At 35.1% G+C, this 288,358-nt stretch overlaps 2 long non-coding RNA genes and 1 pseudogene across 4 annotated transcripts; all 3 read right to left on the bottom strand.

The window, feature by feature from the left end:
- Nucleotides 1-24,287: 24,287 nt before the first annotated feature.
- On the bottom strand, nucleotides 24,288-143,152 carry LOC144291989 (uncharacterized). 3 transcript variants are annotated; one of them, XR_013359530.1, is made up of 5 exons: nucleotides 142,806-143,152; nucleotides 141,660-141,750; nucleotides 31,120-31,211; nucleotides 30,406-30,549; nucleotides 24,288-24,511 (listed from the first exon to the last, which is right to left on the bottom strand). It is a non-coding gene; the product is annotated as an uncharacterized LOC144291989 (long non-coding RNA). The 3 variants fall into 3 exon arrangements; XR_013359529.1 differs by lacking the exons at nucleotides 141,660-141,750; nucleotides 142,806-143,152 and adding an exon at nucleotides 135,962-136,084; XR_013359531.1 differs by lacking the exons at nucleotides 141,660-141,750; nucleotides 142,806-143,152 and adding an exon at nucleotides 99,165-99,222.
- On the bottom strand, nucleotides 54,680-54,778 carry LOC144292051 (U6 spliceosomal RNA; annotated as a pseudogene).
- A 24,518-nt stretch (nucleotides 143,153-167,670) lies between the features above and the next one.
- LOC144291826 (uncharacterized) lies at nucleotides 167,671-277,372 on the bottom strand. The gene is made up of 3 exons (XR_013359392.1): nucleotides 277,312-277,372; nucleotides 181,222-182,620; nucleotides 167,671-169,023 (listed from the first exon to the last, which is right to left on the bottom strand). It is a non-coding gene; the product is annotated as an uncharacterized LOC144291826 (long non-coding RNA).
- Nucleotides 277,373-288,358: the final 10,986 nt, after the last annotated feature.

Raw genomic sequence — 288,358 nt, forward strand, 5'->3', positions numbered from 1 at the left:
TCTGCTGATTAAAAACTCCCTAAATGTCACCTATCATTCTTGACACACTATGTTACGTGATATAGATGCTGTGTCACCCTGTTAGAGTGTCACCAATCTCTCACTAAGGATACAATTTAGTTCAGCTGCATAAAGGACAGTGAATGAAATGACAAAATGGGCACTGGGACATCGTTGCCGTTTTAAGGTAGGTGACTCCTCTTTCGAATTTTTTTTTCATCCCAAAGGAAAATTAAGTCAGGATATGGTCCAGGAGCCTCTAGATAAATTTGACCACATTTCATCATAAACACTCAATATTAGATTTATTTTGGAAAAATTTACATCATGTATGCTACCCATAGTTTAAATCTATAGACACATATCATTTGGCACCAAAAGCTTTAAAAAGTTGCTTTGGTCAATTATATCTGATTTGTTTATTTTTCTTAAGTTACAGAAATATATTAACTTTCAAATATCTAAACTGAGGGACACTATAGATCTTTGTTGGTAGTGTTAGCAGCAAATAATCATCATTAATATCTTTCTCACAGACACACATATTCATAGAATTATTTTCTTTATTGAAGTCTACTTTTCCCCTTACCCTATAAGAAAAATTATCCCAAACCTTGAAAATAAACAATGCACATACACACACCCAATAAACCCTATGATGTCCTGTTTTGATGCAATGCTGAGCTTGATTTTCTATTGATTGCCTATTTTATAATTCTTCAGGGGCAGAAGTAATTTGTAGATTGTTATTCAGAAGAGCTGTAAATAACTGCTATCTATGGAACAGAAAACCCCAAAGTATAATTCCCTTAAAGATATTAGTCACTTTTACATATAATTTGCAAGTTTATCATAACATTACTTTATCTCAAATGGTTTTTGAACTGGTTTCAGCCTTTTGCTGGTTACTTCCTGAATTAATAGCTTGAATAAAGTATTTCTGCATGCTATTTCTATATTTGCACAACTCATGCTTTTTAACCTCTTGAAGATCATTCTTTAACACCTGTACATTCTTATTACAATGCTACCAAATTCAAGATCTAAGCTTCTCTGCTCCTTTTCAACATAACCTAAATACTATGTCATGGCAACTCCTCATGAAGCTCACAGAATTAAAATTTTGAGAAACTCAAGTAGTCAAATAGATAGATAGATAGATAGATAGATAGATAGATAGATAAAATTAAATATACTGTAAGACTGAAAAGATACTCTGGGTGGAAAAGCACATCAACTTGTTTTACTCAGATAATCTAAAATACAATAAAAGCAGATGCTTCTATAAAGGCAAAGATTCTGTTATCCAGATTGCTACTTCCATACCCATTTTCTCTCTCCTGTGCTACAGACTCAAATTTTTAAAAGGAGTCATCTTTAATTCTCCTCTGGTATCTCAATGTACAACTATCCATGTTAATTATTTGCCACTAAGGGGAAAAAAACACCTTTTCTCAAATTTCTGAATTAACTAAGAACATTCTCCAAGTTACCCAATCCGGAAACAAGGACCTCACCTATGTTTTCTCAAGGAGCATATATTTAGAGTATAAACATATCCAGTGCCTTAGGTATGTTGGTACAAAAAAATAGAACATAGATATTGAAGGACTGCATATATCTAGATCCATATATGCTATTTCTATTTAAAAATTATTGAAATTAGTATTTGAGGAGAATATTCAAGATGCTAAAATAAAATAAGTAACTCATGGTGGGGAAAATATCTCAGATAAGATAATCAGAAAAGATATCTCTGGGGCACCTGTGTGGCTCAGTCTGTTAAGCATCTGCCTTTGACTCAGGTCATGATCCCAGGATCCTGGGATGTAGCCTCGCATCTAGTCAGGCTCCCTGGTCAGCGATGAGCCTGCTTCTCCCTCTCCCCCTTGCTGGAGCTCACTCTCGCTATCTCTGTTTCTCTCTATTTATTTATTTATTTATTTGTTTATTTATTTATTTATTTATTTATTTATTTATTTATTTATTTATTTTTTATTGGTGTTCGATTTGCCAACATATAGAGTAACACCCAGTGCTCATCCCATCCAGTGTCCCCGTCAGTGCCCGTCACCCAGTCACTCCCACCCCCCACCCACCTCCCTTTCTACCACTCCTTGTTAGTTTCTCAAATAAATAAATAAAATCTTAAAAAAAAAAAAAGAAAGAAAGAAAAGGCCTCTCTGAGGAGGTGACACATGAACAGAAAACTAAAGGAGAAACATACCCATTTGCTCAGTTCTGAAGAAACATGAGCTTGAGTAAAGGAGCATATAAAGCTTGGTGTGGCTAGTGTTGAGTGGGTTACAGAAATGATACTAGGAGAGTAAAGAAATTTATTAGGTAATATATATGAATGTCATATGAGTTTCAAAAGCATTTCATTATAAAAACGTCTTCCTGAAAATCACCAGTGTGTCACACACTGTTCAGGCTGATAGGGATAAAATAATGAATTAAAAATATATAGAAGATGATGAAGTCCCAGATCTCATGATGTTTATAGTATACTCTCTAGAGAGTAGACAGTAAATATTTATTTGTAAATAATCAGACAATTTTTACTGTGTAAGTGTAACTTTCCTCTTTCAAAAGCAGACACATACAATCCTCTCCTCCACCCCAGGACTTCCTAACAGAGAAATCCACTGTTTTGCAAATAGTCCTATACTGCAGGAAAGGCCACCTCTATTCCCCACACCAGGAAGAGTCCTCATAGTCTCAGTTATTCTTAGTGCTCTCTTTTCCCTTGCCAGATTGGTTTATGACCATGCTTGGGATGCAACTTGAAGCAGGACCTAGGAAAATTGGGGAACTTCTAGGAAAAGTTCTTTTACTTTAGAAAAGCGATACATGGAAGAGATAGTCCTTATTCTGTCTCTAGAGATTGTCTGGATGTGCAGCAATCTTTAAACCAATCCAAAAGAGTCACAGTAAAGCTAACATCATTTTATGTTGCACTTCTTATTTTGTGAAATAGATTTCCTGAAGTCTGTTGAGTTAGGGTTTTTGATGAGTTAAACAACCTAACTCAAGGCTAGTATTCCTTACTCATCTGACTTCCAAATAATTACTAAATAAATATATCTCTTTCTATTTCCACTATTTTGGCTCACATTCCTATAATCTCTTAACCTGGATTACAGAAGAAATGCCTTTTCTTGATCCCCATCTAAACCATTCTCTAATTTAAAAAAGAAAAAAAAATACTATTTTGTTCCCACTACTCCTTAGCTCACAATCCTCTATTGGTTTGTTATTCCTTAAAGAATAAATTCCAAATCCCCAGCACAGTTCTAAGGTTCTAAGGTGTTGCATTATCTGACCCAATCTTCCTTTCTAACTTCCTCTCTCATCTTTCCATCTCCCAAACTCTTCATTCCATCTATATTCCACTACTGGTGGCCCAATATCTGATGTTGCTGATAATAGTTGCACTAATGACGGTCCTTACTCAGCAAAGTATTACCTGATGATAAAATCCTGATGCTAAATAAAATATATCAATACTCTAAATGCTTAGTGATTAAAGCCAAGAAATCAGAAATTATAAAATCAAACCTAGGAATTAGGTCTGATAGCTCATTTTACCAATAAGAAATAATGTTAAATAAAATTCTTAAAACCACATAACTGAAGAGTGGCAGAGCTAGAATATGAATCCAGATGACTCTGTTTCCAAGTAAACATGCTGTTTCCCTAGATCTCACACACCTCCTATGAAATGGATTTATCTATTCATAAGAAAGATTTTAAAGCAATTGAAATTCTTAGAAAAAGATAACATTATGAGATCTGTTACATATTGTAGAATCAAAGGAGGCTTGTAGCTATACAATGTAAGTGGTTGCAGATGGCCCTGTTCTTGTACATGGTCAATGTTGGGCATCTACCATGGCTCATGAGAGACAGGAACAACTATAATTGACACTCAGTTTTACTGTACCAAGGCCATCACTTTGTTCTAGACTCCAACTTCTCTTTTGCTGTAAATTCTTATCCAAGCCAGAGCAACATGTATCAGGATTAAAGAAAGTGAAGACTATTGCTATTCAAGGTGTGCCCCACATATAAGTAACACAGAACTTGTTAAAAATTAAGAATCTAGATCTTTTGAAATGGAACCTTCATTTTAAGAAATCCTCAGGTGATCAGTATGTACATTAAAGCTCTCAAACGCTAATTTAGAGATCTGAAAGATGGCCTAGATACTCAGTATACAGGCTTCTTTCTCTCCCTAAATCCTGTCTTTAAAATACCACTTCTTAGGGGCACAGAGGTGGCTCAGTTGGTTAAACTCCCTACTCTTGATTTTGGCTTTGAGATTCTTTCCCTCTGTCCCTCCCCCTCTGCTTGTGTGTAAGTGTGTGTGCTCTCTCTCTTCTCTCAAGTAAATAAATAAATCTTTAAAAAAAAAAACAAGATAAAGTACCACTTGCTAACCTCTTTTGTAAAAGCTAACCTCGATTATGAGTTCTTTGAGATAGATAATATGCTAATTATTCAAATCATAAAAATATGCTAACTATTCAAATTATAAAAATAAAAAATAAAATTTAAGCAAAGTTTCATTTCATAAAAGAAATAAATGAAGCAAAAAAAAAAGAAATAAATGAAGCAAACAGAAAGAAATCAAGTCTGCGGTTTATCATATAATGTAGTTCCTGGATATAATTTTTTTCTATTTTGTACATTAATTTTCTCTGAAATTCACTTTTATATTAAAACTAAACCTATGCAGAGATAATTAAAGGCAGAGACTGTCCTCATATGGCCCACTAGAGAAAAAGCAAGAAACGTCCCTTTGGACACTGCCATATCAATTCAAATCTATAATGAAAGATTAGCGAAAAGGACTTCACCATAAAAAATCATGAGTTTTACATCAATATTTTCAACATCATTGTATGTTCAAAGTAGGATGGCATGTAAATGAAACCTTATTTTATTTTAATATCCAAACCATATTTTTCCTTCATGAGACATGTGAAAAAAAAGAACAAATTCCCATGTGCATTGTCTATAAGAGGATAAGCTCACATAAGGACATGTAAAATGTGTGCCTTTTTGGCCATGTCTACCTAAGTACTATGATGGGGAGGATAAAATGTCCCATTTTCCCCCCACAATATTGACTAAATACAAGCTGTTTTCAAATGTGTTTCCAGGGCTTCAACATGCAAAATATATGGAATTAAATATTTTTTAGCTCTTTAGTTCATGTAAATAAAAACATCCTGCAGCTTTTAGCTTTTAAAAGTCTGCCTAAGCAGATTTTTGTTCACTTTGGAGATAAGCATATAAGTAGGAGATAGTGCAATTTAAAAAATTCATGGTAGGTGCTATTTGTTGGGGGAGGATACTATTGTTAATCTGAATCAGCCCTTCAAAGTAATCAAGCCAACTAAATTCCTAGAATATACTATAAGAGTAAAATTGTTTTCTACTCTACACTGAGATCCTATTCAATAAAGCCATTTTCTTATCAAACTATAAATTTGGAAACAAAATATTGTATCTAAACATGGTACTGTGAGCATTTTAATTCTGTTAGGGCCAAAATAATGATAAACATGGATAATAGTAATAATCCCTTTCCCCAAAGAGTCCTAGAAATCCTAATTTACTGACTGGTAGCTACTTTCACTAAGTAGAAATACAGTAATTTAATAATCTTACCATAGCAGTTTTCACTAAAGAAAATTAACTAATTCATTATTGCTTATAATTTGCTGAGGCATAGCTGCCATATTTGTAAAATCAGCAGGTTCTGAAAAAAAAAACACAAGTTTTTAAATGAATGTTCAATTTCCCCCTAAACACATAAATGATACAATTACTTAGCTCCCTCTAGTGCCAATTTCTAAAATAAACTTAATCGTAATAACTATATTCTCCATGCAATTTTGGAGCAAATGAAAATTATACTTGGCGGTAATTAACAAGCAAACTTTCAAGGGTTTAGCAGATTGAGTTTGGATTGGAACTGGACAGGATTCAACTGATGACACTGCCCTAGGTAGGCTCATGGCTCCAGTTAAAATAATGGTATTTCTTCACAAGAGTCATTTGATATGGTCCAATTAAAAACAAATTCACCAAGTTTATAGCAAAAGAATACTGATAAGAGAAATTAAGGTTTACCACTGAATATCTTTGTACACCTAATTTAGCTATAATCTCATTTAATTTGTGGTTTGTATTCATCAGAATTCAAACAAACAAATTTAAAGATCCAAGAAGAATGACACTTTAATGTATCTATCAAAGTACACTGGAATAAAAATTAATTTGCAAGTGTACATAAAAAGAGAGCGAAGTATATGGATTTTTAAAAATCCCAATAACCAAAATATCTAACTTAATGACCATATATTTCCTTAGAATTTCTCTTAGACTGAAGCATACATATGAATTTTATTTTTAACTAAGAGTAATATAAATATGACTTTAATAGGTAGATATGAATGTATTGAATGCATTTAAAGGCAAGGTGACACAATTTGTAGAAAAAGAGGAAACAGTCTCAAATAGAATCTATTGAGTAAAAAGCTGCAATAAAGCTAATGAGTATTCTAGGAAACCAAAATTTTCACAGTACTTTGTGTATTTATTGGCTTGTTTGTTTGTTTTTTAAAGATTTAATTATTTATTCATGAGAGACACACAGAGAAAAGCAGAAACAATAGGCAGAGGGAGAAACAGGCTCCTTGTAGGGAGCTGGATGCTGGATTTGATCCTGGAACCCTGGGATCAGGCCCTGAACAGAAGGCAGATGCTCAACTGCCGAGCCACCCAGGCATCCCTCATTTGCTTATTTTATTTTGTAATATAGCACAAGGGCTGAGTGAGAAGAGAACAAGGATTTTGGAATCAGATGATATGTACGTGGTTAATAAAACTAACTGCTAACTGTAAGTCTCTGTAAAACACAGGTATTGCTTCCTATCAATAGTGTTGTTATGAAAATTAAGATACTTTATGTGTGAAACATAACTGAATGATAACTAATAACTTTTTTCTAATATGCTGGTAATAAAAAAAATGTTCACAGAATAAAAATAATTTATAATTGAATTATACTTGTGGTCATTGAGAACATAAATTTTATTACTGCTTAGAAATTTCTAAGAATTAGCATTTAAAAAATATCTTTTTTTTTGTTTCAATAAACATTTTTGTGTTCTGTGCAATTAACATAAGTGGTCTTTTCTCCAAGCTGAGGGTAAGAGATGGCACAGAGATCTTAAAAAGAATGTTTATAAGTATCTGAAATTTGTGGCTAATTAACAAACTCAATGAAGAACATTTTAGAAATATTTTTAAATGTTCCAGAATTTAGAATAAATAGGTAAATCTGTGCTATTGTTTTTAAATCTTAATAAAGACTAATAACTAAATATTATAATCTAATTACATAAATAATATTTTACAATTATGTCTTTCCTCTTCATCCTTGATTCAATGAAACAAACACAAATCACTAGAAAGATGAGGTTTTTCTCCTTAATTATTGAAAAATATAGAGGTAGCCTATAGTTACTTAGTTGCTTTCTTGTCTTATTTACCTGTAGCCATAACTCTCTTAATCACTTACTGTTGTTCACTGTTCTAAGTGTTCCCTTTCTCTTTAACTGGATAGATTTGGGGAATCATCAACAATAAAAATAAATTTTAAAAACTTTTTTTTTAAGATTTTCTTTTTTTTTTTTTTTAAGAGAGAATAGGGGGAGGGGCAGAGGGAGAGGAAGAGAGAGAATCTTAAGCAGACTCCTCACTGGGAGTGGAACCTGACACAGGTCTCAATCCTACAACCCTGAGATCATGTACTAAGCCAAAATCAAGAGTTGGATGCTTAACCAACTGAGCCACCCAGGCACCCCAAAGATTTTATTTTTCAGAATCTCTATAGTCAATGTGGGGCTCCAACTCACAACTACAAGATCAGGAGTCACATGCTCTACCAACTGAGCCTGCCAGGTGCTTCATAAAACTAAATAAAATTTAAAGAAAAGATATTCCCTTATTTAGAACTGGAAATACAAGTTAGGCTTATTTCCCAGGAGAAAGTTGAAATCTGATTAAAAAAAAAAATCCTACAGTGAATCAAAGGAAAATTATTTATTTAATTAAATTTTTATTTTTTTCAAGTAAGCTCTACACCCAACATGGGTATAAGAAGTAAGGCAACAGGACTCCAGAAACCCTCTCTGAGATCAAGAGTCATATGCTCTACTGACAGGAACCCCTGAATGTGATTCATCATACTCCTAGGAAATTTAAATAACTCTTGAAGGAGAATTGTCAACCCTCTTCAGGCCCAAGTACTTGCAATGTACAAATTCTTAGGAAAAGAAAATCGGTTTGGAGAAAATACACCCTTAACATAAACTATTGTTCCATTATTTCCAATTTTCAACTTTAAGAAAGTTCAGATCACTAGGATATTCATATGAAGAGATAACAAAGAACCACAGTGAAAAGAAAAGGCATGTATTTTGGGGCACCTGGATGGCTCAGTTGATTAAGTGTCTAACTCGATTTCATCTCAGGTCTTGATCTCAAGGTTATAAATTCAAGCCCCACATTGGGCTCCAGACTGGGTGTGGAGCCTGTTAAAAATAAATAAATAAATTAATTAATTAATTAATTAATTAAAAGAAAAACATGTATCTGGTAAGAAAATGTTAGCAGGTTAACAGATTTAAGTAGTGGAACAATAAATTCCATGGGTATTATAGTAAACTAGGTTTCTATCTCAGCAGAAGATCATGTAAGCCTGGTCTATCTATGGATGGACTAAAGATCAACAGCTAATGAGGAGACTACATTTAATCAGAATTACCCCTTAACCAAATTACAGTTTTTTCGTCCCACCACCTCGTCCATATCAGTTCAGTTTTAACTCTAATGAGCACAAAACTTTCATAGAACAAGTTCATGTCACTTTCATTTATAGATATGAACCACATGTTTAGAATTGTCCTAATTATTCAGTAAGTTATTGCCCAGGAAACGAATCTACTGGCTGAATGTGTAGAGGGAAAACTATAATCTCTCGGTCAGGATAAATTTCACTTCACACTTCCATTTGTCTTTTGAGGCCTCTATTACTGGAAAAAAAAAGTTAATTACTTTGGAGAAAAATAAGAACTATGTTTTTTAAAAACAACAACAACAACAACATTTGGGAAGCTCATTTCCACATTTTCCTCCTGTCATGGCTCAAGCTTACATCACAAGAAACTTGAATAGAAAGTGAATGTATCACTCCACTTGGCTAGACCACAAGATACTGGTAGCAGCAACAACAAAAGCAGTGAAAGAGCTTTTTTGTCTCATGCTCTCAGAGCTTTCTTTGTATTAACTCATTTAGTCCTTCCAAAAACCCTGTAATCTAGGTATTACTTTCTGTTTTACAAATGAGTAAAATGAGATGTATCAAATCCACACAATTTAGTAAGTCAAAGATAAAAGTTGTGACAAAGTAAGGCAACAGGACTCCAGAAACAGACTTCAGCTGAGTGAATAGCATCCTAAACAGGACCTAAGGGCCCTAATCAAGACCATAATAACACAATAAACAGTAATCTCTAAGATAATATAAATTTACTTTTCTTTGATAACTGACAGTTTTTCAAAGTGATATTAATTCCTTTATCTCAAGTGAACCTCACAAAATGATGAGCCAGATACATCTGTCCCATCATTTCTCTTAAAAATGAGGTCACAGAAGCGATTCTATGATTTTCCAAGATCCTCCTCCTAAAGGTCTGAGGAGTAGGATAAGGAACAAAAGTTTTCACTCATAATCACCAGTAGTTTATGCCTGCAACCACAGAATTACGCAATTCTGAATTCTATTAAGGGGTTGTCGCTTTGAAAACTATAGAAATCTACTTTTAATTGGACATTCATGTAAGAACATTTAACATTTAAATTTTAGTCAAAACTTATAAAGGAAAATGGTTCCAACATATAATGCTTTCGCGTGCTCATAATAGTGCCCTCCCTAAAAAGCTGTCCCAAAGCAACACATGGGAGATAACATTCCTTCAGAATATATGATACCAGGTAGAGCTATCACACCATAAGAGCAACACCAAAAAATAAGTATCTCTCTAAAACATCTTAGAATAGTACAAAAGTTAACCCAGGTAATGAGGCAATGACCTTATTAGCAACTAATTCTATTTCTCATTTCCGAACTTATGAGTTGATGGATACTGAAGCTTAGGTGTTTTATGGCTAAATTATACTCATAATTCCTACAGTGTGTACTATTTTTTCAATATAGTAGTAACACCTGCTGCTAAGTACAAAAATGATTAGCCACAAACCAACCTACTATAGAATATCAAAATGCATTTACCCAATGAAGAACTAATGGGAATTATGCAGATTATATTTCCTTTCCCGCTGAAGGCAACCAAGCTTCACATCAATAGCAAAATGAAAATATAACTCAAATATGAAACAATATATACACAGAGACATAACCAAATCTATTTCTGATTATTTTAGACATGTTTCTTTTTCATGTAATTATTTGGTAACAAAGAACTGAAATAAAGGTTTAGAGCATTTGGTGTGTACCTGAATAGCTCTAAGTATTAATCAACTAAGAATATTATTCAGATACTTCATACCAAAATGCACATGCAGAATTAGAATGTAGATTGTGCATGCTAACAGAAACCAATTTTATATAATGCCTTATCATAATTAGATTTATTCTGTAACTTTCTTTTAAGCACTATTCTGCTGATAACAAAGAACTGAGAAGAGTAAGAAAGTAATGCACTTGGTCGATCAACTTTGGGAAGTCAGATGGATTTCTAAATTCTCTTTCTGTACTACTAAGTGCTAACTCAAAATGTAAAGTTATTTCCTAAGAATTTGTGTGATTGCCTAATTCATCATAAAGGTAACTGTTCTTTTAGTAGATGCCTTTCTTCGGTGGAAAACTTTCCCCAAAAGAGGAATGCAGAGATGAAGCATTCCTTTATCTCTTAATCATCATCCTTTTGCAGATGAGCATCACTGCAGCATATATAATAAACTGGCTGTTTTCACTCTGAGCAACTGGCAGAGAAGAAAAGAAGCATCTTTTGAAACTGAAGATATTCAGCATATATTAAATTTAGTTATCTAGATATGTGTTTCTATTGCTGAAGCTCCAGGACATATTTGCGAATTTTAAAACTACCACCTAATCATTTTGTTGAAAAACAGCAATAGCTAGAGATTGCCCAAATCATAAAGTCCTTTGCAGAAACTCTGGGAACTGTCTTGTCTACAGAATCTTTCCTCAAGCAACAGCAGGGATGAACAGATGGGCCATACCATGCTTTTAAATGTCTATAGGTTTGGATTCTGTTTGAAAAGCTGGCAAAATTATCCCCCCAAAATTGACAAGATTTAATTTCATTGAATGTCGTTAATGATCATTTCTTCAATAGTAGCAAGAAAATCTCCAACAAGTAAACAAAAAGGACTGTAGGACCAAAAGAGTTTGCAGAGCCTACCATTTTGTGTATTGTAAAATGATCAAAATAAACAGATATATTGAAAACTGTTGCTTTTTAAAAATTGGAAAGCTATGAGCCGCAAAAGATAATAGAGCAGTACCCTCTGAGATTATGGCAAATCATTTCATTTACTGCCTGATAGTTGATTATTATAATTGTCCTTAACTATATTAATTTTGTTTGTTTTTGATACTGACATTCTCCATATTTATTGCACAAATTTGCCTGACTAATCTTACATGTCAAAGAGTTTGGAAATCTAAGAACTAACCAATTATAAATCACCAATGTTGAAATTTACAGCTGATTAGTAAGCTGGAGAGTGTACTATGAAGTTCAATTGAATCTCACTAAACACTGAAATAATTCATTTGATTGTGAACCATCCACTCCAGTAATAGGAAGTTTTACACTCATTGTACAGGGCAACCTAGATCATTTAAATACATTCTTAATAATAAAGGCTGACTTTTAACTGGTTTCTACAAACCAACATATTGAATAGCAGTTGCTGCATCAGTCTTTTGCCATTCTAACTCTTTCGCCATTTAAACTCTTATGTAAAAAGTGTTCTTTGGTTTAAGTGAACCCAGGGAGGACAAATCACCCAGATGGCCACGGTGCCAATTCGGCAAATACGAAACTGCTTACTGGAATGAGTCAAATGCACGACTGATTAATTGATTTAGTCACATATTCAAAACTTTTGCTTCTTATCCCATTAAAAGTAGCACTAATGAGCGGTGTCTGTGACCTTCCAGTGAGAAGCCGCAAGTTCCACAACCCCTCAGTATTTACCACCCAAATTTAATCTTTTTAATGGACACCTTAAAAGGGATCTGATAGAAAATACTAAGAGCTGCTCAGATACTAAAACACTTAGGGAGGCTTTTGATTAATGTTGCATGATTAATCAATTGATTAATATAGTTTTCAATACAGATGTTAGGACACTGTCTACTTTAATCAACCATTCTGAAAATAGTGAAGATAAATGCCGTACTTTTGTGTCTGCTTAAAAAAAAAAAAAAAAAAAAACCTTTCTTCAAAGGTTGTTAATTATGACATAAGCCTTATTTACCACACTCAAATTTTATCTAATGTCGACATTTTTATACATAGGAACCATTAATGAGATAAGTGGGATCCTTTTGGCAAAGCCATATTTTAATCACTTTAAAAATAATTTATTTATCCAATTTATGGACATTTTCCTTAATGAGAAATTATTTTGGAATAATGCTGCAGAATGCATTAAAATCTTAAAGTTTTTATTATTATTTTCCAAGACTGTAATTTGTGATGATGCTTTCCACCATACTAAAACTGAAATCTTTATTCCAGTCAAAAATAATCACCCTGTAATTACCGTGACAAACTGCCCAAGCTGTATCATCGTGGCCATTTCAACTAATGATATTGTATTAGAATGCCTAGCAATAGACTTCAAATGGAAAATATAATTATGTGCATTAGTTTGTCTAAGCATTTATAAGATCACATATCCATCAGTTTTCAGGTCTCATAAAGAAAACCATACATCACTGTCACTGTGAGTTTTGTTATTGAAAGCACAGGCCTTTACAAACTGAGCTTAAGATGTGTATCTTAAATTTCACTTGTTTTGTGGATCACTAAAATCCCTGTAAGTTAAACCAGCATAAATGAGAAGAGCTTTTCCTCTGGTGATGGAGGAACTGTGCAACGTAGACCACTTCACACTCTGACCAAATGGAAGATTAGCCAGCCTCAGACAGCTGAATCTAGCTTTTCCATACCTCTTAAATCTAGGGGGGTCTGATTTGGTATAAAAGTCCATGGAAAGGCTTTTGGGCAAGGTATCAAATTAAAGGTCTCCTACTATTGGCTTCACTGACCTGAAAGAAATCAGAGGAAGAAAAAAAAAAATCATACAAAAGGAAATGTAAGTGGGAGTTGTGGTGGGAAGGGTGATGGGGGGAGGGACAAGAAAGTTCTTTGAAAAATGGGCAGTGAAGTTGAATGTATTTAAAATGAATGACAGCATTAAAAGGAAAATATTGATAATAATAATTGACTGGACTAGAAATATGGCCCTGACACTACACACAACAAACTATAACCTTGGGAAAGCTACTCAGTCTCTTTGTCTCCCAACTTTCTCAGTTGTAAAATGAAGAAGTACATAGATTTTTTAATTCTTTCTAGTTTTAACTTATAATAATGTTGAGAGTCAAGGCTCAATTTAGAAAACATTTTCTCTGTTAGTTCAAATAAAAATATGTATTAAAAAGTGAAACGAAAAAAAAAAAGTGAAACGTATTTATGGGTAACCCAAGGGAACTGTTTGTTTTTTTCTAAGATTTTATTTATTTATTCATGAGAGACACACAGAGAGAGAGAGAGAGAGAGAGGCAGAGGCATAGGCAGAGGGAGAAGCAGGCTGCTTGTGAGCTTCTTCACAAGGAGCCTGACGTGAGACTCAATCCCAGGACTCCAGGATCATGCCCTGAGCCACCCAGGCGTCCCAAGAGAACTGTTTTGATTGCAGAAAATAATCTATCAACAGGTATATGAAGTTCCTCCCATACCAGGAACAATAAAGTTACAAAATATTATACTCTGTGTACTCAAATCGGAATGCTTGAACCTCTTATGCTGCTTATTCATTGTCTCTAGAAAGTGATAATTTGTGTGTGATTTCCTCCGGAAATGTGTTACCTGTGCATGATGCTGAAAATATGTTCAAATACATTCTAGCATCTCTAAATCAGTCTTCTACTAGTTCTGAAATGCAAAAATTCACCTCTGTATGATACAAACGTGATAGAAACCGTTTCTCCAGAGCAGCACCATTGACAGGACCAGATAATTCTTTATTATGGGGATTATCTTACATATGGTAGGATGTTTAGTGGAATTGTTGGTCTGTACCCACCACATGCTGGTGATTCCCCTCTACCCACCATAGTCATAAAAGTTAAAAATGTCTCTAGACATTACCAGTGTCCCCCACAGAGCAAACTCTTTCATTGAGAATCACTGTCTTGGTTGATGAGCAACTAGTGCAAAATGTCCTCAGATCATAACTATGTGGATTTTAAAATAATTTCATGGCCACTTATTTATTTTGTATAACCGCTTTATACAAAAACATGTTTAAAAAAAACTAAAAAGCACCAATATTTTCTGGCATAAATGTGTTTTTCTCTATTGCTGGATCTGGGGACACTCTTTAGGTCCTGACTCTGAGAAACAATTTAACTAGAAATGTGATTACTTACCCAATTTAAATCTAACAGAGAGGAAAAGGCCAAAGTCAAAGAAGCCAGGAAAACATTGGGTAAGAGTTGTTCTATCCAAGAAAAGGAAGGTTTTTGTTTTTGGTTTTTTTCTGTTTTGTTTTGTTTTAACATTAGATTATCTCGATTATTCAGCTCATTTAAAGTCCTTATGACTTGATGTATGTTTTAACAATTGCCAGTTGTCATAAGTATGCATATAAACATACTTCACATTTTAAATCAATACTTTACTTTTATAATTTAGGAATTAGCCTTTTTATTTTCTTTCTTCTTCTTCTTTTTTAAAGATTTTGTTTATTTATTCATGAGAGCCAGAGAGAGAGAGAGAGGCAGAGACACAGGCAGAGGGAGAAGCAGGCTCCATGCAGGGAGCCCGACGTGGGACTCGATCCTGGAACCTGGGATCACGCCCTGGGCTGAAGGCAGATGCTCAACCACTGAGCCACCCAGGCGTGCCCTGTTTCTTTAGTGAGAGACAAAAAGGCTGAGGCAATAAAAAGCAGTAGTTTGAAGGGAAAGGGAAATCCGGGTATTCTGAGAGGTTGAAAGAGGAAACCGTTAATTCAGTAGACTTTCAGGACTAGAACATAGATATTCAGTTTTCTTATCTATAAAACTCTTGTTTTGAGTTTTATAGATAAGAAAACTGAGGCTAAGCAAAGTCAATACTGGGGCACCTGGATGGCTCAGATCATGATCTAAGGGTCCTGGTATGGAGTCCCACATCGGGCTTCCCACAAGGAACCTGCTTCTCCCTCTGCCTGTGTCTCTGCCTCTCCCTCTGTGTCTCTCATGAATAAATAAAATCTTAAAAAAAAAAAAAGTCAATACTGCAATGAAATAGTGGAACTAGTATTTAAATCTGGGTTTTCTAACTCAGTGATCTGTGTGTGAACTTAACCACTGTCCTCAACTAGTATATTTTATTAAATTCTCTCATTATTTCATATACACAGAAATTGTGCCTATTCAGTAAGTCAAAATATTGGTCAACTTATGTACTCAGCTATCTTCATGACAAAAGTCAAAAAATTAATGATTTAACAATCTAAATTTTTGTACCATGACCTGCCTTGATTCAGAAGTAGGAAAGAATAAAGAAAAATTGGTCAAATCTCTTTTACTCTTGAGGTCATTAATCCACCAGTTCATGGTCTATAGACAGATGCTAAACTCTATGAAATATTGCAGCACTGAAGTCATTATTATTATTACATCCCCAAATTCCAGAATTTAATTTGGCATTTCCCTGAGGTATTTACCAGGGGCTTCATTTTTCACTTTATGAGATCTGGCAGGATGGTGGGCCATATAGAACATGACAGTCTTCTGAAAACTCCATGTCAAACATTTCTGTCTACCATTGTAGAGGAACATTTCCTTTTCTCAGTAGGAAATGTCACTATTCCTTTGACAATCTCATGCTATGCTAACATTAAGTAACACTTAGCAAAATTCAGCCTACATTGTATTATTTCCATGTTTTGGCGCTGTATACATTTGTCTATGCTTTCAACTCAAAAGTTGAGCAATATTGCTTGCTGTATTTTGGTGCCAGCATAGATTTAAGCCATCCAAACAAGACTGTGTATTTGAACTGACAGAGAGTAAATGATTTGCATCTGGCATAACTGATGGTGGTGTCAAAACCTTGGAAGATAATTCATTGGTAAACATATTCCTCTGGATGCCTAGCCACACATGCCCAATTTCCTATCCAGGGATGGAGCCAAATCATTGCCAGAACAATGCAAAATATTTTATACAGATAATTCAAGAGATTATTTTGCTCTGACAGAGAACGGGCGGAGGGGGGGAATGTGGTAGAGTTTTCCTTTATTGATGAGACAAGATAATTTTTCAACCTTCATTGCAGAAATTAAATTTCATGCAAAAATGCCTTTCTGACAACTATAGAGTTGATGAACTAGTAAGAATAATCACAAACAGCAAGCTAAAAAAAAAAAAAATCTAATCTATAATTCCAAGATGTAATTGGTTAAAACACACACACACGCACACACACACACACACACACACACACAAAACCAAAACAATACAAAAAATTGAATCAGGTCAGGATTAAAAAGATGGCAAAAAAGGAATAGAGTTTTAAGGCCTTAACGCATATGCTTGAACTCTTGAAAGAAATAGCTATAACTCTAGATACTGTTCCCAATTCACAATAAGCTTCTAATTCTCATAGCAGTTTTATGCTAGCATCCTTTTGAGATATACAAGCTCAATGGAACGAACACACTCAAATTTTTCCATTCCAGTGCTTGAGGAATTTATACATGTACACAAGCTGGTACTTGTAAATGGTATTTCCTCCAAATGATCATAGAACTGAGCTGAATTAAACGTTCCATTGAAGAATTAATGCATGCCATATATAGGGAATCAATTTCAAAATATCTGAAATTAAATGCACCATTCTTTCCATTAAGCTATATATAATCTGTCTTTGATCATTTCAAGATCTTGTGGATCAATCGATCAATCAAAAATAGTTAGAGAAAGCATAGTCTGCCATAGACCCAGGGTTAGCTATTGAACTAGGAGACTAAGACATGAGTTCCAGCTCTATCTAGCATATGGTCCATAGAGGATAGATAAGAAATACACTTTAAAAGTATGATGACAGTGCAACACACTATTCACATTGATTCAGGCACAGACTCTTCCTGTGTCATTTCAAAAGATGTATCACTGGGAGGTGATTGTTATGAATGAATGTGTCCCTCTAAAACTCATATAATGAAGTTGAAAATAGGGAGATAGTCTAAAATACGACACAGATGGTTTTCAAGGGGTTATCATGCTAAAATTGTAAGCTATGGTAAGGGAGTCCCCTAATATGGCTGTATTTAGAGATGGAATTTCTCAGGAAGTAATTAAGGTTAAATGAGATGACAAAAGTGGGGTTCTGATCCTTTGAAGAAGAGACACCAGAGAGCTTGTTTCTCTCCCCTCTCCCCTCTCTTCTTCTCTCTCTCTCTCTCTCTCTCCCCCAACAGGCTCACACAAGAAGAAATCATGTGAGCACACAGTCAATGGTAGCTGCCTACAATTCAATAGAAGACGCCTCAGAATAAAACCTACCTTGATGGCACCTTGATCTCGGACTTCTCAGCCTCCAGATTGTGAGAAGGTGAATTTCTGTTGCTTAAGCCACCTAGTCTGTGGTCGTTTGTTATAGGAGCCAGAACAGACTAAAACACTGATACTACAGGTGCATTTTGAAGGATGAATTAGTTTTTATTCCACAGTAGGAACAAGATACAGATGGGGAGGAGAAACAGATGGAGAACGGAGAAGAGATGAAGAAAGAGTAAGGAAGTAAGGGCCAGGAGCAGTCTGTGCAGAAGTGTCCTGGAAAACAAACAGGCCATAACATACAAACATACTTGGTTAGAAGTAGAATGTGGGGAACTTGCGTGTAATTTTTTTTCTAAGTTTTTAAGTTTCTGATGTTACAGCAGATAGTAATAAACAGATGAAGTATATTATAAAAGTTTGAAATATTTGCTATGGAAAATGGAAAAGAAGGGGCACTTGGCTAGTTCAATAGGTAGAGCATGTATGTGACTCTTGATCTCAGGGTCATGAGTTCAAACCTCACTTGAGCTTAAAAAAAAAAAGTTGTAAAGAAAATGAAAAAATATATATAAAAAAAGAAAAACAAAAAGAAAAGAAAAAAAAGTACATTGATCACAAATCACTAACAGCCAAACAGCATTATTACTAGCATTTGGCAGAAGTTAGAAACAGGTTTATAAGTGATGGGGGAGCAGGGCTAGCTGAGGACAAAGCACAGCCGATATCCCACAAAGAACCCCCTACCCCAGGGCGGGATGTGTGTGATATTCTTCAGGAAGTTTCCAATTATCTTAATGTTAATACCTTGCTAGAGGGAAAAGCAATCTTTAACTTGACAAGGGCAAGGCCTCCAAGATCTTGCAGGTCCTCCTTAGCATATGAAAATCCTTTTGAAATCTCCCTTTTCCTTACCTCCCCCTCTCCCAGGTTTATAATCAGCCACTTTTCACAAGCCCCGGGCAGCTTCTCTTCCTGCCCATGGGTCCTGTCCCCCCCCCCCCCCCCAGCTTTAATAAAACCACCATTTTGCACCAAAGACAGCTCAAAAATTCTTTCTTGGTCGCCAACGCCGGACCTCACCTATATTCCAAAACGGTGGAATATAAGGACCAAGGACTTCATAAGGACCAAGAACTACCGAGTTTCTGTTGCTCCTGGTAGCGGTGGTGGTATTTTCCATGTGGAATAAAAGTGGAGAAAGATTAGATCGCTTCAGTGTCACCAGCTAAACCCCAAGACTTGATCTTTACCGTTCACCTCCTCGTACCCACTGATATTTGTTACACATTTTTTTTCTTAAGCTTTTCTTTCCAGCTTTTCTCTTAACATAGATGAAAGACCCTATGGACGTAAAACCCTATGAAGGAAACTAAAACCACCCTTTAGGCAAGAATCACTGCCTGAAGGCCCTGACCACCCAAATCAGTATGAGCTAACCCCCCAAACTCACCTGTACGGGTGGACCTCAAAGTTTTACCTCATTATAATACTATAATACTCATTTACATAACATACAACGTCTGTATATGGATGTTTCCTGGAGGCACATGTGGAATCTATCCCTGCCCACATAGGATGACAAGCTTCCCTATCTAAATATCCTCACCCTAAATAAAAGGAGCCCATTCACCCTTGCTCAGGGAGTCACAGCTTTCAAAGCTATTCCCTGTGATCTCCTTATTTGCTGCAAATAAGATTTGCTTTGTGAGGCAGCTCTACCGGGTGTAGTTTCTATCTTGGGGTTACCAAGAAACAAACTTCTGTTAGTTTGGTTACACAGTCATGGAGGACTGAGGGGACAGCTGCGGAGAACCAGGTAGCAAGGTTACCGTGGGTAATGGAAAACGCGCTGCCAGGCTAACTCAACGACCTGGGGCTTATACAGAAGAAAACTGAAGCCAAGGAAGAGAAAGGCAGGAGAGAAATTGCAGGGGGAGGGAGGAGAAAGGGAGAAATTGGGATGAAAGGTAAAGGAAAACATAAGAGATTTTCTTTAACAGAATTAAAAGTCAAGGAAAATTTTTGAATAAAAGAGAGTTTATCTTAACCTGGGAAGCATGGCAGAGACTGGTGAGCTCTTCACTACACCAGTTTCTTTTCCTTCACGGATACCCATATAAAAGCACACTTCCCATGTTGCCAACACAGCATAGGAAGAATTGATACAGGCCACAGCCAAGAATGGCCTATAAAGACCTCCCTAATGGGATTCCCACATCTTTGCTCTTGTGTGGTGAACCCGGAGACCATGTCTTGAAGACACAGAGCCACAAGACGGAAGGAGCCTCAGAGCCACAGGAGGAGCTGTTTTCATCAGTGTTGCTTTAATTCTTGATACAGGAAGAAATGCAGGTATATTTGATTTTTCAGGTGGATTACGTTCTGTAAATATTAGGAGCATACTTTTCAATTTCTATAAAATAAATAGTAAATAAGCTGATTTCATAAGGACTCTAGTGATATCATGATTATACCCAGCCCACCTGGGAACTGCTGTGTGACATTTTCATATAAGATCTCTTGGGGGTTCAAAAGAGGGTTATTTCATGATGACTACGAAAGGTTCAGCCAAGTGTAATGACATACTTATTGAAAAGTTTTTAACTCTAAGTGTTCAAGAGTATCTTCCTAACGCAGCAGTCCTTGTTGCCCTCCAGGCATCCCTCTAAACTAGTGTGGGTGCCTAGTTGTGACTGTATAAGATTCAAAGAGGGAGAAGCTCTGAGGAGAGGCTTCTTTACCTCCATTCTATTCGAGCAGCTTCCGGGTAGTTTCTCCTTTTCTGTTTTCACCACGCCTTTGAGTGACATAAACAAAGCTACTGTGTTTAAAAAAAAAAAAAAAAAAAACAAACTGAGGGTCTCATAACCATTCTTCCCCTTAGCCTCTTAAGTGGTTTTCTAAGGGTATTTTACAGCTTGTTCCTCCAGATAAAAGGAGGCAACATAAAAAAAAAAAAAAAAAAAAAAAAAGAAGCAGCCTCTAAAGCTCCATCCTTTCTCTTTTTCTCTTAGAAGACAAAGAACACATGCCAATGCTAATGGAGTGCCTTTGCATAAACAAAGGAAGAAGCCATGAAAGGCCTTATTCCTGAACCTCAAAAGTGGCAAAAATAAGTTTTTCCCTCTGCTAAACTCCATGGGCTGGCCTCCCAATCTCCCACAGGCTCCGGGGGAGCATCCCTGAGCGAGGTAAGAGAGGCTGTAGCTTCAGCCAGGAGACCAAATAGGAGCTTGAAGAAGGAAGACAAATTCTGCTGACCAGGGGCCCTCATCAAGGCAGGGGCTGATGATAGTGGTGGGCTTTGAAGATATTTTGTGCTTTGGAGCCCCTGAGGTCCTGAGTTAGACACTTAGTTCTGTTATTGAAGAACTGCTGCCCTACGTTGGCCAGTGCCTCTCCTTGACCTTCATTTTCCCCTTCTAAGCTGTGCAAAAGTAATCTTCACTTAACTTACTTGTTGTAAGAATGAAGGATCATAAATAGAAGCCATGTGCAGAGCCCAATAAGGGCACCTTAAAAAAAGGGGGGAGGCAATTTGATTAGCCAATCAGCAGACATCTGAGCACTGAACTTTGGTAATATCAGCTTCTTTAAAATAGCAGGAAAGAGATAGGGACATGGTGATGGTACACGGGAGTCCTCTGTACTATCTTTGCAACTTTTCTGTAAATCAAAATATATTCCCAAATCAGAAGAGTGTTAAAAATCAAAAGCAGGAATGCAGCAGCTGCCATGTATCTAATAAGCATAATAATATTTATTTTCCATAGTGTTTGCCAAAATAATGTTAATACTAGATGCGAAACCTGAAGGTGGATTTTAGCTAAGACATGAGCACAGGTGCTTCAAATAATGCCTCACGGCAGAAGATTTTTACGTCAGGCCCACACAGGGCCCAGGGCGTGATCCAGGAACCAGGATGAGTCCCACATCGGGCTCCTGCACGGAGCCTGCTCCTCCCTCTGCCTGTGTCTCTGCCCCTCTCTCTCTCTCTCTGTGCCTCTCATGAATAAATACATAAAATCTGTTAAAAAAAAAAAAAAAAGTCAAGCCCACACAAGTTGGAAACAATCTGCTTTGATGCGGGGAGAGTCAGGGAGGTGGACTCTAGAATTTACTACAGATCCATAACCCACTTATCTGAAACTTTTCCAACAAGATGAGTTTTGTGACTTAGAGTTTTTCAAGTTCTAGGAAAGAATTATTCTACATGAGGTATGGGGCAGCACCGTATAATTGCAATAGTATTAGTAATTCTTCGGTGAAATTATGAATAGTCAGGTAAATGAAATGCAGAATATAACTTCACATTAGGTCAGCTTCAATTTTTGCCACTCAGTGGGCATTTATTTCAGTTTTCAGAGCTTCAGGATTTAGATACCTCAGATAACAAATTACAGATATGCATACTGAGAAAATCCCTAAATTATTATCAACCAACTTTTGCTTCTTTCCTCCCTCGCCACCTTGTATACAAGTCCTTAGCAAGGGAAGGGCTTTCATCTCAGCGGTAGCAAAGAAATGTACTCTATGTTCAGATTTTATAAAGGAGAAAGTAAAGCGTAAAAGCAAAATTTATATTTCTTTGTGCCATTCTGACAATTCTTTTGTCTTCATGGAATTCATTACCCATCTCTCTCCTTTACTTCTACTTTCTAGATGTGTCACAGACTTAGTCAAGCTTTTCTTGCCATAATGAAGAGGAAAAACAAACAAAAAAATCAAGTTACTATATTTTCCTGAAATTACACTTTCACTGAGGACCATTTTATTTTTCCCAACCATTGAAAAACAATAGTTCCTTACCCACAAATTTTATCTTTTTTTTTTTTTTTTAGTTTTTAGTTTTTAACCTCCTCAGTTAAAACTGGTGAGCCAAATGAATATTTCAAATTGAATAATTTAAAAATGCGTGATTCCTGCCTTCTTCATAGATAAAGTTAATTTAGAAATAGCATTATTGAAACCAGGCATTCTTTCTAAACCAAGAATTCCAGATGTTTTTAGTTGCTGCCTATGACATTTCCACAATCAGAATAAATTGTGTTTCCACAGTAATGTAATAGATAGAAGTGCTGAATAAATCTCGTGCAGTTGAGATGACAAAATTAACATGCTGATGACATTTTAATGTTTCAATATAATCAAGGGGGCATGGATCATGCCTCCACCAGTTCTAATATAATTCTATTCTTTAATCTTTTTCCAAGACAAAATAAAATATAGATAGATTTCAGAAAGTATATAAGCAGAGTATGCTTCAGTCTTCAGGCAAGCTGTTTAGGATGCATGTGAAATGCTGTTTAGGTTCAGCTTTGCCAGTAGATATTTTACCAAAGCAATTGAATTATACATAAAACATAAAAAAATCCTGCATTAGGACATTTTGTTTTCTCTTTCTGAAGGTGGCTGTTGATGCTTCTGCTATGACTACTGTTTCCTATTTATGCAGAAAGTTTGCTGACTTAAACAGGGAAATCGGTACATTCTGATTGGATCCAGTGAACACCTGCCATTCACCTACTCTCACAAAATATGTAAACAACAAATACACTTATCAGACTCAAGATGGGAGGAAAAAAAGACAAATATCCGGTAATCATAAAAATGCAAAATGCATTTTTTTTTCCTAACGGTATGATGCAAACCAAGATCTTAGGCCAAATTCATCCCTGGAAGAAAAAAATTAGCCTGACTACGCATGTGAGTTGAGGATCTGTACTGAATGTCGACAAAATTGTATACTCCCTGTTAAGCGGTATTGGAGAGGAGAATGAAAGACAGGAAGATGGAACGGCTGTACCTCTACCTCATCCTCCATGGAAAGGGGAGTGATGACAGGCTAAATGAAAACACTGAATAACGATGGCCTTGCCAGAAGTCAAGTATAGACGGAAGAAGTCAGGTAAAGATGCAAATGGATGACATATGACACACAATTTCTGGGGCACTCATCATGCTTATCACAGATCAATGACAGAATGGGTATATATTACTAAGGAGTAGTTTTCAGTCTTTGATTATAAACCTTTTTTTCAAGCAAAATCTCATGCAGAAACATATTAAGCTAAAAGAAGAACTCCCTGAGTAAGCGGGGGCCTAATGGATGGCCCTGACGTGACCTCCTAGAAGACAATACTTAGTTTGCCATTGAAGGTTTGCCAAACCATGGAACAGGCACACTTTTCCCCCAGTATTACTCTGTTTGGTCACTACCAACAAACTGATCTTTTTAAAACACATAGTAACATAAAATATTTTAATACTTCCCACCTTTCCAAACTCTACCCCAATTCTGGAGGATAACCAACAAGCAGAGCCACTCATGCCAGGCCTCTGCTTGCCTCTCTTTTTTCCATATGTTCCATGTGTCAAAGTGGATGATTTCAGATGCAACTAAAAGAAACCCCATTTCAAATGGCCTAAGGATATTGTCATGGGGCTTACTTTTCTCATCTCAGGTCCATTATCCTGTGGCTGTTTCTTCTCGTGTGTTAAGGTGGCTTCCAGAAGTAACTGAAGCTTCTATTGTTCATCTCTAGCAAGAATGGTGTGGGAAGGAGGGTAAGAAGAAGAAGGAGAGAAAGAGGGCTGAAAGGGGAGAAGGAGGGAGAAGAGTGAAGAAGGAGAGAGTCATAACTGTGGAAAATAAGTTTATTAGTCTCAATGGCTCAATCTCAGAACAGTTAACAACTGGCGAAGGGAGACTTAGCCTCGGTTGGCTGAAGGGCAAGAGGGGCACTTGGTGAGAGCACCTGTGATTCTACTGTTTATTGAAGTCTGTCCTACAATCCCACATCTGGAGATCTAATAGAATAATCCACACTCAGTTGCAAAGTCAGTATCAAAGAGGTTGAACACTGAACCTGAACAGCAGCTCTGGCAGCAGGCACTAGATTAACAGAGCTATTTTGTCTCTGTCTCAGCTAGGGGGCTTTATGGGAGTATGCTGAGCATCATTCAAAAGTGGGTTTCAGTGTCACACCCGGGGGATTCAAGCATGCAGTGTACAGTTGTGTTCATTTCTCTCTCTCCTTAGATGCCTCGAACGAGTGTACTCATGCTCTGACCCTCACAGTAAAGAGCTGAGGTATCTTCAGAACGTAGAGTTGTTTTACACTAAAAACACAGCGCCCATCCCAGGCATCTATAAAAGCACTCCGAGCTGTCAGAGGCTTTACCAGATTAATAGCTCCGAAGACCTCCCATACACTAAAGACCTGAGGTCTTTTGGTGGAGGTTTGGTTGAGGGATGTCTCGCTTCTAATCTTGCTTATTGGATTTGAAAAACTCCATAGCTTTTTCTGTCAAGGAAGCTGCAGAAAAGAGAACTGTTAAAGGAATGAATTAAAAGGAAAGAATGAAAAAAGTTTAAATGTAAACTAATATTTCAGCTCAAAACACAGACAAAAACTAAATTATACTTTCACTGAAAACTGGGGGCGGGGGGGTGCCCTTTCTGTAAGATTTCTAACCTCAGAATACGCCTAAGTACATCATCACTATTGCAGTCACCTAATACTTTATTTTCTGTAAAAGAAGTAATTCACAGCTCTTCAAACTTGTTTACACAACTGTTCATCTTTCTTTCATTAAAAACTGAATTACTAGTGTATTTCTGCTATTAGGGTCAACTGAAGTTGAATTTGTGAGGAGTACAGAATTTCTAACAAACGCTATCATTCCTTCAGGCACCTTCAAATATAGTACCAGATTGTCTAAAACCTCACTGCACAAAACCACATGGGTCTCTGGACTTTTTCAAGCCTTTATGTCCAATAAAATCAACCCTTAATGTGTGTGCTTTCTGTTAGGTGACGATATGTACTTAGGGATTGAACCTAATTATAAATAAATAAATAAATAAATAAATAAATAAATAAATAAAATTTAAAACTATTGACAAAAGACCAAGTGATGCATTGCCCCTCTAAATAAAATGCAATGCCTTAAGACAAAATACAGACTTTTTTGGATGACTCTCCAATACTAACTTTGATAATAGATAGAGATATTCTGTTAAGAGACTGGGAAAAATATTTTGATAGACACATTCTTTCAATTATCCCACTTAAGTAAGTATTTGCCTACAACTTAATCCAATTTACATAAGAAGATTTCAAAATTATTGCTCTCAATTCATTTTTCTATTTCTTATTCAAAAACAACTGTTTTGAATATTGGAAGGAGTATTAAATTTGGGGTATCTTTAGTCTCATACTGATTGCAATTTTTGGCCAAATTACTCAAAGATTGTAACTTGATATATCCTTGTAAATGAAATTCATGATCCTAGGAGTGTTTGCACTAAAAGAGTAAAGAGAGGGGCTCCTGGGTGGCCAAGTTGGTTAAGCATCTGCCTTTGGCTCAGGTCATGATCCTTGGGTCCTGGGATTGAGCCCCGTATCAGGCTCCCTGCTCAGCGAGGAGTCTGCTTCTCCTTCTCCTCCCCACTCATGCTCTCTCTCGCTATCTCTCTTTCTCCCTCAAATACATACATAAAATATTTAAAAAAATAAAACAGAGAGAGAGAGAGAATAAAGAGAACACATTTAAATACAAACATGCCCACAGGAGCTAAGAGCACATGTAAATAAGTTTCAGTCAGGAAAGAGACATTAGACACAAACTGGGATATCCTGAGAACAACTTATACGGTAGCCTCCAAAATGACCTACAATGATCTTTGCCTCACAGTACTCATGTCCTTGTATAGTCACTTCTCACACTGAGTAGATGTGTTATCCAGTGAGGCCAATAGGATATTATGGAAATAGCAATGTGATTTCTGAGGTCAGGTCATACGACATTAGGCCTTCTACCTTGGATCGATGACTGGAGAAATCAGCTACTGTGTTGGGAAAATAGACTGGCCTATGGAATATTTCACATGGCAAGGAACCAAGGCCTCTTGACAAAAGCCAGAATCAACTTGCCAGTCATGTGAGTCAGCCGTTTTGGAAGTCAATCATCCATCTCCAGTTAGACCTTCCCATGACTACAGTCCATGCCAACACCATGACTGCAGCCCCATGAGAAACCCTAACCCAAAACTACCTGTCAAGAATTGTCAAAGGTTTAAGATATTGCCCTACTTGCCGACTAATATATTACCTGGCCTTGTTTTCATGGATACTTGCAGCAGACACAAGATTCCTGGGTCAGGTGACACCTGTATACACGGTGAGCTGTATTACATGAGAGAAATCCTGAGTTTAAGAAACCCAAATCTTTTATCACTAAGGACGCTATACTTTGTTCAAGTAAGAGAAAGAATTATCTATCTTCCAAGGCAAGTCGATCTGCAAATGTACTTGAAAAAGTAGCACAGAATTAAGGCAACCAATGTCTTTTCTCTCAATAAATGCAGATATGTGAGGATCCACAGAAAATTGTTTCTCAAGCCTATCCAGTCAACCACTCCTAAATTCCTGACCCACAGAAACAGTGACATAATAATCATTTATTACCGTTTTAAGCTCAGAAGTTTAGAGGTAATTTGTTATGCAGTATTAGATAATAAATATAATTTATTACAAAAAAAAGCTAATTAGAAAGTAGTAAATATGAAGTAATAACTAATTGCTAAGGAGTATTCAGGGACTCTAGGACTAGCAGCAATGGCGTTGTTACTACACTGAAATGGAAGAGATGATTGGGGGCCGGAACTTCCTGAAACCAGTGGGGAGCAAGAATCACATACAACAGGCCATTACTCAAGGAGGTGCAACCTTTAGTTAAAACAGGTAATGTAACATGGATTTTAGCCAGGAGAATAAATACCCTAACCTCTCCCTCTTCTTTCTTTCCCATTTTTCCCCACTGGCCAAAAATAAGTGGAAACTGGGGAAGGGAAACCCTGCTGATGGTATCCATACAGATAACTCCCCTAGGCAGAAAAGGATAGAAAGTGATTGGAAGGATGAGGGCAAATATAAAATATCTGGCACAATCTGGCAAATAAATCAGCTCAGGGGTGCCTCTTCTAAAAAAGGAAAGTTCCTACTCAGCAATAAATGATTGTTATGTGGTTATTTAGTTGGAAATGCAAGATTTGACAGGCATGGGTCAGGACTGGATTCACTGGAGGGAGGGACTTGAACAAAAGGTAAAATTAAATTACCAACTGCATGGAGGATCTTTGCCCAGGGGTCAGCAGCAGAAAGCCTTACTGCTTAAACTCACTGAGGTCAAGATCAACATCACTTCTCATGACCATACTGATTGCCAAAGCCAAATGTGAAGACATTGGATTCTCTGAACTCAAAATTGCAACGTCTCCACAGCCATGACTTGTAGATAATTAAAACTCTTCTGCATGTTTTTTTTTAATTTTATTTATTTATTCATGAGAGACACACAGAGAGAGAGAGAGAGAGAGAGAGAGAGAGGCAGGGACACAGACAGAGGGAGAAGCAGGCTCCATGTAGGGAGCCTGACGTGGGACTTGATCCCGGGACTCCAGGATCACACTCTGGGCCAAAGGCAGGCACTAAACCACTGAGCCACCCAGACATCCCTACACTGCATTTTTAAATAGTGTTTGAATTTAATCTAGAGTTACTTGTCTCTACATCTTATACTCAGGATGAGAGATTTTGATAGATAAACCTATCAAAATTGACTGAATTTTTAAAAGGTTTACTATAGAAATCACAAAATTCTCTATGACACAATTGGTTTTATCATTCTAACCAAGAATTTCGAAAAAATATATTTTAATATATTTTCTTAAGATTTTATTTATTTATTTGAGAGAAAGAGAGAGAGCACATGGGCACACAAGTTGGGGTTTGGCAGAGAGACAAATCGACTCCCCAGTGCGTGGGGAGCCCGACCCAGGGCTCCATCTTAGGACCCTAATATCATGACCTAAGTCAAAGTCAGATGCTTGACTGACTTAGACACCCAGGCACTCCTTTAAATTCTTTAAGTTAAAACATTTACTAAGCTCATGTATAAAAAGGAAATAATAATTTTAATATAAAATGGGCTTTAATAGGTCAATAAAAACACTAGTATACCAAGAGAATGATAGAGGAGAAGGCATCAACTAACAATTCATAAAATAAACTGAACCAGACAATAAGCACAAAAACAATATTCAACACACTTAAGAGTTAAATAAATATAAATGGAAAATACAAACATTTCAATTAAGTAAGCTTCTGGTTTTGGACTACATGTTAGTATAGGCCTTTTAGAATACTCTTGGGCAATATGTAGTCAGATTTTTTTATGTTTATTTAATTTAATATGAGAATTCAATTTACAGAAATTTATTTTAGGGGTGCTTTGGTGGCTCAGTCAGTTAAATGTCTGCTTTCAGCTTAGGTCACAATCTCAGGGGCCTGGAATTGAGCCCTACATCAGGCCCCCTGCTCAGTGGGGAGCGTGCCTCGCCCCCTGTCTCTTCCCACCTGCCCTCAGCTCCTGCTCTCTCTCTGTCTCTCACAAATAAATAAATAAAATATTTTTTTAAAAAGAAATTTATTTTAAAGAAATAGAGAATTGAGAAAATATTTATACATAAAAATGCATATCAAAGATTATTCTATATTACCAAAAGTATCTAGAAATATTTCAGTGACCAGCTACAAAAATGATAAATTAAATTCTCATGTAAAAACAATTCTGTAGGGCAGCCCGGGTGGCTCAGCAGTTTAGCACTGCCTTCGGTCCAGGGCGTGATCCTGGAGACTCGGGATCGAGTCCCAAGTCAGGCTCCCTGCATGGAGCCTGCTTCTCCCTCTGCCTGTGTCTCTGCCTCTCTCAATCTGTATGTCTCTCATGAATAAATAAATAACGTATTAAAAAAAATTCTGCATATTATTTGACAATTAAGATGAGATATTCAAATGGATTCTTGTGTTTTGGGAAACTTCTCACAAAGTGATAATGGAAACAAAATTGACCACGCTGTATGATTGTATGATGTACCTCAGTATTATTGCAAGTATATTAAACATTAATGTATATATGACTGAAAAAATATAGACATCAATAGAGGAGGATACCTCTGTGTGGAAGAAGTATAAGTGATACTATTTTATTCTTTATACTTTCTATACCACCCAGTCTCTTGAGTAATTATAAAACTCATTAACTTTTAAAATGTTATTGTCTTCACTTAAAAAGCCCAAATGAGCAAATTTTGGCCAAGTGAATAACACAAATGCACAATAAGATACCTTCTGTGGACTGTCAAAACAACATTCCCCTAACCTACCATTAATAAAGAGGTTTTATAATATAAATGACTGTGTATTTTTTATATGACTCTATTACTAAAAGTAATCAATCATATCTGTGGCTTTTCACCACACACAACAGAATACATATATTGAATTCAGGCCTAACGGCTACTAACCGGAGTTTTAGAGTAAGAATTCATGCCAAGTGATTGGTAACTGATATTTTAGAATAAAAATTCAGGGAATTCAAAGCAGTAACTTTTACTATAACTGTAACTTTGCCTTTTTCACCTCATGAGTAGATCGGTCCTTAAAGTCTCAATTAAATACTAGTTGAATGATGTGTAATCATCATAGGGAAGGCTCTGTGCAAAACACAAACCGGCTCCTTGGTAGTTTCTCGGATACGTAATCTTGGGCACAACATATACTAACCTGGGAGAGAAAAGAAAAATAAAGAAATAGGTTTGTGCTAAGACAGTTCCTCTGCAAATTTGTTTCTTTGACGAAATGAATGATGGAGCAGCGTTCTTATTTTATTTTAGAAATATAATAAAACTTCAAGGCTACCAATTATTTTACTTTCTGTTTAATAATTTTAATTTTTAAAAATCTCTTAAATATTATTCACGATAAATGGCTCATATTACTCAACAAACATGAAAAATGAAAATGTTCATTTCATATTTAAGAGTAAAGGGTCATTATGTAAGGTAACTTATTCTCAAAACAACTGAAAAAAATGGGATGTTTGTATGTATATGGAGAGAGAATAAATGGCAAAGCAAATGGGATAAAAATGTTAGCTGTTAGCAGGTGAATCCAGGTAAAAGGTATACAAGTGTGCTACTTTTATTCTTGCTACTTTTCCATAGGTTTGATATGATTTACAATAAAAAGTTAAAAAAAAACTAAAAAAAAAAAGAAAGTGTTCATTTCATTTATCCAAATTTTTTGTATGTCTGATCCATTAATAACACAAGGCATAATTTGATCATCTCTTACTTGAATTGTTTCAAAAGGCTCTTAGCTGTTACCACTGTCTGTCTCATTTCCTCACTTGTTTCATTTATTCCCCACCTTGACTTCAAAGCTACCTGTGGAAAAAGAAGCAAAAATAAAAATTAAGCAAGCATGAATTATGTATTTCTTGCCCTCAAAATTTCTTACCATGGATGGCACCCAACATTGCTCAGAATAGTCCTCAGTTGGCCTCTTTGCCATTTTCTATTATGTGCCATGCATTTTCCTACCTCCTGCATCTGCTCTCTGCTCCTGATATGCCTGGAATCTCATAAAACTCTGCCTATACTTCTAATACTGCATTTAGTTCATGTTGCCAGTTTTGCCCTCCTTATTCTGCTTTGCCCTTTATACTGAAGGCTGTTAAGATACTTTTTCTTCAGTTTTCTATCTCACAAGGATTTTCTAGAGCATTTTGCATAGAGTGTGCTCTCATTGTTGAATGAAAAAAAGACCAGTTGTTGATCAAACTCAAAATACTATTTCCAATATTGTGTGTTTCTAACCGCTTCTGTGATACTCCATGTGTCTAAATCCTTGAATCCAGGGGTTACTTTCTTCTGCATTGCTCAACACCAGTGTGGTGTCTGTGATGCTACACCATAACTTTATGGCCCTGTCACTTCCTTCAAATATTCCAATTATGACTTTGAAAAGTTATTAGCTCATGGACATTTTCAAAATATTTCCTACACACTCATTTTGTAAAAGGTTAGACCAAAGGAACTGGAAAATAATCAATGTCTTCATAAATCTACCTTTTTTCCTTCTTTTCTCAACCAATAATTATTGTGTAACTTCTATATTCCAGGAATTCTTCTAAGCACCAGGGAGTGCTATCAGCAAGGCAAAGACACTCCTTACCATGATGGACTGCTTAGACCAGCAGCAAAAGCAGATGTGAGAGAAAGATTTACAGAAAGAATTAACATTTACATTCATTGCAATTGTGGTAAGTGGTAGGAAGAAATACATTCTGTTATGGGAAGGTTTACTTGGAAAACTTATCAAATCTGGGTAGTCAGAAGAGTCCTTCAAAAGATGCTCTCTCACATTTAAACTAAGATTTATAGAATTGAAGGCATTTAATGTAATTAATATATATCACAGGAATATATATTATATATATTTATATTATATATCAATTCTTTATATATATATATATATATACATATATATATATATATATATCAGGAATTATTGAATTATTCCAGCTAGAAAGAACAGCATGTACAAAGGCCCTGAGGTTAGAAAGGACATGAAGAAACTGAGGAAGGCAATATGGTTTGAGTACAAAGAGGGAAGAAGATTTATCCAAGAGAAATGAAGCTGTACTACCTCCCAGAGAGTCTCTATTACTGCTATTAATGATGAGGGATGGATGCAGCAAGACAACAATGATCGTGGCATCCTAGCTGCCTTCTACTTTTGCAGCGTGACAAATAAGAACCAAGAATTCAGATATATCAGGACATCTCTGCATTTCCACATCCTTGACTTATCCTGTGCAAGGTTGATGGGACATAAGTGGGTGAGAATAGTTTTCCAATATGCATCTCTATCTTGACTGAGAAAATTCTGTTAATAGATTCTTTATAGAGAACTCATAACAATGAACTTAAAATCCTTCACTTGAACTTTTAAAATGATTTCATTAAAAATGAAAGCAGTACTGCTTAAGACTGTCTCATTCTCTCTCTCCCTCTGCCCCTTCTCCTGCGCTTTCACTCTCTCAAATAAATAAATCTTTTTTTTTTTTAATGGAGGCAGTAGAAGAAATAGGAAAGTCAGAGAATTATAAGATAGAGATCTTTAAAAAAAAAAAAATAAAAAAAATAAAAATACAAAATAAAAAAAAAAAAGATAGAGATCTTTAAACAAGAAGAGTCACTGTAAAATTAAAACTCCAAGCAACTATTGGCCACTACATAAATAAGACTGAAACTCAGGCAACTAAATTTGATTAAAAGAAATCGTTTTTCTTAAGTACACTTCCCATAAGCATTTAATTCTCTCAATTTCTTTACGAATTTCAGAGTAGTTGATAGTTTCTTTAAAAGTTCATAAATACAATAATATTAAGTTTGCAAAAATTGCTTGAAAGGGAAGGCTTTCAAAAATATAACAGAAAAGTAGCAATCATCAAAGGGTCTCACCAATACAGAATGCCTCATTAACGTGAGAGACCCTAAAACTCATAAAAGATACTCCATTTAAAAATGGAAAGGATGCTTTTCTGAAAGACATGGTTGCTTTTCCATTGAAATATCATTTGATTAATAATTTTCCATGTATATATCTTTGAAACAGCAAACAAAAATTTTATAGCCATAAATTTTACTGTATCTATCACATTTAATATGCTTGACGAGTCATTTTTTGATTCAGTATTTTGATCTTTTCTAGATAGAATATACTTTTTTAAGAAAATGGAAAAAATATATAAGACTAGTGATCCTAAAAGCATTTGCTAATCTTGCAAGTAAAGTTATTCTAGCAATATTGTCTTTAAAACATTTATAATGGGGACACCTAGGTGTCTCAGCAGTTAAGCATCTGCCTTGGGCTCAGGGCGTGATCCTAGAGTCTCAGGATCCAGTCCCACATCAGGCTCCCGGCAGGGAGCCTGCTTCTCCCTCTACCTATGTCTCTGCCTCTGTGTGTGTGTGTGTGTGTGTGTGTGTGTGTGTATCATCAATAAATAAATAAAATAAAACCACTTATAATGGCATTAAATATATATATATATATTTTTGGGGGGGTCACAAATAATTCAAAATTTATAAAATTCAAAAAATTCAAATTGATAACCAGCATCTTTCTCCTTTGTGGAAACGCCTGAGAAAGGATGGAGATGTTCGGCCCTGGAAACAGCCCACCCCTGATCTCCTTAGCCTGCATGTCAACTCCAAGCAAATTTGGATAAATCAGGCTCCAGTCATCCAGATGAACACCAGGTTACAGCTAATTTGAACACCTAATTAATAGACTATGCACAGAGCAACCAATAATAGAACTATGTGATTTTTGTTCACCTCTCTTTTTCTAAGACCCTATTTGCATTCTTGTGCATAGGAAACACCTGAGATGCAGAAGATCAGGTCATGAAGATTCAGGCTTGTTGAAGAGAGAGGAGAGAGGAAGAAGGGGAAAGCCAGAGTAAAAAAGGAAGGGGTAGAAAGGAATAATGGAATGAATAAATTATGGCTAGAAAGACAATGATAAAATATAGCCATGAGGAAGATAAGAAAATGAAGAGAGGGAAGTGTGGGGAAATGAAATATAGCTGTTGAATCAGAAGTTCAATTAAGTGCGTTTCAATGAATAGTCTTCCATTGTCTTTTAGCTCCAAATTTGTCAAATTCACAGTAATTTAACTAAGAGAATGAGGTAAAAAGAGGTTTAATAAAGTTTGACACACATTTTAGACATAATATTACTTCCAAAGGCAGCATCTACGCAAGCAACATTACGCTTACAGTATTCAAAAACAATATAGTTCTAATTCACATATATCATTTAAAATTCACTATATTTCTTTTCTGAAAAACTGATGAATGCAATAGAAACATGAAAGATCACGTCGTGTTTCCATACCTTAGCCTCCTCAGATTCTTTTTTCCAAGGCTTAGTTTCTCCTGAACCTATCATTAGATAACATTTATGTCTAGAGATCTAGCTGTCTCCCCCAGTTACATATTTTTTAAAAAAACTTTTTATTTAAGGAAAGATTTTATCCTAAGTTTTAACTATGAATTTCAGCTTTTCACTAAAGTAGTTGTCCTTGAGTTCTGGGATAGAAATGTGATTCTTTTCTCTTAAGATGAAATGGATCAGTGGTTAGAGAAAAACAACCCAAGTTGAACCTACAGATGTGGACTTCAATTTTCCACAGTTTTTTTTTTTTTAATTCTACTCTGTAGAATGTTTCATATTATGTAAATTTAAAAGTCAATGTGGGATATATTTTATTTTCTAAGAATTCCTAAGGAAGTCGGAAACAAGTTACAACTTGCCACATTATGATAAGTACATGAGTCAAGTTCAGTATCCTCTTAGCTTCCACCCACCCTCATCAACTTCCAGATGCACATTCTACTGCCAAAGCCGCTCCACAGCCTCTATTATGTGTTCCCTATAATTTAATATCTTTTGTACACTGGTTAGACACTGCTTGACACAAACATCTATACATAGTCTAGGGAAGAGACCACAGAATTCAGGGTCAAGCTGCTAATACTACTAAGTACTGCTAATTACTTTGAATATAAAGGTCTTCATTCTGGATTCTAATCCACTGCCAGAATAAATTTATTTTGAGAACAAATCTTGGAGATATTCGAATAGCACTGCATTTATGTGAACAATCCTGAAGTCCATAGCAGCCACATACTTCTGATTTACTTTTCAAGAATACAGTGTAAAATTCATATATGGTTCATATACATGTGTGCAAATATACACATGTAAATATATAATTTAATATACATTTAAAATGACTTCTGAAAGAGAGATGACCTTGATCGTTACAGGATACACTTTTCCTGCAACCTGATTACAAATGACTTTTACTCTAGGACAGAGTACACTTTGTTTTCTGATATTTACTGCTAATTTCATTCTCCACATCCCACTCATTAAATATCACTTGAAATATAAAACACTAGGTGTTTTAGAGAATATAAAGTAATTTGCTTTTATTTTTGAATTTTACATAAAGTAATTGGGTAAACAAGATGCCTCTGAGCTATTTTTCTATAATATGTATTCATTCATCCAATAACATGTATTTGGTTATGACCATCCCAGACACTAAGGAAAAAATAGAGATAGATAACATCTACTAACTGTTAGTATAAATGTGTGTTACATAAATTTTCTCACCAAGTTCTTTACCCTATGAGACAGGTAGAGTCTTATATTCCATTTTTTGCAGATTAGGAAGGCACAAAATGGTGAAATGCCTAGGCTATGCCACCTGGGCAGTATGTGATAGAGCTGGGATCTAAACTCCAAAGTCTATACTGTTAGCAGCTACATATTGCTGACCCTTAAATGCAAATAAAAGTGGCTTCCTACCTTCCAAAAATTTTTTTTTAAAGATTTTATTCATGCATTCATGAGAGACACAGAGAAAAAGAGGCAGAGACACAGGCAGAGGGAGAAGCAGGCTCCATGCAGGGAGCCCGACGTGGGACTCCATCCCAGGACCCCGGTCATACCCTGGGCCAAAGGCAGGCGCTCAATCACTGTGCTACCCAGGCACCTCCCTACCTTCAAATTTAAAACCAAGTTTCAGGGCTCTATCTGGGGATATAAATGGATTTATACCTATTGGAGATAGGAAGTGAACAATTTCAGAGCAGCATAAACAAAACTGAATTAGAGAATGATGGATATAGTATACAGATGGCCCACGGATTCCTTGAGAACTTGAAAACTATTTCCAGCAGTAAAAAATTTGAATATGGAAAAAAGCATCTAAATTTCTAACTCAGGAGGACAAAACTGTTCTCAAAAATTAAACAGAGGAAGACTACAGCTTGGAAGCTATCCTGCCCAACCAACAGAGCCAACTGGGACTGCACCTGGTACAGCAAAATTCCTGAGCTTAAAATGAATACTTAAGTCCACCAAATAAACTAAATCTATCATTCCTTGCCTTTTTAGACCTCAGCTGTTGTTTTTTAATGTCAAGGTTTGTCACACTCCAAGGACATATACACTTATCACTAGGGAGACACAAACGTATAAATCACGAAGGAGAGTAACACGCTAAACTTAGTGTCCTCAATAAGCATTTAACTTTGATTTACTAATATAGTCATCACATGTTCATTGAAGAGAACTGTTAGGTATATACAAGATATGAGTTAATTATATGTCACTTAAAATAATTATATCGAGGACACACATTAATGGATTCACTATTGGCTTGTAGCAGGTATTATTAATGCATCCTGAGGCCAAGGCCATTTGCAGTGACAACTGTTTATGGAAGTTTCCAATGCAGAGAAGGAGTTATGATCTGAGATCACTTAATCTTCCTGTTCCCTCAGTAAGTCAAGGGCTCCACTTTATGTTTGTGAACCTCCTCTCTTTCCCCAGCCTCTATTATCTTTGTAATATGTCGAATAATTTGTATTTATTTTATATCCAAGTATTTCATGTACTTTCAAAGACTTCCATCTACTACCTTTAAAAGAGAAAAGCAAATCCTAGTGCTTAAGAATTAACTCATTTATGATTTGGAAAAGGAAGCTGTAAACTTCTGGTATAACCAAGGAGCAGCCCGCCTCTGGTAGGGCAGCTAAACAATCAAACTTACTATGTCATTGACACTTTTATTCCAGGATTAAAATTGAAATTTTACCCAATAGTGATTTGTAGCTATTAAAAATCATAAAGTAAAATAACATTTAAGAAAAAAGTAGACTATAAAATAGCATATTTTTTAAATAGCATATTTTTATTAAGAAGCTGTGCACACACACGAAGAGTTATCAAAAACTCATATGCAAAACATTAATAACTATTATCTTTTTAAAAAAGATTTTATTTATTTATTCATGAGAGACACACACAGAGAGAGAGAGAGAGAGAGGCAGAGACACAGGCAGAGGGAGAAGCAGGCTCCATGCAGGGAGCCCGACATGGGACTCAGTCCTGGGACTCCAGGATCATGCACTGGGCCGAAGGCAGATGCTCAACCGCTGAGACACCCAGGCGTCCCAATAACTATTATATTTTTGTGTCAGAATTATCTACTGTTTTTTCCCCCCACCTTGGTCCTTTACTATTTTAAAATATTTTTTAATTGAGTATGAAATATATTTGTGTCCCTAAAATACTATTCTCAAAACCTAGTAACTAGTTCTCATTTACTTACATCATTTGCTATGCACTATATGTGGAGTTCTGTAGTTGCATTCCTGGCTTAACTCTTCCTTCAGATCTGCCCTTCACCATGCTGGCCTAATACCAAGGTCTTGCAACTAGGATTTTCTAACTGCAGGCTGTGATTCATCAGCTTAGTGGTCATAAGCAGTATTTTTTTTTTTAATATAAAATACATAAGGGACAAAAAGGAAAATATCAGTGTGCACTGTGTGGTAAGAAAATACTTTTAGTGGGGGTTCCTGGGAGGCTCAGATTAAGCATCCAACTCTTGTTTTTGGCTCAGGTCATGATCTCAGGATCAAGCCCCACATCAGTCTCTGCACTCAGCACGGAGTCTGCTTGTCCTTCTCTCTCTGCTCTCTTTCTCTGTCTGTCCGTCAAATAAAGAAGTAAGTAAGTAAGTAAATAAATAAATAAATAAATAAATAAATAAATAAATATAATCTCTAAAAAAAGAAAATGCTTTTAGTGAAACTTTTTTCTATGTTACATATATGAAAACACATTAATGGAACACTTGGGTGGCTCAGAGGTTGAGTGTCTGCCTTCAGCCCAGGGTGTGACCCCAGGGTCTTGGGATCGAGTCCCACCTCGGGCTCCCTGCATGGAGCCTGCTTCTCCCTCTGCCTGTGTCTCTGCCTCTCTCTCTCTCTCTCTCTCTCTCTGTGGCTCTCATGAATAAATAAACAAAATCTTAAAAAAAAAAAGAAAACACATTGGTATTTATGGTAAAATACATTTCTTGCTATGAGACTAGCTAAGAATCTATCTAAAAATAGATGAAGAAATGAAAGCACACTTAAGTGGTCATCTTAACTGTGTTGCCATAGGTTACATCAAAGAGGGCAGTGAGCTACAATAAAGGTGCCCAGCACTTCAAAACTTTTTATCCTTTTAACTCAGCAGCCTTCCTTAATATGGCAAATATGAAGCACTCTAGAACAAAGAAAATATAATCATTTATGTAATTAATTTGATTATTTTAATAAACATTGTTTCTAGTCCCCATAAAAATGATGATACCAAAAAATCCATACTTTGCCTCCATTAGTATCAATTAGTAACATAGTCATTTCTCAATTATATCATTGCCTACCATGCATGTATCCAATAATCTAAAATTAAAATCCAGTATGCTATGCCATTCTCATTAAATGGCTTACATCTAATCTGTTGCACTTGAGCTAGTGAAGGATATTGTTTTGGAAAGGTAATTAGCAATATTATTTCTTACAACATTCTATCTGCTACAGTAGGGAGTTTTAGAAGAAACCAGCAAATATTCTAATTGAACTCTGCATTTGACACAAGCATTCACACTGATTCTGCTAATTATTCTCTGTTTTAACTGGTCAATTAAAACTGTAAAAAGGATGGCCAGTGTGAAAGTAGTGTTTTTAAAATGTTGTCTCCCCATCATTTAACTCCAACAACTTAATAGTATTACTTTCACCAAGTGAATCAAATGCTTCCAAATGCACATATCTTTCTTAAAATACAAAAAAAACAAAACAAAACAAGTAATAGTCTGTGTCATATGGTGACAAGTACAGTTCAAAGTGCCATTATCACTGTTCTCATGGTGATAATTAATCCTTTAGTCATTATCATAATGAGAAACCATGTTCAGAAAATGCTGATTGAAAAATTCAGATATCAAACACAAGTCACTCGTTGCCTATCAGCCAAATTGATTCTTACCCTTATGGCAGATTAACACAGAGTCTTCCAAATAATTTATCTTGCCTACTCCAAACTTTTCTAGCTTTCTTATGTTTCGCTTCATGATTTTTTAAATGGCCTGCTCTAACATGAAGTACCAGCATTACACTTTTATTTCTTAATTTGTGATGGATCTTTCATCTTAATCAGAATCGTTTCCTGATTTTGTTTTTAATATGGTCTATACTTCATTCCTTAACTGAAATAATTGGAATAAGTTTGCAACTATCTGTGGCCAATTAAGTCTGAAAACTTTCAAATTTCCAAGTATAACTTTATCAACTTCAAAAGAACTAATAGTCATTTTCACATTGCCCAATGAAACCCATAAGCAAAATTAATATTTCAAGGAGGCCTAACTCTAAATTCATCTAGAAGCATACAGGTACCAAATAAGATGCTGCATTTTTTCCCCAACATGCAAAAACTCCATGTGTTATGCATTATTAAGTGTGAAATGGGTTAAAATGAGTGCTTTCTCATTTTTATCTCAGTCCAACATCAGCATGCTGGGCATTTACACAAACATGTCCCGTAATCATCTGAAAATAAACACAACTCCTCCAGTTCTATCTGAACTTTGCTAGCCTTCCTATACACCCCGCCCCCAACTGCATTTCTCAATTTGAAAACTTGAGTGTTATCCTGAAATTCATTTTTTTCTTTGGCTATCACACTCAAACGGCATGCACAAGAGCACACACACATCTGGTAATCAAGTTACAAGGCAGCATCTTTTGACACTTTTTCCTAAGGTTCTGCTGAGTCATGTGCAGCCTCACATAATAAGAAAAGAGGAAAGAGTGAGGATTCCGAGGGCAGCACTAACAGGAATCAAGTATGGGTAACTTGGGGAAACGGAACAATGTTTGCAAAACAAATAATCAAACCTCCTCAAAGGAAATCATACAGAAACATACCCACCAAGTACTTTTATACCAATGCATCTATTCCAGAAGGAAAAAAAAAATGAAATCAAATGGTTGGCTCAGTTATTTCAGTTATACTTCAAGAGCTTATAAGAAATGAAAATTCAGGGCCCTGGGTGGCTCAGTCAGTTAAGTGGTGATTTCAGCTCAAGTCAGGATCTGAGGGCCCTGGGATCAATTATATAATTGATTGTAATTGTATTATACGAGAATGCCAGCAATATCACCAATTCAGGCAAAGTATAACTCAGAGGAAATTTGGACTGAGATCATTGCTCCTCCATGAGCCATTTCTCTAGAGATACCTTTCCAAATCAAACACTCATTCAATATGCCTGTTTATTATCGCAATCTAATAATGTTCTGTGCTAGCTTGTGGATTAAGACTGTTATAATCTGCATTGACATCTTTAATCAAGTTGCCTATGTTATTGATTGTTTAATGATAAAACTATTTCCTTACTTACATGAGAAATTTAAAATCATGGTTGAAGATGGCTATTTCTCTCTCAACTGTGCTTACCTAAGAATGCCAACTTCAATCTGATCATGGAATGGAATGTAACTGGAATTTTGAGTTTGTGGAAGCAAGAACTGGAGAAGGATTCTCTCCACGTCAATATTAACTTTTTATATTCTAAGGATTTCTTAGTTCTCTGCTCTAGCTATACAGTCACAGAGGACAATGTTGACAGTTCACTGGCTAGGCAACTGGGGCGGGGGGGTGGTGGTGTCAATAAATTCTGTCCACTAATATAATATTATATGTTAACTATCTAGAATTAAAATACAAACTTTAAATTAAATAAAAAAATAAAAATAATAAATTGTAAACATCCTAAACATTTAGGATTTAAATACCCTAAATCAGCTAATGGATACTTAAGATATCTAGAGTTGAAGAGACTCTCTAATTGGGCAGGTGGGGGAACATTATGAACTACTGTCATAGGCAATTGAAGGTCTCCAACTGAGACTCAAATTATTGGCTGCTATTATTTAGATGACTACCTTCCTCAGTTACTATTAAACAAAATACAGACCACCATTTCTGTTCATCTAAAACAATGTTCTTTCTCAACTGTAGACATTTTCACTTGCTATTCCCCAGGGTGACAATATCTGATGTACTTGTGACTTTACCTGCTCTCTTGCCTTCCCGTGACTTCCCCTAATCTATTGGATTTTATTTCCTTTAAAAACATTACACCCCCCCCCCCAAAAAAAAAAAAACATTACACCCCATATTTCTGTAGGGCATGGACAGACTTAGCACTCTCTCACAGTCAGCCAAATTCTTCTAACAGCTCTTAGTGTGAACAAACAATAATGAATAGTGTGCTAAAATGATACCAATCAGCACAATAACTAGATGAGTTGATGAACATATAGAGCTTTTCCTCTTCCTTTCTATTCTTAAATAGAATCCTTTCCCTTCTTAAATTAATCCGAAAGCCTTTACCTGCAGCACAAATATTTATGGGTTAGTAAATGGAGATGGGGTGTATGGAATGGAGTGGCAGTGGTCCAGAGCAAGTCGTTGGTGCCTAAGCATAACTCAGAAGGCATCTGAGTGGAAGGCCAGCCCCAGGGAAGATGTCAGATACCGAGTGGGAAAAGGGGGATATGCTTACCTAAGAAAAAGCCGTCACTCAATACTGAAGCCCAAGCTGTGTCAACAGGGAGTCTATGCCAGGGAAAAAGTGCAATGGAGATACTAGTTTGTATACATATAGAGATTAAATCAAATTAATATATTGAGGATGATGGGAGGCAGGCTCTAATTGTAGAAAAGGCCATTTTTACAAATATGGAAAACAAATAAAACCTATAATGAACCCTATGGTAATGAGTTTGGGTTGGAATTACTGGTGGAAATACACATGTGCATATACACAGTCATACATGCATACATGTATGTAGTTATATGTAGAAAAATATAAAATATAAATCTAATAAACATGTTTTATACATTTCGATAAGAGATATCAACAGACCATATGTGTACTATCTGCATGCATATGTGTACACGCACACACACATTCTCTACTTTCCCCCACTAATAGGGCTGGAGAACAATGATACAATAAGGAATTATAAAGAAATTGGATCTTCTAATCATCACACACTACTAAAAAGAAACACACTACTAAAAAGAAACAGGGATCCTTGGAGAAATCATAGTTTTCAAGCAAAATACAAGATAAGCCAAGAAATCTTCATCTGCCCCCCCTCCCCCCAAAAAATACTCAAAGAATGACAGGATACAATAATCTGCTTCTTAATGGGTTCCCAACCGGTCAAGTCTAAATAAGTGATAGTGATGAATTAGAAGCCACTGAATAAAATAGGGAATCAGGAACCTAAACAGATAAAAATAAATAAATAAATGAATAAAAAAAATAAATGGATAAATAAATAAAGCAGCTCATGCTTGGCTCTATGAGCTTATTACATGGTCTGAAGGTACTTCCCACAAAACACTTAATAATTCCTATGGAAAAAAAAAAGATCTATAAAGGATCCTCTGAATAACTGTGTAAAATCGCTGGTGAAACATATATAATATGCCTATTTCAGGAATCTTGGTAAACACACTTTGATCAAGCAGTAAAATGAAACCATAAGTAGTGGGGCAAACAGAAACTCCTAAGCCATTCAATAGAATGTAATGAGAAAAACAAAGCATTAAGACTTTGATTTTACTTCCAATGATATATCATCGAGACCTAATTATGAGAGCCAATCCAAATTGAAGGACATTCTGCAAAATAACTAGCTTGTAATCCTCAAAAGGTTGTGAAGGTCAAAGATTGGGGAACTGTTTTAGGTTGAAGGAGGCTAAGGAAATATAATAACTAAAAACACTACTTGACTCTGACCTGGATCCTCTGAGAATTAAATGAAAGCGATAGATCTGTGTTAAATTCTTGATTTTGGATAGTTGCATCATTGTCATGTAGGAAGCAAACCCTAAAACATTTAGGGATGAAGGGATACGAGGGCAGCAACATACACACTCAATTGGCACAGGAAATGAAAATGAAGTTATTTGTACCATACTTGTAATTTTTTTAAAGATTTTAGCTATTTATTCACGAGAGACACATAGAGAGAGAGAAGCAGAGACACAGACAGAGGGAGAAGCAAGCTCCATACAGGGAGACCATCATGGGATTCGATCCCAGGACTCCAGGATCACACCCTGAGCCAAAGGCAGACGTTTAACTGCTGAGCTACCCAGGCGTCCCCATACTTGTAACTTTTCTGTAAATTTGTGATTGTTTCTACACCAAAGAAACTAAATAATTCAAAGGTGAGGAGAGAAATGAAAACAAGATAATCAAGAAATAATTATATGGTATGCCAGTTTGATAGCACCACTCAATCTTGTTTGTGCCTCTACAGATCCACTTACCACATCACAAGGAACATATTTGTGTAAGGACTACTCTCCTGCAATCTACTCTAGGATATATATTTATAGCCTCACTGCTTAAAATGGTCCATACCCATGCTTGAATAGATAATTGGATTTTAAATAACCTACCTTGGTTTGCCTTCATTTTTTTCCACAAAAGAGGAAAGTTCATATATCTATTAAAGAAGTTGCAAAAACTTGAAACAACTTTCAGTGCAGAGCACAACACATATGCAAGCCACCAATGCAAAGAGTAACACATTGCTTTCTTAGAATTATTCAGAAAATTCTTTCCAAATCTCACAAGTCTTCAAGAAAATAGCTGCGTGTATCCCTGAAAACGGTTTCTTGAAAAGGAGTCAAACATAATAAAAGAATCCCTCAGCTTGTAAACCATACTGAGAATTCTCTAAAGGGAAGCTTGTTTCAGTTGGGTCATACCCGTCAGATCATGTCCCCACTCTGTTCGTCCTTTGGCTAAGGGGTAAAATAAACGTTATTGAAACAGGTGACTGCTAAGATTCCTACTTTACTGTTTACGATCCTATTCCTTGTTTATCCTGTTCAAAACTGAGGCAGCCAGGGCTCACACTGACTAGAATTCATGTACACAGGGAAAATGCCCACTTGCCTCTTGAACATCAAATAATCCCATGGCATGACTTTAACTTAAACAATTTAATAAGAGCCAAATGTACGTTGGGTTATTTGGATAAAACTATCTCTGTAACATGTTTTTTCTTAACACTATATGCGAAATGTCAAAGCATCCAGAGGCCAGGGTAACCCCACCTTTGCTTCCTATCGCATGTTTCTCCTTGCAACTAAACACAGTTTGATATTTTCAAGATTGAACCAAGTTTCCTGTCTTTATTTTGTGCCTGTTGCTAATTTTTAACTTAAACGTTGTAATATCCTGCTTTACACTCTGCAGCTTCAGTGGGTTGAGGCAAGATTCGCTGGCTTTAAACTCTTTTCACAACTAATTTTGAGTTCTATTTCAGTTTTCCCCACCCCCACCCCCACCTCCTGCATTATCTCTTCTCATTTCCATGGACTATTTTATTCCAAGATTCTGTGTAATATTAAATTACAATAATAGCAATCAAAGTCATGGGGAGCTAAAGGATTTTCGATTGCAGCCCATGCTTGGCTCTCAATAGCAGGGCAGAAGGAGAGCCTGAAAAGCACAACAATTCAGAGAACTTGCCAGCAGACCCCATTGTCCTTTCAGTTTCTAATGACACTGAAGTACTTCCATGATTAAAATTTAAAGGCTTCCCAGTAACCAAGTAATTTGCCCAAAACTCCTTATCTAGCACTCACCAAGAAGACTCTGATTTTAATATACTATTAATCAAGCTCCAGCCAAGTTTACCACTGATACTTTCAATTACAGAGAGACTAGCTTCATCTCTCTCAGTGTGTATATATGAGGGGAATTTTTTTTTCTGATTAGTCAGTTACCCAGCAATGAAAGAAACCACAAACCTGGTTTAGACACATATTACTAAGGCATTAGTTATAGTTTTGATAACAACAAACCAAAATATTCTAAACTATTTTAAACTATTGATTGTTTTTGAGAATGATTACAAGTCTGAATTCCTTGGTGTTCACTCATAACAGAGAGCTATTACTATTATAAAACACTCATGTGTTCATTAAGACCCATGCAGACACATACTTTAAAAATATAAAAATCAACTAAGAAATTTATTTCAAAAAAAAAATGAAGATATGCAAAGATTTATCTATGTTTGTTTCAGGGTTGCTCATAATGCCGAATATTTAGAGCAATGTAAATATTCAAAATAGAAAATTGATTATACAAATTATGGATCATTCTTCCAAATAACTGAATAATATAACAGTAGCTTTATACAACTTTTTTTTTTTTAATATGGGAAATATGTGTCCTATATTAAGTAGGAGAAAAAGCCAGTTTGTTAAAATTCATGCAAATGCACAAAAACCCTGTCCATATACTCATCTACAGATGACCAGTACTTACGTTTTGGTGATTATGAGTCCAATTTATTTTCTTAATTCTGCATTTTCAATTATACATTCAAATACACATTCTTTTGTGACTATTTAAATGACATTAATTCATCTCATTCCATACATAAGAATTCATCTATATAGCCAAGGAATAATGGAAAATATTTGTCCTCTTTTTTTCTTCAGTATTTATATAGTACCATAAACAATTATTACACCAAATCTTATAATTCTGTAGAAAAAAATATGGATAGCATTTGTATTACATTGTACATTTGTGACAAAAATGTAGACAGTGTACATGCAGCTTGGGGAATGATTAAGATGATTACTAAATTACCTTGGTCAATTAGTCAAAATAATAAGATTATTATTATTTTACTTTCCTGTATAATTTTTTATTTTCTTTCTGGGAAAGTTATTTTTCATTTACCTAAAGCCAAGGAATTGTATTATATTTAATACAAACTATAGGATGACTTCAAACAATAAGTAACTATATGGCAGTATTTGCTGGTGAAAATAAGAAAAGATGAAATTAAAAATTGAATTTTCATAGCTTGAGCTAGAAAAAATATAGTTACATACTATCTTATTTATGGTTTAATGTAAATTAAGTTTTAATTACTTATATCTACTAATGATCCACACAGTAATACAGAAGAAAAATACATTTTCTGTAAAGAATTTCTTTCAAAGAAATGAGCAACTCCTAATTCTGGAGGCACAGGGTCTTACTACTGTTTGTATGCTAAGTTGAAATAACAGTATTATTGTTATTCAGTTACAAAATCAGGTTTTTATAGGAAAAAGTTATTCACCAATATGTTACCGATAATAGCTTATATTTGTATGGGATTTTATAAAGCTCTTTTAAACAATTAAATGCAACTAAATCTCAAAAAATAATAATTGAACTTCATATTAATAAATATTTTACAAATGAGAAAATTGTGCATCAAATGCTAAATGAGAAAATGTTCAACTTTACTAATAATGAGAAATAAGCAAATAAGCAGATTATCTTTTTAAATCTATAATATTAAACAATTATTTTGTTATTATTTTGATGATAACATAGGACACTGTTGGAGATGTGGTAATCTAAGATTTCTCAAATTTCTAGGGAAAAGTACAACTATTCTGGAAAGAAATTAAGAAATGTGTACCAAATGTCAAAGTATTCACATCACTTGAACAGTCTCACTTCTGAGATTGAAGCCTAAAGAATTTGACTGAAATAAAGGAAAAGTTTATGAGTAAAGATGTCCATTGCTTTATTATTTATAACTAAAAGATACAATTTAATGTGCAGCAATAGCAAAAATAGGCAATGAAATTTCAACACTAAATCTATTAAAATTATATTAACAATTATTTTTAATTGCAAGAAAGATTTTCACATTATATTACTACTTATAATATGGTGACATTTAAAAAATATAGAAGATAGGAATAAAATAAATCAAAATGTTAACTATAGTTATTTTGTAAAAGGGGTATTAACAGTGATTTTTAAATATTCTTTATTATAGTTTTTAGATTCTTATCAGTGAGTAAATATTGCTTCTTTAAACAGGAGAAAATATAACTAATTGCGCTTTAAAACTTTGAATGTCGCCTAAATATCCACTGGATTTTTCTTACCTTGAGCTTGACTTATCACTATTTATTCAATTGAAATCCTCCAAAGCATTTTACTTTAAAGATGACTGAGACCAACATAGAGATAAGTAACATTTTTTACAAATGACAATTTAAAATATTTTAAATACTTTGTTTTTGCCATTAATGTTAGATTTGTGGAAATTATATTTGGGGAAATTTTAATTCCATTATGGAGTAAAAAAAGTCATTGAGAAATAATCCTATTGCAGTTTTAGACATCTGTGATTTTAATCTTTATGATTACAATGATTACCCATGGTGATCAGTAACTTTGAATTTTAAAAATATTCTGCAGGAGAAATTCATCAGCCCTATCTCGCATAGACTCACTTTTAATATCTATGCTGAGACAGGTTATCTAAATGAATTTTATTTTTTTAAATTCTCTTTTCTAAAAGCTATGGTCTGAGAGTAACAATTTCCTTTTATACTTAAATAATGATAATAAGATGGAGTGACATATTTTAACCAAATATAAATATGCTGTTCATGTGAACATATTTAAAACCTATACATGCATAACTTTCAATATATGTGAATGCATGTCATGAAATACTTCCTGGGCCTTTTCTAAACTAATGCTATACAAAGTGAAGAAATACTTATTTTTTGGTGAGCTTTTATTTGACATTATAACAGCATCCAACCACCTGCATACATTAGATAAAAAATCCTCAGTGATTAAAATGCCAGTGATTAAAAATCCCAAGAAAACAAATGGATTCAAATTAAACTAAAAACATAAAATCACAGGTAGTTTGGACCACTTCTAAGGAAAAGAATCACAAATTTTATAATTGCTATTTCCCAGTTTTGTTTGTTTTTTTCTTTAAGATACTGGTAACTTCATATTAAGACCACAAAATAGATCTCTACTCATTCAGAGGTGATTGAATTATGTATCTTTCACTTAAGTCTTTTTTAACCTGACCTTTAAATTTTAATGACTACATATTTAACATTTTAAAATAGTCTCCATCTCTAACTTCTAAGAGGGGTAGAGGATTATTAGAAGGTACCAAATGAAGCCACAAATGTGTTTTATATCTGTATTGTATGTCAACTAATTACACAAAGATATACACAAGTATTGAGTAAATAAAAGTGAGTATGTGACCTGAGAAGTAGTAAAAATTGGCTAACCGATTTCTGTTTCCTAATGAAAATTCATTTCTTATTTTGCATATGTACTCGATTAAGACATATTCAAGTTGGATATTTCTTGAAAAATTTGAACCCTATCAAATAAACCTTCACTAGTATGCAGGTTTACTCTTCACTAAGGGGATTCTCAAGTTTCAGAGTGCTAAGTAAATCTTACAATAGAATATTTAAGCAATTGTCTATAGTTTAAAATAGTGTTGAGCTTCACTCTGCATTACCTTCCCACAAAATGCACAGCATTAACCAATTCTTTTCTGTCAACTAGCAATTTTTGGCAGATCCCTTTTGCATGATTCATGAAGGACCAGTAAAAGGCTAATTGTTCAAATTAATTTGCGTAAATGACTAAGCAAGAGATAACAAAATTACATCTGCACTTGTTTGGCAAAGATTCAATAGCAGCGGCCCTGTACTGCCAGCTGCTTCCAGACAACACTCTTGCAGAAATTAAAAGCTACAAATATTAATTAATACACTTTTTTGGTACGTTAATTTGCACTGAAAGGTTCCGGAGTGCAAAACTGCTGAGAAGATGAACCATGATAATTAGAATTAATGGGATGGATGCATGTTTTTTGCAGCTGAAGTTTTAAAAACCCATGAATGGAACTGGGAACTTGAAACTGACATTCCCATAAATCTCTATGATAATGCAGCTATTAGTATTAGAAGGATTAAGTACTATGGCTCCAGAGTTATCCATCACATGACACATTATATCCCATCTGTCATTGCAGTAGCTAAGACATGATAGCCGTCCTTGAGGAAGCTGTGTGAAAAGCTTTGGGAATTCAAGGAATTGTAGTGATGACTGTCAGACTACAAAATGAATAGCTCAAATCTCTGACTTCTAAACAGAAATAATAGCCAGCACTCTGTATTTGTCAGCTTAGTACTTTACAAATACTCTAACTCTCATAATTGTATTTAAGTTTAGTTAGGCAATCTGAATCATATAGATAGATGAGAATGGAAAAAAAAGAATAGTACAATATCACAGATTTTATCTTTAATTCGTGTATAACCTTAGGACTATGAGTTCCCTATAGGATAGTTTTTACATAATAGTATTATTAATTATACATAGAAACATCTTAGGAAAATCTTACTGTTGACATATTAGTAAAAATACTGAAGTCATTCCTGATGCAATGTGACTAAGAAGTGAAAATTCAATGCTAGCAAACTCTGGACCTTCAGTTTTATCCATACATAGAAACATCTTAGGAAAAACTTAAAACTTTTATGTAGCTCATTCTTAGCAATAAAGAGAACATGCCCTTTTCAACACAGAATTCACAAATATTGGTAATGTATGCTATACAACTACATATATATATGTGTGTATATATATGTGTATGTGTATACATATGTGTATGTGTATGCTATACAATAACACATATATATGTGTGTGTGTATATATATATATACACACACGCACGCGCGTATATGGAGAAATTTTATTTTTTCTGCTTAAAAAAAATTTAAAAATGAAATTTACTTAGCTTCCAGAATAAATGCAAACACTTATTTCATTTAATTATTTTGTACTTAAAAAGGACACAGTATCTTAAAGCTGAAAGGTAATTGTTTTATAGCATTCTCATTTGGATCACTTAGCAGCTTCTAGGAATGTAGCAGCCATCCTGGAGTACTGCATGAGAGATTATGGGTAAGTCAAAGGAGTTTTAAGATTTAAATAAATAGGAAAATTCTAGGGCAGCCCGGGTGGCTCAGTGGTTGAGCATCTGCCTTTGGCCCAGGGAGTGATCCCAGACTCCCAGGATCGAGTCCCATGTTGGGCTCCCTGCATGGGGCCTGCTTCTCCCTCTGCCTGTGTCTCTGCCTCTCTATCTCTCTCTCATGAATAAATAAATAAAACTTTAAAAAAAAAAAAAGAATGTCAAAGAACATTAAATAATTTATCCGGCGGGGGGGAGTCACACAATAATAGTTTAAGTAGCTGAGGACTTATTGCACTAAAGAGACTATAGATTTGATTTTACAGAGAATGTCTCAGTGACAACACTGATGAAACCTGGTGAATACCTTTAAATATGGCGTTAGAAGACATTTTTCAGGGGGTGAAGTAGAACTTAGTCATTTGCTTGCTCTATCACAATAAAAAATTTTGAAATACTTTTCCCTAAGAGGATAGTTTCTATCTACAAAAATAACAATTTCAGTTATGTTAGATAATATATTTTTAGATTTAAATGGCCAAATGATAGAATGAAAGTTTTTTGTGTTAGAATGGAGAGGGCAACATGTCAAGGCATTCTCTACTTGACTGAAAAAATCCATGCAACACCCCTAGAATACTACTGTAGGATGCTCATTCGTACTGCCCAACATGACTTCCCTCGACTATTTACTCAGTTTACTACTTTAGGCTTAGAAATATGCCCAGTCCACAATCTTTGTTGCTTATCAGGATTCATGTCTCATATCAAAATTCTTGAAAAATGTAAACGTTATAAAATACTTCTTTGGAGATTCAATAGGCTTTTTTTTTCCCCTACAAAGTAGTTTTTATAAGCCCTTTAGTTGTATACTTCTTAAACTGTCAAAATGTATGCTATTTTCTAATTTCTAGACTCAAATGTATATTTTTAAAATACTTCACTGATTTCAGTTTTGTTTGATGATAAGATGTATCTAAATCTAACATTCATAGTTGATTTCAGGTACTTTTTAGAGTAGTTAAAACTGTTTTTGTCAGAAGGCACAAAATATTTTTCAGTTGGTAATATGTTTCTACACATATACATAATTTCAGAACTATGTAGGCTCTATTGGTTTCTGCTTTGTAGGTGCCAGGTTAGCACAGTGCCTGATTTAAATTTGTCATTTTATCAGGACAGAATTATTGGTCCTTTTCTAAACTAATGATATTGCCTGAAAAAAAAAAAGTTAGCTATCTCTATTATCACCTTATTTGTAAATAAATATTTCAAGAAATAGCACATATCACAAGCAACAACAACCCAATATGAAGAGACCCCTATTTCCAGAAAAATACACATATTTATACAAAGAAACCAAGTACCACGTTGACATTTTATTTCTTTTGGGTAAAGTGACAAAAATTGAGAGAAAATATCTCTTTAACAAAATAAATGTAATTAAAATACACAAAACAGGTACTTTTTTAAATGGTAAATTCCTATCATTAGTATCCAATACCCATTTTATTTTTAATGCCCAATGAAGAAATAGTTCATATATAAAACTAAGAAGATTTTTGTCACAAAAATCTTAAGGCAGTAGGACAATTTTCCTGAACATATTTTTTATATCATAGTTTTATAAATCAAATACACATACACAGCTTTACTCAACTTGGAAGATCATATACAATAAAATCTCTAAGGTGAGGAGTAGCAAGAGGGGTCAATATATGACCCCAAAATATGCCACTCTGGCATGTGGATTATTTGAGTTGAAGGCAATCAGGACTCAGTTGATGCAAGGAGACCTTTTACCATTCCCTTAACTATTTAAAGGGATTTAGATAGGAGGCCTTGCTCAGAGAGCTCTGAATGCCCTATTTGTATGGCAGGGCAAACATCTAACTACCAACATTCATTCTTTCTATTGTCCTTTCAATTTCCTTCCTCCTCTTTAAAGCTCTAGGCTCTGATTCTATTTATTAGTTCGGGATGGCATATAAACCTCAACTGCCCAATATGCCTTTGTGTCTTATTATGTCTGTGAGGCCCAATTAAAATGTAATTAAATTTGTTTTTATTCTATTAATCTGCCCTATGTTAATTTGATTATTAGATTAGCCAAAGAATGAAGATAGGTAGATTAAAAATATTCCTCCCTAATAGACGCTATTCACAAACAGGCATAGTATACAGTCTCCTGGCCTAATGACTTCCACACAAAACTTCATTGTTCCTATCAAAGAAAAGGAATGATACCTAGTGCATTTCTTCCACCTAAAATGCAAATCAAAGCTATAATGAAATACCATCTTGCAGTAATTAGAATGACTAGTATCAAAACAAACAAACAAACAAACAAACAAGAAATAACATGTGTTTCCAAAGATGTGGAGAAAGGAGAACCTTTGTGCACCGTTGGTGGAAATGTAAATTGGAAAACACTAGCTAGGTTCTTTAAAAAACTCAAAGTAGAAGTAGCATCTATCCAGTAATTCTACTTCTGGGTATTTACCTAAAGAAAACAAAAATACTAATTTGAAAAGATCTATGTATCCCAATGTTTATCACAATGTTATTTTTAATAGCCATGATGTAGAAGCAACCATCGACAGAATAATAAACAAAATATAGTATATATACACAATGGATGATTACTCAGCCATAAAAAAGAAAGAAATCTTGCCACGCATGCCATGGATGAGCCTAAAGGGTATTATGCTAAATGAAATAAGTCAGACAGAGAAAGACAAATACCATATGACTTCACTTATATGTGGTCTCTAAAAAACAAAATAAATGACAATAAAAAAGAGAAATAGACTAATAAATATAGAGAACAAACTAGGGATTGCCAGAAGGGAGGGAGGTGATGAGATTGGTGAAAAAGGTGAAGGGGTTTAAGAGGTATCAAATTTTAGTAACAAAATAAATAAGTCAGAGGGATAAAAAGAACAGTGTGGGGGGGATATAGTCAATAATATTGAAATAGCTTTGTATGGTGACAGATGGTAACTACACTTACGATGACATTTAGCAATGTATATAATTGCGGAATCACTATGTTGTACATCTAAAACTAATATTATCAACTCTACTTCAATCAAAAACAAAATAAATAAATAAAATGCTTTCTGAACAGATTTTTGCCTTTTGAAGGACTCAGCTTTAAAAGAACAATGTATATCTTATATCAATGGCACAACTTCTATTAGCTATCCTACAGAAAGTAATCTTTCTGACTTGTTCCCTCTTACCCTCTGTACAATATATACCCAATAAACTATATGCTTCACTTTGGGGTATTTTATTTATTTTATTTTATTTTATTTTATTTTATTATTTTATTTTATTTTATTCTATTTTAAGTGATTATTTAAATAATTTGTTCTATTTTCCATCAGTCCTACTATTAGGCTGCCATAATAAATTAGGTTATAATTTCTTCAGAGACAGGGTCTCATACTCATATGATCTCATACTTCTGAATATCCATCATAATCCTTACTGTCACTTGTTTGGATTTGACTTATTCAGCATTTGGAAGGGCTTCAAAGCTCACAATGACCAACCTCCTTTTCTGGAAATTTCTCTCACTAAAAGCTGCCCTACTCTCACTAGCACATAAGCACAACTGTAATACAGAAATTTGTTTCTCGTGCTTAAGTAGGCACCATAGTCAACAAGAAAATCAGACTTTTTCCCCCCTCAGAAATTTAAAATGTGTGTGTTTTGTTTGGTTATTACAAAGCTACTATTAATACTTTGGGGTGAGTCCCACAGGACTACAAAACACTCCCAGGAGGGACCCAGAGGAGAGAGGCTTTCTGAGGGGAAGGAAGCACTGAGACTCAGGAAAAAGGGAGGCCATTGGTAGTAGAACCTGTGACTGCTAAAGGAGGACATGCCAGTACGGTGTGACACAGGCTGAGGACAAAAAGATTAGATGGAAAGCCACAAAGCTACTTGGCTTCCTCCTTCTTCTCATTTGTATTTTTCTGCTCCTTGTCATGACCTCAGAGCCCCTCTCCTCGCCAGAGGCAGTAGAAAGCCAATCACGTCAGAAAAATATGGAACATTTCATGAATTGGCAGGTCATCTTTGTGCAGGAGCCAGGCTAATCTCTGTGTCATTAGAAATTGGACATTTGTAACTGAGGGGACAAATTTCTAGAAAATCTTTAAAACTGTGTCAGTTTTACTACAGTGTTTTAAACAGAATGTCTGTGAAAGCTTCTAGCTGAGGTTCCTTATCTGGATTCTTGGTTTTTCACATACTTACTGCATTCTACAAGTTGGTTACCATTGTGCAGGATTTTTGTTTGTTTTTAGTTACATATCCAGTTACTTATAATTCTAAGAAACCTAACATATATATAGCACTGTATTCCCTGGAGTCAGCATCATAAAAGAAAACCCTGAAGTTAGAACTGAGGCTTCAAAATAAGGAATATGGTCTTTATAACAAATTTTAACAGAAAACAAATAGTAATTTCTTATAAAATTCCTTTCTATAAATGAATAAACGTACCCACTTTGCTATATATAGATATCCTAGGACCAAAATCATGTCAATAAAAGATGGGAAATGTCTTTTAGTATGAGGTGCATGAAGTTTGATTACATAAACTTAATCAAAATATTCACTCTCTTAAAAATTTGAAGAATCCCATATATGCTTGCTTCATTCTTCTGCTCATCTTAAATTTAGGGTATGAAAGTTTTCTTTTTCTTGTTAGACTTCTCACACCAACACCAAAATAGAGCTGTCCTTAGGAAGTGAATTCATCATCCCTAAATTCTTCATTTCATTTTCAATGATACATTATGAAACATATTTTGATTGTGAAAAGTCAATGTCCCATATCTTAAGAAGTAAAGATTACATTATCCCATTAATGAACAGGAAAAAATAGTGCATTCATAAGGAAGTCAAATGATACCTTTGGGATTTGGTCCACACAGATACTTTAAGGGAGAACATCTGTCATGAGAGAGACAATTTCTTTCTGTAAGAAGCACACAGAATCTATACAGTAGGAAAGTCCTTTATTCACAAGGAGGCAAGAGAGAGTAGAAAGCATTTACTTGTCTTTTTTTTTTTTTTTCCAAAGATTTATTTGAAAGAAAAAGAGAGAGGAGGGGCACAGAGAGAAGAAGAGAGTCCTAACACAGACTCCCAGCTGAGTGTGGAGCCCTACACAGAGCTTGTTCCCAGGACCCTGAGGTCATGACCCGAGTGGAAATCAAGAGAGTCAGATGCTTAACCAACTGAGCCACCCCGGCACTCCTGTGGGTCTACTTCTTGAACATTTTTTATTGTGGTTTCTTAAACCAAATTACTAAAATTGGTATCTAGAAATAATAATAATAATTAATAATAATAATAAGGTATCTAGAATAATAATAATAATAAGGTTTCACACACAGTCAATAAGGTTATCACTCCAGGGAAGAAAATGTTTGACATGGCTATGTATAAATTGCAGAATATATTAAGAATTTTGACATTATGTAAGAAGAGGCATTTTAATGCCTATAGTTTCTTGGATAAAAAACAGCCTAGCACATCGATGAAAAACAACAAGTTTTAAATTTTTCCACCAACACGTGGCTACTTGTAGAATTTTAACAATCAAAACATCTATTTGAAGAATTTTATCAAAAAAATCTAAGGTTTTAAGGTTTAGTCTGAGTAGAGGGACTAGATAGAAAGGCTAGGAAGGTACCATATTTCTTTAATCCAATGCATTGTGACTGAATGATATGCTACAAAGCCTTTGGCAACTGCTCCTCTGAAGTTCAACTTACCAAAGGAAAATGAATGAACCCTGTTTACCCCTTACTGGTAATAACTCACCCTAATCTTACCAAGGAAAGATCTACTACCAGGTTTCTAATAATCTTAGGTTTTTGTCTTCCTAACTCCTTTGAAAGAAAAGCTTTCATTCTTTGAAAAAACATTAGAATAAAATTCCTTGTGAGATTACTTTACATTTTCTATTCATAAGCCCCAAATAATAGCACACCAGAGTAACAGCAGCAGCCAAATATATTTACCATGTGTCTGACTGTTGATTACCCTTTATTTAGAAAAATATACTTGAGATCAGGTATGGGTTTTCTACAGCCATGTAGCAAAATGGAAAAATCACTGTTCTGGGAGCTAGACTCCTCCAAAGGCACTTGGGTTATCTTGAAGAAGTCATTTGAATTCCCCTAGGCTCACTCTATGCATCCAGCGTATGGAGCCATGAAAACTACATTCTCACCAGCTCAATAAGATCAGTGCAATTAAGATTGAGAGTTGATTTTAACTATTCAAAGCAAAGATAAACATATGAAAAAATTGCTATTCCCATCAATTTACATGTGGCTTAATCTTGATAACTTAGAAGTAGCGGGGAGGCTCTAAGAAATGAGCTAAGCAAACAAGCATATGCCCATGTTTTATTTCATGTAACGAGCATTAGCGATGGTGGTGGCTGAGTCTCCTTTCCTGGGCCATAGAAAACAGTTGATACTGCTTCCAGAAGACACTTCCACAACCAGGCATTACGTTTTTATCATATGGAAAAGTTGCCCGAAGAGCTTTGAAATCATAAACTGTAAATGAGTGGGATGAACCTAAATGGTATTATTAAAAAAAAAAAAAAAAAAGTGTGAGGCAAATTAGAAAGGGAAATAAGAAAGAATAGAGAGAAGGAAAGCAGAGACAAGGAAAACTAACAGGTAATAATACACAGTAATACACAGCTTGTTAGAAATATTAGGAATCCAGTCAGAATTTTTTAATCGATTTTCTTGAGAGTATCAACAGGATAAAATGAATGCCTTTTTTGGTCATATTTACTTATGTTCTTTTCCTCAATATTAGTCCCCCATCCCCAAAGGAAAAACAAACAAAATATCGCTGACCAAAAGCCAGGGTCTGGCTTCCTCAACGTATTCAAGCCTAGAGAGTGGTTGCATGCTTGTCATATTTAGTCTATTTCTAAGCTTGATGCAGAAATACAAACAAACATTGCTGCACAAAACCTTAGTAAGATAAGACTGTGATTCAAATCATCCTTTTAATTCAACACCTTCTGGTGAGTAGATCTAGCCAGAAGCAATGCAAACTGGGATTAAGAAACAAGACCAGCTGTCCGATGGAGTCAGTCTCTTGAAAACTAGCAGTATTTTCTCTGAGAAGTAATTGAAATAAACAAGAAATTTATCCTTGCTTCAGTTCAGGGAATGGAGAAAATTCATATTGAGAAGTGAGAAAGGAGGGTGAATTGTTTTTAAAAAATAGAAGAGACACTCTGGTAAGGACAAAGGAATGAGCTAAGAATTTACAACAGTTTACAGTAAATATTTTGGTGCTATTTTATACATAGTTTTATTTGGCTATTTTTTCCAGTTTCTCCTAACCTATCTGCATTGTTTTTTTTTTTTTTTATTATTTATTTATTTATTCATGAGAGACACACACACAGAGAGAGAGAGAGAGAGAGAGAGGCAGAGACACAGGCAGAGGCAGAAGCAGACTCCATGCAGGGAGCCCGACGTGGGACTCGATCCCAGGTCTCCAGGATCATGCCCTGAGCTGAAGGCAGACCCTCAACCACTGAGACATCCAGGGATGCCTCCTATCTGCATATTGAAGGAATTATGACTGACTGGATTTGAATTTATCTAAATTATAAGACACTACCTTTAGTTCTTACAGAAAATAGGTTTGCTTAATGCCACACATATTCTAGTGAATAAAAGCATCATCTTAGTCTACTGGGCTTGCCATAACAAAATACTACAGACCGGATGGATTAAAAATATATTTTCTGATAATTCTGGAGGCTGGAACTTCAAGATCAAGGCACTGGCAGGGTTGGCTTCTCTAGAAGCCTCTCTCCTTGGTGTGTACTGTGTGCCTTGTTGCTGTGTCTACACATGATCATTCTTCTATGCATATACATCCCTGATATTTTTTGCCTTTTCTTAAAAGGACACCAGTCCTTTCAGATTAGGGCTCCACACTTAGGACTTTATTTGTCTAATTATCTATTTAAAGATCCTATCTCAAAATATACTTATATTGGGGGTTAGGCTTCACCATATGAATGCTGTGGGGCCACAATTCAATACATAACAACACACATGTGGTAACTGTAAGGAAACTTTTTTATTAAAGATTTTATTTATTTCTTTTAGGGAGAAAGAAAGGGAGGGAGTAGGGGGAGGAGCAGAGGGATAGGGTGAGGGAAAAGCAGTGTGGAGGGGACCAGGGGCTCCATCCCAGGGCCCTGAGATCATGCATGACCTGGGCCAATATCAAGAGACTGATGTTTAATCAAGTCACCCAAACACCCCATAAGGAACTTTTTATGTATACCCTGCTGTGAGGGAATTCCTTGTTCCTAAATTCACCTATTGTTTTAAGATAAGCATCACTAAGATTTAAGTTTTAACTTTCTTTTTAATGGGATTAATGTAACTACATTTATCAGGCCATTTTCAGAAAGTGTATTAGAAAAATATTCAAATGTCAAATAAGATGCTGACCCAACCAATAATTTTAAGTAGCTGACCAAATATGAAAGCCAAGAACAGTATCTATTTTGGTCCACTATGGAAATGCTTCACCAGGCTAACCATGGCACACTGATAAGCTACGGTGGCAACTTTAGAGTAATATTTTTGAAGAAAAGGATCACAGTGACTACATACAACTATCAGAAAAATTACCTGAAGTTTGGAAGTTTGGAAACAACAAATAGATAACTGGGTATTCTTCTATTGTTTGATTTCGTATTTACTTAACTATTTTATGATCTGTAAGAAAAGCAGTTCATTTATAAATTTTTGTCAGGTACAGATGAAAATAACTCCTGTCCAAAGGAAGAGATAACCCCCAAAGTTATAATTTATTGCCTTATAAGACATTAACCAGCTTTACATGTAACCCAAGAAACTTATCATCATATTTCTTTTTAAAATTGCCTTGGGGCACCTGGGTGGCTCAGTTGGTTAAGTGTCTGCCTTTGGCTCAGGTCATGATACCAGGGTCCTGGGATCAAGCCCCTCATTGGGCTCCCTGCTCAGTGGGGAGTCTGCTTCTCCCGCTCCCTCTGCCCCTCTTCCCTGCTCATGCTCTCTCTCTCAAATAAAATCTTAAAAAAAAAAAAAAATTACCTCTACACCCACATCATCAAATGATCTTTGAACTGATTTAAACTTACTGTCTCAGTCATCAATTAATGGGTTAAACAGAATCTTTGACAAATATTCATTTAATATTTGTCTGAGAAGCATAAATTTACCTTCTTGAGAATGATACTTAACATAGCCAATAAGCATTTATTAATTGATTAATATCTTATAATGATATATTAGAAAAAGGAAACTAATCTGAAAATGGAATCCTTAATAAGAACTATAATACCAAATGACTTGTACTTTAATTCACAAATTACTTCTCATGCTTTTATAGAAAAGTGGAAAATTGGAAATTTCAGAAAAGCAACTGGAACATTAAAAAAAGATATTCTTTCATTTTTAAGTTTGTTGACTATAAATTTATGTAGGAAAAGATTATGCATATCCCCAAATTTCTTTATTGTTTTCCATTGTTAATATTTAATAAACACATGTTGATTAAACCTCTATGTGGAATTATAAATACATATTTATAAAAATAAAGTAAGAAAATGAGTACGATTTTAATGACACATTGATTCTAGGTATTTTTTCAGGGAAGAAAAAGCCCAGTGCTTTTTTAAACAAAGAAATATGGCCTAGTGTCATGGGAGGAAAGAAATCAGCCAGGTAGACTGCTGGTCATATAACGATGAACATAAGATACTTTTTACCTATTCCTCATGGGTTGATTTTCCTGTCTCCTCAATATTCAAGGTCAGGAATCTTCCCCACTATGAGTCCTTGCTTACCTATGATGCTAGGCTGAAATAGATGTCTCTAAATCCATTTAACTGTCCTTAATTATACATATGCCTCCTTCTTTCTCTCTGTTTTTTTTTTTATTTTTTTTTTAAGATTTTATATATTTATTTGACAGAAAGAGAGAGAGAGAGAGCATAAGCAGAGGGAGCAGCAGGCAGAGGAAGAGGGAGAAGCAGGCTTCCTGCTGAGCAAGGATCCAGATGTGGGGCTCATCCTAGGATTTGGGATCATGACCTGAGCCAAGGCCAGTGCTTAACCAACTGGGCCACCCAGGCATCCCTCTGCATCCTTCTCAATTCCATGATCTCAAGAAAAATAAAAACTGTTAATTTTATAATCCAACTAATTTAGTGCTTGACATTTTAGTCAACTAATTTAGTGCTTGACAACTTAGTGCTGTTTATTAAATAATTAAAATGGATTAAAATATATTTGACTGACCACCCAAAGTAAATCAATTAATCTGAAATAAAAACTTGAATATGTTCAAAAACATAAGGACCTTGTATACCTCCATATTAGTCTATCTACACACAAAAGGTAGGTCTATATGCAAAAACATTAAAACATGAATCATCAAAAAAAAAAAAATTCTCCCCAAATAACTGCTTAACCAAAGAATTCAACCATTTTGTTTGTTTACAAGTCTTCTCGGGCATTTAAACACGGTCTGAATCTGAATCAGTCTGAATCTAATCTAAACTCTACACCTTTAACTGGCAATTGCTATGATGTAGCCTTCTCCATCGTCTCATCACAGCTATGAGTTTGTATAACATTTATTTTTAAATCATTGGGATTTATAGTTATTAGCATATAAAAGTTACAGAAATATTTGAAATATCCCAAATATAACACTGGATTCCATTTCAAAGGAAGGTTTTGTTGCACATTTAAATGCCTGAAAATAAGGCATATAATAAAGAGCCTGGTAGATCTTTTCTCTGACAATATCACAGAAAATGGCTATAAAATCTGACGGAAACACTGACAGATTACCTCCGAGACGGATTACCTCTGAGAGGGATGTAGAACCCATTTTGTCTTTAAACTGACCCTGAAGATGTGTCACACGTTTGTAATATTCACAATAAAGAGTTCAAAGGCAAGACTGGGAGATTTCTTAGGCTTGGAATAAAACATTCAGTTTAGTGAGTCTAGTTTCATGCAGGGGGATGGAAACTGATGCAGAAAAAGTCTTTCAATTGTCCTTTACCTATATCTATTAATTGCCACTCATCAAAAAGCACAGCTAAACTATACAAAAAGTATTTTTAATTGCCAGAGTAGTACAATGAACACCAAAAGCCTCCTTCTAGGTCATGGGGTAGAAAACACAAAAGAGTTTATTTTTGTGTGTGCTTAAAAAAAAAAAAAAAAAATTCCACCTCAACCATATCAACAGTCCATCCGATTTGATCTCCTTCTGAGATAAAATGTAAGCTATTCTCACACCTTGGCGAGGATGTCAAGTATTTTAAGAACAGCCGTGTGAGATAAAAATGTCAGTAATTATATTCATTCCTTATACTGAGGTGCAGCCTTTGCAGTCCAATAGTTCAATGAGGAAAACAGATTATGCGAGTCAGATTTTCTGAGCTTCTTACCTTGTAAACTTTGTAAGAGGTTGTTGTTATAGCTCAACACTTCCTGTTATTAAAAAAAAAGGAAATCTAGACCTTTCCGTTTCTTTGATATATCTGTTCCATTAATCCTCATTACCTTTTTATAAGTAGATATTATTTAAAAACATACATCCTTTTGCTTTTCTTGGAAATCAATCTTAGGAAAGACAGTTTGATAGAAGTGTTACACAAAAAAGTAGGTAGTTTCTTTTTTTTTGGAATAAAATATATCCCAACAATTAGCACGTGCTATATCCCATTGCCAACCTTATTCTATTGTGTCCTCAAAAAGTTTGTTACTTAGGCAAGCAAACACTTTATTTATTGCCATTTATATATCCTGGTATGTTTCAAAGACTTCGGTAGTTGTCTCTTTGTAATATTTCAGCTTTTAAGCTGCTTCCCTGCCTCACTGAGCTCACATAAGATACATCTGAAAGCTTTAGTACAAATTTACTTCGAATAAAGTCTTCAATTCATTTTCATGGCACCAAAAAGACAGCTTTAATAACTGCAATGACAAATAAACTGGAAATCATTCCAGGCCTTTTCACTTAACTGACAAGTAGAACACTCTCATAATGAGCCGCAGGTTTTACGTTTTCTCTTTGACCATAATAGCTTCATTTAAGAGCGTCAGACCCTGACACTTCATCATTTATCTACATTATTTCTCATCTTCTTTCAAATAAATTATGGAATACTAGACTGAGCACATAAAAACAAAGTGACTTGTTATCAGTAAACAGCAAGATAAATTGTCCAGAAGTTCCTCATTTAGTTCCCTTTAAATTTAGGGGCAAGTTATTGGGTGCACCTTTTTTAACTTCCAATGTTTGCATTTTTACAGCCATCTTATTTCTCTTGCCACTGGCCTCTGTGCACTCATCCAGAGCCTGATGTGGAAAGCATAAAGTAATCCCATTATCCCAAGGTTGGCCGCTAAAGTACAAAGAAGCATAAGGGGAGAAAGTCAAATAAAAAACTTGGAAAGTGATTTCTCCACATCTGTAAAACCCCCCATCCATAATACATCTTGTCATACTAGGAAATGTGACACTTCCAAAGTAATGAACAGTGCAACTGTAACTCTTTTAGCCTGTGGAAATAAAGCACTGATTTTAAATGGATGGGTGAATGCGATCTCTTCTCACTGAAGTCCCCCCTCCTTTTTTAACCATCTAGAACTGGAGAAAATCCAATAGAATTATTATCAGATTGCATTTCTTTTTAAAAGTGTTGACCAAGTTCATAGAAATCCTCACATCTCGTACTTCTTACTTATTTGTTGGGTATTAACTTACAGAGATCTGCAGAATCATATCAGATTAATAAGTACAAAAATTGCTGTTTAAGAAACCATTAAAACATCAGTTTTTATTTGTGTCGTGCCACGTGCTGAAGTCTTGGCTGCATGCTATAATTAAGAACGAAGGATCATAGTCACCAGGTGGTTGTTTATTAACGAATTTTCAATTACTTGTTATTATGGAACCCTCAAATAGTGTATTATATTCTCTTTTGGTTTCCTAGGTATTCCAATCTATTTGATCCCAGACCTCTCACATTTAATAACATGATTATATGAAGATATATTAACAATATTTACGGATCTCCTACTTGGAACAAAATCCTGATATGGGGAAATACAAAGAAAAAAATATATTGTACTATCTGTCCTCAAAGAACTCTAGGAAAAAGGTTGATCATTTAATTTTAGCATATTATTTTTCTGAGAAGCTATAGTGGTAAAAATAATTTAAGCTCTTAATTTCTCTGCCTCCATCACTCCACATAGTCCCTTTGAGGGACTGTTCCAAGTTGTAGTTTCTGAGAAGATGGTGAAATAATATGGTCTGGCTCCTTCTCAATAAAGAATTTCCAGAAAGAAAGATTAATAGATCTGCCATCCAGCAAAAGTCACAGAAGGGTTTGTGGGTCTGTGGAGGCAAAAGATGATGGGTAAGGCTGTGTACAGGTGGGGAAGTGGTGGAGAAGTGGAGAGAGAGGTGGAAAGAATAAAAAGCAGAAAAACCTAGAAGAGAAGTAGATTAGCTAGCACTGATTTAATTAAAATAGCCATAAGTTTTGGTAGAGGCATTTCCTTTTCCCTCACTTTGCCCTTTGCAGGAATAGTGCTGGCTAGGTAAGGAAGAAGGAGGAAATATCTCTTTAAAAAGATCAGTGTCTGGGTAAATGTACTAATTATACCACAATGGTTCTTTGTTCTCTGGCATGTCCCCTACCTCCAAAAGTCACCAAGAGGGACAAAGACCAGAACGTGGATATTTTTTTGCCCATCCCCAAGTATACAACCTAGTAAGGATGCCTAATTCCCAAAGGTAACAGAGACTCACAAGGAAAAGTAAAAAGACACCTTGCGAGCTCAACAAATAAAAGAGAAAGACAACAAACTGCAAACGTATACGTCAACACTGATCTAACATTTAAGTGAACATGCTAAATGTTCTCAGATACTCAAAGGAGGATATTGTAAACTTGAAAAGGGAACCAAAAATAATAAAATATAACAACTGGGAATTCTGCGTGTGAAAATATCACAGTTAAAATAGAAAACTTGAAAAAAAAAATAGAAAACTTGATATATGGTTCAAATAGATAAAACTGAAGAACTAGTCAGCGAAACGGAAAATAAGATGCTCATTCAGAGGGATTCAAAAGGGAGAGTGATAATAAAAGAATGGGGATAGAAGTGAAAGGGTTAAGTTGAATATTCTAAAAACACAAAAAGAGTAAAAAAGAGATACAATAGAAAGTATTTAACAGATTAATGATATATATTCAGATAGATATCCCCATAAAAAGTTATAAGTTATTTATAAGGTTCAAGGAAACCAATGAAAACTAGAAGCAAATATACAGAGTAATATATTCTTGCATTTCAATATGTTTAGAGATGTGAAAGGACATTGCTTAAACAATTAATAATCATACTACTGACATGTTTATAAGGTTATGGATTATGTTGCACTTTATATTTTCAGCCCAAAAAGTAATACCTAGCTCTTAACATTTAAATGCATAATTATATAAACTTCCTCCTAAAACAGTATAATAAATAAACTGTTATCATTATTAAAGAATAAACTCCATTTTTGTTTATGCTAAGTTTGTAGAAACTAAGGTCGCCTAGTTGCATACTTTAAAAATTCACTCTAACTGGTTCCTGGGTGGCTCCATTGGTTAAATGTCTGATGCTTGATTTTGGTTCATGTCATGATCTGGGGGTTATGAGATCAAGCTTCATGCTGAGTATGGAGCCTGCTTAATATTCTCTCTCTCTCTCTCTCTTCCTCTGCACCCTCTACCCTGTTCACATGCTCTAAATAAATAAATAAAATCAAAACATCACCTTAACAAAAAAGCTTAAGTCCATTAACTACATAAATAATGCTTTATTTGGATCAGCTTCTTTCAGCTGAGACGAAAAATATCAAATAAATAAGACATGGTTTATGATTATTGATAATGTGCATAAACCAGTAAGTTGAATAAATACAGGATTTCCACATATGATGGCACAAATGAAGATCACCTTAGCTAGCAGGAAACCATATACAAGAGTCTAAGAATTTTTCTAGATAAGGTAACACCAGTCAAATCTTAAAAGTAGATATACATTTACGAATCAGAAGATTCATTTTGTTAAGATGTTGGTTTTCCCTTAGTGATTTGGAATAGAATCAGGAATACCACTGATTTTCATAAAAGGGCCAAGGAAATAGATAAAAAAAAAAGTCCCAGAAAATCTAAATACATGTATCAGAAAACAAAAACAAAACAGAAAAACTTTCACTGACACCTCATACCATACCAAAAAAACCTTCATTTTAAATAAATTATTGACACAAGTCTAAAAGCAAAACCATAAACTTTTGGGAGAAAACAGTAATATAGATTCCATAAGAGTAAAAGTATGGATAAACTTGACTTTATCAAAGTTAAAAACTTCTACCCATGAATAGACATCATTAAAAAATTAAAGGCAAGTCACACATTGTAAGAAAATATTTTTGATATGTATGTATCAAAAAGAACTTGTATTTAGGCTATGATAAGTAACAAAAAAATAACCCAACCAAAATGGGCAAAATCCTTTAGAAACTTCTAAAAGGAAGATAAATGACTGGCTAATAATAAAATGATAACACCAAATGTTGGTGAAGATGTGGAGCTACTGGGACTTTCTTTAATTACTGGGTGAGTATTAAGTGGTTCAACCAATTAGAAAGCTGGAATTTTATTATAAATTTAATTATAAACTTACCATGTGGTCTAGTTATTTCATTCCTAAGTATTTTTCCAAGATAAATGATAATTTATATATACACAAGAAAAACAACTTGTATAAGAATATTTGAGTGGCAGTTTTGTTCATGCTATCTATGAGCTGGAAGCAACCTAGATGTCCATCAACAAGATAATGTATAATCAAATTTTGATATATTCATACACTGGAATATTACCCCACAGTAGGAGGCAGTGAAGGAGGAGGAGAAGTAATAACCTACCACCTGAAACTACATGGGTACATCTCAAAAACACGTTGAATGAAAGCAGGTAGACATAGAAGAGTACACACTGTGTGACTCCATTTATACGAAGTTCAAGAACAGAGATAATAAATCTGATTACAGAAATGAGAAGAAACCTTACTTAGGAGATGTGAAAACTTACTGACAGTGGATGTGAAGGGAATTTCTGAGATGTTGAAAATTAGCTATATCTTACCTGTTTCTGTATCAAGGTGTACACTTGCACTAATAATCATCGTATTGTACACCAATTGCCTCGATAAGAAAATACTAAGAACTTTCTTTCAAGTTTGAAGGTAATCTCATCTAATAGATTTAACAAGAGACTGCACACAGCAGAAAGCAGGATTAGTGAACTGAGAAGGATGTCAATAGAAAATATTCAAAGTGAAGTACAGAGAAAAAATTAAAAGGAAAAGGGAAGTCAGAACAGAGGAGAAGAGTAGGTGAGACTCAACTAAAAGATCAGACAAAAAAAAAAAAAAAAAAGATCAGACAAGCCTTAATTAGGCTCCTAGAATAAGAGGAGGAGAATGGCATTGAAAAAAATTGAATAGTTTATGCATCAACCCATAGATTCAAGAATCTCAGTAAGTCCTGTAGGAAAAACACAAAGAAAACTACTCAGAGCCAAATTGCTAAGAATCATACTCAAAGTTCTACAGGAAGCCAGAAACAAAATGTCAAGCCCCATACTAATGGCTGAATATCAACCAAAATGGAAGCCAGAAGGCAATAGATTGAAATATTTAAAGTACTAAAGGGGAAAAAGACAGCTGTTAATCTAGAAGTGTATAGCTACTGGAAATTTGCTTTGAAGATGATGGTGAAATAAGTTTTCAGACTCAAACAAAACTCTGTACCACTCACACTTGCACGCCACAAAATACTAACCAGATTTCATCACAATGAAGAAACGTGCTCTTGCTGGAAAACCAAACTTTAGCTTAGAATAAAATGATCAGAAATGATAAATATGTAATATTGAGCCAACTGGCAAAGGAGAAACGTTTTCAAGTCCAGCTTCTGTATCACCAAGCAGGGCAACACATCGATTTGGAGCTGAGAGGTAACAAGTTTAAAACTGGCATATGAACATAACAATATTTTGTATGATATAAACTATATGACTATCATGGCACATAAGACGGAGGACGCCAAGTCGTAACTAAATCTATGTGAGGTATTTGTTTTATTGGGGAACGGTAAATGTTTAAATTAAAGTGGACTACAACATATCAGAGCTTTGTGTTGTCAGGTTATAAAAATTAAAGTAGGTATCCTAAAGAATTTGTTTTAAAAAGATGAACAAGCAAAACAAAACGAACAAGATCAACAGACACAAAGAGTTGTGCTCCACTGTTATCTATTATAATAAAAAATTAGAAACATTTCTAGTAATAGGGAAAATAGACTTATCCATACCACTGAATATAGTCCAATCAATTTGAAGAAACAGGAGTTGTAAAAGAATATCTGTTCACAACAAATGTTCATTTTGTACAGTCTTAAAAACTGTAAATACTACCATATAGAGCTACATTATTGAGCACTTCTGTTATACCAGGCACTCTGCTATATGCTCTCATCTAATCCTACTGGCAGCCCTCTGAGGTATTATCTCCATTACAGCATAATCTCATTTTCATAAATATACTCACACATATGTTGGTAGGAAAAATATATTAAATTTATGTCTGATGGGTGGGATAATCAGTATTTTTAAATTAACCTCTATTTGCTTCAGAGTAGTTTCTGTTTCTTTCCACAATGAACTTATATTAGTATTCTAAAAAACAAACAAAAAAACTAAAAAATTAAATATTAATTAAGCATTTAGAAGTTTTAAATTTTTACTCTAATCATAATTATTTACCTGGGACAGTGGACAAATTAACTTATAAAGTTAAGACATATGCATGAAGATCCTAAGCCTAAGCATACTTTATAACACAGTAGTTAATGCAATTTTCAGATTGTTTTGATTCATCTGTAAAAAGAATTGGCATAGAAGAATATCTGGCTTATCATCATACCTCTACCATTAGCAAGAGTAAATTTTTTCCAATTACTTTGAATCTGAAACCTACACAAACATTATTTTCAAGGGATTAATTAAGGTCTCATAATCTGATCTTTTAATGTATGTACACTGGCATAGGGTGCCCACAGATGGTTCACTCAGTGGAACCATGGTTGGAACTACAGGACATACATCACATCTGAAAACAGCAACAAAAGACATCAATTTTCTACTCACTATAGACAGCAGACTTTATTCAAATAGCTCAATGTAATATGAATCAAAAAGGAGCAGAGACTAGTAAGCAAGATAAGCCAAACCTTTATATAAGATCTATATCATTCATCTTCTCTCAATCCCAAATACTAGTAATATCCTTGAAAATCAAACATTTTTGAATGACTTAATGAATAAATAAGTAGGGATGCCTTGGAGGCTCAGTGGTTGAGCGTCTGCCTTCAGCCCAGGGTGTGATCCTGGAGTCCTGGGATTGAGTCCCACGTCGGGCTCCCTGTATGGAGCCTGCTTCTCCCTCTGCCTGTGTCTCTGCCTCTCCCTCTGTGTCTCATGAATAAATGAATAAAATCTTTAATTTTTTTAAATCCATGGGTTTATTTATTCATTTTTATATTTTATATGAATAATGAATAAACAAATAATGAATAAATAAATAAACCCATGGATTTTAAATGATTATAGTATGAAGACAATATACAGTTAGAAAGTAGTATCTATCACCGAAGTTTGAGATGGGCGATTCAAGGGAATCTTCAGGAGGTAAGATTTCATCAAGAGTAGCCTCAAAATACTCTGAGGTTCTAAAAATAACAAATGGATTCAAAGTTTCAGAGAGGGTGTAGACTTACATGCTAGGTCATAAATGATTTAAAACTGAGAGGCAGCATCTCTAAAAAAATAAATAAATAAAAGGCTACACTGAGAGACAGAAGCATGAAAAGTTTGAGACTTCCATCCTTGGGCCATAGTCAGCACGTACTCCACTCACCCTGGTTCACTTCGGATGTCTTTTTGATGCATGGCCACCCCACAAATTCACTTCCACTAGATGCAAAACTGCCAGGATAAAGACATGTCATGATCATCTTTGCTCCCTTCTCAATTCCCCTTGGTAATGTCCAGCAGGTGACTTTGCTGATAGTGGATATTAAATAAATAATAATAGATTCTGTGGAGGATTTAGGATCCTTGTTTTGTATTATATAAGAATATGCCAGATCAGGACTCATAAACCCAGTATATTGGTCATGCCACTTAATATGAAAACATTAAAGTTCTATTTCATGTCACTCACTCACTTTGCTCATCTTTCAAATTTCAGCTGAAATACATACCTATATATGAGATTATTTTATTCTTTGGGCCTTATTGAGATATATATGTTAACATATAACATTGTGAACATTTAAGGTGTACAACGTAATGATTTGAGACACATATATTGTGAAATGTTTACCACGATAAGATTAGTTGACATATTCTTCACTTCACATAATTACTGTTTTGTTGTTGTTGTTGTTGATGATGTTATGGTGAAAACATTTAAAATTTACTTTCATAGTAACTTCAACTGTTACTGCATTAAGTTTGCAATACAGTATGGTTAACAGTAGGTCATCATGCTGTGCAGTAGATCCCCAGAACTTATTCGTCTTAAAACCTCAAGTTTGAAAAACAAGAACAAAAACAAAAACAAAAACCCACAAGTTTGCACCCTTTGACCAACAACTCCACATCTCTCTCCCTCCCCTCCCTATAGGAACTACCAATCTACTCTGGTATGAATTTAGCTTTTTTGGATGCCACACGTAAGTGAGATCATATAGTATTTGTCTTTCTGTGTCTGGTTTACTTCACAGGGCATAATGCCCTCAAAGTCCATACATGTTGCAAATGGAAGGATTTTCTTCCTCTTTATGGCTGAATAATATTCCATCATGCCTGTATTGTTATCTCTTTTCTTTTTGATAATTGCCCTCTAATAGGTGTGAGGCGATATTTCATTGTGGTGTTGATTTACATTTCCCCAAGGACTGGGGATGTTGAGCACCTTTCATGTGTCTGTTGGTTATGTGCATGTCCTCTTTGAAAAAAATGTGTATTCAGATCTTTTGCCTGTTTTTATTTGGATTATTTGGGGGTTCTGTTTTTGTTTTGCTGTTGAATTGCAGTAGTTCCTCATACATTCTGGATATTAATCCCTTATCAAATGTGTGGCTTATAAATATTGTCTCCCATTCAGTAAATTGCCTTTTCATTTTGTTGTTTCTTCTGCTATGCAGAATTTTTTTTAGTTTGATACAGCACTTTTTTTTTTTTTTTGCTTTTGTTACTTGTGCTTTTGAGTCATATCCCATAAATCCTCGCCATAACCAATGTTGGGAAATTTTTCCCTATGCTTTCTTCTAGAACTTTTATGGTTTCGGGTCTTATATTTAATTCCTTGTTCCATTCCAAGTTCATTTTTGTGAATGGTATAAGTTAGGAGTCCAACAAAATATATTTTTATATAGATTTTCTCACATCTGACTCTAAATTATATTTCTTGTCATACTCTAATATACATTATGTGACAATAACTGAATTACATAAGATAAGCATACATATTAGAAATCCAGTAGAGCCTTATGCTTGACTCAAAACAATCTATAATTTCTTTAGTACTATTTATGCTTAAGCTATATATATAAAACATATATATAAAACCATGTATATAAATATAATACTATTTATACTTTTTAAAGACTTGGTTGATAAGGGGAACCAAATATTCAGGTTGTTAATTTCCCTCTTTTTCCTCAAGTCTTTTTTTTTCTTTTTTTTGTCAAAAAAATATTTCATTTTTACTGTAGATGTAAATCTGCAGTGGCCTTACAAATTTTGGATTATCTATTATTTTATTCATCATATTAGAAAGTTTACTCTTGCTTTCATTGATTCTATTTAGACGTCATCTACAATTCCTTTTTCTTATTCCACTTAAGTTATCTTCTTTTTTTTTTTTTTCCTTCTTATCAGTAGTCTTCTGAAGTTTTTCTATGAGTTATTTAAGTATGAGTTTCTGTTTAGGTTCTTGCTTAGGATTTGCATGGTCTCTTGTATCTTGAAAGATTTTTTTAGTAAGTTTTGGAAAATTCTCAACAATTATCACTTGAAATGTGGACTTCAAATAAAAGAATGCTAGGTCTAATCATCATAACTTCACAGTTTCTTATCTAGTTTTCTATATTTTCTTTTTATCTCTCCATCCACCTTTGGTATTTTCTTTTGATCTCTTTTAGACATTTCTAGTTCTCTTTTATTCACATCTCTCTACTGCTTAAATTATCCATAGACTTCATCTTGTTTCTTACAATTTACAGTTCTAAAATTTGAATTTATTTAAGCTTTCTAATTTCTTATAATTTTAAATTATTTGTCAATATTATTAATCTTGTATGTTTTAAAAATGGCTTCTAGTAAAGTAAGCATTGTTTTCTAAGTCTATACTTGATAGTTTCAATATGAGAAACTCTTATAGTTCTCTTTCAATTTTCTCTTTTTTGCTATAGGTTATCATTTATATTTCTTTCTCTCCTTGGATATCTTTGATCTGTTTGATGCTGTATTTGGTAACTTATCTTAGATATATTTTGAGGTCTAGGATATTGTTTTCCTCTGTTTAAACACTGTGGGGAAACTGACATCCAGAACACCTTAATCTAATTTGAGCAATAATTTTCTGGGCCACTTAAATGGCTAGTAGATGGGCTAAACTCTGTATGAGGTCATCTGCTTCTAGTTCACCTTTACTTCTAGGTAGATTCATTTTGTGTGCCAATTAGAAGATAAGAGGATATACAAGGGTGACTAAGACCATGAGCCTGCTATTCTAAATTGTGGTTCCAAACCATGAAAGAATTAACAGAACTACTTGCTCAGCCTTCCAGTCACTATTTCGTAATTTGCAAAGGTCCCTCTGGGAAAAGCACCCCACTTCCATGGATATCCTTATTGTCCTATATCTTAAACCAGAAATACTTCACAACCTTTTCGCTCTCTGATGCCTTCTAACAAATGCTTGTGGTAGACATGCCACCATTTGCACCAGTCCACCCAGTTCTAGTTTCCTCAGTGAGAAGGTTCCTCAGTTGTTATGAATTATGTCACTTTGAGAAAGGAAAGTTTCACATAGGTCATTTTAAGGACATATGCTTTAGTAGTTCAAAGCAGCAGAAAATGCAACTAAGAGTAATCAAAGGTTTATAAAAACAGTCCACAAGAATTTGAAGTAATCTGTGAAAAATATTTGGGTTTTAGTGATGGAATATAAAAAGCAAACATATTAAAAAACAAAAAATATTAATTTTGTTTTAAGTTTTAATCATCTGCAGACTTCCAAAGACTTATGATTAGCCCCTGGTCTACAGGACACTAATATAAACACCATTTCTTCTTCCAGAGTAATATTCTCTAATCTTACTTATACCAACATTTCTAATCTTCTTATAGCATGAAGCTCTCAAGATACACACATGGTTTTCAATCATCCATTGACCTCAAATATGACTTCTCCCTAATCCCATGAATGACATGAGGTTGACTTTCATAAAAAAGTGGAATCTAGTTGATGTCATTTGCCTATGGATGTACATAAATACAACTTTTAAGAACACAAACCTATTTCTTTTAATTAAAACAGATGATCCTGGAAAATATGGCACCGTTTTGCCTTTTCAACTATTGCATTCTAAGATGCTGCATGTACTTCCAAGGTTTGAAGCATCCAATATGTGTAAGGTAATCAAATTAACCAAACGATATCAGATCTTCCTTTTCTACTCTGTCTGGAAAGCTTTCTAAGGATGGAGATGAGAATAATTGCCTACTTTTGTATCGAATGAGATAAAAACACAACCTTCTTTGTAAATGTCTTTTAAACATAAAGATTTTTTAGTTCAACTTTACAATTCAAATCCAAAACAACACATATATTAAAAGCCATCAAGATAAAAATATAACATCAATTTTAATGACATGACAGTTTTGAAATATTCTACTCTGCAATGTATGAGGCTTTGTCCTATTGATATCACCTAAATAACTGTAGATAAACATTTCAGAATACAGATGCACTTTGAGATTGCTAAAAAAAAAAAAGCATCAAAAATAGATGCACAATTTCCAGATACTTCTCTTAAGAAAAATGAAATAAATGCCACATGTCATATAAGAAATTCATTTAAAATGTGCTAAAAAACTGCACATAAATGATGAGCATTGCTTTGTTTTGAATATTCATTGTAATATTAAAGTAATATTTATTAAAATATCTCCACATTATTTCAAGAAAGAATAATAATCTATTTGTAATTTACCTTTACATTCACATATATCTGTTAAAAAGGGATGTTGAAATGTTAATTTTTACTACCTCTGATCTACAATGCAACATATAAGTATAAATTCTTAAAAGAGTGCCTTTATATGTATCTTTTTGTTTGTTTGTTTGTTTTTGTTTTTGTTTTTGTTTTTTAAAGATTTTATTTATTTATTCATGAGAATGCACAGAGAGGAGAGAGAGAGAGGCAAAGACGCAGGCAGAGGGAGAAGCAGGCTCCATGCACCAGAAGCCCGACGTGGGATTTGATCCCAGGTCTCCAGGATCGCGCCCTGGGCCAAAGTTAGGCGCCAAACCGCTGCACCACCCAGGGATCCCCTATATGTATCTTTTAAGAAGACGTATCCAGGCATGTAAGGTTTTAACGAAAATGAACAGAATAATTTTATGAAATAAATTACAAGTTACACTAAAGGAGAACACTTAGTTATGAATATATTAAATCAATTCGCAATTTGTACTTTTATGCCTGAAATTATGTAATGTTCAGCTCTATGTGTGTGTTTCACTTGATTGATACCCAACTGAATGTTGCATTGATTATATATTATCCTTCCTAATCTCTTAAATCTAAGTGTAAAATAACATACATACACATAAAATGTCTGTGTACCAGGAGTACCCTGAGGTGTGAATCATTTTCAATTAAATTTGGTAAATAATAAAATATTTAAAAATGCCTCTTTATTTTCTGACTATTAGTTATTCAAGATATTAAAATAAGCAGTAAGAAGTAAGGTAATCAAACAATGATGTTATGAAAATCTGTGCATGCATTAGTTTCTGTAGCTTACATGATTCCTCAGCTCCTTCTTTTTTTGAAACTATATCAACTTACATTTTCTAAAACAATGGACGGACTGTACAGGTCTATCTTCTGAAGTAATGAGTTAGAGAATGTTGCAAGAGTGCTTGCCAAATCATAGTACCATTATTAATTCAAGCATGATGAAATTGTTCATTTTAACTATAATCATGTAATTCATCAAAATATTACTAGAGCATATCATTCTCAACTATTACACTGATAAAGCACCTTATCTTAACACCAACAAATGCAGAAAATTATTTTTGATGTTTATCTACCAAAAAAAGTAATTGTTTTGAACCTGGGCAGGCCTTGCCTCATATTTTGATAAGAGGAAAATTTCAACATGCTTTTGCGTACTGACTTGAATGTAGTTGTTTTGCATTTGAATAACTCCATCTATTAAGCTTTAAAATATGTCAGAGTGTCTGGAACTGAAATTGTATATTTCCCATATGTCAGTTTCTTCATTCTCCTTAATGAATACAGAACAAACTGGGATGGTAAGTAAGCAACCCCCTAAGTCATAAATCAACAGAATCATGCAAACCTACAATCTCACTATCCAGAAGCTCTTCCTTCCAAGTTCCCTTTGCTGTCAAGACTACAAACTTTTCAAATATTATGTTAGAAATAAACATGCATGAGCCAAAAACCTTCTTTATTGCCATTTATCCAAAATAGAGGAAATGGAGGCACAAAAGAAAAGTCAATTAGAGAAATTTTTACACTTTATAGTTCACAGAGATACTCAACTTTTCTTTATTGCTTATGGAATTGTTTATTTCATAAAGTAAGAATGACTACTATTGAAACAATACTGTAATAAATAGCAATATCCACCTACTTCTATGTTGTACTTGAGCATTGGAATATATATATGAAAATGTCTCTGCTCCCTTTCTAAAGACTACATTATCTGTACCACAGGGCCATAGAGAATAACCTTGTTAGAAAAGAGTTATCAACACCAGGAGAAACTCTGTTTGCTTTCTGTACCACTGAATCTATCATTTCTTTGTATGTTTCCCTTGTCTGGTTTTCAGATTTTTATCTTGGTAAATTAGCATTCTTTATCTGGTACATCCCACCTCCCCTACCCCCGCCCCCCATCCCCATTTAAGGATATTCTCTTCCTTGAGTTCTAGAATTTCATGACAGGCATCTTCCATTCTCAAAAACTGGTTTCCGGAATATGAAAATTAAACTTACAAACTGAGACACCTGAACAAAAATAAAAGCCCAAATACATGTCACTGAGCTACAAAACCAATGAACATACTCTATGGCCAATCTAATATACTCTTCAATTGATGCCTATTGATCGGTGTTCTCTTCCTCATCTAACATAATACACCTATGTAACATCTTGGAAGTAAAATAAATAGATGAAATCTTCCTCTACTTTGGTTCATGAATATCAATAGTAAAAATAATATACATCTTTCTCACAATTACATAAATTTAAAAGATTCTGCTGATGTACTAAACCAACATCCCCAAGAATTAAAAAATGACACTGAGTCTGTAAAAAATGTTCCTGTAAATTGATCCTTTCAAAGCTTTTGCTCTAGTCTATTTCCAGTATTAATAAGCAAACTATCTGAAATTTTTTAAAAAGTTTGTTCCATACTAAGAATTTGTGTACTCTCATTCTATTAATACTGTATCTCCCTATCTTTTTTAAAGAAATTTATTTATTTATTCATGAGAGAAATGGACAGAGAGGCAGAGACACAGGCAGAGGGAGAAGCAGGCTCCATGAAGGGAGCCCAATGCAGGACTTGATCCGGGGACTCCAGGATCATGCCCTGAGCCAAAGGCAGACACTCAACTGCTGAGCCACTCAGGTGTCCCTGTATTTCCCTATTTTGCTCAAAACTATAAAACTAGCCTTTTGTAGAACTTCTTATTTATGTAGCCATTTATTGTTTCTGGAATTTAATAAATTACACAAATTTCTGATAAATTTAACTAAGTATACAATTATAAAGATCTCATGGGTTCCCAGTTTAAACTACATTTGAATTCCCAGATTCAGTATTTTGGAGCTAATTTAAATAAACTTCAGTAGGCTTAGATAAACTGAAGGTTTTAATTCATATACTCTTGACAAAGCATGGCTCCATATGTTTAAGAGGGAAAATGTTGACTAGAAAAGACTGCAAAAAAAAAAAAATTATTGAAAGTCAGTAATTTGGTCTTTTCAATGGAAAGTGAATAATATATCCTAAATAATAGCTTGTTTATTCTTTCTAAGAGCATTATCCCTGACTATTTTTCCTGTAGAAAAGAGAAAGCATGGTCATACATTTTTATTAAAAGTTCTTATTCTAATAAGATGTTTCCTTGACAAGTGAGTTTTCCTACATAAGAACTGAATTTACTCCTATAATGAACATATTAAATACATAAATGAGTCTCTGACTACAGTAAAATTTCAGAATTCCTACCCTAGAATTTTTATTGGATTATGATCTTTCTCTCTCTTTTCCCCACTCCCAATTCATGTGCATTAATTTTTGTAAGTTGGAATTTGGGAAAGAGTATTAGCAGTTAAAAGAAAAACAATCTACAATATACAAGATATATATTTTTTAAGATTTTACTTATTTATTCATGAAAGATTTTACTTATTTATTCATGAGAGACACAGAGATAGAGACAGACTGAGAGAGGCAGAGGGAGAAGCAGGCTCCATGCAGGGAGCCTGACACAGGACTCGATCCTGGGACTCCAGGATCACGCTCTGGGCCAAAGGCAGATGCTAAACCACTGAGCCACCCAGGGATCCCCAAAATACAAGATATTTTAAAGGAAGCACATTTTTATCACTACCTCAGGCCGCAATATAAAATATCAGAACTCTCCAAATACTGCTATTTGATAGATTATCTTCACTTATATACCATAGTATCTACCATAAAAGTATTATTCGATATAAAATACAGCCCTCTGCTTTTATATATATGTAATGTAAAAGGGCACAATATAGTGATAATATTTCAAATACATACAAAAAATAAAATTAAATCTTATTAACATACAGATGTTTGCTCTGTTGAGTAATCATCTATGAACCAGAAGAATCAGTGTCATCTACTAAGCGTAAGCCCCTGGAAGATACTTTCTATCTTCTATGCATCAAAGCACTTTCTGCACATAAGAAGGCGTAAGAGCTTTCTAGAAACCAAAAATTTCACTTTTCCTGAAAATATATTTTTTTAGTTCCTAAGAGCTAAACATATGGTCGGACAAGCAACATTGTTGTCACGGAGATGTTCACGTTCTACTGGGGAACTAGATAATAATCAAATAAACACCTACCTCAAAAAGACAACTTCCCAATTCTCCTGAAGTGTGCTGAAGGAAATAAATACAGTGATATAATAAAGCAGCAGCAGAAAAGACTTCTTTACACAGGGTTGTCAGAGAAGATTGCTCTTGGGCAGTAATATGTGATTTGTTAGCTACGAGATGAACGATGTGAAGCCATTTATTACACAAGGCCTGGTCACATAAAACCTGACTGTTTTCTCCAGGTACCTGTCTTTGCTAGGTCAATAAGGAATGTATCTCTGAGGAGGAGCAGTGACATCTTTGAGAAATCTGATAATGGCTATTATCCACCTCCAATCTATGTGTGATCATAGGAGATGCCACCATGGAATTTGAATATAGAACTTCAGAGGGGCAGAGACCAGTCGAAGTATGTAAGAAAAGAGGGAGAGGTAGATGAAACTGGCTTAAGGAATAGCAAGTCCTCACATAGTCATCTTAATAAGTAGAAGCAAACAGAATATTTTGACCTATGGAGACCCATGACAATGACAACATATTGTGGTGGTGTGAAGGGCAATAAAGATGAATAGCCAACTAGAATGTGTTCTCTCTGAGTAATCATAAGGATAAACTTATTATAATAGAAGAGATGGTCAAAGGAAAATCAGGATCTTCATCCAGTTTCCAGACCTAATCCAGTTTTCATATCCTAAGCCCACTAATTAAAGGAAAGATAGGATTCCCCTTGAGAAGATTCGGCAATGCAAATGCAGGATAGAGTAGATTCAGCACTTTAATGTTTCCCCAAAGGAATGTGGGTTTATTTACCAGGGTAACCATTCATTACAGAAAAGGGAATACCCAGACTTTTCAAGGACTGTTAAGATACAGGATCGGAGTTGGTGTAGTACAGGAGGATCTGCAATACTGTCAAGGTCCTCCTTTGAGCAGGAGCCACATGAGTGCTGGACTGAGTCCATCTCTTACTGAGTTCAGTGGGTACTCAGACCCAACCTGTAGTGATTTTCTTGGTTCCTTGAGTATATATTCCCTCATTCGGAAGCAGCTGCCTGACAGAAATGAGAGTAACAGAATACAGAATGATGTGCTTAAAGTTCAGTTTCCCTGCTCAAATGCCTCTTGAGGCACCATCTAAGGGCTCGACCCATTGTCATAATTTCATATATAGTGTTTTTATAGGCTATGAACTCTCACTACTACAAAAGCATAAAATGAGATAATAATTGTGAAATTCTCTGCTCTGACCATGTATGTAGCTGCTCTGATATAATAATGGGATTTTATGTTGAAGGCTCAGCTTAAGTGTCATCTCAAGAACAATGCCTTGCAAGACCGAGTAGTGGTCCACTATGAGGAGGTCTATGCACTTAACCAGGAGCCAATAAATGATAGCTAGAACATGTAGGAGCAAAGACTTGGTAATAGGAACGGCTCCTTTCATCACCATGCACAAGGACACATTTGTGGACTTTATACTGTTATGACCACCTTAAACTCTATAGGATTAGTGGGTCCAGTTTCAGTTGATGAACATTTCTGTTGAGCAATGTCAAAAGATTTCATCCGAACTGGAAGCTGTAACTGTACACGGGGCTTTTCATATGATTGACAAGGAAGCAAACAAAAAGGCTATTATACTACCTGGGGTCAGTAATCTGATGATCAAGAGGATCTAATAGCAATTATACAATGGTAATGAGAAGCTGTATGTCTGGAACCCATGGTTTTCATCTGACAATCTGATGAATCCTGGTTGGATGACAGTGTTACTTACTTAGACAAGATGAGAAAAGGGACCAGTTTTGGTTGAAGAGCCAGGATCAAAATTTTTGTTCTGAATGTAGGATAAAAGTCAAAACAATATTAAATAGGCAGTTGAAAATAAAAATCTGGAGTTTGAAAAATAGTTTTAAGATAGAGAAATGTGTATTTAAATAGTATAGAGATGTCATTTAAGACCACAGAAATGGATTAGGTTCCTAAGGCTGATAATATAGATAGAGAAGAGAGACAAGGAAATTCTAAAATCAGAGATTGGTAGAGAATGACAACCAGCATATGGGACTTACAAGGGTATAGCCACAATGGGTGGCAGATCACTATAATGAGAAGTCATGGATCCAACTGTATGGAATGCTTATAAGAGGTCAAATAAGTATAGGAAATAAAGTTGTTAATGAATGGTTCCATCACATGAAGGCTGCTGATGAATTTGTTAGAAATAATTTCCATGTAATTATGGGTGTAAAACAAGATTGAAGAGAGCTGGATAGTGAATGGGAAGCAAGGAAATTAAGGTGGAGGGTGAACAATTATTTCAACAGGTTTTACTGTGAAAGAAATGGAGAAAGGAGGTAGTAGCTTTGGAAGGATGCAAGGTTCAAGAATTATTATTATTATTATTTTTTTTAGGATAGATGATGCTAGAGTACATTTTTTATATACTCAAAAAATGATCCTGGGGGTGTCCGGGTGGCTCAGCTGATTGAGCGTCCAACTCTTGGTTCTGGGTTCCATGAGGTCATGATCTCAGGGTCCTGGGTTCCATGCTCAGTGGGGGGGAGACTGCTTCCCCTCTCCCTCTGCTCCTCCCTCTACTGCGTGCTCTCTCTCTTTCTGTCTCTCAAGTAAATAAATATATCTTTAAAAAATTTTTTAAATGATCTTGACTGGTGAGGTACAAGGGGGTAGGAGGTGGGGGCTGGGGAAGGAAGGAGAGAGGGAGGGAAAGGAAGCGAGGGGAAGAGAGAGAAAGAAAGAGGGGGAAAGGGAGAGAAATTGATGAAGGAAGGAAGAGGGGGCTACTGAAAGCAGAGAAGGCATGTAATCCAGAGTAGTACTAAGAACATAGAGATTACGGAGATAGGCTTCTAGTGAGATGATGAGATAATTTGTTCCTGATTACTTCTATATTCTCAATCAGGTGTAATTAGGTAAAGGCAAAAGTGGGGAAAAATGGCAAGAAAGAGGAGTGTAGTCTTTTTAAGAAGAAAGTGATCTTATCTCTGAAATATAAGAGGATTAAGTACAGAGTGCCCATTTAAGGTTTAATAAAATAAGCCATTGGTCAACTTCGGGTGTGCACTATGACACTGTGATTGGTTTGTGGCTGCGTTTGTGGTTGCTATGAGAGAGAAGAAAGCAATTTCTTTGTAGAGTGATTTTTCCCCCCTCAAAAATTTCAGTTATTCTGCTGTAGATGTGGAAATATAGATAACTAAGCTTAAATTTGGGTTAGTCAAGGAGTACAGAGGAGAAAGAGTGGAGTAAAATTTTTAGGGCATTTTCAGTGCAGGTGAGGCAATAACTATGGAAGAGGACATATGTTGAAAATGAAATACTGATGTGGGTGAATGATTAGGAGTTCTTAAGTTGCTGCAAAGTATTAGAGTAAGGAAGTCAAGAGATGAAATTCGGTGGTCAGAAAATAAAATGCTTGACCCCAAGATTTTGAGAGAACTGCAGTTATTGGGGATGCCAATGTTTAGAATGTGGCTACCTGGCAATGAGCAGCTGAGTGTATTTGAAACAACTAGTGCATTTGAGAGATCTTTACAGACAAGTAAATTCAGGAACTGAGAGTTGCCAGGCAGTTAGTTGACTGTGGCTCACACATGGTTGCTACTGAGATAGATGACAAAGAGTAGAGATGGAAAAAATGAACTGACACGGCAGCGGAGTTTCAATAACAAGAGAGATTAACATAAAGAGGAAAACATGGTAGCTACAAAGGACCTGGATGATAGAGATGATAATACGAGCACCAGTAATACTGATGTTCTGTTCCATGTCTCGTGGAGTTTGAAGAGGAATTAGGAGGGGAGGGCAGTGGGAAGCGTGGAGGTACACACCCACGGCAGACACGCATCTTGTTAGCCTGGGACTGTTACAACAGTATAACTACTACCAGCTTCCGCTATTACTTTCAATAGTGTCCCAATTCGGACAATGTATTTTGCGATCACTCTACACTCACCATATTTGCAATCCTTCTGTTAGACATACCCTAAAATACCTATCTAGATTTATCTTCACCTCACACTCTACAGAAATCAGAACTCTTCACAACACTCATAGGCCTTGATCCTGGCTTTTCAGACAGGTGATTTTTATACTGAATTATCTCACTGACCATATTAGGAAGTGACTACCCGGCGACTCCCACAGGCTGACTGGTTGAGGTTGGCTGCTGCACAGAAATCCTTGGGGAAAAAAATCCCAATTCACCCGACCTGGAATAGGTACAAAAATAGCTTGATATGATTCATGAATGCTACTAAGTTTGGAAAACTTTTAATTCTATCCCATGCATAAAATAAGTGCGTGTACACGTGTATACGCCTGTGGTATTAGAAGTCACAGAAATTCCCATTTGGCCAAAAACCACTTTCCATCTGCATTCTTTCAGTCCCCTCAGGAGAAAATCCTAAAGTAAGATAGTTGGGATTTATACAGCTCCTTAACACCTATAGGGCATATTCCAAGCCTGCCCTCCTTAAACTCCCTTTGACAAATAAACCTAGTTACTCCAATGAGATTGCAAGCCCCTTGGGATTCTTTAAAATTGTGGAAAACATTATGTTCTGAATCTTTCACGGAGCATGTACTTAGTAAATAAATAAATGATTGAATCTCTTATTAGATTATGTGCAACTGAACCTTCTGTCAATATTTCTTAAGTCCCTGGACTCCAGTGGGGTTTCACTAGGCTATCTTTTCTCGCCTACTGCTGAACAACACCTTTCTTCCACCACTATGGAGCAGGAATTATGACTTGCTCCTAGGACTGGAATTGCTTTCCATCTGTAACTGCTTAGCTTCCAAAAAGCTCAGTGTGTACTCCAGTTCATATTTAAATACTTTCTCTATTAGCAATGTATTCAATTAGTAGGTTATTCAATGTGGGTATGTGTGTCCCTTTATTTATTTTTTACAAGTAGGATACAACTCTCTACTAAAAGGTCCAAAATAAAAGACAGTTTTATAAATGTTGCACATTCATTTAATAAAAATTCACTAGATATGAAATCAAAATGCATCATCATCCATTTGAACTCTAACTATCTAATTTTGGCTCACATTGTAGATAACACAGTAAATGTAATTTGTCATCATAAACGTATTATTATTTAATCATATGAAAGTTTTGGTTTATCTTGAGCAAACTTTATAGTGGCTTTAATACACAGGAGCTATTCCTGACAGATATGATGAAATAGATTTATCACTCTTGACAAATTATATTGCAAAATGTCCCCTCATGACTGCCCACAATGGAAACCGCATTGCCCATATTCAACAGGAATGTCACCTGTGATCCTTATTTTATAACCTTGTTCAGTGGCAATCTAAAGCTGCTTTTTTTGGGGGGGACTGTAGTGTACTTAGAATGTGAGATGGTTATAAGAATAATTGTGTGAATGAAGGAAACCTGTAGCCCTTTAAATCAAACTAAGTAGTGTTTTATTAAAGTGCTCAGCAAATCAATCTAAATCCAAGGGTAATAAAGCCCTAATCAGGTGGTAGAAAAAATAATAGGTTGTCATGCATGAGAAAAAATAGGCAATCATGGAATGTTTTCTTTAATTAGGTCGTGTAAAGTGGAGGAACTGAGTAGGAACTGGCAAGACATTCATCATGAGCAAGGTGGGAAATTATTTAGATTACTAAGGAAGGAAAATTGAGTGTGATACACTTAGATTTGACTGGACAGAAAATTAAAGCTTTTTTCTTTTTTCTTTTTTTTTAACTACACATACTACTTTGCTGATGATAACTATTGACAGGTGTGGGATTTTTCAAAGCTGAATTTAGCTAGTCATCTGGTTTGCTAAATCCACATATGTTAATTGTTTCCTAATGATTTTAATTTCAGCGGGGCTCCAGGCCACTGGATGTGCTCCTCCGGCATTCTTACTCCAAACTGCCTCTCACATCCAATGGAAGCTAGCTCCTAATAAACTTGAAATTGATTATTAAGCACTTCTCATTTTCTTCTTAAACTGAAAGGAATAATTAATACTATCAGTGATTGTTAGCACACTGCTCTGTACAGGGATACCTTTACAAATTACAAACATCAGTAGACAGATTTCATGTTAGACATTGTTGCCTTCACAGCTACGACTACTAAATATGTCTTTTTTTTTTTAAAGCCTTAAATTAGGAAATGTAATGACATGCTTTCAAATATTTGCAGTATGGTGACAACCACCCCACACAAAACTATGTTTACCAAATTAAATCTGAGAACTCAGCCTTCACCACCCAAACAGCATCATAAACAATAGGAACGTTGTTGGTCTTAATTCTTCTAATATGAAAGTCATTTCTATGTCCCTAAGGCTACTGCTAACTATGGACACTATGGGTATGTATGTGGCACTCCTACAGTTATTTCCATGTCAATCATCCATACAGAGGGAACATATATATACCACAGAAAAATATGATCAGCTTCAGTTTCCATGAAATGCAATCATGGGGGAGGGGGTTATAATAAGTTAAAGGATGGCAAATGCCAGCAGAGACATCTAGGACATCTGTGAATATATTCTCATCTGTTCAGTCCAGATTTAACCTGAGAATGTTTTTTAAGCAGATACTCTCAGTGCCCAGCCCAAAACTCCCTGGCCCACCTCAGAGGTCAGTTTGCACTTCTCTGGCAGGCCCAGTACTTACCTAAGGCTTTCTGACCTCAAGTACCTATTTCTCTCTATGGAGCTTGTCTGGCCAGAGTACGGGGTCGGCCAGAAGAGCCAAGTGTTTAAAGTCCCAGGGGCACGTCAGGAGCAACCCTCACTCATCGTGTAATGAAAGTTGGTGTTAATATCGAGACTCATTGCCCCTGGGTCATATTCTACACGATGTTTTAAGGGGTCTCCAGCGGGAGTGAGCCCCAACTGCTCAGCAATAACTTCACATTAACTTAACCACTATTAACTTTCTCCCCTTCCCTTTTTACTTCATTTGGCAAATAAGCTACTACTCTCTGGTCTATGCTTGGGGCAACTTCTAAACATGGGGCTCTGGGTAGATATCGCCAATCACCACTGTTGCCCATAAAATGGAAATTCTCTGCCAATCTAGTAGTGGGTGTTGGTAACACTGTATCCTGATGTCTACTTCAGCAGCAATAAACTAAGCATTGATTTATTAGTTTATTTCCTTCCATTCTGAACTGGTCATTTCTCTATGATTAATTATAAAAGATTATTTTGACACTTTTCGTTTGGTTTGGCACAATCCAAGATCTTTTACTTATGAATTAGATGAAAGGTACCTTATAAATATGTCTTCCTCCTAACTTTTATTAACAAATCTCTACTGAATACACATCTCAGAGTGTAAGTTCTCAGAATGACAATTTTTCTATCACTTTTGGATAGGAAAAAAATCACTTATTCTTGAATTCCCAAACTGATGTCTATTTTTTTAAATAATAGGAGAAACTACTTAAGCACAGACAGTTCAAAATTCAACATCATCAAACATTTTATTTTAATTAATTATGCTGTGTAACAGCTTTTGCTAAACCTATTATAGCCACTAAGAATTGTACTGAAGATTATGCAAAAGCAGAAAATGGACAATAAATTAAAAAACACAGATTAGTAAACATAAAATAAATCAATAAAGATGCATATTGGATGACGTGATGCACAAAATTATTTCATAAACTAGCAAATAAGGGATTTTGTCACAATGTTTCACATGACAAATCCAAATAAGGCCTTTAAAATGTAAAAAAAAAAAAAAAAAAAAAAAAAGCATTTAAAAACCTAAGGTAAGGATAATGAAGATCCATGCATAGTTGAATTCTTATGAGCTATATTTACTTGTCTCTGGGTATGCCCAAACCCCACGATGGGTAGGCTTTCCTGAAACCCACTGAGACAATATAGTTAATTATTGCTTGTTCACAATATGTGGTCCTAATACATTCATTCTTTTTTTAATATTTTATTTACTTAAGAGGAGAGAGAGAGAGAGAGAGAGAAAGAGAGAGAGAGAGAGGACGAGCTGGGGAGAGGGAGGGGCAGAGGGAGAAGCAGACTCCCCGCTGAGCAGAGAGCCCCACAAGGGGCTCGATCCCAGGACCCTGGGATCATGACCTGAGATGAAGGCAGGCACTTAATCGACTGAGCCACCCAGGTGCCCCCCTAACACATTCATTCTAAACGTTTAGATTCCAACAGAATCACCCAGGAAACTTTATATAAATGCGCATTTTTAGCATTTATCCCAGAAATTCTCCTTAGGTGTGGCTGGATAGAGTCCAGTAACTTGTTTCTGCAAGAATCCCAGGTGATTCTGATACAGACACTTTGATTAAACCTAGCCAATGTGCTGCTTCGTAAATTCTTGTTGAATTGGAATTTAAATGTCTGAATACACTGAATAGAAGCAACTCTCACCTTGCTTAAGAAAACATAATAAATACGTTAAGGTGAACATGTTATGTAATTCTCCATGATCACACCAACTTCTTGACAGTCAGTGGATGTAAAGACAATTAGACTACTTCCTAAGAGGCAGATTCTCATTAGCCTACCTGAGATTTGCAGATTATTTAAATTGCCTGGCTTCGTCCCAGTAACACGTACTGCATTCCATCACCGTTGGGTAACATTGAATGAAGTTTATACTTGTGTAGCCTTCATATTCCCATGTGCTGCCTGGCTGAACATTAGCCTGAGCTCCGTAAGGTTCGCTTGATTTAGTGGTTCAACAAGCCCGCCGAGGAGGTCCTACCGCCTCTCTTCCACCACTCATGAAGAACCAACCTACAAATCACTTGTCAACAACTTTGATCTACCTTGTTTCAGGTGGTTTACTCTCTGTCTATTATTTCTGCTAAGAGACCCATGAAAATTAAATACAGACCCCGCTGATGCTTGACTGACCCGGTGCTCCATCATAACAGCAGTGTAATAGCAATAAATCATTTCAACTTTAATCTATTGTTATTGATGAATGTACAATTATTTGTCATCTAATATGCTGAAAATGATGACCAAAGAAATAGATCAACTTTTTTTCTTCTTCCAAGTGCGGCATTGATGGATTGTATCCCTAAGCTGTTATTACACTTATAATGTACTCCTCTGCACTGACAGCACAGCTAGTTTTTTAATCATTCCATAGTAATCAACTTAAGACAACATAGCAAGACTCATAACTCATGTTCTTTTCTTTTTTGGCAGTGATGGGAAATGAAAATGTTTTTATTCTTTTGAAATAATTCTTACCTGACTAGGCTGAAGATTGTTTTAAAATTGTAAATAAATGGTTGTTTATTGAGCTGGAACTGAAACGTGACATATGAAAATGTCTCTTTCCAAAGGGGGGGAAATTATTTAGTCCTGAGTGGAGTGAGACAGAAAGAAAGAAAAAAAAAAAAAGACTTTTCTTGGATGCATTACTAACTTTATTCCTTCAGGAAATATTTTAGCAAAGTCAATGCCATGAGCAAAAATGCTACAGAGGAAAAATGACAATGTTAACACAGGTTTAATTCCTCTGAAAGCGCTATTCTGCTATCTTCTCATTTAGGCTTCTGTTACTAGCTAATGGCTGGAAGTTTTTATGTGATGAAATACACAGATCAGAAAGAAAAGAGATGATTTCAGCCACAATTGATTCAAGATAAAGTTTCTTCTTGACCTAAAAAAATGTTCATAACTAATTAGAAGGGTCAACACCTTGGGATTAAAACTGAAATAATTTAATCCCTCTAATATTTTGTTCTTATGAGATGAGAAAATATCTTTGAGAATTCCTGCTAAACACTAACCTAAATCTCTCTTGCTGCCATCTATTCACAGGAACAACTTCTCCACGGCTAAGAAAACTATAAGTATCAATGCTGCGTTGAAGTGAACAAACTTCTGATTCCAATATGGGGTGCAGCTTTTATGTCCTTATTAGCTTAGGAACAGGTTAGAAAAAGAGCCACGTTCTGAGGGTCTCAAAGATACACAGCTGGGATGTAAATAGGGAAGAGCTTAAGGCTTAATGAAATGTCATCTAACGTAGCGAAACTCCAAGGGTAGCCTATAGCCCAGCAGCACCAGCACCGCCTGGACACTTGTTAGAATGCAACCCTGAAGGCCCCAGCACAGAGGAGGGGGGCTCGGGAAGATGTTTTAACAAGTCTCTAGGTGATTCTGATGCATGTAAAATGGGGGAGGTACCGACTCAGTAAGGTTTCTTCTCTCTGTGTTACTTGTTAGCTGTGAAGGAGCCCAAGACAGACACAGCAGGAGGGAATTCTACTGCAGACCAGTAGAAGGCAGACGTCGAGAGGACAACTCTGAAGCCACGCTGTCTAAGTCTGCATCACGGCATAAAGTGCTCTAAATGCATGTCGTCCAGGGAAAGTCACCTACCCTTTCTCTGCCTCAGTTTCTGCCTCAGTTAGGAACAGTGCCTACCCCCATAAGGTTGTTGAGAAGACCAATAATTTAACAGACATAGAGGACTTAGGTCAATGTCTAGCATACAATATTACTCAATTAAATAACAGCTTTTTTTTTAATATTTTACTTATTTATTCATGAGAGAAACACAGACAGGCAGAGACATGGGCAGAGGGAGAAGTAGGCCCCATGCAGGGAGCCTTATGTGGGACTCGATCCCCAGACCAAAGATCATGCCCTGAGTCCAACGCAGATGCTCAACCACTGAGCCACCCAGGCGTCCCTAAATAATAGCTATTAATGTTACTCTTTCACCAATGTTTGTACACGTTAAGAGAAACTGGAAACGCCAGGGAGAAGACAGTGATGTGAAAGGAAGTGGGCAGTCGGTCCAACGTTGAGTATTAAATAATGCTTTAAATCTTTGACAGGCCAATTAGAAAATAATGTTTTCTTTCTGTCATAGAGTTGAAAATACATGAAAAAGAAAAAGAAAATAATTACCATTCTCTAATTAGGCTTGTCAAATTTCTAGTTTTCACAAACAAAACAAAACTAGCATGACATTTCAGGATTCTGATCACTACTACGTGCTGCTTTCCCAGATCACTTAACGGTACAATATTCCAGTCTTCACCTGGTCATACTGACCTGCTTTACCTTTCTCTGATACATCTGCTCAGTCTGAAATGCTTGCCTGTGTTGGAGTATCATGATAAGGGTTTTAAGAAGTAGTGTGTATAGTGGCTTGCTATTAATCTACTTTTGGGGCAAAATCCCAGGCGTGTAGGAAATAGTCAAACTGCAACCTCATGAATAATGAATTCGCTTGTCTTGTACTCCAGGTGTGTGTCTGATACGGAGAGGAGGAGTGAGCAGCAAGACAGAATGTTATCACAGGGGGTAGAGACCCCCAAACCATCAAATCTACAAAAACAGGCTGTTTATTGCATTAGTAGGAGATTCCCGAGGACTCTCATGACAGGGAAAACTCCACGATAGTCAGCATGTATTAAAGAACAATCTACAGAGGACTTCGGCCATAGTTTGTCATACCTGACCCTGTTCTTCTTTTGCCACCCCATGATAAATGTATAGTGTTGGCACAGAATCAATGACTTTCTGAAGTTATATTCATCACTCTGTAATATCAAATATTCATTTGCTTTATTCTTTAATAGGTCTTTGACTTTAATCATTGTCATTGCCATTATTATTCTCTATAATTTTCATACTTTCTGGGTGGCAAAAATGTATTTCCTATGAACTTTCTGTACAGAAGTTGGAATTATCCCTTGATTTAATGACATCAACAAAAATCACACTTCTGTAGTCCTAACAGATAATTGTAATTATTCACGTTATTGTTTTGACTGTACTTTTTGACAGCAAAATCATGCACATTTTCATATGATTTTCTGTCTTCTCAGCTCTCTTTTGCATTTGCACTGTTTTCCCTTAGTCTTAGAATCCTTTGCAAGATTAAAATACTTTGCAAATGGAATCCTTTTTTCCTGTGCTTTCCTTACTAATAATGCCACTATCTATCTGAGTTCATCAGTATAAGCCACACTACTCAACTTATTATGTGGAAGTTTTATTAAGACAGGAATCATCGATTTGTCTTCCTCTCTAATTCTTCCCCACTCAGTTTCCCTCCTTTCCCTTATAGACTCTTTCACTATTTCCTATACTCCACATATGAGTGAAACCATATGATCATTGTCTTTCTCCAACTGACTTATTTCCCTCAGCATAATACCCTCCAGTTCCATCCATGTCGAAGCAAATGGTGCGTGTTCATCTTTTCTGATGGCTGAGTAATATTCCATTGTGTATATATACATCTTCTTTATGAGCGCACATAGTGAGGTGAGCCCTGGGTGTTATACTATATGTTGGCAAATTGAAATAAAATAAAATTAAAAAAAAAGACAGGAATCATCAAGAATAAGATAAAAATAAAAAAGACCAAAAGTTGCTCATCGTAGCTACTTGCTGGCACCATCCATTTACGTCAAAATTATTTAAATACATGAATTTTATGTTTGTAAGGTAAATGGACAGAGACTGTGAAACATTTTCTGCTTTTTGTTACCATATAAAATTATATAATGGTTTTGTTTCAAATACAAAGTTAACTAGAAACATAAATTTCTAAAATTTCCTTTAAGGATAAATATATAGAATCTCAGAATTTCTTTATCTTTTATTTCCAATATAACAAAATATTCCTGATCAGCATTTATATTTAATTTTGCTTTAATTTAAGAAGACAAATATAAAAAGGATGTCAAATAAAATGACTTTTATCCAGGACAAAATATTGGTTATTTGCCTACATGGTCTCCTATATACTTGATTTTTTTCTAGTTTTCCTTAGTGAGTGATAAAAATGTAAAGTGAAAAGTCTAATTCTTAACAAGTTATCATATATAATATACACCAATTCATGTATTAATAGTAAAATGAGTGAGAATAAAGGGATAGACTGAATAGGTTGGTGTTCCTCAAACTGCTGAATTCTTATCCAAGTCCACCATAGTTTTGATAATAAGTAATACCTAAAATAATTCAAAATATCTTCAAACTTTTAGAAAGTAGTATCACTAGGATACTAACAGTCTCAGTCCTTGTATCCTCCGGCAGAACTCATTCTACAAAAATCCTTTAATTCTTAATAACAATGGCTTATTGAAAATAATCTCTATGTCAGGTGCTTCATATCAACTAGATAAGATTCCTCTTATTTAACAGCAGAATTACTCTTATCTAAAAATTAATGTTTAAGATAGGAACAATTTTCCCACTATTAAGAGGCAGACACTGAAATAAGAGTAAGGCCAGATACATTGGGGTACCTGGGTGACTCAGGCAGTGAAGTGTCCAACTCCTGGTTTGAGCTCAGGTTATGATCTCAGGGTCGTGAGATTGAGCCCCACATTGGGCTCTGTGCCAAAGGAAAAGTCTGCTTAAGATTCTCTCCCTCTCCCTTTGCCCCTCCCCACCCTGCTCTCACTCACTCTCTCTTAAAAACATGGGCCAGATACATCTACTTCAACAGCAGTTGCAAAGAAGAGGCTGTTTGTAAACTAAATTTGAGACCATCCATCTATTTCTAGGCATTGGACTATGAATGAAAGTTATTTATGCCACTTCTCACCAAAGCAGATAAGAAACAGTGTGCAACGTCCATGCTTCTCTCTGTTAAGGCTAGTTTGGAGGCATCTTTCTGATGGTAAAATTACAAAAAAAAAGTGGAAATCCACCTATATTAGTGTCCTACGGCTGCCATTACAAAGTACTTTAAACTAAGCGACTTTAACAGTAGAAATATACTGTCTGACGGTTCTGGAGGCCAGAATTCTGTAATCAAGGTGTCAATAGGTCTGTGCTCTCTCTGAAGGCTCTACGGAAGGATCTGTTCCACATCTTTCTCCTAGCTTCTGGTAGCTTCAGGGTTGGCTTGGAAATAGCTTATTCTCTCTGTGTCTCTTCATATTATCTTTGCTTCTCTGCATGTGTCTGGATTCGAGCCCACATTTCACCATTTTATAAGGAGACTGGTTAAACTACATTAGGGCCCACTCTAGTGTCTTCATCTTAATTTGACTACATCTGTGAAGAACTTATTTCAAAATAAGGCTACATTCTTAGGTCCGAGGGGTCAGATCTTCAACATACCTTTTGGGGGACCCAATTCAACCTGTAACATCACTCAAACTGCATTAGTCATGAGAGCAAGAAATCCATCACTATTGGTCTAACATATTGAGATATGAGGAGTTGTTTTTTGTTTGTTTGTTTATTTGACTATAACAAGATATCTTCTGTTCTTAACTTTATCCTATAATTCTATATCATAACACCTCTAATCACTTTTCCTTTTTCATATTTCTGTTTCCCTACCATGGCTGCTTAGCACAGTGGAATAAAACTGTCTATGGGCAACATAACAAAGTTCTAACACATGATCTTAAACATCAGTGCCACCCTAAAATACTTGTCCTGATTATTGGTTACACTTTCCCATTTTCCTCATTGGCTATTATTAATGATTAATATCCCCTTCAAGCCTCATAATCGAACCGAATTTCCTTTCTTTATCTTTCTTCCTTAAGAAAATGGCAGTCACAATGATTAAGGTAATGCCATGGCTCTGTGAAATGTCCTTTAGAAATGACCAGTTAACGTCCTGAGTCAATGCATGGAAACGGAAGGTTCTCCATAATATGGTCTTGTATACTTAGTCTCCAGCCATCTAAAGCTTTTTCCTCTTCACAGTAGATATGCTAGGCATAATGAATGATAGGAAATACGCTATACAAACATTTTTTTTTTCAGATTCCTATACCTTCAGTCATGTATTTTCTACTCTATTTGCTCCATTCATCCCACCCCCACCTCTTCTATATGCAAATTTGTTAATTTCCGCTACTATTACTACTTTAACTGTCCTGTGACTGCTGACATTTTTTTTTGGAAAAAAAGGGAATCCAACTCATTTGTAATACTCTGATTTTTATTCTAGATCTAAAAGATAGTAAGCTGATATTCATAGCTAAGCTTATTAAGCAGTAAGCCAAAACCCCTAATCAAATCTAACATTGCTGGTGGCATCTAATTGCTCAAGTATTCAAGTAATAGAATGGAGAAACATATAGACTGTATTAGTAAAGTTTGATAGCATCTAATTTGGTTATTACTCTTTCCAATGATTTGAAACTCAATATTATTTCTAAGAAGTTTATATGATAATGAATTTCTCCTGTTTTACTTATTGCTCAAAATTGTTTGGGCTATGGCATTTATACTGATCATGAAATAACGAACACTAATGAAATATTTGGGGAACTAAATAGGAAAAAGAAAAGTCTAAATATGCAGCTGCATGGAACCACTCATATTAAAATTTATTTTAAAATTTTATGATCACTTTCAATTTCATTATGTATGGTTCCACATTTTTATGTTTCCACATGTGTTAGCTAAAATGAATTGTTGTAATTAGTATAAATTGCTGTATAAGAGAAATAAAGAAGTTAAAGCTATCTTGAGGCCACTATAGCTCAAAATTTGGTCAGGAATGTCCCAATTCCTCTTCTCCACATGCTATCATTAAAACATTACACACTTAATAAACAGAATTTTTAAAGAAACCTAACAGCAAAGTCAATAACATTAATTCTAGATTACAAATCTCATCATAAAATTGTATCAAGACAGAGTATCTGTTGTCATTAAACCAATAATATTGAAATATTTGTGAACAGTTGTTTTATAAATTTGAATTATAGCTACACAAATTCTCTATCTCTCAAAAAACCTCAACAACCCATCTTTTTTATAATGTTCTAAATGCCTTAAATCCCAGTATAAACCCCACAACCATTTATACATACATGCAAACAAAAAGCAGATGTGTATTTTCAAACCGCAAATTCTGATTGGCAAAATTTAGCTTGATTTTTTTTTTTTAAATTAACTTCATCTTTACTTTGAGACTCTCTTCTGACTAGTGGCAAAAAAAAATCAATCTAGTTAACATTAGATAAGCCTGATCATGCTAGTATATTTTTCAGCCATTTCAATTTTAAACTCAGCCAATTAAGATGTCTCCCTTTCCCCTTCCTTTTTCATGGGCTGGATGACTTAGCTATGCAGGCTGAAATTGACCATGACCTTGAGAGTAAAACTCAGTAAGAGGTTGGTTTCTGTCCATGATAGCCTCGCTGAGTTATAAACTTCTCTCAGCTTCCCAGCCTTTCCACACTGGTTGCTGTCAGGGACACAGTTTCAAGTGGCGTCTAATTACATGGTCCATTCCAATATCTTCTAGGGCCCTCGCCAGCTTACTCATACTCTTTCTGACATCCTGAAAATGTTGTATTCTTCTGCATCTAACAGGTAATGGAAAAAATTCCCTTCCCTACTGTCCCAATGTTCTATATAGGAAATGGATAACATGGCCCTTCTATTCCCACAATCCACAAAACTACCTTGGGGTTTATTCATATCCCTGGAATTCAGCCTGGAACTCTAAGCATAAAGCCCCTCTCCAGAGACCCTCAATCTATGCCTGCAAGTCCTAGAAATACCTTTAAATTCTCAGCATACAAACTGGCTTTTAGGTTTCATTGCATTCTAACCAGGGCCATTATTTATATAAGAAATGTACTTCTGTTACTATTTATATAAAAACTAATATGAAAATGAAATATGTATCAAACTGGTCAAACCAGACAAGCAATGATAGTGTCCATGCATCAGCTTGCAAAGGGGAGATGCTAGCCAGCACTGGCCCTGGGAATGCATCCCTGTTAAACTACTTTAAGAATGTCATCTGCCTCAAATACTACAGTAGGAGGCAATTATTCATTTTTTTAAAGGTTTTATTTAGTTATTCACGAGAGACATACAGAGAGAGAGAGAGAGAGAGAGAGAGAGAAGCAGAGACACAGGCAGAGGGAGAAGCAGGCTCCATGCAGGGAGTCCGATGTGGGACTCAATCCCAGGTCTCAAGGATCATGCCCCGGGGTGAAGGCAGACGCTTAACCACTGTGCTATCCATGCGTTCCAGCAATTATTCATTTGTAACATGCAGCTAATTACCCCTGTGTTAATTTATACTCACTTAAATAACTTTCTAAAGAGCTACTTTCTGAATGGTACAGAGAATAAACTGGTAGATACCTATACATTTTATTGCATATGAATACAGCTTCATAGTTTGTGAATGATACTCTCAAGGCTTTTACTTAATTCCAAGACCTCAGTTCTAGTGTATCCCAGGGCTCTTACAAAAGTTTTCTTTCTTGAGACCACAAGACTGAGAAAGTAGTGAATTTAGTCGGGCAAGTGTCTTCTTACACAGGAACTTTGTCCTGATACCCTTTCTTCAAAATTCTGCAATATGAATTTCCTGGTCTATATAGCATTCTACTAACATCCAGGCTTTGTGAATTTTTTAAGGGACAACTCTAAGTGGAGTCGTTCAACAACTTTGTTTTATAAAAGATCTTTGAATTCCACTCCAGTGTATTTACCTGGTTCACTACAAAGTTTGCTATTGGCTGTTTAAAATATTTATCCAAGGTTTATTGTTATTCAGCACATAAATGCCTGAAACATCTAATTGTGCTTAATTTGATTCCATTAGTAAGACTATTCCTTGTTGGGGAGCCACAGTCAAATGCACGCCAAAGCACTTGAGTATCACATCACAGAAGAGAGTCATCTGATGATAAGAAAAGCAAAAGGGAAGCACTGTGAGGGCAGGTGGAGAAAGCCTGGGCAAATGCCTTAGTTGTGGTGAGCGCTGTGCTCCATCCTCACATTCAACTAGTGCCAGGCAGCAGTCAGTTATTATTGATTCCACACAGAATTCATTCTCCCTGAGAGTTGGCCAGAAACAAGGTTTATTAAGCCTTACATCACTTTATCATCAAGGTTAACTCCTCGCTCTAAGGGCCATTAAGAGAGCTTTATTATTAGTTTGTAATTTTGTATGTTTTAAGTGGAATGACATTATTTTGCCCAAGTGAATAAAATGAAGTACAGTAATTGTAATTGCTATTGCCAGACTCCATAGCGAGCCTCATAGGATTTTCCAAAAGTAAAATGACAATGCATCATCATCAACCTGGCTACCATCCTGCCATGACAAATCCTGGAATATTTCCAACATTCTCCAACAATTCTTGGGTGTCCCTGCATAAGATATATGACATGTCAAAGTCCAGATTCATTACCTTTCTACTTCTTTTTCCCTTCACTACAAGACAATCCTTCATCATTGACTCATTTTTTAAAGGAGTCCTCCAGTTAAAAATATATCAAGATCTTGCCACAAGATTTCTTGACACTGACTCATTATTTTAGAAAAGAATATATTCAAGGAAAGTAATGGGTAGTATAATGGCCAAGTGACAAAGCACAGCACTATACACACAAGATGAATAGCATTGACATAAGATGATAAACTAAAGTACCTGAACGTTCACGGTGATTAAAATCAATTTAAGAGAAGTGGAGTTAGGAATTAAGGTGAACCCACACATTACCAAGAATCTGAATATAACAAATTCTTAATGCCTTAGGCCAATATTACCTGGTTCCTGTTCTAAGAAATAATGTTATTACTTGCTGCTTGTTCCTCTGCCCATTGCCCGACATATTCTCTTGCTTCATATCTGTCTGTATGCATGCAACACACATAATATCTATACACACATGAGAACATAATTGAACCAGTCAACTTGACCACTGGCTCTTGCAGAAACATCGGCTTTGCAATGAAAAAGACACCAAAATAGAACTAACTTGAGCCAAAATGTGGATGCCACACATGATAAGGCCATTTCTTACAGACCTGAAACATAGTCACGTGACTGGGAAAGGATTTTATAAGGCAATCACAGAGGAAAGTCCAGTTCCTTCACACATGGTAATTTGATTTGAATCAAGTCTTTCCCACTAAAGTCTGCTTGCATTCAGCTAGATGATCTGTTGCATACACCTGTGAAATTAGTCTCAATGAATAACAAGCTTCATACAAATAGCATTTGGCGCCTGTTTTTGGAACAGGCATGGAAACTTTCTGCTTTATTCTCCATAATCCTCAAGGAGAACACCAAAGAACTCTGAATGTCCTTGATTTGAATGTGTTCAATGATTGGTGTAATACAAATGTCTACTGAAATAAAGGAAGCAAAAAACATGACCTGAGAGACCACTAACTTATATCCATTTGGTTTGATTCAAACTACAATGTACTTTCAGAATTTCCGAGTTAAAAAAATCATGTAATTCATCTGGTTAACCCCTTACCACTGTACATGAGGAAAATAAGGCTTAGTGGGTTTAAGAAACTATTTGATTAAAGATAATTTCAAAAGCCATATGTATGTTGAAAGAGGCCCACATGTACTAAGCAGTCAAAAATTAGGCTCTCTAGAATCAATTATGGAGTAGACTAAGCACAGTTAGCTTCTATACCATGTATTAAATACCCTTACACTCATTTATCTTCTCTTTTTTTTTTTTAAAGATTTTATTTATTTATTAATGAGAGACAGAGAGAGAGAGGCAGAGACACAGGCAGAGGGAGAAGCAGGCTCCATGCAGGGAGCCTGATGCAGGACTCGATCCTGGGTCTCCGGGATCACACCCTGGGCTGACGGTGGTGCTAAACCGCTGAGCCATCTGGGCTGCCCTCATTTATCTTCTCTTAAAAAAACATGGCAATAATATATACTTCGCAAGATTATTATGAGATATATATAAAATAATATCAAAGAGACTCATAGTTTAATAACTTGCAGAGAACAGAACCCCAGATAACTTCTTCCTCTTTCTGTTTAACTCATGTTAGGTTGAATTTACACTATCCTTACCCTTATTAAGGCATTAGATTAGGTGCATTTTATCACACCTGTGTTCACTGACTTTTATATTTCAGTAGAAAATATGTAATATTATTTTGGGGGGAATGTATCTGTTTTAGATAAAATGTTAATACCTTTTGTACTTTGCTGATCTTATCCAACTGTATCTAGTAAAAAAAAAAAACTTTCCTCATGAGTAAATTTGATTTTTTTTAACTATGGAATTGTGTTTCAGTTTATATTTTCTTTTTTTTTTCTTTTAAATATTTTATTTTTTAATGATTTTTTTTTTTTTCAGAGAGAGAGAGAGAGAGAAAGAGAGAGAGGCAGAGGGAGAAGCAGGCTCCATGCAGGAAGCCCGACGTGGGACTTGATCCCAGGTCTCCAGTATCATACCCCGGGATGCAAGCGGTGCTAAACCCCTGTGCCACCGGGGCTGCCCCATAGTTTATATTTTCTAGGATTATGTAGCCAGTCTCTAATTTTTAGACATTTATTTCTAGATTTTTCAAGTTTCTTGCCCTTACCAATTATGTATGACCCAACAAATATTTTTCATATACCTTGTTGTATAAAAGTTTCTGAGTAGAAACCAAATATCCATTATTGGAACCAACACAACTCAGTTATCTATTGTTGGGTAACAAATTATTTCAAAAGCCTGTGGCTATACACAATATACGCAGTAATTATTTATTATTTCTCATGGTTTCTCTGGGTTTCTCTGGGTCAAATATTTAAACAGAGTACAAGACTTGTGTCTGCACTATTATGTGTATGCACTATTATGTCTAAGGCCTCAGCTCCAAGTTCTAAAATCAAGAACTAGAATATATCTGATGGTTGAGGCTGATTGTCATTGGAATACCTACTCAAGTCTTCTCAGTGTGACTTGGACTTCTTCACAGTGTGGTAGCAGGGTTTACAGAGCAAGCTTCTCAAGACAGGGAAAAGATCAGAAGAAATCTGTATTGTTTATCACAAGAGAGTTTCAAAAGCCATGCATCATCATTTTCATTACATTGTAAAGGTTGTGATATTCACACAGATCTGTCTAGTTTCAAAGAAAGTAAACATAACCTTACTTTTGATGGAAGACATCATCATCACATTGGGACAGCTATATTTTGGAAAAATCCCTCTACAATGAAAGGAAATGAGATTTAAATTTCAGTAGATACTGCCAAACCATTCTCCAAATTGGCTTCACTATTAATATTTCATGTGGCACTTAAAACAAGATAAACTTTAATTCGCATTTGATTTCTATATGTTAAAAATATAAACAAAATATGTCACACCTGAAGTATTTCAACCAAGACAAGCATTAAGTCCTATTGCAGGGAGAAGGAAAAGAGAGAGACAGACATAGAGGGGAGGGAGAAAGCCAGGGAGAGACTCCGTTTTTTCTTTTTAAACAAAACTCTCAGGATACAGATAGGTAACACAATCTTTTTATGCCTCAGTTTCCTTATTTGTACAACTGAGATAATTAATTTAATCTCCCTCAAAATACTATTATTAGACTGATGTGAATTAACTAAAATAATTAATGTATACATAATGATGTATATAAAGCCCCCAGCATAGTAAGCACATAGTAAATGTTTAAACTTAGTGTTCTATGCTTATAATTTTATCATAATAAATTTTATAATTACTCCTATTGTCCTTTTTCACACTTTTCCATTTTCCCACGCAAATTTTTCAAAAGACTAACTTAATTGCCCTATCTCCCTTTCAATAGCCTTTATATGTGCAACCCAATATAATCTGATTTTAGCCCTATAAATATTTTACAAAAAATAGTTTTACTAAGAACATTAACAATCTCTCATTTTCTAAATTAAATAAACAATATTTAGTCTTTAGGGTAGATGTCTTTGCTATTTCTGACAGTAGTCATTTATCACTTTTTTTCTTAACATGTATATTTGTATACAGGCAAATATGTATAGATTTATGTTTACTCCTTTAGGAAATTTACAAAGCAGTTAAATTCACTTTGTTAAACAAATTTTTAAACAACATGTAAATAAAAAGGTAAATATTTGAAAGGTACTACAATTGTGCCTAAATGTAGTAAGCACTACATTATTTTTGTTACTATTTGTTATTATTACAAGAAACAAACTGATTTATTACTCATTGCCAAAACCACACAAGCCAAAAGACAATGGAGTAACATCTTCAAAGTGTTAAAAATAAATAAATAAATAAACCAAAAATTTATACCCAGAAAAATTATCCTTACTAAAAATGAGAGTGGCACCTGGGTGGCTCAGTCTCTTAAGGGTCTGTCTTTTGGTTTCTCCTCAGGTCATAATTTCAGGGAACTGAGACTGAGCCTTGCATCCTCCATGCTAGGTACAGGGTCTGCTGGGGATTCTCTCCTTTCTCATCTTCCTCTGCCCTGCCCCTGCCCAAGTATGTGCGCTCTCTCTCTCTCTCTGCAAATAAATAAGCTTTAAAAAATGAAAGAGGTATAAAAATCTTCTCAGGTAAAAAAGGAATTAAAAAGTGTATTCAATGCCAGAACTCTTGCATTACAAGAAATGTTAAAAGCAGTTACTCAGGAACAATTATGTTATAAGGCAGAAATTTGGATTTACACATAAAAAATGGAAAGTTCAAGAACTACCATAAGTGAAAGTAAATATATAAAGTTATTTTTAAAAATGCTCAAAAAACTTACTGCATAAAGCAAAAACAGAGGCAACAGTAATATATGTACAGAATATACATTTTTCTCAAGCACACAAGAGACATTCTTCAGGACAAACCATATGCTTTGCCACAAAACAAGTATTAATATAAAAAGATTGAAATCATAAATGGCCTCCACTCATAATGAAATGAAACTATAAATCAATAACAGACAGTAAATTGGAATATTAACAAATATATGGAAATTCAACAACACATTTGTGAACAACCAACAAAACAGAGAAATTTCAAGGGAGATTAGAAATTACTTTAAGACCAATAAAAATACAGCATGCCAAAATACATGGAATGCAAAGAAAATAGTGCTTAGAGGAAAACTTGTAAGGATGAATGACAACATATAAAAACAAGATCTCAAATAAATAGCAAAATTTTGTACCTAAATCAATAGCGAAATTTTACACCTAAATTATCTAGGGAAAGAGGAGCAAACTAAATACAGAACTAACAAAAGGAAGGATAGAATAAAGATTAGAACAGATATAAACAAAAAAAGATAATAGGAAAACAGTAGAAAGAAAAATGAAATCAAACGTTTATTCTTTTAAAAGATCAACAAGATTGACAAACCTTCAACTGGATGGTTAATAAAAACTAGAAAAGGTGCAAGTAACTAAAATTAGAAATGAAAGGGGGTACACTACTACTGACCTTACAGGAGTTAAAAAGATTGTAATGGAATAATTTTATGTCAACAAATGAGATAAACAGTATGAAATAGAAAAATTCCTAGAAATATACAAACCACCAAACTGGGCTAAAGAAATAGGAAATCTGAACAGACCTATAACAATGAGACAGACTGAATTAGTGCTAAAGAAAAAAAAAAAAAAAAAAAAAAAAGGCCTCTAACAAAGCAAAGCCCAGAACCAGATGGCTACAATTGTGAATTTTACCAAACATGAAAAGAGGACTTAAGACCAATTCTTCTCAAACTGTGCCAAAAAATATGAGAAAAGGGAAGGTTTTCTAATTTATTCTATGAGACTAGCATTATCTTGTTACCAAAGTCACATGAAAAGAAAACTACATAGAGACCAACATCCTTTATGAATAGAGATGGAAAAAAATCCTCAACAAAATATAAGCAAACTGGATCCAACAGCACATTGAAAGGGTATAGACCATGAAAAAGTGGAATTTATCCCCAAATGCAAGTGTGGTTGAACATAAGAAAATCAATCACGGTAATATACCAAATTAGAATGAAGAAAAAAAATAAGATCATTTCAATTAAAGCAGTAAAAACATTTGACAAAAACAAACTCTTTAATGATGAAAAACACTTAGAATACTAGGAATAGAAGGACAATTTTCAAAATGATAGATTACATCTATAAAAACCCACAGCAAACAATATATTTAGTAGTGAAAAACTAAAAGCTTTCCCCCTAAGATGAGGAATAACAAAAAGATGTTTCCCATGCTCTATTATTGAACTTTGTACTGGAAATTCCAGCAACAAAAATTATGCAATTAAAAGTAATAGAAGGCATTCAAATTGGAACAGAAAAAGTAAAGCTATCTCTTTACAGACGATATGATTCTATATTAGCTATTAGCACTAGTAAATGGATCCAGGGCACAAGATCAAATGCAAAAATCACTAGCAATAAACAAGCTGAAAAGGAAATTAAGAAAACAATTCCATTACAATAGCATACAAAAATTCAATTCTTCCCAAATCATTCCAGAGGCACTATCCTGGAATGGAAACCAAAGGGATTTTACAAGAGAGAAAACCACAGACTAATATGCCTCATAACCAGATATGTACAAATGTCTTTTAAAATACTTGAATTCAGACCTAATAATATATAAAAAGGATAATATATAACATTCAAGTGGGAGTATATCTCTGGAATCCAAGGCTAGTTTAACATTAGAAAACAAATTATCATTCAATGTAATGCCAAACTAAAAACACTATGAACACTAACAAAAACATGTGATCATCTCATTAGAACAAGCGTTTGACAAAAATCCAGTATTTGTTCTTGATACAACTTCTGAAGAAAGTAAGAATATACCTGAATGTCCTAATCCTGATAAGGAGTGACAATTAAACCAAAAAAACAAAGAATCCCAAAACCTTATAGCTAATATCATACTTAATATTGGAAGACTGAATGCAATCAGGAAGAAGAAAAGAATGTCCACTCTCAGCATTTCTTTTCAAAACTTAAGTGGAATTTCTAGCCAATCTAATAATGCAAGTAAGAAGAGTAAGAGGCACCCAGTTGGAAAAGACAATTGAAATTGTCTTTATTGATAAATAACATTATTCTTTATGATGAAAATGTGGGAGGATATACTTCAAAACTACTAAATGACTTTAGTAAGAATGAAAGGATATACGGTCAATATGCAAAAACAACTGAATTTTTATGTACTAGCAACAAATAATTGAAAATTGGAGTAGAAAATAACCATTTACAGTAGATCCAAAAGTATAGCATATGCAGGGATAAATGTGGCTGTAAGTGTGTAAGTTATATACACTAAAAACTACAGTTTTTAGAAAACTGTAAAAGAAAGTTTTTAGAAGACCCAGAAAAACAGAGAGAGAGAGATCTTACTCAATAGTTAGTAGCCTCAGAGTTTTTAGTATGCCAAGTTCCCTCCCCAAACTGATGAATAGTTTCAATATAATTCCAACATTCAAGAAGGCTTTCTTTGTAGAAATTGATGGGCTGATCTAAAATTCATACATGTTGTGACTTTGTGAAATTAACATTCAAGAAGAGTCCCAAGAACTAATGGTGAGCTGTGGGTTCAACAAATGACTGAAAGAAAACTAAAACAGGAAAGTATTTCACAGACTCACAGATACATACCTCAAAAGGCCACAATGGGAAGGTCAAGCAGGATGAAGGCAGATAAAGTGGCAAGACCTGGAGCATACACATTTCTTAGGATCCCTGCCTGGGTAGAGCACTTAGAATTTCGAGGCTAAAGCTGGATTGGTCTATTCAAGCCAAAAAAAAAAAAAAAAAAATGAGGTTTTGGTAAGTTCTGTGGAAATTTCATCTAAAACATACAAAAAAAGAAGGCCTTGGGCCCAAAGACCTATGAGTAATAAGCATAAGTCAATTACACCTCAATAATACAGAAGAAAGGAAATCGAAGTTTCTATCCGTATGCCTACACGTAAAAACACGCATGCTAGGGAAATACAAAGTAGTAATGTTGCAATTCCCATGTAGTCTACAGAAACAGAAGTAAGTGTTTATAGAAAATGAAAAAGGAAGCATCCATATGGCGAAGACAAATGAAAGCTGGAGAGAGGTTTTACGGGTTCTCTGTGCCTTCCAGTTTCTCATTTTAGTCCACTTCTGAGACCTGTCTGCATGCATTGCCACAAACTCCAAGACATACTCTATTTCCTGTAGCATGTTCATTACCGATTCATGTATTTGCATTTATTTGATTTTTGTTGTTGAAGCTAGCACAAGTAGGCTTCTGTTCCTTGCCACCCAAAGTATTCAACAATATAATAACAACTCCATCCCCCAGGATACTTGAAGCTTGACCATCAGTCCCTTTTCTCCTATAGGCAGATCTACAGAGGAAGCCAAATCATAATTAGCTCGTTTGGTGATGTGGATGCAGCACAAAAAGGAGTAGCTAAACTGAAGTGTTAATAATATCAGACTCACATAGCCTTATGTCTTAATGTCATAATAACAAGGCTTGAGCTTGCCAATAAAATTGCAATATCCAAGTCTATTTTTTAAGGCTCTCTCCTGGACACAGCTTAGAATAATACTTATTTCCAATATTGTCCTCTATGAATAATTATTTTTATCTTCATGGCTGATCTATATCCATTTTGACACTATTTCTTTAAGTACAGGGACATACTCTGTCAAGTTTGAGTTGTATCTTATGAGTGACTCTGCTCCTCTCTTCCCTTATTTAATAAGTGCTGATTTTCAAAATACTTGAAGAAAAAAAGAATATTTCCTTTATTCCCAGGTTCTTCATAGACCCTCTCCCATTATTCCTAATTACTGATAACAATAATTACACTAACTAACTGGTCTTGTTGCCAGAAATAAATTTGAAAATTTTGTGAAAACTCTTCAAACGTGCAACTTTACTACTGATATAGCAGTCAAAAATATTACTTTAAAATATATTTTGAGGGAGACTGGGTGGTTCATTTGGTTAACTGTCTGCCTTCAGCTCAGGTCATGATCCCAGGATTCTGGGATTGAGCCCTGTGTCAGGCTCCCTGCTCAGTGGGGAAGCCAGCTTCTCCCTCTCCCACTCATGCTCTCTTTCACTCTCTTTGAAATAAATAAATAAATAAATAAATAAATAAATAAATAAATAAATAAATAAATCATAAATATTAAAAGACATATTTTTGCCTGTATATTGTAACATGGCTTTCCTTATAAGAAATGTAATATATTTTTTCTTGAGTCTCTGCTTGTCATTTAGCTACTAGAGGATAAAAGGCATTAGTCTAAAATATACATAAATAACTCCTACAGATACTGACCAGGAGTCCTAACACTTTGGTTTGACTACTGAGCCTGTAAATATTATACGGAGTCTGGGAAAGGGTGGCAGCTATTCTACAACGGATGGATGGCTGGAAAAGGTATTAATAGACAAAGAGTATTTAGGTAGTCTATAATTAAGTAAAATGGTGATGGATAACTTGAGAATGAAAAGCATCTATCCTCAAGAGGTCCAGATATGTAAAGAGAATTAAGAAATATACCTGCTCCATAGGTCCAGGTCAAATAGCCTATCAGTAACCCAGAGAAATAAGCAAGTCAGTCAATGGCAAAGCTTCAAGAAACCTCAGAGAGTTTGAAACTGAGAAGATGTTTGACCAAGTAAGAAATGTTAGGGTAGAGATTAGCCTAGTCTGATGGGTCAAAGAACATAAAATTTACTCTGCAGGACATATTTTGTTCAGAGAATACCTGGAGCCAGACCTCTTCAGGTCTGACCCTGAGCCATTTACTGACTGCATGACCCTGTGCACCTGTCTTTGTCTCAGTTTCCTTATTTGTAGAGTAGGACATTAACTATGCCTCCTTCATAGGGGTGTTGTGATGATTAGGTAAGTTAAAAACTGAAGGCACTTAGGTACCTGCTATGTGGTAAGTGCTCAATAAAGCTATTATGATTGATACATGGATAAACACAATGGTTCAAACTTCACTTTTTTCACCATTGCAGAAGATCAGGCCCAGGTTTAAGTGGTCACATGTATTTATGTAGCACATTGCATCATCTGGGTATATGGGGAAAATGAATAAAAAAGCGTGTATTCTTCTATAAGTCCTTCCTTGATGCTGAAATATTCTCTAGTCTTAATTGACTTACTTACCTATGACCGACATGTCTTTTCCTGTTTCTTGGACAATTCTGCATCTCAAGTGTACTTTTTTTTTTTTTTCTCAGAAGCGATCTAAACACCTTTGCTTTCAAAAGATTAATTTACATATTATCTGCCAGGAGGAATTTCCAGCCTCTTTAGATATTAATAAAATGTCTTTGCAAAATTAATAAAAATACTTCATTATTAGCTAAACTCTGTACTAAAGTTTCTTCCTGTCTTTCTAGCACATTTCATCTTCAAAACAACATAATGAAACAGTTATTGATACCATCTCTGGTACATAGAGAAAAAGTTTGAGGAACAGAGAGGTGAAAATCCCCAGGCAAATTTCTACAAGGAGGCAAAGTCAGAATTTCAACCTACGAAGTCTGGCTTCACAGAGACCTTACTAGTTACCAGGCTCAGTGTCAAGTACAGATGTTGCCAAACTTCACCAAATGCGATAAAAATCAATTCAAAACTCAATAGGACCCAATCTGTAGTTGGAAGCTTGAAAGGTCCTTTCATTCAGCATATTTATTCTGAGTGTGCTGGATTTCAGGTACCAAAGAAGAAGATGCTATAGACAGAATAATAAATAAGCCAACCATATATAATAAGGGCAGAGATCAAAGTTAGATCCAGAAATAAGGTATGCAGGTATTTGTCTATTTTTCTTTCCCCAGCAGATAGTCAATCAATAGTTTTTGGTCAACACGATGAGTAGTTATTGTATAGACAGTGCTGTTTCTAGGGCTCTGAGTAAAGCCATAGAGAAGGTCAAAACATGGCCTTAGGCTTCAAGGGTCTTACAATGTAATTCAAAGCAATTACAAATATTAAACATTAAGTGGGAATATACTACATCACTGATTTTAAGATGTCCAAGGAAGAAAAAAATATATGAAAATGGGACATTGCATGTCCTTCCCAACCAAATAATAACAGGATACAAAAACAGAACTGTTATATTTTATTGTTTTATTTTGTACCTAAGTAATACTTGGCTTGAATCAAGAATTTCTTGGCTAAACAAAGTCTAAAATCCACTATACTGTAAATCCATTTCATTATTCACAGTTCGCAGATCAATACACATTAACTGAGACGAGTCTCTTCCTTCTGTGTCTGTGAATCCCTTTCACGTGAACCTCTCTCAGTACTCTGGTTTAAGGGGTTTCCTGAAACCACTTCTCAAAAGTTAAGAAATGTTTTCCACTGTATTTTGTACCCCATGCCTCACTTCGATCCTCATTCAGATTACAAATTTTCTTTAGACAGAATGGAACAGAAAATCTAAAAATCCCTCCTCATTTTTCAGCTCTATTTGCCAATCTATGAATCCCACCATCCTGAGTTTGGTAAGAGAGTATGAGAAAAGCTATGTTCAAGTGACAACACACAACTGGTACAACAGAAATTAAGAATTGCACTGCTCAAAAAAAAAAAAAAAGTTTTCATGTATGAAAAGAGGTACACCTGAGTATGGCTACATTAAATTTTATAAAATTATCACTTGACAAAAAAAATGAGAGACAATATGGGCTTCAGATTCAAATATATTCGGGTTCAAATTATAGATTTTCTAATTAATCCAGATAACATTGGACAATCTATTAACCTCTAACTGAACCTCAGAATAGGGTTAATAATACCAAAATAATAGATTATTATTCAGTTTAATATCAAATTACCTACTCTATAGGAAGTGTGAAAACAACAAGAGTTCTAGTCCCTTATTTTGGGAAATAGAATGAAATATGGTATCCTGTCTTATTTTACATATTTGAACATCATGTATTTTATTTTTATTCAGCAAGCAGTTACTGATAAACTATTTTTATTGGCATTGATTTTTATATTGGGGCACAAAAAAACTATTCTCCAGTAAAAGACCCCAATAATTCTAGTTGCCTGATTGGTGCAAAAACCTGCTTTCCCCAAAAGCCTGAGTCAAATTTATCCCAGTATCACCAGGTGCTAGCCACCAGCATCCTCAGACAATTTCCTGTACAGCTGGAATTCTCATAAAAAGTATCTGCTGCCTAAGTGGTATCTTTTTATATCCTATTTCCAAGGCTGTTCCCACTCTTATACCAGAAGAACATTGAAGAGCTGGGTTCCTCTCCTGGAGGATATTCCACTGTGCATCCAGCAATGTCAAAATCCCACTTTGTCGTTTTTTTTGTATTAAAAGTCAACAAAAGACTGCTTGCATCTCTTTAGCTAACCCTTAAATTATATTTCTCTAATAAAGCCTGTGAACTTACTCATATTAAATGATATCGTCATGTTTATTTTTCTCACCCTTCCACATAAATGTATAATAAGCTATGGCTTTTTTTACTCAGTAACTTAAAATATTAATATAATGTGTGTTAAAGGCATTACCATGTATTTCTTAGAAAAAAAAACACTAAATGTTTTAGATTGATTTTTGAGAAAAGGCAATGCTTGATTTTCATAGTGAATCTGAGTCCTTTCGTAATAAATAATTGGCAAGTAAGTTGTGGCAGCCGGGAATGAAAAAGCTATATGTGATCACGGCCAGTATTTCTGCCTAGCTCCTAGAGCCCATCTGGGGTTCTGGTATATTTTAGAAATGTTAGAGACTGTTTTAGTTTTAGTTTTCGTTTTCATAATCTTGAAAATCAGTATTGATTTAATGATGCTTGCTGATATCAGAGAAGCTGGCAGTGCTGCATTGCAAATCTAGCTCAAAGCAGTAGCTAGGACATGTCTTTCATTACATTTGAAAATTATTTCTCATTCCATACCCTCTACTATAAGAATTGAGAGTTTACGAGGAGATATAGGAGAAACAAATCTTTAAGCACAGTCTTTCCTATAACATGGTGTTATCTGCCTTTATGTGTTTCTATCAGGTGGTTTTATTACTTTTCCGTGGAAACTTAGCATCTTATGATCTATAGCAGCTTCTCTTTAGCCCTAGAAGTCTTGAACTAAATTCAACCATGCCACTTAAACAGTGTCCCTGAAGAAGAAAAACAATAAAATTATATTTTATTAATTTTACTACATAACCCTAATCTTTCTAATTAATATTAGATAGATTTATGCTGGCTTCTTCAATTCATAGATTTAAAAATATATGTAATGTTAGGCAACTATACTCTATCTAAAAGGAGAAGAAAAGAATGCAGATATTAAGACATTGCCAGGTTTAAGATTTGTATCTCCACCGGCCAACTAAATCTCCTATGGAAAGAAGTTAGAATAAAATTGGTTCCGAAGTAAACACAAAACACTTTACTCAAAACAGATCTTAGATGTAAATGTAAAAGCTAAAATTATTTAACTCTTAGAAGAAAACACAGGAACAAACCTTTGTGACTTAGGATTAGGCAGTCTTCTTAGATATGATAATAGAAGCATAACCAACCAAAGAAAAAAACAGGTAAATTAAACTTCATCAAAATTAAAAACTTTTGTCCAAAAGGATACCATCAAAAAGTGAAAAAAATAACCCAGAGAATGGGAGAAAATGTTTGTAAATCATATATTTTATAGTGGAATTGTATCAAGAATATAAAAAGAACTCTTAAAACCTAAGAATAAAAAAGGCAACTCAATTGAAAACCGAGCAATTTGACTAGACATTTACCCAAAGAAGATATACAAGTGTCAACAAATACATTAAAAAGATGTTAAATATTATAAGCCATGAGGGAAATATAAATCAAAACCACAGTAAGATACCACTTCACATGTATTAGGATGACTATAGCTAGTAAGACAGACAACATAACAACAGGTATTGGCAAGAATATGGAAAAATTGGAACCCTTACATTGTTGATGGGAATGTAAAATGTTGCAGCTGCTTATAAAACTTATTTTGCAGTCCCTGAAAATGTTAAAACTGGAGTTATCTATCATATGATCCAGCAATTCCACTCCTACTATATCACTGAAAAATAAAAACATAAAAATGTGTACTCCACACAAAAACTTGTACAAAAATATCTGTAGAAGCATTAACCATAATAGCCAAAAAAATAAACAACCTAAATATCAATTAACTGATGAACAAATTAATAAGAAGTGGTATGTCCATACAATGGAATAATATTTAACGATGAAAAAATGAAGTACTGATACAAGTTGCAACATGGTGAACTTGAAAACATTATGCAAAGTGAAAGAAGGGAGTTGCAATGGACCATAAAGTGTATGACCTCATTCATGTAAAATATTCAAAAGAGGCATATCTTTAGAGATAAAAAGTACATTAGAGGTTGCCCAAGTCTATGGGGGGGGCGGTTGGAGAGAAATAGAGAGTGACTGCTGATAGGTATAAGATTTCTTTGGGGAATGATGAAAGTGTCCTAAAATTGAAGCAATGGTTGCACAGCTTTTGTTGTGCAAAACAATATACTAAAAACAAATAGTATACTTTAAGAGGCAGATTGTATGTTTTTTTAAAGATTTATTTATTTATTTATTTATTTATTTATTTATTTATTTATTTGAGACACAGAGAAAGAGAGAGAGGCAGAGACACAGGCAGAGGGAGAAGCAGACTCCATGCAGGGAGCCTGACGTGGGACTCCATCCCAGGTCTCCAGGATCACGCCCTGGGGTGAAGGTGGCGCTAAACTGCTGAGCCACCCGGGCTGCCCAGATTGCATGTTTTTTAAATTATATTTTAACAAAGCTGCTGAGAAAGGTCAGGTGTAGGATGGCATTTGAATAACTGGACAATGACAATCTCACTACTAGTGTCTCATTGAGTCAAAACAGAAAGCAGACTGCAGTGTCTAAGGAAACCAAAAAGGCCTAATCCCTAGGATTTGGCCGAGATGTTGCTACACTGTTTAGGAGTAATAGAGCTTGGGCAGGATGAGGCAGCTTTCAGAGCAGACACGTCCAGAATTGGTAGGTCTGTATGTCAACAAAGTCTTTGCTCAAAGAGTTTTAACCATCCCTTAAAATAAGCAGGGTTCCCAGTTTTCCTCCTGCTAAGTTCAAGAGTAAACCATAGGTAAAAGCCTTTAAAATTACCCAAGTCAATCAAATTACCTGTCATGCCATCAGAGGCAGATAAATTTACCACCGAATGTGGCAACATGTAGATAATACTCCAGTAGACATCATGGGAAATGCATATGCCAATATGAAAGGGAAGCAGATTTTTAAATGCTGTCTAGCCAGGACGTGTCATATTACTGACAATGTAGAAAAGGTCATTGGCTATCACCCTGTGACTCTTCGATGATGACCATTATTATTATTAAATGTATTTTAAAGAGAAGGAGCTCAGAGGGAGCTTCCGAGCACTTGATATACATACGTGTACAAAGATACCAAGTAGACAGTTATGGACATGTCTGATGTGCAATTTTTAAAAAATCATCTTTCCTATAAAGTAATTTATGTTATAATGTGTAGTATGTATTGTTTTAGATCTGATTCAAAAGTTAATAGTTACATATTTTCATTATATCAATTACTTTGGATATAAAGGAGATGATTTAAAATATATATTTACATACACATGCCATCAAGGAAGTATATTGAAATGAGCTAATTAAATGAATACTAAAGGGAACTGATTATAAACATTGAAAAAAATTATCAAATAGAGCTTCATCAGGAGAATACACTCAATCTAAAAAGAAAATCTTTCTCTTGTTATTAAGCTATTGGCAAGATTTAACCATAGCTATTCCATAGGGAATTATTCAGAATTGATTATTATTCCTCGTTACAGTTCTTAGAGAAGACCTGCTTATGGACACACTCTACCTAAATCAGAGTTGTTTTTACCTAAATCTTTGTACTGTTTTCTTTGGGAGATTTCAGTGGGTTTTTAAAAAGCCTAGATTCACTAGGCTCAGAGACAAAATTATCAGTTGTCTACAACAGTTCTCATTTTTCTTAAAATCATAACCCATTCGGTATCTTAAAAACAGCAACATTAATTTTAATTTGTCATATTGTAGGGTATAAATTGACTAAATGTTAATAGCATTCTTCTTGAGTAATCAGTTCTACATGATTAACCTAAAAATTGCCAAAACATTGTTTACTCTTCATTTGTATCTCAAGAAAAAAAAGGCATGATGAGTCAGACAGAGTTGGATTAATTTACTTTCTGATTTGTATTAAAACTTGCCACGATGATTCATAATCATTTTACTTGATATTTATCCTGACAAAACAGCTTAATTTTGAAAGAAGCTCATTGGAAAATAATTCAGGGGCAAACAGTAGTCTACTTCATAACACAATTAAGTTGCATGGAAAATACCTATTTTTTTAAATATTTATTTTGCTTTTTTCTGGCCTCTTCTCCATTTCATTAAAAAAAAAAAAAAAATGGAGAAAGTACAACCTCTGAAACCTTGCAAGCACTCTCCTTTGAAGACTTTTTTTTTTTTTTTTTAATAAAATCAAAGTAGGTAGCTTGTGGTTTTAACACCATCTAGTGGGCTTCTTTTGTGACAGCAAGTAAAAACTAAAGAGACAAAAGAAGCAGAACGTAAACTAGGCCATTGAACCTTCACCTTTGAAACTTCCCAGGATTTACTTATGAGTGTACATTTAATTTACCTACAGATCCACCTTGAAGGAAACATCTGATTATGTGTTCCAATTAAAAGAAAAAAGTCTTAATTTGTTGTTTCTTCTTATAAATGAAGAAACTAAGTGACCACAAACAAAATACCTTTCTGTATTTTAAGACTGTTTTGAAAATGAAAAAACACCAAGGTCACCTGCAAAGGTCTAAAATGATGCTGTTTCCCTTAAACAAATAATTCTTACCATAGACTATTCAGCAATACAACAGAAAACAACAACTCTAATGAAAATAGTATGGTGGGATGTTAAAAACATAAAACTCCTTCATCTTGTTTCAAAAGAGTAAGATTTTATCACAGCTGTTTAATAATGATGAACATGATGTAACAGTTAATAATTTAAAGGGCATATTATAAATAACAACTGGGTGATTTAAAATTCACCGTGGCAAAGGGCGGAATGCAGTCACCTTACTTTCTTTGTTTCCAAGCTATCTGGCATTAAAATAAAATGGAAACTGAGGGAACATAGTGTATAGGTATTCAACCCTACTCTTCCATTACATACAATCCTTGGCAAGTATAACAACTGATATATTCAAATCTGGATTACCACAAATAGTTTCTTCATTTTCAACTCATAAAAAATTGAACAGTCTAATGCAGACTTTAAAAACCTATTTCAATTTCTACCATAATTTACTTAAGTATCTATACTCCATTATAACAAAATCATTTTATTTCATATTACCATTGAACTCCAGAATACTAAATCCCACATTTTTTTAAAAGATGCCACTCTTCCTGTTAAAAAAGTGTTTGATACTTTGAAAATTGCCAAATTTAAAAAATTAATTTCTTTCTTGGTTTCTATGAAAATATGCTTTCCTTAATCTCCTCTTTTTTTCTCTTCCTCTGTTTCATCCTCTATCCTTTTCATGTAGATAAATCAGTTTCTGTGGCCCTTGATTTTCCTGCTACTGGGACTTAAACTATCACTGCTATACAAGTGACACACATGGACATAATTACTGGTCTTCTCTCCTCACCAATATCCCAGCCTTGTTTTTCTCATTGCCTTAAGTACACATGTATTTGTCCATCTAGGCCACCATTTCAAAGTCAGCTTATAAAATTATATAAAATTATAAAAAGTATAAAATCATGTTCCAACCCTAACAATCTACTTTTCCAGCATTACTTGTACTTTCTGCTACTTGGAAAATATTGTTTAGAATTAACTATTCTCTTTAGAATCAAATTTACACTTAGAATTTAAGCACCACATTCTAAGGTAATGCTGCCTTAAGAACATTTCATGCTGAACAGATAAGACTATATACTCTTTCCATAAAATCCACTCATCTTCTTGTGCCTAAATTTGATGTCATCTCTTGAAAAGTTCCTCTTTCTCCTCTATGTATTGTCCCATTCACCTGTGCTTAAGGATCTAACTGCATCAGCAACCTCTCTGTCATGCTTCCACTGAGGTGAACTTGATGAGTATAAGCATCTGACACCAAAATTTAAAACCTAGGCAAAGGTTTTCATCACCATTGCATTCATCACTTTTTTTTAAGATTTTATTTATTTATTCATGTGAGATAGAGAGAGAGAGAGAGAGAGAGAGAGAGAGGCAGAGACACAGGCAGAGGGAGAAGCAGGCTCCATGCAGGGAGCCCAATGCGGGACTTGATCCTGGGACTGAAGGCCGATGTTCAACCATTGAGTCACCCTGGTGTCCCATCTCCTTTTTTATCACCATGGAATCTGAGATACCATACAGTGCTCCACCTACACCATATCCATCCATTCAACTAATATCTACTGAATTCTTTCTGTGTTGTAGGCACTGGACATAAGTCAGATAAACACACTCACACACGTGCAGAAGTATTTCCTTTCCTTATGATACGACCTACTGTAAAAGATGTATACTCAACAAATAATTACATAAATAACAATAGTTAATATGTACTGGATGTTCAGCATATGCTAGGCACCTCTGTAAGAGTCTAATAAATAAATACTTTCAACACCTAAAATAATTCTATTATGTAGATATTATTTTCCTCATGTATAAATGAAAAAAAAAATTGAGGAAAGATAAAAGAACTTGCCAAAGGCATCAAGCTTGTAACTGCCAGGGTCAGGATTTCAATTTTGGTGATGTAACCACAGAGACTGCACTTTTAACCATTATGTGAGTGGCCTATTTCAGTCTCAATTTTGCATTTTTTAAAAGAAACCTGTTACTTGTCTAATGCTGACTTAAAGTAACAGTAAATACTTGCTCAGAATTCTGTTATTTGGGCAGGGCTCAAAGAAACCAGTTTAGTTATCTTCTGATAGCATCAGCTGGCCTACAGCTAAAAGATCCACCTTCAATCGGGTTTAGTTACACAGCTGGTAAGTTGACACTGGCTGGGAGCTCAGCTGAGTCTATAGAATGTGGCCCTCACTTTGTTTGTCAGCTGGATCTCTTGGTTCTTTCCACATGGCCTCTCTAAAACCCTAGCTAATGCTTCCTCACAGCATAGTAGTGTCAGAGCAATAGAACTTCTTATCTGATAGCTGGCTTCTGAGAATATAAAAATCAAAATTTCCAGTACTTTCTACCACTAAGCCTAAAATTGACATACCTGTGCTGTTTTCTGTTTGTTAAAGATTTCCGCACCAGTCCACATTCAACAGTGTGAATACCAGGTGCAGTTCACTGAAGGCTACCTCGTGTCTATAATAGCAAATAAAATTGAGATAGCAAAGACCAGAGGGAATATAGATGATGCTAGAGAATTTTAAATCTCAGAATTTAGTGATATCAATATATCAACAGCTCATTTATTTAGCACTGTGTTCATTCATATTGGAGATACAAAGAAAGCATGACTACAGCTCCTTTCCAGAGTAATTATTCCTACCAGACTCCAACACACAATTTTACAACTTTTGAAAAACACTCATGAAAGAGTCAGTAATATATGCCGGTATACATTCTCTTATTAACAGGTGTACAACAGGCTTTCCTCTAGAAGCTCATATAGATTTCATGGGAGGATTTCTATTATTTTTTCAGAATGTTAATAATTGTTCTAAATGTTCTGATGTATCATATTTGATCTCTAGTCTCCAACAATTTAAAATACAGTCTTGGGAAAAAATGTACACAGATATCTATAAAATAAGGCCATATAAGATAAATCTCACATAAATATTATAGAATCATGGGGGAGTAGCTCTCTTTTATAGAGCTAATGTGCCAGAAAACCATTGAACAGTCTTGCTTAAACCACCAAAGGGCTTTCTTAGCCATTTTCTATGTGTCAAATTGTAAACATTTGGACTTCACCTGTGAAACTTCTAGACTTGCCATACTGTCACCAAAAAAGCATCATACAAAAAGATCTAGGCTGAATATGATGAAGTGATTGATCTAATATAATGAAAGCTAAGACAAAAGCACAAGATAAGATGTTCTATAGTCCAAGCCTTGTACAATTTATGAAAGTTTTGCCATTAGGTCATTTCTGGGATACTGACTATAAGAAAGCTTCTATACTGGGCCCCAAGTGAAGAAGAAAGGTGATAAGAAGTAACTATTATCATCTTGGATATGAGAAGAGACACAAGTCATATCCTCTGGAAGGCACAGTGAGTACAGTGGTCAGCCAGTTCTGCCTAAACTTTTGAAACTGTTCAAAGAAAAATAACTTGACCATCAGAGGGATGAAATGATAGTGCAATATCTGATTATAACTTAAGATATATTGTTGAGTTAAAACTTAGCGATTTTTAAGTCCTTCTGAATAATGTCTATTTCTTAACACTGTTTTTCTTATTGTCTTCTACAAAGAGCTGGGTAAATAATGGAGGGCTTGAAAAGTAGAAGAGTTTCTCTCTTCATACCATTCATCACTAAAATCCCTTAAAATATCCAATTATATAAGGGCTCAGTAAAGGTAATGTTTCCATATATTCTCAAGGAAGAAGAGATTTTCATAGGCAGAGGCGATAACCAGGTGCTATAGACTGAATATCTAGATCCTTCCAAAATTTGTATGTTGAAAACTAATCTCCAATGTGATGGTGTTTGGAGGTGATTAGGAAAGGTGGTTAGGTCATGAGACGGAGTCCTCAGGAGTGAGATTAGTAGCCTTATAAAAATGACCCCTTCCACCATATAAAAATACAGCAGAAAAACAGTCATCCGTGAGCTAGGAGCTCAGACACTGAATCTGCTAGCACCTTGATCTTGGACTTCCCAGCCTTCATAACTGATAGAAACAATTGTTTATCAGTCACTCAGTCTATGGTATTGTGTTATAGAAGCCCAAGAGGACTAAGACAGAAATTGAGGAAACAAAAAAAGATATGAAGGTCACAAAGCTCATTGTTTTGGGGAATGTCCATTAGCTTGTATTAAGACTTTCCTTATTTGTTTATAGACAAAATATATGTCATACAGCAAGAAATGTAGATATAGCCAGAACGCGAAATATAAGGAACCAGAAAAAATTAAAAATATATATCTATAGGTAATGGGCAGTCCCTCGATAACAATGTGGCATGGTCTTAAATATATTTTAGGAAAATTTGTGGAAAATTAACTAGGCATGAAATTATTGCAGAAGGTAAGACATCAGAAGTAGAAAACCTATTAGAATAGACTAACTACCATAAACCTGGCCTAAACAGTTCACTACTGAAAATAGGTAAATCTTTGGAAATAAATGGATAAATAGGAGATCTATGGATGCAAAAATAAGAAATTAATAGGACTGACAACTCTTCAAGAGAGTGAGAAGTGAAGAGAAGAAACAAAAGGGCTTAAGCCAAGGGTGAATGACAGAGAGGAAATTACAATGAACAGAAGAAACTGGAATGGTAAAAGTAAAAGCAAATTTGGAAGAGAAAAGGAATAGAGATATAATAATGTTTCCTAATTTTGAAGGTTAGCTTGGACATCTATTTGGAAATATTTTATCAGCATCTGGAATTTCAGAACTGGAATATAGGAGAGAGATGAAGGATTACAGTGTGTGACTTCTTTAAGGAAAAAGAATAGAAGGATTTAGGTAAAGAAGAAAAGGAAGAAGATCTAGCAAAGAAACAGATTAGGAAGTAGAAGGAGGTTGGAAGAGGGTCAATATAGGACTAGTGGGGAGGTCCTTCTATCAATACATAAATCAACATTCATTTCAGCAATACTGTAATTGGATCTTCATGCTCAGAATTTAAATTTCTCTAAAACTCAATTATGTTATATCAATATGTTTCATCAAACAATTTAAGTAAATGGGTCACTTTAATTTTTTAAAAACCTATAATCTTTGAAAGGAAGTGTTGCTTTGTTCTAGCAATGATTCTTGCCAAAATTAGTTTCCTTAAGATTATAACTATTCTAGAACTAAAAATAATTTACACATTAAAATTTTAAAAATCTATATATTCTAACAAGGGAGAAAAAAGTTTTTAAGCATATTGATTTTAAGCTATAATTTTAATTTGAGAACAATATTTGCCTTTGAACTAATTTTAATTTATATTGTACCTAAAATAAAAGTTTTCAGGAGAACTGAAGAAAAAATTTTCAAATCTCCATATTGTATTCTAGAAAAGTAAAAATATTTTAAAGGTCATGATCTCACCTAGAATGATACATTCTACCAGAGTTAAGTACTATGGACATTATACTTGACTCTTCAGAAACACTATTTTTTAGCTCATCATATCAGGTAAATATAACATTTTTCAGTTATTTTTTGCTTAGGCAGTAGGCGTATCTCCATTTATTCATTCAAAAATGTTTATTGAGCACTTCAGATGCATCAGTAAAGGAAACAGAAAAAAATCTCTGCTCTCTCATTAAATGTGGTAGTTCAGACAATGAGGTTGAACCCAAACTCTAATTTGACCTTATAAAATGTGGAGCATTTGCTGTTAAACTTATCAGTGTATTTATGCTCTGTATGTCTAAAAATCTTGTTTTTTTCTCCCTCAGAAAATCCATGTCTTTCAAGTGTGAGGAAAACCAAATGACCTTTACTCCTGTCTACTTGAATAATACTTGGACTGTTAATTCTCACTAAAATCTCCTATGCTCTACTCCTCAAAAGCAGACATACTTTTTTTTTTTAACTCAGATTATAACAAAAGATAAAAAATAGATCAAATTCCAAACAACTGACCACTGAGATCCTATTTCTGAACTTTGTCCTTCCTGGAGGGACCATAGATTTTGCACCTAATTAAATAGAGACTGAGTAATGGATTAGTGCTCTCAATGATTTTCTGATTTAGTAGACTAACTGAAAATTTCCACAGGGCAGAGTGCAATTTACTTGTGTGCCCCAATTAGCACTGCTAACTGGGGCACAAAATCGGCATAAAATTGGGCCCTGATTTTGTATCAGCCACCATTCAGGGAATGGCAAATAGCCAACAAGACTTGGAGGAAAGTCTTTAGCATCCTTCTTTTTCTTAATTGTTAAACCACACAGTAGTACAGTGTTATTTTTATAGGAAAGTTTACAGTTTGAGGATTTCTGTGGATTATCAAAAGAGATGTGGTACATTAAGAAAGGAAAAAGAACTGAAAACCTTACACTGATAGGGAGATAAAAGGGCAACTGAGGCATTGGGAATTGTCTCTAGAAGTTCTTGAGTGCCAAGCTGAATCCCAACAGCAGCTTCTTTTGCAGAAAGAAATACATTAAAATGTTGTAAGTAATTTTGCACCTGACCAAAAAAGAACAAAAACAAAAAACAAGCATAACCCTTGTGCCGTGTTTCCACAGATTGGTTATGAGAACAATGTAGCCCTATAATGAAAATGTCTATCTAAGCTTCACAGGTTTTCTCTGCCATTTTTAATCATTTTTCAGAGGCCTGTGGATCCACATTTAAAGAATGAGAATTTTTAACACATTTGTTTGCCATTTGAAAGCCCAACATTTTCTTTAATCTAATACTGCATTTCCTGCTATTTATTCGTTTAATAATAGGCTTCAATACAAACACATAGTAATGTTACCAAAAGGGCAAATGTAGTAAATAGCCTTATGAAGAAAAGTCTGCCAGCTTTTCATAATGCAAATTGGGAATCTTGTTAAAACATGATTGTGCATAGGACCTTTACAGAATAAAAACAACTCTTCTTCAGAAACCCATCTTGACTTTGCTTAAATTATATTAGAGCAAAAGACCAATTGTGGCTCTTTCATTAGCCTCTACCCTGAACTGCCTCTCCTCTGTGGATTGCTGCGGGCACTGAGCCAGTGCTAATACAGGTTGGTGGTGCTTGTGAATATAGGCAGAGCAAAAATGAAGTGGCAGGCTTATGACAGCTTCCGTTTAGGGGAACATGCAGGTATGGCTCAGCTATGGCCTCCAAATTTACCAACCATTTTACATACTATGACACTAACACCCTACCTCCACACCAGTAGGATGAGAGCTTTGCAGTTCTTGGACAGCCTAGGTAGTGCACTCATATTTTGTCATGTACATTCTTTTTAGTGTGATGGATGCAATTTGCACTTCTTCACACTTTTGTGTTGTAATTGCCCAATAAATGTCAATGTTAAAGTGAATTACCATCAGCAACATTATATAAAAAACTGTTTAGAACACTTTGGAAATTTGTCACCTCAGGTACTTATAAACCAAAACTATAATATAGTTGAAAAAGATTAGATTAATCCAAAGCAAGACTGAGATGATTCACTATGTTCAGTGCATTACTCCAAAGATTGTGGACAGGATAGTTGCTCCTTTATTTGTGGCAAAAAATAACCTATAAAATCAATAAAGAGAAAGGTAAATACATAGTAAAATTCAGAATATTTCCATATTGTAATACGGTGTGTGTTAACCCACCAAACTACAGTATAAAATTAAAGGACAAAAGTATAAAAATAGCTATAGCACCATAATTTGTTAATGAATACACAATATAAAAGAGGTAAACTGTGAAATCAAAATTATAAAATGGCATAGAAATAAAAGAGTAGAGTATTTGTAGTTATAAGACAGAATTTTATATCTATATGCTGTTTCATGTAAGCCTCAGAGAACCACAAAGCAAAATATATAGTAGATATGCACACAATGAAGAGAAGGAAATCAAAGTATACCACTATACTACAAAACATCATCGATTCACAAAGAAAGATAGCAAGAGAGAAAGAAAGAAACAAAAGAACTACAAAACAGCCAGGAAGCAATGACATGGTATTAGTAAGTACTTACTGATTAGTAATTACTTTAAACGTGAATGAATTAAATTCTCCCATCAAAAGTTGCATAGTGGCTGAATGGATTAAAAACAAGACTTAACTATATGCTGCCTATGAAAGACTCACTTTTAGGATACACATTGGCTCAAAGTGGAGGGGTGAGAAAAGATATCCCAGGCAAACAGAAAGGGGTAGGCATACTTAGATGGAATAGACTAAATCAAAAACTATAACAGAGACAAAAATGTCATTATGTAATGTTAAAGGGGTCAATTTACTCAAGAGGATATAATAATCATAATATATATGCACCTAATATAGGAGCACGGAAACATATTAAACAAATTCTAACATGTATAAAGGGAAAAGACCACCACTGGTGTATAGACAACAATACAATAACAGTAGAGAACTTCATTATCCCACAGTCAACAATGAATAGATTGTCCAGACAGAAAATCAATAAGGAAACATTGAACTTGAACTATACTTTAGATCAAATGGACCTAACAGATGCAAACAGATTATTTCATCCAAAAACAACAGAATATACATTCTTATCAAATGCACATGGAACATTCTCTAGGATAGATCATACCTTAGGTCACAAAACAAGCCTCAAGAAATTTAAAGGAATGGAATAGAACCAACTATCTTTGCTGACCACAATGGTATGAAACTAGAAATCAATAAGAGGAAAACTGCAAAATACACAGATATGTAGAAATTAATAACACATTCCTAAAAAACCAATGGGTCAAAGAAGAAATCAAAAAACATCTTGAAACAGGGCAGCCAAGGTGGCTTGGCGGTTTGGGGCCACCTTCCGCCCAGGGCGAGAACCTGGAGACCCAGGATCGAGTCCCACATCGGGCTCCCTGCGTGGAGCCTGCTTCTCCCTTTGCTTGTGTCTCTGCCTCTCTCTCTCTCTGTCCCTCATGAATAAACAAATAAAATCTTTAAAAAAAATAGAAGAACCTTGGTTCTGTTTTTTTTTTTTTTTAATCTTGAAACAAATGAAAATGGAAACACAATGTATAAAACTTCTAGTATGCAGCAAAAGCAATTTTAAGAGGGAAGTTTATGGTGATAAATGCTTACTTTAAATATACATCCATACATATATCTCAAATAAACACCCTAACTTCACACTTCAAGGAATTATGAAAAGAAAAATAAAGCCCAAAGTTAGCAGAATTAAAGAGATTACAAATATCAGAGTCAAAATAAATAAACTAGAGAATAGAAAAATATTAGAAAAGATCCATAGAAGTTAACAATTGGCTTCTTGAAAAGATAAATGAAACTGAGGAATTTTCAGTTAAATTTACCCAGAAAGAAAAGGGGGGGAAAGACTAAAAAAAAAAAAAAAAAAAAGTGAAATTAGAATGAAAGAAAATACATTATAACTGATACCACAGAAACACAAGAATCATTAGAATCTATATAAACACTTACTTGCCAACAATTCGACAACCCAAGATAAATGGAAAAATTCCTACAAACACACAACCTACCAAGACTGAATCATGAAGAAATAAAAGATGTGAATACACAAAAAAAACAAATTAGAAGAGTGAATCAGTACTCAAAAAACTTCCCAACAAATAACCCAACACCAGATGGCTTCACGGGTGAATTCTACAGAACTTTTAAGAACTAAAGTTAGTATTTCTCAAACTCTTCCAAGAAATTAAGAGACATAACACTCCCAAACCCATTTAATGAGGCCAGCATTATGCTGATACCAAAGTCAAATAAGAAAAACTCTCAACAAAATACCAGCAAACCAAAATCGATGGCATATTAAAAGGATCCCATGGGATCTATCCCTGGGATGCATAGAAGTTTCAACATATGCAAATCAATAAAGTGATATACCACATTAACAGAATAAAAGATAAAAATTCATATGATCATCTCAACAGATGCAGAAAAGGCATTTGACAAAATTTAACATCCTTTAATGACAAAAAATCCACAGTCATTATAGAAGGAACATACCTCAGCATAATAAAGCACAATCATGATAAGCCCTTAGCATCATACTCAATAGTATAAGATTGGAAGTTTTTCTTATTAGATCAGGAATAAGACCCCACTTTTCCCATTCCTATTCCATGCAGTACTGAAAATCCCAGTCAAAGAAATTAAGTAGGAAAAAGATCTAAAAGGCAACTAAATTGAAAAGGAAGGAAAATTATCTGTTTATTCACTAATGATATGATCCTGCATATAGAAAGTCCCAAAGACTACACCAAACAACTATTAGAACTAAAAAATTCAGTAAAGTTTCAGGATACAAAATCAATATGCAGAAATCAGTTGCATTTCCATACAATGATGAATTTTCTGGAAATGAAACAAAGAAATCAATCACATTTACAACAGCATCAAAAACAAAAAAATATGTATGATTAAATTTAACCAAAGAAGTGAAAGATCCATATACTGAAAGCTATAAGATACTAATGAAAAAGAAAAATTCAAGAAGACACAAATAAAGACATTCCATCTCCATGGATCTGAAGAGTTGATATTGTTAAAATGTCTATAGTATCCAAAGTCATCTACAAATTGAATGCAATCCTTATCAAAATTCTAATTGAAATTTTCACAGAAATAAAGAAAATAATCCTAGAAGTCATATAGATCCCAACCTTAATAAAGAACAAAGCCTGAGGCATTTCATTTCTGGATTTCAAACTATATTACAAAGCTACAGTAATCAGAATAACATGATACTAGCATAAAAAAACAGACACAGAGAGCAATGAAATTGAATATAGAGCCCCAAAATAAAACCTCACCTTTATGGTCCGCTAATCTTTGACAAAGGGCACAAAGAACATTCAGTGGGGAAAAGAAAGTCTCTTTCCAATAAATGGTGTTGGAAAAACTGGATATCCACATGCAAAATAATGAAATTGGACTCTTATTGTATATCACTCACAAAAATGATCTTGAAATAGATTAAGGGCTTTACTTTAACATAAGACCTGAAGCCATGAAACTCCCAGAAGAAAACAGGGAAAAATCTCGTTGGCATTGGTCTTATCAATGAGTTTTTGGATGAGACACCAAAAGCTGAAGCAACAAGAGCAAAAATAAACAAGTGGGACTATATCAAGCTAAAATGCTTCTGCACGGTATAGGTAACAGTCAACAAAATTAAAAAGCAACCTAAGGAATGGGAAAAAGTATTCGCAAACCACATATCTGATATGAGATTAACAACAAAAATATATAAAAAACCAATACAATTCAATAGCAATAATATTGATAATAATCCTATGTAAAAATGGGCAAAAGACCTGAGTAAATATTTTCCCAAAAAAGACACAGAAACATTCAGTAAGTATATGAAAAGGTGATCAACATCACTCATCATAGGGAAATGAAAATCAAGGCCCAATGAGATACTACCTCACACCTGTTAAAATGGCTATTATCAAAAAGGCAAATGCTTACTATACAATTCATAAATCTTAACCCTGGACATTTATCCCAGAGAAATGAAAATTTAGGTTTACAAAAACCTGTACACAAATGTTCACAAAGTTTTATTTGCAATAGTCAAAAAGTGGAAATAACCCTAATGTCCCTCAATGGGTCACTTTTAAACAAACTGTGGTATATCCATACCGCTGAATACTACCCAGCAATAAACAGAAATGAATTATTGATACATGCCAAAAAAGATCGACTGTTGGCTCATGTGGTTATATTTATGCATTTTATAGTCATGTGTTCCAGATCTTGTTTTAACTCGCTGATAAAATTATTCAATCCGAGGTTCCTTTTGTTGGTGTGTGTATGTGGTGGAGGGGTGGGGTGGGCGAGAGACAGAGAGACAAAGAGATAGAAAAGAGAGAATGAGTTACCATTGGATTAGGAAGAGGAGAAAAAATAAAGAGGAAGAGGAGAAAAAATAAAGAGGAAGAGGAGAAAAAGAGAAGGGGAAGGGGGAAATTTGGGCTTTATTCCCACCATGGAATCATTTATACCTAGTCAAGCCTGAAGATTCACCTACTCTAAAGCCAAGGATTGTCTTTAGATAGTCACAATGCCTTCTCTACCTTATTTCATAGTTTATATGAGTTTTGGTGATTTTCATCTGTATGTGAGGTTTTTTTTTAAGATTTTACTTATTTATTTGTGTGAGATACAGAGAAAGAGAGAGAGAGAGGCAGAGATACAGGCAGAGGGAGAAGCAGGCTTCATGCAGGGAGCCCAACCTGGGACTTGATCCTGGATCCTGGGATCACGACCTGAGCCTAAGGCAGATGCTCAACTGCTGAGCTACCCAGGTGCCCCTCCATGTGAGTTTTTAAATAACCTCAGTTTAACTTTCTAATACTGAAAATTCCCTTTTTCAATGACTACACAGAATCTAAATTTCCTTTTATTTTGTTAATGTTTCTCAGTACAACATAATCAACACTAAGACCCTCATAGATACTTTATTATATAAAAGAGCCAGCGAAAACTTTTCCAAATTCAAAAAGAACATTAAAAATGTCTGTTCATTTCAGAGATTGTCTATCTGCTCTATTACATGAAAGTCCATTGATTTTATAAGTTTCAACAACTACATCTGTTTCCATTCCAGTTATATCTGTATAATCTTGTCATTCAACAGCAATCAGATATGACCGTGGCCTCAAGATGAAGTCATAATTGCTTCATACTAATTTATCCTTATCCTCAATAATGGCCATTGACTTGAAGCCTTTGTGATCTTAAGTTTAGTTATCAATGTATTTCAGTTGTGTGTTGGACTTCATTAGGATATTACGTCTTGTTTTGGTTATCTTGCTATCTATGTTCTGAGTTCAGTTTTAATATTTCTGTGTTTAGCTGAGCAAAGGAAATTTAGGAATCCTCTTAATGAGCCTTTTGATTTTGCTGCTTGCTCTTTAACATTTACAAGGTGCTTCCAACAAAGTTCACATAATTTGATCCTTACAAAAATACCCATGGGGAAACAGGACACATGTTATTTTTCTTATTTTATATATGATAGAACTGAAGCTAGGGAAGTCACTTGGCTCTTAGGTGGCCCCCTTGGAGCTAGAATCTTTTAATTTTTATTTTGCTTTTTCTTTTTATTGTATGTATATGAGACGGTGGATACAAACTAAACATACTGTGGCAATCATTTCACAATAACTGAGAGTTAAATAATTATTATTTACATCTTAAACATACACAGTTGTGTATATCAATTATATCTTAATAAAACTGGGGAAATATAACTTACATATATATGCGTGGAAACAATGTTGTGACTCACAGCTAACTGCAGTCTCATGAGTATCCAAACAGATTAGAACAGATCCCCCAACATATAATTCCATTCGATAAACAAAGGGATAAGGAAAATGTGGGATACCTACGCACACACTGGAACATCATTACACAACGTTAAAAAAGGAGAGATCAGGGCACCTGGCTATCTGAGTCAATTGAGCATCTGACTTGATCTCAGCTCAGGTCTTGATCTCAGATCATGAGTTCAAGCCCCACATTGGGCTCCATGCTGAGCACAGAGCCTATTTTTTTGTTTTGTTGTTGTTGTTGTTGTTTGTTTGTTTTTTAAAGGATGAGATCTTGCTATTTGCAACAACACGTATGGACCTGGAGGGTAGTATGCTAAGTGAAAGAAGTCAGACTGAGAAAGGTAAATATCACAGGATTTCACTCATATGTGTAATCTAAAAACAAACAAACAAACAAACAAATGAACACAAACAAAAATATAGATACAGACCTATAAATACAGAGAACAAATGGTGGTTGCCAGAGCGGAGGCAGTTGAGGGGACGTGCAAGATGGGTGAAGGGGAGTGGGAGGTACAGGCTTCCAGTTAACAGAATGAATAAGTCATGGAACTAGAATCCTGTTCTACTCTGCAGCATTACGCACACTCTCTCAATTGACTAAGAAGGCTTCCCCATGATAATTCTATACTTTATTTTGTAAATGAGGAATTGGAACATGCATGAATTTTTGCATGTCAAAATGCAACCATACACAAAAAGGATCTCAAAAAATAATCATAGGCCTAAATGTAAAAAAACAAAATGACAAAACTCCTATAAGAGAAATGATAGAAAATCCAGGTGATTTTGGATTTGGTTGCGATACCTTGGTTACAACATTAAAAGTACATACCACAAAATAAAAAATTAAGAAGTTAGATTCACTGAAATTAAAATTTCCTATTTTGTAAAAGACACTGTTAAGAGAATGAAAAGATAAGTCCAGACCGGGATAAAAACCTTTGCAAAATGCTTATCTGGTAGAGTACTTTTACCCAAAATATACAAAGAATTGCTAAAACTGAACAAGAAGAAAACAACCCAATAAAACAGTGAGTAATGGCTCTAAATAGACACCTTAACAAAGAAAATACACAGGTGTAAAAAAGCACATAAAAGATGTTTAACATCATATGTAATTAAGGAATTACCACTTAAAAATAACAATGAGGTATCTAACTATACCTATCCATCTATCTATCACTATATATATATATATATATATATATATATATATATACTCTATATATATATACACCCACTAACAATGTCTAAAATTTTTAAAAAATGACAATATCAAAGGCTAGTGAGGTTGTAGAACAACAGGAACTTTAATTTGCTATTGTTACAAATACAAATGGTACAGCCATTTTGGAAGACAGTTTGGCAGTTTCTTACAAAAATAAACATACTCTTACCATATAATCCAGCATCCAAATTGCTTAGTGTTTACCCAAATGAGTTGAAAACTCATATCCACATAAAGCCTGCACACACATGTTTACTACAGCTTTATTCATAACTGCCACAACTTGGGGAGAAAAAAAAAGATGTCCTTCAAAAGATGCATAGATTAAAAAAAAAGCTGCAGTAGATCTGTAAGTGAAATATTAACTAGTAATAAAAAATGAAATTCACTATCAAGCCACAAAAAGACATGGAAAATTCTTTTTTATTCAGGAGTAAATTAACTTACAGATTTATATTAGTTGCAGGTGTATCATATAATTATTCAAAAATTCTATACATTCCGTAATGCTCATCAAGATAAGGGCACTTTTAATCCCCTCCATTTTCCACATCCTCTCCATCTTCCCTATGGCAACTACCAGTTTGTTCTCTGTATTCATGTGTCTATTTTTCTTTGTTCATTTGTTTTGTTTCTTAAATTCCAGATATGAGTGGAGTCATATGGTATCTGTCTTTCTTTGGCTGACTCATTTCACCCAGCATTATACACTCTAGGTCCAACCATGTTGAGGCAACCGGCAACATTTCATTCTTTTTAAGGCTGAATAATGTTCCCTTTTGTATATTCTGTATCCCTTCATCTTTAGTGGACACTGGGTTGCTTCCATATATTGGTTATTTTAAGCAATGCTGTATGAAACATAGGGGTGCATACGTCTTTTTATTTTCTTTGGGTAAATACCCAGCAGTAGAATACAGGATATGGTAGCTCTATTTTTAATTTTGGGGGAACCACCATAACTGTTTTCCACAGTGGCTGCACCAGTTTCCGTTTCCATCAACAGTGCATGAGGGTTCCTTTACAACCTCCAACACTTGCGATTACTTGTTTTGTTTTGTTTTTTTTAATTTTAGCTATTCTGACAGATGTAACATGGTATCTCATTGTGGTTTTAATTTCCATTATCCTGATGATTTGTGATGTTGAACATCTTTTCATGTGTCTATTTCCTATCTGTATGTCTTCTCTGGAAAAATGTTTATTTAGCTCTTCAGCCCATATTTTTAAATTGGATTATTTGGGCTTTTTGGTGTTGAATTGTATGTTTTTTCATATAGTTTTGGGTATTAACTTACATGAAGTATTCCTAAATGTATAATACTAAGTGAAAGATGTCAAACTGAAAAGCCTATATACTGTGTAGTTCCAACTATATAACATCCTAATAAAGGTAAGACTATGCAGATGGCAAAAAAAGATCAGGGTTCACAGATGTTTGGGGAGAGGGAGAGATGAAGAGATGGAACTCAGGATTTTTAGAGTAATGACATTACCCTGTATTACACAATATTGGTGGATACATGTTACAATACATCTGTCAAAATCCATACAATCAATGTGGGGCACAAATGGTGAACCCTAATATACCTGTGGACTTTAATTTATAATGTATCAATACTGGCCCATCAACTATAACAAATGTACCATATAATGTAAGATGCTAGCTATAGTAGAAAATGGTGTGAGGGCAGGGTGGGGAATATATGGCAACTCTATTTTCTGCTCAGTTTTTCTTTAAGCCTAAAACTGTTTGAAAATAGTCTATTAATTAAAAACATATATTCATGTCAGAGAATATGTAGCTCAAGGTCCTTTCAACTTTCTGTGAACCTTGTTTTTTATAGAATTAGTAAAGAGGATCACTAACTTCTGATTCTACAAGCCCATAAAATGTTCACATAGCTACTCAGAGTGAAAGATGAAAAGATAAATTAGTGATTCCTAAAAGCCTTCATTTTCACTCTGTTCCATCTACAACAGCTAAAAACAAAAAAACTGAAATCTTATGCAATATGAACACTGAATGAAGGTATCACACGTACGACAAGAAAATTTGCAAATGATGTCTCTATTCATTCAGTATTGCATGTTGCATAGGTTTTTGATTTGGAACTCCTCCCTGTTAAAAGTATAACAGCATAGGTATAAGGATTAGATGTATCTGTACGCAAATATATATATATATATATGTATATATATATATGTATATATATATAATACATATGCAAAAATATATATAAATTCAAATACACAAGCTTATAAATGCAAAAATGCCACTCAATAATTTGAGCTTAATTTTCCAAAGGTAATTTATATAAATTATAACTTTATACAAGAAATCATAGAATTGAAGCTTTCTCATCCCTTTCCGAGGTGAGATAATATCTATGTCTATTTAATTTTGATCGTGGTGACCCAGGAAAGGGGCCATGTCATCTTCCCCATTGAGAATAATGGTAGGAATCTTATCAGCCCCCTCCCCACCAAGCAACAATTAATAATAACAATAATGGTAATGTGAGAGCCGGTTTAAGCTATAATGATACCCTAGATGAAATGAAGCTCTGCCGTCCTCTCTATCACTGCATTCAGCCAGCTTGCTAATCAAATACTGGCAGATGAACTGGAGTTTAAGTAGCATCATTATTATGATTTAAATGGAGGCTCTTGTGAAAGACTGACAACCTTGGAAAGTAAAGTCATCCATTTATTCACAAAATAGGCAGAGCACTTGCAGTGACAATGCTCACTTCCCTTTTACTGACCTGCCAGGCAGCTTGAACTCTTTTCCAAAAGACCACATCTGGTGAGAAGAGAGTCTTAACCATTAAGGAGCAAATGCCCACATCATCATAACTAAAATAACAGTTCTGGCAAACTGGAAGCCTAAAAGAGCCCCGTGTACTATTCCTACAAGACTACAGGGAATTCATCTAATGTAAATGTCAAGAAACTGTATATTATACTTTCTGCCTCAAAAAATTTGCATATTATAAAGTTTAATCAAACTAAAAATGCGAGATACACTTAAGCTTGCACTCCATGCCCCAATGTTACTGCATCAGAGTTTTTGAGTGCTTGATACTCTATAGAGGCTTGGGGGGAAAGATCAATATAATCAGCCTTTCTTTACTCTCTATTTACAGTCTACACAGATTTTTATTTTTTTTACCTTTCAAAAGTCATGGGGAACACCATAAGCAGGATAAAGTATTGGCAACCAAATTTTTATGACACTTTTTCTAATTGATCCTCAATCATCATCATCATACACCTCTATGTTCACCACTGACTTCCTTCAAGTTCCCATGATACTCCATAATCATTTAATGGCCTTTGTCTCATTCCCTCAATCACCAACCTCAGGAATGAGATCCTTTTTCCCTGGGGAAAAATACCAACTATATATACAAAAATACTAAAAACATACTTTGTCCAAACCTTTTATGACAGATTAATCTATATGCCTTACTTGTATTAATTTGTTCAGTTCTCAAATAGTCATATTCTGTTTCCTCCTTTTCCAATATTTTAAGCAGTAGAATACCAAGTCCACAAAATGTCCAACAGTACATGAATTGTTAACAAATTCTATTTGATAGATAGAAAATTAGGTTCATAGGAGATAAATTTTTACCCATTAGGTTAAATGTTTCCATAGTCAGAAACTCTACCATGGCACTATTTGGTTTCTCTCATTCTACTGCAGATATGAATCTGATAAATGACTAAATCTAGGGGAATTCCTCAGGCATCATTATTCCAAAAAATCATTTCACATATGGAAATATAATTCGTAAAGAACAACAATAAAATCTGGGTGTGAGAACTTAGAGAGAATCTGCCACAATAATACTGTATGTTTCATGTATCATCAACACCTAGTTTCTTACATCCCCATCCCAGCCCTGCATTGAACTACCTTCTTCAACCAAAACCAAAACAAAATCCACCATTACGACCACAAAAACACAGACATACTTGCATATGAAATTATAAACAGACATTTTGTATGCATTTTTAAAAATCAAATGTTATAAATGGTTCTGATTAATAAATTGTCTCACAGAGGGATGTAGAATGAATGTCATCACTTATCCAAAAATGTTCATGGCAAATACTGCTGATTGATTGTATTGGTTTTCCCTATCAAGTTGTTAAAGGGTATGAAAATCATTCTTAACAAACTCTCCACGTAACATCTGGAGGTGGATTATAAAGTGAAATATAGTTCCTATATTTCCTAAGAAAATAGAAATACTGTACCAATTTAACTGCTAGTGGCAAAGGCCTTTTATACAAGCCCCAAATATGGAAGAAAAATGATACATGTATTTTATTTGGCTGTCCCTCATTTCAAAATCATCTGTCACAATTAATTATCTGGCATATTGTGCTGGGCAGAGGGCTCAGCAGTAGCCCTCATGGAACCCTATTTCTCATTTGCATGGTTTGATAAATGGTTTAGGTTCAGTTTGCTACCATGTTCAGCTATCAATCAACATTTAATTTTATTTTTTGCAGGTCTTCTTTATTAATTTTTTTCCTTTTGTAGGGAAAAAAAAAGTATACTAATTCCCTTTGAATAAATCTGCCACCTTTGTTTTTCCAGAAAAAAACTCCCTTTAGAGATGTACCTTAAAGGGAAGAAGAAGGAAAACAAATCTAGGAAGCTGACCTGTAGAAATGGTCTGCCTGTAACTGCAGTAAAATAAGAAGTTTGCTCGTGCTTCAAAGATTCTATGTGAGATACAAAATCTTAAATATCTTCAATACCATTGTTTCATAAAACAGATAAATTTATGAACGCAAAAACAAGTATTCCCAAGAAGATACGAAGGAAAACCATCTCAAAGTTCAATACATAATTGTTGAAAGTTCTACATATTTTGAGTGAAAAGAAAGTTGAGAATGGCCCTTATTTTATACGATACTGTGCCCTAGTGTCATCAGACATTTTCCCAAGAATTAATGCTACTTGAATAAGGTGCTGGATTAGTTTTAAAGGAAGTAACTGTATAGAACTGATCATTATTCTCACAGGTCTTTTAAAATTAATGGAATGCACATTCTTTATATTAAGAATCCTGACTTCTTTTCTCCCTGTGTGGAGCTAGCTACATATTCCTACCTCGCTGACAATAAAACTGGTGAAAACTGGCCATCAGAGGAAGAGCCTACAGAACAGTTCAATGACTTGAAGTAGTGGTTGTAACACTGAGCCTCCATTTATTCTCTCATCAATCTCCTTTTCCTCCACCTTTGACACTGCATTGAAAGAGAGATTAGGCTGAGTATTATTATTTATTATTATGATTTATTATTATTGTTAATAATTATTCTCAAACAACATAACAATTTTGGATAATTGGGCAGAAAGCTCTCCATGCCATGCCTTCCTCTCCACGTTTTTGTCTTTCTTTATTCAAAGAACTTTAGAAATGGAAAGAGATGGACAGGTTATCTCATCAAACCTCTTATTTCACAACCTAAAAAAACTGAGAAATAAAGAGGATGATGGCTTTCTGAAGAGTCATGCAATTAAATAGATGGTTGACTCCAGATTCCTATTCTAGTATATTTTTATTACCTCATTTTGTCTCTGAAATATTTTATATCTTTTATTTCTAGTGGATTTGCTGCTTTATCTTCTACTTCTTTCATTTTATTTGTTTGTTTTTACTCCTATCAAAGAGCTTTCAGGCATCTGTGTAGTTGTTCACTCATCAAATGGAGTCCTTACAAAATATGGAATTCTAGACTGTGAGGACTGAGATAAAACAGAGCCATGAGAAAAATATGTTCTAGAGAAATTACACAAGTTTAGGACCATATAACATGAACAAAGGTACTGATGTCAAGAGAAAATGACCACTAACCTGGAACTGAAAATATTCATCAACCTTCATAGAATAGACTTGAGAAGACATGAAGGTACCTTGTCAATAGAGTCCATCCAGGAAGTTCTGGCTTTGAGAACTCTATGGGGAACCTACTTAGTTCTTCTTCTTGTTCTTCCTCCCCCTCCCCTTCCCTCCACCCTCCTCTTCCTACTCCTCCTCTTCTTTTTTTAAATATCATGAATTTCATTGAATAACATAATGCCCAACTTTTCTAAAGGAATATTTATCCATTTATTCCCATCAGTATTATATGAGAGTTCTCTCTTTATGTTGTTCACTCATTACTTCATTATTTATATTTTTTTATTCAATTAATTTAAACTGAAAAACAGAAAGGAAAACACTTCATCCATTCATCCCGTCCCCACTGTCTGCTTCTGGCAAACACCAAGTTGTTCTTTGCATATGATTATATCTATCTCTATAGACATAGAGATATAGAATCAGATTCCACATATTACAGAGATTATATGGTACTTATTTTTCTCTGATTTATTTCATCTAGCATAAAGTCCTCAAAGTCCAGCCATGTTGTCATAAACAGTGAGATATCATTCTTGGTTATGGCTATATATTAATTATACACACACACACACACACAATTTCTTCATCCATCCATTGATGGACACTTAACTTGTTTCCACGTGTTGGCTATTATAAATAATGCTGCAATGAACATAGGGTGCTTACATCTTTTTGAATCAATGTTTTTGTTTCTTTGGATAAATATCCAGAAGTTCTTCTTAATTAGCAGAAGTCCCATGTGGATCAGAGTGCTTCTCCACTCCATCCTTGCTGTACAGTGAGCTTAGCTCTACCCAGGATATCTCTACTTCAGAACCCAACCAAGCCTAGCACGAAAGATGACTGTGTTCACTTAGGATATTTACCAACCTTTCACAAATTCTGACTAAAGCCACATGTTTTTTCACTGCCTCATTTCTTAGAACCAGCTTCATCTTTTCTCTCAGAACCCAGTTCTCTTTTCATCACATCTTAAATAATTTACATCTCATACTCTTCAAACGGTTTGGAACAGACATTCTCTCATCAAATAATAATGACTTATTTGTAAATTATTATTCTAATTATATATTGTACAATATAAAATATATACAAATCTAGACATTTTAAAAGGATTAGATGACAAAGTAAACACTATTTTATGACTTCTACTTTAATTTTCTACTGACACTATACAAGAACTGTATGTCCTCAGAAAAAATATTGTTAACCCTATTTTAGTGAAAGTAATGTAACTGAATTCATTATATTGTAAAGATATTCTTTAACACTTTAACTACAAGCAATCCTTGATTCAATTTATTTCAATCATTGGTTTTAACGGATCTCATAGCTTACAAGCATATCTTTCAAGAATATGTAGACAGACATAAAAGAAATGCATTAGTATTTGCACTTTCTGATTAATTATACCCATTTTTCAGTCACTTACCAATTATACAAAGACTATTTGTTTAAATTTATCTAGTAAATTCCCTCTCTCCTCCTTGATGTCATTTTTTTTCTTTAAAAACTAATTGGAAAGTATAATATATGTTATATAATTATAATTTTTATGTTATAAAAACTAAATTGGTATTCATTAAAATTCTTCACTTGGCAAGTTTTTAAATGGTGTAAGTTTCCAAGTATTTAATAATGATCATCATCATAACTAATAGTAATTGAAAACATCCCAATATCAAGCAGTCTCTTAACCTTTTCTATTATAGCTTCATTTATTCCTCATAATAATGCTATGAAAAAGAAATTATTTCTAATCTTTATATACAGACGAAGACATATGTAAAAGCTTCTTAAGTGACAGAACATTTTCCCAGCACCTTCTAGACTTCTAATTCTTCTTCATATTATCAAAGTTTTTGTCTGTCTGTTTGTTTTGGAAGTTGTCACTTTCTCAGTCATGTACTGTAACTTGAAGGAACAGTAAAGTGTAAGAGACTGGATGTGAGTGTGTGTGCATGTTCCAAAAATATCTTTTATACACCATAGTACTAAAAAACATTATCAACTCAGAAAATTGTTGCAAATTTGGAAAAGTTTTTCTGTGGAAAACCTCAAATTTAGCTTTGAAAATACTTTTACACACTTGGTTACAAAATAGCAAAGAACTTCTGTGTGCAATAAAGATTTCCATGGTCACTCTCAATCTCTCCACATAGTTTTATAAAGATTTTATCAAAAGCAAAACCTCAAACCCATCACGACTGGCACATGATACTGCAACTGGTTGCAGTAAGATGGGACTACATGAGGTGGCAGCAGGGTGGTGGGAGGAAGAGAGAGAGAGAGGCCGCCATCAAGATTTCTTCCTGCTAGTCACTCTCCAGCTCTAAAGATAGACTCTGACCTACCAACTCAGCATCATGTCAGGCTATCCAGAAATGCTGAATTTCTTTCCTATTTTTAGATTAAAGTAAATATATACAGATATTTAACGGTTTCTTTCTACATTTTAGGCTCCGCACCCCCCCCAGCATTTTGAGCACCCAACACTGGAGTTTAATCAGACTTGCACTTGTCTCACCAACAGATGCAGAAGTGTGGTCCTAATGTCTGTTACTGATGACATGCAGAAATCCAGAAACAGATGATCTTCTCTGGAGATAACTAGAAACTTCTAAAGTTCCAGAGTCAATGTCCATCCCCTAAATTGACATGTAAAGGAAATTAAACATCTTACACAGATGGCACTGGAAACCAGCTCTCACTCTATCCAGACAAAATGAGCAGGGAAATGGTTTGGGAAGATCAGCCTGGCATTCCTCATCTGACCTCCATTGGGATTCAGAGCATTTTGAAACAAGATTGGTCCCAAGACATTATTTTTGCTTTTGTACTCTTCTCTGAAAAACAAAAATACTGAAAAGTACTATCCTTCAAGAGGTACATTTTTTTTTCCCACATTTATTGTGATGTAGAATAGCTACAGGATTTTGGCAACTTCACTTTATCACCTATACCTCAATTTCCTTAAGTGCAAATTGAGAGTGTTAGTTGCAGCTCAGTGGTTTTCAAACTTTGTCAGCAGAGTCTTTTATTACATGACATGTTAGGTGGCATCATAAATATGAATAGGAACGAGGGCCCCACGTACTTGTTTTCCCCCTATGGCAGCTTGCAAGGTCACTCTGAGGAACCTGAAAGTGCCACAGAACACAGCTTTAAAAAACACCACACTAGGTCTCAAGGGCCCTCTCTGGCTCTAAGACACTATGATTGATGAGTCAGGAAACCTAATTCAGTTTTATACTTTCTCCTTGCCTCAATAGAAGATGACTCAATATTATAAAATGGGAAATTTATGTAACTCTGTCACTTAAAGGCAGAAAAATTGTGGTACAGACAATTCTACTGAAATGTTTTCATCTACACAGAGTTTATCCTCAATAAGGTCACTGAGGTTATTAACTAGACCCTTTGTACTCAACCATTCCCAAATAAGTTAAGTCGCTGCTATTCATTAACCTTTCTCTTTCTTGTTAAATAGAAGCATTAGAAATCATCAATAGATGAGTGCTCCAACTATACTTCTTTTGATGTGTACTTTTATTTTTGCCTTGCATTTTGAGGTCAGCAAACAAGCCAAAAGCCTAGGAAGGCACAGAGGCAATGGGGACACAGCTATATAAAGAAGGCTTTCATTAACCTGCTGACCCACCATAATTTCAAATGTCAGCAGCTAATCAGACACTCACTGACATCATCAATGGATGGAGAAGAGAGATATCCTGTGGGATCAATCTTCTTTCTTACTCTGAAATATATATTTATAACGCCAGAGGGTTACTTCTCCTCTGAAGTGATGGTGGGAAAATTTCCCTCTCCTATTGAAATACATGCTTCTAATGCTGAAGTTAATCATTAATTTTGATGGAACAGCAGAAACATGTATTTAAACGTCAGAAGCTGACTACATTATTGGCTACTCCTCTTCTAAATTCTCCTATGGCATTCTGACAACATGGGCAGCTGTAATGTTTGGCTCACTAATCCAGAAAAGAAAAGGTAAGCTAAACTATATTTCTTTTCATATAAAGAATTTTTCTCCATTAATTGTATTTATCCCACTGGGAAAAACGAAGATAGGAGTATTTCTATTACTTCAATTGCTAAAATTTCTAATATAATATCCAATGTTTTGTCCACTCCCCCAGAAACCCCAATCTCAAATGCATACAGAGAATGTTTAAATGCGTTCAACCAAATCCAAGAGAAACAGAAGGTGAAAATTTACTAAGAAAGGAAAGAATTTACAATCTAAATTTTATTAATTTTATGCCATATATAAAATTTATCTTTACAATGAGCTTCTCTTGGCAAAATAATCATTTAGACCCATTACTGACTCAACAGTCCTAGCCAAATACATAAATAAATATGAAATAATACCTCAAGTTTTAAACACATATAATGTACAACTCCTGGTCTCTACATATTATTTTAGATCTCAAAACAACAACAACAACAACAACAACAACAAAACCTCGTAATATAAGCATTCTTCCTCATTTGAGACTCTTATTGTCTCTCATTAAAGGTAATTGATACTATGAGAACATAAAATAAGCACCTCTGCATTTAATCCAATCCATCTCATTTAAAAACCATTCCCTAAAAATTTGATCTTAATCTTCAGAACAGTTAAGTGATAGAAACCAGGAAGTAAGAATCTGAAATGGATCATGTATTCTTCAGGATAAAATATCAATGTATCAAAGTGAGGAGAAAGAGTAAAATCTAAAAAAAAATTTGAGCAAATAAGGGAGAAAAATTCTATAAACTAACCACCAATACCTATATGAGTACATCAGCACCTGATTTCAAAGTTAAAACAAAACAAAATACGACTCTTAAAATACAGCATGAAAGATTTTACACCTAAGTTGTATCTTTAGTTGTGAGAGAATTCTGGTATAACCACAACCCACTAATGCTTTAATATTAATAGAATAATCAATACCTTTAATTTTTGGTAATGCTTTTATAATAAGCCAGGAAAGACTAGACTGCTAGTATCACAAAATTACTGATAGTCTAAATGTTTAAATTAGATTCCACATTTTGAGCAGATAAAACTAAGCAATAATTTTAGATCAGTGAAAAAGTCATTCTATACTCATTTTCACTTCAACAGATATCCAAGCTATTAATTTTATTTTAGAAATACCTCATAACAAAATAATAGCAGTAAGTATGTTCTTGCAGTTTACTTTCAGAGTTTGTCTCCTACATTTTGTAACCTCCTGTGAATCATTTAATATCCCTGATATTTTTATGGAAACCAAAACAATAACATAATCTTATATGAATCACTTAACCCCTATAGGATGGCTTTGAAGGTCAAGTAAAATACAACAAAAGAAGTTATAACAATTTCCAGTGAACTGATATATTACCAGTGAAGCTCATGCACACTCTGTTCCCACCATTTGAAACATGGGCAAATACAAACCAGCCTCTATAAGATGTGCCTTTTTTTGCCATGGAAAACTTAATATGAAAAAACTGATAGACTATGTGTGTAAAAATATCTAATAAGTATAAGAGAGACAAGTATAAAAGTTTGGGGGAAAAAATCAAGAGACTGTTTCATTCATATTATACTATATTTAAATTTGTGTCCCCCTTAAGGAGAAATAAACTGTAAACCATTGAATATTTAACATTGCACTTTTTCATGCAAGAAAGTTAATTTCAAGTCCCAATCAGCAGTCTCAATCTTCAAGAAAGGACTTAGGCCCTAAATCAAAAGACTGCTGAGGGGTTGTGCCCATTTTGAAATAAATTAAATGTTTAAGGTATGAGGTATTATTTTTTATGCCTCCTGATTTTTAGCTAACTAACCACTTTCAGGTTCTAATAAGAGGGATTCTATTTAGATATATGGGTAGCGAGATAGAGAGTAGATAATTAAATATGGATTTTTCTCTCACACTATACATACACACACAACTATAAAGTGTTAAATCAAGCATTATTTTCAAGGCTTCATAATCAAATACACTTATTTGCTCAAATGATTTAAATGGACAGAACAGTATATATTTGTCTTAGTCTATTATTTTTCCCAAATTAGTTGGAACATTTAAACATTTCAGATAAAGTCAAGGAATTTTGGAGATTCAGTGCATAAAATTTTAGGTTTTTAAGCCAAGCTATTCATTTTGTACAAAAGAAACTGAGAGCTACCCCAGCCTCAGATGAATCCCCTTATATAAAACATGAAGAAAGGGATGCCTGGGAGGCTCAGCCATTGAGCCTCTGCCTTTGGCTCAGGGCGTGACCCCAGGGCTTCAGGATTGAGTCCCACATCGGGCTCCCTGCATGGAGCTTGCTTCTCCCTCTGCCTCTCTCTGTGTGTCTCTCATGAATGAATAAATAAAATCTTAAAAAAAAAGAAGAAGGAAAATATAGTGTGTACAATAGTTCTCTTATGGGTTGTTCAGATGTTATGACCTCCAGCTTACTCCGTGGCATGGTTTATTCTTACAATCTGGGAAGGCCTGGCTTAATTTATTTAAACATATAACACTATAAAATACCTGATATGCTATTAATTTACACATTAAAAACCAGTTTAACAGAAACCGAAATTATTGATGTTAATAATGTAATTAATACTATATCATTGGTATACTTGGAAATTATATCTATTATTCCGTCTAGGTAATTGTTACACACTTAATTATTTGGAGAAACACGTTGAGATAGAACCCAACATTAAAAGCATATCATAGGGACCAACTCATGGACAATGTCCCCTTTTCAAAGTCCGATTTAATTTCATCTTCACTTAAATGAATGTCATGCATTCTATTTATAATCTTATCCAGCCACCTGAATTTAGGTGCAAAAATAAAAGGCTTGAAGCATAGTCCTGAATAGTAGATGTCCTTTGCTTTACCATGAATATATCCATTGTCTCCTATTGCTACATTTTGAGTCTGTCTACAAAGAAAAGGTTGCAACCAATATGAATGTCATAACAAAAGCTAACTGCGGTCACTGTTTCAGGCTGGTCTATACCATTATGCTTGGCATGCAGTGGATACTTATTTTTTCTAAGTAAATGAATGAATAAGTGCATTTGCTTAAAAAAATAAGATACATGGAAAAAAAAAAAAACCTGCCATTGGTTTATGTCCTATTTCCCAAAGGTGACGTCCTATAGTACTTATGTATTAAACATGCTCTTTTTGGTGTACTGTTTCTGTGGTCTTAAAACTCAATTAAGATTTTCAGTTTTATCTATCTACATTAGCAATCGTTAGTTACTCTTTTTTTGACTAATGTTGGCATTAATTTCTGTGTATAATTCATTGTTTTTAAAGCTCCATTGAGAAAGACTTTTATATCCCTTCATTACCCACAACTTATTTTGGCATTCAAATTTCTTAAATTAGACTCTAGTGCTATTGTGCTGGTGACCCTTACAAGTTTGTAAACAAATACATTTGTTCTCTATATATTTACGCTTTGCCTTCTAAACAGAGTGAAAATAAACCTACAATCTTTATGTATTCTCAACAGGCTTTGATGATACAATTAAAATACAAAGTAACCAGAAGTTAAATTATCAATAAGAGTCATTTATTTTGCATTTTTATTTTAAAGAATACTTAAGAGAATTGTGATGAATTAGCAGTGACAAACTACTTCTTGCAGGCTGATTTTGTGTGGAGAGTTTAATTAAACTTTGCAGCTGTTTATCTCTATGATGATTAAATTTTCATATGTAAATTACATGTATTAAGATCCAGATACTTATGTAAATGTCACTTGCCTTAATGTTTTGTGTTACTGTTATTAACATCTAACCATCAGTTTATAATCTTCTTGTATTGCAATCTATTGGCATGGGTACATTGTTAAAACAATTAGATTTAGATCCTAAGAACAAACAAATTTATTTTGCATTTTTATCTACTACTCAATGTTTATCATGCAATCTATTTAGAGAGAAGTAAAATCTAAAGCATCTAGGAAGAACACCTGTCTACTTCCAAAATCCATTCCTTAAAGAAGGCATTCTATGCACCACCGAATGTATACAAACAGATGATTAAGAAAAAAATGCCAACAAACAAAAACAATAATTATATTTTCCAGAAATGTTAGAACATGTAGACAATAGCAACAGATACAGTATAGCATATATTTTGGACCTGCTATGTGTATATTATCGATATAGTACTTCAGAAAATGAAGTCCCTTCACATCACCTCCATGTAAACAAGGAACTCAGCTTCTGCTTTTCAGATTAGCTCTTCACTCTCTGCAAGTGGAGGGAAGGGAGTATTTAAAACCAGGTTGCTGAGAAAAAAAAAAAAAAAAAACATCAAATAACAATGGAGGTCCTCACATTCTTCAACCTAACTCCCAAGCCTAAATCAACATACTCTTCAAACCATCAGAAATTTGATCTCTAAGTGGAATAAAAGGGAGTAGCTTACTAAATAGAAGTCACTCAAAATGCCATTAACACATATCCTTCTTCACAGATACTAGAGATGGGAATAATTTGGAGAATGTGTCACCTTTGTGACAATATTTGTGCTAAGTTTGATTTACTATCCACATCTGAATTCTCCCCACGACAGCATATGAGGTATTATCATCCTTATTTGAACTATAAAAAATAATCTACTCTGTTTGGCTCCAACAGATTCTTCTCTAATAAATCAAACTAAAAATGGAAACAAAAGGGTGATTTCCCCCTTCACTTGATGACTACAGTTGTTTACAGCAATGGACTCCTAACGGTCTAAAGGTTAACCTCCTTCAAAAATATATCTGTGCGTGCACTCTAATATATGTATATTTTCATCCCTATAGGCTTGTCAATTAGTAAATTGGATATTGGTAAAGCTTTATTTCTTTTGCATATAATACACGTAGGCAGAAGTCCTAATACTTCCTTTCCACATTACATGGGATCATTTTGTACATTTTTCTGGGTGCGTAGTCTACAAATCTGGATGTACTCGGTGTGTACGTAATAAGCAGTCTCAGGTCTCTGAGAGCTGTTTAGCATTTCTCTGCTGCCTGACTTTACCTACCCTTCCATCTACATTTCAGACAAGTTATGCTTACAGATTATAAGAGGGTGAGGACAAGAAGAGGACATGATACACCTAGGTAGATAGGCACCTATTCTTAAAAAAGTCAACATCACGGTATAACAGTGACTCCGAACTTCTGTAGTAAGACAGTTAAGTATTTTTCAAAGAATCACATATTCAAGTCTATTTTGTTTATGTGCATGGCCTAGCACATTTTAGGCACTGATAAATATTTGTCACAATAATGTTTAATTTTCATAATTCCTATCACTCCTCACACAACTTTCAACTAATTCATTTATTTACCTTCTCGCTTAAACAATAGAAGTTTTTTTCCTCACAGTTTTGGAGGCTGAGAAGCGAAGATCAAGGTGCCGGAAGCTTTAATTCCTGGTGAGGGCCATCTTCTTGTAGACAGCAGCCTTCCTGCTTTATCTTTTTGTGGTAAAAAGAGGGAGCAAGCTCTAGTCTCTCTTCCGCTGCTTTTAACCCCATCCTCACTAACCCCATCCTCATCAAGTTTCACTGGTTTATACTTAACCCCAAACTCAACCGAGTTGTATACATTAAATATGTAGCTTTTTTTTTTTGCCTTCTTGCTTTATCTTCATGTAGTAGAAAGTGAGAGCAAGCTCTAGTCTTTCTCTCGCTTTTTAGCACTAATCCCATCCTCACCATGTTTCATGAGTTTATACTTAACTCTACTAAACTCTACTAAATTGTATACATTAAATATGTGCAGCTTTTTGCATGTTCAATTATACTTCAGCAAAGTGTTTTTGTTTTTTTTAAAGAATTTATTTATTTATTTATTTGGGAGAGAGACGGCACAAGCAGATGGAGAGGGAGAGGGAGAAGTAAGCTCTCCACTCAGCAGGGAGTCCAATGTAGCGCTAGATCCCAGGACTCCAGGATCATGACCTGAGCCAAAGGCAGGCTCTTAACCAACTGAACCACCCAGGCACCCCTTTAGCAAAGTGGTTTTAAAGAAATGAAAATGACTCAAGGAAAGATGCCCGTGATACACCTAAAAAAGTGAGTCAAAGAAAGAAATCAGATGGTGGTTTTCTATGTATGCATTTATGTACAGATGATATCGTTTAGGTGGTAGCTCTGATGGAGATCAAGCCAGACTGGTCCAGGAGCAAAGGAAAGGTGCCTGAGTAAGGACCGTGTTTCTTTTCAAGTTGCAAGACATTTGAAAAACAAGTAGAAGAGAAGGATAGGGCAGTAAATGGAAAGTAGAACAAGATTCTGAAAATATTTGTTTTTGTGTCCTTCTGATGGAGAATGGCAAAGGATTTGTACCCATTACAGTTGGATTTGGTTGTGACACTGTTATTGACTGAATGGTTGCTTCCCTCCAAAGCTGATGATTTTGAAGACCTAACCCCTACTGTAATGATATTTGGACACAGAGCCTTTAGGAAGGAACGTATTTAATAAATTTATTTATTGCATAGACTCTCAGAATTCCTGTTTTTTTTTCAGGTTTTTAATGTCACTTCAATATTTAGAAGGCTTCTGTCAATGTCTCCAACTCTCTGTTTATACTTTATATGCTTATCAATTACAATCCTGTTTCTTTTATTCATCTTTGACATGAGAAATGGCAAAGAAATATTACATACCAAAGAAAACAAGATTTTTCACCAGAAGGATCCTTAAAGTTAGTTATAGTCACCTATCTCGCCCAAACCAAACCAATTAAGTGTATTGATCATAAGCTCCACCAATCTCCTTCCTTGTTTTGAGAGAACTTCAGATATATACAGTTATTTCTCACTTGATCCAGAGATAGCTGAATCCCCTCAAATTTTGTCTCAGTATACTGAAATATTTAAACTTTGAAATGCAAATTTGGCAAGTATTTTGTAAAAACAATGCAACAGTTGACTATAGGTTTTCTTGAGTGGTGATGCGATAATTTATACAAACTATCTCGCAATACAACTCTGTGAAACATTGAACTTTTCTCCTATGCCTCACACTCCTGAGATGACAAACATTTCTTCCTCTCTTCCTCACTATTCCCTCCGTTCATATGCACATTGTTTTCTTGTTCCCTTCTTGACCAAAGGTGCACACCACTTAGTGACAATCCCCTTTCAAAGACCTAGATCCTTAACATGTGGGTTTTCCTGCTATGGGCAGCCCTGAGTCTCAACCACCTCCCTCTTCTTACTCATGTCTTTATTAGTAGTTATGATACTGGAATTCTGGTGAATAAAATCCTCCATTTTGTTTCACCCAGTTAAAGGTAAGATTTAATAATGTCCATTCTTTCACGAGGTTGAAAGTGAAGGTTTAGTGTCCATCCTTCCCAACCCTCCCCATTTTTATCACCATTATTCCCCACATTTCAACACAGAGAAGTCATAATCATCTATTAAAAGTTTAAATCAAGAGTTCTGGGTTCCCATAGGAAAACAGTGAATACGTAAATTAGAATATATCCAAATATTCCCCAGCCACACTGATCTCTTTTCCTTACTCAAAAAATTAAGCTTCTTTACAATTTGCAGATTTTCCCCAGCCTATCAGGGGGAGGGAAACTCCTGCTCCTGACCATATCATGAAGGTAGGTTTCACTTACCTCCTCTTGTCGGCCAGTCAAGAGGAGCTCCATTCACTGAATGTCTCAGTACTTTTTTTATTTCTCAGAATAAGCACTTGTCACTAAGTAATATTTTTGCTCATTTGTTCATGTACTTGTTTTTTTATCTTCCTCCTCATGCCACGCGAACGTGAGTTCCACAAGAATAGGAAACTCATCTTCCTTGTTTGAGGTTTTATTAGTGGTGCCAAGACTAGGATCTAGACCTAAGGTATACTCAAAAAATATTAAAGTGATGCGTTGATGTATTATCCTGAAATTTATTATACATGGCTATGCTGAATGAATCTAAACTTTCTTACAAATGAGCTTTTCAAATATCTAAGGAAAGCTATCTTACTATCTTCATTTCTATCAGCTAAAAACTCCCATTCTTCTTCCATTTTTAGTCTATCCTTGACCCTGCTATCCTCTTTCCACACAGTTCAGTTTGTCTATATGCTTGAAATGTATGAAAATTTTAGAAATATTTTTTTAAAGATTTTATTTATTATTATTATTTTTTTAATTTGAGAGGGAGAGAGGGCATAGGAGAAGAGGAGTGTCAGAGGGAGAGAGACAGGCAGATAATAAATTGAGCAAGAAACCTGACCAAGGGCTGATCCCAGGACCCTGAAATCATAACCTGACCTGAAACCAGGAGTTGGATGCTTAACCAACTGAGCCACCCAGGCATCCCAATAAATTTCTCTTTTAAAGCTGTGGTGTGCAACTAAAACTTTCCAATACATACTATTACATTTACTTTTTAATCTATAATTTTAAATACCAAAAAATACAAATATATATAATATATATTATAAATAATATACAAATTACCATGTTTACATATATATATTACCATATATAATATATATTACCATGTTTCTATCATGAATATCTGACTCATATTAATGGTTGCTTTATTTGCCTCAGAGCTTTCACTTTTTTTTAAAATCAAAAACAAAAATATAAAGATACATTTAAAGCACTGAAGCTTCATCCCTCACCCTCAATTATTTTCTTCTCATTTCCTTCCCAAGTGCTGGTTCTTGAATTGCCTCTCTGATAGGTAGGGTCAAATTTGTATTATTTTTCACATACTCAGCCAATTTTGAATGTGTTATTTACTCAAAAGTTAATTTCATATGGCTGCCTCTGTCATGTCATGCTTCCTAAGTATTTTAAGTAGGACTGGGATCCCTGGGTGGCGCAGCAGTTTGGCGCCTGCCTTTGGCCCGGGGCGCGATTCTGGAGGCCTGGGATCGAATCTCACGTCGGGCTCCCGGTGCATGGAGCCTGCTTCTCCCTCTGCCTGTGTCTCTGCCTCTCTGTCTCTCTCTGTGTAACTATCATGAATAAATAAATAAAAATCTTTAAAAAAAAAAAAAAAGTAGGATTGCTTATCCATAAAATAATGTTTTCTCTTTCTGTGACACTACCCCTACCTTAAGTACTATAGCTCTTTAATTAACATTAATTAATAGGATATAGCAAACACCTGGAATTTTGATTAGCGTTATTTTGATTTCATAGATCACCTTTGGGTTGAACTGCTATTTTCTTAATCTATGCTTTTATTCAATATATGAATTTAAGGATTTAAATTTCTATAACTTTAGTTAGATCTCAAGTTTTTGAAATACACTATGTTTACTGTTCAGTTTGAAGCACATTCTAACTATAATTATAATTTCTTTGCTGAGCCACAAATAATTTGGAAATGTTTTATTTCATTTCTATATTGTGGGATTAAGGGGATTACTTTTTGTTATTAATTTCTTTATTAACTACGTTTTATGAGATCATGATGTGCACGATATTGTGCATTTGGCATTATTCTAATGTTGTACTTCTATTTTATATACATACTCTGTAACATTTTTGGTGCCCTTCTTTACTGAACTCTACCTTGTATCATTTCCTTTACACATTCCTGAGAATGAGTTTTGCCAATTTCCATTTATCTGAAAATAAAATATTATTTTATTCTCAGGTTAGGAATATTATCACCAGATACAGAATTTTTTTTAACACTGTTTTTCTTTATTTAAGATATCTTATGGGCCACAATTCTGTCTGAGCAGTCTGTGGTGATTCTCACTTATTCCTGTTTCCATGTGGTCAATGCATCTTTTATCCCTTGGGTACTTAAGAGATGTTATCTCTAACTTTGGTCTTTAGCAGTTTGACTATTATGTTCCTAAGTTTGATTTGATTGCTTATTGATATTTTTAATTTACTGCTTTAGATTCACTGTGCTGCCTAGATACATGCGTAGCTATTTTTCATCATATCTGGGAAGGTTATGGGCAATATTTATTTTCAAATATTTTTTTCTACCCCAATCTCTCTTCTCCCTGAACCTGGATTTCTGACTCCTTCACTCAGCAGGAGTGCCATTACTGGACTAGGATCATAGCTCTCTGAGAGTTTGGGAGATGCTCCTCTTAACCCTCACTTCCTGCAGAGAACTGAGGGATCATGAGGTTTACCTTGCCAATTTTTCTGTTTCAGGGAAGGCAGGCTTGAGTGCCTGTTAGCTCCTTCCTGAACACAGGAAAACAGCTTGCTTATGTATTTCACCAAGTTATATAGTTTCTTTTTCTCTATGTTGGGAAGTTTAGTGCTTAACCAGGTGCCGCATCATGGAGGAAGATAACATCAACATCAAGATCCCGTATTCATCAATCTCTAAACCTAAGTTTGTTAACACCTTCCATAATACTCTATTTAGCCAAATAACTTGCCTATTTCACCAAATAATTTTAACCAAATTATTGGTTTTGCTTTATATATGTTGAGGATTATTATTACTCTGCATGTAGTTCCAGAAAATTTATATTCTATCGATAAATTTTTAATTTGATTTATCCTACTCCTGAGAGATTGTTTTATTTTGCTTTGATATGTACTCAAGTCTATTTTATCTGGTATGCACATAGCTACTCGAGATCCTTTGTGATTAACGTTCTCAGGTATAAATCTCCCAACTCTTCAATTTTCAGTCTTTCTGGTAACATTAATAATAGTTAAAGTCTTTGAGATAATAAAATGGCTTTAGAGAAACTGGGGGTAGCCATGGCAGTGGTGGGGACGGGGACAGTATGTTTAAAAGAACTGACGAGGCTGCAGAGTATGAGGAGAATAGATCCCAGAGCCAAAATGCCAGAGTTCCAACCTTGTCTTCATCATCTATTATCAAGTGGCCTTGGAAATTCATTTAACCTCTTTCTATCTCATTTTCTTTGACTGACAAATATGTAATAGTAGTAGCATAACCTGTTTTGATTGTTATAAGAACTAAATTAATTCATATTTGTAAAGCACCCTGAACTGTGCCAGTAAAATAGTGTTGTGTTTGTGTAATAGTGTTGAAATAGTTATGTGTTTATTAAATAAAAATAGGCATCAGAAACCATAAGGAAAGAACAAAAAAAAAAGGTTTTTGTCTTTCAAAAAGAATATATTGGATTTATTTAAACAATTTAAGAATATCTCACTTTCACAAACTTAATCTGGCCATACTCTTTGGGGTTAATTATATATTTAAATTCTTTCTATGGTTTGTGCTTCCTATTAGCAATGTTTTTTCTCGAGTGTCATTCCTCTTCCTTCTTGTGTTCCATTGCACTAAATAGAATCAATTTCTTTATGTCTACTTTTTTCACCTACAGATTCAAAAGCTAGCCATTCTATATTTAGTATTTTATTGGATATTTTAGGAGACAACTCTCCACAGATCACTTATACTTCTACATGTCCTGTAAGTGGAATCTCTATCTTAGACTATCTTGCCAAGGATGCTTGTACAGTACACAGCAGCCTCTAAAGATACAGATAGTATCTCCCTCTGAAATAAGTGGCAGATTTGTTTCCTACTCACCACAACAAAAGAAGTCCTGTCTCCTCTGGCACAAAAGTCAGATGAGCTTCCTGCCCACTATAAAAGATTCAGATTTTCTAACCTGAAGTTTCCTTAGCTGTGCCTAAGACCCTCTCCTACATATTCAGCACCTACCCAGACCTCTTCACATCACCTTCATGGAGCAGAGATCAAGGTTAACAGATACAAACATAAAGCTCATGCTACTTGAGTAAACAAGGCTTTGGTTTCTAAGTCAGAAGTCTCATATCTTCTAGTATCTTCTAGTATCCTAGATGTTGGTGAGAATGGGGCAAGAGAGCTGAATCATGCATGTACAGGATCATATAGTGTCTGTAAGTTTTGATATTTTGTTCACCAGGGAGTTTTGCATTAATTTTCCAACTTTCCATTGCTTTAAAATATTACTTAATTTGACTACTTAGACTTTTGGCACCTCCTTAACATTTTTGCCCAAAGTAAGTACAACACTCCCTCATTCTAGTTCCAAACGTGCTTCTGAGTCAAGAAACCCCCAGAGCAGAAATAAGTGCTGTCAGCAGTGAGGATATAGGGATTTGGGTGAATAGAAACCATTAGAAATTGGCACAATTTTAGCTGTGAGCAGCTGTCTGAGTACTTAATACTGAAACTAAAAGGCCCTTATTTACTGGTATGGAGCTATGTTCTCTCTCCACACCCTCTGATACCAACACTTCTAGTATGACTTTGATAGCTTTGAGGGGAAAACTTTAGTAGTGGTACTGAGATCTCCCTTCCTCAAAGAAGACCAAAGGCTATCCATATGTCATAGTATCCTGGGGAGATGGTGGGGGTGGGGCGGGGGGGGGAGAAATGACTCAAACTCCATTGGATTCAGGTTCCCAAGGTAACATCTTACCAATCTCACACATTGTGAATACCCAGAATTAGGTAATGGGATTTGGGTAGAATTCACAACAGGTAAAGGAAGTTCATGTAACCTTATGGATGAAACCTTCTGGGCGGATTCAATGTATTTAGAGTTGTGGCTTCAGCTGCTAAATACGAAAACACTATTGATATTTTATATGTACATACTCATAATAATGGATGGAATCATTTTACTGGGAAGAGCCACATGTGTATTCATGCTAATAGTACCTGTGGGGCCCCACAATCCTAATTACCTTTTTTGAGCCTTAAACCTCCATCACTGGTGACTTTACCAATTGGAAACCCTAGCGAGGTGAGGTAACCTCCACCCAGAGGCAACATTTTGATGCTGGACTTGCTGTCTTCCTGATATGCTCAGCTATTAGCTTCCTACTGGGCTCCTGTGGGAACTGTGTGACATGTGAAAACACTATGGTTCCCCAGCCTGATATCCCCTTTTGGTGATGGCCAACTGGGACTGAAAAACTAACAAGGTAAGAAGAGTCTAATTAGTCTTATATGTCAAAGGGAAATGGTGTATTCAAGAGCGAAGCCAGCCTGGCCCCAACAATATCTTGGCTTTATAAGAAAAATAGCAACTATCTTTTTGGAGGAAGCTTTATCTTCTACTCTGTTATAGGAAGCAAAGCTGCTGGTTCAATAGGACTCTTAATTCATAGACATTCTTCTTAAATAGCCATGCCTAACTTACATTTCTGGATTAAAGGTTGAAGGTTAGCAGGAGATGACTGGACAAAAGGTAGATTTATAGCTACTAGTATGGAACACCCAGATTGTGTGGCCGTGTAAGAACTATAACCCTGGCACATACAGAGGAAATTCCTTCTGGACACAATAGGTATAAAAGGACAAAGAGACACGGATAATCTTTGCTTTAAAGAATGACTTATGGAGATTTCCACATGGTGGAGAAAGCTCTCCCAAAGTGTACCAAACTGTAGCCACTAGGTCTGCCATCCACGTTGGATGTTTCTGACCATGATATGATTGTCATTCCCCTAGTAGTCTATGAGAAACAGCAGTTTCTGTTGGTTCCAGCTTCCACATATTCCACAGGAAAACACATACATATAAAAGAAAAGAAGAAAGAAAGAGAAAAGAAAAAAAGAAAAGAAAAAAGAAAAGAAAAGAAAAGAAAAAAGAAAAAAAGAAAAGAAAAGAAAAGAAAGAAAAGAAAAGAAAAGAAAAGAAAAGAAAGAAAGAAAAGGAAAAGGAAAGAAAAGAACATGAACGTATTCCCCACTGCATTTCCATAGCCACCACTCAGTTATTCCATGGGACAAGTGAATGTCATCTGGCTGTGTGGACAAACAGCACACATTATATTACCACTCTCTCCAAACAACAACAATCACCAAGTCATCTCAACCACTGGAAATTAACTTGGAACCCTTAAGGCCTGCCTACCAACTGGATGGGATGCCATATTGTGAGCTTGTACCCCTAATGTACAGTTTTCACATTATACTGTTGTGGAAACCAAGCATTAAACTGCCTCCCTCCTGAAAACATAGTCACTGTGTATCTTAGGGGGGTGCTCATAAAATATTTTCAAGTGTTTACAAAAATACTCCTGTAAAGACTCAGTCAGTTAAGCATCTGACTCTTGATTTCAGCTCAGGTCATGATCTCAGGGTTGTGAGAATGAACCCTGATTTGGGCTCCAGGCTGGATGTTGAGCCTGCTTAAGATTCTCTCTCTCCCTCTCCCCCTCTGCTCCCACCCTCCCACCTTCTACTCCCCACTCATGTTCTCTCACTTAAAAAAACAAAAAAAAAAAACAAAAAACGTGTATAATGTAGCCCTCAAAGGATTGCAGAGATATCTCCAAAATAAGACTACCCTTCTGGGAGAGCTTTCTAGAGGGATGAATGACTGCTCATGTATGTACAGTCTGAGTGCAGTTATCCCTATAATGAGAGTAATTGAACTAGGAAAAGTGAGATAGAATTTCTCCCTGACTTTAGCTTTAATGATCAAGGACAATACCTTGGTCTTAAAATTCTTTCAAATCTGTCTCACCTTACTGGTCATGGTTGTAATGGGTGCCAGAATGGCCCTAGATCTATACTTTATTAGCCGAGGTCAATTAATACCTCCAGCTAAGTGGGAAAGCCAATACAGAAACTTAAGAAGGAAGCCATCTAGCTTTCCAGTATAGACTCAGATGGTGTAAGAAATGTATCCAGCTGTTTGTGGACATGGTCAAGGTTAATATTGCAATGGGACTCATCCTGCTGTTTCATAGCAAATGTAATTAAATGCCTCATGAGACAAATTGTGTAAATTCTGTCCCAGCCTCTGTCAAATTAATCAGAGTAGCCAATGGTGCTGTGTATTCAAGGGAAAATGCCCTCATGCATAGACATTGAAAAACATACATCATTGGGAAGCAATTATTTCTGAATCTCTCACATTTCTGCACATGTTGCAAGGTGAGATGCCATCTACCTTTATTCCAGACTATATTTTCAAGGATATTTGTAGAGCAAGTAAGCCTGAAATATATAGTATTTCCTTCTGGAGCATTAGCAAGGCATTATAACTGTAGTCTAAACAAAATAACTTTGCCTCCAAAGCAAAGGGCAGTCAGATTTATAGCCTATTATAAAATAATCAGGTTCCTTGAGTTTAGAGCTCATCATCTGTTATGCAAATCACTATGTATGCAGATATCACCTGGTTCTCATAATATTCCCTTATGATGAGTCTTGGAAACCATGAAAGATATTAACTGATACATTGGCTGCTACTACTATGAGTAACCAAGAGTTCCTTATCTCTAACTCAGGAGTTTCATGTTTTCTGCCAGTATCCATGAAATTCCAACAAGCTAATTTTTTAGCTTGCAAGGTAGGTAAAAAAATCATATACCCTTCAGTCTTTGAAACAACTCAAAGCAACATTAAAACATATGCAAATTAGTATAACTAAAAAGCCAACAGATGGACTAAAGTATTTTTTTTTAAAAATTAAATATTCCAAGGAGAAGGCAAAAAAGGAGGAACAGAAAAATAAAGAAATAAAACTGAGAGAATAAATAGAAATGATTAAATGACTAAATAGAACAATATCTAATGTTGCAGCAAATGTTAATTTACAAAACACTGTACTTAAAAGACAGAAAATGTCAGAATAACAAGCAAGACCCAATGATACACGGGGTGACATTCTCATCATATATCAAAAATACATGGCATGAACATGAGTTACCACTGATGATGTTAATATTTATCAACTGACTGAGATAGTGTTTGTCAAGTTTCTCTGCTGTTAAGGTTCTTTTTTTCTCCTTTTCCATTCTGTACTCTGGATAGAAGTCACTGTAATACATCCCATATTTAAGGAATGTATCGTATCACATCTTCCTGTTTATTTTCATCTCTTGATTCTAGCTACTTTTTCAAATAAGTCTGTTCTTTTTTTACATTATTTTCTCATGATTTATAGACTTTTCTTATATTTTAATCACACTGAACATACCAATTCTATAATCTGTTAGATATTGTATTAGTATGAAAAATCTATTGTTTATCTTGTTAGAAAAATCTGACTTATATAGGTTGTTTCTCTTTTGGAACTCTAGAAGTGTTTGCAGGGTTATATCTCCATATTTCATATTCTATTAATTATGTCAAATGACCAAAGAGAGCACCAGCATGAGACTATTTTTTATATTACCTTATTGTGACTGATTCATGGATCAAAAGGATACAGTAAACATTCAATAATTGAAACCTATATATTATACAGGCCAATGACACACATGAATTATAATTTCACATTTTCAGGATAGAGTTTAATATTTTCTCTGCCTAGAGACCAAGGTATTTTTCATTTTATCATTTCTTTTCAATGTCTCAGATTTATACAGGAGTTTACAGTCCATCTCCCTATTTTTTGTAGGCCCAGGATTTTCTCTCCTCTGCACATTAAGAAACCTATCTTAGTAGCTGTGAACCTTGAAAATATAAGATAAATAATGACAAGCCAACCAATTCCTATTAGGAGTAAAATAACCACAGCCAACTCTCACTACCGTTATTTATTAGGCACTTCCTGTCCCAGCTTCTTTCCATAGTATATCCCATTTAATTGTGACAAACACCTTATGAGGTGAAATTCATTAAAAACAAACTTCAGATATAATCAAGTCAGAAATGTTGATCAAGCTGACTAAATAATGACAGAATTGATATTTGAAACAATAGCTAATTATAAAGTTGGTCAACTTAACCTACTTCCCTACATTGAAGAATACATATATACATATATACATACATATATTTTGTTGTTGTGTGTTGTTAACAAACTGAATAATTATCTGATATCTACAAAATCATAACATGTAAAATAGTAAGGTTTTTATTTTAAATTAATAATTTACTATAACTCATGTTTCTAGGGCAAATCATACAGCAATCAAATATTTTTTTCTTTTAGTTGAATCACATAGATAACCTCTTGCTGCTTTTCTTTTCTTTACTATTATATTCCATATCATTAAATGTGGTAAAGAGACCACAAATGTCATCTCCGGAAAATATCTGTTTTCCAAACCTGTCAGTTCAGCTATTACTAGAAACTAATTGTAATCATGGCTTTGTAGCATGAACAATCAGTGAATGAGCAAGACCATACTGTTTTGTGAGACTGACCGAAGTCGAAATTAATCTGAATCATTTATGTAGCTCAGTTCAGTGTATGCATCTTTTCCATTCATGTCCATTACAGCAAGGCTACGGCAAGACCCAACAGTCATTTTTTCGCTAAGCTTGTTGGTGCCTTATTTTTTTGTGATTTTAGGACTATTTTAAGATGAGGAAACTATAATGTATGTATTTTATGTGACTTGAGAAAAGTAAATTAAGCACCAAAGAGAGGAAACCTATTAATCAGGAGAGTCATATCCCTCAGTAATTAATAATAATAATAAATATAAATACTAAAAAAATCACACTCACTAACATGTATATATATATGTATGTGTATATGTAATCTTTTAAAGATTTCTCACATTTTCTTATAACTTTATCAGTAATCTGACTTCTTTTCAAATATTCATATATAGAATATTTGTTAGTGATTTTTATATTCTCTAATGAGAAGGAAAACTTAGTTGGCCTACATTGTTTCATTCTTCACAGGCTTGTTTTATTAATTTCTCTGCTGGTTGTTGAGAACTATAACAATAAAAAATAGAAATAGTTCATCAATTGCAGATTCTCAGCAATTACCAAAAGTTAATTAGAATTATTAAGATAACAAATACGTTCACATAATGCTCTTGTTGATAAATGTTAACCACATTTAATAAGGAAATCCAAGACTAAGCCAATCTCATAAATTGTTTTATGTTATGTTAATGCTTTTCTGGCTGGTCAAATTAAATATTGATAGACTATCCTCTCAGAAAGGGTTAGATGAAGACATTTTATGTATTTCAAAACCTAAAAGCCCAAATAAAACCAACCTAGAAACACTGTTAAATTGTTAAATAGCAAAAATTAACATAATTATTTGTGTTCAGTTCTACTTTCATCTGCTGAAGAGAAAAAATAATATGGGACTGAGACCACAGTAGGTTATCAACTTATTGCTCATATTATATGTTAAGTATCAGTAAATATTTAAGTAAAATGTTTAGTTTTCTTTGCAAAAAAATAAGTTAAACAAGATTTTAACAGTAATTAAAAATAACTAAAGACAAACTATTACTTTTCTTGAGCATGTATTTTATTCTCAACATTGTGTTGTGTCATAGAAAAATTTCCAAGTATATAAATTACAAGTCCCCTTTCTTCAAGAAGTTCATAGTTGCTGAGAACATCAGATTGATAAACATGAAATAATTTACACTATATATTACAAATACTTATATTAATACCTTTGTTTCATTTTAACTATTATTACATTGGCTTTCAAACAAGATGCTATATAAATGAAAACTTTCAGAGTTAATAAGAATGACATGTAAACATAGACTCTACATTATGTTTACTTTTTAAATATTTCAAAGTGTGCTTATTTTTTAAGTTGAAGAAAGCAGTATTTCTTTATCCACCAATAAGCAAGCATATCACTAATGCACACTAAGCAGAAAAGTGTAAAAATCTGAATGTGTTATTTTCCTATTACCTGAATTTGAATAAAAGTAAAGAAATTCAAAATGCTCTATTTTATTTGTCTATTTCTCCCATGTCACATTGTTCTTTAAACTACTATTTCATTTTACTCTAATTCCAAAGCTGAGTCAGCATTTTAAACTCATCCTGATTATGGAAATTTGTTATGGCAGCCCTAGGACACTAACGTTATTACTAATTTCCAAATTATTCAACTTTACATTTTCAATGGGCTAGTTTAAGACTACACAGAAAGAGTTGTGATAATATTACCTCTAAGATGGCACTCAGAGCATTAGATTAAATTTAAAAACAGCTTGATTGGGCAGCCCAGGTGGCTCAGTGGTTTAGCGCCACCTTCAGCCCAGGGCGTGATCCTGGAGACTTGGGATCAAGTCCCACGTTGGGCTCCCTGCATGGAGCCTGCTTCTCCCTCTGCCTGTGTCTCTGCCTCTCTCTCTCTGTGTCTCTCATGAATAAATGAAATCTTTAAAAAAATAAAAATTAAAAACAGCTTGATTATTTAATAATTATCATCATCACCTCCACCTTCTTGTCATTTGTCTATATGGCAGTTTTTAGCTAGAAAGAACTTTGTCATTACTTGTTAAGCTTTGTAAATCTCTAATATAAAAATTTAAGTAGGTTTGGTATTGAATCATTTCTACAAGTCTCTGTGAATCACAGACTATACTGTGCTTTATTCTATAGACTTAGAATCTTGCTGCTTATAGTGAGAAGAGCCTATGTATACATCTGCATCCTGAGAATAGTAAAATGGAACAAAGTTCCAGAAAACTGAAGACTGGAACGTGTAATGTTTATGTGGTCCTGTATCTTCCCTCATTTTTCTACCTACCAATATGTATATTAGGAGGCCAAAGTAGAATAGTGATAGGAAAAAGATGAAAATCTTTTCAAGATGATCTACTCCTACTCTCCCTAGTCAAAAGTGAGCATTACTTGCAATATCACAAGTGTTTCATTGGTCTTTTCCACCCATACCTGTTTGAGGATATGCACTTATACCTATGAACACAGGTGGAGGAAGGTGGTTTTGATGGGCATGGAGGAGGGTTTGAAAGACAGCCCCAGAACAAAAATGCATGAATGAGGCCAGAAATAAAGAGGGCATACATAATGCTCTCAGTCAGGTCCGGTATTCCATCACCTTTTTACCTTCTCCCTCTAACAGCCAACTTTTACTTTTATTTGAGGATTAAAGGCATTTACACTTGACTGTTTATGGAGGTTTAAGACCCTCCCTCAAGACAACAATTAAGAGAATTGGGCAGCCACTAAGATCTAATAGCCATGATTTGCACTAAGTATTTTGGTGGCTTAAAGTTTTGAGATTTTAAGACTTCTTTATTTTTGGATGAGGAGACTATGATGTGTATGCATGACTTGAGAAAGGTAAACAGAACAGAGTTATTTAGTACATGCTATGGCTCCTACAAATTGCTGAGCTCTGAAGTAGTGAGGTCACAACAAAGAACAAAATATAATCTACATCTTCCAATGCTCTGAATCTAGAAAATAGGACCTATACACTGGAAGTAATTCTAGACAAATAACATTCCTTATAAGGACTGTACTTTAAATAAGTGGGAAAAGATTTGCAGAGCAAAGAGCGTTTATTTGTAAAGATAAACAATAATAAATACAAATACAAATAAACAAATGTTTATTTGTAAAGAAAGAGTTCTACATTTGAAGGAAATGTACATTGAATTGACAATACTGGAGGGCAAGGCAGGTGGAAGCACTCCAGGAAAAAGCTGGGCAGAGCATCTAGATGGAAGAGAAGCATAAAAAGATGTACTGGGGTTAAACGGAGACAGTCTCCAGTAAGGAGTGAAGATCATTCTCAAAGTAGTTCAGAATTAAGGACTCAGGAAAAATGAGTTCCAAAGTAAAGATAAGATCGGGTGGACAAGACAGACAAATTGAGAAGTCTGTCTTGATAAGGAACCGGAAATGTTTATAGAAGCACTTTCTTAGAATAGTCTCTCAGAATTGGGTAAGACAAACCAGAGAGAACAAAGGCTAGAAGATCATGGCAGGAAGCAAAAGGAAAATAAAATTGAAAAGACATGAACAAATAAGATTAGATGACTGATTAGGATGCTGAGCCAGAAAGATAAAGTGCACGAGTCTATAAGAATGACATCTGAGTAAACTATGAATATAGAGCTCTAAAAAAGGTCACCCATCTGAGGCGGCAAGTGGAGAAGCTGAAATCCATTTAATAAGACTTTGCCAGGGTAGGACTTAGTATGCTCAGGGTTGGGGGTATCTTTTCTCTTTTATCCTCCTCTGGAGGATAAAATTTGCTAGTGATAATCACAGAGGGTGCTTGTCTGTCACTTATGCAACACTGCATTTTCAGGGCCCACAAGTGAGTTTAATACACAATAACTGCTCTGCCCACATTGTATAAGTAACTAGTTATATAAAGAATGTGGCAAAATATAACAATGGTGATAATAAAAACAAAAATACCTAGAGAAATGTTGTGTTATCTTGAAAATGACATAGAGAAGAGAATTCCAAGATACTTTGCTTCTCAGCCAATAGAAATTGAGAATAGAGATAAGTAGAGGGTTCCACAAGGTGTTTAATATTTGAGGGTAAAAGAGGGATAGCAGGAGTAAGGAAGTTAGAAGAGCTTTCTTTGGGAATAAGTTTAGAGGAAGAACAGAAGAGACAGAGGACTCAGCTTTGAGTTTTCTCCAAAGTTAATGTTTGAGACTTTTAAGAACAAATAGCAGTGAAGGAAAAGCAAAGGTACCATTAAGGAATATGCAAGAGAAAGGGGAATATTTAAAAGATGACAGATTTCAGGAAAGCATTTGTGATTAGCAGCACAGATAGCAAAGAAAGATAAAATGTGATAAAATTGAAATAGAAGTCTTTTAAAATGTCTAGAAAAAATGATGATTTTCTTTTATAAAGTACAAAGAAATAGAACTTTAGATTCTAGATTATAAAGAAAACAGTGGTGGGGTGGTTGTGAAAGAAATAAGAAAGGAGCCATAACTCAGTAATGTGTAGCAGTTAAGAGATGTAGCTTGGGATTAGGAAAAATTCAGGTTGAAATATCAACTTCGGCAGTTTTCCACTCTGTTACCAAGGGCAATAAGTCAAGTGCTCTAGATTTGTTTCCTCATTTATAAAATGGGAATAGAACTATACACCTCATGGGTTTGTTATAAGGACGACATGAAATGAAGTACAACTGTATTTTAATTGGTAGCTATAGCCCTAAGTCAGATTCTAGGGACAAACTATATAGTAATTTTTTAAAATACAAAAATGCTCACAAGTCACAACAGACATAATTTTGTGTATAAAACTCTAGTAGTGATATATAAAATATAATTTTAGTGTATTCCAATTACACACAAATTTATCTTTTCTTTACTCTTTTTTTTTTAGTTTTCACTCAGCAAGTGTTATTACTTTCCTAGGGCTACTATAACAAAGTACCACACTCTGGGTGGCTTAAACATCAAAAATTTATTTTCACAGTTCAGGATGATAGAAGCCTGAGTTTAAAATTTTGGCAGTTAGTTCCCTGTGAGAATCGTAAGGGAAGGATCATTTCCACGCCTGTCTCCTTGACTTCCAGATGGCCATCTTCTCCTCATCTTCATATCATTTTCCCTCTATACATGTCTGTGCTGAAATTCCCTATTCAGTGAAGACATGAGTCATTGGAGGGTGCACCCTAAAGATCTCATTTTAGCTGACTCACCTCTTTAAAACACCTGTCTGTGAATAGAGTCACATTCTGCAGTACTGGGGGTTGGGATGTGAATATCTGGATTCGAGGGACACAAAATTCAGTCCATGATACAGATATAACTGAGTTTGTATAAATGAATTACAATACTGTTTGGAATGGTATCTTTGACAGAGCACTCCTTCAATAAATGATAGCTACTAATTGTTAAGATGAACATCCTTGTAATAATTTTGAATTTTGAGAAGTCCAAACTAGGAAAGTGAAAACTTGTTAACATAAATGTCCAAAAATGGAAAGTTGAAAGAAAAAATTCCAAAAAGAAAACACTGAGTATTTTGAATCATGGTACATTCTAATAGTAGAGATATTTATCTGTCCCACTGCCTCTTAAAATAATTACCCAATATTGTGCATTTACATGTAAATGCGTCAAGTATTTGTATATCCATGTGTCAAGTCCAGGAAGGAAACTGAGAAGCCTCCTGAGACCTGAGCTCTGCTCCTAGGTTAGCCTAGCCCACACTGCTTGCCCTGTGGTTGACTTGCTACACGTCAACTCACTCTTGTGCTCTTCAAATATTCCAGACAGTAGTACTTTCCAGTATAAATTTAGGTCTGCTTAGCTTGGAATAAGACTTAGTAGAATATGGTGCTTCAATAAACTGCTTCTGGGACCCAGATTCCCATTGTGAGGCCAGCCCCTGTTCTCATTCTCACTTGACAAAAATCTAAACACCAGGCTGGTTCCCCTCTTGTTCTCCCTCCATCCTGATTTCCCATTTTCACATCAAAGATAAATGACTTGCCTTTCTACACTCCTCCATCAAAAAAGAAAAAAAAAAAGCTATTCTAATACAACCTAAAATCAAGCCTGAAAAATCATGAAAGTTATGTCCAGTCTCTGACATGTAAACAGCTTAGAAGTTGTCACTCTCATCCCTGCAACTGAAAGCTAAGCAAAGCGCAAATCAATAACATTTTCTAGATCCATCAGACAGCTGAGGTCATAGGGTAAACTCAAGCCCTGAAAACTGGAGAGACAAGTGAAGGCAAAGAACCATAGCTTAACATAAACAGCAGTTGCTAGAGCCAGAAACTGATAGAAAAACAGAAGTTGTAACTGACCAATTGCTACAGATTGAGTACAAACACCTAAGAGGAAAGATGATTTGCTGTTGTTTTGTGAGGAGGAACATTTTTTGAGGTTTACTTCCAGGAACATCTCCCTGTTTTCATTGACAAGATGTGAGAAAACTTTTCATAATTCCAGAAGGGAGTATGTTGGAGGGGGGAGAATTAACCATTTTTAAGGTATTTCCAGAACATTCTGTTTTCTGCCTGCTTTCAAGGTTAAGTACTTTACCAAAGCCTAACCAACCAATGGAAGGAAAATACCCAACTCCATATACCTCTAGCCATCTTCCTACCCAGATATGCATAAAACTAAAGGCCTATTTACTGCTACCCCTACTAACCTACTACATCATGTCCAGCTTTCAATAAAAATATAATGCATGTTAAAAGGCAACATAAAAATAAAAGATAAAAGTCTGATAAAAGATAAAGTCTGAAGACACAGGACAAGTAACAGAAGAAGACTGAGATATGGAGAGATTTTGGAAATTTGTTGCCCAGAATTTAAAATAATCATGGCTAATATGATAAGGATTCTAAGGGAATAGTGAAAAATGTGCAAAAAACAGGTAGACAATATAAATAGAGAAATGAAAACTCCAAGAGAAAGAATCAAATAGCCCTCTGATTTTCAACAATCTACCATGTATCTAGGGAAAGATTTATTTTTCTTTTTTTTCTTTTTTTTTTTCCCTATTTGAGCCTAGTGGTAACTCTCATTTGCAGGCTTTTCCTGGTTTTAGAAAATTTGTAGCTATAATTTACTGAATTTGGGTTGCTGACGTTTCTAGAATTTTTATTGTAGAATAACAGAGGAGAGGGAGCTGCACGGAGGAAGGGTCCCAGAAACCTGCAGGGGAATGCCCCCAGATGTCCTTGACTGAGGGCTGGACAGGGCAGGTATATAGTACAATCTCTATGAATTCTAACAGGGAGCAGTCCCTGAGAACACAGTTTTCCTAGGACTGGGGAAGTTCTCCAAACATGGAGCTTTTAGTTATAAAACTGGGACAGTCCTGGACAAACCAGGATGAATTTGATCATCCTAACTGGAAAATATAAAGTTGAAGAGAGATATGAGAACATGGGCAATGTTGGAAGATATTGCTGTTCTGGGGCAGGTAGAATGGAGACGTCAAACCAAGAAAATTTAGTTAAGATCCAAAAAGTACATAAACCAGAAGTAAAGATAAAAATCTATGTCAAGGGCTGTGTTACAGAACTAAAGACAAAATTATACTGACAAATTCTAACACAATCTTAAAACCTATCATGACAGGATCAAAGTGAGGGAGCAATTTACATAATTTCCAAAAAAATATTCAGTGCCTATTAAAGGAAGAGAATATATTCCAGATTCAAAGTAACAAAATAGCCACACTGTCAAGAACACAACTTTTGGGGCACCTGTGGCTCACTGGTTGAGTGTCTGCCTTCAGCTTGGGTCATTATCCTGGGGTCCTGGGATTGAGTCCCACATGGGGCTCCCCGCATGGAGCCTGCTTCTCCCTCTGCCTGTGTCTCTGCCTCTTTCTCTGTGTGTCTCATGAATAAGTAAATAAAATCTTAAAAAAAAAAAAAGAACACAAGTTTTAAAGTACTAGAATATAAATGAGCAGGAAATCATGATCCATAACCAAGGGAAACATTACTTAATTAAAAAAGACTTCATGGTGACATAGATGTAAATTAACAGACAAGGACATCAAAGCAAGTTACTATAAACTTTATTTTTTTTTCCATCTTTCACTACTCACATTTTGTACCAGATAATTCTCTGTTGTAGTGGCTTTCCTGTGCATTACAGGATGTTCAGCATCATCTGTGGCCTGTACCCACCAGATACCAGTAACAATTCTCTCATCCAGGTTGTGATAACCCAAAATTTCTCAGACATTACCAAATACCCCTAGAGAGGGGAAATATCCCCCCCCGCCCCTGGTTAAGAACCATTGCTATACACTGGAAAAGAGAGAGATTACCAGGACATATAAATAAGTGTAAAAAAAAATGAACTGCAAAATAAAATGAATAGAATGTTTATTTCTTTGTAAGAAAAAATGTATGCATGTATGTGTTTGTGTATATATATGTACACACACACACACACACACACTAGAATATACTAGAAACATAAACCAAAACTAATTATAATGGTTATTTTATAAAGGGAACGGGAACAAATTATAGGAGACCAGGATAGAAGTGAGACTTCTCTGAATATAACTTGCTGCATAATTTTTTATTTATTTTTTAAAATATTTTATTTATTTATTCATGAGAGATACAGAGAGAGTTAGAGACATAGGCAAAGGGAGAAGCAGGCTCCATGCAGGGAGCCCGATGCGGGGCTCAATCCCAGGATCCCAGGATCATGATGTGAGCCAAAGGCAGACGCTCAACCACTGAGCCACCCAGGCATCCCTGAATATAACTTCTGCATAGTTTAAACATAGGAAATATAAGTATTTACATTTTCAAAAATAAAATTATACAAAAAGAAAAAATACCTAATATTTTTTAATGAAAATAAATGTAATCATACCAGAAAAAAATTGTTCAAGTGATTTTATAGCATAGTACTTTGACTATACATGCTTAGATGAATATAGGTCCTAAGTAAAAATGGAGCTATGGAAGAAAACTGTAAAGTTTATCCTCTAATTATAATTATTATCAGTAGCATTTTCAAACTAACTTATAATACTATAGGATAACAGAAGTCTTGACTTGGAAAAATGGCAAAAAAAAAAAAAGTAAATAAATAAAATCATTAACTATTTAACTCAACTTATCTTTTACAAACTTTGTTTCAAAATACCTGATAACTTCTAGTTGAAGATGGGAGGTTTTAATCATAGAATTCTAGCTAATTAATGAGGGAGAAATTATAGAATTATAAAATCCATATTTTGCAATTCTAGTAAAATAATTATTTCAGTTAATGATTATAAACAGAGAAACTATTGGATGAAAAGCTGATAAAGAATTTTAGTAAGAAAACCAGTCTTAAATAATTAAACCCAAAGCTTAAACCTCTGACATTAACTTCCATTTATAGAGTATATAAAGACCAAAAAAAAAAAAAAAAAAGTTGAATGATACCAAGGATTTAAACAGATAAATCCAAAATGTAAAATATTCCACAGAAGAACTAACTCTTCTGGAGCAATCAATATCAGGATAGAAAAGAAAGACTGATTTTACCGATTAATGGATATTTTAAGAGACCAAAGAACCAAAAATAATATGTGGTTACTAGTTGGATCGTAACTCAAGGAAACTGTCAAAAGACATTTTTGAGATAGGTAGAGTAATTCAATTCTATACTATTGGATGATCCTAAAGCTTTACTTATTCTTTTTGTTGTTATTATGTCTGTATAAAATGCCCCTATTTCAAACAGGAACACCCTTGAACATATACAGAAAAATGGCTTAATTCTGGGATTAGTTTTAAAATATGACAACAAAGGATAAAAAAGAAAGACAGATGAAGTAAATACTGTAAAATCTTGATAAATGCTGAATCTGGATGATGAAAACATGGATTAGTTGTAGTAATCTTATTACTTTCATTTATTTGTGAAAATGGTAACATAATAAAGATTAAGAATATTGTTTCAGACATAGAAAAACATTTGACAAAATTCAATGACCTTTCATACAAAAATTCTCAACAAAGTAGGCATAGAAAGAACATACGTCCACATGATAAGGGCCATATGTGGTGCCAGCCATTCTGACAAGTGTGAGGTGACATCTTATTGTGATATTGATTTGCATTTCCATAATGATTATTTGAACATCTTTTTATGTGTCTGTTGGCATACACTAATTCTACTTCTAGATATCTATCTGAAGAAAACAAAAACACTAACTTGAAAAGATATATGCACCCCTATGCTTATCACAACATATTTTACAATAGCCAATACATGGAACCAACTTAAGTGTACATCAATGAATTAGTGTGGAAAAGAGTGTGTGGGGTGTGTGTGTGTGGGGGGGGTATAATAGAATATTACTCAGCCATAAAAATAAAGGAATGAAACCTTGTCATTGACAATAACATGGATGGGACCTGGAAGGTATAATGCTGAAATAAGTCAGAATGGAAAGGCAAATACCATTATGATTTTACTTATATATGTAATCTAAAAACAAAACAAATGAACAAACAAAACAAAGACAGACTCATAAAGACAAAGAACAAAATGATAGTTTCTAGAGTGTGGGGATTGGGAGAATGGGTAAAATAGGTGAAAAGGATTAGGAGGTACAGACTTCCACTTACAAAGGAAGTCTTGGAGATGTAAAAAAGCACACAGATACAGTTAATAATATTGTAATAACTCTGTATGGTGACAGATGGTAACTAGACTTAATGTAGTGTGCATCTCATAATGTACATAAATATTGAATAACTATGTTGTGCACCTGAAACTAATATAACGTTATATTGTATTTCAGGACACTTGGGTGGCTCAGTTGGTTAAGCATCTATCTGCCTTTGATTCAGGTCATGATCCCGGGGTCCTTGGATGGAGCCCCATATTGGGCTCCCTGCTCAGCAGGGGGTCTTCTTCTCCCTCTGCCTCTGTCCCTTCCCACCCCACTTGTGATCTCTCTCTCTCTCAAATAAGTAAATAAATAAATAATATTTTAAAAATACATTTCAAATATACTTCAATTAAAGATAAAGAAAAAGGGGCGCCTGGGTGCCTCAGTCAGTTGAGCATCTGCCTTTGGCTCAGGTCATGATCCCAGGGTCCTGGGATGGAGCCTAAAATCAGGATCCCTTTACAGAAGGGAGTCTGCTTCTCCCTCTGCCCCTTACCCCACTTGTGTTTTCTCTCTCTCTCAAATAACAAATACCTTTATAAAAAAAAGATAAATAAATATATTTTAAATAAAAAATAAAGGCCACATATGACAAGTCCACAGCTAACATCATACTCAATAGTGAAAAGCTGATTTTTTTTACTTTAAGATCAGAAACAAAACAAGGGTTCCCAGTCTCATTAGTCTTATTCAACATTATACTGGAAGTCCTAGTCAGAGCAATGGGCAAATAAAAAGAAATAAATGGCGTCCAAATCATAAAGAAAAAACGTTTTATTGTCTCTCTTTGCAAATGACATGATCTTATTTATAGAAAACCCCAAAGACTCCTCCCCCACGCACATACAACAATGTAGAATAAATGAATTCAGTAAAGTTGCAGGATATAAAATCAGTAGACAAAAATCAGTTGCATTTCTATATACCAACAAGGAACTATCTGAAAAAGAACTTAAGAAAACTATCCCATTTACAATAGCAACAGAACGAATAAAATATTTAGGACTAAACTGAATACCAAGGAAGTGAAAGACCTGCACCCTGGAAATTACAAGACATTGATGAAAGAAACTGAAGTAGACATGAATAAATTGAAAGATATTCCATGATCATGGAGTCAAAGATTTAATATTGTAAAAATGATCATACTATCTAAAACAATCTACGGATTCACTGCAATCCTTATCAAAATTTCAATGACATTCAAGTTAACTTGAAATAGATTAAAGACTTATATGCAAGACCTGAAATCATAAAACTCCTAGAAGAAATCTTAGAGGAAAAGCTCTCTGACAGTGGTCTTGTCAAAGATTTTCTGGATATGGTACCCAAATGCAAAGGTAACAAAGGTAAAAATCAACAAGTGGGATTGCATCAAACTGCAAAGCTTCTGCACAATAAAGGAAACAGGCAACAAAATGAAAAGTCAAACTATGCAATGGGAAAAAATGTAAAACATATATCTAATAAATATATTTAAATTTTAATTACCCTAAATATACTTTAAAAAAAAAAAAACTTCTACAACTTAACAGCAAAAAAAAAAAAATCAATCCAATTTAAAACGGGCATAGGACCGGACATTTTTTCAAAGAAGGCATATAAACAGTCAACAAAAAGATAAAAAGGGGCTTAACATCACTAGTTATCAGAAAAACACAAATTAAAACCATAGTAAGAGGGACGCCTGGGTGGTTCAGTGGTTGAGCATCTGCCTTCAGATCAGGGCATGACCCCAGGGTCCCAGGATCGAGTCCCACATCGGGCTCCCTTCATGGAGCCTGCTTCTCCTTCTGCTTGTGTCTCTACCTCTCTGTGGCTCTCGTGAATAAATTTTTTAAAATCATTAAAAAAAAACACCGTGACATATTGCCTCTTATCTATTAGAGCAACTGTTACCAAAAAGCCAAGAGTAACAAGTGTTGGTGAAGATGTGGTAAAAAGAAAGTGATTGTGCACTGCTCACAGGAATGTAAATTGATATAGTCATTATGGAAAGTATATGAAGATTCCTTGATAAACTAAAAATAGAACTATCATACAATCCAGCAATTCTGGATTTATATTCAAAGAAAATGAAATCAGTATCTTGAATAGATATTTGCTCTCCCATGCTCATTGTAGCATTATTCACGATAGGTAAGATATGACAACAACCTACGTGTCCATCAACAAATGAATAAAGGAAATGTGAAGAGAAAGTGTGTATATGATATATATATTATATACACACATGCTATAAATGTACATACAACGTAATATTATTCAGTTATAAAAAAAGAAGGAACATCTGTTGCTTTTCACAACATGGATATTGTGAAAATACAGACACAGAAAAACAAGCAAGACAAGCACTATATAATCTCACCTACCTATGGCATCTTAAAAAAGTTAAACTCATAGAACCAGAGAGTAGACAGTGATTGATTGCCAAGGGCTGGGGGGCTGGGGGGCTGGGAGCCAGGGAAAGACGGGGAAATGCTGGTCAAAGGGTACAAACGTTCAGTTATAAGGTTCTGAAGATCTAATGTACAACATCAGTAATGATAGCTAATAATTACCATAAATTACCCCATATTTGAAATTTGCTACAAGGGTAGATATTAAGTGTTCATCATACACACACTCACATACACATTTGCGCACATACGCATAGAGGTAAATGAGGAGATGGATGTATAATTAACCTGATTGTGGTAATCATTTCACAGTGTGTGCATATATTAAATCATCACATTGTACACCTTAAGTAAAATCACATACAACCTAAAAAAAATTAAAAAACATAAAAAATGTTTTCAAGGAATATTTGACAACATGGCAAATGATAATGTTATAAGAAGGTATTACACATGGCTCCAATTTTATTATTTTTTCTCTGCGGGGGGCGGTAATTATAAATTATTTTTCTTTAAACTTTTTAAAATGTTTTTAGACATATATTTATGATTACAAGAATGAATATATTTTAAAAGTAATATTCATAAAACCATGTTAAGCCCTGTACTGACACAGCTTTTACATCTTTGTCTGCTGTGCCACACCTTTGATTATTTTAGCTAAGATTAACTTGTCACCTTCCCATTAACAGAGCTGTCAGAAATTTCACCTTTGATATTACCTACTCTGGTATTTCAACATGTCTGATTATCATCATTATTAATCATTATAATTCTGTAGAATTTAATGATTTTAAGTCATAATACAGTTCAATCAGCAAACATTTACTCTGTGTCTAGTATTTGCCAGACACTGTTCTAGGCACAAGGGCATAAAATACTAAAAAATGGAGACTGTGCTCTAATAGAGCTCAGAATCTCAGACTACTAAAGAACGAAGAGAATGACATGTCCTCCAAGGTAACTAATAGCAAGGCCACCTCCTGAAAATATCTTCAGTCCTCCAAGATATCCAATTACGAAGACTAATCATATGAAACTCCAACATCCAACAATTTGGCCTAGAAAGTGTCATCTTCATATGTTTCAACCCAATAGTTCTCTAAGACTTGTATTACAGAGATGAAACAGACGTTTGAGGCCATTTGTTTAATTCTCTTAAAGATGATGAAACTATAGACCAAAAGAGATGATTATTTGCTCAGAGTCAGAAAGCAAGTGAAGGATCCCTGGGTGGCGCAGCGGTTTAGCGCCTGCCTTTGGCTCAGGGCGCGATCCTGGAGACCTGGAATCGAATCCCACGTCGGGCTCCCGGTGCATGGAGCCTGCTTCTCCCTCTGCCTGTGTCTCTGCCCCTCTCTCTCTCTCTGTGTGACTATCATAAATAAATAAAAAATTAAAAAAAAAAAAAAAGAAAGCAAGTGAGTCAGGGGTAGAAAGCAGACGAACTAAATGAAAGGCCTCCTCTCTCCAGTTACTGGTAGTATAAAGGAAGAACGAGATCCAGACTAAATATCATATATTCTAAAATTGCCATAGCTTATAAAAACCATTAGTCTCCCACACTTCCCATGCATACAGTATAGACAGACTGACACTTGGATCTAGTACTGAGAACTAAGGAAAAAGAAATTGGATAACAACCAAACATGTGTGTGTGTGTGTGTGTGTGTGTGTGTGTGTTTGTGTGTGTGTGTTTTAATCAAATTGCCCCACAGGCTGCTGGAAAACATATTTTGCAAACGCCGACAGTATGCCTGTCATCCACTTCCTCGTGGTTCATATAAGTCACATACGAAAGCAGAAATCAAGAGCCACCGAATGTCAATTGATTAAGCTGGTAATTTTAATGTTTCTCTTTGAGTAGTTGCACCCACAGTGGCTCCAAACTCTGAAATTTGTAAATAAATTCAGCAGATATAGCCACTCTAATATAAGCCATGGTGCTCGGTGGGAGAGAATATTAACCTTTGCCTGTGGGAGCGACGGGAAACTGAAGAGCGAGCCAGACTGTCTCTTTTTTTGAGAAAGGTTGGGTAGCCAACAACTACAGATCCATACTGCATCTGTTTTCAATTTTTAAAGCATGTTTCTAAGTTATATTCTTATAATATTAACATAATTAATTTTAAAGAGTAGCTTTAGTTTGCCTCAACAAATCCTCTTTCAAACATCCTAAGCAAAGATGCTTTCCACTTAGAAAGTTTAAGCCTCTTTTTACTGAACAACTAAGTAGCTGATCAATTAATTAATTCAACAACAGTATATCCAGTAGCAAAAGGAGCAAGTATGAAGTGGAGCGTTGGCAATGAGGAACTGAATCAAAGAGATACAGATCCCTGCTTGGGACCCACACACAACTTGGGCTACACTGATCACAGCAATGTTTAGAATATGTTGGTTTTCATTCTTTTTTTATTATTTTTTATTTTTTTGGTTTTCATTCTTATAAGAAAGGTTTGAAGCCCGGTAGATGCTAATGCCTAGATTACAATACGGATTCAAAGGGACACGTGCACCCTGGTGTTTATAGCAGCATTATCAACAGTAGCCAAATTATGGGAAGAGCAGCATTATCAACAGTAGCATAATGTCCACTGACTGGTGAATGGATAAAGAAGACGTAGTATATAATGAAATATTACTCAGCCATCAAAAATAATGAGATCTTGCCATGGGTGGAGCTGGAGTGTGTTATGTTAAGCAAAACAAGTCAGTCAGAGAAAGACAAATGCCATATGATTTCACTCGTATGTGGAATTTAAGGAAAAAAAAGTGAAAATAGAAGAAGATGAGAAACAAAGGAAAGGAAAGCAAAAGATAAGAGACTCTTAACTGTAGGGAACAAACTGAGGGTTGCGGAAGGGGAGGTGGGTGGGGGATGAGCTAAATGGGTGATGGGTATTAAGGAGGTCACTTGTGATGAGTACTGTCATCTGTAAGTGATGCATCACCGCATTCTACTCCTGAAACCAGTGTTACAGCACATGTTAACTAGAATTCAAATAAAAACCTTAAACAACAAAACAAAAAAAGTATTACGTCATTCTTCTCTCAAGTATCCTACAGTGATAAGTATAATTAATAATATTGACTCATTTTAGGAATAAGCAAGCAAGTAAAGAACAGCGAGCTCCTGGCAAAGTCAGCAGAATAAAGAAATCCTAAAACCCAGGCATACGACATTGACTTGATTAAACACATGGGCTTGTCTCCTTCATTCTAGTTCCATTTTGTCTGTATTTTCCTGATGGTCTACGATCAACATTCATGTAATTGTAAAATGATTTTAAAAAGTAACTTATTCTCTAGATATAATGGTGTATGTTAGAAACTGACAAAATGAAAATTCTGTGTTATAATGTACCAGGAAAAACACCAAATTTAGTAGTCAGAAGGTCAGGGTTACAGCATTCATTTAAATACTGAATTTGCTCAAATCTATAATATTTTCTAAGTGTCAGTCTTCTTATACATTAAAAATAGAAACAGTAGTACCTACTTTGAGTCATGCCAGTGGTCATAACATGTCTTGTAGTTCAAATAATTGACAAAGTGTCAATTTGCATACATTATTATAAACAAAGCATGATTTTGAATATATATCTTAGGACAGCATAAAGTTAATGCTTTAACTCACACTGAAAGTATTTTTCCTTTTACTTCTAAGCTCATAATTATTATATTTTAATAGGTATATTTGATTTTACTTATATTGATTTAAATCATGTTTCATTTTGCCCCCATACTGTTTTTTAAAATTTTGTAGGATACTGCCTATCTTTTGTGGGTTTTTTACACAATTTTCAAGTAATATTGTGTTGTATGGCCTTTCTGGGCTGCTGGAACCATTGTAGCGCATGGCAGTGGGACAGGGTGTGGTGCCAAGGGCCAGAGCCTGGTGAGGTTGGGGTGAGGAGGCTTCTGTGGACTGGCCTGGGTTGATGTGAGCTTTTAAAGGCCCTGGGTGGAAGCACTGGGACTGAAGCTCTGCTTCTCTGCATCAGGGCCCTTGGGGAGTGGGGTCTAAGCGCTTCATCTGCAGAACCGCGGGTCTTGGGGAGGGCGGATGGTGGTGGAAACCAGCCCCAAGATGTTAACACACCTCTGAGGTGATGCTGCCCCTTGGTCTGGGTACAATCATTGGAATTGTCTGGAGCAAGTTTAAATACTTGTCACGAAAGCTGCTGGGCTTCTTCACTTCGCATCCAGCTGCATCCGGGCCTGAGGCAGTGGCCACTTGACACCAGGAGCCCCTTTGGATCTTGAGCAGAGAAGCAAGGCCTGGGGGAGGGGGGTTGGGAGCTGATGCTGAGTGCCTGCACCATCCACTCTGTCTTCACTATTCAGAACATATAACTAAAATATTTAAAGAAACTGATTTTAAATGCAAATTAAAGGGCAAATGTTCTCAAAAAAAAAAAAAATGCCCCCTAACAAAGTCTTTACCTGTACCTTCTTATTTCCATTCTCCTCTTCTTTATCTATGTCTTCAAGGAAATTTTTCCGGAAGAATACCTGGATTGTACAATTCCTGAGTCTTGTATGACAATGCCTTTCCCATGGGATCCCTGGGTGGCTCAGCGGTTTAGCACTGCCTTCAGCCCAGGGTGTGATCCTGGGTCCTGGGATCCAGTCCCACATCGGGCTCCCCGCATGGGGCCTGCTTCTCCCCTCTGCCTGAGTCTCTACCTCTCCTCTCTCTCTGTGTCTCTCTCATGAATAAATAAAATTAAAAAAAAAAAAAAGAAATTGCCTTTCCCTTGCTTTGATATGTCATTTATATGCTACAGAGATAAAGAATTCTCGGTGTACCATCTCTCCCCCTATTGACTTTGTGGATTTTCTTTCTTTTTCTGAGCCGTTATCAATTTTTATTCTCATGATTGGTGATGCCAATCATCTTTCCTGCGGATTCAAATCCTTAATAAATCCTTTCTCTAAAAATTCAAATACTTAGTACATCTCCTTTAGGATTACTTTCACTAGTATAGTTTTCTTAGGCTTTCTTATGATTTTCATCGTTGGTCATTTACAGCACTGATCACGATTACTGAAGTATTTCTGCTCTTTATTATTCTAATAAGCTTTAGGGCTCTGCCAAGTAATTATTTTTCTCCTAAATTATTTCCTTGCATCTTATATCTCATTTAATTGCTTATATTCTTTAGATGTGATTATGACTCCGTACTTTGTAATTTCAAATTGATTTCAGTTTCCTATAGTAAATTATCTAAATTATTCTTTCTCTATTTCTATCACACTATTTCCATACTCTTTTTATATTTTCTCTGTAAACTACTGCCATAGGCTGCACGCTATTCTTCAATATTACTATTGTTACTACTACTATTATTACTACTGCCACTACTATTACTACTACTATTATTTTATTCTTTATTAGTATAAGTTCAAATTAATATAATTCTTCTAGGTTGCAATGGCCAACCTATCAGCAATCTTAAAATCGTTCAGTAATTTCATAGATTTCTTTTTTACATGCTTAATGTATTATTCATATTAAGTATGTGCTTCTTGCTTATATTTGACAAATATTAATACAAAGCAAATTTATACCATAAAACAATAAAAATAGAAAATTTTAATTATCTTTTTTGTTTACTGTTGTTAATGTCATTCTTTTGGCTGGAGTTACTGGGGTTTTTTGTTTGTTTGTTTGTTTTTGTTTATTTTTTTTACAGTGTCTAACACTCCCCAAACACAACAGTAAAAGTAAGTGGGATATAGGTCCTCTACAAAAAGGTTTGTCATCCAAAAGATTTTGTAATCAAGTTCAGGGGCAGTTTTGTTTGTATAAAAAAGTTATTTTTTGTTGTTGTTTGTGAAACACTTAATGTCCAATTCAAAAATTTCCCTAAACCTTAGAATATTTTTGATATTTCATTTAGGATTTTGAAACAAAGTTAAATTATTCCCATGGTCCAGAAAAACCCCTAAATAATAACAGAACACTGGGTGTCTGGGTGGCTCATTTGGATAAGCATCCATCTCTTGATATCAGCTCAGATCTTGATCTCACGGTGCTGAGTTCAAGCCCTGAGTTGGGCTCCATGCTGGGTGTGGAACCTGCTTAAAAACAAACACCAAAACCAGAATGCTGTAATTGTGTGTTGATGAGTCCCATGTCCCCAGAAACTTAATTTTATTTCATTATGACTTAACATTAGTACTGAGACAGGCTTCTTGAAGCAATAAAGGATGTCACAGTTATGGGAACCTGAAAGTGCAAGTGGGAATGGGACCATTTTTGCAAGCTAACACCCCCCCCAACACACAAACCAGGAAAAAAAAAAGGGTCCTCTAAAAACTCTGGAAACAAAACAATCCAATGGGTTGGTGGTGCTGTTACCGGCAATTTCTTCTCATTGCCTAAGACATAAAATAAAATTTTGGAACATTAGCATCATATAACCACATGAGGGTGCTCTCTCCCCAAATATGTGTCTGCAAAGTGAGAGGCCTCAGCTAGGAAAGAAAATTATTTTGTTGTGTGTCCTTCCACATACATTTTGGAAGACATGATGAAAGAATTTGCTAGAATAAATATGTGTAATGAGGAAAAAAACACTAAAAAGTCTAGACCTAAACACAAACGGACTTTTACTCTATTACATATCTATGTAGTATAAACCAGGCATACAAAAGGACACCTTTGATTTAAAAATACGGGTGTACATAAAGGTTTAGAGTGTTAGGTAAAGCGTGGTCCATAGACCATCTATACCATGCGGTAGAGGGAGGCCAAGGGTTCATTAAATAAGCATGTCTCTATGTTATCCTGACCTGAAGACTCAGACTATCTGGATGTAAGGCCCAGGGATCTGTATTTATATTTTTTTCTTTCTGTAATTAAAGTTTCAGAAACCCTGGTATGGAGTCACTTAAAAATAATTACTATTGTAAACAGTGACATATATATGAATATTTAAATCTAATAGGCTAGATGCTTCTTTGACAACTGTGTTATCAACTTTTGGAAGCAGTTCATTCACAAGGGAATTTTATCTGGAATACAACTGAAAATTCTCACCCAACCATCTCTCAAGTTTCACAGCAATAATAAATACAACACCTGCTCTCTGAAACAATAGACAATATGAACTTTCACTCATCTTGCCAGATCATTGATTTATTTTTTCCTTCTCGTTCCTTTTGACCTACTTCGGTAAATAAAAGATAACCTCATGTGTCGACATATAAACTTCATACCGGTTAGGTTTAATTCATGCTTGTCACTTCCAGAAAACTGCCTGAATATGAAAAACCTTAAGAAATAACTTATAAGGAAATGGGTTTTGTAATAGAGAACCATAGTTATAATTGTGTGTTCTGTGGGAAAATAATTTATATTGGATAAAATTTAAAACTTGGTTGAAGCAGTAAATGGTAAAAATGTTTATCCATATGGTCAGCTCTTGATCTTTTAAAGGCCCAAAGTTATGCTTATCGTCTAACGGCCTTGACTTTGTACACGGAATTTGATGTCCCAGAAAGGAGAAAACACTAGAAGGAAACAGGTTGTAGGGTCTGAACTCCAAGCTTAGGCAAAGGTTGATGAGTTTTACATGCAATAATGTAATTTCTAGGATCAAATTAATGTCTGTAAAAATAAAACTGGCATATTTCTGTAATATATGTATGTGTGTATATATATGTATATATATATGCCAATTATGTACATAAATTCTACATAAACCTAATCTATATACATACATACATAACTACTCACACAGCTATATCTGTGCATCAATCTCTGCTTAGTAGTAAAAATTATAGAATATTAGGACTCAGATGGGATCTACAAGCCTCTCTTTCTACCCATTACACATCTCATTCTATAATTTTCTAGACAGTTAACGATCTGGCCTCTGCTTGAGTACTCCCTCAAAAAGGAAGCTTCCTACTGACAATTACAGATCACACCATTTTAAATGGCAATTATAAAGAATATTGATGATACTGTCTTAAACACTGATACTAGATCAGTAATTTTCACCCATTACTACTAGTACTTTCTGAATCTACTCATAATAAATGTATTTTTTCATCGAACAACTTCTAAATCATTTTTTTTAAGTTTCTAACACTCTCCATTAAAACTGATGCTTTTCAAGTGTCGTCTTCAAAGGCATAAAGGCAAAATAATAGTTTGTGCTGGGGCACCACAGAGGGCTTTGATGCCTCTTAATCTAGACTTCATTCCTATAAACCAAGATGTCTTTCTTAGATGCCTCAGCAATGATGAACATCGAACTTAGGTAAATCCTTTACCTTTTCCACAGTAGCTTTATTGAGTCATTCTTTCTTTTGCTCCCACATAAATAAATGCATTCATTCAGAAATAATTTCTGTGCACCTACTGTAAGTTAACAGTAATTTAGGAGTAAGGGATAAAATGGTGAATAAAATAGAAAGAATTTCTTGGCATTAGGAATTTATATTTTAGCGGGCAAAGACAGATAGCAAAAATGTGTAAGTTATACTGTTGTTTTTTTTAAAAGATTTTATTATTTATTTATTTATTTATTTATTTATTTGAGACAAAGAGCGAGCACTGGAGCTGTGGGGAGGGGCAGAGGGAGAGGCAAGAAACAGACTCCTCTCTGAGCAGGGAACCCAACGTGAGACTCCATCCCAAGGACCATGAGATTAAGACCTGAGCCAAAGGCAGACACGTAACTTACTGAGCCACCCAGGTGTCCCAGTTATACTGTGGTTTAGAAGGTAATATATGTTCTGGAGAAAAATTAAGTATGGAAGAAAGTCTGACATTAGGAGAAACTGAAAATATTTACACAGACAGCTTAAATAGGATAGTCTCATGAGAAAATAATACCTGACTAAAAATGTGAAAGATATGAGGGAATGAGCAACAAAAACTACTTTGGAGAAAAAGTATTACAGGCAGAGTGCAATGCCCTGAGGTAAGCGTGGACCTGCTGTGTTAGAGAATAGAGAGGTCAATGTGGTAGCAGAGAATTACATTAGGCCAGAAATGAAATGGGAGAGGAAAGACTTAACAGACCATTGTAGAGACTTTAGGGATGTATTTTGAGTGAGAAGGGTCCTGATTGGAAGACACTGGGTCTCATAGTGACAGGGTAATATTTAACTGGATTAACCTGACTACAAAGTTCAAAGTACAAAGGATATAGCAAGGGTGAGAACAGAGAGAGAGTTAGGAGGCTACTGAGTTAGGAGGCTACCAGGTGAGAGCGGATGGTAAACTAGACCAGTGGAGATGTTGAAAACCTAGGCAATCTAGAATTATTTAGGCAAAATTTTCTGACTGACTACATTTAGAGGTAAGAAAAAGTGAAGAGTCAAGAATGACTCCAAATTTTTGTCCTGAACTAGAGAATAAAGTTAATTGGGATGGAGAACACTGAAGGTAGTGCAAGTCTAGAAGACAAAATGAGGAACTCGGCCCACAGAAGTATGAGGTATTTCTACTGGGAATATGCATGGAAGTATGAGATAATTTCTACCGGAAATTCAAAAGGAGATGCCTATGCAAGTAGGCTGCTGGATATGTGAATACACAGTTCAGAGATTTAAAACTGGAAGAGTCACCACACAGATTCAATGGTACAAGCATGAATGCTCTCTAAGAAATAGAGGAAAATGGGGCACCTGGATGGCTCAGTAACTGCCTTGGGCTCAGGTCATGATCTCGGGGGTTATAGGATCGAGCACCACATAGGACTCCCTGCTCAGTGGGGAGTCTGCTTCTCCCTCTTCCCCTGCTCCTACTCTCTGTCTGTCAAATAGATAAAATTTAAAGAAAGAGAGAGGAGATGAAGATGGAGGAGGAGTAGTTGTAGAACTATAAGGAGCTTGCTTTTTTGAAATCAAGCAAAGAAGGTATTTCAAGGAGCAGGTGTATCATGATAGCTGGTTTTATTTTAGGTTGAATACTAGGGTATCACCACCAACCACCTTGTTTAATTCAACCCAGATTTCAGGCTGTCAAGTTAGTCTGAATTTTGAGTCTAAAATTCATAACTTCTTAAGAAATACCAGTCTATGCCCTTAAAAAAATTCTCCATTAAGCATCACCTTAAGAAAAAAATTCATCTAACTCTTGTTAGTTTTGAGACATCAAATCTGTTCAAATTTTAATTCTGACATTGCATATATTAACTTTTCCTCCCATCTTTGTGTCACTGATAATTTAATAATCTTGCCTTGTATGAATTCATTCATTCAAATCATTGACAAAAATATAAAACATGACACATCTCAACGTATAATCTTCTAATTTTATGGAATGCCACAAGAGATCCCTCCTGAATTACCATCTATTTAGTGATTATATTTTAAGTAAAGTTATTGACTCAGCTATAAATCTATCTATTATTCCAAATCTTGTATTCAAAGACATTCTTCTTTCAGTAATAAAAGCATAATATTTTTGAACTTGAAGAGACCTTGAAGATTAGCTAGGCAAATCACTATTAGGGAAGACAATAAAATGTCTTGAAGTTTTTCATTAAAATTATTTCAATGCAGTGGGCCAAGTTAATAGGTATTTTGCCATTACTTGTTCGTCTCATAAGCTGGCTCATTATGCAATTGTTTTCTTACGTATTCCTAAGCCATCAGTTTGGGGGTCCATTATGTAATTATGCCCACCCAAAGATTAATAAGTGCCCTTGTATATAGTTTCCAGGATTTTTTTTTTCTTCTAGAAATCCAACTGTTCATAACCTCAGTGTCAGTAGTAAGTTTTCCCATTCCATGTACAAATACTTCCATTTCCTTAGAATGCAATCCATTTGGGCCAGTGTGCTTAAATAGATTTAAGGAGATTTGGATTATCTTTTTAAACACTTCCCACTTTCTATACCTTAATTCAGTGGGTGCTGGATGCTTACTTATTTGAGCTTCAGCATTTTCTTTTCTTTTTTTTTCAGCATTTTCAATCTGAAGCTTACCACCCTTGATTTAGCTTTTGTCACTGTCACTTGTAAAGAGTTTACTTTCTATATCAGTATTGTCTAATAAAACTTTCTGCAATGATAAAAATTTTCTCAATCTATATGAAAGGACAGCTTGAAATGCAGCAGAAATACAGCTAGTACAATTGAATCTTTAAATTTTTTTATTGAAGTGTAGATGGCATACACTATTGTATTAGTTTCAGGGCACAATACAGTGATTTATATATATATATGCATATATAAAATATATATGTAAATTATGTATGTATATATTAAAATATGTATATTTATATATATACATACATATATATATATGTGTATATATATACACACACACACACACACACATTACAAAGTGATCACCACCTTAAGTCTAGTTACCATTTGGCCCCATGAAAAGTTGTTACATATTGTTAACTATATTCTGGAAGTTTGTATCTTTTAATCCCCTTCCCCTATTCCCCCTATTTTTTTTTTGTTTAATTTTAGTGAATTTAAATTTAAATAATTGTATATGTGAAGTGGCCACTATATTGAACAATACAGATCTATACTATCTCATTCCAGCTTTGAATGTAGTTCAATGAGCCCATTGAGTTAATTCTAGTAATTCAAGAACGTAGATCTGTGGGCTTGAGATACTACCTACAAAACAAAAAGCAAAGGTGCTGGGCAGATCATGTAAATAGGTGAAAGAAACTAGTGACAACTGTAGGGGACCTAAAAACCATATAACCATTCTGTAAATAACAGTAACTACTTCATCAAAAGCAGCCTGCTGATTCAGTCAACTGTAGCTGTGGCTAAGATGTTAAACCAGAATTGCCAGATCTGACGGTCCAAGAGAACCACAAATTCAAATTTTTAAGTAAAAATTTTTGACTTTTAAGTGTTTACAACATATTCAAATGTTTACAAAATATTACACATGTCAAATAAGACATATCTATAAGTTACCTGTTTGTGATAAATTGCCTAAGACGTTTTTATAGTACTCAACCAGGGACAATTTATGCATATGTGCCCATCCTGATCATGTGCCCAATTCCAGGTTTTCTTACTCCACCTAAAACAGGATTAGCTAATCTCGGATTCTCGATAGATTTATCCTTTCATTTCAAAAATTCCCACTTCATTATTTACCATTTTCTGATTTGTACTTCATAATAACTATTAAAATACTTGATAAAATGTAAAAATTCATAAAATCCTTCAATTCTGATAAATTTCTCTAAGATCTATTGAAGTTTAGAGTATTAGCAGCCATGAGAGTTCAATGCTTGCAACCCTTTCATCTCCAAGATCACTTCAAGAATTCAATTTCAGACAGTTTACTCACAGAAGAACAACTGAATAGTAGGCACCTTCTTACAATATACAAGGCAGAGATATCTGAGGATTTGTTCTAGGTATTCTTAGGGAACCATTATCAGCAAACAAATCAAATGGAAAGAAAAAAAATGAAAACTAAATGAAAGGCATGTATGACTTCTCACTTGCTTAATTACTACTTGTTTAATAACCGACCGACCTCATGTATGAGTGCTCTCAAGTATAACATAATTACTTAGCAAATAATCATTTACTTATTAAAATGACTATGTTCACAATATTGTGCCATACACTGGGAATGTTGAAGAAAATAAAATGTAGTCCCTGACCTCTAAGAGCCTAAGATGTTGTGAAAGAATCCCATGTGAAAGCATCAAGGAGCCTGTCAACAAGAGCGAAATGATGCAGCAGAGAGACTACATGTGAGCTAAGAGGCTGTATATTTCACTTGTTTCTTATTTAATTAAATTGATGGGATTTCCTTATAATGAGCAGAATGTTATTCAAATGTGTCCCAACAACAGACACTGATGACATTCCACAGTGGGAATGTTTTAAATCGTATAACAGGAACACTGTAGAAACTTGTGTATACCCCTACAGTATCTGATAAGTTAAAGTAAAAAATGCTAATTAGGGTTGTAACATGTGCTGAGTTTCCTTCGAAAGTTAAGTGTAAATTAAGTCTCTAAACTTCTGTGCTCATTACAAAATAAAGGAACTTAAATAAAATATGAAAAAATCTTTTTACTTATAAATATGGGAGAAAACAGAGTAAACTATTTAAAATGGCTCCATACATATACAGGCATACATCAGGGATATTGCAGGTTTGGTTTCAGCCCCCTACGATAAAGAAAATATCATAATAAAGCTAGTCAAATGAATTTTTTGGTTTCCCGGTACATATAAAAGTTATGTTTACATTATACTATAGTCTATTAAGTGTTATGTTAAGTGTTATTAAGTGCATTATGTTTCATAAAACAATGTACGTACCTTAATTTAATAATACTTTATTGCTAAAAAATGCTATCTATGATCTGAGCTTTCAGCAAGTTATAGTTCTGCTAGTGGAAATTCCTTTTTTTTTTTTTAAGATTTATTTATTTGGGAGAGAGAGAGAGAGAGAGAAAGCCTATGTTCACACAAGTAGGAGGAAGGACAGAGGGAGAATCTTCAAGCAGACTCCACCTTGAGCCCACAGCCGCATGTGGGGCTTGATTCCACAACCCCGAGATCCTAACCTGAGCTGAAATCAAGAGTTATACGCTTACCCTTACTGAGCCACCCAGGCTCTCCTGCTAGTAGAAATTGTTGCCTCAATGTTGATGGGCTGCTGACTGATCAGAATGGTGGTTGTTGAAGCCTGGGGTGGCTGTGGAAATTTCTTAAAATAAGACAATAAAATTTGCTGTATTGATTGACTCTTCCTTTCACAAATGATTTCTCTGTAGCATTGATGCTGTCTGATAGCATTTCACCCACAACAGAACCTTTGAAAATTGGGAGTGAATCCTCTCAAACTCTACTGCTGCTTTATCATATAATATTCTAAATCCTTTGTTGTCATTTCAACAATCTTCACAGCATCTTCACTAGGAGTAGATTCCAACTCAAAAAACCACTTTCTTTGCTCAAACATAAGAAGCAACTTATATTTAGGTTTTTTTCATGAGATTGCAGCAATTTAGTCAAATCTTCAGACTCACTTCTGATTCCAGACCTTTCTGTTTCCACTATATCCACTGGTCCACTATTTCCCCACTGGTCTTGGGTCCTTCAAAGTCATCCATTAGGTTTGGAATCAACCTCTTCCAAACTCCTGCACTCCTGCTGATATTTGACCAAAATTTTCCCACGAATCACAAATATTCTTAATGGCACGTAGAATGGTGACTCTTTCCAGAAGGTATCTAATTTACTATGGCCAGATCCATCAGAGAAATCACTATCTATTGGCTGTGATGCCTCATGAAAATGTTTTTTTCTTAAAAAGCAAAACTTTAAGTCGAAATTACTCCTCGATCCATGAGCTGGAACCATGTTATGTTAGGAAGCGTGAAAATATTAACCTCTTGTACATGTCCGTCCGAGCTCTTGGGTGACCAGGTGCATTGTCAGTTTGCAGCAATATTTTGAAAGAAATTGTTTCTTCTGAGCAGGAGATCTGAAGAGTGGGCTTGCAATAGTCAGCAAACCCTGTTGTAAACAGATGTGCCGTTGTGTCATTCAGTCTTTGTTATTCTATCTCTAAAGCACAAGCAGAGCAGAGTGAGCAGAATTCTTAAGAGACCTATTTTCAGAATGGTCAACGAGCACTGGCTTCAACGTAGAGGCACCAGTTAGTTGCATCAGCCATTAACGAGTCAGTCTGTCCTCTGAAACTCTGAAGCCAGGCACTGACTTCTCCTCCTTAGCTATAAAAGTCCTAGATGGCAATTTCTTCCAAATACAAAGTTGTTTTCATCTACATTGAAAATCTGTTTATTGTAGCCACCCTTCACTGCTCATCTTAGCTAAATCTTCTGGATTCCTTGCTGCAGCTTCTAAATTGGCACCTGCTGCTTCACCTTGCACTTTAATGTTATGGACATGACTTCTTTCCTTAAAACTCATGAACCAACCTCGGCTAGCTTCACACTTTTCTTCTGCGGTTTTCTCACCTCTCTCATCCTTCAAAGAATTGAAGAGAGTTAGGGCCTTGCTCTGGATCAGGCTTATTAGGCTTAAGGGAATGTCATAGCTGGTTTGATCTACCCACTGAAACTTTCTGCCTATCAGCAATAAGGCTGGTTTACTTCCTCATCGTTTGTGTGTTCACTAGAGTAGCACTTTTAATTTCCTTCAAAAACTTTTCCTCTGCAGTCACAATTTGATTAACTCTTTGGTGCAAGAGACCTAGCTTTCAGCCTATCTTGGTTTTGATATACCTTCCTCGCTAAGCTTAATAAATTTTAGCTTTTGATTTAAAGTGAGGGATGTGTGACTCTTCCTTTCACTTGAACACTTAACAAGGGCCATTGTAGGGATATTAATTTGCCTAATTTCAACATTGTTGTGCCTCAGGGAATATGGAGGTCTGAGAAGAAGGAGAGAAACCGAGGAATTGCTGGTTAGTGCAGTCAGGGCACATACGTTTATTGTTTATGCTTGCCATTTTGTATAGGCCCGGTTGGTGGTTCTCCAAAACAACTACAGCAGTAACATCAAAGATCACTGATAATAGATCTATATTAACAAATGTAACGAAAAAATCTCAAATATTACGAGAATTATCAAAATGTGACACAGACACACAAAGTGAGCAAATGCTTCTGGAAAAATGGTGCCAAAAGATTTACTCCACACAGGATTGCCACAAACCTTCAGTTCGTTAAAGAAACAAAAACAAAACAAAACAAAAAAGTCTCAGTATCTGCAAAGTACAATAAAGTGAGATATGCCTATATCCTCTCTTTAGTAAAATATCCATTTTTATTTGCAATTTTTTTGCTTTTGTGTAAAACGACCTCTCTGAGCCTATATAAAATGAAAACAAGGGACAAATGATGTCTAATGCACTATCCTAGGTTTGGTACTGCCATTCTGAAATTCTCCTCCAAACCAAGTTGTATGTGTGTTTCATGTGGGTAAATTTGGCTCCATACTTGCATTATGAAGGAAACTAGCCAGAGTTATCACTAGAAATGTCTATAGCTTTATTTCTCAGTAGTTAAAAGTCTAATGGCAGGAGCCAAGAGCACAATGTGGAAAATTCTGCAAATGTTACTAACACCTACACTCAATTCAAATTGCTCACTTATTATTTCAAATAGTGTATGGAAGTGTATGTCACTTAACAAGGGGGTGTAAAAATGGTGCAGCCACATGTCACTCTACTTAATACTTAACCTAAAATAGGAAAACATTTCACAAGTTCATAAGAACAGTCAATAAGGCTCCCAGAAAAGGTCCCATTTCTCCCTCTCTGAAACTATTACATCTTCTTGTTTACTGTGAAAGGAAACTCTCAGGTTCAATAAACAGAATAATGATATGGCTTTGGTAACTAAAGCTTTACTTTGAAGATAAACCCCATTTTGTTTAATTTTAAAAGTAACTACTACTGTCAAATGTGTAAGTCACCATCCCTTTACCTCCTAAACTGAAAGTTGACTTCTCCATGGGTCTCTACCCGTAAAGAGTAAAGGAATTCTCTGAATAAGTCACTTCAACTTTTATACAAGGTGGTCCTTTCTGATCTCTGCACTCTTTTGCTTGATTTATTATTTCAATATGGTTTGAGTATGATTTTACTACGGAAATTGAGGGTAGAGTCAACATTTATTATAGCACTGCATTTTAATCAGAAAGACTGACCATGTATAAACTATTAGAATACCAACATTTTTACATTTTTAATACTCTCTTAGGTTAACTGAAGTGTTATTCATTATAAAGAGTTTGTTTATTTATTTATTATTTATTTATTTATGAAAAAGAAAGAGAAGGAGCATAAGCAGGAGGAGTGGCAAGCAGAGAGAGAGGGAGAAAGAAGCAGGCTCCCTGCTGAGCAGGGAGTCTAATGTGGGACTTCATCCCTGGGATGATGACCTGAGCCAACGTCAGACATTTAATTGACTGAGCCACCCAGGTGCTGGATGTGTTATTCATTATAAGCACATTTCCTTGGCAAAAATAAATGACAGTAGACAGCACTGTGATGTATTAAATGATTTCATCATAAAATGATAAGAGTTTTGTAGTTTCAGCTTTTTAAAAATTTTTGTTGAATCTTTAAGATTCTTATTTACTATCACCTTTCACAAGGTTGGAAGGCATACCATGGAAGCCCTCTGCCAGTTTCACAACGTCCTGAAAAATTTCAACGTACTCCTCTTACGTCCAACCTTCTTCTAAGCATGTCGTTTACACAGGTGATCTAAGAACTCTGCCAAGGCAATTTGGCTAGTGATAGGACCCCATTATAGAAATTTGTTTCCTGAAATTTGTTTTCTGAAAATAAACTCCAGAGCAGTTAATAACAAACACTAGTGGCAATTTTCCTGAAATGGCTTCTGGGTTTATCTAACATAAAAGTCACACCAAAAAATGCCTTGTATTTTGTGAATCTTTCACTTAATTAGATGATCTCTCTCTGAATTTGGACCATAAGCCACACAAAGTGGAAATCAGGAAATATGATGAGCAAATCTGGATATCTACAGAAAGAGAAGCCTGTAAGCAGGATCTCTGAAACAATAAAAACCTACACAAGCCATAAGTAAGCAGAAGTCTTAAATAAAGATATATTATGACAAAAGAAAAGAAAGGAAGTGAGAAAGTAATCAGTTTGCAAGGGCAAGAAGTTGAAACTGAATATAACTGAAGTCATCATAAAGGAGACACATTATAGGAGCAAAGAATGGTCTCTACTAAGGTAGTTCCCTGAGATGCTTTGCATCTAAACATTTCATTTCTCAAAAAGGACGATTATAAACTAAAAAGAATTACGTGCTAATATTTTATGGCATCTGCTAAGATAGTTTACTTTCATTTTTTTAAATTCTGTATCCATCTTATAATATTTCCAATCACCTAAGCTAACAGGAATGGATCCTTATTCTTTGCCCCCAACTGTCCTTCTGGAATTTCCTCTCCATTTCCATACGTCTTAATCCTACCTGGGAACAAATGCTTGGTGTTTTTATGAAAAGACTTTGTAATGCATACTACAGTATTGCTATTTTAATTGTGTTTCTAATATTTCATCTATATATTTAATATTACAAATGAGGGCTAATTATCAGTTTAGCTGTAACAACAGTGAAAAAAATCTCTGAAGTAATAATGCATATCCATCAAAGTGGATTTTTCTTTGATAATGTTTGGAATTATTTTTCTCTCCCCATAGGATGTTTATTTACCAAAAAACCCCTAGTAGCATATTCCACAGCAATCTCCCACTTAGCTTGCTTTTGACAAACTATACTGGCCCATAAACTGATACATAACAATGGACGACATAAAAATCATTATTTCTTTCAATGAGCAATATTTTGCTCATTGATTTTTTGATAACTCAAACCTCTAACATTTTTAGTAAACAGTAGACATAAAATTTATTTTTTATTTTAATTTTTAAAGTTTTATTTATTTGACAGAGAGAGAGAGAGAGAGAGAACACAAGCAGAAGGAGCAGCAGTGAGAAAGAGCAGCAGGCTCCCCACTGAACAAGGAACCCAACCCAACTGCTGAAGGCAGATGTTTAACCAACTCAGTCACCCTGGTGCAAGACATAAAGAGATTTAAAAACCATTTTACATTTCCCAGCTTGATTTTTTTTTCTGCTAGCATTCATATCTTGCAAGTAAACATTTTTCATTCACTTTCTTGTTCATTCATTCTTTCAACCTTTTAAAAATACATACTATAGACAAGGTGCTCTAATACATGAAGGAAACTGGTTTGCCATTAACTTTCATTGTGTAACACTGGTGTCCTTGTGCTTTATTACTGCTAAGGCAAAATTTATTTTGAAATCTTAAAGTTTAGATGTTTCTGCTTTTTCAAAAAGGTAGAATAGTATTATCACAGTATATGTGTGCTACTTCATAATCTAAATTTTGGTAGAAGAAGTGTAGAAGAAAAGGAATCGTCTGGTCTCATCTAATCCTAATGGTTCCCAGCCTCTTAGACTCCACCCCATGCCTCTTGCCTCCGGCTCCACCTAGAAATCTGAAATGTTGAAAAATAGATAATTAAATAAGTAAAAGGATTCCAGAACAGAGAGGTAGATGACAAAGGGGGGAACTTTATCCAAAATTATATTTACACATTTTAATAACAGAAATCAGAATGAAAACCTTAAATAAAAGCTTAATTATCTCTTCCCTTTCCTTCTCTTCTCACTCCAAGCTCTGTCTCATGATTAGATCTACTGTTTCAACACCACCTGCAATCAAAACAATGAAAATAAAAACAATATAGGGATCCCATTTTCAGCCAGAATTGGCAATAATCTCTATGTGGCATTAGTAAGGGAGATAGGCATTCTGACACATTGTGATGGTGTGTAAAATGTTACTGGTCCTTAATCAGAAACCTCAAAATGTATCTATTTTGTCCAACAAGTCTATTTCTAGGAACTTTTCCTAATGATTTGCATTTGCAATAAATATCTAGATTCTAGTAGCTAAAATAAGTAAATAAATGGCTGCAATTTTTCCCATATTTTTGAAGTGTGACTTTTGTGGAGAAACGGCTTTACCTGGTGAGCGTGCTCTTTAGTAGTAATTTCTTAGAGTAGCTTCATGTTTTCTAGTCCTGGGGCCTCTACTTAGCATTCTTCATGAGTATTCATCTCCATAAAAATGGTTAGAATCTCAAGAAGAATTCCTCAACAAGCCTACCACTAGGACCCTGAAGAAGAGGAATCAAAGTTCTCTACACTGGCCGGTAATGATAATTGCCATCAAGGGACCAAGAAACTTCTGAAAGTTTATAGTAACATCATTTACAAAAACTCCAAATGGAAAACACCTTGAGATTTCCATCACCTGTAAATCAGACACACTGATCATGGTATATTCACAGAATGGGAAGCAATACAAAAATAAACCTTTAACCACAGTGACATAAAAATGAATGAGCTTCCTAAGAATAATCTGGAAGAAAATAAGTCATCCACACAAAAATACATGCTGAATTATGCGTATAAAATTTTTTAAGGCAGGCAAAACTAATATATGGTATTAAAATCAAGATAGTGGTTAAGAGACTGGTAGCTAACCAATGACACAAAATCCTTATAGTTAAACCAGAGGAATTCAGGCTCAGTATTTAGAGCTTTCAAACATCAAACTGAAAAACTGCACATCTGAACTGTAGTCTAAAATGTAACTAGGGATTTGAATATACCTTGAGGGTACAGAAAACCTTTCCGAGTGGCACACAGGCTCATACAACTTCTAGATCTTCCGTGAAAATATACACTCCTTCATTAAAAATAATGTTGATTGAGAAAATAGCTGCAATAGGAACATTGTGCAAGTTTTCCTCTTTCATTTCACCTTTAACACCCACACTTCTCATACTACACCCAAAGAGAGTAACACACCCTAACCACTTTAGCAGTGCACGCTGCCTTGGAATATAAAAATCTGTGAGGCACTGAAAAAAGAGAGGCAATTCAAAAACTGATATCTGAAAAGGCTCTTTTAATTAGGCACCATAAACCCATAGTTTTTATATACTTTTATCAGGGATAAAATATGGCATTAAATGGAATGCAATACAAAAAGATTATAGGGACATAGAGCAATGTCGATGAATCTTGCCAATGTAATTTGGAAGTTCTGAATTAAGATATATTTTGGATTGGGATGGTAGAAATGATGATTATTGTTTTGTGACTTCATCTGTTCTACCCACTGACTATCCTTAGGGAATCCATTGCTTTGAGGGAGCAACACATGAGAACAAAACAAAGACCGTGTCAGTAAGAAACAGTGATGTTAGTGGAAATTGATTTCATTGAAGTGACACCCTCATGCAGGGCTCTATGCTTTATCTATTTACTAATGTATCTAAAAATTAGAAAGTATAAAGTTTTAAAAAATCATGCTGAAAAATTTGCTATGAAGTATACCTTCCCTATAATTTTACCATTTTCAGGAATGAGAAAGAAATTGAGGAGGAGATTCTCACTGACTAGTGCTGATTGTCTCAGTAACATATTTTCACCATGATTTCAAGGAGGACATATTAATATAAATTCTACCTTGCCAACAGATCAACATTACATCTTGGAGTAAATTGATTACATACTGGAAGCAAGATAGTGTTGTATATTTTCTCAAACACCTATTTAGGTTTACAGGACAACTTTTTCATGAATTTTTATAGAATGCCTTATTGAATTCTGAAAATCTATATTCATGTCTACTTAGATGAAATTCTAATTTTTTTTTCATTCCCACCATGTATTATGGGATCTACATTAATTTCACAGAAATATTTTGCAGGATCTCTAAAAATGGACTAAATATGGCAGGAGAGTGGTACATCCCAACTCCAATGGGCCAGAAGGTCCTATGTCTGGGACCTTTAGGACCTTATCTATGTATCTCTTCATCTGGCAGGTCATGTATATCCTTTATCATCTTCTATTATTTAGCAAAATATTAAATGTAAGTATTTCGTTGAGTTCTGTGAGCTATTCTAGCAAATAACTGAATCTAATTGATGTCATGGGAACCTCCAATCTGTAGGCAAGGTTGAATAACCAAGGTGACCCGGGACCTACTACTTGCAACTGGCATCTGAAGTAGGGGGCAGTCTTGTGGGACTAAGCCCTTAGCCTGGGAGTCTGCACTAACTCCAACTAGTGTCAGAATTGAATTGAATTATAGGGCATCCAGCTGCTATCACAGAGAATTGCCAGTGTGGGAAGTGTTATTATGTCAGAAGTGTTGCGAATGTAATAATCATGTAAGAGTAAAAGAAACATGTAGTAGGAAGAGTAAGTTTTTCCTACATACTGGTTAAGAACTTGCTCATACACCTTAAAACTGATTTTTAGAAGATACTAAATTACTAGACTAATTAAATTCTATGGATACATTTAAAGAATATGTCATTTTTATTTTAAATATTAATAATTACAATATATCAGAAATTTCATTAATCCTAAGTATTTAAACTTGATAAAAAACAATAAGATGCCAATTTGAGATATAAAAGGGTAAATTATTTTTAAGTTTCTTTTAGAAAACCTGGTGACCAGGGGCACCTGGGTGGCAAAGTTGGAGGCATGTCGGACTCTCAGTTTCAGTTGGGGTTGTGATCTTGGGTTCATGAATCTATGCTAAGCATGGAGTCTGCTTGAGATTCTCTCTCCCTTTCCCTGCCCCTCTTCAGCTCTTTATCTCTAAAATGAATAAGTAAATCTTAAATAAAAATTAGGTGAGCAGAATTTATGAAAATAATTCCTTTACCTATGGTCTATCATTAAAAGCAGGAGGAATAGAGATTTGACAGGTATGTTAATAAACAGTTTCCTTTAGAATTCCTTCATAAATTTTTAATGTTTTCATTACTATCTTCAACTTATTTATTATAAGACATAATAGAAATAGATTTTCTATATAATCTGTGGAAATTTTATAGGATGCATCTTTATGAAAATACCCTCATGATATAAACATCTGTTATTGAATACTAGAAATAGTTTCTTCATCCAAAGAAATTCTAAGTTCCCTTTGATAAGACTATAAACCATCTAATTTTCCTTTACGACTTGCCTGTTATAGAAACCTCAGAGCTAAATTTAGTGCTTAACTCTTCAGTATAATAATTTTCCCCTTCATTCACTTCATGACTTTGGATTATCCAATTTTTAGTTAATTTTTTTTTGTATGTCTCTTACTTCAATCTTATTTAAATCCCTTAGAAGGAAAATGTTTGCATTGCATACTGGTAAGAACATACATTTTTTTTTAAAGATTGTATTTATTTATTCATGAAAGAAACAGAGAGAGAGAGAGAGAGAGAGGGAAAGACACAGGCAGAGGGAGAAGCAGGCCCCATGCAGGGAGCCCGACGTGGGACTCGATCCTGGGTCTCCAGGATCACACCCTAGGCTGAAGGCAGCACTAAACAGCTGAGCCACCCGGGCTGCCCAAGATCATATGTTTTGAAGTCAGACTTCCCCTGGCCAAATCCCAGCTTTACTAGCTAGTATGGTGTAACTTTGGGCAAATATGAGATCTCTGTGCTTCAGGGTTTAATCTGTGCTAAAATGGGAATGATTAGAGTACCTACCTCACATAGTTTTTATGAAAACCGAATCAATTATTAGTTACGAAGCACTTAGAACAGTGCCTGACACATAGTGTTATTTAAGTATTTGTTAAATAGAACTGAGTGCCAACCATTTAAACATTTTTTTTATTCTTAAAGTCCCATAATATGGAAAGGTTATAAATCCTGCAATAATAAAGAAAGAAAGAAAGAAAGAAAGAAAGAAAGAAAGAAAGAAAGAAAGAAAGAAAGAAAGAAAGAAAAAAAGAAAGAAGAATATTTATTACATATCAGTGAGACAGCATACGACCTTGAATTAAAAGTAGTTAGTATTAACCAACAGAAATCTTCACCTCTAGTCCATTACTATTTCTTTATGCAGATGTGAGTTGCTCTCATCCTCATGAAGAATCCTCAGAGAAAGTGATGGGAAGCTTAGATGTCCTACTTCTTATTGTGTTAGTTACTAGAAGTTCTCCATGTGTAAGCTCAGTCCTAGGCTTAACGTAAAAAGCATTTAGAATTAACGTGCAAAGAAATTTGGAACTGCCTCTGAAGTCTCAGATTTTCAGCTAAATCTCCAAAGCTCAGAGCAATAGATACGATGTGCCCCTACGTTCTGAAGAGTGGTAATAAAACCACCCATGCAACGCTGACCAAAACGGATCAGAGCCAGTCAGGGTATCATGACCCCTAAAAGAATTGCTATCATTTCATTAAAAGTCATTATAAGGTGATACATGACATATAAAAATAAAAAGTTTGAAGGGAATTCCTGGGCAGACAGGATGTCTTAACTCGTCTTCTCTGTGAGAGAAGAGGATGCACACTCTTCTGTCTTCATTGAAGCCAAATAAGTGACAGCTCTTGCAAGAGAACTACTTACAGGGTTAGGGTGCTTCTAAGAAAGGAAAGATCCCTCATGCTTCAGCAAGATGACCACCATGCTCTTGTCATTCAGATGAGGTAAGATGACACAGCCCAGGAGAAAAACTCCACTTCAGGAGCAAACAACACAGAGAAGGGAGCCTGCTATTCATACTGAAAAACCTAGAAGCAGAAAGCTGACTAGGACTGCCTGCACTTGGCAGGATGCGAAAGGAGTCAGAGTTAGGCAAACTGTCTTGCACAGTTTGGTGAGACACAGATGTGCGAGTTTCCAGGGGGCCTTGTATACACTTGCACACTTGCCGAAGGTAGCAGGGAATCACTTTGATAAACTCTGTCAAGGGGAAAACACAGTCAGGAGAAGAAAGCACGGTAGTGCACCATCAGGGGTGCAGAGGACCTCAGGAGGAGTCTCCTCAAATCCTGCACAGTTATTCCAGTTGTCAAATATCCGTCATGATCATGACTAAAGACCGAAAACACCACCCAAGGGAAAACCACAGACAGCAGCAGTGAGGTACACACCATTTGTACCTCTTTCTCTAATCTTTCCTCCACACCTCCTGCCCCAATCCTAGAAGGACAGAAGAGGGAGGTGGGACAGGAAGAGGAGGTAGATAAAAATGATGCAAGGATAGACCACCCTTCCCTACCATCTGGCTCACTGGTGGGTTTTTCTGTTTGTTTGTTTTGTTTTGTTTTGTTTTTTGTTTTTTTATTTTTTTTTAAAGTAGACACAGATCATGCCTAAAAAGATGAGGGAACAAACTTTTTAATTGGATGTGAAATTGAAATTTTAATTTAAACTAAACAACATTTTAATAACTGCACATGAAATTATTTTTCTCGTCAAAAGAGATAGGAAGGTCACGGGATCTGGTTGAGACACCATATACGTGCAGGCAGGGGAGGTTTGATAGATCTTGTGAAGATATTTGGGGAGGAGGAAAATGGGAGAATTTCCTATATTGCAGTTGCTTTGAGTTCAGTCTGATGCAACTTACCATGTAGAGAAGATTATGTAACTAATGCATGCAAGGCCAAGGATAATATAACCTCTCTAGACAGTTCTTCACAGTTTATGATATGAAAAGTGACATAAAAGATGACTTCAACTTAATTCCCTCTATAATATCAAAGTCCACTAATCTGAAGCATTTGTTCATTACAGTTTGCCCAGCACTGTAACAAGCTACCCCCACAATTTCTCATTAACAATTAAACATTCTGTAATAATTCCTCCACCCGGTTTCGCAAAGCGGAAAAATTAGTCCTGCATTAATATGCATGTACATTTCCACTGATTTAAAATCTTCTCCCATTAGTTCTGCCAGTCATATAAAAAATGATCTCTTACTGAAAAAAAAATGATTTCATCACTTTATTCAAATTCTTACATTAACGAAACTATAAAATGGGTTAGGCTCCTAGGTGTTTGTTCATTCAATCTATTCTGATGTTATGTTCTCCATTTAGATCAAGGTTGGCTTTTCTTTTCTTTTTTCTTTTTTCTTTTTATTTTTTGTAAAAATGTCTTCACTACAAAAACCTCCCAGCCTAGCCACATATTTCTCCTCAGCAGTATGTGACATTTCTCAAAGACCCCAAATTCTGAAACATTCTTCTCTTCATCCAGTCATTGCTCCTAAATCTGAGCTTGCTCCTCATTACAAATTCTAGATGTTGCCTGTTTTCCTGTCTCCAAGCTCATCCCATCTTTTATGATTTCCTTTGCCTTTAAAAAAAACTCTGGCATTGATGTCAAAAATATTATTGTGTAATATCCTTCACTTCTACTGAAGAATTGCTATCATTTCAAACACTTGCCAATCCCCAGGTCTCAACAACCTCTACAGTGTATACTCTGTTTTCTATATCTGGGGCAGCTGAGTATTAGTGGAAAAATCACATAATTACTCTAATGACATTCAGTACGAATCCAACCTCCCTACTCTCAACTTGATGCTCTTTGCTGAATGGTGTATACTTATTTCATCTATTGTTAGTACCCCAGCAAATTTATAAGGACAGCTAATCCAGACTTTTTCACTAGCCTTAAATCCTATATACACCTGATTGCTTCACTGTAAACATATATCATATCCTACTCCCCCAAGAAATTCTGAGTCCAACGTGAAGTATCACTACAACGTTTTGGGACCTTTCTTTCTTCTAATCTTTGAGGGAAACTATATCCTTCCTTCTGACCAAGACTTTTCCCTTCACCACCAGTTTGGTTGTTTTCTTATTAATTCTTACTTAAATCTAAGACTTGCTCCATTAGTTGTCTTATTCTCTTGCGCTTCTCAGTTTTTTCTTTGTTAGTATACTGACTCTCCTAAAATAAATGCCAGCTCTACAATTTCCTCAAGCTACTCTATTCTTTATCCTTCTATTCTATTCATCATTCTGAAATCTTCACAAATTCTTCTATGTTAACAGCTCCTAGTTTCCCATCGAGTATACCATATACCCAAGCAATGTGGTTGCTAAACTCACCAACCTAACGTAAATTAGTTCCTCAAGGCTTATCAATAACAATTTAATCTCTGCATCTCCTGGCTCATCCCAGTTTTCTGGTCTATACTTACATTAGGTTAAACTGTGTCTTCTCCTACAAACACATGTTTGAAAGTTCTAACTTCTAAAACCTCAAAATTTGACTCTATTCGGAAATAAAGTCTTTACAGAGATAATCTAGTTAAAATGACCCTTAATCTACTATGACTGGTATCTTTATAAAAAGGAGATATTTGGGCAGAAAGACATGAACAGAAAGAAGAGGATATGAAAATACACAAGGAGAAGATGGCATGTGACTGGAGTGATAAATCTATAAGTCAAAGAATGCAAGTACTGCTGGCAAACATCACAAGCTAGAAGGGAAAAGGAACAATTCTTCCTATAGCAAAGATAATATGGCCCTGCCAAAGACTTGGTTTTGGGTTTCTAGCCTCTGAATCTGTGAAAAAAAAATTAATAATAATAATTTCTGTTGCTTCAAGCCACCCAGTCATTGGTACTTTGTTACAACAGTCTCAGGAAACTAAGACAATACTTTTCTGCATCAGTCTCTACTGTGGAGCATCCTGCTTTACAGCCCTCTTTTATCTTGGTTTTCAAAGTCATTTTGACATCCAAACCCTCTCTCTGTCAACTACACTCTTTGTTCTCTTCTTCCCTCTAAGATGTCTTCTATCTTTCCTCTCAGACTTCTCATCTTCAAATCCAGCACTCTTTAAAATATTACGCCATTTGATTATTTACGTTGTTTTCTTACGTAGCTTTTCCTCAATATTCCAACCAAAAGTAATCATATTTTCCTTTGTGTCTATAAAATATTTCTTTTTTTTTGTCTGCCAGCATTCACATTTCATATTTCTTCTCTGAATTTGGTTACATGACTTATTCTATGGCATGGGTCAGCAAAGATTTTCTTAAAGGGACGGATAATAAACTTATTAGGTTTTCCAGACCATACAGTGTAGCCAACTACTCAATTCCACTGTTGGTGCAAAGAAGCACAGACAATACATGCATGGGGGCACCCACACATGTCAGAAAAACTTTATTTACAAAAAACAGGCAGCCAGGAAATCTCCCATTGTTTACCAAATCCTGTTCTAAATTATAAATTTCTTGAATCCAGAAGTTATTTTTTAGTATACCTTGTAGAACTGGCATTTGCCTCTCACATGCATATAACTGAAAAATGTACCTTAAATAAAACTAACACATATTCTCATGTACTTCTCTTTCCCTGTATTCCAGCATGTAAACTTTTAAGAATAAGCTGCATAAAGAAATGCAAAAATAAATTCACGGGTTTATTTAATCTGGACAATGACTAACATTCTTCAAAGACGCTCCACCATTTAAGATATGTGGCCCTCTCTCTCTTTAAAATATGCCAATATATAATAAAAGAACCCACACTTTGCTTGGAATACAGAAGAGGTTTCTTAAAATTGAATAGAAGACAGCATTAGGTGAAATGCAAGTGCCACAATTGTTGTAAGGAGGATGTAAATATGAAGGGATATAGCGTGCAAGGAAGTCAAGATAATGTTGATCATGAATCAATTATTCATCATTTTATATTCTTATTTATTATTATATAGCAAACCATCCCAAAATGTAGCAGCTTAAAACAATGGTTTATTCATTCTCATGATTGTGTGAGTTGACTAGGGAATTCCTCTGCTGCTTTCACCTAAGTTCCCAGATGGGGCTGTTTTCAAATAGAAGACTGGTTGACCGAGAAGGACCAAGAAGTTGGTCCTGTTTGTTTTCTGGGGTACAAGAGACTGTTCCCAGGGTTACCAAGAGGGCAAGGGTAGAAAGTGCAAGGCCTCTGTAGACAGAGGCTTCAGTAGTCACACAAGATCACTTCTGCTGCATACTATTCATTAAGGAAACTCACAAACCCAGCCCTGATTTCAGAGGTGAAGAAACAGCCCCCACCTCTGGAACAAGGAAAGGCAGGTCATATCGTGAAGGAGTATGAATGCAGGGAGGTGTTATTTGTTCAGGCCATTATCATATTACTCCTCAACATGATCCTTAAAAGGAGGCAAATTTGATTGGCATTATGAGGTGCACAGGGGAATAATGGGAGAAAAGACCGGAAAAACAAATAAAGATGAAATAACAGAAGCTGGCAAATGCCAAACTAAGGATTTCAATTTATCCATTGACAGTGAGAAGTTAGTGGATATTTGGGCAGAGATGTCTTCCTCCCTCACAAATAATTCACATTTTTGCAAAGGAGGTCAAATATGAATCCAGCGTATTTTTGTTTTTTTTCCTCAGAGCTGAGGAGCAAAATAATGATGCCTGGCTTTATTAAAAAGGAAATGGCCCTCAATCACAGCATACAGTAAGAGTTTTCTAGTTGAGAGAATATCCTGATGAGTATGCAAACCCTAAAGTTACTGAAAGATGCTCAAAGACTGTCTTTAAAGAAATTCAGAACAGTATCTTTTCATCCACTTGTGATACTTTCATTTCATGATACAACACAGGAGGGTGAGTCCAGTATTTGGGAAAAAGAACTAAAGGTCTTCATAAATTTCAAGATCTTTCTGCTGTGAGATTTTCAGATATTCCATGTCACGCTCTTACTTTTTATTTATTCGACCCTCCATCTGGAAGCTAATAGAAGCAAATAAACAATCTTTCCTTCAATTCACTTCACTCTCCACCATGGACCACAATTCTCAGGATATGTTTAATTCAAACTACCTGACTTGGTTATTAGAAAACTCAAAGGCAATAGCTTTGTTCTATGTGACTCATAAATAATACACTGTATTGGAGAATGTAGCATAAAGATGAGGAATTCCTGCTTAAGGTAATATTCACAGCATGCTATTAATCAACCACTTGGCCCACACTTTTTAATCTCTAACTAATTTTACACAAAAGCAGTTTGTTCAATTAAATTGGCTACTACTGGGAAAATTCCATAGTGGCTACAGTTAAAAAAAAAAAAAAAAAAAAGGCCTCCCTGTTTGCACTACATGTAAGCCTAGTACTGTGAGATAGGAAAGGACTTGATATATTTTAATCTTATTGAAAGTACATGCCTACAATTCAGATATCCTTTTTGAATGGTCATGCCAGATTACAGACATAAGCTCCCCTAGATAGCCCCCGGCTCTCTAAACACAGTAGTGTGCGCAGTAAACAGCACAGACAGCAAAGGATTTGTTGACATTCCTTGCTGGTTGCCACAGGGATAAAACCAAATTGAAATCCTCAATATATAAAAGACCACGGATATTAACACTCAAGCTACTCAGTCTGAATTCAAGACAGACCTAATTCTATAACCTTCCAGGTGCTCTCAATATATCTGAATCCTAATGTACTTCACTCAGAACTGTGTGTATACACAGGAATTGGAAAGTGAGCGCTGCAGTCATAAAATGAGGTTGAAATTTCCTGTTGATTCAGATTTTATCTTTTTTTTTTTTTTTTTTTTTTGGTGTCGTCTTCACATGGATTTGAAAGCTTGTTTACAATTGTGAATGCTCTGTGGGGTACATGCGTATCTGCGTGTATGTTTTGTATATATGATGTAGCAGCATTTACCAGGAAACTCTCTCTCTCCCCCCCCTTTTTTTATTTAATCTATCACAATGAACGTGTACCGAGTAAAAAACATTTACTTCAGTTCATTGCACAGTATGACTCCTTACAGGCAAAATAACTGAAGCTTGTATTAGGCTTCTCTTTATTGTATCAGTGAAGTTGGATATTATCTGGCTTTTTAGATAATTCACAGTGCTGAAAAGTGGAATCATGATATTCAAACTATGCTGAAATTCAGGAGGGAATAGTAAGATAAAAATAAAGGCATGCAGTTATGTGATCCAGTATGTACTAAGTTTTAAGATTCTTAAAAATTAAGAAAAAATTAACAAAATTACCATGCCTTTTTTAGGCAAAAAACAGTATAATGTGTAATTTATATAAGGCATTAATTAATTTCACTTCAGCTATCATGCTTAAACAGATGTCATTAATCACACATTTTAATTCCATTAAACGTGTGTCTAAATCAATCTTTTCTTATAAACTTCAATATCTTGAATGTCATAGAAAGTCAAGTGACAGATTGCTCTGTTTCATTCAAAAGAATCAATCTATGAAGCTACACGTGAGGATTTTAGGATTGTGTTGGTTGATGGTGTACAGATTTTTATTTATAAGCACTTTCTGGAGTCACACAACTTTTATGCGGCACACAGCACTGCAAAGATAAGCTAATTTAAGGACCTTTACCAGGACATACTCTAAGAGAGTTTAAAGTCACCATGGCAACAAGTTACCAACCCTTAACAACCTTAAAGATGAATATTTACTCAACCCACTAGACACCCACTATGCCTTCATTGTCACTAGGGCAGTTAGTTCCTATTGCCAGTTACATCATCCTTGCTGCTATTTATTCAGTTTCTCACATCTCTATGCTCTCCTCCCATCATCCAAAGTATCTGCATTTCCTTGCCAAACACTTAAGCAGCTCTATTTATTTTCCTAGTTCTAGATTCTGTGCTGCATTACTCCTCTGGAGTAATGGATTTATTCTCCTCTCTATCCATCTCTGAGGCATAAATTCTTAGCTTATTAAAATAGCAATGGTTACCGTTTGTGGAGTGTTAACAGTGTTGTATACTGCACTTATTTTTCCCCATATGTCATCTTAATTTTCACAATACCTGTGAACCCAACAGTAGTGTAACCCTCTTGGTCAAATCCTGGCTCTCGGGGCCCTCCAGGCGGCTCAGTTGATCAAGCTTCTTGACTCTTCACTTCAGCTCAGGTTGTGATCTCATGGGTTCTGAGATTGATCCCTGCCTCAGGCTCTGTGCTCAGCACGGAGTCTGCTTGAGGTTCTCTCTCTCCCCCTCTCACTGTCCCTCTCCATGCTCATGTTCTTGTTCCCTCTCTCCCCTCTCTCAAATAAATAAATAAATCTTAAAAAAAAAAAAAATCCTGGGGATCCCTGGGTGGCGCAGCGGTTTAGCGCCTGCCTTTGGCCCAGGGCGCAATCCTGGAGACCCGGGATCGAATCTCACATCGGGCTCCCGGTGCATGGAGCCTGCTTCTCCCTCTGCCTGTGTCTCTGCCTCTCTCTCTCTCTCTCTCTCTCTCTGTAACTATCATAAATAAATAAAAATTAAAAAAAAAAATCCTGGTTCTGCCACTAATTAGCAGTATAACTTTGACAAGCTACTCCAGCTCTCTTGCTTCAAGAATGTCATCTGAAAATGAGAATCATATACCTAACTCCATAGGGCTAACCTGAGAATTAAATGAGTTAATATATATAAAGCACTTTAGAAGACTATCTGCCACACAACAATGGTGGGCATATACTGACAGCCTGCTAGTCTCCCCAATACATATGAGGAAATGGGCTGGCGACCTCGGTAATTTACCAAGATCATATCACTAGAAAGGGGTGGGGATGAGATTCAAATGTTGATCTCTTTACTCCTAGGCCTTGTGCCTCCCTCATTGTGTTGCCTTTTTCCCTTGGGCAAATCTTCTATTGCAAATATATCTTAATTTAGAGTTCCTAAAGTTCTTTTAAATAGTTTGTCTCATTTGATCTTCACAACTGCTAGAGATAATACCAGTTCTATTATTATCCTCTTTTTTTTATTTTTCATTTTTTATCTTTATTTTATTTATTTATTTATTTTTAGGTGAAAAAACTGAGGCTTAGAAAGATTATATGATCTAAACTTGGTCTCACTCAGAAAAAGGAGGCAGTTCATGCTTGGGATTCAGCATTCCTGATTCCTTGGTTAAAATTCAATCTTGAAACATTTAACAAGCAAATTGAAATAAGTGAATGAATCAGCTAATTTTAATTGACCTATTTTTGTCTCAGTTTCCACATCTGTATAATAGGAATCACTATTGATCTGTATCAATGGGATAATTAAGTTGATCCATGTAAAGCTCTCAGCAGAGTACCTAGCATATTGTAAAAGCTAATTAATTAATTTGAGGTACTAGGCAGAGGAATGAAAGAAACAGGAAAAGTGACTGCTTCAAAAAGTAAGATCTTGCTGTATTTTAAACAGACACAATGTCTAGTGAAAGAATGAGTTTCATCACTTTACCTTTTCACCATTCATTCTGGAATTCATTTGGAATCTATTTCTGCACATGATACGATGTAGGGATATTTACTTTTTCCCATATGGTCATACAATTGGCCTAGGATTATTTATTGAAAACATCATCTCTTCCCCAGTGTTGTATGATAAAGTAATTGTCATCAATTGTAACCTTATATATGTAGATTTATCTCTAGAACTTTATTTCCCATTCCAATGCTAATTGTCTACTTGGCCAGTACTCTACTATGTGATTTCATGTACCTTTATAAAAAGTTTTAATGTCTGACAAAGTTCACCAATTTTGTCTTCTTCTTCAATATTGTCTTGAGTATTTTTTGCAATTTTTATTTCCATAATAAATTTTACAGTCAGCTTATTTTTCACACAATCTTCCCAAAATTCTTTTTAGCATATTGTAGGAATACCGTAGCAAATCTGTAGGAATTGACATCTCTATAGTACCGAGTCTTCCTATCCATGAAAAGTACATAACGATAAAATGGCATATTCTTTTATTTATTGAAGTTCTAATTTCTCTCAAAATTATTTTGTGCTTTTATGTCCATTAGATTTATACATATTTTATGTTTTGTATATATAGCATCACATTTTTAAAAATTTAATTATTCATTGATAGCAGATAAGAAAATAACTAAACTTTGTATATGGACTTGTATCCAGCAAAATTGCTAATCACACATTTTAAAGGTATTCATTTATAAGTTATTTTGCATTTTTCCACACATGCAGTCATGTCATCTATTAATTATAACTTCATCATCCTCCTGTCTTTTCTCTTCTCATTCTCAATCACCAAGGAATAGTTTTCAGTTTTAACCACTGAGTTCGAAGCCTGCTGTAGGTTTTTTATAGCTATAATTTATCGCATTAATGAAGTTACGTTTCATTCCTAATTGCTAAATTTTATCATGAAGAGGTGCTGACTTCTGTCAAGTAGTTTTTCTGTTTCTACTGAAGCAGTCATTTCTTTCCCCTAACGCATACTCAATACCATTTGACTACTGAAAATTTAATTATCTTTGCCTGAGATAAAAATCCTACCTGGTAATAACTTGACATTACATTACTAAGAATTTTTATATCTTTATGAGAAATATTATTTTGAAATTTTCAATTTTATTTGGTAATTTCTTTGACAGATTTTCGAATCAGCTCATGCTGACCTTATAAAGGATCAGAAAATGTTCCTGATTTTCAAATAAAGAATGTAAGAAAAGTATCTGAAATAATACACTGGTGAAGCCTTCAGTATTTGACATTTTCTTTGTGAAATTGAATTAAAGAAGGGACTCAACTTCTTTAACAGGTAATCAACTGTTCAGGTATTTAATATTTTGTCAGTTTGTAAGTCCCTCTCTAAGGAATTTATCCATTCCTTCCAAATTATGGTTTTTTTTTCATAATTCTCTCCTACTATCTTTTTGATTTGACAGGACTACAGCTATGTCTCTTTGCTATTTCTGATACTGGTAATTTGTGATTTCTCTTTTTCTTGAATCATTCTTGCTTAAGTTAAACTTTTAAATCTTTATTTTCCATTTCATTGAACTGTACTTTTATCTTTATTTCTTTTATTCTAGTTTCCTTAGGTTTGCTGTGCTTTCTGTTATTGTTCTTTCTTTCTGTCCTTTTGGTTCCTAAGATAGACACTTAGATCATTGATTATTCACCCTTTCTTCTTTCCTCGCAGAGGCAATTAATGCTATGTATTTCCATTTAGTACTGCTTTTAATCCAACCCACATATTACAATTAAATTTTAATTTTTTCTAGTTCTGTTTTGACTTTTGATCAATGGAGTATTTTAAAACATACTCTAGGCACCTGGATTTTCTCCATTTATCCACTTCGTATTGACTTCTAGCTTAAGTCCATCAGATCAGAGCATATTCATTAGATAATACGTATCTTTGAAAAATGTTGAGACTCTCCTTTTGGCACAGGTTATGACCAATTTTGCTAAATAACCTATGGACATTTGTAGAGATTATAAATTCTTCTATTGCTGATATAATATTATATTCTTGTCAATTGCATATAATATCTTTTCCTTATTGTGTTTTTCAGATATTCCTTATTCTGACTAGGCTTTTAGTCTGTGTTTATATCAACTTCTGAAAAAGCTGAGTCAATGCTTCCTATTATGGTTATAACCTTGTATTTTTTTTTCTTTTAATTCTATTAGTTTGGCTAAAATAACTTAAAAATATGTTATTGAATGTATACCTATTTTTGATTTTATGGTTGTAATATCATTGCATTAGAATGATGCTTCAGTCATTAGGAAATTTTCCTCTTTCTCTACTAATAATTCTTTCTTCAAAGTTTACTTTGTTGGTCCTTTAGGATTTTCCCCATTTTTATTGAGTTTTTTGTTTTCTTATTGAGTTGAAAACTCTCTATATATTATAAATACAAGTGATTTTTAAATGTGTGGGTTTTTTAAATATTCTCTCACAGTCTGTGACTTGCCTCTTTATTATATTAGCAAAGTCATCTGATAATGCACAATTTATCACTTTGTTCTGTTACAGGTTTGCTTTTTGTGTCATCTCTAATGTAACTTTGCCTAACTCAAGTTCACAAAAGTTTTTTCTCCTATTTTCTTTTACTAGAAGTTGTGCAGTTTTAGGTTTAACATTAAAGTCCACAGTCCATTTTGAGTTAGTTTTTGCATATGTTATGAGTTATAGATAGAAGTTTTTTTTTTTTTTTTTTCCTGAATATAGCTATTCAATTATCCTGGCACATTTGGTGAAGAGACCACTCTTTTTAGGCTATGCTAATCCCTTTGTGCCTTTATACACATTTAAATCAATTTGTGAATTCCAAAAATGAAAAATATTGTAGGGTTTAGTTTATAGGTTTTCCAAATATTTGTAAAATGCATTCCTGAATATTTTATATTTGATTTATTTTTAAAGATTATTTATCTGAGAGAGAGAGAGAGAGAGAGAGAGCACTCAAGCTGGTGAGAGTTGGGGAAAGGGTCACAGGGATAGGGAGAGATGGAATCTCCAGCAGACTCCCCAGTAAGCACACAGCCTGCAGCCAGGAGCCCAGATTCAATCTCAGGACCCTGATCATGACCTGAGAAGTAACCAAAAGTCAGACACTCAACCAACTGAGCCACCCAGGTGCCCCAACTTCTTATTTTTGTATTAGTATAAATGGCATTACTTTATATATTTCAATTTTCATTTGTTTATTCCTAGAAAGACAATTGACTTATATATTGACAATAAACTTAAAATTTATACAATTTTATGATCTTCAAATAAAGACAGCTTTTATTTTATTTTATTTTATTTTATTTATTTTATTTTATTTATTTTTCTCACATCTAGGCTTAGAGTTTTTTTTATGGAACAGTTTTAAACTCTGAATTAGATATCTTTATTTGAATCTTCAAGGAACTTCTGCTTCTGCAAAATTTGCTTCTGTCTTGATCAAATTCTTGAGACTGCAGTTTGCTGTTTAAGCCCCCTCCCACTGCCTCCAGTCATAACCTGTTACTGTCATGTCCCTTGGGAATCACAATTTGGCCTAATATTCAATACCTGAAACCCATTATAAATTCAATCTTTTTATCCATCTTGAGACAAGCAGAGGTATCAAATACTCCCATTATATGATCTAATTCAAAGAAACATTTCCTCTATCTGACCTCTCTTCCAAAGCTTCAACTTCAGATTGGTTTAAAATAAATCCTTTAAAAAAATAAAATAAAATAAAATAAACCCTTTAAACATTATTTGTTTTCAAACCAAATGTATATAAAGTATCATCTTCTCATCTAACATTATATATATAAAATCATTTCTTTGTTAACCATAAGAATGATTCCATGGTATTACCAGGTGGTAGCCTGATGCAAAAATATATATATTATATAATATATAATATACACATATAATATATATAATATAGTACAATTTGGAGGAGTTTTATATGTTTCAGTCCAGTATTCGGAGCACCTGGGTGGCTCAGTGGTTGAGCATCTGCTTTCGACTTGGGTTGTGATCCTGGTGTCCTGGGATCGAGTCCCACATTGGGCTCCCCGCAGGGAGCTTGCTTCTCCCTCTGTCTGTGTCTCTGCCTCTCTCTCATGAATAAATAAATAAAATATTCTTTTAAAAATCTGGTATTCATGCTCAGTTTTCATGCCTATCCTCTCTACATTTCAGACAACAATGTAAGTAAAAGTGATATCTAAAAATATAAGTTTTTCCAATTGTTTGGGAGCAACTGACTGAAATCAGGTAATTGTTATTATTCCATCAAGGCACTCACATGTCACTGGATGAAAGATATCTCCTCTTCTTTCTTCTATCATATTCCTATCTGATATCAGTCATGGGAGATGCCAAGTTCTGATCAAAAAGGTTTTTAAAATATGTAACTAGCAAGAGATACAAATCTTGTTTTCATTGATGTCACTGGTTCTCAGAATCAAAGTTCAGCATAATTAAGAAAAAATATAAGTTCATCTTGGCCTCTTAGAAAATATATAAATATTAACATGGATAATTATGAAAAATATTGAGATGGGTTGATGTGCAAGTATGCAGTAAATTCTGGGAAAGAGAAGCTGATTTAGAAGACACAACATCTCAGTTCCTGACCTAACACACGACTTTGAACAGGTTGTTTGGCACTGAGTGCATTAAAACCTCTCTAAACCTTAGTAAGTCTTCCTATAAAAAAGAAAAATTCTGTTTTGTGATGGTCATATAAAAGACTGAATATTTTTAATTTTTTCAAAGATTTTATTTATTTGAGAGAGAGAGAGGGACAGAACACAAGCAGAGGGCGGGGAGCAGAGGGAGAGGGAGAAGCAGACACCCTGCCAAGCAGGGATCCCAACATGGGGCTCCATCCCAGGAACCTGGGATCATGACCTGAGCCAAAGGCAGATGCTTAGCTGACCAAGCCACCCAGGCGCCCCAAGCGACTGAATCTTAAAAGACAACTATGAAAATTATAAAGAAAAATATAAAGTTAATACCAATATTGCTAGCTATTAATTGCAATCAAAATTATGGCCCTAATTTTCATCCACTCTATATCATGAATATAAGAATACAATAAATATTATCTGGCCATTAGAAACAAAGAAATTAAAATATGTTGTAATTCAGAACAAAAAGGGGCTTGAATATCATCCATATACTTTAAAAATAGAATCTAAAAGCAGCATTCTCCTTAATGACTTTGAGTGATGAAAATATGAGAAAAATTCAGGTGTGCCTTTGACTTCTGCTCAAACATAACTGATGTTTCCTAAGCAAGCATTAAATTAGAAGTATTTTGAAGTGAATGGTATATGTGGCAACTGCAATTCACTGTCATTCAACATTAACTAAAATAAACATCAAATTGGGCAAAAGGCTTGAAATACTATATACTGAAATAGAAATAGAAATAAGTGAAGCATCCAGATAAAGTTAAAACACCTTTTTCTTAACTGAACTTTACAGCTTTTTAAACCGTATTTTTCTTTCCATTTTATCAATACATTCTTGAATAAAAGGATTCCATCTTCCAGGGAATATGCTGTCAGTAGAAGACAGAGAACACCAAAACAGGGTCATAAAACAAAGTGTAGGTCCTGATCTAGGCCCATGTCCTTTCAGTAAGATCCATGAGATCCTTACTTAGCAAAGATAAGTCAAATCATATCACAGAGTCTGCTGCCTAATACATAGCAAAATAGAAAAATCAAGTTAGATTCAGACAAAATTCACTGACAAAACTGTCTAAAAAAGGAAGTGCAACGTCACAACATATTCTTTGAACTGAAGTAGCCAAAAGGGAAAAACAGGTGCTAGTGTATTTAAGGAGGGTCAACTATGTTCAACGCTATTTACAGTAATAGTAGTCAGAAAAGGAAGTAAATTGACAAAATCTTGATATTCTTATTAAATCCAATTTTGACAGGAAAAAAAGGAATAAGAAAGGAACCTGGAGAGGTAAATTTTTAAGCCTAAAGAATAATCCCAAAATTAAATCTCCTACTAATGAACACATTTCATTAGACGCGGGACTTTCCAAAGGCTTGTCATTTTTATCTTTATGGATTCGAGGTAAATAAGCAGCAAATAAAAAATGACTAGAAAAATAAAAAATTAGGGCAGCCCAGGGAGCTCAGCGATTTAGCACCACCTTCAGCCCAGGGCCTGATCCTGGAGACCCGGGATCGAGTCCCACGTCAGGCTCCTTGCATGGAGCCTGCTTCTCCCTCTGCCTGTGTCTCTGCCTCTCTCTCTCTCAATCTCTGTCTCTCTGATGATTAAATAAATAAAATCTTTTAAAAAAAAAAAGAAAAATCAAAAATTAATTATTTTCACAGGTGTGGTAGTTTTAAAATGTGTCCATAAATTCTCTGGTTTCTTCCTTTTGTTGAGCTTAATTCCCTCTCCTTGAAGCAGTTATCTTATTCCCGTCTCATTAACTGTTGTGTGTATTGGGGACACTTTATTCTTCTTGTTATTCTACAGATCTTCAGATCAAAAGAAGCTATCCTTGGTAAATTACTTAAGCTATTATATCTAAGGGGGGTTCATCTCGATCTAGTTTAGGTGCCACCATCCTGGACTTCGGAGACAAAAACTGTGGGTTCTTATGGAAGGTAAGTGCATTTTGCTGTGGAAAGAATGTAAATAATTGAAGATCAGAAAGCTATGGTGGTTCTAAATTATATACACTATTTTATTTTCCTCCCTTTGTTGGAGCCTAGTTCCCTGTCCCTTGAATATAAGCTATATATAATGACTTATTTTTAATTAATAGACTCTGGCCAAAATGATGCAGCATGACTTCCAGGTATGGATCAGAGCTGGGCTTCAGGTCTTCAATATTACTCCCTTTCAGACTATCATTTAAAGAAAGCTATCTGCCATGAAGTGACATCACTCTATCAGTACTGTGGAGATGTCCATGCAGTGAGGAACTGAGGTCTCTGGCCAACAGCCAGAAAGAAACTGAAGCCCCCTGCTAACAATCACTTGGAAGCTGATTCTACAGCCTCAATCAAGACTTCATCTGCTCACCAGCCTAAATAGAGAACCTCATTACTCACTAGGCATTGGTAAAATACTCAGATTTTTGACTTAGTAGAATGAAAAAAGTTAGCCATATACAATATTCTGCTACCACTTAGCAAAGCTTCAAAGTAATTCCTGAAGATTCAATCTGATTCCGAGTAATTTAACTGTTTTCCAGCACAAAGTTCAAAAATATTAATAGGAGTGCAAAAATTAAACTCAATGTTAAACTGATAGCACCTAAAATCTAATAAAATTATTAGATGGCCAAAGAATCAGTTATCTATAATCCATAACACAGGAAAATTCAATTAATCAAAATAATGAAATGATAATACACACGACAGAATTAGTACCCAAAGACATTACAGTGGTCATTATAACCATATTTGCTAAGTTTAAGAAGTTAAGACAGACTGTACACATTACATATAGACATGGAAGGTAAGAAAAGACCCATATCAAACATACATTTATTTATTTATTTATTTATTTATTTAAGATTTTATTTATTCATTCATGAGAGACACAGAGAGGCAGAGGCACAGGCAGAGGGAGAAGCAGGCTCCCCACTGGGAGCCTGATGGAGGACTCGATCCCAGCCTCCAGGGTCACAACCTGAGCTGAAGACAGACACTTAACCACTGAGCCACCCATGTGCCCCTCATCTCAAACTTTTAGAAGTGAAAACTGATTTTTTAAAATTTTTTTCATGAAGTTCTGGAATCCTAAAGAGAGAGCTATTAATATAGGCAATCATTTGGGGTAGGGAGATTGAATCTTCTTTCTTCCCCACATGTAGAATGCCATATATGTGCTTCCAAAGTACCCACAAAAGAATTCTATATAGTCAGTTCTGCTGTCATGCTTGTTTTAAAAACAGCTTGTTATGGTACAACTGGTGTATTAGGGAATAATTTGATCATTAGCACAAATTTTATGATTACTTATATGCAATTTCATCCATGAGAAACTCGGTGAAAATAGGAACTCAGATACATGAAAGTGCACTAATCACACAGAAAGACACACACCTCAAAATCCACCAGCTGCCTATTATTTCTAAGATGTAAAACTCTATGATTCCTGAGATATAAAAATGCAGCAGATAGGACTGAGAGCCAATTAGATGTTATAGAAGATTAGTAAAGTTAAAACATATATACTAACATATAGTTAAGAAATAATATTGACGAGAGCAGAAATAAAAGATATAGAATCTAAAAAATACAATAGAACAGATCAATGAAACCAGAACCTGATTCTTCAAAAAGATCCATAAAATTAATAAACCTCTAGCCAGACTCATCAAAAATAAAAAAGAGAAAAAGACCAGGATTCAAATAAACAAAATCACTAATGAAAACTGAAATAACAACCAACACCACAGAAATACAAACAATTATAACAGAATTTATGGAAACCTATATGCCAACAAGTTGGACAACTTAGAAAAAATGGGTAAATTTCTAGAAATATATGCTCAACTGAAACTAAATCAGGAAGATACAGAAAATTTGAACAGACCAATTACCAGCAATGAAACTGAATGAGTAATCAAAAAATTCCCAACAAACAAAAATCCAAGACCAGATGGCTTCATAGGTGGATTCTATCAAAACTTTAAAGAGGAGTTAATACCTATTCTTCTCAAACTGTTCCAAAAATAGAAGAGGAAGGAAAATTTCCAAATGTATTCTATGAGGCTGCTATTATCCAGAAAACAAAACTAGCTAAGTGTCCATCAACTGTCCATCCATGAATGGATAAACACGCATATACATACACATATACACACATAACATACACACAAAAAAAGATTTTAAAAATTGGGGGACTATAGTATAATATCTCTCATGAATAGAGATGCAAAAATCCTCAGCAAAATATTAAACTGAATGCAACAATACATTTAAAAAAAAATCACATACCATAGTCAAATGGGATTTCTTCCCAGGATGCAAGGGTGGAACAATATTTACAAAACAATCAATGTTTTGTAATACATGTAATACAACACATCAATAAGAGAAAAAACAATAAAACCATATGATCATTTGACAAAGTACAACATCCATTTATAATAAAAAAAGAAACTCTGCAAAGTCAGTCCAGAGAGAACATATTTCAACATAATAAAGGCGTTGTATGAAAAACCCATAGCAAACATCATACTCTATGGCGAAAAACTGAGAGCTTTTCCCCTAATGTCAAAAATAAGACAAAGGTGTCCATTCTCACCACTTTTATTTAACACAGTACTGGAAGTCCTAGCCACAGCAAACAGACAGCAAAAAGAAATAAAAGGCATCCAAATTGGTAAGGAATAAGTAAAACCCTCAGTATTTAGATGACATGATACTATATAGAGAGAACCTGAAAGACTCCACTAAAAAACTATTAGAATTGATAAATAAATTCAGTAAAGTTGCAGGATACCAAATCAATACAAGAAACAACAAATGTTGATGAGGATGTAGAAAAAAAGGAACATTCTTACACAGTTGGTAGGAATGTAAACTAGTGTAACCACTCTGGAAAACAGTATGGAGGCTCCTCAAAAAGCTAAAAATAGAGCTACCCTACCTATTATCCAGTAACTTCACAGGTGGATATTTACCCTAAAATACAAAAACACCAGTTCTAAGGGATGCATGCACCCCTACATTTATAGCAGCATTATTTATAATAGCCAAACTGCAGAAGCAGCCAAGTGTCCATCAACTGATGAATGGATAAACAAGATGTAATATGCATATGTGTATGTGTATATACATATACACACACACACATATACATACACATACACACACATACACAGACATATATATGCTCACAATGGAATATTACTTAACCATAAAAAAGAGTGAAATCTTGCCTTCCTCCACAACATAGTTGGAACTGGAAAGTATAAACTAAGTGAAATAAGTCAGAGAAAGATAAATACCATATGATCTCACTCATATGTGGAATTTAAGAAACAAAACAAATGAGAAAAGGGAAAAAAAAGAGAGATGAACCAAGAAACAGATTCTGAACTATGGAGAACAATCTGATAGTTACTAGAAAAAATTTTTGAAAACTAAAATATATGTGGGAGCAACAAATTAAGTAAAACTCACATTAGGAGACAAATAAAGATACTGAAAAGTTGATCTGTATTTATAGAAAAATATGGATGGTTAGCTTTTAATATTGTACCAGTATTATTGTCAAAATGCTTTCAAAATGGTAGTAAAATTGAAATTTAAAAAGCTTAGAAGGTACATAAAATATAGTTAAAGAAGCTACATTTTTTAATGTGGTCAACAAGAGACAGCATATAGGTGATTCAGTCAAATAATAATATATATATATTATATATATATATATATATATATATTTTATATAATAATATAAAATAAAGAACCGTAAGGAATATATATATATATATATATATATATATATATATATAATGTATACAAAATACAGAATGATAAAGGACTAAAAAAATAAAAAGAGGTTCTGTGGGATAACATCAAGTGATTCAATCTACATTGATAGGAGACCCTTAAGGAGATAAGAGAGACATGAAACATTTTTTTTTTTAAGTTTTCAAATACGTGTCAAATTTGGTGAGCTAAAAAGCTCAACAAAACTCAAGCAAAAAAAAAAAAAAAAAAGAAAAAGAAAAAGAAAATGACACCAAGTCAAATCATAAAACCAAAGATAAAAAACAACCTTACAACAGTCAGGCAAAAAAGGACACATATATATGTACAAAGGAACGGAGGTGAGAATGACAGGTGACTTCTCACCAGAAATAATCCAATCCAGAGGATAGTGGAGAAAGATCTTTAAAGTACAGAAGTAAATGTCAGCCTAGAATTACCTATTCAAAAAGGTATCTTTCAAAATCAAAAGTGAAATAAAGGCACTCTAAGAAGCGCAAAAGCTGAAAGAATTCATCACCAGAATATCTGCACTAGAAAAAGTAAAGGAAACTAATCAGGCGAAAGGGAAATAATACCAGAGGCAAATCTGCATCTAAACAAAGGAATGAGGAGGAATGAAAACTAGAAATTGGGTAAATAATGACAAAATATATGTTTCTTACTATTTAAATATCTCTAAATGGCAATTGACGATCTAAAAAATAAATAAATAACTTCCTAGGCAAAATAACGTGCTCTCCCCACCCAAAAAGTGTACGTTCCAATCCTCAGAAACCATGAATATGTTAGGTTATACTAGAAAGCATTAAGGTTGCAGATGGAATTAAAGTTGATAATCAGCTGACCTTGAGATGGGGAGATTAACTTGGATTATCCAGGTGAGACCAAGGGGATTGCAAGGGTCCTTCTAAGTGAAAGAGGAAGGCAGTATAGGGTGGATGTCAGCATGATGCAGTCCGAGAAAGCCTTGACCAGCTGTTGCTGGCTTTGCAAGGGCACCCTGATAGGAAAAAGGTACCAACCTCTAGAATCTGGTAAAAGCAAGGAAACAGACTCTTCCTACAGCCTTCAGAAGAAACACAGTCCTGCTGATACCTGGGTTTTAGCTTAAGGCAACCAATTTTGGACTCTGTACTTCAAAAAAAATAGCAAATCTGTATTGTTTAAAACCATTAAGTATGCAATCATTTGTTATAGCAGCCACAGAAAATTCATACAAACAACAGAAATGTATTTATTGTGGGAATTATAACATGTAAGAGTAAAATGTGTAAAAAAATAGCATAAAAGCTAAAGGGGAGAAATAGAAATATTCTGCTGTAAATTTCTATATTATATTTAGAGTTGCCTAACAGCATCCAAAGCAGCCTGTGATAATTTTTTTAAGATTTAATTATTTATTATTTATTTGAGAGGGGGGGGTGCAGTGGCAGAGGGAGAAGCAGGCTCCAAGTAGGGAGCCTGATGTGGGACTTGATCCCAGCACCCTGGAATCAAGACCTGAGCCAAAGGCAGAGGCTCAACCACTAGCCACTCAGGTGCCCAGCCTGTGATAATTTAAATATGTGTACCATAAATCCTAAAATAACTACTAGAATAACACAAACAAAAATTAGCTAAAAAACCAACAGTGGAGGTAATATGGAGTCATGAAAGATATTCAATACATGCAGAAAAAAAAAAGAATGAAGAAGAGATGAAACAAATAGAAAACACTTTTCTATGGCAGCAAAAGGTAGCCTATATTGATTAACACACCAGTTAAACTATTCTTTAAATATAAACCAGCAGGGGTACCTGGGTGGCTCAGTTGGTTAAGCATCGATTCTTGGTTTTGGTCAAGTCATGATCTCATGGTTGTGGGTCGAGCCCCATGTTGGGCTGTGCTCAGTGTGGAGTCAGCTTCAGATTCTCTCTCCCTCTCCCTCTTATTCACTCTCTCTCTCAAATAAATAAATAAAATCTTAAAAATATATATAAACCAGCAGACACTGTAACATATGCAAAACTCTTTATCTTACTTAATAAATCACTGAATACTTTAAATAAAAAACTCTTTCACATGATACCAAACAACCTAGAGTTGAATTAAAATAAAATTTAAATTGGAGAAGGTATTACAGAAACAGTAGAGCTTTAGAATATCAGTATTATATAGGAATGTTTTAGTATATTAATATTATAAATCTTAAGTTAAAAATAAGAAAAAATAAATAAATGAAATGAAAATATAAATGTTGAAAATGTCTCATCTAAACAAAATAATGGGAGTTAAATTACACCATATTTAAGGTAAATTGTATTGACCATAAAAACTAATTTCTGTGTTTATAATCTTTTTAACACAGAGGAAAATTTAGGTGTTAGTATTAACTTCATTAATTCTTACATTTTCATATCTAATTATTTTCATAATGTTAATTTTAATACTATTTTGTTAAAAGAACATGCAGAGGAAAATGTCAAAATCTCAAACTTTTGACTATCCATTTCTTTTTATCCATGTGTGAAGTTGTAGGTGAAAGCCTAGGAGTCTTTGTTTGAAGCCTAAAAAAATGTCCATCTAAAATTGATAGTATTTACTTCTAAGAGCTGAGGTTTAGGGTGACATCCTTTACATATTTTACTTCCTATATTGCTGTGGTTTTCTTATAAAGAATGTGTTAACATAAATAGAATCACTGTTTAAAAAAAATAATTTAATCTTAAGTTAAACTGTTCAGATTCATTTTGTAAAAGTTCCTAAAAAATATTTTTTTTGTCTACAGGTAAAAAAATGAATCATATCCTCCTAAAAGATGGAATGTAATGAATATTAAATGAGAATATCTGAGAGAGATGAGAAATGAGAAAATGCAGTGTGATCTAGAATGGTATCAGTAATTATTATAATCAAATTGTTATTTAGTCTTGTGCCCTTGCCAGCATAATACATTTAGAAACCCAGTCAAGATGTCCCACTGAGAAGATGGAGGAATTCCTCTTCCTGCTTTAAATTTTTAAATGGGGAGCAAAATATGATTTAAACATACACACATGCTAAGATAATGAAAGGGAACCTGAAAATGTCAGAAATAGAGGGTACCCAAAACCTGAGCAATGAGTCAGAGTTGAAGCCCTGCTAAGGGCACCTGGTGGCTCAGTCAGTCAAGCATCTACCTTCAGCTCAGGACAGGGTCCCAGGGTCCTGGGTGGAGCCCCATGTCTGGCTGGCTCCTTGTTCGCGGGGAGTCTGCTCAAGGGTTCTCTTTCTCCTTTTGCCCCTACTGGTGCTTGCAGGCTCTTGTGCTCTCATTCTTTCTCAAATAAATAAGTAAATAAATCTAGAAAGAGAAGGAAGGAAGGAAGGAAGCAAGCAAGCAAGCAAGCAAGCAAGCATGCAGTTCACAGGAGGACCTCCAGGCGCTGTGAGCGTCAAGAACCTGAACTCTGTACACGGGATTGATAAGAAGCAGGACAAGTCAGCAGCAGTTGGTGCAGAGTGGGTCAGGGAAAAGACCAGGATGCCTCCCCCAAGGTGGCAGCAGCCGTAATGAGATAACTGGCTGTGAGGCTATGTTTTGGAGACACACTCAACATAACCGCTAGTGATTTGAACCAGAGAAAGAACATAATGCATGAAACAATGAAAGGAAGCCGGATAATCTTAAGGCCTGACATATGGTAACAGCTGAATCAATGTTAGGAATTATAATTATTAATCACATATTTCAACTGGCAGAAACTAGCTTCCTTCTAAAAGCCTCCTTTATATAAGAATGTTCGATCCAGACAAAGCTAGAGGTGAGGAGAGCCTGAGTGTCACAGATCAGAGGCCCTCGGTCGGGAGTCTACCTCCAAGAGACCTCTTTAGTCAAATAACACTCGAGACAGCTGAGCTTTGGGGCCTGCCTCCTCACAGATCAAAAGCCAACACACAGAAATCAGGATCATGAAAGAGTTTATCTCTTCTGATCATCTAAAATCCGGAAGCTAGCTCTAAGCTTTTTATGCAAAACCTCAAATTATACCAACAAGCAAAAGGCAATGCTCCATCCAACAGATCTGTTTACACCAGAAAGGTTATGCAAATTCAATTTTAGAAACCTGAAAAATATCGCATGTAATAATAGCTACCATTTCTTCCACTTTTTACCAAGTTAATGCTAACTAATATCCCCAATCCTCCATGTGCTCAGACTCCTTGTCCTACGTGCATAAACAAACAAAATACCCACAAACAGACTGATTCCTTCCTAAAATTCAGTAAATTACATCACTGTCTATGAGGCAGCTCCATATACTTCATCACTTCTAAATTTTTAAATCGAAGTATAATACAGAAAAGTATTTCAGTAGATACAAAATCATGTAAAATTAAATACAAAAATATACAGCTCTACTGATTTTCTAAACTTGAACATACTCCTGTAACTCCCACTCAAAACAAAAAGTAGACTACCAGCATTCCCATGAGTATCCATTACGCTCCCGCCTACTTCCTAGTCCTCTTCACCAAGATTCTGATTCCTATCTCCATAGGTTACTTTTTGTTGGGTTTTGAATTTATATAATAGATTTACATTGTATGCATTCTTTTGTATCTGGCTTATTATATTAACGTGATGACGATTTCGAGATGAATCCATGATGTTGCTTTTATGGCAGTAATTTGTTTTCATTGCTGTATAGCATTCAATTTCATGAGTACACCAAAAATTATTTATCCATTGTGTCTGTTGATAAACATTTGGGTAGTTTCTGGGTTTTAAATATTGCAAACAGTGCTGCTATAAGCACTCCTGTATAAGCCTTGTAGTGCGTGTATGCATACACATCTGTTGGGTATGTAATTAGGAATTCTAAAATAGGTAAATGGTCAGGTTGAGCCAAAATGCCTCAAAGCTTTCCAGTGTGGCTTCACCAATACGCTCACCCAAAGCCCATGTTTAAGTGTTTCAGTCTCCCTACATTCTTGACAATCCTAGGAATTGTCAGTAATTTTTATTTTGGTCCTTACGATTGGTGTGCACTGAAATCTCATTATGGTTTCATTTTGTACTTCCCTAATTACTAATTAGTTTGAGCCCTTTTCATGTTTACTGGCCATTTGGGTAACGTGTCTTGTGACATGCTTGTGTGAATTGTAATTGCTTTTCTACTGGAATGTTTGTCCTTATTGATTTGGAAGAGTTTTTTATTCTGTATATGGGGCAGCCCAATTTTAAAACTAAAGCAGGTGTAGGCAAATAAAAAAATCCTTTCATTTGAATATTATTTCAGTGCAATATATAGACATAGATATAGATATAACAAAAATAGCGTCAAAAAACAAAGCTTCATGGGGCATCTGGATGCTGCAGTCGGTTTTGTTTCTGACTCTTTTGATTTTGGCTCAGGTCACGATCGCATGGTGGTCATGGAATTGAGCCCCATGTTGGGCTCTGCACTCCATATGGAGTCTGCTTCAGATTTGTTTCTCCCACTCCCTTTGCTCCTTCCTGCTCATGCTCTCAAAAGAAATAAAATCTTTAAAAAAATAAACAAAAATGAAGCTTCTCCATATAGAATAAGAAGTATAATGATGGTGATGATGATGATGATGGTGGTTACAATGATGATGGTGATGGTAAAGAATATGTATGTCTGTGTATATATCTTCATAGGGAAAGCACCACTCACTCACTGAGAGGATACTCTATACTAAGAGCTTTATATGCATAGCTTACCTTACGTCTCCATTAAATCATTTCCAGTAAACATAAGAGGTACATATTATCTCTTTGCCACTGAGATAACTGGGTCTCAAGCAAGGTAACTTGCCCAACCAAGGTCACATAGTTAGAAAAGTGGCACCACTGTATTGCAATGCTCTGGTTATGAATACAACACGAATACAAAATAACCTGAAGCACTAGAAGAGAAAGCTGTGAGGCACTGCATGCAGAAGAAAGGTACCGAATGAGAAGATCAAAAGCAAGAGTCAAGAAGAAACTAAAGGTTTCTTTTCATTTTGGGGAAAAAAAATAAGTTTTTGTTCCATCCTCAGATGTTATCACAGGGAAGAGTCATTTGTTAACCTTCTATTGCCAAAAATTAAGTTGTTTCCAACACACAATATGTACCCATATAGCAAACACTCGGAATATACTTCTTGGATTAAACAACAGAATTTTAGTTTTACTTTTCCCATAAGCACAGGGAACTTCTAAATCGTTAATGCAGAATGTCTTTATTCAGGTCTAATAAGAGGGAAAAATTAAAATATTGCCTATGTATTCAGTGTCAAAAAAGCAGACAGATATTGTACAATGCAATGCATGGCTTTGTAACACCTCTTCTGTAAAAGAAACGCTTGATATAGATTTAAACGTGAAAAAGAATTCACTGGCATATATTTGACAAAGGAAAGCTGACTTTTTTTTTCTTTTTTAACAATTCACACCTGCAGACAAAATCTTTCCAAGTAAGTAAATCAGTTACCCACTCTAATTTCAACTAAAAGAAAAATCACACTCTAAACTAAAATTAATATGCTCCGAATTTATTCATAGATTTGCATGCATATTAACACACCCACAAACACACACACTGACACACATGTTCTAAGAAAGGTATATATTTGCTACACAAATACATGTGAGTATCTAAAGTGAAAGACCTTACCTGTTTATCCATCCCCTCACCTGCCATGAATAACCACACTTTGGACTATTTTTTTATAGATTTTTTGAAATTCAGATATAGAGTTCACTTTCTTATTTCCTGACCTTCTCAGGATAAACCAACATGTCACAGTTTCTTTCCAGAATCTGGCGCTCACATCCACCATTAGTGACTTGACCTGTGCCAATTTAGCTTTGCTCAGAGTTCGATTCTCTACGAAGAGAGAAGGCAGGTCCCAGGGGCTGTAAGTAAGTGAGAGAGAGGTTCTTCCCCACAACCTCACCAGCAGGTAGAGTGTTACAGTGAAATCAAGTTCACGTCCAATTTTCCACACATGGAGACATTTTACTCTATAGGCACAAAACATGCATAATCTGTACATAAACTCAATGGGATCTCTACTTCCAGTGCCCTACCAAAGTTTCTCCTATGAAATAACTGCTCAAGGGCAGATGTAAAATCAATACTGAAGAATAATATTGCCTTCAAATTAGATTAGGAAACAGAATCCTCTATTAAGCGGTAAAACAGGACGGAACAGAATTTTGGCACCAAGGAATCTTCACAGAAGATTAACCTAGTTACAAAGACCCAGGTGCTGGTAGATTAGATCTAGCTAACTGCAGACGTTAACCAGCATTCACTTCACAGCTGAAAAGTTATTTCTGGTATTACTCTTGTTAACTATGTATATCTCAAGTGCGGACTCAGTATTTGCAGCTGTGGCTTTAGCTACTTCTAGAACGTAGGTGCTTAACTAGGATACTTCAAATGCTAACTCATTGCATCACCACACAGGCTAATCTCAAGTATTTCCAAGAACATACTGAGATACGGCTCTCGGCCAACAGACACAGTGGCCGAAGGATTGCAGAGGTATGATTCCCACATAATGGATGAGTGGCTGGCAAGCTCTGCTGTAGTCTTGTTTCTTAAGAAGTAAAATCTCAAGACCCTGCTATGACCAGAAGTTCGGGGGCGGGGGGGGGGGGGGGCGCCTATTCTCACCAACTGTGTTCCCTGTGCCAAATCCCCATCAGAGCCAGATTCTTCAGTTAAGTTCTCTGGTTGGGCCACTTCTCTGATCTCTGGCATTCGGCCCATTCCGAGACCCATTCCCCCAAACCTCCCAGGCATGTTTGTATCCCAAACATGTCCTTGAAGGAAGAGCTCAAATCTCAGTTTTCCAAACAGTCAAAGCCACTCTTTCTCTCACTTCCAACAACCTTCTATTATTATTAATTATCTTCTGTACCAAAGATATCTTCCTTATATTTTTCTTGGACTGTGAAGCATGGTTGCAGATAACAAACTCATACATTTAAATAACAAAAAGGCTTAATTACAACTTTTTTCCTCAACAGCTTGCATGTTTAGGCAACTTCTAATTTTTTTAATCCTTGAACACAACAGGTTGTTTAGATCTCTTTATTTTTTTTTTCCTAGACAGTACAGAGAGCGCCCAGAATTTTGAAATGATAGTGAGTTGTTTACCTTCTCCTGAGCAAAAAATGCCAAACATGCTTCAATGGAGAGGCCTTTTCCAAAAGGTGAGAAATAAGATTCTCAGTGAAACCTCTGTCGCTTGAGTTGAGAAAAGAAAAGCACAAGCTTATTTTCCTAAGGCACTTTTCTACATTTACATTCATGATGTCAGTTTTTAGCTTATATGCTGGGACATCTTGCTTAAGAATCTTATTTAGAAATTGTAGGAAATGCATTCCAGCTTTATATATTATAATATATATTTTAATATATTTATTATAGCAAGGAATCTAAGGAGGATGTAGAATTATTCTGCATTTTGTTGTTTTCCACCAAGATATATTCAGCATATAGTTACTGAATAGAGCCTGCTTCTCCCTCTGCCTGTGTCTCTGCCTCTCTCTCTCTCACTATGTGCCTATCATAAATAAATAAAAAAAATTAAGACTCCCCTTAAAAAAATGAATACTTTATGTATTAGACACTGTTCTAGAAATTGGAGATTTAATGGCAGAGAGAGTGCCCTGCTTTTGTGGAGTTCACACTGAAATGACTCACACTACACAATGTTCTGTAACACTTTTTCCATTAAAAATACATAATGTTGGAGAAGAATTCTAAATGATTAATGCAGATATCTCTCCTTCCAGAAGGGGAGCTTAAGTAACCCCTCATCCTGTCTTGACTATAGGCTGCATTTAGTGATCTGCTTCCAAAGAGTAGAGTGTGGAAAGCGGGGATATGAAGCTTTGCAGTGGAGAGGCCTGACAAACACTACCTTGGCCAGGTAATCAAGCCTAATATCAACAATAAATCATGTTGATACCATGTGTCTTTGATAACATGAAGAAAACGGGACTTGCCTCTATAGTCTTTCTCCCCAAAAGTCAGAAGCCCAGGCTAAATCATGAAAAAAAAATCAGAAAAAAATTAAAATGGAATTATACAAAAATATCTAATACTTCTCAAAAGTGCTCTGGTCCTCAAAAACAAGGAATTCAGAGAGACTGTCACAGTTTAGGGGCACCTAAGGAGCCATGACAACTAAGTATTCAGCTCCTGACTGGGATACTGGAACGGAAAACAAACATTGGGGAAACTAGTGAAAATAGGAATAAAGAGTTAACAGTATTATACTAATACTGGTTAGTATTAGCGAGAGGCTAGGGGAAATACCTGCATTACCTTTGTAACATTTCTGTAAAATAAATTCTGTAAAATTCTGTAAAAATAAAAAGTCTACATAAAAATATATGTTATAACATATCTTATATATCTATCTCCATGTAGTTTCCAACTCCAGTCCTCCTTCCTGTGTGGACATGCAAGTTTCCAGAGGCACTGTGTCCCTTGTCTTGAGGACCTCCTTCACCATTTCCTGTAGTTCAGGTCTACTGATGATGAATTCTCTTCGTTTTTTATGTCTATGAAATTCTTTTTTTCATCTTCTTTTTGAAAATAGTTTCATTGGGTAAGTACTTATAAGTAGACAGATGTTTTTGTTTGTTTTTTTTCTCTCCATACTTAGAAATGTTGCTCCAGTATTTTCTAACTTGTATGTTTCTGACAAGACTTCTGCCAGAAACAATCTTTGTTTCTGTGCATATCATACAGGCTCTTCCCCTGCTTATAATATTTTCCCTTTATCACTGGTTTTTAAACAGTCTGATTTGGACGTGTCTTGGTACAGTTTTCTTTGTGTTGGGGATTTGTGGAGCTTTTTGGAACTGCGGGTATAGTGTGTTGAACGGTGGCTCCCCAAAACTTGTAACCACCATCCAGGACCTGTGTATGTGACCTTGTAAGGTATTTGAAGATGCAATTAAGTTAAGGTTCTCAAAATGAGATAACTTTCAATTATTTTGGTGGGTGCTAAATCCAACAACAAGTGTCCTTATAAGAGAAAGGCACAGAGAGCAGAGAGATAAGGGTCCACTGAGGCCTGTGTTAAGCAGATAATAGAGACTAGAGTTATGCAGCTGTAAGACAAGAACTGGGAATCACCAAAGGCTAGAAAGGACTCAGAAGATCCTCCCTTAGAAACTTCAGAGAGATCATGATCTTGCCAGCACCTTGATTCAGGACTTCTGTTTTAAGCCATCAAGCTTGTGGTAATCCAAGAAAACTAACAGTATGGATTTATGTACTCAGTCAAACCTGAAAAAAAAAATTCTAGCTTATATCCTCAAATTTACTTATTCTTTATTATTCTTATGATTGGGAACTTTGATTGCAAGTATAGTTAACCAATTAAAGTTTCCCCAAAGTTCTCTAATCCTTTATTTCAGTCTTCTTCTCTGTGCATTTCATTACATATAGTTTTTCTTACTATGTCTCCATATTCACTAATCTTTTCTTCTGCAATGTATAATCTGCTATTAATCTTATTCATTAAACTTCTTATCTAAAGATATTGCCGTTTTCATTGGTAGAAGTCTTTGGTCTTTTAAAAAATATTATTTATGTCCCTATGTATTCAGTCTCTCATCTAGCTCTTTTTTTAAAAAGGTTTTTATTTGTTTATTCAAGAGAGAGTGAGCAAGCCAGAGAGTGAGAAAGAGCATGAAAGAGGGAGGGGGCAGATGGAAAAGCAGGCTCTCTGTTTGGAGCCTGATGCGGGACTCCATCCCAGGGTCCTGAGATCATGACCTGAGCCAAAGGCAGATGCTTAACCACCTGAACCACCTAGGCACTCCTTAACTCTAGCTTCTTAAACATGGAACTCTTTTAATGCCCTCATTTGCTAATGTGATCATCTGTGTCAATTCTGAGTCAGCCTCAGCTGACTTAAGGAGGTTTTCGACGATGGATTATATTTTCTCTTTATTTCCATGCTGATAATTTTCACTGAATGCTAGAAAATATGTCTTAGTCTGTTCAGGCTACCATAATAAAAATGCCATAGATGTAGTAGTTTAAACAACAAACCTTTATTTCTCACAGTTCTGAAAGCAGGGAAGTCTAAGATCAAGATACTGAGAGATTTGATGTCTGGTGAGGACCTACTTCCTAGTTCACAAATGACCATCTTCTGACTGTGTTCTCACATGGTAGAAGGGATGAGGGACCTCTCTGGGGTCTCTGCTAGAAGACTGCTAGTAACAATCATTCTAAGCAATCACCTCCTAATAGCATCACATTGGGGATTTAGGTTTCAGCAGTGAATTTTCAGGGGACACAAACACTCAATCTGTAGCATTATTTTACATTTTAGCTTCTGGTATTTAAAATTACTACCTTGAAATAACTTAATGAAATTGCATCCTACTTTTCTGCTTACTTAGGTAGACCTAGAATAGCATGAGGTTTGGGTTAATTTTCCCCAGGACTGAAGCAATACCATTCTCAGTACTCTAACCAATTCTTCATGCATCATGAGGATCTGAGGGATTTCTTCAGGGAAAAAGCTTGGTATATATTAAATGTACCTAATATTTTTTTGCTTCTTTCAAGGATCATATCCTTTCTAGTATGCCTTCTTACGTTAGTTGTTCTTGAGTGCCTTCAAATACTTGCCTTTTATGTTTTGTCCGGCTTTAATAATTGTTATTGGCAGGAGATTCAGTCTGTTTCTCTGCCATGACAACAACCAGTACTCTTTCTGTTACTTGGAAAGCTTTTAAAAATACTAATGTTTGGGCCTCACTCCAGACTAATTAAATCAGAATATCTGTGAGCAGGGTCCAGGCATCCATATTTTTAAATTCTTTCCAAATGATTCAAATATGAATAAAGAACTGAGAACCACTGGTCTAGGTTGACTAGTATACTGACAGCTGGCCTAGACTTCTTTAATCCAAATCAAAATCCTCATGGTGCAGACCTTAGAAAGAAATTGGAATTCAAGAGTTTTAGTGGGTAAAGAGCTCCCAGTTCTGAAGGGTAAGAATAATTTCTTGCAGCAATATCCCTTCTGTTTCTCTAGCTCCAATGCATCATTGGCAATTTCCACAGAAGCTCATTCTCTTTAAGTGAGCTAGAGTCATGGTAATCACCACAGGTGTAATTGAGAAAGGAAACTGGCATAGTTTTCCCACCTCTCTTCAATTCACTCTCAGACTTTCCCATTGATCACTTCCACTTTTAACACATGCTACCTCTAATATCAGAGTTATAACACATGCTACTTCTAATATCTATTTCAGAGTTCTGACCAGAAAATATACTTTTTGGAATATCTTTCTTTTAAATACATGAAATTTTAGGTTTCTTGGAAATTGGAGGTTGGAATTATAAGCAATCCCTTGGCTTTATTAATTTTTAAATTTTTACTTTTATTTTTCTTAAAGATTTTATTTATTTATTCATGAGACACAGAGAGAGAGAGAGAGAGGCAGCGATATAGGCAGATGAGAAGCAGGCTCCCTGCAGGGAGCGTGATACAGGACTTGATCCCAGGACCCCAGTATCATAGCCTGAGCCAAAGGCTCAACCACTGAGCCACCCAGGTATCCCTAAATTTTTCTTTAATATTCACATCTTGTGATGAGGTTCATAGATTTATATCACATTATGAATATATCCCTTAATTTTATATTCCTCATGTAATTAAATAAGTATATATAAATGGTATAAGTTGAATATAAATTGAATTGAATGGTATATAAATGGAATTGAATATAAATGGTATAAATCATAATAATTCTATAGTTTTAGGCTACAAAACAAAATAACTTGCCTCAGACTAGATGTACAATTTTTATTTCTACTAAGTTTATAGTATTTCTTCTGCTTTTCCTCTACTCTTAGGGAAAAAACCATACAAAGTGGTTAATGTTCTTAGGCAAATAGTCATGTCATAATTCAGTAAGTTTTGATGAAGTCATAAATATTCAGGAATCCAACATGCTATTTTGCCAACGTCTTTCTTTCAGAGTAGCTTACAGAGGAGATATCCATCTCTTTCCTTCGTCTCTGATTTAACCAGGGAATTCTTCTGTGTGTACTTGGAGAAAATTTGTATTCTATTTTTCTTGGATGGAATTCTGAAGTAGGCTTCAAGTAAAAAAAAATGTCCTTATTGAGAAAAAAAAAAGTTTAACTCAAAGTACTCATTTAAAATAAAATATATCAGAGGGGAGATGCGGAGCATAGTCAAAATAGGTGAAGGACATTGAGAGTACACTTATGATAAGCACTGACTAATGGCGTATACAGAATTGTTGAATTACTGTATTATTCCTGAAACATGGTTAAAACTTAATAGTTACCCCTTGGGAGAAGGCAAAAGCTAACTGTTTTACTATTGAAGTCACTGGCTGTTCATTGATTATTAGCTCCTGAGTACAGGTGTTTACTGGCATTAAGGAATCATGATCCTGGGGAAAGATGTTATTTCATCTTTTAGGAGAGAACAACAAGCCAAATGCCAAAAAACACACTGACACCTCTTAATAAATCATAACCCAATCCGGCTATTCCTAACAAATCCCTTTCCTTTTTCAGACACTCGTATGATTGAATAAAATCATAAATCATAAAATAGTTATCCTTGCCTCCTTAAAGTGTAACTTCTCTCTCAAATAAGATAATTGCTGATTCAGCCAATCTATCCCAATTTTTAGTGTAAAAGTCCAGAATCTCATCAAGCAAAAAGAATTTAGGGGAAGAGCCAGAAACAGGCCAAAAAGAAAACAAAATGGATAAAAAAAGAGACCAACTTCTGATGCTAGTATAAAAGAAATTCAAGGTTATTTAGAATAAAGTTTGATGAAATTTTGTTAAGTCTCAGAAGTATTTGAAATATGATTGTTGGGTCATTGATATCTCGTACTCCATCTTCATTGAAAACTAAACACAAAAAATTATGTTTAAAATTAGCCCATGAGGACTTCTGTTAGGCAAAAGGCATAATCTGTGCTCAATAGGTACTTAGCAAATGAATAACACTCAGAGAAAAAAAAAAAAAAAAAACACTCAGAGTTATCCAACATCTGGAAAGATTAGTGAAAGGGTCTGCAGAAAATCCCTGCCAGAGCTCCTTAGGCAAAGGGCATCCCAGGTGCCTCTAATGGTTGTCTTAGAAATATTCACCAAACTGCCTCTTAAAAACCTTTTTTTTCGTGTATAATATAAGCTCATCATGATTTACAGAAGATAATATATATTTCAAAGAAACTTCACTGACACTTGCTGAGGCTCAAACTACATTGCTGAGAGGAAGTGGAGAGGAAGTAAAAATAAAAAAGGAGATGAGTAAGAAAAGAAAAAAAATTAAAGAAAGGAAAAACTGATGAAAGAGGGAGGGAAAGAATCAAGTCCAAGTCATCAGATTCTTTAAAACTACTATTTCAGGCACAGATAAGAGCTCTAAATTAATAGTTACGGTCCTATCCAATGGATGTATTATAAACCCCACAGGCTTTTTTCTCTTTTTAATCAAAACACTCTCTGATGTTTTTATAGGCGAAATACTCCTAAAGATAAATTCTAAGAAAAAGTATGGAAGTCTCCAGGGCCACTCTAACTAAGAAGGCTGGCAAATTAAATTTCTACCATCACCAATAACAAATTAGATGAAATCAGCTTATTTTAATCAATGGCACCAGTAGACAGGATCCCTTTTCAGTGACTCCAGTAGCCTCTTCATTAGAATACACTGCTGTTCCAGTAAAAAACAACAGGGCATTTAGGAATATGTGGTTTCACTCTAATGAAGATAAGGATGATCATTAAAAAGATGAAACATTCCTAGCCTAGGGTAATATGTCTAAACTAAAAAGCATGGGCATGAGATCAAACCATGGAAGTGCTGTGCCTGCCTCAAAAGTAAAAAATGATGGATGATGACAAGTGAAATCAGAAGAAAAATAAAGAGTTTATACCAATGTGGAAAGTACCACAGGGCACTTGAAACCGCTAAATTGTGTTTTCTTATCAATACAATAAAATGCCATCAACAAACTGAGCAGCAGCCCTCACAAGGCACACAGCTCTCATAAGCTGTACCCATAAGTCAACTCAGGCTCTACAAAGGGAGCTGCCTTCAAGGAGCCAAGTGTGCATGTACATTTATTTCAGGCATAAGACTATCCTCACACAAATCTGATGAAATCATGCCTTCTTTGGGTCAAATATAAGCTTGCTCTTTATATTAAACATGAAGATAGAAGAAATTTTAATAAGTACCAAAAGCCTATCAAACTCAGAGAGGTGCCCTGAAAGAGTTCTAAGGCAGCCTACAAGATAAGAATTATCTTAAATGTATCATTAAATGTACAACGATCTTTTAAAAGACAAAAAAAAAAAAAAGAAAACACCTGAAATAGTTCCCAGATAAGGCAGTTATATATGTAGCATCTCACACAGTAGCAAGATTTTATTGGATTAAGGTTCGAGGTTCAGTTTTGGAAAGGCAGTTTGATAAGCAAGCTTTGTGAAAGGTTTCCACAAGCTCTTTGAAGAACAGTGGCATGGTGAATCTTCAGTGAAAGCCCCTCCTCACGGGGTGGGAAGACTGGATTGAGTCTTTAAAAGCTGATAGTCTGGTCCTGCCCTGAAACTACATGTAAGCATGGTCTAGACCAGGTCATGTCTTTGGTCTGAGCGGTAGTCTTCCTAAGGGAAATAAGAGGGATGGCATTGGATCTCTCCCAGGTAAGATTTAAAATCACATGAAATCCAAGCCTTTTAACAGAACAGCCTGCCATGGTGTAGGTATAACGTGTTGCTGGAGTATTAGGAGAGAGTCAAGGAGGCAGCATAGCAAAACTGATGTTCATTAAAGACCTGAGAATTTTAAAAGCAAGGTCATCCTATCATTTCACAAAAATCCATTGTCACCCTTCATGTATTATGTAAACTCTCTTCCGTGTTTTCCTCCTTTGCCACCTCATTGCTATTTAAAGGCTTTAGTTTTATTATTTAGTTTTATTCCCTATTTATTTTAATATGGTTGCACCTATGTAGTAAGAGTGGATGAGGGCATGTCCTCTAAGGCTATAATTCTTCCTTCTCTAAGACATTTGATTGATCTAGAGGAACCCACTGGATTTTCTTACATAAAAAATCCTAGAAGTTTCCCCAACTTACCTGCAGGATTTGAAAAACAACTTGCAACCCTCTAAGGCTATTACCTATTTCGGAGTCCCCGTATGGAATCCATCTGATTCATATGGCTTATTGGTCGTATGGATTTACAACTTTTTGACTCCCAGTTTCATCATTCGTAAAATCTAGATAAACTACCTACTTCTGAGAATTACCAAATGTAAATTAAACTTGTTAGTCTCCAAAACCACCATAATGTCTACATTTTAAGAATAATATTGAAGAGCCTAAGTTCATATTAAGAAAGCCAGAGCCCATTCCTGCCAAATGATTTCACTGTCTCCTGGGGAAAACTGTAGATAGTCGAAAGGGAGTTCAACCGAGGCAGCCTGGGAGAAACAGCAAAATCCATCCCTCCTGGAAATTAACCCCAAGGTAGACCAGGGCAGTGCTCCTTTAAGTGAAGGTCATTCTGTTATTTTGTACTTCCATTACATTTAGAGAAACTATCTACAAATCCAAACTGAGCCAAACTCTCTAAGAGGTATTACTCATCACCAGTAATAATAAATAAAAATAAACTGCACTTTTGATGCAATTAGCTCAAACCACCCCAGAATGCCTATTTTTCCACTTGACTTAACATCAATTCAGTGATTGGCAGGATGCGTTATCTCCAAATTTACAAATGAACTTTGATCAAACGTATTTGTCTCTTGAATACAAGAAAGAAGTTGGCATCCTTCATTCTAAAATGTATACGAATCACATAAAAAAAAATCCATGTACCCACAGCTTGCTCTATTTATTAAATTTTTTTAAAGATTTTATTTATTTGATGCACACAGAGGGAGAAGAAGCACAAGCAGGGGGAGCAGCAGAGGGAGAGGAAGAAGCAGACTCCCCGCTGAACAGAGAGCCTGATGCGGGGCTTGATTCCAGGACCCTGGGATGGTAACCTGAACTGAAGGCAGATGCTTAACTGACTTGAGCCACCCAGGCACCTCTATTTATCAAAAATTTTATGCCACTTAGTGTTCAAGTCAAAGGAGTTACTTATAAACCACATTCCAACAGGGTGAAGTTAATAGAAGCATCTAAAACGATCTGAAATTCCATCATGCAAATATTCATTCTGATGAATTAAAAAGAAATAATCCTGAAAATTTCTTATCATAATTGAAAAGGCATTACAGTGAATGTGCATGGATGCACCAGAGAAACATTGAAGTCCCACAGAGACCAGGGGAGAGAATGCTTACAATGGTCACATCTTAGCCATTCTCCTGACAGGTTCACGTCCTTTGCTTATGCGTCTAAATACACCGGGTTTGGATGTAGCATCACCTTAGGATAAGGATGTCTCTTTTCCTTGTACCAAATGTCACTCAGGCAATTCTTCACCCAGGAAGTAACTAATCCCAATTGCATTACTGCTTATTTACTTTGCTAAAAATTAGTTGCATTCATTACATAAGCTTTAACATATGTACTTTATATCTTTATTCATTTCATGTAGAAGAAAAACAATTCATATTCAATATTATACAGTATTGTTGCATACTGCACACAGGCCCACTTATGAGTTTTTTAAATGACACATAATTAGGTAATTGGTGTTTTTCATACTTTATATATTCTGAGAAATTCTTGGCAGACATTATATAAGTGTTTTGGTATATCTTAGTGACATTTGGGAAGTTACTTAAAGTTTTGTGATAGGCTGAGAATAAATTGTTTTCCTGTTTAAAAAATATAAGACTCAACACTTTTCCAAGAGCAGAATAGATTCAGATGATCTAACAACACTGACTTTTGTGGTTAACACTGGTCAAAAGACTTTATCTAGATATATCAGTAAATTGTTTTCTTCAGAACACAATTTGGGGACCTCTAGTTGATATTTCTCTAAGATTGAGAAGCTCTCAGATATTTAAAATTAATCTGCTTGGGTTCAAATCTTGTCTCTATCGCTATCTGTGTGAACTCTGACAAGTTACTTAATGTGTCTGTTCTTCATTTTCCTCACTTATAAACTGGGGATAATAGTATTATTTCACAGGCCTGTTATGATGATTAAATGAGTTTGTTCTTTGAAAATTATTTAAATAGTACTTGGGACATAGTAATCATTAAATATTTATAAAAGGAAGAATGAAAGGTCACTTTAATAACATAAAAGCATAAAAGAAAGAATGGAAGGCCACTTTAATAACATAGCATTCATTTAATAAAAAGTTGTTTAAATTAAATAACTCAAAAGAGATTTACCATTTTCTTTTTTTTTTTTTTTTTTTTTACCATTTTCTTTTTAAAGTGGAAGGTGGGGGTTGCATAACTTAAGTTCCACTGACAAGGCCCTGAGTTTATGAAAATCCGGTTTGACAATCTGATGGAGAAGCTACAAAATGCAAACTTCTTAAGGAATACAGGGGAGGTGAAATTTGTTGGTGGAGAGCTATAGTTCAGTTACCAAGGTAACAGAGGTAAATTCAGTTGGGTAGAAAATAATGATGGGACAAGTAGCCTATAAGGATGCCATGTACTTCTCCACTGAGTTTAGTTTGAATAGAGTTTGTTTTGGAGGTTGAATGATAAAAGACAAAAAAGTTCCATTGTATCATGGAAGCAGAGGAAAATAGAATCTTGTAAAATGAAACACTAGTTATTGAAAAAACATTGTGGCTCTCTAGGGAACAGCAAAGCAAACCTTGACTCTGCTGTTAGTGGTGTCAAAGAGAGCAGCACTTGTCATCTGTACTTCTTACAGAGAAACTAACAGAAGGACAGAGACATTAACTTCTGAAGCCAAGTATTTATTCAGTTAAATGACTAGCGTTGCCCTGTGTGTTTAGGTTTGTGTTGATTCCTGCCTCAAATACCGTTACCACATTTAATGTATTTTAAGAGTGTGTTATGTAACTCATGTAATAATAAGTATTTTCATTAAAATTATCTCAAGACAACTATACTAAATGCTTATGTTCTCAGATGCCTGCAAAGAACGCCTGAAGACACATGGTTGACAATACACTTAGCTGCTAAACGTCGTATGTATGCCATCTAGTGCCAAAACCCTTTAACAGCACTCAAGACAAACGAGGTCTAGAAATACACGTCTCTGTGCGTGTCTCCAATGTACTGCACTCCGTAAAGAAAAGTACAATGTTTGTCGTGAAAAAAAGTCATAAATTCCATTGATTATGACTGTTTCTACTAATACTCTTAACAGGCACTTTCATGACAGTCTTTCAGTGCAATGACAAGGTACTTAACAAAGTATACAGAAGTTAAAAGTTCATAAACATAAGGGCTAGTACAACAGGATCGATTAGTCTGCCAATCTGTAACTTCATACCATGGGCAACTCGAATTTACAAACAATGGAGATAATAACTTTTAATTCTTCTGTCCCACTGAGGAGAACTTCGGTTGCAAGTAACAGAAGAACATGGTACAAATTATTTCAAATAATAAAGACATGCATCATCTTTTAAGAATCAGAAAACATTTCCCAGAGGCCTTCCCTCATCTCATTGGCCCCAACAGGTTGCAGAGTATGCCTAAAACCATGATTCTCAAAGTGTAGTTCTTCTCAGCATCGTCAGCATCACTAGGAACTTGTTAGAAAGTAAAGTTCTCCAGCCTCACCTAAGACATATGAATCAGAAACTCTGGGGGTATAGCCCAACTATCTGTGCATAAACAAGCCTTCCAGGTCATTCTGAAACACACTCTAATGTTCAAACCACTTCCCTCTACCAATTATGGGAAAGGAAAAATGACAATTGGTTTAAACTATCTGAGCATACAGCCTAGAGTTTAGGATAAGGGCCTTTCTTGAGGGACAGCCAACTGAATACAACCAGTATTCTGTTAGCTAAGATGACATGAGAGAATGGGAGTGTGGAGTTAGGAGTGTAGAAATGTGGACAAGGCAACCTTTTCACATTCATTTCTCAAACAGTATAATGGAGTAGAAAGACCATATGCCTTGGGATCCAAACAAATTCAGTTTGTAAACTCAAATCTACCACTTAGTGGAATAGATGTCAAGCTATTTCATTTCTAGACACCTCTGCTTTCTCATCTCTGAAATTAGAATCCTAATGCTTTTCTCGAAGAGGTTTTGTGACTGGGATATAGTGAGCACAGAATAAATTGTATGTTTCCATCACAATTTCATCAGAACTACCAATAGGCACTCTTGTGCTTTATTTTTTATCCCATTTCTGACTGCTCAGTTTGGATGTGTCAACTTGTGTTTATTATTTCTTTATACAGCACGTGTGCTACTTCAAAATTAACAAGTTATTCCTTCTACAAATGTATTTATTATTATTAAATGTTGGTCCATCCAATGGGTTGGATGCTACTAGATTTCAACAGACCTCTGTCTGAACTTTAAGAACAGACAGTTTCACTGTTTCAAGTATAGATTATTTTCCAACATTTTATCAAGAAGAACAGTTCTTATGGTCACCATATTTAGCAAATAAAAATGCAAGGCACCCAGTTCATTTTGAATTTCAAATAAGCAAATAATATTTTTTAGTATAAGTAAATCTTATATGGGACATATTTCTCCAAAAAGAATCATTGTTTATCTGAAATTCAAATTTAATTTGTGTCCTGTATTTTATCTTACAACCCTACCAGTATTTCCACTTTTCTATAACATGATTCCACTACTAAGGTAAACTACGGAAAGCAGTTGAGAAGATTTACCAGTAAGTTTAATCCTCCCACAATCACAAGCACAAATAGTATCAGTATGCTAAAACTCAGTTTACTCAGGTGTGAAATCTGTCTGCTGGACACAGGGTTAGCTGAGGTCCCTTTATTCTAAAACCAATGTATAGGAAGCTTCACAGCATTTCTGGGATCATATGAAAAGTCAGATGATGAGCTATCTCAAAAGCTATAAAGTACTACACAAATATTGGTAATGGTACTAATAAGACAGCCTATCATTTTAAATTATGTGTCTTCCTATAAAATGATTCAAAACCTTCTTATATACTTATATTTTGTTAAAGATGATCCCCCACGCTGGTCAAATGTTGACACGAAAGAGGTGAATATAGGCAGTATCTTTGAATTTATGGTATTTTTATTGCATATAGATATTTGTAATGTAGGCTTTGAGTTTTTTTTTCCTACCTTAGAATCCTTCTTAGTTTAAGAGTAAGCTACATTTATCAGTTATCGGCAAGCTCAGTAATAATCCACAAGGTAAAATATGGGTTGGGCAAATATGCTTCCTTTAAAACTGTTTTCTAGGAATAAGTAAAGCATGGTATATAAATAAATAATAATACCTTAATAATCACTATATAGTTACTTTTGTCAAGAGGTATATTCTAATAATTGATATAATTATGTAGCTATTTCTTAAGTAAATATGTAAGTAAAATTATTTTCCTCTCAGTTTAAGTTAAAGCTCATTTGGATAATGAATAAATTATAGACTGCATGCTTCTGATATTTCTACCACATGAATAATATATTAAATGAATAAAATAAAAATACGACAATAATGATTACATTAATAAAATGATGTATCTCTTTATGTATATATTTTGTATGCTACAATGATAACTAAGGAGAACCAGCTTAGTAAACTTAGGACATTGATATTAAACACAGTTAAAAGATTCATTAGCATTCCTTATTTATTTTGGCCATGGGATCTTTAAAAAATTGATCCCGCATATAAATGTTCAGAAGTTGCCTAATTTCGTCAATATGTTAAGTGCCAATTTTCCTTAATGTGACACCTGTCAACTCTTGGCAAAATGATGTAGGTGATGCCATGTTTTATATAATAAAACCTGATTAATAAAAAATTGTGGTTGAATACAAGCAATTAAGCAAAACAGAAAAGCAATATAGAAATAAATTGATTTCAACTTACAATATTTATGCTTAAGGAAAGAGATTTAATTACAGAGGATAGATTAAGACACAAGGAGATTGTGAAGTAGATTTCATTTATCTTAGATCTACTGAAAGATTTATTTGTTATATGGGTATGAAATCTATATTTAAGGTAAAATATTATCAAATATTAGTAAGAATCATGTGGTTCAACCTAATGAAATTGCTTTCAAATGCCTTGGTTGTTTAAATTGGTTCTTTAAATTTAATTGTACTGCAGATTTATGATTTATAGTTTGATACATAAAGATGCTTATTGCAGCAAAATATAATTAAATAATTGGAAGTAGTTTTAATGTCCCTTAGTAGGTATGTATAAGAAAACTATAGTTCATATATGCCATTCAGTATTTAATTTATATATTTTTAATAGTATTTTACAATAAAGTTTTAAAAAAGCAAAATTACATAAGTAGCATAATATCAATTACAATAAATATATATATCAAAGTATCATCAGTGGACTGTGAGATTTTTCTGTAGGTGCCAGATTTTCTACATAAACATTTAATTTTTTTATGATTAATTTTTTAAGAGCTTATGATTCTTCCTCTCTCCAATGGAACATGGACAAAAGTCACCATGTGTTAGTTCCACATGGAAGCTTTGCAAATTCCTTCTATCTTGTTTGTACTTTTGCCCTCCCCCATGAGGATAGCAAGCTCAAATTAGGAGCTGTGTCTTCAACTTGTTTTGTTTTTAAAGGATTTTATTCATTTTATTTATTTTAGAGACACACACACACACAGAGAGCGAGAGAGAGAGAGCGCCAGCACAAGAGTGGAGGCTGGAGCAGAGGGACAAAGAAGACTCCTTACTGAGTGCAGAGCCCAACATGGGGCGCCATCTCAGGACCCTGAAATCACAACCTGAGCTGAAACCAAGAGTCGAGTTCCCCAGGAGCCCCTCTTCAGCTTAGATTTTACACTGAGAAAACATGCAGAGCAAACCTAAACTTGACTCACAACCTGGAGCAGAGCTACTGAAGCTGACCTGAAGATCTATGGGTGAAAAATAAATATTATTGTAAACTACTAAAATTTAGGGCTTAATGCCATTATGGAGCATTATGGCAGCAAAAGTAAATTAATATAAGAGAAAGATCAGGAATTAGCACTTGTTAAATTCAGCATGTCTATTGGACACTCAAGTGGGAATATGATTATACAGTTGGATGTAGGAATGTACCTGGTCTTTGAAAACTATGCACTACCATCCCCTTAGAAGGCCTCAGGTATGGTCTCTATTGTGAGGTTTGCTCCACTCTACATCTTCCTTGGCCTCCTTCCCAGATCTCTCTGGCCCCTTCAACTTTCTACCTACTCACTTCTCACCTATCTTCTGTGGTAAGCTGTTTCTCCATACTACATACACCAGTGGTGCAGAGTGAGGCACCATGTTTTTCCAGGGTCATGCTAGATGAGGCTTCTCTAAGAGGTTTGCAGTCTCCTTGGGCTTCACCTGGGAAAGTGTGGCATAAGCCCCCCTTTAGATCAATGAATAGGTCTATCAAAACCACCTGGGATACGACCTCCAGGACCAGGCAAAACTCTTCACTCCTTTTACTGACTGGAATTCAAGTTGGGGTAGAAAACCCATGTTTATACTGTCTAGTGCTCTTTCATAGTCTAGAGGTCAAAATATAAATTCTAAAAGCTGCTAAGATACTGGAAGCTTACAATCAAGTGGCACCGGACATGCAAATAAAACATTTTAGATTCATAACTATTGGGGGCTTTAGCTTTCAAGAATGTTTTGTAACTTAAATTCAATAAATGCATTCTATCTCTCCCTTTTTTTTTTTTTAAGTTGGATCTTCTAAGTGTTATGGTTACCTGCAGAGGTAGATAAAACCTTCACCCAAAATTTGGTTCTGAAGTCAAAACTGATGACATCACATGTGTGTGGACACACACACACCAAGAATGTATACAAAGGCCTCGTGCTTACATAATTAAGGGCTCTGGCAAGCGCAAGACAAACGTGCTAAGCAGGTCCAAAATGGTTTGAGAGAGCAGGGTAAGGAGACAAGGCACCCCGGCTTTCTTATCAGCCTGCCCGGAGGTGGGAACCTGGATGCCCTGACAAGGGGAAGAGAAGGGGGGATGGATTAAAAGCTATTAGCAAATACTAAAGAGGGGCCTTCCGCCTTCTCATTACGCTGGGACATTGCGCATAGAAAGGTCTAAAAGTCAAGTGGGAATGGTGATAATGGAGACGGGGGAAACAATCTCAGCATAGCCTTATTACTTCAAATTAGTCAGTATTAGCATTAGCAAAATTAGGCCTTTTTTTTTTTTTCTTTAAACTAATCAATACATAAGTTTTGGGGAAAAGAAAAAAGGGAAACAGGAAGGAAGGAAACTTTGTGAGCTTATAATATATTCCAAATCCTGCAAAGCACATGGCAGGAAATTCATTGAGATATTTGAGTTTTGTTCTAAATTAATATATACATTTTTCTGTTCTCCTTTCTAGTGAAGTAGTGACCAAAGCTTCCTCCTATCTTTGCCCAGAGGAGGAATATGGAAAGTATCAAAGCGGAGGTATCTGAAAACAATATTCTTTTCCAGGATTTTGCTTTTCAAGCCTAAAGAAAGAAGATCACTCTAAATCATATCCAAAGGAAATGGAAAAGAGGTGGATGCCCTGACTCAGGGTCAGAGGAAAAAGAGGAGTCTTACTGGGAGCAGAGGAAGACAAGAATTAAGACTCTGCAACTCAATCTCTTCATATGCCTGAAGAGAGGTAGGACTTCAGTGAAACATGAATAAGTCGTGCATGTTGTTAAGGCAGGCCTGTGCTCCTAGGCCCTGTCAAATATTCCCTTAAATGCACTCGATACAAGAGCAAAATCAGGGATCCCTGGGTGGCGCAGCGGTTTGGCGCCTGCCTTTGGCCCAGGGCGCGATCCTGGAGACCCGGGATCGAATCCCACGTCGGGCTCCCGGTGCATGGAGCCTGCTTCTCCCTCTGCCTATGTCTCTGCCTCTCTCTCTCTCTGACTATCATAAATAAATAAGAATTTAAAAAAAATAAATAAATAAAAAGAGCAAAATCATTTAATGTCAGGGACACTGCAAGTCCAGAAAATGGAAATATTAGTAGTGACCAGTGTATATGGATAGGGAAATCAGGAGGCTTTATCATAGTGTTATATTCCACCTCAAATCCTGGGAATTGTTTCAGAGGAGGTGAGGACCAATCATTGCAATGATTGAACTATCTGTACACTTAGCATGATGACAGCACAGAGTCATATCACATTTGGTTTTAGTTAAGAAGAAGACATGCAGTATTTCTTATACACATCAAATGGAATAGAAAAATCCACCTTATCAAAGACATTTTATTACATTTGACTGAGCTAGTCAACAAAGGGCTAGTCTATGTTCAAAAGGCAGGAAAAATGATGATTCAGATTTAGCTTAAGGCGCATCTACCATCAAACTAGCAAACATTTAGTGCAAAGGAAATACCCAAGAAAACAATGAAGTGAGGGGCCCTGTCCTTAATGACGCCTTCTTCTCCCAAGTGAATGGTTAGAATTCGGTAGAGAATATAATCAACGCAGAGTGAGAAGTTTAGCAACTCAGAAATGAGGCCACAGGACCTTTTATATGATAAGCTGGGGAGGGGCTGTGGATGCTCAAGGGTCAACATACCACTATCAAGAAAAAGCTGGCTGTGCCATGGCTAAATACCTGCAGGTTTGCTACCAACTCATCACTTGCCATAAATTCAACAACCGTAGCAACCCAACAATCATAACAACCCCATTTTATAGGTGAGGAAACTGAGATTCATAGCGATAGTGCAAATTGCCCAAATTAACACGATTAGTAAGAGTTATTACTGACACTAAAATTAGAATCTATCTGACATCAAAGGGCAAGATTTAGATTAGTTTACAAAGAAGATTAAAATGAAAGCATAATATTGTATCAAGAGGAAAGACTGTCCAAAGGGGAAAGAGCTGATCTTAAGTGGCAAAAGCCAAAGGAAATTCAGGGAGACAGGAGGACTGCTGCTTTTTTCCACTTCCATCTGTGAGTGGTGCCCATACAGGGTGCAGGCAGGCAGATGGCACGGGCTTGGCAACTCAAAGACCAGAGTTCTACGGCAAAGTCTGATCACTTGGGGAAGGAAAAGCCAAGAAATGAGCAAAATCTGAGTTCTTGGGGACAAGCGAGGGTCAAAAGGAGGAAAGCAAAATCCAGGATATAAGCAATGTAAGTGTGGAGCCAGTATGTGAGGTAAAATTAAAGGGGTACAAGACTAGACGAGTGGTGGCAGTAACAGGAACAAATCCAGGGGATCAGAGACAATGGATAAACCTTCCAAAGGTAAACAAGTCAGTCATTCAACTGCCTAAAACATATCAACACTCTTTATTACCCGTCGGATAAAGTACAAATCTCTTATTCTGGTATAGAGAGCCCTTCAGAGCTGGCCCAGGTTATTTCTACACACTTATTTCTGAGCAATCTGCTCTTACTCTTGCATCTACTTTTCTGTCATACGCCACGCTCTCTCTTGGACCTGGACTTCTCAGTGCCATTTCCTTAGTGTACGATAACTTCGACTCCTCAATCTGTAAAAAACCTAAACTCCTCAGTCTAAGTTCTATCTCTACTTTAGCTATAATAAAATTAGCTCCCATCATCTAGTATTCAATACATTCTTGACACTATGGAAAGAATTTTATGCAGAATATGTAACGCAATGCTACACTAGCCTTTTAACGTAAGTAGTCGTAGTCTCTGTATATTCCAGATAAGGAAACTGAGCTTCAAAGATAACAAGTATCATGTCCATCACTCTCCTGCAAGGAGTTACAATAAATGGATTTCCACCTGCGCTCTCCTGACTCCCAGGACCTTAAATTCATGGCAAACCTATTAATGCTGCTTCTAAAGCTGAAAGGTGAAAACAAAATAAACCTCACCTATTCTGGAGAAAAAAAAAAACGGTAAGAGAGACTACAGTCATCTTCAAGTTCCCCGCGAACAGGTGTGTCCCAAGAGCAAAAAACATAAACATATTGCATTTCATCTGAAAAGATTGCTGCTCAGACTCAAACTAGGGAATAAATCTCTATATCCATGATTTAAAACAATAGATTTACTGGGGGAAAGAAAAAACTTTTCCACTAGAGATTCTAGGGAAAATTTTCTGTTTTTTTACGCACATAGTAAGGACACAGTAAAAGTGACCCTTAGAAATGACTTGTGCACTCTTGGGTGTGGACATCTTTCCTTTTTCTTAATTTAAATATTGATATAACTATATAAATAGGATCGAGTCCCACGTCAGGCTCCCTGCATGGAGCCTGCTTCTCTTTCTGCCTGTGTCTCTGCCTCTCTTTCTCTTTGTCTCTCATGAATAAGTGAATGGAATCTTTAAAAAAAAAAAAAAAACTTTATAGGCATAACTTAACATTAGATTCCTGAATAATTTTCATTTGATAGGTATATTTTGGATTATGAATTTCCCTCAAACTTAATTTCAGATCAGATCCTTCCTGGCCAGCCCCTCCCCAAACCAATCAAAAAGTGTTACAATCATTGAATTCAACTCCCTTGTTTTAAATATTAGAAAAAATAAGCCCCAGAGAGGTTATGCAAGAAGTTAAAGGTATAGTTATGGGTAGGCCAAGTTTCCATATCTCCACCTAATATAGGAATATCCAAGGGGTGCCTGGGTGGCTCAGTGGTTGAGTTTCTGCTTTTAGCTTAGGGCGTGATCCCGGGGTCCTGGGATCCAGGCCCGCATTGGGCTCCCTGCATGGAGCCTGCTTCTCCCTCTGCCTCTTTCTCTGTTCTTCCTGTCTCTCCCATGAATAAATAAATAAAATCTTAAAAAAAAAAAAAAAAAAGGAATACCTGAGATACTGCAGGTTCTGTTCCAGAGCACTACAATCGAACAAATATCACAATAAAGCAACTCTAATATTTTTTTTTTTTTGGTTTCTCAGTGCATATAAAAGCTATGTTTATACTGTATTGCAAACTATTAAGTGTTTAATAGCATTATGTCTAAAAAACAATGTACATTGTTTAAAATTTAAAATTTTAAAATTTTAAATTAGTTTAAAAATAAATTTAATTTAAAAATATTTTACTGCTAAACAATGTTAATTATCATTTGAGCTTTTTTTTTTCTTTAAAGATTTTATTTATTTATTCAGGAAAGACACACAGAGAGAAGCAGAGACACAGGCAGAGGGAGAAGCAGGCTCCCTGCAGGGAGCCCAACCTGGGACTCGATCCCGGGTCTCCAGGATCAAACCCTGGGCCAAAGGCAGACTCTCAACCACTGAGCCACCCAGGGATCCCCTCATCTGAGCTTTCAGGGAGTCAAAATCACTGACCACAAATGACCATAACAAATATAACAACACAGACTTGCCCGACACCCAGTTCCCACAAGACTTCAATTTCTAAAACATACGGTCTCTGTGAAGTGCAACAAAGCAAAGCACAGCAGAACCAGGTATGCCTGGATCCTCAGCCATTCTACGTGGCCCACCAAGGCAGCTGTACTGTGGGAGGATAGCTGGCCTTAGTTCCTGCGTCGGGCAACATCCATTTAAATGAAACCATAAACACGCGTCAAATTGCTAGGATCCAAATTAGACACAATGGATAATAAGTGGCATAAATCCTGCCACTCCCTGCTGAAATTATAAATGGTTATACACAAACATGTGTAATTCGGGCAAAGAGGCCATCAGTTTCTATATGGCATATTTTCCTTGTTCAACCAAGGGTGACAAATTGACACATAGTAAATAGGATCAGTGTGAGTAAGCTGTTAAGCACTGCTGTTTATTTTATTTATTTATTTATTTATTTTAATGGCGCATCATCCAGGCACTGAACTGTTACACGAACATAGGAATGGCAAGCAGCAATTAGCAAGCTAAAACTGACTCACATGTTAACAAGCTTGCGCTTGTATTTCAGAGAAAATACTGAAAAATATTTTTTTAGACATTTAATTCCTATTGACTCAATTTTTTTTTTTCCTGCCCCTTGACTCAGGCCCTCTTGTCTCTCCTACAGATCACATCTAGATTCACCTTTATCGTAAGAGACGTGGCTTTCTTCTCCGAGGGGAGAAGGGAAGCATGAGTGGCTTTAAAGTGTTACTGTCCATCCCATTTCACCATAATTATGGAAATTAGTACTTGGATTAATCTGCTTTCCTTCCTGGGTTATCTTTATCCATTTTTGTAGTTTATTTGCTCATCAAATACAATTCCATAAAATACAATTTTATTTGGATTTATTCTCCACAAATCTGAGAAATAAAAATTTAATTTTCCCTGCTATGAAATATTATGTGGCAAACTCATTTCCTGCTTTTAAAATGCATCAGTGGGTCATGGCAGCTCATAAGAACCTTCTGACATAGTTTCCTAATTTTGAAAGATTTCATGTCTATTCTGAAGTGGCAATCTAAATCACTGTACTTTTTTCCTAGAAGTGCTTCTCAAACTTTAGTGTGCTTAAGAATTATCTGAGAGCTTATTAAATGTAGATTTCTGGGCCCTACTTCTTGAGGTTCTGATTCAGGAGGTTTGGTCTGGGGCCTGATATTTTGCATTTCTTTCCTTTCTTTTTTTTTTTTTTAAAGATTTTATTTATTTATTCATGAGACACACAGAGAGAGGCAGAGACACAGGCAGAGGGAGAAGCAGGCTCCCTGCAGGGAGCCCAACGTGGGACTCGATCCCGGGACCCCAGTGACCTGAGCCAAAGGCAGACGCTCAGCCACTGAGCCACCAGGTGTCCCAAGGTTTTGCATTTCTAACAGGGTTTCCATCTTCTGGAAATCCTGCCATTCAGATGTCCTTCTAAACATACGCAGCAAATGGGGCTTTAAAATTCACCCCTGCATACTACCAAGGGGGTATCCATTGTTTAGCTCACATCATTCAATTTGTTAAATGAAATATGACATTTAAGAGATGGTAGCACAGTCGTTTCCATCAAACTGGTCACATGATGGTCCCCGCCCCTTATAATTCTCCCTTCTATTCAAAAGTCACATTTCTGTACAAGAGGAAGCAGGAAACAAACCGCTGCAGAGCTCCATCTGTATTAGAATATACACGTGTTTGTGAATTCTTATGATTAACTATAACTGCCCCCCAGAGCTACAGAGACTTGGGGATTCTCATCCCTAACCTTTTAGAGACTGAATTGGTAGGTCTGTGGACAAATCTTTGCAAGATTATAGAAAAGCAAGAATAAATAATAAAACATAAAACACAGATGGATTTGCCAGTAAGGCATGAACATTTCAAGGAGAAGGGTTTCAGGGGTCATAGTTTAAAGGATGCCTCAGATTTCACATAAAATGGTGACAGACAATGATCACTGATCACTTCTGATCCAGAAAGGAATCAAGAAGCTAAAGCTTTCTGGGCAAGCTGAATGATAAGAGAAAGTTGACTAATATGGGGAAGGATATCCTCTGCTTTAGAAAAAGAACCAAATTTCTTTGATCATGCCATCCACCAGAAAAATATTTTTGAGCACATGCACCCAGTTACGCATATTTACTCATTTCAAAGAACTTGTGCTCACCACTTTAACCTTATTATACATAAATATAACACACAAAAATGTGTATTTTTCAAAGTTGAGATACAGATGAAAATAAACATGTTTAAATGTTTTACTTATCATGTCTTCATATTAAAAGGCATACATATACTTAGGGCAAGATTTATTATTAGTGATATTAATTATAAAATCATATTATAAGTGGGCCTTTTGATAATTTCAACGTTTTGCAAGAAAATGGCCAATATAATTGGCAATATATTTTTTTAGCCTCCTAATGTGGCTAAATGCCCATATCAAGAGTAGGAGAAACATCGGCTGTGCCAGTTTCTTGTCATTTGCCTGTGCTTGCCCTATTATATATTACATTCAATTTGTGGCTCCTTTGCTAGAATATTTAAGCTTTCCCTTTACACCCTAGTTGAAAATCATCTCTTTTTCCCCCAACCTCCTCAGCACTCATGGTACGTGCATCACTCTTCGGTCAATGATCAGTTATAATCTGCATATTCTTGAGCATCTTTTACTCCTTATGTTCCTCTCATTACCTACCATAGTATCTTAGCATAGCAAGTGATTAATAAATATTTATTAAATGATGAGTGGTAGAGGCAGAAAACACATCTCTCAATTAGAAGTACGCCAAGAGGCAAAAGAAGCTTTCATTTGTTTTCTGTTAGGAATCAAATCTACTATATTTCTTCTTTTATAAATAAAGATTTTCAATTACAATTAATTTTCAGCAATAATGACAAAAGAGTGTTTTTCTATGAATCTCCTTGCCATGCCAACAGGATGATTACTCATACTCCACTAGAAATCTGGCACATCACATTACTTTCACTTATTTTTATAGTGTGTAAATTGTCTCACATCTGATAAGTCGGCAACAGAACTCCCTGGAGATGGACTAAAATAATTTAGGAGGAGCAAATGTCTTTAAATCTAAAAAATTCTCAGAAAATATCTACTTTTAATGTTATATAGAGAAGATAATAAATGTACATTAGCTGGTCTCTTTCACTAGTGTTTCAATGTATAAATACATCTCTAATTCTTGTGTTTCATGAAAAAGTGACTTTTTCTACATGAATTTACTGAAAACATTAGCTTTACCAATTGAAAATGTCAACTGTTTCTCATGACATCTCCAACTTCGCAAGCTAAGAATCTTCAATATGAATGAAATATATAAAATATTGAAAAAAATCTAAAATCACATATAGTACTTGGAAAATAACAAGAGAGTTAGTGAATTCACATAAGCAACAGCCAAATCAAGCAAAAATATTTGGTTCAAAAAATCCGAAGGAACATTTCATATGCATCACATCCCCTCTCCTCTGATAAATATTGTATTATTAATGATTGGGCTTGAAGGTTTATTATACAAACTTCAGTTAAAAAAAAGTCACCAAAAATTATTTTCCATTTAATACTAACTTAGGGCAAACTTAAAAACCTCCAACCATATTTTATGATAGTTTTGTTGACAAAAGCCTGGGATTCTCCTTACCTTTGAACTTTATCTGTATGGGAGGAAGTAAATAGCCACAGGCGCCCATTTGCTTTTATTTCCCCTCCGTACTTAAGTATTGTCCAGTTTTAGCTGGTCTGTGGGCACATAAAAACATCGAGCGAGGCAGGCCCTTCAAAATCGAATTTATCTTTCATTTGGAAAACAGAAAGGTGGTATACTTTCCATTTTTTATGCCCATTAATGAAGAATCAACACATCAATTTTCTGAAAACTCTAATTCCTGATGTCATTTGGGCTGCAGTTTGGGATTAAAACATTATTATTATTATGCTCCAGAGAGCAACTGCTATCAGTGGTTGTAAAGGGGTGCAAGCAAGACCACCAAGGTCCCTGACATCTGCTGTTGCATTTGTATAGGAGCATTACATGGATAAAGAGAGGAATAAAGTGTTTTATCCATAGGAATCCCAAATATTCAGAAATCCAGAATAGCAGAATTTTACCTAGGGGCCCAGTCAACAAAATATGGTTCTTTAACTACCACCTGCATATAACCATCCTGATCCTAAAAGAGTAATCGATGGTGCCATGTATTAAAGATTCTAGATTCTTCTTTATTTTTGACCCTAATGTCCCTAATACTCCCTAATCAAATCTGGTAAATTCCTTGGCATTTTGAATGACAGTGTGAGTTAATTGAGAAAGATACAGTCCCTCAAAGGGGTTAAACCATCATAGCCCTTGAACATGCTAGGAGCGAAAATATACAGACATTAAATCTGAAGACATATCCCTGTCGTTTAAGAGAGTTTTGTGACACAAAGACACACATATCTAATTCTAAAATTATGTCACATTATATAAGGTGACAGATGAGGGCAGATGACATATTTTTAAAAAAATCCTCAATCTTAGTCATTTAATTGATTGACAACAATTATGCTTCTCTTAGAGGGAATTATTAATAAGAAAGTACCTTAATTATTCAGAGTGAATGCATTTTTAAGTGCCAGAATCAATACCCACATACTCATGTACACAGTTACATATTAGAAGAAAAGCTATTTTATGAAAAAAAAATGAAAATGTAAAAAAAAAAGTGTTTTTAGGCAATATCTCTCGCTTATTATCATTTCTAATTAGTATTGTGTTATCTTTGAAACTCTCTTATTTAATCCTGGAAAGACAGCTTTAAAATCTATTTGGAATTTGCCTTAGAAAAAAATCAGAAAACAGGATCACCAAAGTAAAGATTTTTGTTGTGGTAAAACATAAACACTAAAAACATAGATAAAAACTAATAATCAGAAAGAACTACCCGATTAATATGGATTTCAACAGTCTTCAATACAGCAAACCTCTCCCTGCACTCAAGTGAGACTCCTGCAAGCTTCTGTGAGCCAGGGATGAATACTGAGGCAAAAAGTTTCTAGTCCACAGAGAAAACAAAAGCTGTGTAAGAGCAAGGCTAAGAGGGGGCATGATGGAGGCAGAGGGAATCCAGAGGAGGAAGAGCTCAGTTCTTACAACCTTCTATCCTCCCAGTGTAGCCCCGGGCCAGCTACCCACATCACCTATGTATGGGCTGAATAATGCACCCACAGAAATGCCCGTTTCTTAATCTCTTACACATGTAAATGCTACATTACAAGGAAAACAAGAATCTGCAGACACAATTAAGTTAAAGATCTTGAGATGAGAAGGTCAGCCTGGATTATCCAGTTGGGCCCAATGGAATCACAAGAGTCTCTATCAGTGAAAGAGGGAGAGGCAGGAGACTCAGTGGTCAGTCTGAAAGATTTGAAGGTACTACGCTGATGGCTTTGAAGATGAAGGTAAGGGGCCACCAGCCAAGAAACGTAGGCAGCTTCTAGAAGATAGAAAAAGAAAATGCATTCTCTCCTACAGTTGTCCCCAGAAAAGGGACATTTTGATGTAAATCCACACAGACCTATTTCTGATTACTGCCCTCCAGAACTGAAAGGTAATATATCTGTGTTGTCTTAAGCCACCAAGTTTGTGGTCATTTGTCATAGCAGCAATAGGAAACTATGATACCTAGAAAATTCTTGGAAATGTGAATTGTGAGGAACCAGACTGGCTGAACCAAAAACCTGGACGGAGCGGGGTGGTGGTGGTGGGGCAGCTGTTTTAACAAGCCCCCCCAGGTGATTCTGATACACACTAAATGTCAAGAACTGCTCTGTATCAATTCCTTTTCTTCTGCACTGAGCTTGGCCTAAACATGCATTATGCAACAAGGATTTTAATGTCAAGACACGTCATACTCAAGAAGAAAGGGAGACAGAACATAAAGACTCCTGACTCTGGGAAACGAACTAGGGGTGGTGGAAGGGGAGGAGGGCGGGGGGTGGGGGTGAATGGGTGACGGGCACTGAGGGGGGCACTTGACGGGATGAGCACTGGGTGTTATTCTGTATGTTGGCAAATTGAACACCAATAAAAAAAATTATTTAAAAAAAAGAAGTTAATCACAAAATTAACAAAAAATATGATTAAGAAATATGCATTGGCTATCTCTTGTTATATAATCCAACACCACAAACTTGGCAGAAAAAAACAACACACTGGTCTTACAGTTTCTATGGGTCAGGAATTGGGGCACAACTTCACTGGGTCCTCTGCTTCTCAGTCTCTCCAAAGGTACAATCAGAGCCACAGGCAGGGCTGGGCGTTCATCTGAAGGCTCAATTAGAGGAGTATTCATTTCTAAAATCACTTACAAGAGGTTGGCAGAGTTTCAGTTCCTCAAGCGCTCTTGGGCCAAATGCCTCAGCTCCTAGCAAAACTCACTTTCTCTGTTCCAGAAGCCTCATTTCCTTGCCACGTGGACCTCCTGACAGGGGAAAGTTGCTTTATGAACCCAGCGAGGGGAAGAATCTCTCCATAAATTATCAAGCTATTGATGATAGGCCAGAGCTTTCAGATGGAAAGTGTCTTATAGGTTAATCACAGGAGTGAGATCCCATTACCTGGGCCCCATTCTGCTGGTTAGAAGCAAGTCACTGGGCCCTCATACATCCGAAAAAAGGTGATTAATTACACAAGGGCATGAATACCAGGGTCGGTTATTATCAGGGGCCCAGCAGACAGCCTGCTGGCAACGTGCTTCAAAATACTCAATAAAATGTCACAATCCAATTGAATAGTTTATTAGTACTCCTTATATTACCATCTCTTCTTTCTGCCTTTATACAGGAAAATTCATCCCAGAATAAAAGATTCCTCCTGCTCTTTTCCCAGCGACTATATTCCTTCTCAGATTTCCCCTTAAGACTCAGATTTGAATGCCATCCCTCAATCCGTCTAGCATTAAACATGTTGCCAGTAAATGCAATCACGATTATTAGTAATTGACCAATCCTCATGCAGATGCGCTCTATGATTTAAAAAGAGTATCGATTCTTAAGATAAAAATCTGCTTATACGAAAAAAGCCATGCAGGAGTACCACATTCAGAATCATATTTACCAATAACAAACCTGATTCATAATAGAATGTCCCATTCCTTAAGACAAATAATATCCTAGTCATTGGGATTAAAAAACATGTTAAATCAGCATATATTTTCATGTTGGGAACTCTTCTGTTCGCTTATATCCATATTCTTGAAAAACACTTCTCAAATGCTGATAGAATAATTCATTTTGTACGTTAACTACCAGAGGACTTATTTTCCCTCTACGGAATATTTTTAGTAGGAACTAAAATATATACAGTTTAAAATAAAATTGAGGTTATGGGCATAAATCATTAAAAAAAAAAAGACCATTCTTACTAGCTTTATAATTCCCTATCATCTTTGGGAAGCCACTTATGTTTCTCTAGCTTGTCTGAAAAGTTATTTGGTCTATCCTTGTGGCTTTGGAGAACAGAAGAGGGGAGGTGGGGTTATCCTTGAGTCTCCTAAGTTCCTCCAATGCAGGTTGATGAGAATGCTCTCTAGACCTTGCAGAGCACAGCGTAAGTCACAGGTATTCTCCATCAGTCCTCCTTCGGAGACCACATTTGGAAATCACAATAAAAGGATTAGGATAAATGAATGCCACACAAGGGCTTCGATCCTGTGCATAATATGGAACAGAGAGGGCCAGCCCTTTCATCTGTAGTGCAGGAGAAGACGGAGAGCTTAACTGCTGATTGCAAAGAATGGTCTTTTCTCTAGATATTTTTGATATTGTTTAATACTGGGGCAGAGTGCCTCATTCATCTTGGACAACAGTCCTGAAATGCTGCTTGTGTTTGCCTTGGTTATCCAAGGCGAACCTGCAAATACCATGTATCCTAGGGAGGTTTCTAACAGGCTCCAACTGGGCAGTGTAACTTACAGAAATGAATGCACAGAAAGAATCAGTGTACTCCTCCTTAGCTAAAAAACTGATGACATTTGGAGCCTTGGAACGGAGATAAAAATATGCTATTCTCTCTTTATTTTGGTAAGATAGAAACAATCGATTTAGCTTCATTATAAAAAAAAATCAAACTTTTTTATTCTTTACATGAATATAAGTAGGACCGTATCTTTAAAACTCTTCAGAATATATATATATTTTTTATATTACTTGGCAATTACGCAAGACACTCTTAAGCATCAAGACCAAATTACAGACTTGGGCATTTCATGTCAAATGAAATACCCAGAACACCTAGAGGAAAAGTTTTATAATTTTATCACGTTTTAGTGTAGATAATAAAAAACCTGAAAATTAAAATGAGTCCAGCATTTTGCAATTAAGTGAGAAACTTTAGAGAAATGAGTTGTTGGAAAGGAAATACAACTTAACTATTTATACTCTCTGTAATATTGGTACTCCTTCCACTGACAGGACATGTAGAACAAGGGAGTCTTTCACAAATAAAGATCAAATGTAAATTGTGTAAAAAGTCTTCCACTCCTAGCCTGCCAAGATGAAAGCAATGGAACAATACACATTTTCCTTCTTCCAAGAGAACAAGCCATAGAGAACTTCACATAAAGCAGTTCCAAAACCTAATACTGTAATACAAAAATAACGGAAAGCGCAAAAGGCTAACACGTCCCAGAATTCCCACCCCAGGGGATTGTTAGAAAGTGTATTTTCTCCAATTTCGCTTTCTTAATAATTTTTCTGAGGCTCGTGTATTAACTTTTACTGGTTTATGTCATGGTAGCAAATGATTCAGTCTCAATGGCTTAACACAACAAAGTTTATTTCTTCTTTCTTTCTTTTTAGAGAGAAAGAGAAAGAGCAGGAGTAGTGGTGGGGGAGGGTAGGGGGAGGGAGGGAGAGAGAGAGAGAGAGAGAGAGAGAGAGAGAGAAAGAGAGAGAATCTTAAACAGACTCTTCCAGAACATGAAGCCCAACACGCAGGGCTTGGTCTCACAACCCTGACTGAGATCATGGCCTAAGCCAAAATCAAGAGTTAGATGCTTAACCCATTGAGCCATCCAGGCGCCCCCAACAAAGTTTATTTCTAATGTTTCACTCGTGTTATATGTTCTACAGCTGTTTTTCATGCTCTCTTCACCCCAAGATCCAAAAGCAGCCCCTGTCTGGATTTTGCCCTTCCCACCGCAGAGAGAAAAGACCAAGAGGACACCTTCCCTCTTTCAGAACTCTGCTTCAAGGCCGCACACACCACTTCCAAAGCCAGTCACTTAACCAAGCCCGATGGCATCAGTATAGGAATGCAGAATCCAGAAAGAGTAGAAAATACACGGGACAATAATTAAACCTATCACAGATCATCACATGCAAATACATAACATGGTATCAAGAAAGACCAGCTAGCTCAGTCTTTGCTTAACTATGACAAAGGGAAGAACTGGAATTGAGAGTTTCAGTCTTAAGTACTTTCCCTACATGGAAATCATTTCTTCGGGGTGCAGAGGTATGCATAGTTTCTAGCAGGAATGAGTCAGCTCCTTTTGGTTCATCGTCATGCCATCTATTCAGATTACTAGAGTTTTACCGTGAAAGTAACATGTGAAAAAATAAAAATCAAAAAAAAAATTAAGAAAAAGAAAGTAACATGTGTATCATGATAAAAAATTCTAAGAGCAATATAAAGTAATACAATGAATTTAAAAAACAAACATTATATCTCTTAGAACCACTCCCCAAAGATACTCATTACAATTTCTCAAATATCCTTCTAGGGACTTTGGGTAGTTCAGCAGTTGAGCATCTACCCTAGGGGATCGAGTCCCACATCGGGCTGCCTGCGAAGAGCCTGCATCTCCCTCTGCCTGTCTCTGCCTTTCTCTATGTCTTTCATGAATAAATAAATAAAATCTTTAAAAAAACAAAAAAAATCAAATATCATTCTAGAAATTGTTCAAGCAGATACTCTGTAAGTTTCCTCATTTGAAAATTGTGCATAATATCACTCCAAACGATTATTTCATCAAATGACTTAAGAGATATATAACATATAGAAGATTATCTTATATTTAATAAATTTCATATAAGTGTTACCTACTATTATTATTTTTGTCAAGAACTGTTCTAAGTGATTTTGCATGCATGAGCTCACACATACAGACACCCACATAAACACCACCACCACCACCACACATACATACACTTTATTAACACTATTCTCTTAAAATATATTTCCATGTTAATTCAAATACATCCTGCTAATTTTTCAAAGGCTATGAGGTATCCCATTGAACGAGTTTAACATGAATTTATTTAACCAGAAACCTTTCCTAAGGATTTTACTTTTTGCTATTACAAATAGCCTAGATGCGGACATGCTTGTGTCATAGTATAAATTCCTAGAGATGGAATTGCTAAGTCAGAGCTATGCTTATTTTGAGTGATCCTGACAAGTTGTCCTTGAGATAGCCATTAAGGGATTTTACCAAAACTGTGGTTCTTATTGGATTACACTTTCCTCCCTCACTACAATTAGGCACTATATGATTCACTTTGGCCAATAAAATGTTAGCAGAAACAATGTGTTACATGTTTCATTGTAGCCTGTCCTCCTCCCACTAGAGTAAAAGACAGTGTTCAAATAGTGGCTGCTCCATCACCTTTTTCCTTTAGTGACGACAACACAAAGGGGAATTTTTTCCCCACTGCTCTGATCAAGAAATAATCTTTCCAGTTTTAAGTCCCTATGAGTTTGGGATTGTTTCTTTTCACAAATAAGATTGTCAAAATATCAGTAAATATTACAATGGATTTGTGCTTTATAAGAAATGACTAATATGTAAAAATTATGTATATAACTAATATATACATTATATATTTTATATAGTATAATATAATCCAATTCTTTTTCAAGAAGAATCCAATTATAATCTGTTACCTGTTCTAGGAATTAGCGGGGAAAGGACCAGGTATATTAAGGTATATCTGACAAAGGCATTTTCTGAAAAGGATAGATTAGTTATAATTAGTGAAATTATAAAAGGTTTCCTTCTCTGTGATTACATAAGAAAGTAGGTCTCTCAAGCACCTGGGCGGCTCAGTCAGGTAAGCATCTGCCTTCAGTTCTGGTCATGATTCCAGGGTCCTGGGTCCGAGCCCTGAGTTGGGCTCCCTGCTCAGCGGGAGCCTGCTTCTTCCTTCCTCCCTGCTTGTCCTCCCTGCCATTATTTCTCTCTCTCTCTCAAATAAATAAAAACTTTAAAAAAAGAAAAGAAAAGAAATAGGCCTCTCAGTAAGCTACGAAAGGCATTTACAAGGTTGATGTCCTTTTTAACTTGATATTCAGTGCATATCATAAAATTGAGACAAATACTTGTCACTTAAGTCTATGTAGGTACATCAAAATGAGCTATAAAATTTTACTGGAATGCCATGATGGTCAATGGAATTAGAGTCTGGATTCCATTTCTGAGTATGTAGGACAGCATGTACCAATCCTTCCAAGCGTATTTATGACGTGCTTCCTAGACAGAACCTTGTAAAACCCAAAGATGATGTACCACGTATATATCAGGGCAACTGAGAGACAGATTCTCTAAAGTGCTTCATTGTTTTCCCATCTGAACTGAATTGCCTCCATTCATATTGCTCCCATTCCAGATCTGCTTGGAGAAGACCTGAGTCCAGAACAAATCCTAACAGCAGTTGATTCTTCTTGGACAGAAGCATATTGCTTCATCCCTTAAGGAATCTCAAAATCTCTGTGTTGTTGTTTTTCCTGAGCTTGTTTATGAACTCCATGGATACTGGACAGTCGCCTTCATACCTCCAGAAAGAAGTAGACATATTTTTCCTGTTCATGATACTGTCTGTTGTATGTGCCCACAAAAAAAAAAAAAAGAGAGCCATGTACACCTTGATGCACCTTTGGCAACACCTTTAAACAAATTCTACTGGACACTTTAAGCATTCTGGTCAAACTTTGTAAAACTTGATAGCAGACTTCCATTATAGTTGAAAGGTAAGAATAAACATTTATTTATTAGATGAATTACTTCCAAATAAGGATTTTGACCAGTTACTGCCTTGAGGTCTGTTTAAGAGAATGTCAATCAGCAGGCTGGGCTGAGTTGGTAAGGGAAGGCCTACTTTAGAAGTCTCTGCTCATGCCATAATCTTATTCTACTCCTCAGATTCCATGATATGCAAAAGAAATGTTTAAATTTTGTTAAAATTCATATTGGAGACTCAAGGACAGAAGCCATGCAGTAATATGCATGAAACAAATATTTCATGAGGTGAAAGTAGTTCATGTTAAAGTACCTTTCATTTTAGGGCTGAACTGTTCTTTAGTGTTAAGTTTCAAAATCCTATGTTTTACTGAATATCAATAAAAGACCAGAGAACACAGATGAATGAGGATATACTTGTAAATCATATGCAACCTAATTTAGGATCATATCTAGCTTTTGCTACAAAAATTAGAAAGTTATCCACAAATAATTTTGGTTTCAAAAAATATAACCATGTAATATCATAGGTATTGAAAATAATTGCTATAAAAACTGTTTCCCTTTTGTGTTTTCTAAGCATCAACTTTCCAGTAGAGCTCAAATTGAAGTGGGGGTATTAGCAATTTCTATAACTTATATACCTACACATATCTGTTTTCCCAATGTGTAATTGATTGTCTTACCACTCTTCCAAAATAAATACTGACTTGCTAAGTATCCCATTGGGGACTTTAAGAAAAATATAGTATGTTCCTATTACACTACCAATTCTCAAAAACATCATTTAATAATTTCTTGCCTTTGTAATGGTACACTTTAGTTCCATGAATCAATCAGAAATTCATTCGACCTCTTTTAAATTTAAAGTCCAGTTTGCATATTTATATTTGTTCCCTTTACGATAAAATTCTTAGTGAAGTTATTTAATGTAACAGAGGAGGAATACCCTTCATCACCTATACTGTGCATGTATGTGTGTGAACTACACAGGATTCTTGTGCTTTTAATTTGCATTTTTAAAGCTTAAATTCAGAATCATCTCAAAATTGTTTTATGCTTTATGAAAAAAATCAGAGATTAATTATTCCCAAATAAACACAGAATAGAGTGTTAAATAGTTCTTATGCACACTATGATTTTACCCTCCATATCAATGGATGTGTGGCCTTTGCTATTTTGTACCTTCAATGGTAAACTTTGATATTCTCAAGTACATTCCATATCTCCTTTGTACAAGAACTATCCATAAAAACACAAAAGAACCAGAAACAAATGTACTAATGACTGAAGAATTGAGTGTCAAAGTAGTGAAGTAACTAAAACCTCACATTAATTTACAACAATTTACAATAATTTACAACAGTATTTAGGCTTCAACTTTTATGTTCTTTCTTGAAACAAACAGTTGCTTCCAAAGTTACCTGGATGCTTCTGTTAAAATGGCATTGGGTTAGCAATCCTAGAGATTTCTTCACATAGAACTTCCTATTGAAAGCCAAGGAACCTCAAAAATTAGTAATTTGAAACTGTTATTTTATTTTATTTTTTTAAGTAGGCTCCACACTCAATGTGGGGCTTGAACTCATGACCAGAGATTAAGACGTACACATTCTACTCACTGAGCCATCCAGGTGCCCCTTCCAAACATTAAAGTTGAGTGAATTTGTGACATATATTTCTTCAGTAGCTGATAGAAGTGAAGCTAGGAGATAACTGATCAATCCAAGTATGTATAAATGCTATAGGGACTTTCACACACGCATGAAAACTTTCGTCTTTCTTCAGTCAACTCTCTTTTCTACTTTTCATTAAAACTATCGAAAACTTTTCTCCTACCACCACTTACAACATTATCAAAAAAGCTCCTCAAAAATCATGGGAGATGCTGTAAAGATTTAAGGATTTCTGTATACATGATGGGAGAGCTCAGACCATTTTTATAGGAATGTTACAGTAGAGAATGGCCTCAGCTCAGAGACAGCCTAACTGCTAACAAGTGGGTTATAACCCTGTTCCATCCTCCTATTTTCATCACTGCACAAAAATGCAGTTCTCACAAGCATTAAAATAAGGTCAATTATCATACATTCTTGGAGGGGGGAGTTATTGATCATTCAATAAACGATGAGTGCCTACAACTATATCTTTCATGTAAAATTTCTTTAAAAAGTTTTATTTTCACTATAGGAGGAAAAATAGGGTACTCAGCTTATTTTATATAACTTAAGTTCATTTCTATCCCATAAACTCTCTCTTCTAACTGAAACTCATGGAGTTAACACCACTGAAGTGGGCACAGGGGCTCTATTCCTCTTCTCTGCATGGTTAGTTTTTTTTTTTTTTTTTTTTTTTTTTTTTTTTTTTTTTTTGCATGGTTAGTTTTTGAAGAAAGTCATCTCCAGTAATTTTTTTTTCTATTTTAATTACTGTTTCCATGGCATATATATATGTGGTATGAAACTGGATGCTACCCTAGCCACAGAAGGCTAGACTCAAGACTACTGTCAAATTTATATATAAACAATTGCTATTGCTATTTTTTAAATGCCTAAGAATTTGTATGGATAAATTAGCATATATGAATGTAGGTACCTTCTGAGATAGTCCTCATAAACTCTGCCCAGTTAGAGGGACTCAGTATCAGGAGTACCAAATCAATCCTACTGAATTCTCTTAGAGAGCTAAAATACAGGGTGAATCACTCAGCTCAGAGTGCTTCTCCAAAGGACTGCAAGAAACTATCACAATATGTTTATATATAAATGGTTATACCACTGGGATCACTGTGTAGCTCATAGATAACCATTCTTGCAAAAACTTCTACAAGAAATCAACATGACTCTCTTTTGTGGAGTGCAGAAAATATTTACCACCAGTTAAGTAAAATTATTATTAAAAATGAATTGTTAACCATATTGTACATAAATTGTTTGTTATACAAAATACATATGAAGAGCAATTTCTACTTTTTTTCAAGTCCTGTCACCTCATATTGATTTAATCCCACCCATGTATCTTTAAGCAAAAATGCTAAATGAAGGAAATTTTGATGTAGGATAGTCACCTTGACAAAATACAAAGACCTCAATCATCAAAGTTAGACTTGCTTTTCCCTTCAGATTATAAATTTCTTTTAAATCACACATTTTGCACATTTTCTTTTTAAATAGCTTGTCATTCGTGGGAAAACCCCAGTCACTGAGCTTATCAGAAGGAAATATATGATGAGAAAAGAGGTCTTGAGACTGTGTTCACCACTGAGACAGGACTTGCAGAGGTAAAGTAGGTGGGCATCCCTTCCAGCAACAGGTGACTGGTGGTAATGATAACCACAGGTGGATAAAGCATTCTAGAACCAAGTCCACAGGTCTAGTTCCAACCAGGTAGAGTTGTGCAGAGCTGGAAATGGGCAGGCAGGCAAGAGTCAGATTGAAAGCTGCCTACTAAAACAAGAATACTATTGAGGAGGATCAGGAGGAGGATGCTAACATGCGCAGGGATGAATTGTATGGTTAGAAAGACAGGGTAAATCCCCAAGGAAGCAGAGAAGTTTTGGCAAGGTCATAGTCATCCTTTCTGGAAGGAATAATAATTACTTTATTGTGTTTCTTGAGAAAACAGTAATTGTAACAAGATTTACTGATAGTGAGATACAGTATAGTATGTATGTGGCAAAAATAGCCTAAAATCCTTCTTTGCTCTATCAGTGTCCTTAATGTTACTTTTCACTGCTTTACATCAAGAGCTGAGTCTGTTTTCCCTTCTCCTAAATCTTGGCTGGCCCTATAGCTTCTTTTGGTCAACATAAGACAGCAGAAGTGAAAGTGTACTGGTTGAAATTTGAGGTCTCAAAGGCTTTGCTTGCCTCTGTTCAATTTCTTGGAGCTCTGAGCAGTCACCATGAGAACAAGCCCAGGCTATGCTGCTGGATGATGAGAGAACACATGGACCAAGATGAGTAGCCTCAGCCATTCTATCTAAGTAGCCCCCAGCTGACCTGGCAGCTGACCGCAGACACAGGTTCAACTAAGTCCAGCCCAATTTAATGACCAGCAGGATTATGAGGTAAAAAAAACTAAAGAAAAAAAAAAAGACTATTGTTTTAAGCCACTAAATTCTGTGATTTTTTTTTAAACAGCGAAGACTAACTGATGCAGAAATAATTGGTTCCTAGAATTGAGGTGCTGCCATGACAAAAATCTAAAATAAGTGGCATTGGCAGTAAGTACCAAGTAGAGGCTGAAAAAATGGCAAACAAACTCTTAACAAATGCTGGGGGAAATAAAGCAAATTGTTATTGGAGGTTAGAAAAAATGGCAATCTGTGTTTCTTAGAATAAAATAATAGACAAAAGTGTTATCTATAGGAACATGAAATATGACAATGTATATAATTAACTTTGGATTTTGGCTCTAGAAATCACCACAAAATGTAGAAATGTCAGCTGGTTGGTCCTAGCTACATATAGGTACAGGAAGAAGGAAATGGGCTAAATAAAGAACTGGCCAGTTTGCAGGGAGAATTTTGAGGGAATACAGAGGGGACATAATTTTCTGGGATGTAAAGTAAAATTGTTTCTTATCTTCAGCCTTCCCAGTCAGTAAAAATCCTCAACGTAAAACAAGGATGGAAGAAAAAGATCCATTCAAGAGTAGAACTCCAAAACCCTTTCTTAAGAAATAAGAAAGAATTAATATGTTGTCAAACAGACTCTAAAATAGGCAAAATTGCTCCTCAGATTTTTAAGAAGATGGTCTCACAGAAGCCCAGTCTCAAAGTGACAGTTAATGCTATCTATAGAGAGGCATGTCTTGGAAATAATCATCGGTATGTCTTTTTAATAAATGGAGTGGGCAAATCAAACTCATAGTCTACTGTAATTTAGAAGAAATTTTATATGTAAAAATAACATCGACCTGGATTGAAAGAGGATGATTTTATACACATACAACTATAAGCTATTATTATCCCTATTGCTCTTTCTAAAGATGAAACAAAAAGGCCTCTGGGCTCCCAACTTTCTAGGGCTGGCTGACACAACATGTTAAAGGGCTAAGGAAGAACAATGACAAAAAAAGGATGTCCTAGAGGGAAGTCAACAGCCCAAAGGGTAGAGCCAAGAATCATGAAGAACAAACTGGGAAACTACTTACAAAGAGTAAAACCTCACCTTAATCAAAGAATACTGACTACTACTCTACTCCAGGATCCCACCTGGATTTTAAAATTGCTATGGATCAGTGATTACTATGTACCTCTGTTTTTTTTTTTCTTTTAGAATGGTAGTATTTATTGGAATTATTCTATTTCTGTGTCAACACTGTATACTGGACGTTTATGGAATAGGCAACTTTCCATTTCATAAGTCTCAGAATCAAGGGAGTCCATATTTGATGAGTTTCATTTGGACTTACCCTAATTATATTCTAGATTTCAAACCTGATAACATAGTTCATCATGTGACTTTTAGGGATCTTTGAATAAAGAAGAGAATATTTTCCATGGGGAAGAATTGTAACCAGAAGGCAGACTGTGGTAGATTCCAGAATTGGTCATAATCCTTCATTCTTCCTTGTATCTACATTCTTTATAATATGTCAGTACAGCTTCTCTCTTTAAAAGATGCATTCTATTTCCCATTATTCTGAGTCTGGGTGGGTGTTATGACTTGCTATGGTCAACAGAATGAAGTAAATGGATGATGCACCAATTAGAAGCCTACGCCTCAAGCAGCTTAGCTTCCCACGTGTTCTTGTGGGATCCTGTCCAGGAAGCAAGTAAGTACCCCAGACTCTCATGCTGGAAGATGAAAGCCTGCATGGAAGAACGATGAGCCATTACAGCTAAGTCCATTCTTGACTAGGTAGTTCCAGCCAACCAGAGAGCTGACTAGACACACGGCTGAATCTAGATACATCCAGATAAACCATTTAACAGCCCATTCCTAATATTTGGCTCATAATATCAGGATTTAAATAAACAATTATTGTTTTAAGTCACTGGTTTGAAGTTGTTTGAATCAAAACGCAAACTAACTTTGGGCATATTTCTTAAGTTTTATCAGCTCCTTGTCTGCCCAGAGAATGCTAACAAAAAGAGTGCCTGATATATAAGTACTTAGGATAACACCATATATACAACAAACACTCTAACTATAAGCTGTTATTATCCTTATAGCTGTTTCTAAAGAGGAAACAATGGGTCTTCACCAATATTGTAATAAATCTTACCATTTGTTGTATATTTACTATCTGGCCACTGTACTTGGCATGTCCCTGTTGTCACCTTTAGTCCTCACAACAAAACCCTAAGAAATTATTTTGGTTTCCTTTTTACAGATGAGAAAACCAAGGAATGATGGTGCTCAGTAACAAGTCACTAAGCCAGGGTTTGAAAGCCATTCTGAATTCTTATATCCTACCATAGCTTCTATGTAGATTAAATATAGTCCCAGTTCTCTCCCGGTAGTAGTATTAGTCATCCATTCCTTTTTCACGGCCTCACAGTGTGACATATACTTCCCTAGCCCTAGACTTTGGTATTGCCCATGTGACTTACTTTGGCCAATGATTAGCAGATGTGATCTAAGAAGAGGCTTGAAATATGGTTAGGCACTTATGCTTGTCCTCTTGTGTTTCTGTCACAGCCATCAGAAGAACAAAGTCCAGCTAGCTGCTTCCCCTCCAGTTAGGTACTTTAAATGAGACACAAGAAGCAGAGCTGCCCTGATTCACAGACACACAATAATTACAGCCAATTCACATGTTTATGAGAGAGAAATAAATGTTCAGTGTTATCTGTCTGCCATGGAGAGTTTGTGGTTGTGCGCTGCCTAGCAAAATGACTGATACAGCTTTCTAGTCTTCAATGTTACAAAAGCAGAACATTAGATAACATAAAGTGTGCTATATAACTTGGTAAATGTAGACAAAATATGAGTGAATTTCACCCAGGAGGGGAAAACCAGCACTTTCATATAGGAGGTAGAATTATAGTTTCAGATTTGAGCTACTTTTCTTGGGAAATATACAGACAGATAATTTGTTTGAAGTTTAGATGTAAATCTCACACAGGGGGAGATTGACCCAGCAGGCCTAGGGTATTCAAACCTGCACATTCCAAATAAAAGTTTGATCCTTGACTGGCTCATGGGAGATAACCCAGTCTTTGGAATTTTCTGCCTCAAAAGAGTATCTTCATTTATCTTGGCCCTTGAGGCATGCTAGATAGTTTATGCTCACAATATAATTTATGGTGGTCTTGAGTCACATGGTACTGGCTGGATCTTTGGAGGGGCTGGAGACTAAGGTCAACGACATGGCCACCTCATGCCTACATTACTAATCCCTAATAAAATCCTAGACACCAAGTCTTCCCTGGTTGAGCTTCCCTGGTTGACAACACTCAGAAGTGTTGTCATATACTGTAGCTGGAGGAATTAGGTGTTGTTGTCAGACTCAACTAGGAAAAGCCAACTAGAAGCCTGCACCTAATCTACCTTGGACTCTGCTTTATGTGCCTCTCATTTTTGCTGATTTTAATCTGTATCCTTTCACTGTAATAAACCATAACCAGGAGTATAATGGATTTTCTGAGTCCATGAGCTCTTCTAGAAAACCACAGGGTACCTGGCTGGCTCAGTTGGTAGAGCATGTTACTCTCAATCTCAGGGTCCTAAGTTCAAGCTCCATGTTGGGTGTAGAGCTTACATTAACAATCAATCAATCAGGGCAGCCCTGGTGGCTCAGTGGTTTAGGGCCGCCTTCAGCCCAGGGCCTGACTCTGGAGACCTGGGATCGAGTCCCACATCGGGCTCCCTGCACGGAGCCTGCTTCTCCCTCTGCCTGTGTCTCTGCCTCTCTCTCTCTCTCTCTCTGTCATGAATAAATAAATAAGATTTTTTAAAAGAGCAATCAATCAATCAATCACTGGACCTGAGGGTGGTCACAAAGACACCTGACAAGAATGTTATTGTTCTCATAAATTCTTGGAACTCAGATTATTTACCAGGCGAAGAGAGAGAGAGAGAGAGCAGCAAATATATAATATAGGTATGGTTACTAGTCTCCCTAAAGGGTGTTGCCATTTTTGTAGGATCCCTCTAAGTATCCAAATGAGTCCTGGTAGCCAGGCCCTCCTTTTCTTTTAAAATATTGGTTCTGAGTAAAGTATATTTATGGATTCAAGACTGTCCTGGAATTGGATGGCCCCTGGCATATTAGATACATCTGGTTCTCCAAGTGACTGCTGTGATATCTGAGCAACCTAAACTCAGTAAAACTACTGCTTTACTCCCCCACAATGAGCAAAATTTGAATAGCATTTGGATTACAAAATATTTGATCATTCATTACTTTGATAGGTAGGACAATTCAAAATTGACAAAACTGAGTCACAGCATCATATTATGTTGGGGGAGGGGTGAGGAGGACAGAAAACATTTCTTTTTGGAAAAAATCCAATCTTTAGGTAAAAAAAAAAAAAAAATGCCACATATGAGGGCCTGCAAATTGGAAACAAAAACTCATGGACTCAAATTTATATTTTCTGGAAAGTAGAAGACTGAAGGGCAAGGCTCTCAAAATTTTAATGACATATTAATTTTCTAATGCAGAATTATATGGTTTTGCTATGAAAATAATTGGAGAAAATAATATGTATAAAAAACTACATGTGGCCCTTATAGCCTGAAATATTCACTATGATCTTCTGCATAAAGAGTTTGCCAACCCTTATTTTAGAAGTCACAACAGTGCTTATTCTTGGTAAGAATGGCATACTACTAGAATGGCGCATGAAGGGGCTTCCAGGATTCTAATATTCTGTTTCTTTATCTGAGAACTGGTTATACTAGTTTGCCCAGTAACAAATTCATCCAGCTGTACACCTCTGATGCATGTGCTTTTCTATATATATTTTACATTTCAAAGTGTATATGTACATAAATGCAAGTATATACACCTGTGTATAAAGTACCTCTGTGTATATAAAGCATATATATATATATACCAACTCCAGCACCACTTTATTCTAAGCCACCTGCATCTTTACCTTGGATTTTATAACTTCCTATTATAGACTCTCCCCACAACAGCCAGATAACTCAACAAATCTATTCAACAAATCTATTCATAAGTTTCCTGAGACCCCAAATAAATGCTGAAGAACTGGCTATGACCTATGTCCCCTAACCTTCTCTAGCCTCTCTTCCTGCCTGCCCTTGCTCATTTTAACCTATCCCAGAAGTCCTCCTTGCTTATTTATCCTTACAAACACAAAGCAGTGTGTATCAAAGCCAGGATCTCTGCATCTATTACTTTTTCCCCCTGGTATTCTCTCTCCCTAGATATTTTCCTGGCTTATCTCCTCACTTCATTTTTGTCTCTATTCAAATGTCACCTTATCAAAAAAGGGCAAACAGGAAGACTGCTATTCCCTGAACAATTACATTCTTTGCCTTTACCTTGTCTTATTTTTTAATAGAACTTACTTCCATTGTATGTAACATACTTTTATCATCTGCCCCTTCCATGGGAATGCAAAGAACATGATATCCATGATTTTGTCAATTTTACTCACTGTACTCTTCAATATCAAGAAGAGCACCTGAGACATAGTAGATGATCAATAATTATTTGTTTAATGAAGTGTAAATTTGGAGGTGGTCATGTAGTGAGGGTCCCTAAAAACAATAAGAGAGTTGAGGATCTTAATATCGCTCTCTCTCTCTTTAAATAGATACCCTGCCTCTGTAGAGCACAGGTCCCATCTATAGGTACCTAGATTGTGGAAACCAATAATCTTGGTTAAACATTGTGCCAATTCCTAGCTGGGTGATTATGGTAAATCTTAATTTCCTAGGTTATAAATTGGAGGTAATTGCAGCAGCTATTTCATGATGTGGTTGGAAGGGGGAATCATATGAGCAAATCCATATAAATTACCTGGTTTAGACTTGGTACAAGTGAGCACTAAACATATATTAGCTGTTTATTATTACCATTATTAGGATTACTCTAGTGCCCACAGAGTATTTGTGGATACTTATACTCATAGCGTTGAGAAAGACAGTAAAAGTTCTTCATACCCAGGGCTACATAACTGGAAAATGTTATTGACTGATAAGTAGATTTATGATGAAAGATAATGAGGCAAAAAATACTGCCTTACACGTTCATATTCCAGGCCGAAGCAGTGAAGTAAGACAAAATAAACCAAGGTCAATTCTGGAGGAGAGGCGAGATTTAAGGGAAATAAAGAGTAATAATTAACAGAGATCAAAGGAGAGTTGAGAAGAGGACTGAAATAAAAAACAAGAAGGTTGGTCAGGAAAAACAGACTTCAGCTAACGGAGAAGGAATTAATGGCAGGATGGTCAGAAAGCTGTCATCAACTACTAGTGGAACCAGACTGAGGTGGAAGGAAGAAACTGGCCTGAGTAGGTACAGAAGTTAAAGTACTTCCTGTGGAGATTAGTTGAATCAATATTTTGTTGATTACTCTTAAAGAGAGTTCCTCAGTACACTTTAATCAACTCTAGGCAATGAAAAGAAAGTTAAAAAGAAAGGGAAGGGGAGCTTCTCATAGTTATAACCTGGACGATGAACAGATTCCACTATAATTTTAGTGCAACCTATTTTCCAAGCAAATTTATTGACAACTAACTATCCAAAAATTCACTGAATACAAATTCCAGCATAATATAGATATATACAGTATGTGTAGAATTCATATAATTAAGAATTCAACTTAAAACAATTGTTTTAGAGAGGTACACAATTAATACATTATCAAGGAATGCCCCATTTTCTAAAATAATGTTACATTTGGCCAAACATTTCAAAATTTCTGTCTTCCTTGAACCTGTTAACATTTTGGGATAAAGTTAGTATTGGAGAAAAAAAATTTTTTCATAAAACCAGAAAGAAAAGTGACAATAAAAATTAAAATTGATAATGTGTGAGATGCCTAATAAAATATACTTTAAAAAAGTCCTCAGATAAGTTTATGTTTCTTGCTGCCATGTAAATATTCCACTTACATAGTAAAAAATACACTTCTTTAAATATAAATATTTTTATATAAAGAGATATTACTTCAGCATCATAAAAGCTGAATCCTCCAATTGTCATTCAGTTATTGAATAATTTCATATAAAAAGAGCCAATTATCTAATGTGGAACTCATTTTCTTCTCAAAGTAATTTTCCATCCTATTAGTTTTATATCACAAGTGATGTAGAACATGCTTCAGACACTATATATCATTTCCCAGTATAGTTTATAAAAACTCAAACTCACAGGGATTATTCAAATATTGGTTAATTTATAACTTATTTGAAAGCTGGAATGTATTTTCTAGGTCAACTATAGACTACGTTCAACAAAAACTCCTTTCAAATCTGACTTCACTAAACAAAACAAGATCAACTTGCAATGTTCTCTTCTGAAATAAAACGTGAATCTGAAGCTAATGGATACATCCATAAAAATATGAAGATCTACTCAGATAACATCAAGTAAAAAAACTTTGTTTCAGTTTTTCAACTGTGTTAGAGGCTAATCCATAGCCCATAGGACATTATATAAGCAGCAGTCTGTTTGACCCACGTTATTTCATGTTCTGCACATGGGATAAATTTGATAATAACCTTAAACTCATTCTTGAGAGTGTAACACTTTTCATATCTGCCTCTCTTTTACATACAAACACAACACACGCAGAACTGTACATACACTTACCCAATTATATTAAGAAACACATCTGGAGAAAAGTTCACTTTATACAAAACTAAAAATCAAAACTACCCTGTCAAAAACAAAAATAAAAAAGGCTTATCAGCTGATGGGGATTTACCACCACTGGTTACTATAATAAAACTTAGCACAGATAACCATTTTTTAACATAAACAGCAGATCCATCAACCAAAACATTCTTAGTCCGAAGTACATCTGAATAGAACTTTTGAGAGTCTCCAGTATAGTCAAGGCCTGTGACTTCTAAATAGCTCAGCAACTGATAGTCAGGGTTAGTGAGCAGAAGGCTTAAGGTTTCTGCATTTTCATCAGAAGTACACATATCTATTACATTAATACACTGTGAGGAAAACCAGAAAGGAGTTCCCCATGAATTTGCCTTCATGATTTAAAACACTACCAGAAAGTATACTTTAGCAAAGAACTGAACACTGAACTCTCTGATCTATTCATTTTAATTTGTACATTCTCAACTAAAGCTAAATATAGCATCATTTCACTGGACTTGTTGTGTATAAGGATTTTTTTCAATTATATATAATACAATAGTTATTTATGGTAACCATCAAGGTGCATTTCTATTAGTAGGCACTATGGTGTTTATAGGCCGATAGGTGTATAGAGGTGTGTAGAGGTGTGTAGAAACATGATTCTGAATTGTCTAATTGTCTCCATGAGTATTTGACCTTAAGTATTCATATGGACTAGAAGAAAGGAAACATACATATTACCCTACCTGAATTAGATCAGGATATAGGGAAATTCAAGAGGCCTTTATTAGTTGTCAATAACCATTATAGTAGTTACTAGGCCTGTTAATATTTTACCCAACGTTATTAAAATTTAGATAGAGCTCTAGTTCCTAACACATAACACGGTCCTAGTCTACTTGTTAGGCAAATGAGTTGCATTATACAGGGCTTAACAGAGACAGATGATGCTCATGTCTTTTATTGTTATTGTTTAAGGAGAAAGTGACATAATATCCAAAAAGGTTTAACCAGATGTGAAGATGATAAAAAATTTCATATGAGTACATCGTGCCTTATCTACAATTTGTCATTACATACTCACTGGATAACAAGATAATGTGTTGGGGAGTAACAACTGGAAGAAGAATTTCATCTCTACCCACCACTACCCAACAAGGGTTTCTCATGCATCCCCCTTTATATGTAAAAATATTATGACCTATTCAAGAACACTAAAAACATCTAGAGCAAAAATGACAGTTCTTAATACGGTCCCTTACTTCCCACCTGGTCATCTACAGTTTTAATATATCAAATTCAAAGCAAATAGCCATACTTCCCATATATCTTTAATAATTCATTCTCCTTTATGATTCATGAATTGAAACTAGAGTATTTTACCTTAAAATGTATCACAGATTGCCCAGAAACCCAAATCTCCACTCTAGACTTGATGAAAAATGCATACTTTGTTAGATGTAGTCCAAAAGAAAGAAAAAAAAGAGAGAGAGAGAGAAAGAGAGAGAGAGAGAAGCCTAAATTGGGGAAGGAGGCTATATTTCAAGATAAAACTGAAAGTGCAAAGGAGAAGGACAAATATGATTTTGCTCATTCATAATAACTCCAAAGTTCTTGATCAGACAATTTTTTCCTGTTTAACATTCGTTAAACTTCTAAACCTAATTCATGTTTAACATTTGATGAGCTCTCTTCTTCTGTGTTGGGTACAGAGTCTATTTGTGCCAAGACAATAGCTGATCAACTACCCCCCTTGGAACCCTTCACTATAATCTGGCTGAAATTTAAAGGAGTAAAAATGATAAGCCTGCTGGAGACTAACATTATTTCTCTCAAATTATTTCCTCTCTGCAGACCCCCACTGGTAAAACCATTGAACAGAGAGTCACAGTATTAAACTGATTGCAGCTTTTCTTCTTCTTCCCAGATTGTATATATGCAGGGGGAGGGGAAAAAAAGTGTCCTTACCACATAGAATTCTCTCTGCCAGCATAAAAAAGGTAGCTTCTGTACTTTCATGTGGAAACATATTTCAACATAAACAAAGCCCTGACAAGTGTCCTTGTGATCAATCAAGGGTGGTAGTCAGCTACTCTTTAAAAAAAGAAAAATACGTTAAAAAAATCTGAATTAGGAAAGGTTTTCAATTGATAACATAATTATTATTTGTATTCCTCTATTTGACAGTACTATGTTAGATCAATTACTGAATTTCTTACCATAATATATTCCATGCTGTATTTAGCTCAGGAAAATGATACTGATATACTTGCCTTGAGAATGAAGCTTCTGTGACTTTCATTTAAAGGTGTCTCGAGCTTTTACTTCTTTGTGTTTTATGATATGTCTAGTTTTTGTAATTTCACTTTGTCAAAACATTATGGTATCATTCATACTGAAAGACAGGATATTATGAAGATAAAAGTCTACCAAGGACTATCTACCAATCGCTTCTGATACAGAAGATTTAAAGATTTTACACTAGGTAAACAAACCTTCCTAAGGACGTATCAATACATCAAAAAAAAAAAACATGTACAGTTTACATTTTTAGGAAATTAAAAGCACTTTCAGTTGAACTCAGAAAGAATTAACTTTGGGCCATGACAAAGGTTTCATATCATAGCCATATGATAGAAGGTAATAATAGTTGATAACCATTTTCAAGAATAAAAGCAGATTCTCTGAATATAGGACCAACAATCTAACAAATAAATAAGTAAACTTGGAACAGATTATCCATGCAATATCCACCCCTGAAGTTTCGCCTTACAATTGAGATGATACCTCACTGACAAAGCTTAACCAGTATTACTGTCTTCAGAAAAATCTTATACAGAAAGTCACTAAGCAAATAATAAATAATAAAATAAATAAAATAAAATAAAATAAAATAAAATAAAATAAAATAAAATAAAATAAATTCAGCATCAAGCTTTAAGGATGACTTCCCCAAATCTTCTGAAGCCAAGATGCAGGTTTTTATAAAAAACATATAGAAGGAAAACATAAGTAGATGATAAAGATGAACTAATACCAGTGAAAGGTTTTCTCTGAAATCCCCATCAGATAAATTCTTATTTTGAAGAGCTAGCACAATACTTTAAGATGGAGACATTATCGAATATTCTGTATGTGATTTTCAGGGAGCAAACCCTTTCATTACAGTGTGCTGAATCAGTATTCTAACAGTCAAAAGATATATGTGTAAAATTCATAAAAGGCTTCTGTAGTACCCAAATCACAACAAATGAATTGCTAAAATGTATCTGACTTTCAACATGTCATAACCCCAGTGTTCATTTCCATTTTCTCTCTCAAGCAGGGAGCTGGCTCATAACCCATGTTTTTCACAACCATGAGTTCTTCTTTATCCCTAAATAACCAAATCCTCAAGAGAGCAGCAGACAGCGGGAGAAGACAATTTATTTAGAGAACTATTATGTGAGGAAGAAAACAAGTTGCCATTTCCAATTTGGAACATAATTAGGGAGACAATAGCCTCCTGACTGATGCTCTTTGTTCCCTTTGGATATTTATGTAGGACAGTAATTGGAGTGTATTTTCCTGTTTCACTTCACATTGTCTAGAAAAGGGTTTTTTCATGCTCCATGACTTTCCAGTTAGTTTCAGAAGAAAACATCTTGTAGCTACTGCCCTGTGCCATGGCCACACGTCACTACCTTCTGGATATTGTCAGCTGCCCAAAACTTTTTTTTTTTTTTTTAATTCGGCCAAACAGCAGAGTTAACAGGATTATTAGAAGGAAAAGGTGGTGACAAAGGATTTGGGTGATTGAAGGCTTTCTATCTATTACTGGAGAATACTGGGGAAATAAGCCATTCTCTTTTTGAAACAGTGATGTATATATTCCAAAATTCACTTGATATAAACATGTGCGTAAATATACCAAAGGATGTGGTCAATGATAATATCAAATGAAAGCTAGGATTAGGAACCATTACATTTCCAAGGAGATCTTTTCAAGAGAAGAGCAGAGCAGCTACCTCCTTTCCCTGTACAAGCAGAGAAGAATATTTCTTCCTCATCGTTTGCTGATGGGCCATCAAGCTACTCATAGGGGAGAAATTCCCAATGACTCTCATCACGTTGCCCTAGTGATAAGCTATAGGCATGGGGGTCAGACACTTTTATTATTTACTGTGAAGCAATAACTAAGACATCTCTGATCCAAAACACCTCATGTGCATAGCATATTCAGGATAAAAAGTTGAAAGGTAAATTTTAAAAACCGACCTTATATCTTGAGTAACCACTGTGATCTGACACACTGACCAATTCTCATAACAAGTTTACGGAGTAGTAATTATTATCTTTACTTTTTATAAGATAAAGTTAGGATTCAGAACTTGAGTATTTAAGCCAAGTAACACAGCTATTAAGAACTAAGACTGACCCTTTCAGGTGTCTCCTCGTTTATCTCATTGCAATATATTTCTCCCAGGTAAAACATTGCATTAGTCTGATCCACCCTCACTTTGAAGAACCAAAAATACTTTGGATTCTCTGAAATGGTGTCTATTTTTACAGATATACTTTATTTTGAGAACTGAATAAGATACCTACAAGCACCTGCAACAGGGCTAGGCATTTCCTGGCCAATGGACTGGTTCATGCCACCTTTGTAAGACTCAGGGAAGAAAATTGGCACTTCCAAATGCTATGTAGACAAATCATCACCATGGAAATTTACTGACCCTCCATGCCCTCATAATCCCGACTGTAATTACATTTTATGAGAAGCTGTATGCTATATAATAAACCTCAATATAATCAGAAACATATTCAACCAGTTCAATACCCTTCCCTATTTTCTAAGCTGCATTAAATGTTAAAGTCATCTTCCAGCAAGTTTTACTTTCCAAATACTGGACAGCTTTTGAATCTTAAAACTTGATCCTGTATTTCTTTTCAGATTTAGTAGTGGATATATTACTCAGAAAGGGAGTTATTAGGCTGCAGCACTAAATAACTCTTAAGTATCAGCTGGTTAACACAGTAAGTTTGTTTCTTCTATGCTTTTCTTCTTTTTATTAAAATATATATATATAGCATACATTTTGCAAGTTTAAGGTGTATGACATGTGGATTTGATATGTTTATATATTCAATATGACTGCCATTATAGCATTAGCTAGCATCTCTATCTGGTATCTCAGCAAAGTTGATATTTATAATACTGTTGTCTATAATCATTATACTGGCTTATTCCCACATATTTTTTAAAAAACATTTATTCATCCATCTGAGAGAGAGAGACAGAGAGAGAGAGAGAGAGAGGTAGTGCGTGAGTGGGAGAGGGAGAGAGAATCCCAAGCAGACTCCATACCTAGTACAGAGCCTGACACGGGGCTCAATCCCATGACCCTGAGATCATAATCCCAGTCAAAACAGAGTCAGACACTTAATCAGCTGCATCACCCAAGCACCCCTTTCTCATACATCTTTTGCCCATCAGACCTTAGAGAGAAGTTCTGTTACTCATCATCCTCGTGAAACAGCTGGTATTTGTAACAATACCAGTAGGTATGGGAGAAAAAAGAGAGAGTGTGGCAAATCCTGCACTAACTTTTAGAGCTTATAAGCTCACATATCACTGTTTAAAACAGGTCACACGGCCATTTATAAGCTATTTATAAGCACAGGAGAAAAGCAATCTCACTACTTGTTCAGGTGGATCAGAAACATTTGATAAGAAATGACTAAAAAGCCCACTTTCTACTTACAGAGTAAGTGGTTTGCTCTCCCTCCTGCATGCAAACACATTAACCAACCCCAAAGGAAACAACCCATTTGGTCACAGTTTCAAGCTCAAAGTTCAGAATCTCCAGATAATGGTTGGTGTCTCTTCATCAGATCCACTTATAGACGCTCTTGATCAGTGTGAAGTAAATAGAAAAGTCAGTTACTACCCACACTGTGTGTTCATTCTTCTATCCCTGTTATTTGCTCTTTATATTAAAGAATGCAAAAGAGGGATTTGAGGGTCACTCTGGGTGGCTCAATCAGTTAGGCATCTGCCTCTTGATTTCAGCTCAGGTCATGATCTCAGGGTCGTGAAATCGAGCCCTGCCTAGAGCTCCATGCTCTATGGAGCCTGCTTGAGATTCTCTCTCTCTTCCTCTCCCTCACTCCCCGCCACTCATGATCATGCTTTCTCTCTCAAAAAAAAATAAATATAAAATAAAAATAAAAGAGGGATTTTACTTGGCTAGGAGAGGTCTATCACCTAGATATGGGTATCATGACACATGGGACTTTGTATCCTTCCTTATTCTAAAGAAGGTTATCATCCCTTTGGCCACAGGGAGATGTATGTGTTACGTAATGTTAAAATCATGGTTTGATGGTGGTGGTGAAGGTGATGGTCAGAAGTTTAAAAACAGATAAAACAGCAGCATAGGATGATGAGATACATGAAACGCGCCTCATTAACTGTTGTCAACATCACTGCCATTACCTTCAAAGACCTTCTTGGCACTGCAAAAGAGATCAGTACCACATTTCCCAGAATCCTTTTTCCTGCATGATTTCCTGTAGGGTGATATTATACCACCGACTACCACTTAAGTGAGCTTTGAGAAATGAAAGGGATGAAAATATTATTCACTGGAGGCAGATCATGCTAGACTTATGCGCAGTTACCAGATGTGAAGTTTGCAGCGACGTCAGGATGAACTTCTGCAAAATATCCACTTAAGTGTGCCAGGCAGCTGTGAGAGCTGATGAGACTTCTCGGAAAACATTCACTTCATTGCAGCTGACTGAGCTAGACACCTGGACGTACATGAGTTCTGCAGCAGCTCCAACGGAAGTCCTGGGATCTACTACTTCCATTCTGCAAGCGAAGGGAGTCCCTGCCTTTTCCTTCCCTGGCGTCCCACAGCTATGGGTGCTCTCATTCTGTCGATTACCAAGACACATGGAGTGGCTTCTGTTTTCCTGAACAAACAGTGATACTCCAAGTAATACTGAGTATCATGGGGAAGACATGCGACATGTATCACAGATTACAATTCTATAACTTTTCAATCAGTAGATCTTTAAAATTTCATATTTGAACATCTGTAGGAGCACTTACAAGTATGACAGTGATGATGACAATGTAGACATAAATTTTTGTTCATATTGTTACTAATTTTTCAAGTTTCAGTTATCAGTGTATTACATTGTCAGAAAAAAAATGTTTTTAAAGAAATTCCTCATTGAATCTCTAAGTATAATCCCACGAAAAAGGGCAATATAGATTTTATTTTTACTTTTAACTTATATTCTTTTGAAATTTAGGCAGAAGTAACATTTGTTTTGATGATAATTACTTGGGTACTGATATTTTTTGTCTCAAACAAAAATAAAATCTGCCAAGAATGGCAATAAATTGCACTTATAAGCATAAGGAATCATAGATGAGGGGCACGCAGAGTTTCAAATTATCCACCATCTTTCACAAATGACATGTCTGAAAATCTAACAAGTAGCTCCCACCTCTAACAGACTTTCACGTCCCTATTTAGTTTCTTATTTGTCTCTGTCAGGCTGATCCATGGGTTTAGTCCCCAAGTCATCAAGATGAGACTTGGCATTGATCACTGTAATTTATGATGCTTTGAGAGATCGCACCTGATTAATGGCACAGCCACACTTTATGTATTTTCATAGCCATACTCATTCACAGTCAGTGCTGGTAGCATGTTGAAATTGTAGGAGGACTTTTAGATAAATTGGAGATTGGCATAAATCCTGGGGTCTCTATCCCTTTATGATTAAAAAGCTGCCACATTCCTTCAAGGAGTAGCAACAGTTTGAAGCACACTTTGCCCAATAAATGGCTTCATTTTAGCCTAACCCTGCAGCACAAAAGTTAATACTTAAGACATTTTAAAATCGTTAGACTCCTAAAAATGTTAAATCTCTTGGCACTCTTTCATAGGCTCTTATTCACTGGCCCTACACTTCTTCCCTTCTTTTCTTGTCCTAGTTCTCTATTAATAGATTTGGCATCTTTGAGCCTCAGTGTCGTCACGTGCAAAACAGGAGTAAAAAACATGTGCATCTTCGAGGGGGTTGTTGTGAGTACACATGAGGCACCCAGTTAAGCTACACAATCCCCCGGAGCAAGGCATCCAGTAGCTATCAACAAGTGTTCTCTCTTGATTTCCTTTATCAAATAGTATCCAGTAAAATGAGCAACCAATGAAGATTAAAATAACATAACAGCATCAAAAGTCATAAAACTGTTTTCTAACCTTCCCTATGTCAATTTCAGATTCTGGGTGGGGATGAGGGTCAGTTTAAGAACCCATATTATTTCATGGATTTCTTCTTTTTGCATTAGTAACTGTAGAGCTAAGTGATCACGTGCACAACTCTCCCAGGTGGTCTTTCCCCCCCACAACTTAACTTTGGACTAAACTTTGCTCAGTCTCATAACATCTAAGGAGATCACAATCCAGGGTGGTATGGCTCTAGGCAAATGAATGCAAAAACAGAACATCTAATGAGAAACAAAGTAAAAATCAATTAAGTGAATGTGAACAAAATTCTTGGAAGTGATATCCACATTCCTTGAGATTCCTTTTTATGTTATCAATACTGGTTCTCTCACTGATGTGTGTCTAGTTAAAGTTTTCCTTCCTTAAATCATCGCTTTCCCACAATAGTATGTGGACCTCCCAGGTATCTCACATGTGGGAAATTTGAGGTCTGCGCTCACCTGTCTTCTCTGCTACATTCCACAAAATATGAGCTCACCCTTCCACAGCTGTCAGGAGCTTTTGAAGTTCTCTTCATGTATCCTGTCATGCTATTAAATCATTTTTCCATGTTATTTTTCCTTATATAAACTATCTGTTTTGCCTGTAAAACTGCCAGAAATGCAAAGGAACATCTAAACAAAATTCAAAGATCCTTATTTTTATCATACAGAAACTTCCTCAAGTCCTTCTAAAGTTTACAAACTTAAAAACTGTGGTGGGAATTTGCACCTGCTACAGTGCCTAACTTTCACACCTGGAATATTTATTTTAAGGTATTCATCTCTTACTGAGATCAGAGATTTGTATTCTTCCGCAAATAATTTCACAGCCTTGTCACCTGACTTATTTTTGATAATAGAAAACAGTTTACTAGACCCTGTGCATAAAACAGTAAAAAGGGAAACAGATGGTAATTAAAAGTGTCATTCACATGGACAATATGGGCAATTAAAAGCAAAACACTTCTGATTCATAAATTATCTTGCTCATCTTGAAAGAGCTAAAAAATGCAAATAACTGGAGATTAGATAAGAAGTGTTCTAGACCTGAGTGGTAAAACAGGATTAGAACTCTATCCTCCTTCTAAAAAGTATAGGTGTGTTTTAAATGAATAGTATTTTTCTAAACTAATGCAAAAAAAGCAGAATTGCTTAAGTAATTTTGTTCCATGGGGGCACTTGAGTAGCTCAGTTAAGTGTCTGACTCTTGATTTTGGCTCAGGTCTTGATCTCAGGGTTGTGCAATTGAGCCCCGTATCATCTGCACTCAGCAGGGAGTCTGCTGGAAATTCTCTCTCCTTCTCCCTTTTCTCCCTCTACCATCCCCCATCCACCCTGTTCACTCATTTACTCTTTCTCTAAAATAAATAAATAAATCTTTAATATTTTTTTTTTTGCTCTGCTTTTTGTCAATGACTATAGATCCCAACCCTGAAAACAGAGCCTTGCTTAATTCAACACTTCTTAGTACACAGTTTGTATCCGAAATTTTTCTAATAGAATTCATCATGATAAACAAAAACAAAACAAAACAAAACAAAAAAAACGTGGACGGGCTTGGGTTCTGATTTTTATGCTGTGTATCTAAAAGCCGCATTTTCTTCCTCTTAAAAATGAAGATAATGATCATTACCTTGCAGGGTTACGATTTTTGGGAACAAAGAAACACTCAGTAAATGTCATTTTCCTTTTGTCAGAATTTCCTGGTTCCTCCCCCTGTACAGCACCCTTCCCCTACTGCTGGTTTCTCTGTTATTCTATCCCCTGACTACATTATTCAGGTATTTTACAACTGTTATCCTCAAAATAGCGCTCTGAAGCAGGTAATTTTATCTCTATTTTCAGAGGAGGAAATGGGAGCATACAGGTCTAGTCAGGAAAATAAATACCATTCCAGGTATTTCAAACACAAGGGACTTTAAGCTTGGAAACCATTTATACAGGTGATAGAAAAGCAGAAAGAACTCTCAGAAGTAGTTGAGAGAATCCAGGAATTAGCAAAAGCAGAAAATGCACTTCCTCCCCACCCAGAGTTGGAGGTCAACAGGAAGGAAACCCAGAACCAGGGCCACCCTGGGGGAGCTATCTCAGGTAGATGTTAAGAGGAAATTGAAGGCACTAGAATATGCAGGCAGGGCTGAAGGTACTGCTTAAGTTGGAGCAGACAACTACAGTTACATTCCTGAGGTCAGATGGACAGTAAACAGAAGATTTACGACTGGAATCCAGATCTTTCCAACTCTTCTGTTATGAAATAAATGTCACATATGAAAAGGCCTGCTATCATATTTAAGGTATTATATTCAAGAAAGAAATCAGAAGGAATCCTTAGCGCTATAACTTACTCAATACTGTTTCCTTGAGAGAATCCATCTATTCTAAGGGCTCTGGGTCTACTGTAGGCGCTCAACAAAGATTTGTTGAATGCAAGGGAGTCTGACGGGTTTCTGCCATAGTTTTCATTATATCTTTTCAACCAATGGATGATCATGAAGTTTCCTTTCCAAAGAGAAAAATCAGAAGACTAGATGAAATGCATTTAGATAGCAGTTTGAAATCTTTTTTGCCTTTTCATCTTATTCATGTGATTGAATTAATTTGTAAAAATGTTAAGCAGGAATATTTGAAGCAACAGATAATAAGATAGGACTTCTGAAATGTGGTTCACACCAACCTTATTTCCTAAGCCAAAATCCTGGGGTAATATGTAAAGGGATTTGCAGTGAAAGATAGTCAATGCACTGTATATCAATTATTCATACATTTCAATTGGCAGTCCAACCAGCAAACATTCGATGAGTGGTCTTTATTCCCACAAACTAGGAAATGCATAATGAATGGAAAAATACTCACTTTTCAATATTCACAACAACCGAGTACAAGAATGCTTATGTGTAGATAAAGTTTTAAAGTGTTTTTTGAAACCGCTGACTAAACTACGCCAAACTACAGCTGAACTTCCACCAAGCTATAAAGGCCTGTGCTTGAACTCGATTTCACAGTTTTTGGGTTTCATAGCCTTTAAGCGAGCACAATTCATACTCGTTACTATGCTTGGAAAGATCCATGTCAGGAACTATTACACAAAGAGGCTAGCACACATTATCCTAAAACACTACTGTGTTTAATAAGGAAAAAAAAAAAGAATGAAGAGAAAAAGTTATATAATTTCCTAAAGTTCTGTATGATATACCACTGTGATTTGTATGGACATTTTTAAAGCATTAGTATTTACAGGCTTTGAAAACCATTAAGGGTTAATATTTCCAGATACCTGAAATGTGACCAACTTCTCTCATTTTTCCAAATAATCTGTGAAAAACAAAGGATATCTGTTCTATGCATTTCATATATGATGAAAGCAACTGGATTTTGTATGAAAGGAAAGTAGTTATTTAAACTGAGCTATGAAAAAAGGGTAGACAAAACTAGGAAAAGTAAATGGTTCCTTTTGCTTATAAACACAAGTGACCATGAGCTATAATAGCGTGCACTATGACAGCAAAATTTCAATGAAGTGATTTCTTTCTATTGGAAATGTAATTTTCTTCACAATAAGTGGCTAAAATATCATTCTTGACATTATGAAATTCTACATCTAAATATATATGCAGTTAGCCTTGAAGCAACATTTAAGAGTTAATTAAGGACAAAATTAATGGAAAAATCCCTGGATTCAGATCAGTAGAGAAAAGAAAAAATAGATTATTGGGTTTGGCATAATACACAATAGGGCCTAGAAAATGCTGAACAAGATAAAATTAACTCCTTCCTTGTCAAGGAAGATAACAAAAAACAAGGAACACACAAAAAATATAATTATTGCAACACACATCAATAAGTGCACAATCAATAACTGTATCATTACATAATATTTGCAGGTCAAAGCCAGTTTGGATTTTTAAAGGATGGGAAACAAGGGCTCTTTCTGAGTCAGACTGCAGTAGGGTGTAGGTGTTATTTAGATGAGACTGTCTCCATTAGTGTTGCCCTGTGGTTTTACAATTGTCTCAGGATTGGAATCTCCTTCTTCCCTTTCCATTGGCTAACTTGATTCTTATCCAGTAAGATAAGAATCCACTTATCCACTGTCAGCTGATTCGTCTTCCAGGCTGCAGCATGTCACCATCTTCTTTCTGGGCACAATCTGTAGTATATTACAGATTTTAAGATTCTGGTTGTGCATGTTAGGAAAAATCCAGCCTCTTGGGTTTTTAAAAGAGGAGACCAATGTTTATCCAAAGCCATTATCTTTGTCAGTTGCTAAATTTTAGATAACCTAAGACTACATCTAATTTTTAATGGGAAGCTGTATTTTAAGTGCATATATATGTGTATATTCAAAGAAATCCCCTAAAAATGAAAAGTCTCTGTTCGGAAAAAGAAACCACACTAATAGAATAATGAACTATTCTAATCCTTTAAGTTTCATATTGATCATTTACTTCTGAAGTTTGCAATTCGAACTTTACATCCATAGGGTTGGAGTCTCAGTATTGGAGACTGCCTAGCAAATTAATTGTTTTTTCAAAGAATGTTCTTTTGACTACTCAGGATAATAATGCTTGGTTTATTCAATTCCTGGTGACTCCGTCACCGGTAATGCATCATCACAATGTCACCTTGCCTGTCGGACTCAACAAAGGAGGGATAAGTATGGGCACTTAACTGCTTTCTCTCTTACTGGAATTGGCAGCTATTATTAAGAGTTAGTACACATGGGCATGATAAGCCAAGGGAGATGCCTTAGCTTTGGCATATGTGCTGTCCCTGAAAAAAAGAACTTTGATCTTCAAATCTGCCAAGCTGACATCCTGCACAGCACAATGTTCCCTAAAACTTTTAAAACAAATACAAAACCCCACCCATCTGGGATTACTGTCATATAATTTCTATATACTACTGGCTTCAAAGGACTGAATCTTTACCATGTTATCTCTTATTATTTTAGAAATGAAAGAGAATGGAGTCTTAGGATGGCTGCTCCACACAGAAACTCAGCTGGACAATGATAAGGCTTGTGAATTTTAACTAGAAAGTAGCCATTCTTTGCAAAGCCACAAACTTTCCATTCAGAATATATGAAAAAGGGAATGGTCCCAGTGGGATGTCTCTCTGAACTAGTTATTTAGCTGGTTACAGCCTGTTCAGTACTAGATAGAAATTTTCAAACAGATTTTGTTTGTTTAAGGTTATATTTGAAACTCAGAGTTTTGTATCCCTCATTCTTATTGTGTTATAAATATAAATATCCATACTTGCTCAGTTAGTTTAAAAGGATGTATAGTGGGATCCCTGGGTGGCGCAGCGGTTTGGCGCCTGCCTTTGGCCCAGGGCGCGATCCTGGAGACCCGGGATCGAATCCCACATCGGGCTCCCGGTGCATGGAGCCTGCTTCTCCCTCTGCTTGTGTCTCTGCCTTTCTCTTTCTCTCTGTGACTATCATAAATAAATAAAAATTAAAAAAAATAAAAAAATAATAAAAATAAAAGGATGTATAGTTTAGGGGAGAAAAAAAAAAAACAAATTGATCACCACATCCAACTTAGTGTCCATGGCCTAGTATGACAGCAGTCATTTCTTCACCTTTCTATATAGATATGGAAATACCATTAATCAATATTAATGGAAATACCATTAATCAACAACCACAATCATTTCATGACTGATCTTTCCTAGGCAGCCCTGTAAATGAAATCGTCCACATATTACAAAAGGGGAGGGAAATGAGAAGGAGGAAATAACTGGAAAGATCCCACAACTAACAGGTCATGGTTCCAGTCTCAGCTTGCCTAGCAACTAACTGGCTTTAGGTCTTAGATAAAACACTGACCTTCTAGATCTATTTTCTCACATTTAAATGAGGATGATCACTGTAATTCTAATCTAATATACTATGATTTGGCTACAAAGAAATGTGAAAGGGGTATCTCTCTCTCTTCAGTCCAAGAACCAGTGAAAGTTAACATGATAGAAGGGATCCAAAGCTAATACTCACTTCAATATAAACTACAAACCTGTCACGTTCTCACTGGATAAGTTGGTCACTTAGAACTGTATGCATCAGCAAAACAGGTATGACAACTATTTCTACTTCATTATGACCTTAAATGACAGAATGCACATAAAAGAATATGCCATGGTTACCAAGGAATAGGAAGACTTCAATGAATCCTAGTAGCCAGTTCTAGTAATAATAATGGTAACAAAGACATAGAAGTAGTACTGCAAAGTAGAATGTATTAAGGAGAGAGAAAGCCTGCAGAGTTAATAAAAACTTAGCCGGAACCTGATTCAAAAATAATAAATAATTCAAAACACCCAACATAAACCCATAGCAAGACTACTTAGCAATAGAAGCAAAGATACAGAAGAGTCACTGAGGAAACAGCCCCTGACCATGCAATCATTAAATGCAGCAGAGGTTGTGTTAGATGTATGGGCATACAGGTCCACCAGACAGGTACATTCCTATTATAGGAATTGACATTTCAAGTTGGAAGGCCCTGATGATATTAAAACTCAAAAAACGGTTAAGCAACATGTATTCTTGTAGTGACTCCAAACTAGCTTAACAACTATCTGATAATATTTCTTTTCATGCTTTTATCCAAACAGAGAAAATGTAATGATGAGGCTAACAAGAGAATTCATTCATTCGGCCTGACACATTACTCATTGTGAGTCAACAGCCTAATATTCTGGATTCCTACTTCAGTTTCTGTGAGCTATGACAGCAAGAAACAGCACCTGAATTTGATCAAGACTTCAGTACTGAGAAAACAGAATTGGTTTATCAGCCATAAAGCCAGACTCTGGCTTATAATGAGTTAATTTAAACATTGCTTTGACACCATTCTTAGCACTTGACCTCAGATTTTGATAAGTGAATCTCTTTAAATACTATTCTTTTGATGTTCTAATAAAATTGAAGTATTATGCAAAACATTAACCTATTAGCAAATCATCATGTAATACAAATGTAAACCTATATAGTAAATCTATGCCCTATATTACTTTTTATGGTAGCAAAAAAGAAATTATAGACATATACACCCCAATGGCAAATGCTAAGGATAAAACGACAAACCTAGGGGCTCAGTCAGTTAAGTGGCTGACTGGGTTTCAGCTCAGGTCATGACCTTAGGGTCCTGAGACTGAGCCTCACTCAGTGCAGGCTGCTTGAGATTCTTTCCCCCTCCCTCACCCTTCCCTTCTGCTCCTCCTTGCATTCTTTTTTTTTTTTTTTCTCTCTCTCTCTCACTCAAATAAATAAATGAAACCTTTGAAAAAAAAAACTATATAGTTCAGGTAATGCTAGTGGAAATCTAAAAGAATACAAATACTTTGGAAAGAGATTTTTTTCATATAAGACAAGAACTGCACTAATTGGAAAAGGCAGTATAAATTCAGTCTCTGTAAATCTATAATTATGCCAAAAATTTAAAATAATGAAACATAAATACAAAAAAAAATGAGTGAATTCAAGTTTTACAACATGGGGGATTGAAATACAGACTTCCACTTCATTCCAAACACATAAAATGCTGAGTAAAATATAATAATTAAAACAAAGAAAAAACATAGCTGACCTTAAAAAAGAAAAAAGAAAAACGTCAAGGTGTCAATAATTTGAAGTCAGTAAAGTACATGAAGTAACACTCATTAATATAAGATCTAAAATACGAGATGAGGAAAATAGGAGTTCTAAAATTATCTCAACATGTAGAGAGCAGAGTTTTATGACACAAGCAGGGAACATGTTCTTGGTTCCAGAAAGGCCACAGATTTGGAACTGTAGTCCCTGAATGAGACTTAGACCTTGAGAAATCTTCCCTATTAATGAAAATAGAATTAGAGAAATTATGCCCTTGGGCCCAGAGAAGTCATTAGTAAGTTTTTGTGTCTGACTAGGATTTTATATATATAAGTATCTGCTTAGAAACTGAAACCTCAAAAATATACTCTGCATATATAAATTTCAAATTTATAGTACACCAGTGGTGGAGAAATGCCTAGGAAATTTATATAAAAACTGATACTGGTCCAATTAAATCTCTGAGGGCACTGGCAAATGTCAACTAAAAATCACTCTGAAAACTACTTCTACAACATGGGCTTCATATAACACACACACACAGGAAGGAAAAAAAGTAATAATGGAAAAGAAACTCCTAAAACTGTTTTCCACCATGAGGGAGAGAGAGAAAGAAGATGTAAAAAACTGGAGAATTAATACCCCCAAAAAACCTTGTAGAATAAAACCATCTAAAGTGTCTACAAAATAAGTATTTAAAAAAATTATTTAAGGTACAAAGGGAGGAATTGAATCCCGTAAGACAGACAAAGAATAAGAATAGGAGACTTTCAAAAGGAAACCAAAGATAATTTAAATTAGAAATATAATTATTAAAACTAAGGTCTTGCTGGGGGCCTGGGTGGCTCAGGTAGTTAAGCATTTACCTTTAGCTCAAGGTCATGATCCCAGAGTCATGGGATCAAGTCCTGCATGTGGCTCCCTGCTCAGCAGAGAGTCTGCTTTTCCCTCAGCCCCTCCCCCGTTCATGCTCTCTCTCTCTCTCTCTCTCTCTCTCTCTCTCTTTCGTGCTCTCTCTCAAATAAATAAAATCTTAAAAAAAAAAAACCAAAAAACTAAGCTTGCTGAAAGTGTATAGCATCAAACAAAGCTCAATTCAAGAAGAATACATAGACCGGGAACTAGATGTGGCTATATTATCCAGGAGGCAAGAGAGAAAGATGAAGGTAGTATATACAAAAACAGAATTATGAAAGTATAAATGTGAGGATCCAACTTACATTGCATAAAAAGGTCTCCAAAGAATAGAGTTCACTGTGGGATAGCCAAATTCCAAAGAAACAATGACTGAAAAATTTCCAGAATAGGTGAAAAAATAGAATGAATACATAAAATGAGTCCTGATTCCAATAAATAAATATAAACCCAAACTACATACATTATGGTGAAATTGAAGGATATTTTTTAAAGGGTCAAGTTTTAAAGAAAAATAAACTTCATGATTTACAAAAGAATTAATATTTTTATAACACCTTATTTCTAAAAAATCTAGGAACACAATAGAATAATATTCAAAAGCCTAAGAAAAAATAACTTTAAATTCTAAAAATAGCTTTAAATTCTAAAGTTTCATTAAAACAATTTCAAATATAAACAGTAAATAAAGGCATTTATTTAAAAGAGAAAGTGAGATCCATTATCATTCAGATTCTGATTGAAAGATCAAACAATGTACATTCTTCAGTAAAAATCTTGAAGGAGCAAGAAAACAAAGAAATTGCTTATAAACTTCTAAGTTGTTTAGAATACAATGATTTAAACTTTTTTTTTAGATTTTATTTATTTATTTATTTATTTTTAATAGATTTTATTTATTTATTCATGAGAGACAGAGAGATAGAAAGAGGCAGAGGGAGAAGTAGGCTCCCTCCGCAGGGAGCCTGATACAGGACTCAATCCTGGGACTCCAGGATCATGACCTGAGCCAAAGGCACTCAACCACTGACCCACCCAGATGCCCTGATAAATTTAAACTTTTAAATAATCTGTCTTTTAGATACAGCATATATATAAAAATGGACTATATTCTATGAAAGCTTACGTACACCCAAATACATGATCAACCAAATCTTCTTGCAAAATGCAATGCAATTAGAATTAAAAAGACTATGATGCACAAATACATTTGAAAATTTAAATTACATTGTAAATATGTCTTTGATCAAAGAATGAATCACAAGGGAAATAATAAAATACTTAAAACTTAACAATTAAACTACAATACATCAAAATTTGTCAGACATAGCGAACATAGAATATAAAGTCTTCAAAAGACATACTCATAACCTAAAAATTGCATCAAAAAATTTGACTACACACAAGAAAGGAAGAGAACAAGCCCAAAGAGAAAACAAGGGAGGTATGATGATAAAAGCAGATAACTGAAAAAAGTAAAGACTGAGTCAGAAAATATCAGTGAAACCAAAAGAAGTCTTTTAAAAATGCAAATAAAAAATTTATTTAGAAACATGACTGGTTAAGCAAAGATACAAAAAAAATTATTAGGGACTGTAAAGACAGATGTGTAAAGACCAAGTAGAAACATAATGAAGAAATTTGTGAACATGTAGATAAATTGCATATTCTTTCAGAAAGCTATAAGTTATGAAAAATTCACTTGCACTGATACAAAAAGACAGAAAATACGTAACTGGAGAAAATGGAATTACTAGTAGTCAAAAAAATTACTCACAGAAAAGCCCTCTTAAATAATAATTCATTCATTTTTATGTAAATTGTTCCAGATTATGAAGAAAGAAATAAAAGTACTCCCAAATCATTTTATAATGCCAGAAAAACCCTGATATTAATACTGGGCAATGACAGAGTAATAAAGAAAAGCTATAAGCTAATTAAACTTTTAAGCACGTATGGAAAAATCCTAACTAAATGATTGGTGAATCAAGTTATGAAATACCTTTTATGATGAGAAGGGTTTACTCAGTAATGAAAGGATGTTTTAATTTTAGAAAAATCTATTAATGTAATTTTCCACTTTAAGCTGTCATATGATCATATAATTATCTCAACAGACAGAAAAAGCATTTAATAAAAATTCAACTCTTGATTGTGATTCAAAACTGATGGCAAATTAGAAACACTGGGGAGTTCTCCTAGATATTGACTAAAAATTATAGTAAATATCATACTAAATAGTGAAATTTTAGATTTCTTTTAAATCAGGAATCTCACAATGGTGCTTATTATTGCTGCTATTAAAACATTGTGTTGACTATATTAAAGACCAATGTATACAAAAAAATGACTGAGGAATTTCAAAAATAGAAACAGAGAAAAAAACTGCCATCAATAACAAATAATACATTATTAACAAATAATTGAAATGCATGAGAATAGCTAAATGAAACAGGTTTAATGAGAAAATTCAATAAATTCAGAAAATTTGTAAGATAAATAAATACATGAAAACATTTTTTATTCATTAGAGAGTATATTTTTTTTTGAGAGTATATTTTTTTAAATCTATTTGTTAGAATAACAAAAAATAGATAAAGTACCAAGAGTAATTTTTGGAAAAAATTATTATTTTTTATTAAAAGACCAAAGATGGATAAATGTAGAGGAATATCATGTTCATGAATGGCAGGATTCAGTATTGTAAAAATGGTAATTTTCCCTAAGTGAATCTGTATTTAATTAAAGACCAATTGATACTCCATAGAAATCTTTGAAGAATTTAAGAAGTCAATTCTAAAATTAGTGTGAAGAACAAAGGGAAAGGAGAAGCCAAGATGAGCCTTAAAAATAAGAAAGGAACATACTCTACAAAATATTAAGCATTTGTATACAGCTAATCTAAATATGTATATGTATAATTTAAATTGGTAGTATATGTTACAATTACATAATTATATATGTATATATACTACATGTACATATGTCTAGTAGTATATATACAATTATTTATACACATTATATATGTCTAAATAATGTATTTACAAATACCAATTATGAATTATAAATATGTAACATGTTTGTTAGTTATATATTAGGTTTTATTTATATAAAATGTTTATATTAATTAATATACGGTATTTTAAAATTTATAATATATATAGTTTGTATGTGAAAAACTATAATGAACAATTAAATTTTTTAGTAATTGAATGGTTTAAAAGTGACACTGAGGAGCACCCGGGTGGCTCAGTCATTTAAGTTTCTGACTCTTGGTTTTGGCTCAGGGCTGTGAGATGGAGCTCCACGTGGGGCTCTGTGCTCAACATGGAATCTGCTTGAGATTCTCTTGTCTGCCTCTGCCCCTCCCCTCATGCTTTCTAAATAAATAAATAAATAAATAAATAAATAAATAAATAAATCTTTAAAAGTGACATTGAGTATTTTGATCATTGTAAACATTTATGCTAAGTGAAATAAGTCAAACCAAGAAAGGCAAATATCACAGAACAAACTGATGGTTTGTGGGGAGGGAACAAAGGGCAGAATGAGTGAAGAAGAGTGGGAGACAGGCTTCCAATTATGGAATGATTAAGTCATGAGACAAAAGGAACAGTGTAGAAATACAGTCAATGATATTATAATAGTGCTGTATGGTGACAAATAGTAGCTACATTTGTGGTGAGCATAGCATGACACATAAAGAAGTTGGGTAACTATGCTGGACACCTGAAACTATTATAACGCTGTGTGTCAGCTATACCCAAAATATTTACATAAACAAATGAATAAAAATTTTAGGTGACAATATGTAGTAATTGAATGACTGAGAAGTGGCACATTAAGAAAAAAATACAAAAGGCAAGTTATCAAAAACCACTCTATAAATATATGATACAGAATTATAAATAAATTAGAAAATGTGCAGTATGTTTATTAGCCTGGATCTCATCAGGATACAGAAAATACATGGAAATTTAAACATGGAAAGTTGATATAATTACTTTTATGATAGAAGACCAACTAAAAAGTGTAATAAGATCTCTCCTAAAGACTACTCTGGAGCTAAGGGAGTACCCAAAGAAGGATAAACTTGAAATGAGAGGCTCTCTCCTGTAGATAGGAGTCCAAAAGGTGTTCTTAAAGCCCACTCCTGTCAGAAAAGTCCGCTGGATTGCCTAGGCCAGAGAGGTCTGGAGTGTGTAACAGTGTCTGCCTCTGAATGGTCTGGAAAGATGGTCACTGGATACAGGCCAGAATAGAGGAGTAGCCAAAGGACTAAGCACTAACAGATTTCCCCCCACATCTGCACCACTGACCAGCCATGCAGCAGAAGCAAAATAAGCAGAAGGAAACACATGAGAAACAGGGAAGAGAAGTCACCTACCTACTGGAATCTCCCTCAAGGACCACCTCCAGGAAAAGCTTACTATCATGCCCATTATGAAGAGAAAATGTTAGTAATTTCAGTCCAATAATATAACAGGTACTAGCAAATACTGAATCTTCACAAATTGAAATACCTACATATGTAATATTCAATATTTAAATACTAAAGTCAATATTCAAAAATTGAATACTCAAATAAAAAACAATAGATTATAAACTATTTGAAAATTCCAAGTGGATTAAACGCCTAATATTTAGGGAATTTTTTTTAATATTAGAAAGAAATATTAGAAGAAACTACAAACTTCTTATTTAATCTAGATAAGAAAATATGTATTTAAAAAGACCCACGTAACAAAACCTAAAATTTTGATAAATTAGACTATGTTTAGCTTAAAATCGTCTATGCAACAAAGGACACGTTAAATAAAATTTGAAACAAACCACCATTTCGGAAAACATATTTACAACTCATATACCTGATGGCTTTAGTTTCAAGAAAGAACTACAAATAAATAAAACTTACTAACAGAATATAAGCAGACAATTTAAAGAAGAGAAATATCAAGTGAGTCAGTAAATACATGAAAACATATTCAATCTTACTACTACTAAGGTACATTCTCCTACCATTAAGCAAAAAAGTGAAAGGCTGAAAATAGAAATTTTTTAGGAGAGTTAAGGAAAGGAGATAACTCAAAATGAGATTATAAACTGTTATACTCAATACTAATAGCAATTGGCAAGACTAATAAAGTTGGTATATGTGGATCTCCTGCCCAGTAAGTCCAAGTATATATTCTAGTAAAACTTTCATGCATGTGTAACAAAAACATATTTAATGATTTTACTTTCAACATTATAGCATTAAAAAATTAGAAAACAACCTACGTGTAACTAATAAATTATTGTACATTTATACAATGGGATATTATGTATATATTAAAATAACATACCAGACCTATGAGTACCAACAGGAAAGCATCTTAGAAAAGAAAATGAGTGAAGTGGAAGATCAAGTTTCAAAAGAATAACAAAATATGATAACACTAGAAATCTTATTTGTAGTTACATATATGTATTTGATAGCAAAAACAAGGCATTTTATATTTACATATGTAAATGATGTAGACTAGTTTTGTTCAAGGTCTGAGAAAAATTTCCAATTTTATGTAGGTAGGTAAGAACCAATCATTCCAATATGTATTGATTAGTTTATTCCTTCCTTTCTCTATTTTAATTAATATTTTTGTCCTGCACTAATTTCCAATATATATGTTGATACATTTCTTGTCTTTTTGTCTCTATTAATTCACCTATTTTTCAGTCACTGCAGTAATACTGCATAATTTTAAGTACTACAGCTTAACAGAAAGTCTTGCTTTTAGATATAGTAAATCAGTTTTCCTTCTTTTAAGAAATTAACTGAACTAATCTGGTCATTTCTTCAAGTGATCTTTTTCTTCTCTATTATCATTTAAAGAACAGAATTAATTGGACCCAAATACATCAAACATTTGCAGAGCACCTACTGTGTGCCAGGACTGGTACCAAGTGTTTTCCAAATTGAAACCGAAATACTCTTATTGAGATATATTAGCAGTTTAGAGACACAACTTTAAAATTGAGAAAGTAAACTCTGCAGGCAGAGAAAAAATTTAGAATTCTTTATCTAGGAATAAGATATATGTCTTAAAGATAGATTCCAAGTCCATACATCTGATTTAGAAGCTTCCTTTCATCTTGCCCCATGGTTCTCAAATACTAGTATACGTAAGGATATAGTACAGCCTCGTACAACAACTTTATGCTCCAGCTTAAAGGGTAATTTTAACTACACATGATTTATACCCTATGTGCTAACTTTAGAATCTGAACCTTGAATGTCACACTGATATTTTATATTATTAAGTGTTTAATTCTGTGGTATACACTACATGAGAGAAAATTGTAGAAAGCCTGATGGCACAATGTAGAAATGAAGTTCTAGTTCATGACTTGGATTGAGGCAAGAATTGGATTTTCCAAATACAAGAAGCACCTCAAGTGATGATAAATAGGCAGAAATAAGGTAAAGTACTCAAAAGCATAATACATATATACAGTTGTACAAGTTAAGTACTGGACAATACAAGGTTCATTAACCCTGTGGTCTGTGAATTGTACAGTACACAAATGGTATAGCAATATCTGATAATTATATTAAAAATCATAATGAGATAAATCCCATTTAATCAGTTCAGTAAGCAAACTGGAAAAGACACAGACCAGTAAGATGCTGCTAGCTAGCAGGGCTACTTTACACATGGACAATCACCTGCTCGTAGCCACAGAAATAGTGAATGGTAGAAATGTTGACCTCTAATATTGTTATCACATGAAAAGATCGATTGCCCTGCCCAGTCTCTCTCTGAAGGCAATGTTCTCTGTTAGTGACCGTTACTCCATCCTGTAATCTTTCTACCACCAGCCATTCACTATTAGGCCAAGCACAGTGGCCCTGTGGGCTGGCAAGCATCAAATTATGTGGTATAGAAAGATGAGGTGAGACTCTCAGACACTCGCCAGGAAATTAGCTATCAAAACTGCCTCCACTTTCTTTTCTTCTTTTTTACCCCCCATTTATTAAGTTTTTAAATACCAACAAACACATATAAACACAAGAGCACATATTATAAAATACAGTGTGTGTGTATAGACACACACACACACATTTGGCTAATCGGATAAAATAACTGGTAGCCAAAAAATACTGAAATCTCAGTGGCTTAATACAGGTTATTTTCTAACTGTGCAAAGTGGATAATGTGTCCAATGGCTCTCTAAAGCAACTCAAATAAATAAATAAATAAATAAATAAATAAATAGATAGATAGATAGATAGATAGATAGATAAATAAATAAATAAAGCAAGCAACTCCTGTCCAGTGACTCAGGGATCCAGGCTAATTTGATTTTGAGAAGTTGTGTCTCAACATGTGGATTCCAAGCTCACTGGGCAGAGGAAATGAGTGGTATTATTCTAAATGGGTGGAGAGGTCTTTCCACCCGCTAGGAAGGGGAAGAGAACCAGATAGGGTAAGCGTTAGCCATGTATGTAGTCTCTGTATTCCACATACCACAAACATGTATGTAGAATTTAATAAATAGTTATAAAGGGAAGCCCTAAGAGTAAAGAAGTTGAACACTGTCTTGTCCCCAAGGGCTCAACATGCCCTTTCTAATCACAAGACTCTCCTTGCTCCCTGGAGTTGACCACTATACTGATGGGTGATCATAAAATGTGGCCATGGTGACTGACTTCAAAGTTAGGAGCCAAAGAATACAGTGGGTTAATAAACTCAATTAAATTTTAATCTAACCAAGTTACATTGTAAACTGATGTAAAAATGCAGGTTTTTTTTTAACTTACTGAGCAAATTTTCTATCTTAAAAATTTCTTTCTAGTATTAATATATTGTTATACAAAACTACATTTTTAATTTATGATATTACTTAAAGATACTAAAATATTATAGCTTAAAACTAACACTTGACACTAACTTGGTTATTTTAGCATTTTGTTTTGATTAGTTGGAAGAGAAATATGTGTAAAATCTTGAAGAAAAATATGTGTAAAACTGGGTAAAATTACATGATGATATATATATATATATATATATATATATATATATATATATCCCTTTTTTTTCCTTTCTCTTTTTTTCCCAGTTGCTTAAATAACTTGGATGTGGCAGTGTGTTTAAATGAGCTTCCTGTTAATATTATGTAAAGACAGTACCTCAAAATGAAAAGATGAAAAAGTATCTACCTTCACAGAGAAGCAGTGGGGAGAGTGCTAAGTGTTTAGATAGAATTGCATCTGCATAATAAATAAGAAAAAAGTGCAGATAAAAATAAATTACTGAAACATTATTTAAAGATTTTCCTTTAATACTACATTTTTAAGAACAAAGACAAGCCCAGCCTTATTTATCTACTGCTGGCTGGTATCCCTCAGCCTTTAGTCCTCTCTGGAAATTGTCCTTGCCTGTATATGGCTGTCTGGTTCAAGTCATACACTCTTCATAAGGTCAGCCGCCATCCAATGACTCGTCCAAGTGAAAGTATAAAGACCCAGCCCTTTTTGCTCCAATAGAGGACAACTCTGAAGGGCCATCTCA

This window comes from Canis aureus, chromosome 20 (genome assembly GCF_053574225.1).
Source record: "Canis aureus isolate CA01 chromosome 20, VMU_Caureus_v.1.0, whole genome shotgun sequence".
NCBI classification, from domain to species: domain Eukaryota; kingdom Metazoa; phylum Chordata; class Mammalia; order Carnivora; family Canidae; genus Canis; species Canis aureus.